Raw genomic sequence first — 248,046 nt, forward strand, 5'->3', positions numbered from 1 at the left:
TATGACCAGCGGACTGAACATTTTCCAGAATGTATCCCTTGCTGAAGCTTGTAGAAGTATGCGGTATGAGGCTATATAAATAGGATGTGGCCTCTTGACCAGAAGGGGATGTCTGCATGTCTTGCAGGGAAAGAATAAAGCAAGACAAAGCCACGTAATCAAAGGGGAATCAGATTGTGAAATAAATGTGAAATAAACCCTGTTATCAACAGAAACATCTTCATCAGGAGCACCGTGACTCACCAGACAGCACAACTGTGTCTCTTGCATTCACAGAAGTTAGGCTGCCCGCCAGATAGACTGAGATACCACCGTGTGTTACAGTAAAACATTTGCCATTCCTGATAAGTGGACACAGTGTGACTGTACATGTGGACTGCACAGCTTTAAGACAGAACATAATTCTGATGGTCTGCAAAGTAAGTATTTGTTGAGGTCCCTGCTTTTCTGGAAACAGCCACGGACAGCTGTGAGCTATTCTGCTAGACGCAGCCTCTCCTGTATCCCTCTTGCTTCCTTACAGACAGCAACAAGATTCCAAAATTTAAAGAGCGAAACGGCGGTGAGATCAGGTGGGAATCCCAATTGTCCTGATGTCCATCATTTGAGCAAGGCTCCAAGGACCTTTTGATGTGGATGAAGACAGGTGATGGATCCCAGGCCCTGAACTTCCCCGTCTATTCATTCATAGGGGAGAAAAAAAAACAGGCAATGCAATTTATTGTTTGTGTTTCTAATGGCATCTGGGATTTTTACGTATTATGCGCTCTGTGTTACTATGAGAGCCGATACACGAACTCCCTGCCGGAACGTGAGATGTCAGCCCAGCAAACCACACGACACTCCTGCTCAGCAGAACATGCCGTGTTCTTGGCACTCCTGCAGCTCAGCTACTACCACGGAGCACAAAGAGACAACTTTTTGAGATTAAAGACCTGTACTCTGAGAAATACATTACAAATGTGCTGATTTTGTGTTGCGTTCCTTTTGAATGCCTCCCCCATCCCACTCAGTACATCCAGCAGATGACAATAAACTACAATCATCGTAACTCTGTCCCTAGTTTTCACAGCTAAAAGCTTATTCCTTCCCTATAAAGGTCTGGACAGAACTGTAGGCAGTATTATTCTCGGTCAAAAAGGCCTCTGTCTCCTCATGGTTTTTAGTGGAGGTAAAATCAAAACACCCAACTAACTCTCTGGGAAACAGAAAGCCAGTACGTCAGCTTAACTGTCCATAAACTGCAAGTGAAAACATCTGTTAACTATTAGGACTATTCAGAGTAAGAACTGGATCTAGTTCTGCTAGTTCTAAGTTTCTTAAGGATGACTCCTATTAAAAACTAACTTGCATATTTACTTGCAGAATACCAGAAATGTAGGTCTGTACTCCCAAATGAAGTACTGTGATTTTGAAGTAATTGGTATTATTTTCAGCTTTAGCAATGGAAATTTTTGTGTGCAATAAATCTCACCAGGAAGACTCTTGGCTATAGCAACACCATTTCTTTCTTCTTCTTAAATCACATGTCTCTATAGCCTACTTTCCTACACAGTCGACTGAGTCTAGTGACATTTCTGTTGGTTTTATTCTAATCACTAGATTCAAACAACCTGGTGACTGGGGACTATTTCACTTTTAATGCATCCGCAATGATATTCTCATTTCCACAGCAGGCAGGGTATGAAACACACCACGGGGACAGAGCAGTGGCACATAGGACACTAAATTCCTGTCGTGATTTCCTTCACGGCACGATAGTGAAGCTTCTTTAATATCCCTTACCTGTGCACACTGAGAGGCCTTCTCTTCCATCTCCTTCCAGGCTTTGAGCATCTTTTCTGAAGCTTAAGAGAAGAGAGTTGATAACTTATAAAAGGACCTGAACTTTACATTTGAACGCAAAGAACATGACGCTGAATCTCTAAGCAGGGGTCGTGACCCAGAGATCACGGAGATACAGTAAAGTTGCAACTTAACAACTCCATACTCAACCTTAACTCACATATAAACCCTTTGGTAGGATTTCACTGCTTGCAATCACTGCTGTGAAACAAGTTTGAGTCTTTGAACTCCATCACTAAGCTCAACAACTGCCACTTTTGATTAAACACAGAGCATCCAAAACCAGTTCACTCAGTCTTTCCATTTTCCATCATCTTCAGCTCAGTCATAATTTTTGCCTCAAGTTTTGAGTTTTAGCCACATATCCAAACTATGCATAAATCTCACTACTCTCTCCTAAATAGTATTTGTAAGATGCAGACTCCTATGTGACATTAAAACTGTTGCTGATGCTTTTTCACCTCATCTGCCAAACTCTTTTCCTGTATCTGCCCAGCTAAAACACATCCATAAAGATGCTGAAGCTCTTTCACTCACTTTCTTCCAAGCTCATTCTTACCCACAGTCCTTTATAGTCAGTCTGACCCTTTATAGGATCAGAGAAGACACCCAGGCAAGTATTACACAATACATACATATGCCATAAGCCATCTGGTCGCTGTATCTCTCGAGGTCGAGGCGAATGCTTTGACGAAAGAATTCCAGCTTTGCTTTCAGTTGCTGAGATGCTGACACCATATTGTTTTTCATCTTGATTAGGTTGGCATTATACCGCAGAAGACTGAGCCTAATGAAACAAGAACAGAATGTGTTAGTTGAAAAGCATCTGGACTTATATGGCTAGTGATGTCACGTTACCTGAAGGAAAGACATAGCTAGCAAAAAAATGTTGTAAGATCCTTGGAACAGGGAGTCTCTGTGGGTCACAGACTCCATTTCACATCCTTAGAAGCTGCAGGTCCTAAGTTTTTCCTAATTTCCCACTTTTTTTTGTGAAGCTCGGTTGAACAGTCTTTGCGGTGTAGAGCATTTCCAGGGTGCTGTGGTGCCTGCTGCCCCTGGTGAGTGCCGGTACCTTTGTTACCACTTGAGCTGTGTGATGCTGCCCATTCTGTGATTCCATCACAGGATAAAACCCCACAAATATAACAAATGGTTCTGCTCCTCCTGCCACTTGTGAAACGACCATCCTGGGCTGCATTAGGAGTGCTGCAAGCAGGTCAAGGTGATTTTTTCCCTCTGCTCAGCACCACTGGGGCCACACCTGGGTCCAGTTCCAGACCCCCCAGCACACCAGAGACCTGGACACACTGAAGGGCTATGAAGATTATTAAGGGACTGGAGCAGCTGTCCTGTGAGGAAAGGCTGAACCAGCTGGGACCATCAGCCTGGAGAAGAGAAGGCTCAGAGGGGGATCTTATTAATGTATTTAAATACCTGAAAGAAGAGTGCAAAGACGTGGTGCCCAGTGACAGAACAAGAGGCAATGGGCAAAACACTGAAACACAGAAAGTTCCCCCTGACCACCAGGAAACTCTTTTTACTGTGAGTGTTGCCAAGCACTGGCACGGGTTGCCCGGCGAGGCTGTGGAGTCTCCATCCTTGGAGATATTTAAAAGCCATCTGGCCATGGTCCTGGGCAACCAGCTCTATGTGACCTTGCTTGAGCGGGGCTGGGACTGGGTGACCTGCCGAGACCACCAGCCTCAGCCATTCTGCGAGTCTGGGACTATCTTCAAGGTTCAAGTTTTTCCATTTATTATCAATGTCAGGCCCTATGAGGTAAAATTCCTGGAGCGGAATAAGTTCCCAGCCCAAATAAGGTTTATAAAATAGAAGTATAGAAGAGCAGATGGCTGTAAAACTTTGGGTAACCGAAATTCCCCAAGATGTATATTTCCATGGAAAGAGTCTCTGTATTTGCATAATAATGAATCTTCTGAATGAGGAGTAACAACTTACATGGCAGCTCTCTGGCCCTGGAAAAGCCTGCTATAATCTTCTTTTAGCCCGATAACGTAGTGAACTGCTTCTGCCCACACCTTGCGCAGCTGAGGAATCGGCAGTTGGATTTTACTGTCCTGTACTGAATGCAAGAAAAACGTAATTGTAGACGAATGAAAGGACAACTAGAAAAGGACCTGCTTAAAACAGTCCTAATTCCTCCTTCAGGTACCTAAACTAAGGGATCAAGCCATGTCGGATCTGCTCAATTTTTACATGACACTGCCTAATTGCTCCACATAAACTGTTGATATTGGTCACTGTCCTGATGTGTGTTTAATCTGAAAATGTCTTCAAATCTTTTGTATATTTCCTCCCAGATTTCTGATGCAAATGTTTAAGGGGAAAAGATGCAGGATTTGTGTGCTCCCCTATAGAGACAGGAAACTGTCAGTGCATTTGGGATATCAATAATCATGTTGTAAAAAGCCTTCACTCTAATAGATTCAGAGCAATGATGTCATGCAATGAGACTCCCCAGAATAAAATAGCCCACAACACAGAAAGAAACAAACAGAATGAACCTGAGAGAAGGAAAATTTATTAGTCAGATTATATTAAATCCTTGTGCTGTTCTTAATAAAAGTGGCCTTTTTGTATTAAAAAGTTGGTTAAGGCACGTCAAGTTTAGGCCACAACAGTTCTAACTGACAGGGGTTAATGTCATTTCATTTTCTCTCCCTAGGGAGCCTGTTCCAGTGTCCAGCACCTCTGGGTGAAGAACCTTTTCCTAATGTCCAACCTGAGCCTCCCCAGCACATCTTCCTGCCATTCCCTCGGGTTCTAAATGCTGTTCAGCACACAGAATTTAATATAAGGGCAAAAATCTTCAATGAATTCTTAAGTTGCTCTAGACGAGAGTTCCCAAAGTGCAGGCACTAAATTCTCTGAACTGTTTTATCTACAGAACGTGGAGATACAGCACTGTAGATGAAACTTTGACAGGCTGCTCTGGGTTCTTAAACAGTCCTCTTCGAATGAGACTGTGCCCTCTAGGATGAACACAGAGATTTTTACGGCACATCTACCTTCTTATTACAGAAGCAGAGCTTTCAGTCCCCAGCTGTCCTCCGGCACACTTACCAATGTAATTTACACAGTCAGACAGACTCCGAGAAGCAAAGGGTCCATCGTAGACAGTTTTGCTTTTATCAAACAAATAGACCATGTAGCTATCCCAGCCTCTCTGGTGAGAAAAGAGAACAAGAGAAAACTCAAACATAGCTCCTACTAACCCACAGGGTCCTGGTTATATCATTAACTAATTATTGTGGGCAGACACTTAATTCTTATCAGATGCCCTAAAAAACCTGATTTTGATAGATCCCACAGAAACACAGGACCCTTTCCTAGCAAGTTACTTTATTTCAATATTTAGACAGAATATAACTATAGGAATCTGCTTATATTACCTGACAAAGGAAATGATGTGAGTTTATTCAAGTTACTTTATGAGTTACTACACTTACATAGCAAACTGTCCCTGGTGGGAAAAGATTAAGGCAACGTATCTTCTCTAAGATTTTAAATACTCTGAGAATGTGAAAAGACATTACATAAAATCATTCTTACTACGCCATCAATAACACACTGGGAAGCAGGTTTCCGAGGGTCCAGGCAAATCCCTGTTTCCAACAGCAGTTCCTGATTTCCAGTACTTATTCCAGTTTCACCCTCAATCCGAGTCTGAAGGGAATGAAGGCTTTCCTCAGGACGCAAGAGAAATGAAATGATCTTGGCAGAGGTCATGTTCAGGATGTGTACTATCTGTAAAAAGAGTAGAAGTTGATTACAAGCCACTGGCTATTGAAGACAAAGGACACAAAGGCCTGGCAGGGAGTACGTGGCAATTAACACGCTCTAACGTTCTGAGAGCATCACTTGAGTTTCACTGACCACGGTGATCACATTCAGCAGCAAAGCCCCACAACAAAACTGGAAGCCTGAGCCTGTAACTTTGAACTTAATACCAGAGAAAACATCAAACCCAGTAAGCCTCCACAAGCCCTGCTGCAGCTTAATGACATCAGAAGAATGGTGACAAGCGAGTGCAAAGGCCATCTTGAGCCCTGGCACCACCAGTGCTGGCCAGTAACGCTCCCAGGAACAGGAGACCCGTTTTCTTTAATCCCTCCATACCAAAAAAGCTGTTACATCCCAGTGCTTGTCTTCTCACCTACAGCCCTCCCTATAGTTTTACTATACCCTGGCAGACACTGTAGCACCCAAACCATACCACAATATACGGATTTTGACAAGTCCCAGTTATGGGCACAACATCTTGTGTTTCGGGTTTTAATTCCTCTGGAATTCTTCGAGACCAAGCAAAACTATCCTCTGGTTTCTACACATGCTCCCCTCAGCTAGTCTGACTCCAGCAAAGCTACAATAATTACTTGGAGGGGAAGAGCCAGGTGAATGTAATCTCTGTTCTAGTGCAGGTACTGCTATACTACATGGAGGCCACAGCATTAGTAGTGGAGTTCAGGAAAAAATATATTAAACCATTATTTGATCTTGGCAAGTCCTTTCTGAGATGACAGGCAGTAACACAGGGTCACTCTTCTGTTCCAAGTGTAAAGCTAGAGATTAATATTGCTGGGGTTATTTTGCTTTCTGTACGTACTGGACAGGCTGTACATCCACTCACTTCCCGATACCGACAGAAACATTCCTCATGCTCCTGCAGCTGGTTGATGCCACGATCATAGCTTTGCTCCACCAAACACACTTCCTGTCCTCTGAGATGCTCTCAGTAGGCTGCTAAACCCAGTTACAACCCTCACTCACCTTCAAATTCAGTATGTGATCCATTAGTTGGAAACACTTTGCACAGCCAGTCTCAGGATCTACGCTTCCACCTCTCTGTTGTGGATCCCAGTTCAGCATCAACTGCAACCAATTTTCCATCGGTTCTACAATTAAACTAAAACAGAAGGGCTGTTAAGAAAGAGAAGGCAGATATTCTCCAACACTCAGTCCACTTAGGAAAAAGGGTCTTACAACAACAATAAGGTGACAATTCTTTGGTGCAGAACACTTGTGAAGAACCGCAATTTTGCTGCAGTCACTCATTCTGAGAGCAGGGAAGGCCCGGGAGGGAGGAAAACTCATACAGAGTGAGCACCCCCATGGCAACAACAGCCCCCACCAACCTTGGCAGGAGCACAGCCCCATCCAACAGACCTCGCACAGCACTTCTGCTTCTGGCTCAGAGTATCCACACATCAGTAAGGTGTGTCAAAATGGGTAAGGGGTAGAATCGTATTTCAGTTCTTTATATAAGTTTATTGTCAAAAATGTCTTTAAAGGCAGTACACAGTGCAAAAAGACTGAAACACCGGCACAAAGCCACTTATTTCATTCTCGATTCCAGTATTCCTAGAAATCTGCCAGTGGCAAGGAGCTGCACTGCACTACTGGGCATATCTGAAGACACGAGTGCTAATTAAGCGACAAACAATCAAAGTCTGATTCCTGACTTGGTACAGACCAACAAACCTGGTGAACAAAGGTGAGCAACAGAGCTGGGGAAGGGGCTGGAGCACAAGTGTGATGGGAGCGGCTGAGGGACCTGGGGGGTTCAGCTGGAGAACAGGAGCTGAGGGGAGACCTTCTGATCTCTGAACTGCCTGAAAGGAGCTTGGAGCCAGGGGGGGTCGGGCTCTGCTCCCCAGGAACAAGCGCCAGGAGCAGAGGAAACGGCATCAAGTTGCGCCAGGGGAGGTTGAGGTTGGATCTGGGGAACAATTTCTTCCCCAAAGGGCTGTGGGGCATTGGAACAGGCTGCCCAGGGCAGTGGTGGAGACAAAATTAGATCCTGCTTTGCCCTCTGTTTGCCAGACTGAAGCAGCCCAGCTTTGAAGGCCTCTACTTGCACGCTCCAGTCAACAGGCTCCGACCATCTTTGTGGTCTCTGCTGGACTTGCTGCAGTTTTCCCAACGCAAGCATCACAGTATCACAGTATCACACAGTATGTTTGGGATTGGAAGGGACCTCAAAAGATCATCTAGTCCAATCCCCCCATGGAGCAGGAATGCCCAGGTGAGGTCGCACAGGAACATGTCCAGGCGGGTTTTGAATGTATCCAGAGAAGGAGACTCCACAAACTCCCTGGGCAGCCTGTTCAGTGCTCTGTCACCCTTACTGAGAAGAAGTTTCTTCTCAAATTTAAGTGGAACCTCTTGTGTTCCAGCTTCATCCCATTGCCCCTTGTCCTATCATTGTTTGCCACCAAGAAGAGCCTGGCTCCATCCTCGTGGCACTCACCCTTTATATATTTATAAACATTAATAAGGTCACCCCTCAGTCTCCTCTTCTCCAAATTAAAGAGCCCCAGCTCCCTCAGCCTTTCTTCATAAGGGAGATGCGCCACTCCCTTCAGCATCTTTGTTGCCCTACGCTGGACCCTCTCCAACAGTTCCCTGTCCTGCTGGAACTGAGGGGCCCACAACTGGACACAATATTCCAGATGTGGTCTCACCAGGGCGGAGTAGAGGGGCAGGAGAACCTCTCTTGATCTACTAACCACCCCCCTTCTAATACACCCCAGGATGCCATTGGCTTCCTGGCCACAGGGGCCCAGTGCTGGCTCATGGTCATCCTGTTGTCCACCAGGACCCCCAGGTCCCTTTCCCCTACGCTGCTCTCTAATATGTAATTTCCCAACCTATACTGGAACCTGGGGTTACTCCTGCCCAGATGCAGGACTCTACACTTTCCCTTGTTAAATTTCATCAGGTTATTTCCCGCCCAGCTCTCCAGCTGTCCAGGTCTCTGGATGGCAGCACAGCTTCCAGTGTCAGCCACTCCTCCCAGCTTGGTGTCATCAGCAAACTTGCTGATAGTCACTCTATTCCCTCGTCCAAATCATTAATGAATATATTGAATAATATTGGCCCCACTACTGACCCCTGAGGCACTGCACTAGATACTGGCCTCCAACTAGACTCCGCACCATTGACTACAACTCTCTGGCTTCTCTCCTTAAGCCAGTTTGCAACCCAAGTACCGCCCCAAGGATCCAAAAAGAGCCATATGGCTGTGAGCTGTTCCACAGCAGCAAGTGCTGCCTTGCGAGGAGCTTGAAACACTCCTTGGGATAAAGAAGGACCCCTCAGCACTTGAGATAAAGGAGGAGGAGCCCTCGTTTGAAAGACATACCAGAAATTGTCCCATGTCACCACAAGGATGCACTTACCTACAGAGGCTGTGAGGCTGCGGCAAATGTGTACTAAAGCGAACCTCTCCATTCATCTCCTCAGAAGCGAAGATGTGCTTTGGATCCTTCTTCTTGATTTTTTCATGCCTAGAAAATAAAATCCTTTGTGGATATCCTGACAATGTTCCTTTTGTAATGGGGCAATTGATTGCAGAAGCACCAAAAAGTCTAATAGCTTTAGAAAATAAACTCTCCTTTTAGGACAAAGACGGCATTTCCAAACTGCAGCTACAGGCACGTGGCCGGCACCCTTTTCTTCCTATTTTTACAGATGGGGAAGAGCTGTTTCTAATCTCATTCATTCGTTTTCTGCTACGTACATTAGAACATCAAGTTTTCCCATGTTGGAAAAATGCAGCAAATATTGAGCTATTAAAATAATAAAACCCCAGGAGTTAGCAGTTAAAAAGGAAACTACTGCAACATATTGATTGAAATTACTTTTTGTTAAAATATCATAATTTTTAAGCTGATACTTGCATAAAAACCTCAAATTTACCTTTTTTCCTGTTACAAACTACTGAAATAAACTACTACAAAGCTTTGCAGACCACCAGTCTCAGCACTTAATTAACAATCAATGTATCGCTCTGGCTCACGCTGTCACCTCAGCACACGCAGTTGCTGTCACTCCTATTGGCGTCACCTCTCGCAGAATAAGTGTCTTACCAGGTAAACGGCTGTAGATTATGCAAGAAAGGTCTAAATCCTGCAATGCATTCAAACACCATCGTTCCAAAGCTCCAGTAATCAACAGTCACCGTGTAGGATTTATTCTCAAAGAGTTCTGGAGCCTAAAAACGATCACAAAAAGACACTTGGAAAGTGGTATTTGAGGTCATCTGTTTTGCTTACATTTCTGCAGAGACAAAACTGTGTCTGTGACAGGTCAGTGACACACACTGCTGTGATTCTGTGGCAGAATCACTTCACTCACGCACACGAAAAAGAAACATCTTACCAAATACTGTAATGTTCCAACAAATGAGGTGCATAAACTTCCTTGATCCAGATCTTTTGCATATCCCAGGTCTATTATTTTGTGAACAATCTGCAGACAGTTTAAATAGCTCATCAGAAGAGCAAATTCAGAGAAAAAAAAACCCATGAAACAACCCAAAATCTGTGCAGCGACATGCATGGCATACACTCAGGAAAACCATAATGGAAGTTCTGGAGAAAGTCCATGGCAAAGCTTGGACATGTAGCGCGGCATTAGGACTTGTCTCACCACATAAGCTGGCGTTACCCATCTGTCTTAACATAGACAGAGCACCTACGCTTTTTATCTGGGAATTTGAAGTTATTTGTTTAAAGAGCACCAACAGAGCAAACAATTTTCACTAAGAAATTCATCCGGCTGACTGAGAACCAGCTCGATTTTACACGCAGCCCACAAAGCCACACACACAGGGATGTGCTACAATCTCACCTCGTTCACATTCTGTTGCCAGCAACGTTCTCAAACGGCAGCAAAAGTTGTTTGTTTTTAATGAAAAATATTTAAGAATAAGCAAAATAGGAGTTGTGGCTTCAAGAAGTCATAAACTTTCAGTAAATTCACAGTGCAGTTTTCAGCTGAGTTCGATGCCACAAACCACTTGTTCTCTTTTATTTCTCTCAGGCAAGATAAAGCTGCAGACAACTTCCAGAAACAACAGCGGGGGTGTTGCTGATGCCACCCGACTTACCTTCCCACCTTCATCCTGAAGAACAATATTTTCAGGCTTCAAATCTCTGTGTATAATTCTGTTTTCATGCAAATACTGGATACCAGACCCTGCAAGACACGTGTTTGCTTTAATAGAAAATAAACTCACACTGCTTAAAGATACATCTAATAAAAATCTAATACCCCCCAACTTTGGGGTTGACATCAATAATGACGCAAGATAACAGAAAGACCTATTTATATAGGTGAGCATGTTATGCAAGATGCTGGTGCTGCCAGCAATGCCCTGCTCGGTATTGGCAACACCAAAATTAAGGGCTCAAGGCTTCTGCTGGTATGAATCGGGGTGCTCAAAGTATTTAGGTTGGTGCAAAAGGAATTGCAGCTTTTGCATTGTTGAAATTTGCTGTTTGATATTGGAATATATAGTTAAATAAACGTGGTTACATTATACACCACTGCAACACGCTTTTCTTGCTCTATAGGTTTTTTTTGCTACTAACTTACTACTTGCTGTTTATTTTATATTTATTTCAGGCTACGGAAATGATTTTAGACAAAAAGCAAATTTGAGCTGTTTTCTTATTCGAGTTCCAAATGGGTCGTAAAGGAGCGGAGACAACTCGCAGCATCCACAAGGCATTTGGCCCAGAACTGCTGATGAACGTACAGCGCAGCGGTGGCTCAACAAGGCGAGAGCCTTGAAGATGAGGAGCGCGGTGGCCGCCATCGGATGGTGACAACGACCAACAGAGAGCAATCAAAGCTGATCCTCGCACAGCTACACAAGAAGCTGCCGAAGAGCTCAACGTCGACCCTTCTACAGTTGCTCAGCATTTGAAGCAAATTGGAAAGGTAAAAAAGCTTGATAAATGGGTGCGTCAGGAGCTGGATGAAAATCAGAAAAATGGTCGTTTCGAAGTGTCGCCTTCTCTTATTCTATGTGGGAAGATGTGCCAGGGGAGGGTCAATTGGACATTAGGATAAGGTTCTTCACCCAGAGGTGCTGGACACTGAACAGGCTCCCCAGGGAGGTGTCACAGCCCCAAGCCTGACAGTGTTCAAGAAGAGACAGGACAACGTCCTCAGACACACAGTGTGACCTGTGGGGTGTCCTGTGCAGGGACAGGAGTTGGACTCCATGATCCTTGTGGGTCCCTTCCAACCCAGGACATTCTACGATTCTGTTATAACAATGAACCATTTCTTGATCAGATTGTGACATGCAACAAAAAGTGGATTTTATATGACATCTAGCGACGACCAGCTCAGTGGTTGGACCAAGGAGAACATCCAAAGCGCTTCCCAAAGCCAAACTTGCACCAAAAAACATCACAGTCACTGTTTGGTGCTCTGCTGTCGCTCTGATTCACTGCAGCTTTCTGAATCCAGGCCAAACCACCGCAGCAGAGAAGTCTGCTCGGCAAATCGAGGAGATGCACTGAAAACTGCAACACCTGGTCACCAGAAAGGGCCCAATTCCTCCCCATGACAACGCCTCACCACACGCCGCACAACCAACGCTGCAAAGGTGGAATGAATGGGGCTACGAAGTTTCGCCTTGTCCGCCACATTCACCTGAGCTCTCACCAACAGACCCCACTTGTCCAAGCATCTCGACAACTTTCTTCAGGGAAAATGCTTTCACAACCGAAAATGCTGTCCAAGAGTTCATCAAATCCCAAAACACAGATTTTTATGCTACAGGAAAAAACAAACTTGTTTCTCATTGGTAAAAATGTGTTGATTGCAATGGTTCCTATTTTGATTAATAAAGATGTGTTTGAGCCTAGGTACAGTGATTTAAAATTCACAGTCCCAAACCCGCAATTACTTCTGCACCAACCTAACAGCCCCATTCTGTCACTCCCACCACTACAAACAAAACTCTGTGATTAGTTTAAGCCAATCTACACGGGGGCTGTCCCCAGAGGGAACAAACTCCCACAGAGCTCCCACACTCTGCTTTCTCAGACACCATTTCCACGGTAGCACAACCACGTACGGCACTGCGTGATTGCTCATCACCTAATTACCCCTCAGTTGAGAGCAAATCTCATTAGCCAGAAGATTGCTGGACTAGCCGAGGCACGGTTGGCCTCCCCTTCTGCTATGCTCTCACCCACCTTGCCCTCAGCTCCACTCCAGGTTATCATCTCCTCTGTACTGTCCTACTACTGTACTGTCCCTCCTACTAAGCAAACCCTACACAGAGAAGCAACAGGGCAACTCCAGCACTTCTCACATTGCCTATTGCTTTTTCAGCTTGTAAAAATTACATTCAGGTGACGCGCAGTTTGGCATCTCCAGAGCCACGAGGTTTGAACAGAAAACTGTGACCTTAAAACAGAAGGTTAAGGTCATAGTTACGTACAACTGACCACTACACGGCTTTTCCAATCCCATTCCACAGACGGGTTGTTAGTGCGAGCTGCTCATCCCTGCGATCAGCAGGGATACCAAGTCCTTCCTCTGGAATAGAAACCTGATTTGTTTTAACACCCTGTTCTCATTATATGGTCAGCTGAAAAAGCAAAATGCCATCACACATAATTAAAAAAACCCAAATACACAACATGAGAAAAGCATTAGACTACGTACCAATGTCGCTAAGCAGGGACAGTATTTGACTTTCCTTAAGTCCACAGCAGTTTTCCGGTTTGTTTAGCAACTACAGTAAAGAAAAAGATGGTTAGACTACAATGCAACAGTTAACAGTCAAGAACAACATCTTCCATCCCCTGCTGACAGGACGCAGAAAACAGGACAGCTCAAATATAACTCCAGTTGAATGAGGCAGTTGGCTTTGTGAAATAAAAGCATTGGGGAAAAGAGAAAACAAAAGGAAAACTTATGGTGCAGAGATGGGGTTGAAAAGAAGATTCGGACTGGTCACGAATCATGAAAGCCATCAGAAAGCAAACGGACAAGAGACACAGGCAGGGCCGTATGGCTGCTGCAGTGGGGGCCCTGAGGCTCCTGGAATCTGCTCATTCCTCAACTGCTGAAGTTTGGCTTGATGGGATTTGGGAACGCCCCAAATACCTGAAGCAGTAAGTTCTGGGTAGACAATCACCAAAGGAGGAGAGGGGCAAAGTCAGAAGTGCAGAGCCCACAACACCGCTCCCAATATGTGTATGGCACGCAGACAGAAGCCAATGCTTTTCCAGGCTTTATGGAAGATTGCAGATGTGCAATGAGAAATTAATAGCGGTGCAAAATACAAATGATGCCAAGCAAGCATAAGAAGAAGATTTAAAGAGCAGCAGGATCAGAAATAAAAACATGCATCTTTTCTTTAAGGAACAAAGCATTACATGCAATCAAATTAAACGAAGCATGTTAACTCCTAAATTGTCCCAGCATCTATGCAACTTCTAAGGATGCATTGGAAATTAAATTATCAAATACTGCATTACAAGTACAGCTAACATAATCCCAAATTTCTTGGCCAGGGTCTCCAATTTACCTTCAAGTAGTCTCAAAACTTTTACTGCAAAAATCAACACGCAAGTGTGACCAAGAACCTGGTCAGCCACATGTTTCCAACATCCAAATGCTATTTTCATATATAACCACATCCTTTTGTTACCAACCTTAAAACCGACTCTTAATATTGTCCCTACTGTTTTGAACAACTTGAAGACACGAAATGAGGCCCAGTAAGTTACTGATACACCAGCTGCTGTGGCAGTTATTGCACTCAACATCTGCTCATGTTCCTCCAGTGGTATTTAACACCCATAACAGAAACAACAACAGAAAAATAACCTTCCTGATCACTTAGATGAGGTGATTTCTAAGCAAACCTTAACTAACAGGGGTTTGCTTCTTCACCACTGAATCTGGCTGCAATAGAAAGGGAGCAGGAACTCTACTGGGATACATAGGAACTAAAATCAGACCAGACTCCAGACAGAGACAAGCTGCAGCAAAGCCAAACGCGATGGATGCAATTATCAAGGCGGTGGGAAGTTGTATTAATGCTAAAGCCATGAAAGGACACACTGCTTCAGGATAAAAGAGATCTGCCCTTGGATTGCTCTGTCCTCAGGTTTCAAAAACACAAGTCTCGTTTCCCATGTGTGATTGTTTGGGTTTTTTTCCCACTTTACATTTACTTCTGCACACCTGTACCTAAAAAGAAAAGCACCACAGAACATACACGGTTTCACAGACAACCGCAGTTACAGAAAAGCATTAACTCCACTTATTTTGCTACATATTGCAAAGCAAAGCAGACGTTACCTTCCGGAGGTCGCCCCCTGAACAATATTCCATCGCCAGCAGAGGAACATCGTTAACCAGAAAGTTCATCTCCTCGGGAACTTCACAGGCTCTCACTACATTGGGATGGTTCAACCTAAGCACAAGGAAAGCTGGATGAAAACTCTGACTTCTTTTTTGCAAGAATGAGACAACAAATGCCAACCAACCATGTTTTTACATTTCAGGTGCAATTTCTGTTCCACAATTGTATGCTTGCTGAGAAGTACACTCTGCAAATGGCACCTACCAGTGCACAAAACCCATCCCTTGGGAACACACAAACCAGCGGTGAGCAGAACCAAGATCCCAAAGTCAAGGTACGGGACTTCGATGATGAATATCGGGGCTCCAGTTCTGAATTCCTGCACATTCCTGACAAAGTCATTATGTACGTGTCTCTGTTTCTGCACGTGGGGACAGTTTTCCCTGACCCAGAGGAACCTGCCAACACTTGCGGAACTGTACTTGGGTGGTAGAACCAGGCAGGTGAAACCCAGACACATGGGGAAGGATTAATTTCTGCAACTTAATTCAAACAGCTGCTTCCTGTTTCTAACGCACGTTATTCTTGGGAATAGGACACATCCAGAAGAAAGTGAAGACAAATTCCTGCTGTGCACACCTTCCAAAGCCTCTGGGAGCCACCACAAGCAGCTGTAGCTGTGTGGCTCAGTGCATGCATTCAGAAAACACGAATGATGAAAACACTAAGGAGAACAGTGATCACCAAGCCCTGGCTCACAAACCCAGGTTGCGTGCAAGTGGTTTCCTCCAATGTTAGCGGTTACAGCAAGTGGGCAAGAGCCACAAGAAGGCACAGCAGGAGTTCGGTAAAGCACTTTGGAGCAGGGGTACTGCAGACATTAGTGGGATCAAATGAGAACAAAGCTGAGCAGAGTCCCTGCTGCCACCAGAGGGATGGAGCATTTCATGCTTCAATCTCTTAGGAGGGAGAAGGAGCTCTCAGGACAAGGGAACAACCGTGTGAGACACCAACACCCCAGGCTACCACTGATGTTCTCAAGGCTCTGGTTCACAGGTACCTTAGGGTGACAGGCTGGAGAGGGATGGCGGGCAGCATAGGGTACATAGTTTCTGACGAGAAAGCATTAGGAAACGTTATTCTGTACATGTGACAGAGGAAAAAAATTCCTAGCTCCCCCGTTTGCTACATTAGAGATGCACACACTGCACGTATGGGGTCACGCAGCTGCTCTCATGTCACCACGTTAAAACTCAACACACCGCACAGTGCAAATTTGGAGGAATTCCGGATGGACAAACAGCCCAGGCAGCACAAAAGCACCAGGGGTTTGGATGTCACCGGGTCCGAAGCCAAGACATCAAGTAGTACACTGGAGGAGAAGCACTTGCACATCCTGGGATAACACGCAAACCAGCGCGGAGCCAGGAAGTGCCAGGCAGACCCTCATCCCTGTTCAGAGGCTGAAGCCCCCGCTGTCCCCATGCCCTGGCTGGCTCAGGGGCCGCCTGTCCCCACACCTGCAGCCCGGCTGGTTCAGGTGCTGAGGGTGCTGTCCCCGCACCCTGGTGTCCCCACTGCAGCTGGTTCAGGGCCACTGGACTCTGCTTGTCCCCACCTTGGTCCCTCAGCCCAGCTGGTTCAGGGGCTGAAGGCCCCGCTGTCCCCACACCCCGGTTCCTCAGCCCAGCCAGTTCAGGGGCTGAAGTCCCCGCTGTCCCCACACCCCAGTACCTCAGCCCAGATGGATCAGGGGCTGAATGCCCTGCTGTTCCCACACCCTGTCTGGTTCAGGGACTGAATCCCCCACTGTCCCCACACCTTGGTCCCCACACCCCGGCTGGTCCAGGGGCTAAAGGCCCCACTATCCCCACACCCCGGCTGGTCCAGGGGCTGAAGTCCCCGCTGTCCCCACATCCCAGTCCCTCAGCCCAGCCGGTTCAGGGGCTGAATGCCCTGCTGTCTCCACACCCCAGTCTCTCAGCCCCGGACAGTTCAAGGGCTGAATCCCCCGCTGTCCCCACACCCCGGTCCCTCAGCCCAGCTGGATCAGGGGCTGAATGCCCCGCTGTCCCCACACCCTGGCTGGTTCAGGGACTGAATCCCCCACTGTCCCCACACCTCGATCCCCACACCCCGGCTGGTCCAGGGGCTGAAGTCCCCACTGTCCCCACACCCCGGTCCCTCAGCCCAGCTGGTCCAGGGGCTGAATGCCCCGCTGTCCCCACCCGCGGTCCCTCAGCCCGGCTGGTCCAGGGGCTGAATGCCCCACTGTCCCCACCCGCGGTCCCTCAGCCCGCTGGGTCAGGGGCTGAAGTCCCCGCTGTCCCCACCCGCGGTCCCTCAGCCCGCTGGGTCAGGGGCAGAAGGCCCCACTGTCCCCACACCTCGGTCCCCATACCCCGGCCGGTTCAGGGGCTGAAGGCCCCGCTGTCCCCACCCCGGTCCCTCAGCCCGCTGGTTCAGGGGCAGAAGGCCCCGCTGTCCCCACCCCGGTCCCTCAGCCCGCTGGTTCAGGGGCAGAAGGCCCCGCTGTCCCCACCCCGGTCCCTCAGCCCGCTGGGTCAGGCCGCCGGGCCCCGGCAGCGCCGTGCCGGTCGTTCCGCACTCACTTCTTCATGATCTCGATCTCGTGGCACCAGCGGTCCTTGTTCTTGACGCTGAGCTCCAGCCGGCAGGACTTGATGGCCACCCGGGCGCCCGAGTCCTGCGGGACACAGCGCCGTCAGCCGCCCCGCTCCGGCCCGGCCCTGCCCGCCCGGCCCCCGCCGCCGCACGGCCGCACCTGGTGCTGGTACAGACTGACGTTCCCGAACCCGCCGGTGCCCAGGCGCTCCCGCATCTCCCAGGGCCCGCAGCCGCCCGCCGGCTGCCCCCGCAGCGCGACCCCGCCGGGGGCCCGCTCGCCGCCGGGCCCGGGGGGGCCGCCCCGCTCCATCGCCGCAGCCACTCGGGGCCACCGAGACTCCGCCTTTATTGCCGCGTCAGCGCCCGCGCCCGCCCGCCCGCCAACGGCCGCGCGTCCCTCGCCGCCGTCAGCGCCGCCGTCAGCCCCGCAGGGCGAAGTCGAAGGGCTGGAAGTCCCGGCGGAAAGCGGAGGCCTGCGCCGCCTCCTCCGGCCGCTCCGCCGCGCAGCGCCGCCAGTCCGCCCGCTGCGGCAGCGCCAGCAGCGCCGCGCTCGCCAGCACCTCCCTGCAACACAGCGCGGAGCCGCCCGTCAGCGCCGCCGCGGCGCCGCCCGGCCGGCAGCGGGGCGGGGGGCACCCACCTGCCGAAGTGCAGCGGGAAGCGGCCGCGGATGCGGTGGAACAGCTTCTCCCCCGTGTCCAGCTCCACGTAGAAGTAGGGGGTGCCCGGCTGCGCCACCTGCGGGGGACGAGATGTGGGGAACGGGGGGATGAGATGCGGGGATCAGGGGGGAATGAGATGGGGGGATGAGACAGGGATCGGGGGAGATGAGATGCGGGGATCGGGGGGGAATGAGATGCGGGGATGAGACAGGGGTCGGGGAGATGAGATACAGGGATCGGGGGGGAATGAGATGCGGGGATGAGACAGGGGTCGGGGAGATGAGATACAGGGATCGGGGGGGAATGAGATGCAGGGATGAGACAGGGATCGGGGGGATGAGATGGGGGGGATGAGACAGGGATCGGGGGGATGAGATGGGGGGATCGGGGGGGATGAGATGCGGGGATCGGGGGGGCCGCTGCGGCCCCACCTGCTCCCGCAGCACCAGCTCTGGTCCCCCAGCCCAGAGCAGGTTTTTGGAAAAGCGCAGCTGTGTCCTGACCAGAGAGGCATATCTTGGAAACTGGGCATAACCCAAACTGCAGTGGTGGCCGACGTAAAAGCGTAACATCCAGAGGACGATGAAGCGAGGGATCACCGCTCGCTGGAATCCTCAGTGCAGGATGCACACAGGGCACTACTTGTAGTATTTGTTGTGGTTTAGCTCTGCAGTTACCACTACAGAGTTGTTAAATGGGAGAGCCAAGCAGCTCTGATCATTCTTACCCTGACCTAAGCCATCCTGTACTAATACGGCCCATTTTTAGAGGAAGGAAAGCATGTGAAGGGACAACACGCACATTTCTGGGCCAAAAAATTCAGCCACTAAGCTTGCCAACATGGGTTTTGATAGCCACAACAGGCATGCACACGTGCTATTTCTGGCTCCCGCTGCAGAACAGGTGAGCGCTGAACACAAAGAAAAAACCCCGATATCACTACTGACTCGTTTCTCAGGAAGATTTCTTTCAAATTCTTACCCAGAGGAACCTAAAACTACCCGATGTGCAACAGCACTGAAAGGGTTTGGTATCACAAGGCCTATGAGTAGCTGGAATAATTTGCAGATAAGCAACATATCTGTCGTTCACAGGAACTTCGCTCAGAGCAGAGTACACCTGGCACATCTCCAGATCAAGTCTACAATGATCTGTCTCCACCAGCTTAGCCCCACCACACAACATGACCTCAGCCTAAACAGGCCAAAGGGAAAGTAAATAACAGGCAAAACCTTGTCTCATACTTGCGTGATATCCGAGTGCTCTGGGATCTCTAATAATTCGATCTGTTGTTCCTGTGCCTGGGCAATAAAGATCTCTTTAATGTCTTCGGAAGTACAGTGGTCCAATGGGACAGGAACCACCTGGAGAGGGAGGACAACAGTCCCGTAAAAAGAATAAAAGGCAAAAAACCCCATTAGCAGAAAGCAATCAGTCCATCACTGGAGCTGGCGTGCTCCTCAGTACCGCTCAGCATCATCAAACACGACAGGTGAGCACCTGCCTGTACAGGCTTAAACTTATGAGGTTTTTTACTGTAGGAGCTGAACAAAAAGCTGAAAACTAAAAGCTTGACAAAGTTCTCAGCACAGCCATCTCCGTTCTGATCTCTGTGGTAGTTTAAGGCCACTCTGATATTGTTACAGATCTGCCAAAAACAGAAACCACCACAATAAACCCCTATCCCATCAGAGTGAGCGCGAGGTTTTGCCACTTCTCTTTTTAATCAGTTCCACAAGGTTTTCCTCATGCACTCAACACAACCAACACGGTGCTGCTGTAACGGGAAGAATTAAAGGACTGTGGCAGAACCAGCACACGGTTTTATTTTCGCTCGGGCTCTATCTGTGTGGGTGGGACGACTTCTCTCCATGCTCTGGGAAGGCACAGAATCAAGAGGGAAATGTGAAGATAAGTGCAAGTTTATATTCTCCCAAGGTGCCATACCTGTAACTGTAGATGCTGACTCCTATAGTTTCTTTCAAATAGGACATATCTCTTTCCCTTACTTCTGAAAAATTCCTTTAGCGCAGACTTGTACTTGGTCACTTCTTCCACCACCTCTGCAGACAAGTCAACCACCGACTGATAGTGCCCAATAGGCAAAATCAAGACGTGATCGGGTAACAAGCCACCCTTGGCCAGGGCAAGATAGCACTGGAAAAATTAAACACACACCAGTTACTCGCAGCAAGCAGCTCAAACTTACCACGCTGTGGAAATGTACTCTATAGCTGTATTCTGAGTATCCCCCAGCCTAGTGATTCTGCCCTGGGAACAGGGAAGTCTTCTCCTCTATGTCGCTTATTAGGGATTGTTTATTAGCAATTTATTAATTACTAGAGGAATGAGAAAGACAGAGTGACTGCTAAGGGGCAAAAAAAAGCACTTTTGAATGCCGGAGAATGCCTTGTCTGTAGGAAAGCAGCCAAGTGAACTTCTCCCCTGTAGCTACAATTGCTTCCTATGACAAGAAAATCAGCTTCAAATCCACAATCAGCTTCAAATAAAGTTTAAGATTTACAACTGGAGATGGTTATTTTCTATTGCCGTGTCTCGGCACGATTCTGCCGCCAGGTAGCAAAGAACGCGCTGCGGTACTCACGTGCGTGCCGATACTAACAACCAAGTGCTTCTCAACTTCTGGGCTGGCAAGGCAGAACCAGCAGGGCCCCGGGGGCTGCGCTTTATTGGGAAAGAGAAACAAGTGTTACAGCACAAGGCTTATTTGTCAGAACAAGCAATGGAGCTGGAAGAGCTGATGAAGTGATGAAGATGTTAGAAGGACACAGCTCCTGGAAGCAGATCTGGTCCCCCTGGGAAATGCCAACATTCCTAAAGAGACACGGCTGCAGTAATGTTGTCACTTAAAAGTAACGATCCTTAGGGATTTTATTTCAATTTCTTCAAGTCAGGCGAACTCTGATGTGTTTTACAGCACAGAAATACAGAGGTAACGGAAGGGCTCCCTTCCCAGTTCATTAATATTTTGTGAGCACATTGGCAAGCTGACATACACAGCTCAACAGCTTGAGAAAAACGAAGGGACGGTCCAACGCTCAGGAAAAAGCATCTGCATACTCACGGGGTTTTTTGGCTTGCTTAGGTTGGGAGTTCCCTCTCTCCTTCCCATCTGAAGGACGCTTCTTTCCCTGATGCTTGTTCAAATCAAAGAAAAACTGACAAGCTGGTTCTTCCTGTTTAGAAAAAGAAAACCGAAGTCTGTTATAACTGCACCAGAGAGTCACAGTACATACAAGAATTTGCTTTTTCCCCGAAGAGGCATGGAACCACCTTTGAAAAGCATCAACAGCAAAAGCATCAATATCCTTGAACAGAATGAACTGAGCTCCTTTTGATACAGCCCAGGATACAGTTGGCTAAAGGAGCAAACTGTAACAAACTCCCTCACGTTGCACCTATACGATTTGGTTGATGCAAACAGTTTCCACAGAACCCTTAGTGTTTTGGATAGAAATATTCCACGGTTAAAGCCAAACACTGTTCTAAGCTCCCTGAACTCAGGGAGTGAAACACACAGGGGAGAAGGCAGCGGTACCTCTGCACACAGAGGCGCTTTGGTCTTCTGCGCCTCCTTCCGCGATTTTCGGTACGGATTCTCCGTGACGTCCTGTGGCTGCTTCACCAGCTCTGCTGGGTCCATCGAGCTCATTGGCACAATGCTGAAAGCGTAGAGATACTAGAACAAAAACAGACATCTGAAATGCAAGGAGTTTTTACCACAACTGCAGCCCTGAAGAGGTCAGCTGTCACCTCGGCCATCCTGGAACGGTAACACACAGCTTAGCACCGCAAGAACTCAGCAAACCAGGGTTTAAGCTACGGAAAGGCATGAAAAACACGCTCCCTGGGCCAGTCTGCTGTGCAGGGCAACCAAGAGTTTATGGAGCACTTCCAAGCAGCTCACTTCTTTCACTTCCAAGAAAGATCCTTTTGAAAAGCAGCTGTGTATCCTACGTGCAAAAAACCCGGCGTTGATCCCTGCCTGTTTCCAGGCCTTCTTTCTGTCCTGGACCATTTTTGTTACCAGGCCTAATTCCTATGTGTTCTTAGCCACTACCAACCTGTCCCTCTATACCAACATTCTGTAACTTTCTTAAACAGGTTAAAAACAACCAACCAACCAACCAGCCCCTTCCTATCCCAGAAGCTTTTTTTCTGTGATTTAGAAAGGTTCCTTTGGAATTTTGCTGCCTTCTTAAAGCAGGCCGTGTGAACAGAACATCTGTAAAGCAGCTGGGGAAGAGGAAGGAATGACACCTTTCTAACCGCTTTCCTCTGCAGTTGTGTTCACGGCTACACGCTATTTGAACAGGGGTGAACAACACAGGTGCCTCAGAGCAAGTCTTGCAGGTATTTCTTCCTCAAGTGAGCCAGATCCCTCCACTTGAGTCAGGCTTTTAAGTGATGGACACTGTCCTGCAGCTAGCCAAAGCTGGGCTTACTGCCCTATTACTTGTCCTTGAGAAAAGAAGATTCAAAAGCATCAGTACCTTCTTCTTGCTCGTGTTGCCAACGTCGGCAAGAGCGATAAACCTGCTCACGTGCTGCGGGGTCTCCTGTAGCACGGTGTGATTTCTGGAAGGAAGCAAAACACGGCTGTACTGCCAGGCACGATATGGAAAAGGACAGTGGGAAAACCACGTGTCCTCCGTGAATCTGCTCAGGCAGCACCTCAGCCACAGTCTTTGGCCAAGAACAAGAGGCTTGAGGACAGAAAGAGTCCCAAGACCTAATAGCAAACAGCTGCACAGACCAAAGTGACATCTCATTGCAGCCTGAAAGCAGCTACACCTTTAAAGCATCTCCTGTGGGAAGGATAATACTCTTTCCCAATGTTAACATGATGTGTAGGTTGTTCTGACACCTGCCTTATGCCACTAGTGACATTTTCTGTACAAAGTTATGACTAAAGACACCAGTCTCTTCACTACACAAGAGCTTTTCCGTGATACATTTTCAGAGATACACCCCTGAATTGGGCTGAACACTGTTTAAATGTGACCCAGGGCAACTAATTTGGCATTAGATTCACAACAACGTCCTCAGACAAGCGCTGTCAGCAATGGCATCGTTTTCAAGGCAGCAGGAATTACCGTAATAAGGCGGATCTGAGAAACAATCTCGACCCTGCATTGAGGCTGGATGACTTAATAAAATTTTTTTAAAGTTGTCCTCCTGTGTTGTTTAAAAATGGAACTCCTATTGGAAAATAAATGAGATTTCAAATGGTCTTACAAACCTGTAAGGAAGTCTTTCATAATAGGCCTTCTCCAGGCCGGCAAAGTGGTATCTTGGTTTGAGACTTGCAGCTAGATCAGATATTAAGTTGGAGCCACACTTTTTGGTATTGATTTCTCCCTGCAAAATACAAATCAAGTTTTATTAAAAACAACCCAACAAAGAAACCTGTCAGACCGCAGAGAAAATAAACAGTTCTATACAGAACAGCATGCTGGAAATGTGGAGACTGATGGTGGTGGTCACCACTGCCTGGAAGTGAAACAAAACACTCCAAGGGCTCGATCTCTTATCAGCCACCAGAGCCTACTCATTTATTCTGTGTACAAAGGGTTTGCAAAGGGTTTGCCATATTGTCCTCCTCTTGGTGGTGTGAAGCCAGGGCAGCACAGAGTCAGTTCGGCAAACACCATCAGATGTCAAAGTCATCAAGACAAGTTTTGACCACATGCTCAGGGTACCAAAACTTTAGTGCATGAGGCAAGCAAACAAGAAAGCTCTGAGGAAGCATCATTCTATCCCGCTCCCACCCCTGAGAAGTCAGAGCAAAACTCCAGGGAGTTAATTCTCATCTATGCAGATCAGCTCCTCACACCAGCTTTGCTGGAAGAGAAACTTCTGGTGACAAAGAGCAAGACACCTGATTGTTCATTCCTCAAACTTCTGGGTCTCAGTGCGCACGGGAATCTCCGAGACTTGTTACTGAAATCCTCAGGTCATAAAGCACACACTCCACCGAGATGCAGGTTTGAATACAATCACTATTAATACACTCCGCTGTTAACCCAAGCGAGTACGTTTTCAGAACACTCATGCCAAGGTGGAAGGATACGCTCAACTACTACAGAGAATCCCCAAGGGAACTTTGAGACCTGAGTTTTCTTTTTAAGCCGGAACATCCCTACAACCTGTTTCTCTCCAACTCCCTCGGACAGTGGGGTCGTTTGGCTTTTAGAGGAGGGGCAGAGATGAGGGAGGGGCTTCATGCTTTTAGTCTGAAGGTTGCATCTGTTTTGGCATGTCAGAAGTGCAAAAAGTGCATTTCTGCCATGGTCCGCGGCCTTGCTCACCAGGAAGGTTTCAGATCACCTTAATTTATCACTGGAAAGTCACTTCTGCTGAGGAGCATTAACAACAGATAACTGGACACAGGCAGAACAACATCCAGACAGCAGAAAAACAAGACCATTTAGTACAGCTGGCTGATATGCAACAAAATAAACACCAAAATGCTTTAAAAGTTTTGAAGTGGGGAGAAAGCACAGCATTCCGCACCAGAAGCTAGCAGCGTTGTTTCAGAGCAACGTTTGTGATGAGATGAAAGCTATCGACTCTGATTTTTCAAGCAGGGACAGATAAAACACCCTGAAGTTTCACAAATGTCTCTCCCCATTGGGAGGAAGAACCAGAACATCCACTGTCCGTTTTTCACTCTCAGCTTTCTCAAGCACTTGGGGGTGGCCAAATAGCCCAAATTGCCACAGCAAGGAGAAAGGTTAAATCCACCTGCAAAGCTATCCCAGCAGAAAACAACGCTTACCGCACTGTTGCCAAAAGTCCCCACATCTCTGGGCCAGGGGGACGTCAGCAATATATCCACACCTTTGAAGTTTGGGGTTGATAACAACGACGTTTTCAATTCCGCCACGTCCTTGGCACTGAAGCTGTAGGCAGGAGCTGGCTCGTCCCGGGCCTCGGTACCGCTCAGGTAGGCGATCTGCAGTCCAGAAGTGCCGCTGTAAAGACCTCGGCGGCCTGCGTTAATACACAGGCACGCGCTTGAGATGTAGACACTGCACGTCAACCTCTCGGGCGCCTGACCGACAGAGGAACTCAGAAACCCTGCCTTAGTTCTGAAACCAGCCATGAGTAAAAACAGCCGATGGCAAGTGCCTTTACTTGTCAGGTGGCATTCTAGAAATCAACTAGTTTTTCCTTTATTACCTTTAAAGATGACGCTTCTTACCTCTGCTGCTCCAGTGCAGCCTCAGAGCACAGCAAAGTCATACTTCAGGTAGGAAACCTTTCCCACACAAAGACATGCTATGGGAATAAGATATTCTCCGAGAACAGGATCTTTCAACCACTCCTCCTTTTGGTGAGCAAGTTCAGCATTAGAAAACAACCAAAAAGCAGAGTTCTCTTTCACGTTTTACATAGCAGATTGTATCAGCCTTTCAACACCACAGAATCACACAAAATCCCAGAATGTCAGGGGTTGGAAGGGACCTGGAAAGCTCATCCAGTGCAATCCCCCCCTGGAGCAGGAACACCCAGATGAGGTTACACAGGAAGGTGTCCAGGCGGGTTGGAATGTCTGCAGAGAAGGAGACTCCACAACCTCCCTGGGCAGCCTGGGCCAGTGTTCTGTTACCCTCATTGAGAAGTTTCTTCTCAAGTCCAACTCTAGTCTGAACCCCAGAATAAGAAATGCCACCTTAAAATTTCCAGAAAAAGGAAGGGCTTTGAAGTGGGAAGATCAGAAACTGTTAATCAAAGCACCACCAGGCAAGTGCACGTCTCTTGTCACAAACCGCCTTACCTAAGTAAGTGATGTTCTCAGCTAATTCGCAGCCGCTGACATCTGGAAAATAACTCACGGTCTCTTGGTCGTTAGCACCGAGCACGTAGGTTGGAATTGGAGCTGAGGAAGGAAACCACATGCTTCAATTTAAGGACATGAGCACAAGTTCAGCCCACGTTTACAAGGAGTCCCATCCATTCCTACAGACCCCACACACACCTTAGCAGCGCCCAGAGGAGCCATCAGCACAGAACAAGAAACCTTCACCCAAAAGTCCCCAAGCCGGCTATAGCACCAGCAGAGAACAACCTCTGCGTTAGCTCCAACTCGCTCCACTGCCCACATAAGATCAGCTTGGAACAATCCATAGCTGTAATAACACAGGTCTCCCCTCCAGCAGTGCTAAGTAAACACCAAAGCACAGGGAGATTGAGTTTAAGCTGATCTAAATTTGTACGGCTATCAAAAAACTGAAAACCATTGATGTTTTAGATTAAAAGCTCAAGTTCATCAGCTTTTTGATTCACTTGGTAGAAGAAATTGCTGCGTGACTTTACCTCGAACCACCATATAATAAAAAAAGCAATGGGAAGCACCAGTTTTAACATATGGCTAAGTGAGCAATAAAAATTCATTTCTCCAAACAGCCCATGTCGGATCTTTTCAAGCTACTAAAAGTTAGAAAAAGCAACGAGCGATGTCAGCGACAGCTCCTGTAGGTTTCCTGGCAGACCAGTAGCTGGTCAGCAGGTCATGGAATAAAAACCAGCAGTGGTTTCCTATTCAAGAAGGGAGAGCAGCAGCCATATAGCAGCTCCGCTCCAGCTACAACTGCTTGAAACTCCAGCTCCCACAGCCAGAAGATACAGGAGATTGCTTTCAGTTGCAGAGTGGTGTCTGAAATCCTTACGAACGGCTTAAAACCAAAATGAAGTGACACGAGTCTTGTTTGTGTCTATGTGTGTAGAGGTGAGGCTCTAAGCTATGGATTTTTTTCGACAGTTCAAAGGGTAAAGACAACTCAAGTGAGGATAAGCAAAAAAATGCTTCAGCGCGGGGGCGTTTTAACACCCACTCTTCTCCCTGCAGGCGCAAGAGAGCTTCCTTGGGACAATCGTCATCCAGATGGCTCACAAAGACACACAAACAAGCTGGGGATAACTGGGGAAAACATCTTCAGCACAAGGGCTACAGGGACCACAGAGGAATGGGCAAACCCATCCCCTTTGGGGAGCTTTCTGGTCTCTGTGGCTGCAGAACAGGCGCTACCCACAGCTACAAACAGCGCTGGCCAGATCATAGAATGCCAGGGATTGGAAGGGCCCTGGAAAGCTCATCCAGTGCAATCCCCCCATGGAGCAGGAACACCCAGATGAGGTTACACAGGAAGGTGTCCAGGCGGGTTGGAATGTCTGCAGAGAAGGAGACTCCACAACCTCCCTGGGCAGCCTGGGCCAGGCTCTGCCACCCTCACCAGGAACAAGTTTCTTCTCAAATTCAAGTGGAACCTCTTGTGTCCCAGTTTGAACCCATTACCCCTTGTCCTTTCATTGGTTGTCACCGAGAAGAGCCTGGCTCCATCCTCCTGACACTCCCCCTTTATATATCTGTAAACATGAATGAGTCACCCCTCAGTCTCCTCTTGTCCAGCTCCAGAGCCCCAGCTCCCTCAGCCTTTCCTCACACGGGAGATGCTCCACTCCCTTCAGCATCTTGGTGGCTGCGCTGGACTCTCTCCAGCAGTTCCCTGTCCTGCTGGAACTGAGGGGCCACAACTGGACACAATATTCCAGGTGTGGTCTCCCCAGGGCAGAGCAGAGGGGCAGGAGAACCTCTCTGACCTACTGACCACCCCCTTCTAACCCACCCCAGATAAGCCAGGCACAGACCTCAATGCCCAAACCACAGCCAGGCCACTTGGACACACACATCTTTGTGATTCTGAGTCCAAGAGCATCACAGAAATGAGTTTTGGTTTAAAACAAACCCATAATTCCCTCCTGCGTGGAGTTTTCCTACTTGTTATACAGTACACCATGTAACTGCGGCTTCTGAATTCAGAAACACCCTGCGACAAGAGAGCAAAGCGGGTCGCAAAGCAGCATGAGTGGCATCGCCCCCTTACCTTTCTTGGCCCCTGTGCGGTACTCTGCCCATTCTGCCTCTGAAGTAGCGCCAAAGAAACTCCCAACGCACAAAAGCATCTAAAAAAACATCGGAGAAAGCGCGAACAGCCACTTGACCAAAGACGCGACACCCGCCGGCTTTTCCACACGCAGAGCTTTACGTATCCAGTATTAGACACACAACAGCACCTCTTCTCCAAGCTCAAGAGCCCCAGCTCCCTCAGCCTTTCCAGCACTGACGGGTTGAACCGTGACGGGGGGGGTTTCAAGACCACAAGGCGACAGCTGCTGCATCCCAGGTCGTGGACAAGGGGCTGCACAGACCCCTCTGCTGTCCCTTGTACCACGGGCAGAGCGAGGGGGGCCTGACCCCGCCCAGCACCCCCGCCCAAGCCCCCCGGGCCCCTCCCGTGTCCCCCCGGGCAGGCCCCGCGGGGAGCGCTGCGGAGCGAGGTCCCGGTGCCCCCCCAGCCTTACATCGAAGCTGCCGCTCTTGCCCTGCACGGCGCGGACCCGCCCGAAGAGAGCGTCCAGCCGCCCCTCCACGTCTCCGCACGCCAGCCTGCGGGACACGGCGGGACACGGCGCGTCAGCGGCCGCACGGCCCCGCCGGCCCCGTCCCGCCCGCCTGGCCCACCCCGTCCCGTCCCATCCCATCCCGCTCACACGCGCAGCGGCGCCGCCGCCATGTCGGGAGCACCCGGCCCGGAAACGCGACCCCAAACCGGCGGCGCTGCCCACAGCGCCCCCCCGCGGCCGGGAGGGGAAGCGCGGCGCTCGCTCCAGGCAGCTCTTAAAAGAACCAGTTTCCTCGCCAGGTGCAGCATTTAACAGAAAATTAACTAGGAAAATATGACTACCCATCGATACTGCATAGAGAACTCTGCAGTTTAATCGCTTTCCTCCTACACTGTCCTTAATTCAAATCCGTATCGTATATTTAGTGATTTTTACAGTAATTTCAACGTGAGACCACAAGTACGCGTTAATAATAATCTGAACCAGCTAAACACATGGATTTATCTGCCTGGGTTTGCGATAAGGCTCAGACCAGTGTCTGGAGCCCCGTGGGAAGCCCTGAGACCCACACGGTTGTCTTAGCGGTTCATTACAGAGAATATCGTTGCTTCTTTGGGCAGAAAAACGTTGGTTTAACAGGCCACAGCTCCCAACTCTGTGACAGCTGCCAGTCTCCCTCTTCGAACAGCTTTGCAAAATCAAGGGAGAGAAGGGAGCAATGTTTTCGCTATCTCTGTTTAAACCAGCATGTTACACAAAGCTGAACTTCCCAGCAAGTTTCATGGGTGTCTCCAGAAGAAACCCGGGACGGTTCTGCCCCTGAGCAACCTGAGCTGGGCGAAGATCACAGAATAATCACAGAATGTGAGGGGTTGGAAGGGACCTGGAAAGCTCATCCAGTGCAATCCCCCCATGGAGCAGGAACACCCAGATGAGGTTACACAGGAAGGTATCCAGGCGGGTTGGAATGTCTGCAGAGAAGGAGACTCCACAACCTCCCTGAGCAGCCTGGGCCAGGCTCTGCCACCCTCACCAGGAAGAAGTTTCTTCTCACATTTAAGTGGAACCTCCTGTGTTCCAGTTTGAACCCATTGCCCCTTGTCCTATCACTGGCTGTCACCGAGAAGAGCCTGGCTCCATCCTCCTGACACTCACCCTGTATATATTTGTAAACATTAAAGAGGTCCCCCCTCAGTCTCCTCTTGTCTAGCTCCAGAGCCCCAGCTCCCTCAGCCTTTCCTCACACGGGACATGTCCCAGCTCTGGGCAAGGGTTGGACTGGATGAGCTGTGAAGGTCCCTTCAACCCAAATTGCTCTGTGATTCTACCCCCACAGTCTCAGTTTGCGCCCCCCGGGGCGTCATTCTGGCCAACAGCAAAATTGGAGTCTGGGGTCTCCCATTCTTCACGGCACCTCTGCATTTTCCAGTCAAAGTCCTGACCTTCAGCTGCTGTTTTGCACCCGCGGCTCTTGGCAACAGCCAAAACACTCTCCTGTTAGAGCATTTCTGTCCCTTATCTCGATGGCCACAGCTCCCCCGATGTTCCAGCTTGAAGACCCCGAGGCCTTTTTTGCTTAACAAAGCAGCAAGTTTAAAGGTTCACAGCTTGCAGAACTCACTTCTGCAAGGAGAGGCCTATATAAGCAGCTCCTAACCAAGTTCTTTAAGTTCCACATGGTTCAATAAGCTCAGGCAGTCTATCAAAATATTTAGGGGGCTGTGGTGTCTTGTCCCATCCACAACCGTTGTTTTGGGTGATCTGCCTTCTCCTAGTTTTGAGCTTCTTTCTAAGGCACGACAGCAAATGTATTCGCCGTTCACCTTGTCCATATGAGTATTGTTTTCCCTGTTGGCCTGCCCAGTAATTAGATGATCTGTTTTAATTGCATTTGAGCATCTTTAGAAAACGTTTCTCCTGCAACTTTGTAGAGGAGCCTGCAGACTAATGCCCCAGTTTGGAACAAGGAGATAAAACTTAATCCTAATTCATTCTGGGCCTGGCCAGATGTTCAGCAGACATACAAATCTAAACTGTTCATGGCAAAAATGTTGATCATTTTTGATCAACATGGCTCTACGGAGCCTTTGGCCAATGTCTGCACCTTAAAAGAACAAAAAGCAAACAAAAGAACAACAGCAAAGGAAAAAAAAAAACCAACCAAGCAAAAAAACCCCACAAATGAACAAAAAAAACCCACAAACCAAACAAAAACGCAACCAAAATCCAACAAACTGTGGGTCATTTTTATTGCTTTCCTTCAAGATGTCTCTTCATCTGTTAACTGAGAATTATAAGGCAGAAAAATCATTCACTTACGTTACTCAGTCTTGCAGGGCTCTACTTGCACACCTTAACAATTTTGGGAATTCTTTTTCACATAAGGAAAGGAAATGTCGTCCCTCTCTGAGAGACGTCAGACTATGAATCCTTAATGTAAAGCAAAGTCGCTTCAAACTAATCCTGGAATGCGAACTGATATACCTGTATTTACAAGTTAATCAAGGGGGAAGGGTAGCCAAAGAGCAGGAACCCATATTTTAAACAGATGGATAAGGGGAAGGGTAACGTTCTGGGGTCTGTCCTCACTCTGCACGGCTGCCCGTGACCCTGCCCCTCTTTGCTTCTCTTCCCAGGAGAGCACTGGGGCCCGTCTGCCCCTGCCACGCCAGAGCCACCATGGCGGGGAGGCCGTCAGTGTCCTCTGGGCAAGAGCCAGGCACGCCCAGGAAGGCCTTTCCCTCCACATTCAGTTCTGGGGACCAAGTACAGATGAAAGACATTCTGTGCCAGCTGGAGCATGTCTACAACGTCTACAGCGTCCTAAAAGATCGGGTGGACCAGCTGACAGAGAACAAGGTGGACCGTGCCGAGTTTGAGGAGCTGCAAGAGCTCCTCACAGAGAGAGGTGAGAGCCCTGGGGAGCTGGGGGGGTGTTTGACGTGGGGACACCCTGAGTCGGGGGCTCATCATGCTCAGTGCCTGGTCCTGCGGGCGAGACCCCCTCACCGACAGCATGTCCCCTTGGCCCGTTCCCTCTAGGCCGGCAGAGCATGGCCCGCACCCTGTCTGACCTCCAGAGCCAGGTGTCCTCCCTGCAGGCTCTGGAATGGGAGCTCCAGCACGTGAAGCAGAAGGTGAGCCGGCAGCAGTCCCCGAGGGGGCTGTGGGGATGCCGGGGGGATTTGGGCAGGGAGGGGCAGCCAAAGGCCCCTGTGCTGGACGACACAGGGGCCGTGCCCTGACTCTGCCCCCACTGCTGTTCCCAGGTCAGGCAGCTGGAGGAGGCCTTTGGAAAGCTGGGGCTGGCTGGAGCCGACGGGAAAGCGGGCAGCAGCCACCAGATCCCCCTGCAGCTGGGGTAAAATGCCGGGAGAGGGTTTCCCAGCCTGCAGGGCTGCCAGGAGCCCGGGGGGCTGGAGCATTCCAGATTGGGGGGTGCAGGTGGGGGGTGGTCCTGGGCAGGGTGGGACACCAGCCTGTGTGCTGCAGGATGGGGACCAGGACCTGTTTGTGGGTGTCTCTGACCCTGCTCCTCACCCCCAGGCACCACCGTCTTGCTGGAGCACAGGCCGATGTGGTCCCACAGACACCTCTCCCGGGCACCGGGGCTCTTCCCGCCTCTCCGGCCCCTGCGGGATGGATCAGCAGCCCGAGAGCCGGGCAGGACTGAGGGTCCCCTGCTCAAGTCCCCCCAGCTCTGAGCAAAAGACGAAGCGCTGCCGGGCAGCTCCAATAAACAGTGATGGGCAGCCAAGTGCCAGCGTGGTCTGAGTGTGGGGGCCCCGGTCAGGATCTTGCCCTCAGGCAGCAGGAGGTGCCGGCAGCGTCCCTCGTCCTGCGGCCACGTGTCGCCGGAGGAGCTGAGCACAGCCCCCGTGCCACCCCCTGCCCGGGTCTGCGCCGCCCTGTGCTGCCGCGCTCCCCCTGGCCCCCCTGGCCTGCCCAGCCCCATTTGACTGTGATGGCCCCCGCCAGGGGTGCTGGTGGCCCCAAAGGGTTTGTGCGGGAGCTGGGGGTGCAGCAGGAGGATGATGATGGTGCTGAAGGCGCTGGGAAACAGGGACCCCAGCAGGAAGGGCGGCAGCAGGACACGGCTTCATGCAGCAGCAACTCCCAGCCCTGCCCGCTGCTTTGCTGTTGCATCTCCATGGCTGACAGGCCTGTGAAAGCGCTGCCAAGGGAAGGTGAGGACAAGCAATACCTTTCCGTCCTGGCACCTTTGGTATGGGAGCAGTTTCTGGATGTTCACAAATTTGGAACTTGAGTGAGAGAGAGTGAGGAGACCATGAGGTGACCAGCACAGGGCAGAGCCGCAGTGCTGGGGGCCTGTGGAAAGGCTGCCAAGGGAATGTGAGGCCCCAAACCAGCTTTCCGTGCCAGCACGTTCTGTGTTGGAGCAGCAGGTTGACATTTTAATTTTGCAGCTCAACTTGAGTTAAGAGTGAGAGAGAGTGTTGGGGCCGTTCAGTGCTGGAGCCTGCAGTGGTGGGGCTGGGAAGGGGCTGCCAAGGTGGGGACCAGCAACAGCTGTCGGTGCTGGAACCTTCCCTGTGTGAGCAGGCGCTGCACATCACGCATTTTGGAGCTCGGCTCCAGTGAGAGTGAGTTTCTGGACTATTACGTGGCAAGGTCACAAGTGGGACCATTCTGGGGGCAACTGGGAGGACTGGGAGTGACTGGAACTATGTTGGGGGGAACTGGGATCATGCTGGGGGCAACTAGGAGTGAGTGGAACCATGCTGAGGGCAACTGGGAGCAATGGAAATCACACCGGGGAGAACTAGGAGTGACTGGGACCACAGTAGGGGTAGCTAGGAGTGACTGGAACCATGCTGGGGGCAACTGGGAGATACTGGGAGAATGCTGGCGGCAACTGGGAGTAACCGGAACCATGTTGCTGGAAACTGGAATCATGCTGGAGCAACTGAGATCACACTGGGAGGAACTGGGTGTAGCTAAGAGTGACTGAGATCACGCTGGATGTGACTGGGACCATGCTGGGGCTGACTGGGAGTGACTGGAACCACATTGGGGGCAACTGGGAGTGACTGGTACCACGTCACCAGTTTGTGTTGTAGGGCATTTAAATGTTGTTTTGAAACCCAGGCAGAATGAACCTCCCTTTGCTCCAAATACTCCCCAAATCAGGAGGAGATGGAGGTTCTATTCCCCTGCGTCTTTCCCTCTTCGGTCTCGTCCTGCCGGCAGAAAAGGCTGATTGATGGTTCGGCCTTGCGGTGCCGTTCGTGCCCCGCGGAGCAGCCGCAGTGCAGGGTGGTCCCTGCCATCTCCTCAGCACCCGGCCTGATCTCTTGTTTTCTGCCCGCAGATCCAGCCCTTGCTCTCGCTGTCCCACTGCACAGCTGCTGTGCTCTTTTGGAAGCCAGGTGGCCCTGGGCCACTTGAGGGCTCTTTCAGCTTTTCCTGCCGGTCCCCAGTGCTTTCTAGAAAGCTCCACCGGTCCCTGGACGTAGCTCTAGAGCTGCTGAGCTGGCAGCTCTGCAGTTACTGCAGTTAAGGCTGAGGATCCCTCCAAAGAGGCTCAGCTTCTTGCCTCAGTGCACCTTGTCCCCAGCTCCTCATCTCTCTGCTCCCTCCTTGCATTCAGGGGCTTGGAAAATTTAAATCCACACGCACATCAGATCTAAGCGCTTTGTTTTTAATGCCTGAAAACAGATATCTCATAGGTCTTAGAAGAGCAAGGCATCTGTTCTGGGTCTTGCTTGTCCACGCTCATCCTTCCTTGGACATTGTCTTCGAGTGCCTGGCCGAAGGAGAGAGCTGGGGCTGCTCTGACTGTGTGACACTTGGACTCGGGTTTATAAGGGAAAAGGAGTTCTTGTTGATGATTTTTTGAGCACTTGTCTGACGGATCATGCGGGTTCAAAGCCCTTCACAGCGTTTGAACACTTCCCGGGGTTGAGTGGAAGTACGTGCCCATCTGCGCTTCTTTTCCCCTGCTTACGCGGCTCTTTGCTAGAAGTCCGTGTGCTGCTGCTGTCAGCAGCCGCCTTCCACCATTCCCGCGTCTGAGGCTGGGGAGACGCTCAACTCTGTCGTGCATTTTGATACCTCAGGAATAAAATCATTAAAAAAAGGTGCTTCGTTGCTGGTTCTGGTCTCCTGGGCAGTTTGGGACCGGCCCACACTGCGCAATGGGCAGCATCATCTCCCCAGCCGTGGCTCAGCCTCCTGTGCAGGGACACTCACCCTGCAGGGAGCTGCGTCTCCCTGGGCACGGGCTGCAGTCCCTGCTGCCACATACGAGGCGTCCCCAGGCACATCTTAGGGGGGAAAGCGGGAAAGGCAGCCGGGAACCTCTCTGCATCTCCATCCCTGTGGATCCTTCAGCCAAGTGCCGGCTGCAGGGACCCGGGCGGTGCCCGCTGGCTCCAGGGTGGGGCGTTGCTGAGCAACAGGGACAGCACATTGTCCTGTCACCCATCGCCCACCGTGTGATCACTCCGGTGGTTGTTTCACTGGTGGCTGGATCGCTTTTTGCGGTTGGCTCATTTTCTGCAGTTGGATCACTTTTTTCGGTTGGCTTACTCTTGGTGTTTGGATTTCTCTCACTGGTTGGATCTCTCTTGGCATTTGGCACACTGTTGGCTTTGACTCACTCTCGATATTTGGATCACTCTTGGTGTTTGGCTCACTCTCGGCGATTGGATCACTCTTGGCAGTTGGATCACTCGGCATTTGGATCACCCTTGGTGTTTGTTCACTCTCGGCGTTTGGATCACTTTCTTTGGCAAGGAGGAGCAGGAGGAAGCTGCCGGCTGACCATCCCTCACAGCCTCCCAGGCCCCTCCAGGCAGAAAGGCTCCAGTCCCCCCCAGATCAGGCTCCGTGTTTTCTGTGGGATGGCAGCGATGGCCCCGCTCACCCTGTCCCAACTGCTGGATGTTGCCATCGGGACATCCGGCGATGGGGCTGTGGACCTGCCGTCGCTGCACAGGCTGCTGCAGTCCATGCTGGGACACCTGGGCCTGCAGGACCTGCCTGTTCTGGAGCCGGGGCACAGACCAACCGCCCTCCTGGCAGGACAGCAGGCCACCAAGGACCAGCCTGGCCTGGAGAAGGAGGAGGACAGGGCCCAGGGCCCAGGGCAGCAGCCCCGGGAGCCGGAGGAGCACCTGCCCGGGAAGGAGCTGCTGCCGGGGACCGCCAGCGGCTCCCAGGTCACCTCCTTGGCCAGCGACGGGGGGCAGATGAAGATCAAAGCCAACGAGATCAGCATCTCCAAGGTAGAGGCTCTTGTCAGTCCCTGGGGCATGGGACATGGGCTGGCGGTGCTGGGCGGTGATGCCGGGGGGTCCCGTCCCCCTGGCTATGTGGCCGAGCTGACCCCAGGATCCCTTTGCCTTTGGGCTCTCGTGCTGAGCTTGAGGCCGGGCTTTGGGGACAGGGCCGGAGGACCGGCAGGGGCCCTGGGGTCTGTCCTCACTGCTGCACGGTTGCCCGTAAACCTGCTCCTCTTTGCCTTCTCTTCCCAGGAGAGCACTGGGGGCCAGTCTGCCCCTGCCAAGGCCCCCCACTCGGACATGGACCAGCAGCGTGGGGCAAGCTCAGCCCTGGGGCCAAAGGGACCAGGGACAGAGCCTGTGCCCAGGACCAGCGAGGGGACTCCAGGGACACAGCCTGGTGCCCTGTGGATGCAAGAAGGGGCGCAGAGAACACCAGCGCCCCCTGAGGAGTCGGCAGGAACCCCCTCACCGACAGCATGTCCCCTTGGCCCGTTCCCTGTAGGCCGGCAGAGCATGGCCCACATCCTGGCCGACATGCAGACCCAGGTGTCCTCCCTGCAGGGCTGGGTGTCCTCCCTGCAGGGTATGGACTACGAGCTCCAGCACGTGAAGCTGGAGGTGAGCCGGCAGCAGTCCCCGAGGGGGCTGTGGGGATGCCGGGGTGATTTGGGCAGGGAGGGGCAACCAAAGGCCCCTGTGCTGGACGACACAGGGGCCGTGCCCTGACTCTGCCCCCACTGCCGTTCCCAGGTCAGGCAGCTGGAGGAGGCCTTTGGAAAGCTGGGGCTGGCTGGAGCCGACGGGAAAGCGGGCAGCAGCCACCAGATCCCCCTGCAGCTGGGGTAAAATGCCGGGAGAGGGTTTCCCAGCCTGCAGGGCTGCGAGGAGCCCGGGGGGCTGGAGCATCCTGGTGTGGGGGAGTGAGGGACACCCCCCGAGCGGCCCCTGGAGGCTGAACCTGCCTGTGCCCTGTCTTGCTGGCCAGGTCCGCGCAGCAGGAGATGATCCAGGCCACGCTGGAACAGTTGGTGACCAAGAGGACCAAGCAACTGCAGGCGCAGGTGAGGTCCAGGGGGAGCACTCTGAGCACCTTCTGGCTCGCTGGGGTGGTCCTGGTGGGGTCCTGGACACGTCTCCTGGCTGGATGGGGCCGTTGAGCCTCCATGGCACCTGGGCTTGTTGGCTGCATCCAGCCCAGCTCAGAGGTGACTCCTGCTCCCCTTCCTGCAGCTGGACGAGCTGAGAGCCATAGTGGAGAGCGCGGGGCAGGAGCTGGCAGGGGGCATCTTGGACACCAGGCTGCAGCTGGCCCAGCTCGTCCAGCACGTCGGCACCAGCCAAGTAAGCTGGGTCTGTGGCCGCGGGGCAGCCAGCCCCACCTTGCACGGCACCACCGTGTCATCTTCCTCCCTGCAGCAGGATGAGCAGCTGTTGAAACACATCCAGGCCAGCGTCGCGCAGGTGCAAGGGGACTGTGACAAGCTCAGGATTGTCCTCCAGGGCCTCCTGGATCACCGCGGCCAGGAGCAGAAATCCATCGAGGTGGGCGGCTGAAACCCCGCGGGCTCAGAGCATCATCCAGGCAGAGCCCAGGCTGGTGACCAGCAGGGATTTGTCTCCCTGCCAAGCCACTCGCAGCCCTGCAATGGTTTCAAATGCCTTTGCAGGAGGTTTTGGGGGAAGGTGGGGAGACGGGGGGTGCTCGACTGGCTGGGTGGCAGCTGCCACCCTGCCGTGGCATCACGGGTGCTTTCTCCACTGGAAGGCTCTCTCCTGCTGGGTGGAGAGGCTGGAGATGAAGAAAGCGGGCAAGGAAGAGCTGCTGCTGGGAATCGATGCGGTACGGCATGGAGGGGAGCTGGCGCCAGACAAAGGGGTCCTGGGCAGGGTGACAAATGCCCCTTGTACCTCAGGAGCTTGGTGGCAGAACCGGTCAGGGGGAGGGAGGGCTTGCAGAGCCGCTGTGGGTCGCTCGCCAGGTCCCTCTGTCTCCCTGCTTGGGTCCCTTTGGCTGGTGGGACCAAGCCCACGGGAGCGATGGGGTGAGCGGGGCCATGTAGGCACCTCTGCCTCTCCTCCCGATGGGAGCTGGCCCAGCCCAGCGTCCCTCCATCCCTCCCCCAGCGCTCTCCTGCCTTTCTCTGTTGCTAGAAAGCTGACAAAACCTCCCTGGCCGGCAAAGTCAGCCAGAGCCAGTTCGAGGCAAGCGTGGAGCAGCTGAAAGGGAAGATGGAGGAGTTGACGAGGCGGGTGACAGGCCAGGAGCAGGGCTGGCACCAGGTCCAGCGACAGCTCAGGGAAGAGATGGACTCCAAGGTGAGGGCTGGCACGTCCCCACTGTGCACACCCTGGGGGCTCGGCAGCCTAAGGCAGCATCCCTCCGAGGGTCCCCAGCCGGCCGTGCCCCCGGGGACCGTGACGTCCCATCCTGGTGCGCTCCCGTCCACAGCTGGACCGCCTGGAGCTGGGGCCGTTCCGGCAGCAGCTGGAGGAGCGATGGAACAGCCTCCAGGAGCAGCTGGAGGAGAAGGTGTCGCAAGCAGCGGCCGGTGAGGCGGCTGGCATCAAGAAGTGAGTGCCACAGGGACAGCGGTGGCTTTGGGGACAGCGCTGCGTGCAGGCAGGGCTGCGTGCCCCCCAGGAGCTGGCCCAGCCCTTTTCTCCCTCCTCCAGGCAGCTGCTGGCCCATTTCCAGAGCTTGTCCTGCGACCAGCCCCTCAGCACGCTGGTGCCTGGCCCGTGAGTAGCCCCTGCCCCTGGGGGGACGCTGGGAGGTGGGTGCTGGCGCTGCAGCCCCGGCCCCCTCCCTGCCACGGGGTGACCACGCGGTGCCGGGCACTGAGCACCCCGTGTCCCATCCCCCAGGGAGCAGACAGATGAGGGCCAGCACCCCCCTGTGCCGCCGAGCTGCGGGGACCAGCACAGCATCACCCCCCCGCTGCAGCATGGCCTGCAGCCGCACCCGCCCAGCACCCCGCGGCCACTCCAGCCCTTCGCTCGGCTCCCCAGCAAGCTCAGGGTGACACAGGTGGGGTTACAGTGGCGGCGTCTGAGCCTGGAACGGGGATCTGTGCCTCAATTTCCCCAGGAAGGGCTGTCTGTGGAAGGGTTGTTGGGGATGCCGAATGGGGTCCCTTGTTTCAGCCAGCCCGCTCTCTCCTTCCCAGCACGAGGCGACGGAGCCGTTGGACAGGGACAGATGCATCTCCAGGGACCGGCAGGACGGACAGCTGCCTGTGCCGGGGGGCAAGGAAGGTGCGGCGGGGTGCTCTTTGGGAGGGGACCCGGGGGGCCTGAAGGGGACAGCGTGGCAGGCAGGACACCTGCGGGATGCCAGGTTTTCCCCCTGGCTTTCCCCAGCCCGGCTCCCTCTGGTCTCTCCTGCCAGGCTTCCCGAGGGACAAGCCCCAGCTGCCCCAAGGCAGGGGGACAACCCGGCCACCCGCCAGTGGTGGCCGGGGCACCAGGTCCCTGTGCGGGAGCTGGAGTCAGGTGGGGGGTGTGGGACGGTGGTCCTGGGCAGAGTGGGACACCAGCCTGTGTGCTGCAGCGTGGGGACCAGGACCCTGTTTGTGGATGTGTCTGACCCTGCTCCTCGCCCCCAGGCACCAGCGCCTCCTCGGAGCACAAGTCGGCCTCATCCCTCGTCTCCCGGGCACCGGGGCTCTTGCCGGCCCTCCAGCCCCCACGGGACGCATCGGCACCCCGAGAGCCAGGCAGGACTCGGGGTCCCCGGCTGCTCCAACCGCTCCAGCCCCCACGGGACACATCGGCACCCCGAAAGCCAGGCAGGACTGGGGGTCCCCGGCTGCTCCAGCCCCTCCGGCCCCAGAGGGAAGCATCGGCACCCCGAGAGCCAGACAGGACTGGGGGTCCCCAGCTGCTCCCGCCCCTCCGGCCCCAGAGGGATGCACCGGCACCCCCAGAGTCAGACAAGACTGGGGGTCCCCGGCTGAAGCCTCCCCGCACCCGGCACTGAGCAAAAGACGAAGCACTGCTGGGCAGCACCAATAAACAGTGATGGGCAGCCAAGTGCCAGCGTGGTCTGAGTGTGGGGGCCCCGGTCAGGATCTTCCCCTCAGGCAGCAGGAGGTGCCGGCAGCATCCCTCGTCCTGCGGCCACATGTCGCCGGAGGGGCTGAGCACAGCCCCCGTGCCACCCCCTGCCCGGGTCTGCACCGCCCTGTGCTGCCGCGCTCCCCCTGGCCCCCCTGGCCTGCCCAGCGCTGTTTGACCCCAATGGACCCTGCCAGGGGAGCTGGTGGCCCAAAGGGGCTGTGCGGGAGCCAGGGATGCAGCAGGAGGATGCTGCTCACTTGGTGCCATTGATGGGATGCAGCCCCGTGGGACGCCAGCAAGAGCAGAGAGGTTCGTGGCTGCGTCCCCTGATGCCCACGCTGGGCTGCAGGGCTGCAGTGATGCGGCAGGTCAGAGGTGAAGCCAGAAAGCCAAGTCAGCAAGGCACGGGGAGAATCAGCCCGGGACACGGCTGGGCACTGGCTGCTGTGCAAGGCAAGGACCAAAGGCAAAGATCTGAGCATAAACGCAGCTCCCGAGCAAAGCAGGGGCAGCTCCAGTGCAGGCTCCACACAGCTCCTTCTCCTTGGCTACTTTCCCAGCAGCTCCTTGCCGTGGGCTGGCAGCCCCACGTGTGCCAAGAGCCGCTGTCACGGAGGCACCCTGAGGTTGGTTTAAGGGACAACAGGGTCCAAAACAACTTTTATTAAACCAGTGAGAAACAGGGTTTTAGCACTCCAAAAGTGACTTAAATACAGGTTTGGATATCAGTTGAGGAAAATTATTAAGGGGCAGCAACTAATACAACAGGCGGTCCACAGAGTGCATGCACGTGGCTTCACCAAAGCAATGCTGGAGCCGTCCCTGAGTCCCGGAGGAGTACACACCTGCCTGAACACGGTGTGGGATTATTTTAAAAGAGATACACGTACTCGTAGTGAGTACGGGAAGTGTACACTCACGATTCTGTGAGGGTTAATTTACTTACACGTGCAAATGTGCACGGAATATTACACGTGCTTATGTGGAAGCATGGGAGGAAAATACACTCGCGATTGTGCGAGGAAATAATTTATACACGTGCTCATATTGAGCACGAAAAGTTACACGAGCAAATGTGCACGGAAAGTACACGTGCTTGTATTAAGCACGGAAAGTAAGCATGCAAATGTGCACAGAAGGAAAATACACCCGCGATTCTGTGAGGATTAATTTCACACGTGCTCATATTGAGCACGGAAAGTTACACGTGCAAATGTGCATGGAAAGTATAAATAGACTCGCAATCCTGCGAGCAGTTTTACTCACCCCTGTGGTGGCGAGGCAAGCGCAGTCTCCATCCAGGGGGGGCTCTCGGCGGCAGCATCTCGCTCGTGCTCCGAGAGACCCGCAACAATGGGTGGAGTCTTGACAAGAGTCCCGTTTTTATACTGGCTGATCAGATCTGACTGTGGGCATTCTAGAAGCTTCTCTGCACCCTCACACTGGCTGTGGGTGCCCCTGAAGCCTCCAAACATCCCCCACACTGGCTGCAGGTGCCCAGCGGCTCAGTGGCGCCTCGGCACTCCCTTCTCCTGACGGCCCTGGCCAGGGGCTCTGGGGCCAAACTAAAGAAGCTGTTGGCCTCAAGTACGGGAGAGAGAGGGAGACGTGCCTACTCCTTTCATACTGAAGGAGGGAGGGGGAGAGAGGGGGGGTTTGCATTCTGCCACACACACGCACATCAAATCTATGTGCTTTGTTTCTAATGCCTGAAAACGGATATCTCATAGGTCTTAGAAGAGCAAGGCGTTCTGGGTCTTGCTTGTCCACGCTCATCCTTCCTTGGACATTGTCTTCGAGTGCCTGGCCGAAGGAGAGAGCTGGGGCTGCTCTGACTGTGTGACACTTGGACTCGGGTTTATAAGGGAAAAGGAGTTCTTGGTGATGATTTTTTGAGCGCTTGTCTGACGGATCAGGCAGGTGCAAAGCCCTTCCCAGCGTTTGAACACTTCCCGGGGTTGAGTGGAAGTACGTGTCCATCTGCGCTTCTTTTCCCCTGCTTACGCGGCTCTTTGCTAGAAGTCCGTGTGCTGCTGCTGTCAGCAGCCGCCTTCCACCATTCCCGCGTCTGAGGCTGGGGAGACGCTCAACTCTGTCATGCATTTTGATACCTCAGGAATAAAATCATTAAAAAAAGGTGCTTCGTTGCTGGTTCTGGTCTCCTGGGCAGTTTGGGACCGGCCCACACTGCGCAATGGGCAGCATCATCTCCCCAGCCGTGGCTCAGCCTCCTGTGCAGGGACACTCACCCTGCAGGGAGCTGCGTCTCCCTGGGCACGGGCTGCAGTCCCTGCTGCCACATACGAGGCGTCCCCAGGCACATCTTAGGGGGGAAAGCGGGAAAGGCAGCCGGGAACCTCTCTGCATCTCCATCCCTGTGGATCCTTCAGCCAAGTGCCGGCTGCAGGGACCCGGGCGGTGCCCGCTGGCTCCAGGGTGGGGCGTTGCTGAGCAACAGGGACAGCACATTGTCCTGTCACCCATCGCCCACCGTGTGATCACTCCGGTGGTTGTTTCACTGGTGGCTGGATCGCTTTTTGCGGTTGGCTCGTTTTCTGCGGTTGGATCACTTTTTTCGGTTGGCTTACTCTCGGTGTTTGGATTTCTCTTGGTGGTTGGATCTCTCTTGGCATTTGGCACACTCTTGGCTTTGGCTCACTCTTGATATTTGGATCACTCTTGGTATTTGGCTCACTCTCGGCGATTGGATCACTCTCGGCGTTTGACTCACTCTCGGTGACTGGATCACTCTTGGCAGTTGGATCACTCGGCATTTGGATCACCCTTGGTGTTTGTTCACTCTCGGCGTTTGGATCACTTTCTTTGGCAAGGAGGAGCAGGAGGAAGCTGCCGGCTGACCATCCCTCACAGCCTCCCAGGCCCCTCCAGGCAGAAAGGCTCCAGTCCCCCCCAGATCAGGCTCCGTGTTTTCTGTGGGATGGCAGCGATGGCCCCGCTCACCCTGTCCCAACTGCTGGATGTTGCCATCGGGACATCCGGCGATGGGGTTGTGGACCTGCCATTGCTGCACAGGCTGCTGCAGTCCATGCTGGGACACCTGGGCCTGCAGGACCTGCCTGTTCTGGAGCCGGGGCACAGACCAACCGCCCTCCTGGCAGGACAGCAGGCCACCAAGGACCAGCCTGGCCTGGAGAAGGAGGAGGACAGGGCCCAGGGCCCAGGGCAGCAGCCCCGGGAGCCGGAGGAGCACCTGCCCGGGAAGGAGCTGCTGCCGGGGACCGCCAGCGGCTCCCAGGTCACCTCCTTGGCCAGCGACGGGGGGCAGATGAAGATCAAAGCCAACGAGATCAGCATCTCCAAGGTAGAGGCTCTTGTCAGTCCCTGGGGCATGGGACACGGGCTGGCGGTGCTGGGCGGTGATGCCGGGGGGGTCCCGTCCCCCTGGCTACGTGGCCGAGCTGACCCCAGGATCCCTTTGCCTTTGGGCTCTCGTGCTGAGCTTGAGGCCGGGCTTTGGGGACAGGGCTGGGGGACCCGGCAGGGGCCCTGGGGTCTGTCCTCACCGCTGCACGGCTGCCCGTAAACCTGCTCCTCTTTGCCTTCTCTTCCCAGGAGAGCACTGGGGGCCAGTCTGGCCCTGCCAAGCCCCCCCAGTCGGACATGGACCAGCAGCGTGGGGCAAGCTCAGCCCTGGGGCCAAAGGGACCAGGGACAGAGCCTGTGCCCAGGACCAGCAAGGGGACTCCAGGGACACAGCCTGGTGCCCTGTGGATGCAAGAAGGGGCGCAGAGAACACCAGCGCCCCCTGAGGAGTCGGCAGGAACCCCCTCACCGACAGCATGTCCCCTTGGCCCGTTCCCTCTAGGCCAGCAGAGCATGGCCCACATCCTGGCCGACATCCAGACCCAGGTGTCCTCCCTGCAGGGCTGGGTGTCCTCCCTGCAGGGTATGGACTACGAGCTCCAGCACGTGAAGCTGGAGGTGAGCCGGCAGCAGTCCCCGAGGGGGCTGTGGGGATGGTGGGGGGATTTGGGCAGGGAGGGGCAGCCACAGGCCCCCTGTGCTGGACGACACAGGGGCCATGCCCTGACTCTGCCCCCACTGCCGTTCCCAGGTCAGGCAGCTGGAGGAGGCCTTTGGAAAGCTGGGGCTGGCTGGAGCCAACGGGAAAGCGGGCAGCAGCCACCAGATCCCCCTGCAGCTGGGGTAAAATGCCGGGAGAGGGTTTCCCAGCCTGCAGGGCTGCGAGGAGCCCGGGGGGCTGGAGCATCCTGGTGTGGGGGAGTGAGGGACAACCCCGAGCGGCCCCTGGAGGCTGAACCTGCCTGTGCCCTGTCTTGCTGTCCAGGTCCGCACAGCAGGAGATGATCCAGGCCACGCTGGAACAGTTGGTGACCAAGAGGACCAAGCAACTGCAGGCGCAGGTGAGGTCCAGGGGGAGCACTCTGAGCACCTTCTGGCTCGCTGGGGTGGTCCTGGTGGGGTCCTGGACACGTCTCCTGGCTGGATGGGGCCGTTGAGCCTCCATGGCACCTGGGCTTGTTGGCTGCATCCAGCCCAGCTCAGAGGTGACTCCTGCTCCCCTTCCTGCAGCTGGACGAGCTGAGAGCCATAGTGGAGAGCGCGGGGCAGGAGCTGGCAGGGGGCATCTTGGACACCAGGCTGCAGCTGGCCCAGCTCGTCCAGCACGTCGGCACCAGCCAAGTAAGCCGGGTCTGTGGCCGCGGGGCAGCCAGCCCCACCTTGCACGGCACCACTGTGTCATCTTCCTCCCTGCAGCAGGATGAGCAGCTGTTGAAACACATCCAGGCCAGCGTCGTGCAGGTGCAAGGGGACTGTGACAAGCTCAGGATCGTCCTCAAGGGCCTCCTGGATCACCGCGGCCAGGAGCAGAAATCCATCGAGGTGGGCGGATGAAACCCCCGCGTGCTCAGAGCATCATCCAGGCAGAGCCCAGGCTGGCGACCAGCAGGGATTTGTCTCCCTGCCCAGCCGCTCGCAGCCCTGCAATGGTTTCCAATGCCTTTGCAGGAGGTTTTGGGGGAAGGTGGGGAGGCGGGGGGTGCTCGACTGGCTGGGTGGCAGCTGCCACCCTGCCGTGGCATCACGGGTGCTTTCTGCACTGGAAGGCTCTGTCCTGCTGGGTGGAGAGGCTGGAGATGGAGAAAGCAGACAAGGAGGAGCTGCTGCTGAGAATTGATGCGGTACGGCACGGAGGGGAGCTGGCGCCACACAAGGGGGTCCTGGGCAGGGTGACAAATGCCCCTTGTCCCTCAGGAGCTTGGTGGCAGAACCGGTCAGGGGGAGGGAGGGCTTGCAGAGCCGCTGTGGGTCGCTCGCCAGGTCCCTCTGTCTCCCTGCTTGGGTCCCTTTGGCTGGTGGGACCAAGCCCACGGGAGCGATGGGGTGAGCGGGGCCATGTAGGCACCTCTGCCTCTCCTCCCGATGGGAGCTGGCCCAGCCCAGCGTCCCTCCATCCCTCCCCCAGCGCTCTCCTGCCTTTCTCTGTTGCTAGAAAGCTGACAAAACCTCCCTGGCCGGCAAAGTCAGCCAGAGCCAGTTCGAGGCAAGCGTGGAGCAGCTGAAAGGGAAGATGGAGGAGTTGACGAGGCGGGTGACAGGCCAGGAGCAGGGCTGGCACCAGGTCCAGCGACAGCTCAGGGAAGAGATGGACTCCAAGGTGAGGGCTGGCACGTCCCCACTGTGCACACCCTGGGGGCTCGGCAGCCTAAGGCTGCATCCCTCCGAGGGTCCCCAGCCGGCCGTGCCCCCGGGGACCGTGACGTCCCATCCTGGTGCGCTCCCGTCCACAGCTGGACCACCTGGAGCTGGGGCAGTTCCGGCAGCAGCTGGAGGAGCGATGGAACAGCCTCCAGGAGCAGCTGGAGGAGAAGGTGTCGCAAGCAGCGGCCGGTGAGGCGGCTGGCATCAAGAAGTGAGTGCCATAGGGACAGCGGTGGCTTTGGGGACAGCGCTGCGTGCAGGCAGGGCTGCGTGCCCCCCAGGAGCTGGCCCAGCCCTTTTCTCCCTCCTCCAGGCAGCTGCTGGCCCATTTCCAGAGCTTGTCCTGCGACCAGCCCCTCAGCACGCTGGTGCCTGGCCCGTGAGTAGCCCCTGCCCCTGGGGGGACGCTGGGAGGTGGGTGCTGGCGCTGCAGTCCCGGCCCCCTCCCTGCCACGGGGTGACCACGCGGTGCCGGGCACTGAGCACCCCGTGTCCCATCCCCCAGGGAGCAGACAGATGAGGGCCAGCACCCCCCTGTGCCACCGAGCTGCGGGGACCAGCACAGCATCACCCCCCCGCTGCAGCACGGCCTGCAGCCGCACCCGCCCAGCACCCCGCGGCCACTCCAGCCCTTCGCTCGGCTCCCCAGCAAGCTCAGGGTGACACAGGTGGGGTTACAGTGGCGGCGTCTGAGCCTGGAACGGGGATCTGTGCCTCAGTTTCCCCAGGGAGGGAGGGTTGTTGGGGTCTGTGGAAGGGTTGTTGGGGATGCCGAATGGGGCCCCTTGTTTCAGCCAGCCCGCTCTCTCCTTCCCAGCACGAGGTGACGGAGCCACTGGACAAGGACAGACGCATCTCCAGGGACCGGCAGGACGGACAGCTGCCTGTGCCGGGGGGCAAGGAAGGTGCGGCGGGGTGCTCTTTGGGAGGGGACCCGGGGGGCCTGAAGGGGACAGCGGGGCAGGCAGGACACCTGGGGGATGCCAGGTTTTCCCCCTGGCTCTCCCCAGCCCGGCTCCCTCTAGTCTCTCCTGCCAGGCTTCCCGAGGGACCAGCCCCAGCTGCCCCAAAGCACGGGGACAACCCGGCCACCCGCCCGTGGTGGCTGGGGCACCAGGTCTCTGTGCGGGAGCTGGAGTCAGGTGGGGGGTGTGGGACGGTGGTCCTGGGCAGAGTGGGACACCAGCCTGTGTGCTGCAGAGTGGGGACCAGGACCCTGTTTGTGGATGTCTCTGACCCTGCTCCTCTTCCCCAGGCACCAGCGCCTCCTCGGAGCACAAGTCGGCCTCATCCCTCGTCTCCTGGGCACCAGGGCTCTTGCCGGCCCTCCAGCCCCCACGGGACGCATCGGCACCCCGAGAGCCGGGCAGGAGTCGGATTCCCAGGCTGCTCCCGCCACTCCGGCCCCAGAGGGAGGCACTGGCACCCCGTGGAGAAGAGAGGACTCAGGGTCCCCAGCCTGTCCAGCCCCTCCGGCCCCAGAGGGATGCATCGGCACCCCGAGAGCTGGGCAGGACTCGGATTCCCAGGCTGCTCCCGCCCCTCCGGCCCCAGAGGGAGGCACTGGCATCCTGTGGAGAAGAGAGGACTCGGTGTCCCCAGCCTGTCCAGCCCCTCCGGCCCCAGAGGGAAGCATCAGTACCCCGAGAGCCAGACAGGACTGGGGGTCCCCAGCTGCTCCCGCCCCTCCGGCCCCAGAAGGATGCATCAGCATCCTGAGAGCCGGACAGGACTGGGGGGCCCCAGCTGAAGCATCCCCGCGACCGGCACAGTAACAGAGAAATCGCTGCCGGGCAGCACCAATAAACAGTGATGGGAAGCCAAGTGCCAGCGTGGTCTGAGTGTGGGGGCCCCGGTCAGGATCTTCCCCTCAGGCAGCAGGAGGTGCCGGCAGCGTCCCTCGTCCTGCGGCCACGTGTCGCCGGAGGAGCTGAGCACAGACCCCGTGCCACCCCCTGCCCGGGTCTGCGCCGCCCTGTGCTGCCGCACTCCCCCTGGGCCCCCTGGCCTGCCCAGCGCTGTTTGACCCCGACGGCCCCTGCCAGGGAAGCTGGTGGCCCCAAATGGATGAGCAGCACTTATTTGTTTTTCTCATCTCCTGGTAGAGAAACCCCCCTTGTCACCCCCTTTTCCCTCTGCCAGCACTGCCATGGCTGGGAAGAGGACGGACCTGACCCCCCACCTCCCCGGCTCAGGGAAGCTCACGCTTCCCAGCCCTGGAGCAAAGCCCCATCAGCACTTCTGTGGCCCCAGCCTGGGGGGGACACAGCCCCTCCTTCCCCTTCTGCCACCCCCATGGCTTGGGGCTGCTTTTCACATTACCACAAAATCACAGAATGTGAGGGGTTGGAAGGACCTGGAAAGCTCATCCAGTGCAATCCCCCCATGGAGCAGGAACACCCAGATGAGGTTACACAGGAAGGTGTCCAGGCGGGTTGGAATGTCTGCAGAGAAGGAGACTCCACAATCCCCCTGGGCAGCCTGGTCCAGTGTTCTGTTACCCTCACTGAGAAGACGTTTCTTCTCAAATTTATGTTGAAACTCTTGTGTTCCAGTTTGAACCCATTACCCCGTGTCCTATCATTGGTTGTCACCGAGAAGAGCCTGGCTCCATCCTCCTGACACTCCCCCTTTATATATCTGTAAACATGAATGAGTCCCCCCTCAGTCTCCTCTTGTCCAGCTCCAGAGCCCCAGCTCCCTCAGCCCTTCCTCACACGGGAGATGCTCCACTCCCTCCAGCATCTTGGTGGCTGCGCTGGACTCTCTCCAGCAGTTCCCTGTTCTGCTGGAACTGAGGGGCCACAACTGGACACAATATTCCAGGTGTGGTCTCCCCAGGGCAGAGTAGAGGGGCAGGAGAACCTCTCTGACCTACTGACCACCCCCTTCTAACCCACCCTAGGTACCATTGGCTTCCTGGCCACAACGGCCCAGTGCTGGCTCATGGTCACCGTGCTGTCCCCAGGACCCCCAGGTCCCTTTCCCCTACGCTGCTCTCTAATAGGTCATTCCCCAACTTATACTGGAACCTGGGGTTGTTCCTGCCCAGATTCAAGACTCTACATTTGCCCTTGTTCTATTTCCTTAAATTACACCACCCACCTCCCAACCTTCCAGCCTGTCCAGGTCTCTGGATGGCAGCACAGCTTCCAGTGTCAGCCACTCCTCCCAGCTTGGTTTCATCAGCAAACTTGCTGACAGTCACTCTATTCCCTCATCCAAATCATTGATGAATATATTGAATAGTACAGGCCCTAGTACTGACCCCTGAGGCACTGCACTAGATACTGGCCTCAGCTGGACTCTGCCCCATTGACCACGACTCTCTGGCTTCTTCCCTTCAGCCAGTTCACAGTCCACCTCAATACCCAATCATCCAGACCGCACTCCCTCAGTTTAGCTGTGAGGATGCTGTGGGACACTGTGTCAAATGCCTTACTCAAGTCAAGGTAGATCACGTCCACCGCTCTGCCATCATCCATCCACCTTGTTACATTCTCATAAAAGTCAAGGAGGTTGGTTAAGCACAACTTCCCCTTGTTGAAGCCATGCTGACTGCCCCTAATGACCCTCTTAGACCTAATATGCCTTGAGATGGCACCAAGGATAAGTCGTTCCATCAGTTTCCCAGGGATGGAGGTGAGGCTGACCGGTCTATAGTTACCTGGGTCCTCCTTCTTGCCTTTTTTGAAGGCTGGAGTGACATTTGCTTTCCTCCAGTTCTCAGGCACCTCTCCCGTTTCCCAAGACTTGGCAAAGATGATGGAGAGTGGTCCAGCAATGACCTCAGCCAGCGCCCTTAGCACCCGCAGATGTATCCCATCTGGAGCCACGGATTTATGGATGTCCAGATTGCCTAACTACCCCCTAACCCAGTCCTCATCAACTGACGCAAACTCCTCCATTGTCCTGCCTTCCTCTGGGGCCTCAGCGGTACGGGGCTCCTCAGGACAGCCTCCAGCAGAGTAGACAGAGACAAAGAGGGTGCTCAGTAACACTGCCTTCTCTGTATCTTCTGTCACCAGGGCACCCACCTTGTTCATCAGTGGGCCTACATTGCCTGTGCTGTTAGTTTTATCTGCCACATATTGGAAAAAGTTCTTCCTGTTGTCCTTGACCCCTCTCACCAGGTTTAATTCTAAGGAGGCCTTAGCTTTCCTAGTTGCCTCCCTACACCCTCTGACAACAGCCTTATATTCTCCCCAAGTCGCCAGCCCCTCCTTCCATGATCTATAAACTCTACTATTCCACTTGAGCACACCAGCAGTTCCCTGTTTAACCACGCAGGTCTCCTGGCTCCCTTCCTTGGACTTCCTACGTATGGGGATGCTCTGATCTTGTGCCCCGTAGAAACAGTCCCTGAACACTAACCAGCTATCTTGGGCCCCTTTACCTTCAAGCAGTCTTGCCCATGGGATTTCCCCCAGCAATTGCCTGAAAAGGCCAAAGTTTGCCCTGCTGAAGTCCAGGGTTGCAATTCTGCTTGCTGTTCTGTTCCTGCCACACGAGATCCTGAACTCCACCATCTCATGGTCGTGGCAGCCAAGGCAGCCCTCAACCTTTAGCGCTTCAACCAGCCCCTCCTTGTTAGTGAGGATGAGCTCCAGCAGCGCACCTCTCCTAGTCAGCTCCTCCACCCTTTGCATCAGAAAGTTGTCATCAAGGCACTGGAGGAACCTCCTAGACTGCGGCTGCCTGGCTGAATGGTCCTTCCAGCAAACATCAGGGAAGTTAAAATCCCCCACCACAACCAGGGCCTGTGATTGTGCGGCTGATCTCACCCTCATGTGGGAGAAACCACACTCTGTGCTGAGACCTCGCACCAGTTGTGTCACGAGTGGAGAGGTACTGGGCGGGGAGACCATCTTAAGGCATATTAAGGATAAGAGGGTTATTAGGGGCAGTCAGCATGGCTTTACCAAGGGTAAGTCATGCTTGACCAACCTCATAGCCTTTTATGAGAATGTAACAAGGTGGATGGATGATGGCAGAGCGGTGGATGTGGTCTACCTTGACTTCAGTAAAGCCTTTGACACAGTCTCCCACAGCATCCCACAGCTAAGTTGAGGAGATGTGGCCTAGACAACAGATTAGTGAGGTGGGTTGCAAACTGGCTTAAGGAGAGAAGCCAGAGAGTGATAGTCAATGGTGCAGAGTCTAGTTGGAGGCCAGTATCTAGTGGAGTGCCTCAGGGGGCAGTACTGGGGCCAATATTACTCAATATATTCATTAACGATTTGGACGAGGGAACAGAGCGACTATCAGCAAGTTTGCTGATGACACCAAGCTGGGAGGAGTGGCTGACACTGGAAGCTGTGCTGCCATCAGAGACCTGGACAGGCTGGAGAGTTGGGCGGGGAAAAACCTCATGAAATTTAACAAGGGAAAGTGTAAAATCCTGCATCTGGGCAGGAACAACCCCAGGTTCCAGTATAGGTTGGGAAATTACATATTAGAGAGCAGTGTAGGGGAAAGGGACCTGGGGGACCTGGTGGACAACAGGATGACCATGAGCCAGCACTGGGCCGTTGTGGCCAGGAAGCCAATGGCATCCTGGGGTGTATTACAAGGGGGGTGGTCAGTAGATCAAGAGAGGTTCTCCTTCCCCTCTACTCCGCCCTGGTGAGACCCCATCTGGAATATTGTGTCCAGTTGTGGGCCTCTCAGTTCCAGAAGGACAAGGAACTGCTGGAGAGAGTCCAGCGTAGGGCAACAAAGATGCTGAAGGGAGTGGAGCATCTCCCTTATGAAGAAAGGCTGAGGGAGCTGGGGCTCTTTAGTTTGGAGGAGACTGAGGGGTGACCTTATTAATGCTTATAAATATATAAAGGGTGAGTGCCACGAGGATGGAGCCAGGCTCTTCTTGGTGGCAAACAATGACAGGACAAGGGGTAATGGGATCAAGCTGGAACACAAGAGGTTCCACTTAAATTTGAGAAAAAACTTCTTCTCAGTGAGGGTGACAGAGCACTGAACAGGCTGCCCAGGGAGGTTGTGGAGTCTCCTTCCCTGGAGACATTCAAAACCCGCCTGGACATGTTCCTGTGCGACCTCACCTGGGCGTTCCTGCTCCAGCAGGGGGATTGGACTGGATGAGCTTTTGAGGTCCCTTCCAATCCCAAACATACTGTGATACTGCGATACCCCCAGCCCTGGAAGCAGCATGGGGGGACCTGGGGGCAGGACTTGGCTGTGGACGAAGCACTGGGGACAGTCCTGGCTCCCCCGTGCACACACACAGTGACACGTGGGGGTGGGTGACAAAACTGGTGGCACCTCTCAGGGTTGGGGGAGAAACCACAGTGCCACCTGCACTGGAATAACTGGGAGCACACTGGGCAAACCAGTGGGCACCAGAGTAGCCCCAGCAAGGGTTCATCTTGAACCCCATGTGCTATGGTTAAAACGGGTTTACAAACACACAACAAATTATATATAATGACACTTGTTGTGGGTTTAGGGTTTGCATCACGCAAGATATATGTGATTTTTAAAAACTGCTTCTTGTCACAGAGACTACCTTATGCTTGTATGTTAATACATAGGTACTGACAGCTTGCTTTGTTTTTAAGCCAGAAATCGACAGTGGAAAAGTTGTAGTGAGATTCTAAACTAACAGATCAGTTAAGAACCATAAAGAAGGCAGAGAGGGGAGAGGGGAATCTGCTCAGATTTTGCAGCTGAACATAGGAAATGTTGATACAGGGACCTGACAATTAACTAATTAACACTTAAAGAACTAACCCTACCCCACATCACTAAAGACACTTACAGAGTTAACCCTTTAACCCACATCACTATTGCCCGGCCTCGCTTAGCTCTGTGTAACTTACCGTACGAGAAACAGGAGTTTGCTGACGTCTTGCAAAGATAATAATCCTTGGGTGCATCCTTGGGTGAACGAGATAACAGAAACTTGGGCACAGGGCAGGAGATGCGCTCAGTCCTGTGTGAATTGGTAGGAGCTGGTAGTTCTGGGCTATTTATCGAAGGAACAGTGACTGGTTCTCAGCCAGGCCCCGCGGCCTCACGGCGCCCCGGCCTCAGCCCCGCCCGCGCGCCGCCGCCGCTGGCGCCAACGGCGGGAGCCTCGTGCCCGCAAGATGGCGCCCGAGCGGCCTCGCTTGCTCTCAAATCCGCACTAACGTTATAGCTTTTACCGTCTTGTCTCTTCACTTGCGTTCGATCCGCAGCCCAAACTGCAGGAAGATACTGATTGGTTTTTTCCCCCTCATCCTCAAATTCCAGAGGACATTTTTTGATTCTGACTGGTCTGGTTCCAGGTTTCAAATTAATTTGCAGTTCTGCATTCTTTGATTTACCGGGAAGTCTTGAAGCCCATACCCCTAGAAATACTTGGTCCAGTACTTCCTGAGGTATTTTGGCTTTGCTTGTCAGTTTGAATCATTACCAAATTTAAAATCTCAATTTTTTTTTAATCTTAAATGTCACTTTATTTGAATATTGTTATTGCTTTCAATTGTTTTAATAGGTCTGGTCTTAGTAACAGTTTTGCAGACCCAGGCATATATATGAACTTACAAATTCCAATTTATTTCCTCAATGTATATTTTATTTGCTGTAAAAAGAAAAAGCTTTATCTTGTTGGTCAGTAGCTTCCACTGCAGTGACAAAATCTTTATCTGAAGGTATCAATTCCTGATTCAAAACCGAACAAAGTGCTCCAGTATCAGTTAAAACTCTATTTCTTTCCCTATTTTCCTCTTCTCTCTGCGAAGCTTCATCATCTACCACCTCAGAAGGTGAAGGCTCATACTCTTCAGTTCTACACCCCCCATGGGGGCACATCATCTTCTATCCTCCCCTCTTAGGGGATGATTTTAACATTTTCCAATGTTAAAAGGATCCTGTGATGCCAAGTTAATGCCACTCTGAGTGATTTGGCAAAGTGAAAAATATATCAGCATATGTAATTTGACTCCGCTTTCATTCTCTCCTCAAGAATGCGGGAAAGTACAACTCAAAGCTTCATTAAGAGGCCACTTTTCTTCCTCATCTAATTTACACAGTGGCCACTGATGATAATATTTCATCAAGGTTTCTCTATTCGCGTTATCACCAGGTGGTTCCCTGATCTCTTTTCCGTGAGCTAAAACACCCTGAGGAGGGAGCCCCTCTGCACCCCCATCCCTGTGGATCCCTGTGGATCCCTGTGGATCCCTGTCCCAGGTGGGACAGGATGTTTCCTCAGTCGTTGTTATTCCAAACACATCAGGCTCGTGTTGTGTCAGTTTCAATCACTTTCCCACTCCTTCACAAACCAGCCCCAACAACATTCACACACCACATGTACTTGGGGGTGGTTTTCTGGCCCGAGATACCATTCTCAGGAGCCTGGGCTATCACTCCTTACAATTACGAACAACGTACTTCAGTACAACCTATCCAAGGCCTTTTATACTTTGACTAATTGCTGTGATTTAATTATGTTATTATTATTTCTTCTTGCACCGTACGGACGGTCATGTTAGTATTGATTTTCCTTTATCATCCAGGTGGCTGGAACTGCACGTCTTGCTATTCCCACAGGCTGGATCACTGGTGGTTGGATCACTCTCAGTGGTTGGATCCCTCTAAGTGGCTGGATCCCTCTAAGTGGTTCGGCACTGTCAGTGATTCATCACTTTTGGTGGTTTGACCACTCGCTGGTTTGACCATTCTCAGTGGTTGGATCATTTTCTTTGCCTTCTCTTCCCAGGAGAGCACTGGGGGCCGGTCTGCCCCTGCCAAGCCCCCCCCAATCGGACATGGACAACCAGCGTGGGATGCACTCAGGGTCCTCCAAGCAAGACACAGGTGTGCCCTGGGAGGCCTTGGCCACCACTTTAAATTCTGGATACCATGTCCAGGTAATGGAGATTCCCTGGCATCTGAGGCATCTCGATTGCTTCTACGTCACCCAGAAGCATCGGGTGGATCAACTGACAAAGAACAAGCTGGACCGTGCTGACTTTGAGAAGCAGCATCAGCTCCTCACGGAGAGAGGTGAGAGCCCTGGGGGAGCTGGCGGGGGGTGTTTGACATGGGGACACCGAGTCGGGGGCTCATCCTGCTCAGGGCCTGGCCCTGCGGGCGAGACCCCCTCACCGACAGCATGTCCCCTTGGCCCGTTCCCTCTAGGCCAGCAGAGCACAGCCCGCACCCTGGCCGACCTGCAGAGCCAGGTGTCCTCCCTGCAGGGCTGGGTGTCCTCCCTGCAGGGTATGGACTGTGAGTTGGAGGAAGTGGAGCAGGAGGTGAGCCGGCAGCAGTCCCCGAGGGGGCTGTGGGGATGCCGGGGGGATTTGGGCAGGGAGGGGCAGCCACAGGCCCCCTGTGCTGGACGACACAGGGGCCGTGCCCTGACTCTGCCCCCACCGCTGTTCCCAGGTCAGGCAGCTGGAGGAGGCCTTTGAAAAGCTGGGGCTGGCTGGAGCCGACGGGAAAGCGGGCAGCAGCCACCAGATCCCCCTGCAGCTGGGGTAAAATGCCGGGAGAGGGTTTCCCAGCCTGCAGGGCTGCGAGGAGCCCGGGGGGGCTGCAGAATCCTGGTTTGGGGGGTGCAGGTGGGGGGTGGTCCTGGGCAGGGTGGGACACCAGCCTGTGTGCTGCAGGATGGGGACCAGGACCTGTTTGTGGGTGTCTCTGACCCTGCTCCTCAACCCCAGGCACCATTGTCTTGCTGAAGCACAGGCCGATGTGGTCCCACAGCCACCTCTCCTGTGCACTGGGGCTCTTCCCGCCGCTCTGGCCCCTGCAGGATGGATCAGCACCCCGAGAGCCGGGCAGGACTGGGGGGTCCAGCCGAAGCTGAAGGCACCAGGGACACAGCCTGTGCCCAGGACCAGCAAGGGAACTCTAAGGTCACAGCCTGTCTCCCAGGGGATGCAGGAAGGGACGCAGGGAACACCAGCGACCCCTGCGAAGTGGGCTGGGGCCCCCTCCAAACAGACAAGGATGTCTGATGCCAGTGTCTCCATGCCAGGGATGCAGCCAAAGTCCTCTAAGCAAGAGCCAGACACGACTTGGGAGGAGTTGGAGTTGTCGTGCACCTTAGATTCTCTATACCAGGTCCAGCTCTTGGAGTTTAAAAGCCATCTAGGGCATCTTGACCACTTATTTGGCATCCTAATGAATCGAGTGGACCAGCTGAGAGACACCAAGCTGGACTGTGCTGAGCTTAGGAAGCTGTGCCGGCTCATCCCGGGGGGAGGTGAGAGCCCTGGGGAGCTGGCAGGGGGTGTTTGACGTGGGGACACCCTGAGTCGGGGGCTCATCGTGCTCAGAGCCTGGTCCTGCAGGCGAGACCCCCTCACCGACAGCATGTCCCCTTGGCCCGTTCCCTCTAGGCCAGCAGAGCATGGCCCACATCCTGTCTGACCTCCAGAGCCAGGTGTCCTCCGTCCAGAGCCAGGTGTCCTCCCTGCAGGCTCTGGAATGGGAGCTCCAGCACGTGAAGCAGAAGGTGAGCCGGCAGCAGTCCCCGAGGGGGCTGTGGGGATGCCGGGGGGATTTGGGCAGGGAGGGGCAGCCAAAGGCCCCCTGTGCTGGACGACACAGGGGCCGTGCCCTGACTCTGCCCCCACCACCGTTCCCAGGTCAGGCAGCTGGAAGAGGCCTTTGGAAAGCTGGGGCTGGCTGGAGCCGACGGGAAAACGGGCAGCAGCCACCAGATCCCCCTGCAGCTGGGGTAAAATGCCGGGAGAGGGTTTCCCAGCCTGCAGGGCTGCGAGGAGCCCGGGGGGGCTGCAGGATCCTGGTTTGGGGGGTGCAGGTGGGGGGTGTCCGTGGGCAGGGTGGGACACCAGCCTGTGTGCTGCAGGATGGGGACCAGGACCTGTTTGTGGGTGTCTCTGACCCTGCTCCTCACCCCCAGGCACCACCGTCTTGCTGGAGCACAGGCCGATGTGGTCCCACAGCCACCTCTCCCGGGCACCGGGGCTCTTCCCGCCTCTCCGGCCCCTGCGGGATGGATCAGCAGCCCGAGAGCCGGGCAGGACTGAGGGTCCCCTGCTCAAGTCCCCCCAGCTCTGAGCAGGAGAGGCAGCGGTGCCGAGCAGCTCCAATAAACAGTGATGGGCAGCCAAGTGCCAGCGTGGTCTGAGTGTGGGGGCCCCGGTCAGGATCTTCCCCTCAGGCAGCAGGAGGTGCCGGCAGCGTCCCTCATCCTGCGGCCACGTGTTGCCGGAGGAGCTGAGCACAGCCCCCGTGCCACCCCCTGCCCCGGTCTGCGCCGCCCTGTGCTGCCGCGCTCCCCCTGGCCCCCCTGGCCTGCCCAGCGCTGTTTGACCCCGATGGCCCCTGCCAGGGGAGCTGGTGGCCCAAAGGGATGAGCAGCACTGATTTGGTTTCCTCATCTCTTGATGGAGAAACCCCCTTTGTCACCCACTTGTCCCTCTGTGCAACACCCATGTGCTGAGGTTGCTCAGCCTCCTGCGCTGACCCGAGGCCCGAGTGAGGGGCTGAACTCAGCCCGAGGCACCATCCTCCCCCTGCCCAGGGTCTCAGGGTGAGGCCCAGAAGGGGGAACCCCCAGATTTCAGGGCCCTGCACTTAGCGAGGGCTTTCTGGCAGCACTGAGGAGCCCAGCAGGAGGTGCAGAGGCAAATGGGTTTATTGGGGGCTCATTGGTGCGGAGGGGGTACCAGGCCCCCTGGGAAGCCCCAGGGGCGGCTCAGCTCAGCCGTGGTGGAGGTGGTCGAGGTCCTTCTCCGGGCCCCTCTGCACCTGTGCGGAGGGCAACCGGGGTGGCCCGCGGACATCGGCCTCCCTGGCACGGTCCTCGGGGTGGTGGAGATGGTCAAGGTCCTTCTCAGGTCCCGCCCGGGCTTGGCCGGGGCCCCCTTGAGCTGCGGCGCTGCTGGAGAAGACCTTGATCCCTGGTACCACCTCTCTGCTCATCTCAGCCTCCTGCGGCAGCTCCACGGCTCCTGCACCCAGGATGCTGGACAAGGGGAGCAAAACCACGCAGAAAAGGTCTCAGTGCCCCAGGGCTCCAAAATATCCCTGGGAGGCTGAAGTTTACATCTCCGGGAGCCCCTGAATTGCTGGGGGGTGCAAAGCCCTGAATAGAATTCCCTCCCCCCAAGGGCTTTCCCTTCTGGTGCGCTGCTTTGCGGGGGCTCTCGGGGCAGACGCAGCGCCCGGGGGTGCAGGGAGCGCGGCCGCCTCTTACATCTCCTTGGGCACATCCTGCTCCGCAGCCAGGTCCTCACGTCGGGCGTTGCTGGGAACCTGCGGGGAGAGAGGGGACGTGGGGTGGCAGCTCGCAGCCGTGGGTCTCCCCGTGCCCTCATCAGCCGGGCAGCGGGGGGGCCCGGGGAGATGGGGGCTCACCTGGGTGCCCCCGGGTGCGGGCAGGAGGAGGGTGGCGCCCAGCAGGAGGGTGACGCTGCAGAGCTGTAGGGCCCTGGGGCTGCAGAGGGACCGAGACACAGGAGCCACGTTGGAGGAGCTGAGCTGGTGGGGCTGCCCGCACCAGACCCTGCCTGCGCCAGACCCTGCCCGCACCAGAGCTGCCTGCGCCAGACCCTGCCTGCGCCAGACCCTGCCTGCGCCAGAGCTGCCCGCACCAGAGCCGCCTGTGCCAAAGCCGCCTGTGCCAGACCCTGCGTGTACTAGACCCTGCCTGTGCTAAACCCTGCCTGTGCCAGGCCCTGCCTGTGCCAGACCCTGCCCACACCAGATCTGCCTGTGCCAGACCTTGCCCGCACCAGCTCCTGCCTGCACCTGCCCCTGCCTGCACCAGCCCCTGCCTGCACCAGATCCTGCCCGCACCAGAGCTGCCTGCATCCAGAGTGGCTGCCTCTATCCTGTATGAGTTGCTGCCTGTGCCCTGCAATCCACAGTTCCTCCCCACACCCCCTGCCTGCAGCCCCAGTCCCTGCCCGCACCCCCTGCCTGCACCCCCAGCTCCTCCTGCCCCAGCGCCCACCCCTGCCCGCCCCCCAGGAGCCTTGCAGGGCCGCACCGCTCCATGGCTGCCTTCCGCCCGCTGCCCGGCCTCTGCCCGCACTTTGCCCGCTGCGGCCGCTCCCGGGCGCCCGTCCCACGCGGCCCCGTGGCACCGGGTGGCACCGGGTGGTGCTCAGGGGAAAGAGTTCAGTGTCCTGCCCGGAGCAGCAGGGCAGCCAGGGCACCCACGTCCCTCTGCGCTGTGGATGCGGTTCCTCTCATTGACACCTGCTTTACATTTGTGGTGGATGCACTCGACCCCCTCGCCCGGCCAAACCGCAGCAGGTTGGTCCAGGCTCCAGAGGAGGGAAAAGCCTGAGCCACAGCCTGGCCAAGAACTCCTTCCAGGAGACCCACAGGGAAGCCGAACAGCACCTGAGCACCAGTAACTTGTGGGCGCAGGGAGCTCGTGCACTCTTCCTACTGTGTGCAATTTGGCTACGAGTTAACCACTTTATTCTATAAATACGAGAGCCTGGATGAGCCCACTTTGAGCTCTCCCGGCTCAATCAGTGAGCTGTGTGGCGATGGATTTACTACTCACAGGTCTGTGGGTGAGCCCAGTTTAAGTTTAATATTAATCACTTAGCTTAAGTACATGCACACTAAATGTAATGAGTTATTTAGAGACATAAGGTTGCATGATTTTTAATACACTCTTTGCCTCATGTTACTTGGTAAGCTGGATTTGCTAAAACTTTAAGCTGTAAAGTTCTGCTCATATTTACCAAAAGCAACTACAAACTACGCCGAGCACTTATAAGACGTATTTCGCACTTCACTGCTATTCTACTGCATTAAGTTTCTTTTTCATGAGGATTTTGTCTCCTGAAAGTCTGCTCTGCATACGGTTATCAGGCCTGGAAGTTTGTCTCTGGAGCTCCAAGACACAGACTCCAGATGAAGAGTTACCAGGGAGGGAAGACGCCTGAAGGTGCTTTGTGAATGGGCACAGGCTCCTGGAGGGAAGGTAAGCGGCACTTGGTTTGGCGTATTTCCCCTAGGTAGTAAATAACAGAGTGAACCTGCCACCGAACTCTTTTAAGTCACACTTCTCTTTAAGAAATCTAAACATTGTTCCCCTAAAATGCTCCCCTCTTATTAAGGACACCCACAAACCCATGGGCCCCAATGGGTGCACCCACAGCGCAGAAGGACGTGGGTGCCCTGGCTGCCCTGCTGCTCCGGGCAGGACACTGAACTCTTTCCCCTGAGCACCACCCGGTGCCACCCAGTGCCACGGGGACGTGTGGGACGGGCGCCCGGGAGCGGCCGCAGCGGGCAAAGTGCAGGCAGAGGCCGGGCAGCGGGCGGAAGGTGGCCATGGAGCGGTGCGGCCCTGCAAGGCTCCTGGGGGGCGGGCAGGGGTGGGCGCTGGGGCAGGAGGAGCTGGGGGTGCAGGCAGGGGGTGCGGGCAGGGACTGGGGCTGCAGGCAGGGGGTGTGGGGAGGAGCTGTGGGTTGCAGGGCACAGGCAGCAACTCATGCAAGATAGAGGCAGCCAGTCTGGATGCAGGCAGCTCTGGCGCAGGCAGGGGCTGGCGCAGGCAGGGGCTGGCGCAGGCAGCTCTGGTGGAGGCAGGGTCTGGTGCAGGCAGGGTCTGGTGTGGGCACGGTCTGGCACAGGCAGCTCTGGCGCAGGCAGCTCTGGCGCAGGCAGGGTCTGGCGCAGGCAGGGTCTGGCGCAGGCAGGGTCTGGCGCAGGCAGGGTCTGGTGCGGGCAGCCCCACCAGCTCAGCTCCTCCAACGTGGCTCCTGTGTCTCGGTCCCTCTGCAGCCCCAGGGCCCTACAGCTCTGCAGCGTCACCCTCCTGCTGGGCGCCACCCTCCTCCTGCCCGCACCCGGGGGCACCCAGGTGAGCCCCCATCTCCCCGGGCCCCCCCGCTGCCCGGCTGATGAGGGCACAGGGAGACCCACGGCTGCGCGCTGCCACCCCACGTCCCCTCTCTCCCCGCAGGTTCCCAGCAACGCCCGACGTGAGGACCTGGCTGCGGAGCAGGATGTGCCCAAGGAGATGTAAGAGGCGGCCGCGCTCCCTGCACCCCCGGGCGCTGCGTCTGCCCCGAGAGCCCCCGCAAAGCAGCGCACCAGAAGGGAAAGCCCTTGGGGGGAGGGAATTCCATTCAGGGCTTTGCACCCCCCAGCAATTCAGGGGCTCCCAGATCTGGCTTCCCCCCAAATCACCCCAACTCACCCAACATCCAGGCCCAGCCGTTTACCTTCCCGGCGGCACTGGGGAGCTGTGGTGCTCCTGCACCGATGTCCCGGACCCATCCAGCCTGTTCCTTGGATAAGTGGCTAAATGAGCCCGTTTGCTCCCCAAGATGTGAACTGCAGCCTCCCAGGGATATTTTGGAGCCCTGGGACACTGAGACCTTTCCTGCGTGGTTTTGCTCCCCTTGTCCAGCATCCTGGGTGCAGGAGCCGTGGAGCTGCCGCAGGAGGCTGAGATGAGCAGAGAGGTGGTACCAGGGATCAAGGTCTTCTCCAGCAGCGCCGCAGCTCAAGGGGGCCCCGGCCAAGCCCGGGCAGGACCCGAGAAGGACCTTGATCATCTCCACCACCCCGAGGACCGTGCCAGGGAGGCCGATGTCCGCGGGCCACCCCGGTTGCCCTCCCCACAGGTGCAGAGGGGCCCGGAGAAGGACCTCGACCACCTCCACCACGGCTGAGCTGAGCCGCCCCTGGGGCTTCCCAGGGGGCCTGGAACCCCCCTCCGCACTCATGAGCCCCCAATAAACCCATTCGGCCCTGCACCTCCTGCTAGGCTCCTCAGTGCTGCCAGAAAGCCCTCGCTAAGTGCAGGGCCCTGAAATCTGGGGGTTCCCCCTCCTGGGCCTTGCCCTGAGACCCTGGGCAGGGGGAGGATGGTGCCTCGGGCTGAGTTCAGCCCCTCACTCAGGCCTCGGGTCAGCTCAGGAGGCTGAGCAACCTCAGCACATGGGTGTTGTGCTCATGAAGGAGCCGCAGGCTGTCCCCTCCCCGCGGGACACACGGACCCCTTGCTCCACCAAGCTGCTCTTGCCCAGCCCTGCATCCCATATCAGTGTGATGGAGTGGGGGGTCTCATGGAACCCCAACATTTCCCAGTGCGGTGGAACCCCATGGCAAGGATGCCCCATGTCCCGGCAGTGCCAGGAAAACCTTTTAATAGCAACAGCAAATGGGATGCCCCATCTGGAATCATTCACCGCTGGTCCCAGAGCCCTCGGGGTGACACAGGGACTGTGGGGCGCAGGTGGCCGTGGGGACCTGCATCCCTGGGCTCAGCTGTCGGTGAAGTTCGCCTTGCGCTTCTCCACGAACGCTGTCATCCCCTCTTTGCGGTCGCCCTGTGAGGAGCGCAGGGGTGAGGCTGGGGGGTGCGGCACCTCCGCTGTCCCCCCCGCAGTGGGGCTGACCCCCTACTCACAGTGGCGAAGGTGGCATAAAAAAGTCGCTTCTCTGTCCTCATCCCCTCTGCCAGCGTCGTCTCGAAGGCTGAGAGCAAGGGAGAAGTTGGGGAGACCTCCCTGCTGAACCCACAGCCCCCTGGGCTTCCTGTTGGCCCGCAGCCCCTACCGGCATTGACAGACTCCTTGGCCATGGCGGCCACCAGCTTGGAGTTGCTGGCGATTTTCTCTGCGCAGGCAATGGCTGCGTCCAGCAGCTTCTCCACAGGGAAGACCTTGCTGACCAGCCCTAGGGTGGACAGCGGGAGGTGGTGGGGTGGGGGGACAGGTCCCCGACATACCCCAGCTGACCCCCACCCCTACCTGCCTCCTTCGCCTCTGCCGCTGAAATCCGGTCCCCAGTGAGGACCATCTCCATGGCCAGCGACTTCCCCACCGCCCTGGTCAACCGCTGCGTCCCTCCAGCGCCTGGAGCCGTTTGGGGAAGGGAAAGGTCCAGAGAGGGACACGGGGGTGTCCCCACCACCCCTGCTCTGTCCAGGATGACCCCTCCTTGCCAGGCACCCCCCGCTCACCCGGGATGGTCCCCAGCAGGATTTCGGGTTGCCCGAACTGTGCCTTCTCCCCGGCGTAGATGATGTCGCACATCATGGCCAGCTCGCACCCGCCGCCCAGCTGGGATGGGGAGGAAGAGGAGGGTCAGGGGGTGCTGGGGCGCAGCCGGGGCGCGGCGAGAGGCGGGGGGGACTCACGGCGTAGCCGTTGACGGCAGCAATGATGGGTTTGCGGACGGTGGAGACCTTGTCCCAGCCACCGAGAAAGCCCCCGCTGTAGCACTCCTGGAAGGTTTTGTTCTGCATCTCCTTGATGTCCGCGCCGGCTGCAAAGCAAGAAGGGGATGTGACACCAACCCCCCTCCGCCAACACCCGTGTCGGGGTGCGTCGCTCTGCCCTACCTGCGAAGGCTTTTTGGCTGCCGGTGATGACGATGGCCCCCACCTGCGGGTCACTCTCCATGGCCTCCAGCGCCCGGCTCAGCTCCTCCATCAGGCCCTCGCACAGGGCGTTGAGCGCCTGCGGCCGGTTCAGCTGGATCAGGCCCACGCTCTGCCGCGCCCCGGTCTTCTGCACCGACAGGTACTGGAAAGCGGCCCCTGCCCGCCGCCCCGACAGCGGCTCGTTAGCCACCGGCCGCCCGCACAGAGCCCGCACCCGCCCGCGGCACCGCCAGATCTTAAAGCGACCTTCAGCGGTCACGGGCGGCCAGCGGGACGTCACCCCCGGGCGCTCGGGAGCGGAGCTGGCGGGGAATTCCCGGTGCGGTCCCGGCCCGGGCAAGTGCAGCGCAAGGGACCACCCGGTGCCGGGCTGATGTGCGGTGCTGGGACCCGGTGCAAGATACCGCGCTGCTGGGACCGCGGTGCACAGTGCCAGCGCCCATACGGGGCGCAGGGACTCGGTGTCCGGTGCGGGACCCCGTGCACAGCGCGAGATCCGGTGCCAAGGCCCGTGCACGGTGCCCGGTGTAGAGGCCCCGGCAGTCGCCGCTCCCCACCGCCCCGCCCCGTTCCCCGCTCACCGGCGCTGTGGGCTCGCACCCCGAGGAGGGGGCGGGGGGGCGGCGGCAGGAGCGCGGCGGTGGCGGCGGAGCGGAGCAGGGCGCGCAGCGCGGCGGCCATGGCGGAGCGCGGTGCAGCGGCCCCGCCCCGCTGAGTCCCCATTGGCCAAGGCGGCCACGCCCCACAACGCGCCATCCCCATTGGTCGAGGCGGTGCCGCCGCGCCCCGCCCTTGGGCAGTCGCTGCCGTGGGACTCCCCGGTGCCGTGGGCGAGAAGTCGGGGAAGGGGCGACCGGGCCGGCACCCCGCGGGGCGTGGCCCGACTGTCCTGCCCTCGCCCCCGCGCAGAGGGACACGAGTGGGCCCGGTGGGGCCGGGATTAGGGGCGTTTAGTGGCTCCGGGGGGTGCTCCCTCCCCCTCTTCTCGCGGCTGCGTGGCCGCCGTGCCCCGCGCCCCCCGCCGCCACGCAGCCCCGAGCGCGCGCCTCCGCCCCCGCGCGTGGGGTGGGGGGGAGGGGGAGGCGCCGGCGGCGGGAGCGCGGCGGTGGCGGGAGCGCGGGCGGGGAGGAACGGAGCGGAGCGAAGCGAAGCCGGCGGCAACCACGCGCGCGGTGAGCCCCGCGGGCGGGGGCGGCGTGTGCCCGGTACCGGAGCGGGGGGTCGCGTGTGCGTGTGTGTGTGTGTGAATGTGAATGTGCCCCGCGGCCGTGCGCGTGCACGCACGCGTGCTGCCGCGGGGGGTGGGGGCGTGCAAGGCGCGCGTGTGAGCAGCGTGCAAAACGTGCACGCGCCCGCGGGCAGCACAGCGGCGCGTGTGTGCAAGGCGTGCGCGCGTCCGCGAGCCTTGCACGGGGCTGCGCGGGTGGCCAGGCGCGGGTGAGTGCACGCGCGTGTCGGGCGTGCAAAGGAAGGCGCGCATGCGGGAGCGAACAGGTACGTGCAGCTTGTGCACGCGCGTGTAAGCGCGGTGTGCACGGGCGGGCGCGAGTGTGCACGGCTACGCGTGCAAGAGCCTGTTTGTGTCACCCACGGGCAGCTGCGTGGGGCACACGCACGCGCAACCCAAGCCCACGAGCGACACACACGCGTGTGCAACCCCGAGCACGGGGCGTGCATCCCGTTCGTGCACACGCAGTTCACAGGCGGAGCTCGTCCCGCATCCCCCCCGCCCCGCGGACACGCGTGGGCAGCCCCCACTGAGCCCCGGCTCTCCCGTGGCAGGTGCGGCGGGATGCGGCGCGGCGCGGCGTGCTGCTGGGCGCTGATGCTGCTCGCCGCCGCCTTCTGCGACACGGTGGCCGGCAAGGGCGGGCGCGGCGGGGCCCGCGGAGCTGCCCGTGGCGGGGCCCGGGGGGCCGCCCGCGGCCGGGTGAAGGCGTCGGTGCCCCGGTACGGCTCGGCCGGGGCGGCCCTGCGGGTGGCAGCAGCGGCGGGAGCAGGAGCGGCGGCCGGGGTGGCCCTGCGCCGGGCCCGGCTGGCCGGGGAGCTGGCTGCGGGTGACGGCACTGACTACCGGGATGGGAACGTGACGGCCGCTGCCTGGACCTCGGCTGCACCGGCCCGGGCCCCTCCGGGCTGGGCCCTGCCTTGGCTCTGGCCGCTGGCTGCCACCCTCCGCCGCTGACAGCACCCGTGCCCGGTGCCACTACCAATGCTGCCAGGACCGGGACTGAGCCCGGCCCCCGGGCTGGCCGCGGCTCCCCGTTACCCGGTGCCAGCGGGGCTGGACCCCGCGGGAAGCCCCCTCTGTCTCCCCCCACAACCCCAATGGCTCAGGCCCCCCAGGCCGTGCTGCTCCTCTGTACGTGGGTCTTGCAGTGCTGGAGGACGAGGAGGTGGCAATAAAGCTGGGCAGAACACAGGTGTGGCTGGATGTGCGGTGATGGGCACAGGATGGGGACTCCAGCACCGCCACTACCCTGGCACCCACCCACAGCAGTTTTATTTGGGGACGGAGGTGAGGAAACTGCTCCCTGAGGGTTTTGTCCTGGCTGGAGGCAGCAGCCGTGCCCCAGCTCCCCCCAGTCAGGCACCGCACTCCGCCGGACAGCATCACATCACCCTGCACGGTGACACCATGGGGAAGCCACCGTGGCACAGCCTCACCGGCTGCTGCGGGGATCCCGGCCCAAGCCCAGGGGCTGCGCCGGCAGAGCCGCTTCAAACCACACACCAGAGCTCCACGGCGAGGTGTCCACACCTGCAGAGGAAGCGGGGTGTCCCCAGCCTGACGCTTCTCCCCCGCACCAGGTCTCAGTCCAGCGTCACCCTGCCCAGGCGTCCTGCCCGGAAATCCCGCAGGAACTCATAGGCAGCAGCCGGGTAGTTGAGCATCGTCACGTTGACATCTCCTGGAGACAGGGGGTGTGGAAGGAGGCGTCAGTGGAGCCCAGAGCCCCCCTGGGGTCCCCAAATGCCTGTAATCCCAGTCGGCAGAGATCCCCCGGTGCACTCACCCGTGCCTGTCAGCACCTTCACCCTCTGTGTTCTGCCCTGGGCGAGCGCCACGCGCCTCAGCACCGCCTGGATGTCGTCGCAGGCCTCGGCGAGCCCGTAGCGCCGCACGTACCTGCCCAAAGAGGTGTCACCCTGCCGGCATCGCAGCTCCGCCACATCCCCAGGGATGGTTCCTCCACAGCCCCAGCCCCACTCCGGTTCCCCCGCCGGCTCACCCGAACTGCTGGTGCTTGTTGAGGGTGTACAGGAGGTAGTCGGCCATGATGTCCTCCCCTACCAGGTGGTCACGGATGGCTCCTGGAAAAGTGGGTCAAGCCCCAGCTTCCCCCCAGCCCTGCTCACCCGTCGTGCTGTCCACATGCCACTCGTGGGCAGCATGTGCTGCAAGCAGTGCCCTTCCACCCCAATCAGAGTTCAAAGCCACATTTGGGATGTCCCCGCGGCCACGGACGCCACCTCACCACACAGCGCCAGCTTCATGCCCGTCTCCAGGTCCCCCAGCCGTGGGGGCAGCACACCCGGCGTGTCCACCAGGTACATCAGCGGCTTCTCGCACACCTGGCAGGGGGGAGGCAGGGCCGTTAGGATGCGCAGCCCGGCAATCAGCACCCCAGAGTCTGACACAAGTGAGGCACTGAGTTCCTTCATTAAGGTGTCAATGGAAAGGGGAGCACCACTCCGAGGTCAGCCCTGGGTGCCTCGAGGCAGGGAGGCAGAGCCCAGCACCCGCCCAGCTGGCTGTGCCGTGGGAATGGTACCTGGATCCTGGTCAGCACCGCCTTGGTGACACCCGGCTCGCCACCGACCGCAGTGGCTTTGCCTTTGGGGAAAGGAGAGACACGGTCAGAGAAGGCAGCCCCATGGCTGTGCTGGCGGCTGCTCCCTGCGCCCAGGCACCACCGAGAAATACCCTTTTTGAGGTGCAGCCTGCGCAGTGAGTTGATGAGGGAGGACTTGCCCACGTTGGGCACACCAATCACCAGGATGCTGTACTCGGTGCTCTGCAAGTGAGTGGTTACCAGTGATGGGGCAGCTGTGACAGCAAAACAACCCGGCCCTCGCCGAGCAGCCTTGTCCCTCCAGCCATAGGGATGTGACCTGCCAATGGCCACCCCGGCCCCCTGCACAACGCACCAGCAGCCTCACCGCCGTGTCTCACCTCAGCTCTGTGGTAGCGCAGGCTGTCACCCACCAGCCTGGCAACCAGGGGAACAATCTGCAGGGAAACACAGAGGGGGGCCGTGACTGCAGCTCTGCACCCAGGCTGGCAGCAGCCACTCGCTTGGAGGACACTGTGCCAGGAGGATGCGCAAAACAGGGATCAAGCTGGAAATGAGGATGGCTCTGAGCAGCCAGCGTCACCTCCCCACAGCGGGACACTGAGGCTGGAGCTCAGTGTACAGCCCACAGCTGCTGGCAGGAGCCGGGCTGGACATGGGGCCACTGGCCCGTTACCTTCTTAACGTTGCCATCGCGCTGGCAGTCAGTGAAGACAACGTGCGAGCATCCCTGCTGCTTCAGGCACTCCAAGACTGTCTGAAGGGCACAGACAGAGGCATTGCCGGCACCTGCCTGTGGCCACCCGCGGGACCCAGCCCGCGAGGCAGCCCGGCGCTCACCGGCTGCCGGCGGGGATCAGCCAGGTCCATCTTGTTCAGCACTAGGACGTGCGGGCGGATGCCCAGTGCTTCCTGCAGCATGGGGTTCCGGCCCGACAGCGGGATGTGAGCACCGCTAAGGACAACAACTGTGCCGGTGTGGGAGCGCGGACGGGGAGGAGCGAGGGGAGTTTATGGGGCTGCTGTGGGGCACGGGCTGGGAGAAGGGGCGGCCTGGAGGAAGACGGGGCAGCTGGGGGTCCGGGACAAGCTTCCCGGCGCCCCGGGGGGATGAGGAGCCGTGCCGGAGGATATGCGAGCGTCGTGCACCTCGATGAGGCAGTCGGCGCGCCGCAGGGAGGCCCGCATCTGCCGCAGGCCTGCAACACAGCGCGGGCTGAGCGGCGGCGGCGGGCCGGAGCCAGCCCGCCCGCTCCCAGCCCTCACCTTTCGCCATGTGCCCCGGGAACCAGGAGGCCACATCGCGGCCGCCGAAATCGAAGCGCTCCCGGAAGCCGCCGGTGAGCGGCCCGGGCGCGGCCGCCGCCCGCAGCGCTCCTGCCCACACCCTCATGGCGACGGCGCCGCTTCGTTGCGTCACATCCGGCGCGGGAGAGGGGGGACTACACGCGAGTGTGGTCACATTGAGTGGGCGGGGCGTTCGCTCAGCGGGCGTCGCTCACGTGTCCTCAGCGCCATGGCGGAGCCGCGGCCTGCGGGGGGTCCCGGTGTCACGGGGGCTGCCGGGCCCGGAGTGCCGCCTGCCAGGCCCACAGCACCCCCCGCCGGGCCCGGAGCGCCCCCCGCGGGGCACAGCGCTCCCCGTGTGGCGGGGCCTGGTCCCCAACCCACCCCACAGCCGCCCGCAGCCCCTCAGCCCGCCCCGCAGCCAGGCCCGACGCAGGACCCGCTGGATGACACCCGCTTCCTGATCGCCGGCACCAACTGGTACTAACGCCGCAGCCCCTTCTTCTCGCCAGAAGCACATCCATCCCCTCGGAGAAAGCCTCTGCGTCCAGCCGCCGGGGAGCTTTCTCAATAAAGGAGGCCAAGCAGCAGCAACGGGTTTTATTTTGCCGCCTCAGAGCTGAGGAGCAGGGCCAGGTGCTTCCAAGAGGCGGTTGAGCCGCTCAGCCTCCCGCCAGCCCGCCAGCAGGGCCCCGTGGGTGGTGGAGTAGAAGGTGCGGTGGGTGGCCTCGCCGGCGAAGAGGAGCTGCAGAGGCTGTGGCGAGGCGGGAGGTGAGTGCCGGGGGCTGCTGCTGCCCCCAGCACAGCGGGGACACCAGCTTGTACTAAACCAGCCTCATGTCCCTGCCCTTGGCACCATGTGCGTGCATGACCCACTCTGCAGCCATGTAGAGGGCAAGAAGTGGGCACCTTCCCATCCTTAGACACCCACCCTGTGCCGTGAGGATGCTGGAAGGAGCTATGTGTCCCTGGATTTTAGGGAAATGGGGTTCTCTCCACCCCCGTGGAGCTCAGTGGAGAGAGCCAAGGGGGGTTGGTTGGTGACCTGAGCATCGCTGAACCCCGCACAGAGCAAGAGTGCAGAATGTCACCTCTCTATGCTCCTCAAGGCCTGAGGCATCCTGTTCCCACCCATCTGTCTCCCCACCTGGGGTTTCCTGCCTCCCCCACAGCTGCTGCACCTCCCTGTGGCCTAAAGCAGTTACCCTGGGGTCCTCGAGGTCCTCGGGCAGGGGCTGAGCCAGCACATTGATGTCATCCCCGGAGCTGCCGACGGCCACGTAGCTGTAGGAGCCCTGGGTGTAGGGAGCGCTGTGCCACCGGGACCTGAGCACACTCCTGGGAGCGGGCAGGTGCGGGTTCCCTGCAGGTACAGATTTTGGGGGGGATCCAGAAATCCGGGTGCGCGTTTCCCCAGGGATGTTGGGGTGGTGAGGGTGGAGGAGGCAGCGGTACCTGTCAGCGTGCGGAGGACGTGCGTCATGGTGTTGAGAACCTCCGCGTCGCTCAGCGTCTCCATGTACTCCGACTCCTTCCCTGCGATGAAGCCGCAGAGGACGTGCCCGTGCCTGGGGAGGAAAGATGGGGCTGAGAACTGTCTGACACCCTCCGGCTGTGTCATGGGCCACCCGTCACCCAGAGAAGGTCTTGAAGCTCCACATGGCACCAAGATGCTCCTTCATGTTGCCCCAAAGATGCCCAAACCCCCCCAGCAGTGATGCCCTTTTGCTGACGCTCCTGGCCACGTACTGCTCGGGCGGCTGGAGGACCACGAATCCAATGAGCTTCTTGAACCAGTTGGCCTCCAGATCAGTGTTGGGTTCCTCGAGGGGTGACTCGTCCTCCCACACCACTTCCAGGAGCTGCTGCTGGGGATCCCAAAAAGGCCGCTCAAACTCCAGAAAGATCTTGTTGTTGGTGCCGAAACCCAGGCGGCGAATGGCCTCTGCTTTCTGCTGCGGCAGGGGAGGCTGGAAGAAGTCCTGGTGGCGTTCCTTGAGGAAACCTGTGGGCAGAAGATCGAGCAGCTCTGTTTGATGGGCTCCTAAATGGCGTCTGAAATACTTTCGCCTCCCCAAACCTGTTTCCAGCAGGAACCCTGTTGGGAGAGGGGAGGATGGGAAGGGGTTTGTGCAAGTCCCTGTTTGGAGGGTACAGGACAAGGAAAGGTGTTGGTGTCCTCACCCAGCGGGACGGTGACAATGACGTGATCGGCAAGGAAGGCATCTCCATCTTCGCACTCCACTCGGACGGGGAAATCCCTGGCCTGGTCCCCTTCCTCACGGAAGGACCCTCTCCACTGGATGGTCCTCACCGCCTTGTTGAGCAGCACTGTGCCCTCCGGCAGAGACGAGAGCATGCGATCGGGCAGGCTGCTGTAGCCGCTGCGGGAGGAGGGTGCCGCTGGGGACGGGCTGCCCCCCAAATCCGCTTCTGTGCCCCCCTCCAGAGCCCCACGCTTACCCCGGGAAGGTGCAATCAAGGCCGGGCAGGGAGACATACTCCCCGAAGGGCTCCAGGGCCACCAGGTCCATGCTGTGAGTCCCGCTGATGCAACACTCCAGCTTGAAGCAGGCGGCGAGGACGGCCAGCTGCAGCCGCCGAGCTTCTTCCTCACCGCCCCCCAAAACGGGGACCCTCCGAGCAATCTCCTCCCGCAGGTACTGTCCCACACTGGGCGCCGGGAGCTCCTTGGCCCCCCGAAAAGCCCGGGTGGAGGCCAGGAGGGTCTCAAAGAGGTCACGGGCTTCCCTCACGGCCCGGGGGCTCAGCACCCTCCCCGAGCTGCCGTAGGTGACTGAGGGCAGCGGGGGGTGTCCCCCCGCCTCCGCCTGCTGGTTCTCCTCTCGGGCGGCCTCGGGGCCCAACAGGCCGTAGCCCATGGCCAGGCGGAAGACAGGGTTCCCCGGCGAGGGGCCGTGGATCCAGTGCGCCCCCATCTCTGCCAGCCCCGATGCTGCAGGGAGGGGAAGGAGGTCACCCCAAGGCGGATGTGGGGTGGGACACCAAGCCCCATGTGCCCCCCCCCAACCGCTGGAGCCTGCACCTGTCCCCACCCCTGTGCCACCAGGTTTTGGTCCCGCTCCAGCCCCGTGTCCGCCCACTCAGGACTGGCCCCACGGCGAGGGTTCCAGGTGCAGCTGCCCCGCTACAGCCCCGCACCCCCTCTCCGCTGCCCCCCCGGCTCTCCCGCGTACCGAAGGGGCGGGTGCAGACGCGGCCCCCGGCGCGGGGCGCGGCCTCCAGCAGGCGGAGGGAGCCGGGCCCGCGGAGCCGCTGCGCCGCCCCCAGCCCCGCCAGCCCCGCGCCCACCACCAGCACCCTCCGCCCGCCACCGCCCTCCATGGCGCTCGGCGCGGCACGGCCCGCCCGCCCTGCCAGGCCCCGCCCCTCCGCTTCGCCACGCCCCCCACTCCGGCCCCGCCCCTCGCCCCCAGGCCCCGCCCCCCTGCTGGTGTTGGGTTCCCTACCTGGGCGGGGGACACCAACCTGTTAGGGGCCCCAATAAAGCCGTGTGTCCCCGAGGCTGCCGGTGGTTCTTTGCAGCGCCGGTTCTTGCCCCACGCTGCCCGGGGGTGCGCCTGGCTCCGGCCCGCTGGTGGGGCGCGGGTACCGGGGTGCTCCCAGCCCTAGCTGCGGTCGCCCACCACCCCGGCGGGCGTTGTTTGTCCCTGCCTGCCCCAGGTATGAGCAGCGCCTGGGAAATAGTCACCTGCAAGGAAGAGCCGGGGGTGTCAGAGCTGCGGTGCTGGAGCCTGAAATCCCCCATGAGCGTTTACTTTGGAGGGGTTTTCCCCACCGCTGGTTTTGCAGCAAGCAACGGGGGGGGACCACACAGGGAGGGCTGCAAACCGCCACTGGACACCAGCCTTGCAGTGGCTTCGTGAGGGGACAGTGGCCCTGTGACCCAGCCCCAGGGCATTTGGACCGCCAGCTCCCGGGGGTGGAGAACAGACGTTCCCGACGTGTCGGCGCTGGGGATGTCCAGCTGCGCAGCCCCGGGGTCAGACCACCCAGGCAAGTGCCTGGCTTGGCACAGCTGAGCCCCGAACCCGCGCCCCAGACACAGATCACCTCCCTGGGGACCTGTCTGGTGGTTCTCCACCTCCCACCTGATGCCCCTGGGCTGCGATCCAGGACTGAGCCCCCTTCTTGCATCGCCTGTCACCACTGAGAGGGGTTTGGTCTCATCCATCCCCTCCAGTCCTGCCTGCGCTGTGACCGGGGGCAGCTCTCAGACCCTCCCACCTCCCCATGGCCAGATCCTACAAGCCCAACTCCCTTCTGTCTCCTCGTGAGTTGGATGCTCTAATCCCAAACCCACTGGGCAGCCACGGCAGGGTCACAGCAGGGTCCCCGCAGCCCCCTCGCGCAGCTCAATACCCCATGGCCCTTCCAGCAGGGCTGCCTGGCCAGGGGCTCCTGCCCCGGCACCTTGGTTGACCCTGGTGTTGCCCTTCATGGTGTCACTGGTCCTTGAGGAGCTCTCAAACAAGGAGGACAAACACCAATGACCAAGGAGTGCACAGGAAGCATTGCCACCACATGTGTGTCAGGCCAGCAGGAAGGAGAGGGTGAGGGGCTGGAGCACAAGTGTGATGGGAGCGGCTGAGGGACCTGGGGGGTTCAGCTGGAGAACAGGAGCTGAGGGGAGACCTTCTGATCTCTGAACTGCCTGAAAGGAGCTTGGAGCCAGGGGGGTCGGGCTCTGCTTCCCAGGAACAAGGGCCAGGAGCAGAGGAAATGGCCTCAAGTTGCGTCATGGGAGGGTGAGGTTGGATGTGGGGAACAATTTCTTCCCCAAAGGGCTGTGGGGCATTGGAACAGGCTGCCCAGGGCAGTGCTGGAGTCACCATCCCTGGAGGGTTGGACAGATGGACATGAGGTTCTCAGGGACATAGGGTAGTGCCAGAGCTGGGTTGACAGTTGTACTCGATAATCTTGAGGGTCTTTTCCAACCAAAATGATTCTATGACAGCAGGGGATGTCCCACGGCCTCCTCAGGCTGTCCTGGCCAAGGGAGAGGGACCAGCCCACCAGCATCTCCCTGGCGAGCCGCCACTCTACCGGGACCACTTCATCAGCTCCAGGATGCTGCTGTAGAGGCGCTCGGCAGCATCCAAGCCCCAGATGAAGTCCCAGTGGTTCCAGTCATGGATGTGGCCATAGGCGACAAGGTGGGCGATGCGGGGCAGCAGCAGTTGGACATCCCTCTGGTCAGCCAGCCAGTCCTCGCCCCCCGACCACACCGCGGTGGGCACCGGCATATCCTCCACCCGGTAGGAGGGAGGTGTCTCCTGGAGGGACATGTGGGCTCTGAGGAACCACCGCCATGGTGAGCCCCAACAAGCCAGCCTGTCCCCACACCACCCAGGACAGTCCCCCAGCATCTCCAGCCGCCAGCACTGCTGTGTCAGCCTCCTACCTGGTGGTACATGGCTGGATTTTTGCTGCCGTAGTCGAAGGCTTTGAATTCTCCTGATTTCACCATCTGGGAGGAGAGGACCGATCTGCGGCGGGAGGCCAGCGAGTGCCGCTGCGTGGGTCTGGCATCTCCTGGCCTCCTCAAGGGACCGCATCACGAGAGGGTGCTCGCACAGGATGGTGTGGGAGGAGGTGGCACCACTGCAAAGCCAGACTTTCTGCCTTTTTTAACAGGATGATGCTTTGACCTGCAGCTCCATGCCTGTCCCCAGCTATGGGTTGACAAACCGATGTGTTACATGCAGCTCCTTGGCTGCCCTGATGCAACGCTCATGCCTCTGAACACCTGCTCATTGCCATCTGTATGCACAGGATGCTGCTGGAGGACTTGATGTTGGCGAGTTTCCCTTCCACAACCTGATCATCCTTACCTTCTCGTGACACTTTGGGCTCAAAGTACAGAGTCAGTGAGCCTGTTTATTGTAAGAACTGCTTCTGTGCTAGGGGCGAAAGCTCATGTACCTGCACAACAGCTGCATTGATTAAAAAGGTGTTTTTCGCTTCCTTGTTACGTGTAATTTAGCTCTGCAGGAGGCACAAGGGTGGGGGTCTCTGGCCTGACCCCGGTTCCAGCAGGGCCAATGCTGCAGCTGCAGTAGGATGCTCAGACTGACAAGAGTCCAGCCCCGGCATCTCCTGCACAGCCCTGTGTCCCCAGGTCCCCAGAGGGACCAGCGTCACTCATCCTGCATCCAGCACCTAATTTCCTCTAGTTCCTAATTTCCTCACAAGCTGCTGATATCCAAGGTCCCTGACCTCTCCCACCTGCCCAGACTCTCGGTGAAGGGACCATCCCAGGGGTGAAGCACTTGCATTTTGGGGAACCTACCTGGGCCCAGTGTATTACGTTTTTGACAGACGTCCCATCCGGGTAGTGGGATGTGTACACATCCAGCCGCGTCTGCAAGGAAACACGTTCAAGCTGTCACCGCTTTCCAACCAACAGGACCATCTGGCCGCTGCCAGATGATGTGTTTCCCAAAACCACCACTGCTGGGTCGTGCCGCATGGAGGGTTGGGTCAGGCTCCGGAATACAATTTTCATAGAAAATCAATAGTTCTGAGACATCTCAGGGAGAGAGGGGCTGGCAGAGCCTGTGGGCACTGTGGGGTGCTCCCAAGCTCCATCCCCTCCATGTGGCGTGATGCACCCACCATGTTGAGGTTCTTCTCATTGTAGCCGCCCAGCAGAAAGAAGAGGTTGGTGCAGGGCTTGTGCAGCAGCGGCTGCCTGCACAGCGCGGGCAGAAACCTCCACAGCTTCCTCAGCCGCAGCGCGGCGTCTGTTCTGCCCAACAGGAGCTGCAGGAGCAAAGGGTGAGGTTGTTTTCGTGTGTTTTCCTCACGCTGTCCCCCCGCCCCACCGGTGTCCCCATGAGCTGTCCCACCAGGGAGGGGTGTGCGACACAGGGTGCCCACAAAGGTCCAACCTGTGCCCTTCTGCCCCACTGAGATGTGCACAGCTCATTGCAGGAGGAGACGATGGTTGAATACACACCAGGGAAATCAGTATTCAGGACTCTCCTCTTTACCCCCTCCTCCCCCAGGCACTGGGCTTGTTTTTTGCTGTCATTAAAATCAACACAGTAAAGCTGCTCATTTCCAGGTCAAGGAATTCAGTTTCTCCACAGAAAGACCAGTTTCAAAACCTGAAGATCCTACGGATGGGAGGATGCACTCAACACAGTGACCATACCCGACCGCACCTGCACCTGAAACTGTTCCCGTGCCTATAAATCAGCGGGAATTAACTGTTTTCTGCCACATTGCATCACCCCAGGGACTGCGTCTGGGTATTGAACCCCTTTCTAGCACCGGTGTATTTGGGGGACAAGAGCATAGAGTCATCCCCTACCTGTATCATCGTGCATTGCTTGTCCAGAAGGCAGGAGATTTTAGTGATGGGACTTTTGACGTACTTGACTGTCACTGCTGGAGCCAGGGCGAAAAACATGTTGATTTTCTGAGCCAGTTCTGGCATGGATGAAAACGCAATGAATGCTGAGAAAAGAAGAAAAACATCCTGAGGCTTGGTCAATGGTTCTTCAGGCGCTTAACCCAAGGGTTCGCTTGGACCTGCTGCCCAGCTCTGTTTAGCTGGCAGTCAGAAATCTGGGATCTCTTGCCACTTTTCTGCTTGACATTAGTGCTAGAGATGTCCAAAAGGAGATGATGCCTTTATTCTTATGGTTACAAGTGGCTGATGAGGCACTTCAAAGGCTACCAGTAGTGGGAAGTCCTGCCCCATTCACCAGGGAAAGGGAACGGTGCTGTCATCTTCCATCAACCACCGCTAAAGAGTGTCCTTGTCACAGAGGTTGTCTCATCCCCCTGATGGCTCCGCTGGTGAAAAGCAGCACCATGCATTTCATTGGGAAGAAGAAGCTATGACCATCATGAAAAATGCCTTTGGTTTTCACAGAATCAACTGGGTTGGAAAAGACCTCAGAGATCATCCAGTCCAACCCTTGGTCCAACTCCAGCCCATTGACTAGATCATGGCACTAAGTGCCATGTCCAATCTCAGTTTAAAAAACTCCAGGGCCGGTGAGTCCAGCACCTCCCTGGGCAGCCATTCCAATGCCTGACCACTCTCTCTGCACAGAATTGCTTTCTAATCTCCAGCCTCAGTTTCCCCTGGCAGAGTTGAAGCCCATGCCCCCTTGTCCTATTGCTGATGCCTGGGAGAAGAGACCAATCCCCACCTGGCTAGAACTGCCCTTCAGGTAGTTCTAGAGAGTGCTGAGCTCACCTCTGAGCCTCCTCTTCTCCAGACTAAACAAGCCCAGCTCCCTCAGCCTCTCCCCATAGGGCTTGTGTTCAAGTCCCTTTCCCAGTCTTGTTGCTCTTCTCTGGACCCGCTCCAGCACTTCAATCTCTTTCCTGACCTGAGGGGTTTTGATGTGGAACACAGCAATCCAGTCATCTAGGCTGAGTTACTGTTGCTTCAGTCACAGCAAGGAGCTTATTGAGGTCACCAAGAGCTTTCTCACTACCCTGGGAGCACGCTGGTCCTCCCAGATGTCTTGTATGGAAAGCACAGCTGCTGTGGGACTTCTCAGTGCAAGACACCTCCTACCTAGCGTGCCTGCTTGGCATCCCACAAAGATGGGACCTCTCCGCTTTCTGCTTACAGACACCAAAAGGAACAGTTGCTGGGTGGTCCAGGCAACATGACGTGCGACCCCGTCTAACGCACCGATCGTGCAGCCCCGCGAGTGGCCAACGTAGTAGATCTGCTTCTGCCTGGTCTTCTGCAGGACAAAGTGGATCATGGCTGGGAGGTCGTACATTGCCATTTCATGAAAGCTGCAACACAGGAGCGGTGCATTGGTTGTAACACCAGGAGAGCAAACTTAGTTGTGAATTTTGGCTGCCTTGCATTGCTTGTTTACTGGAGGGGTGGACATCTGTGGCTGATTTTCCAGCAGAAAACTCCTATAAGCCCTGTGCTGGGTGAAACTGCACAGAGAGAGAAGGCATCCCTCCTGCCATGGCCTCATCCTTCCCTGAAAGGGCTTGGTCCCCCCAAAACCATGCTTAGTGGTGAAGAGCCTGGCCAGCTGTGCAGTCAGGTGCAACCACAGCAGCTCTGCAAACCCAGAGTTGGCTCTCATCAGGATCACAGCAACAGCTCAGCACCTGGAGATGCTCTTTCCTGGAAGGGAATGGAGCACTAGTCCCTGCCCATGTGCCTTTTGCGTGATCTGGTGAAATGCAGACCTGCTTTAGTAGCTGTTTTTACTGGGAGCATGTTATCAGCTTGGGAAATCCAGGGGTGCTCTGAAGATCGCAGAATAGAATCACAGGAGGTTTTGGATTGAAGGGACCTTCGAAACTCCCCCAGTGCCCCCCCTGCCATGACAGGGACATCTTCACCAGCTCAGGTTGCTCAGAGCCCCGTCCAGCCTGGCCTGGGATGTCTCCAGGGACGGTTCAGCCACCACCTCTCTGGCCAACCTGGGCCAGGCTCCCACCACCCTCAGGGACAACAATTTCATTCTATCCATCCTGAATCACCCCTCCTTTAGTTTAAAACCACCACCCCTTGTCCTATCGCAACAGGTGAGTGACGGGCAGAGCAGTTTGCCCTGGTTTTGTAATCCACCCCAGCCCACCTGAAATCCCAGAATTCAGCCTGGTCAGCTGAAAGGCGCTGGTGTCTCCGGGACCATCTTGTCCCCCGGCTGTTTCCCAGCCAGACGTCATAGCCAGAATCTGCTAGCATGAAGCCAAAGCTGTTGTTCGCCAGATTTTCCACCCAGTTGCTGCCTTCTGCAAGTAACCCGTGCTGGAGAAACACAACTGGCTTGGCCCCTGGATGGGAAAGAAACAGCACATTTCCTTGAACCTGAATTTCTCTGCTTAGCCCAAATCCAGGCAAATAAATCCTCTTACTTGTACCACCAGAGGACATACAACATGCGTTTTAGTGATGTGTCCCACAGAGTAAATCCATGCTGTAGTTGTCTTGTGGTCGTTTCCCTCGTTGTCTCAGGCTGGAGGGCTGTGGACATCCCTCCTAAGCCTTTTAGACCTCAGGTGCTCATCCCCACAAGCTCAGCACCCTGGCCATGACAACAACCATGCCAAAACTCAGATGTACAGTCTTGTCCCTGAGATCTTTCAAACCCTGAAGTTGCAAATTTATGGGGAAAAAATAAATTAGGAGCTCTCATAAGATAGGCCTACATGCTCTGAGCCTTAAAACCAAGTCTCTGCTTGATCCGAAAGGTGGTTGCTGTGCTGCACACGTGCTTTCCCATGCTGCCTGCCAAAACCTGGGCTGTAAATCAAAGTGTCATGGCTTTGGTATTTTTGCTTTAGCAATAAATACTCCCCTGATGTTCATCCCTTCACCTGCTTGTTGCATTAAGGTTTGGGTTTTTTTTGCAGGCTTCCTTGTGGAATAGAGCCGTACCACTGCTCCCAGGATTGCCTCTCCCATGAGGAATTCTGTTTAGGACGACGTAGTAGCCATCGCGAGTCAGGACTTCATACTCCTCGCTGGGGTACCCTCTGTGGCTGATCATTTGGCTCTGGGGAAAGAAAAACCCAGGTAGAAAGCCTTTTGTAGCCGAGGTGCTCGTTTGACTTGAAGAGTGCGTCCCCTATCAACTGAGATGCCTTTGCAAACCCAAATCTCTGCGGCACTGGGACATTACTTTGCATAGTGTCTCTGAGGACTTTTTTGAGAGAGGATGCTCTGTCTGAGTCCCGTGGCCACCCCAGTGAGATGCCCAAGGGAAGAGGAGACAGCCTGCGAGCAGCAGCACAGAATGGTTAAGGTTGAAAGGGACCTCTGGAGATCACCTTGTCCAACCCAGCAGCACATGCGTTTGCAGTGTTTCCAAAACCAAGAATTGAAACCAAAAGCATGACACCAACAGCGGGACATGTCGTGTCATGCTCTGAACTGATGCGTGGGGCACATCAAACCTGCCAAGCGGAGCTGACTGGAAGGGCAATAGAACAAGCCCCCTTTGTTGCAGGGCTCCTCAGGCTCTGCCTGAGCTTTGTTGATGCTGAAAAGATCCACAGACTGGGAAGTTTCAGTCTGGTGAAATCCAGCTGTGCTCCTGCCTGCACACCTCTGTGTGCTTGCTTTGTCACACCTTCGACAAAAGAGTCACAGAACCATAGAATCCTGGACTGGTTGGGGCTGAAGAGACCTCTGGAGATCACCCAGTCCAACCCACCTGCTCACGCAGGGTCACAGAGCAGATCACACAGGGTCACGTCCAGGGGGTTTGAATGTCTCAGAGAAGGAGCCTCCACACCCGCTCTGGGCAGCCTGGGCCAGGCTCTGGCACCTCCCAGCAAACAAGTTTCTCCTCATGTTCAGATGGACCCTCCTGTGTTTCAGTCTGTGCCTGTTGCCCCTCACCCTGTCACTGGGCACCACTGAACAGGGTCTGGTCCATCCTCTTGACAGCCACTCTGAGATATTTATCAGCATTGATAAGACCCCTCTCAGCTTCTCTTCTCCAGGCTGAACAGCCCCAGACCTCTCAGTTTCTCCTCATCATAAAGATGCTCCAGACCCCTCAGCCTCCATCTAAACCCACCACCAGCACACGCAGTGGCCCGAACCCTCTCCATCCCGCTCTCCCCCAGCGAAATATCCACAAGCTTTCAGACAGAGTGCAGATTCAAACTTCTGACTTACAACGTTCATTAATGTCTCAGGATTTAGGGCCTTTTTCTGCTCGATGGTATCTGCCGAGTTCACGGGTGCTTGTGCCAAAAACAGGGTTGCAAAAAACAGCCACATCTTGTGTCTGTGTAAAATATTGTTGTTGTTATTATTATTATTATTCCTACTATTACTATTACTATTATTACTATCACTATTATTACTATAATTACTATTATTACTATTATTTATAAATGTCTGTTTCTACTTGGTTATGATGGGTTAAGTTGTTTATGTATTTGAAGACCACGTATCACAGTGTGGGCCGGGAAGTGGAGGGGATTCCCAATTCCAGCTTCCACTAGGGTCTGCGCAAGGCTCTTCATACTCCCCCCCACACACTGGGTCTGGTATTAGGCAAAACTCATTTCTCTATTTTTGATAGTAAAAAGAAGAGAAACAGCTTTATCATGCAAGTACTAAAGCGATAGGAAGTGCCATCGGGCCAGTTGTCCTGTAGAGGAAATTAATCCCAAATAAGAGTCAACACTACACAAGGAACACATTTAGGCTGGATGGGCTATGACGATGTGCTTTTGCTGTTTCTTTATTGCTTAGCTCTTGCACCCAAAAGCCACTATTAAAACTATGAACTAGTAGAGCCTCACAGGAAGACTATTTATTAAATAAGTGTAGCCTGAGTAAAGCAGAAACCTTTTTGATCGCCTCAGAGACTCCTGTCCTGAGCAGAGATCTCTTCTTAATATACACAATCAATATTATATGTGATTTCTAATGTTTCACCAGACTCTTAAAAGTTAGAGCCTAACTTCAGCCCAGTAACATGAGTTGCAAATGTTCTCACCAGCCACCCGGTTACTCTACACCACCCTTGTTCCTTCTCCCAATGGGTCTCCCACAGCGTGAGACATACTTGCCCTTGGAGATATTCCCCGCAACCCTCCCTCTCTGCGGTGTTATCAAGAGGAGAGTTATCCAGAAGAAAAGCAATGGATGGTTTTTCACCCTCGGGATAGCTCCAACGCAAACCTGAATTACGCGGAAGAAAATACGTTACCAGGCTGAGCCCATGGTTGTATCTGATCAGGTTGGTGGTGTGGATGGTGGTGGCTCTATCAACACCAGCATTAAAAAGAGCGCGTTGTGTCAGAGCCTTGCTACGTTTGAATCGCACTGGACCACGCCACGTGTCCTCCAATTAAGCAATTTGCATGTTGGTCATATCTTTGATAACTTGCTCTGTTTCACCATGTGGTCATGGCTTCTGTGCTTGCAAGGGATTACATTTTCCAAAGCAGCTGGAGAGGTGCGGTGAGGAATTTCAGCTATGGAGTTTCACCTTAAGCTTCTGATAGCTGCAGGAAGAGAGTGCCAAAAGGGTTTATTTTGTAGAGGGTAGTTTCTGAACTCCTGGGGTCCCTCGGGAATGCCTCTTACAAGATCTCCAGAGGCAACGAAAGGACTTGGGCTCTGCCAGCTTCACAAGGCCTCAGGAACACGCTGACCTGTCCATAGACACACCAAGGACAGGTCAGGTTTCACTGGCCATCCGGGTGGGAGGCACTTGGTGATTACACCACTCTTCAAAAGTGACGGTGGCCCGGGCAACCTCCACGTAGCCCTTATGCCCGAGCAGAGTTGTATTTGCAACTGGGAATTCGCAAAACCTCTGCAATGTTTTCTGGAAAAGCACAAAGCTGAGCATGTTGCCGATGGACAGCGGAGCAGAGGAGAGCCTGAGCAACGCCTCCGTCTGGCTGAAGCAACAGGAATGGCAAGGAGCAGAGGTGTTCATTCTCCGCCTCCAGCCCGTCACCTTACAGCCTACGCCTTCTGTAGTTGGGTGGTAGCCACCTAGAAGACCAAGCCTTCGATTGGCTACCAGGTGCTGTGCTTGAGTGTACATTTGCTAGTCATGGATTGGTTTGACTCCTAATGCCCACACCAGCCGTAGCCTATGAGCTGTATGGGGGTTGTGAAACACGTCCCAAAACACCTGTGTGTTACTCCATCCACCAGACTGTAATTCTCTGACACGTGAGGACTGTGTGTGGGGGTGCCCTATTCCTGACAGCAGGTGTAGCTAGAGCCTTCACTGTTTCACTACCTTACTTCCGTCCCTGGGTCTACTTTTGGCTTTTGAAAATGTCTTCCCACTCCCATAAGCGCAAAAATCCCACTGTATAAGATGGACTGCACGGGCTGTGTCGAGGGCAATTTTGGTGTGTGTCTCAAGAAGAGTTAAAAAACACCCTAGGGATGGAGAAACCCCTTCCCAACTTGTGCTTTTCTGCTCTACCATCACGTTTTCTTCAACAGTATTGAGACAGACTTGTGGTCAACTACTCCATCCACTGCCAAATCTGCTGCCCTCTAACTCCACTGGGTATTAGTTGTCTAGGGGAAGTATTAAGTACTAGTACTAAGTGCTAATAGAAGTTGGAAGGACAGCAGAGGGTTCTCCAGCATCCTCAGGCCATTGGACGAGGCTACTGGAGCAGTGTATCAGGGCTAAGGCCAGTGTGTGATTTAGCACCAGCACCTGGCTTAACTGTGGTAGGAAGGAGAGAGGTTGCCAAAAAAAGCAACTGAGAAACTCTCATGTTGCTCAGTTAAAAGAAGAAATTAACGCCTTTGAGTTATTTGAAGTTGGGAGACCAGAGTTGGGCACTTTGACACAGAGGTGCAAGTTTAGGTGGAAAGAGCAATGTCATCATGACATTGCTGCGATTGTACACTTCACATCGTTGTAAATAGTCACTAGTATTAACCTATGGTGTCAGGACCCCATAATACATGGTAGGGTGCACAATCAAATGTTAGATAAACTGTCATGGGCACCTTAAAATGAAGCTGTATAAGCACACTCAGGGGAGGTTTTTGCAGTATTGTTGTGGGAACTAATGTAAGAAAATGCAAGACCATTTAGAAACAGAACGGTATTTTATTTAACTTTCTAACCAAGTAGGCTGTACCAATCAGCACTCTCATACACACATTCTCAGAGGGGCCAAAATGTGTGTATGCAAGTGGTCTGGCCAAGGTCACCTGAGTGTGACACGGAAGGCAAGGCTGAGCCCTCCATACACGTTCTGGGTTCTGCTTGAAGCTCTAAGGCCAACTCTCTCTTGGCCTCTTTAGGAGTCAAAGTTACCGTGGCATGATGTTTTACTTTGGCGTCTTGTTAAGTCCTTGCTTTTTAAGGCAACATTGCTGCTGGGTGTCTTTCATTTTCTTGTCTGAGGTATCGCAGGACTGTAACCCATCCTGCTGTTGGGATAACAGGAAAACAGCCCATGAAGTGTGCTGCACCCCCACTGCTGTCCTTCCATTAACAAGTGCAGGTCTTCTGTGGCCGAGTCACCTCCATAGTGCATCACAGTGCAAGCAACATGTCCCTCAGCACTTACTAGCTTGATTGGTTTTAATCACATCCTCGCCTATCAACGTATGCTCTTCCTCTAACTCCAGCTGTGGTGTTTCTCCTGGTGCTTTCATGCCTGTACAAGCCACCAGATTGTATGCCCAGGATGCTGGTTGTTACCTACTTTCTGCTGCCTCTTGCCAAGCACAAGGGTGAGCCAGTCACAAGCAGGGAGATGCTTAACTAACTTTCATCTGGTCTTGGTTCTCTGAACTGGGAAAGGGAGTATCATTGTGGCACCACTCGGACAGTCCCTCATCGATGTTCCAGCTGTGGCCACCACGAGGGTTGTTAGATGCTAATCAACATGTCCTGCAGGTGATGGGGAAGGAGAGAGAAATGGTGTCTGGGCTGTAGTGAGCTCCTGGAGCCCCAGGATTCTGTCCCCAGGCCCATGGGTCACTGCCGTGGCCAACAGAGACCCAGGCCCCCATCCCAGCACCCTGGTCCCATGGGAGAGCTGATATCCACATCCCTCCTCTATTGTTTCTTCTTGCGGAAGGAAATTTTTACGCCGAGGGTGGTGAGAGCCTGGCCCAGGTTGGCCAGAGAGGTGGTGGCTGAACCATCCCTGGAGACATCCCAGGCCAGGCTGGACGGGGCTCTGAGCAACCTGAGCTGGTGAAGATGTCCCTGCTCATGGCAGGGGGGGCACGGGGGGCGCTGGGAAGGTCCCTTCAACCCAAACCATCCTGCGATTCTGTTATTCTGATTTTAGCAATAAGAGAACATCAACTCTTGTGTAAGCCCTGCCAGATAAGCATGGTTCCTTTGCAGTAACCTTGGAGAACATTGCTCAAGTAACATTGCTTTTCTGGTTGTACCTCTCCTAGTTGAAAGCCCTTCAGCTAGGCTGGGATATCTCCAGCATTTCTGATTACATACTTAGTAGGGGTTTTACTCATGCTAGAGCAAAGCTTGATGAAACACTGAATTCTTTTCACAACACCTTGCTCAAATGGTTCATACAATAATTTTATTCACAGTATCAAAGCTGAATCAACAAAAGCATAAATGTTGATTGTGAAATAACTGAGATGCGTTCACCAGTGGTTTGTCTCAGCTAATTCTTCTCTTGTTTCTTTGTTCAGAAGACCCCAGAAAAATCCTGAGCTTCTTGTACTCCTTCTCTGATCTCTCTTTATTGTACAGTTGGCTTTAAAGAGTATTTTAAAGCTCAGAGAGTTTGGTCTGTTCACGAGCAGACCCGAGCCAGCTTCAGCAAGCTTTCTCAATAAAGAAATACTAACGTTTTTCAAATTTGGTGTCATGGTGGTCTTGGGCTTTTTTCCAACGTATTGGAGAAAAGCTGATGGGGTTCAGCTTAGCCAGTGGCCTGGTCAGGGCCACCAGAGACCTTCGGGGAGCATTAACACGTCCCACACAGCATAGTCCGTTGTCTGGAATGGAGACCAACACAAGCTTGTGGACTGTAACTTTCCATGGCGTTGTGTCATTCCCATCGGCTCAAAGCACCAATCTACAAAGACACCAGTCTCAAAGAGCAGTTAACGGGTCTCTCTTCCAAGCCATTAGCAATCTCAAAAGAAAATGTTGAAGTAACACATTTCTGTGCCTTGCTCATAGTTCCTGAGATAAGAAAGTGACGTGTCCTCAACTGAATAAACCTCTGAATCTACTCAACAGTCCCGGTGACTGCTGGAAACTGCCGTTTGAGGATCAAAACAACACGAAAAGGCAGTACAGCATCTGACAAAACAAGATGAAACCTTATCCTAGATTAACCTAGATCAGTTTGTAAATGACGGCGTAGGCCAGTATGTTGCTTAAAGCAGATGCTAAAGCAATCCTTGGGTTACCTACAAAAGCACAACTTGCCTTTAAGCATGTGCCTGGGCACAATCCTCCAGTGGGAAGGACGCTGTGGTAGACGCATTCACCACCTCTGCAGTGTGGACACAGCCTGGCGCTGGCCATCTGCCCCAGACCTCATGGAGCTGATGAGGTGCTCCACGGTTCATGCCAGTGCTGCCTCTTGTTGTGTTCACCACGGTGAAGGTAGAAAATTATAGGTCAGCAAACGTGGTGCAATGTCTTCTTTTTTTAATGGGATGTGTCACAAATTTAAGCCCTTCTGAGCTTGTGTGCTGCATGCAGGCAGATCAAGAATAGCTTTGCACGAACACATCTGGCAGAAAATTAAGTGGCTGAATGACCAATGTCCTCCACACATGCAGGTGTACGGCTGAGGTTGGTTTACTCACGTATGGAGAGTGAAAAGGGAGCACTGCTGTGCCATGAGTACCTTCACCGGGGTGGGCAAGGCCTCGTGATGTGCTGTGGAGTCTGAAGGAGAGAGATTGAGTTGATCTGGACCCTGACATCATGGGCTGATGCCCCAGGCTGACCTTGGACCTGTGCCATCACCATGGGCCTGCCTGATGACTTTTGACTTGCCTGGTGGACTTGAGACGTGCAAGGACTCCAGTCCCACCAATATCAACACAGCTCATCTGGTGACTCAATCCACCTATTGATCAAAGCAATCCCAGATGACAGCGTCACAATATTTATGCTACAAGTGCTCTTTGAGAAGGGATGGGAAGTGAGTACCGGTGCCACGGGGAGCAGAGCGCTTCCAGAAGCTGATATAGAGAGGACTTAACCCAAAAGCTCCATCATGGGAGACTGCCAATGCATTAAGATAATGCAAAACAAACATCACATCAGATAATTACAGAAGTGGCAGCAACATTATAACCTGCACAGAAAGACAGGAGACTAAATCCTGCAATTCTTAAAAGTTTTCAGAAGTATTAAAAAAAACTTAGTACTTCTTAACTAAACATAAACGAGTTCTTGCAAGCTTTTCAGAAGCCTGTTGGAGAAATGTCTTTCCAAGCTTTGGGTGTTTATTTGCAAAGATAGAAAAGTCTTTCTTGCATTTGCATTCATATCCATGACACGAACACAGCATAGTCTTGTACGAATGCTGAGCCCTGCAGTACATAACCAATTGCACAGAAAAAGGTGTCGTTACAAATACGCTAAGTGAGGTAGCTAATCGCTGTTGCTCCACATAGATTATATCTAACCTATAGCCTAATTCTTACACCCCAAGGTTACCTCACTGTGTCCTGTTTTCTTCTGTGGTCTTCTGTGCAACCACACAGAGCCCAGTGCAACCGATCTTACTGTATTATCACTATTATTGCTATTATTACTATTATTATATGTGCATCTTTGTGGAAAGACAGTCTTATCCTTTGCCCTGCTTGCTCCTAGGTATATTTTAAGACTATAGATACCCAGACAAGCCAATTAACAATTCCTCCCCCAATCAATATATTATTAAGAAGTGTAATCCAGAAGCTGAAAGCAGAGTTAGACTCATTCCTGGCTTCCAGGAGATTCTTACCGTCTCTTCCACATAAGTAAAACTTTATAGCTCCTTCCGACTGCAAGGTAAAGTAACAAACGTTAGGATGTTGGGATTTCTGGCATGGAAGAATCACCAGAATATGGATAAAGCTACACTAGCAAGATCCATCACTCTATCCACCACATGGTCCCATGCGAGCACACCCACTCTCGTGAAGCACCAGCATCCTGCTGTCCAGATGTTTGCAGCTGGGAACCCAAGTGCAGCGAGGCCAGAGCCCACAACCATGACCAGGAGCCAAATTCTACTGAAGCTGCCTGTTGCTTGTTGAGTGAGGCACATGGGAGACGCCAGGTCCAAGGGCCAGGCCTTGGTTCTGCAAGGACCTCAACCTATTTAACCCAAATCCTACAGGGTTTCCTCATCATTGCATTGTCTTGTTTTCCTCACTTGCCAGAGTAATATCAACCCACACCAAGCACAGCAGTTTAATGAGCCTTTTCCCTCTCTTTTTTCTTCACCTTTATTTTCTTTTTTCCCAAATAAAATAAATCCCAGATATCAAACAAGAGACAAACAATTACTTCCATTGGTCAGACTCTAGGCACTCTTCTCCATCAGTTCAAGAATTTCTTTGTACACTTGTTCGTACGCTTGCATACCCCAAAGGAAGTCAAAGTGGACGAACTGGGGAATGTATTTCTTGTATACCACATTGGTTATACGAGGCAGCGTGATGTTTACATCTTCGGGGGCTGAAATCCAGTCTCTGCCACCATACCACGCAGCAAGCGGGGCTTTCATGTTTTCCAGCTCATAGAAGGGAGGTGTGGTCTGGAAGACAAAAATTCAGAGTATTCCTAATTGCCGCTTGGAATTTCTCCCCTACTGCAAGAAACTACAGAAACTATCACTGGAGATCCTGACTATGCCTTGGGTTCCTCCAGTTTTCACCAGAATGTCAAAAAGTCATCACTGTGTGACATCACAGACCCTTTTTTTGGTAAGAAAGGTACAAACCTATTTGACCATATAAGGTGAATTCCATAAGTCACATAAAATTATCACTGCCGTTTTCTTTTTTAAAGCTAAGAAATGAGAATGGATTTCTCTCACCTGGTTGTAATGAAGCATGTTGTCACTGCCATAATCGTAGTATTTGAATTCCCCAGTTTGATAGAGCTGGAAAAGGAGGGGAGATGTGATTATTGGAGGGGACCATGAGGAAGACGAAAGAGGTGACTAAGGGAACCGCGGTGTTCCCTCCTGACGCCAAGGCTCCAGGATGCTGTGTGTTACGTGTATTACTGTCTCATGGGAGGAGAGTTCAGCTCCTGGGAAGATCTCAGCATGGCCTGCAAGGTGTCCCCTTGTTCACATCTTTCGTCCCTCCTCTCCTGGGGACTGGTGAGCTGCAGAATATTAGATGTCTGGAAGCCAAGGCCCCAGAAACCCACAGTGCAGCCAGTGTACAACCAAGAGCTCGCCTCAAAGAAGACACAGATCAGACCTTTGGGCAGGTCTGTCGTGGTCAATGTCTACAACAGAAGGATGCGAGTCTCTGCGTATTTTCAGTGATTAGTTGTTGTATTAGTTGTCTCTACTGACCATCCACTCTTAGCCTTGACTCTGGTATCTCCTGTGCTGGTTTATTTCCAGTTTTGCTTCCATTTCCATCTCCTACCAGCTCCAAAGACTCTTGGTCATCTTTTGGTGAAAGTCATGGACAAAAGAACTGCATCTGCACAAGTGTTACATGCCAATTTTCCCCTTTCTCTCCCACATAGCTCTACAGGGAGAGCAGTGGAGGATTATACCCAAGCATTGAGCAGAGGTCCTCAGCAGCTGAGAGAACAGAGGCGAACATGGGCCCTGGTTGTGTGCAATCTTACTCTGCAACAGGAAATATTACCTGCTGCCAATGTAACATGTTTTTTAGGGATGTCGAATCGGGGTAGCGGGACAGGTAGACATCTATGCGGCTCTGCAAGAAATCATTGGAAACATTTATTTTCTGCATGGCGGCAAATCCTATTAGAAATAAAACCGATCCTGCACAAGTCTCTCACACAGGTTAGCTGGAGCTTGCATTTGTACAAATGGCTTCACCTAAGCTCTGCCTAAGCTCAGCTCAGCCACATGCCATCTGAACACACGCTGCAGGCAGCAGCACAGAGGGGGCTGTTGATCTCCCTTCGGTCAGCCCAGCAATCCCCATGGCATGCCGGCTCATGTTATGAGTCTGTGTGGTTTTCAAACTAAAGTAATCTCCATATCTCGTGCTCCGGATCCTTTTGCAAAGACAATGTGCAACACAGTAGCTCTAAGCGTTGTTTCTAAGACGTTGCCTCCTTGGAAGATTAAGAAATTACACCAACACTTTGCTTGAGAAACAGTGGCCCAGCTCTGACTCCATCCATGACCAAGCTATGCTTGCTTGGTACCATCCATGGACCTGCCACCAATTTTACTCACATGAGCTGCTCAAAATCTTGGCTAATCCCAAGGAAACAACCCTTTCCCATGGGAGTGGGGCATCTCTGGGACCAACCTGGACATGTCCACATGCAACCTGATGTAACTGTGGTATTGGCCCTGGTGGGAGCGGGGTCAGACTAGAAACCCCCACCCTGGTGCCTTCAGCATGAATCTTTCTACAACTCTGTGTTAAGCGCAGTGGAGCACAGAGAAAGTCCTGATTGGGGATGAATATATTCAAAGGGGTGGCAGGATGAAGAGTCTGAGGGCCCACCTCTCCTAGGAGTGCACGACGAGCAGTTCATTCCATAAGATCCCATTTTGTCATCAAAACGCACGTGAAATTACAAATCACCCAGTAAAAGAGAAACCACAGAGGCACCAAATGAATTTCTGCTCTCTCCCCTTCAGCATCCCCACCCTGGGGACACAACGTGGACGTGTGACTTCGTGTGCACTTTGGGCTTCCCTCTGGTGCCATCACAACGGCCAACACAATGGCCAGATTGCAAAGTGCTGACAGAATGGCCAGATTTTTCAATAAATCAAAGGTGTAGAAGGCCAGGTGATTTGACAACTCAGGTTCAAGCAATGAGAAACTGGTTCATTTATAAGGTAATCCGGAGTGTACATACCACATTTAAGCTGTCTGTAAACCCACCAGGCAAGTAAAGGGCCAAGCAGCACAAGCTTTTAAAGACAGAGTAGCTGCACAGGCTGGAAGCCACTTGCTGCAGGATCTCGTCCTTGTTGAAGACCACCGTGTGTCCTAAAATGAGCTGCAAAAGTCAAATGTGTTGGTCAATGAGGTTCATGCTCCTCTTCTGCCTCCAGAGACCCCCCACCTCTCTGCTCACCCCGAAAGCGGCTGCCTTCTTTGCCACAGCTTTGCTGTGCTCTGTAAATTTGGCTCTTCAGAAATGGCCTTGGCCCTGGAAGAGCCCTGATCTTCCTAGAAGAGATTTCTCCTAGGAGGACAGACTCAAAACAAACACCTAGAAATAGCTCTTCTCTGGCCAGGGCTTTACGCTGTTTAATGCCCTGGAGACTCAAGAGCATGGACACAAATGTCCCTGCTCAATGCACAGGGCACGCAAGGAGGTGGAAGCAATGCACAAGCACTTCGTGTCTCGGGTGATGAGACTTCCCCATTCATCCCCTTCCCGTTCACACCAGAAGAGCGAGTATTGAGGACGTACCTTAACCAGCCACTCGGGAAGGTCAAACACCCTCCCCAAGGGTGACTTCAGATTTGAGTTTGCCGTAACAGGAGCCAAGGCAAAAAACATCTTGATTTTGCGATCCAGCTCGGGAATGGATGAAAAGGCGATGAAACCTGCAGGAGGGAAGAGGAAGCAGACCCTGCCCTGCTACTGCTGAAGGACTTGTTCGCTCCCAGGTGAGTGTGCCCATGGGAAGGACCCTCAGAGGTGGCTCTAACAGGTTGGTGGCTTGACCTGAAGCCTTTGCTGCTGATGCATTTCAGCACCCATCTTGACCCTTCCCAGGACCCTGACAGCAGTGGGATGCACCAAAAGCCACCACTGCAACAGTTTTGAGGCCGCCACTGTTCTGCTAAAGCAGAGCCGACCTCCTCCTAAGTACCTGTGGTGGTGCCTTGGGAATAAGCCACGTAGTATAATTGCTCCTGTCCAGTTTTCTGCAGGATATAGTTGATTGTCGCTGGAAGGTCATACATGGCCATCTCATGGAAGCTGCAATGGAGAGAGGCACATGACAAAATTACTGTTACTGACCTTGAGAGTGATGAGCAGGACATGGCAAGTAGTGCCCTCACTATGTGGGAAGTGGGAGAGGGCTCTGGTGGGTATGGGCACCCCTGTGGCATCTTGGTGGTGTTGGCTGATGCCCATTGTCAGCAGCACTGCTCCTCAAGCCTATGGACACTGCTGAGGGTACCAGGTACCTACCTACCATCTAGCTTTGCAGAAAATACCTATAAGCTGAGTATTCTGGGTGATGAAATTCAAACTCTCTGTGCTTTCGTGACCAGCTGTTCCCCCGGCTGTTTCCCATCCAGACGTCGTAGCCAGCGTCAGCGAGGATGAAGCCCAGGCTGCTGTTGGGCAAGTTGGTAACCCAGCTGCTTCCCTCCAAAAAGAGGCCATGCTGCAGGAGGACCGCGGGCTTTGGAGCTGGAGAAAGAAAAGTCATGTTGGCTGGCCACCAGCAAAATTGACTGTTTGCATCCAGGTGGAGAACAGGAAGGAGTCAAAATAGTGAGATGGCATTGCATTGGACACAGGGGTGTTTTATTTTGCTGACAAATGGCTTTTTGCTGCTCCACTGGCTGCTTTTGAGCTGGGGTAAAACCTGGGGCAAGATTTCTCTGCCCCATTCATTCTCCTTATCTTTTCCTTCCTCTTCGGAACAGATCCTTGCAGAACAAGAAGGTCAGTGTGGTGGGCACCTGCATTTCTTTTGCTACCAATGCTAGTTTACAGGGAAAGGTGTCTCCTGGCAGAATGAGGCCATGATGAATCAGCCCTGACCATGGCCTATTCCAGCCCAGCAAAGCTCTCAGGGTCCCCGGACCAGGCAGACCTTCTCATGGCACTTACGGCGGCAGTACATGCTGGAGTCCTGTGTTTCTGCTTCCTGGGAGCTGCTCAAGCTTCCTGAGTTGTCTCGGCCGTGAGGAATCCTCTGCATGGTGAGGTAATAGCCGTCGTCTGTCACCACTTTGTGCTCCTCGTAGGGGTACCCGTGGTAGCGGATAATGTCACCCTGTGGGGAGAAAAGGACAGCGCAGGACAGGTCCCCAGGGAGGTGGGGGTCTCTGTCCCAGAGGTTGCCAAGGCTTGGCTGGGTGAAGCCAACAGTGGCCAGCCGTGGTGACTCCTGCTCCCAATGTCCCTTCCACCAACCCTGTGGTCGTGTCGTGACTTCAGCTAAAATGGTTGGCAGGTGTGAGTTTCCTTCAGTCCCTGAGCAGGTCTGTCAAAGAACGACCCATTGTCACTCTTAATGTTGCAATCAACGTTTGTGACAAGTAGGGGGGCAACAACAGTGAAGCTCCAAGCCTGAAACAGCTGCATTGACCCAATCTGTTGACTTGGGCCAAACTTCACTACAAATGTTTGCTGTAAATCTTGAAGTACATCAGAAAAGGGGACAAAAGCTCTCTGGTGCCAAACCCTGGTGAAGATACACACACAAGACCATGGGTCCTGCCCAGTCTATGGCAGCACAGCTCATGTCCAAGCAGGAAAAGAAGGGAGAGAAGTGAGAACTTACAACATCCATGGGCACCGTGGGGCTCGCATCTGCCTTTTCACCCATGCACATCAAGCATGCAATGGTTACGAACAGCCACATCACGGTGCTCTGCAAAACATTGTCAATGTGATGAGCGTGAGAGCCATTGACGGAACTGACAGGGAAGCCAGGTATTGCATGCGCTTCTCTTGGCTTCTGTTGGCCTATCAATCTGACCACTCAACAGGTGAAATAATTAGAAACTTGAAATCCTCTAATTTGTCCTAGAAATTGCTCATTTTCCTTATTTTGAACAATGCCGGAGTCCAAACTCCATCACATTTTAATCACACATTTTCCATCAGATCCTTGTATTTAAAAAATGTGTATATATGTTGTTGTGGTTTAACCTGAGCTGGCAATACAACCATGATAGCTGCTCACTCATCCCCGACACCCCTAATAGGGGAGAGAATCAAAAGGGAAGGGAGGAACTTGGATTGAGATAAACACAGTTTAATAAAATGACAAAATACTAACACACTACTAGTAAATATATATATATATAAAATAGAAATAAAAGATACTCAAGGCAATTCCTCACGAACATGCTGAGCAGCCAATCCCAGGAAGCCACAACCCAGTCCCAGGGCAAACCTGGTCTTCGAGGGGATGATTATAGACTATTCATTTAGAACAATGGCTCAGATGGTCAGAAGAATAGATTATTTGGTTTAATTCATAGCTGAACTAACCAGGAGTAAACTAGCCAGTTTTAAGTTGCAGGACCATGGAGGTTTTGTTCTTAATACAAAATCAAATAACGTGATTTGGTTGGGCTGTCCTTATGGCTGAAAGAGACCTTGGGACACATTTGAGTTGGTTTTGTGAGCCCAAATGAAATACTGCAAGCAGTTTTCTGTCATTTCCCAGCAATTCCTCATCGTCCCCTCTCCTTTTTGCTGGAGGAACCAGCTTCCCATGCTTCAGGAGGTGCTTTCACAGCTGGGGGGAAGGCCACCTGCTCCCTCTGCTGTCCCTGGAGCAGATACGTGGAGGATCACACAGTCACTGCCCCTCTGCTGGAGGGGACCTCAGACACCCCTTGTCCACCCTCCTGCTCACAGTGGGGTATCACCAGCATGAGGTGGGGGTGTCACCAGCATGAGGCTGAGGTATCACCAGCATGAGGTGGGGGTGTCACCAGCATGAGGTTGGGGTGTCACCAGCATGAGGTCAGGGTATCACCAGCATGAGGTCGAGGTATCACCAGCATGAGGTCAGGGTATCACCAGCATGAGGTCGGGGTATCACCAGCGTGAGGTTGGGGTATCACCAGCATGAGGCTGGGGTATCACCAGCATGAGGTCGGAGTATCACCAGCATGAGGCTGGGGTATCACCAGCATGAGGTCGGGGTGTCACCAGCATGAGGTTGGGGTATCACCAGCATGAGGTCGGGGTGGCTGCAGAGCCCTGACCCCCCACCCAGAAGGGTGACATGCCACCTCCCATGGCTGCTCCCCACTCTGGGGGAAGGAGGGTTCCCCACCTCCACCCTGAACCCCGCAGGCTGCAATTTGGGGCCAGGACCCCCTGATGCATGGCCTGTCACTGCTGACACCTCCGCTGTGCAGCAGGGGATCCACATCGTTCCCTGGGACACAGGCAGAGGTGGGAGGCACAGCAAGGACACCGGCCCCACACACCCCACACAGCCCAGGAGACTCTACTCTCCATACTTTTAAGATTGAGCCTTTCAGAGAAACAGAGACAGAAAGCATTTTTGTGGCATAACATCATGAGAATAAAATGCAAATTCAAGGGAAGAGCCTTGTCCGGGGCAGCCCTTTCCTCCCAACAGCCAACCTGCAAAAACATTCACTTTGTGAAGGGTTCCTCAGCTCCCAGGCCTTGAGAGCTCCCAGTGACCTCCAAGAGGTGCAGCAGGGTGGCACCAGTTCCACCAGCAGCGCATTCCTGACCCCCAAGTGCTCCCACAGGCCCTCCCGTGAGAAGAAATGACTTTCCTTTGGACCCATGGCTGCTGGGGAAGCCCCACCATCCTATCCATGGGGCTCTTCAGCTACCTGCAGCTCTGTCCTGCTGTTCCCAGGGATGGCCCCTTGCTGGCAGCCCAAGGCACTCAAGGTGGAAGGATTACCCGTTGTGGTCCAGGGGCTGCAGGAGAAGAAGTATGTGAACCTTCCTTCCCGATGTCCGCCAAGCAGGAGGTTCCCACACCCACACCCAAACACACCACTCTCACCCGCCACACCGCACTATTATTCGCTCTGCTCCACACGTTTGAGAGCGTCACGGGTCACCACTCCCTATAATCCTTTCTGCTGTGAACATGAAATCTATCTGAGGGCGGAAGCCTCCTCTGAAATGAGACACCCCTTCCTACCTGGCCTTGCTTGGGAATGTTCTTGTGGCACTGTGGAGGAGCTGACAGCTGTATCAAATCGGTTATCTTCACTTGATGTGGCACAGTGTCATCTGACATCACCTGTGACCGTTATGGGCTGGAGGATGTGCGGCTTCTGGACCACTCTCCACCTGCGCTGTGGCTGGTCTTGGTGCAAGAGGCTGGTGTTGGTCCTCAGGGTGTTGCGGGGTGCACAGGGCACAACGGGGTCCATGGGGCACAGCAGAGTCCATGGGGCACAGAGGGGTCCATGGGACACAACAGCATCTATGGGGCACAGTAGGGCGCATAGGGCCAGCCTAGCTCATCCCTGCAAGCTCCTGTGGGAAACCCACCCAAGTCTGGCTCTTGTCACCTTCTGGTGTGTAATGGGCCACTACCTGGAAATGCAAAACCCCCCTAATGACTGTTGGGGGTGTTCTTTAAAAAATGAAACAGAAATCCATCCCTGGGGATGGAAGAAGCTGGGGACAAAGCCACATTTCGCTCTCACTGGCCACAGGGTGCAGTTTTGATGGGAGGACTCCTCTTCTTACTGCGCACAAAGGATGGTCAGCTGGACCACCACGAGAAGTGACTTTCTCTGCTGGGTGCCTGTGCCCACCCCATTTCCAGTCACCTCCTCCCGGTCAGTTATCTCCATTTGTGCGTATCGCAGCCCTCATTAGGCATTCTTTGCCCATCCTGCACTTCTCCCACAGGGGTGGTGCTAGTTGTGGGTGTCATTTTTGGCAGCGCTGCCTTGGGGGATGCCTCTCTGCTCCTTGCCAACACGCTCATGCCTTGGCACGCTGCAGCGTGCTGGCATTGCTGTGGGCTCCGTCACCTCTCCCGGGGTCAATGCCTCCAGGTCTGGCTAAGCCACGCTTGCTGAAATGCAAACACGTGTTTCTTTGGAAAGCCTCAATAATTCCATCCCCGTTTGAAGCTGTAAAGATGGAGCAACACAGGTAACCTGGATCCTGGAAATGACAGAAAAAAACAAAAGGATGTTTGGTTGATGGGAGTACCTGGGAATGGGGAAGGAGCTGCCCACTAGAGTACGACATTTTCATATCGTGAATGGAAAGTCTTCTGCAGGGGACAAAGCAGCTTCCCTGCAGTTTCTTTCCTCCGCTAGTGCTTTTTCTCATCGAGATTGAGATATTTTTGCCACTCCTGGCTCTGAGCTGCCAGGAAGCCTTCACACAGGTCTGGGTGTTTGCTCCAGCGAAGGAGCCACCGTGTCCCTCCTTCTCCAGGCTCACTGGGTCATGCTGCCTTGTCCCAGAGCATCGTTGTTCCCAGGGCCAGCTCAAGGCTGCTCCTTCCCCACCAGCACCCATAGAAAAGCACATTTGCCTCCCAGGAGGCCTCCTGCACCCCTTCCTTGCAGCCACATCCCTCTTTCTGAAAAGACAATACTCATTTTGCCTAGATCCTCGTTTTGCCAAGATCGTCGCTTTGCCTATATCCTTGTTTTGACTCTATTCTTGTTTTGCCCCCTCTGCTCAAAAGAAGGGGACCTGTCAAGCCTTGCTGCATGGAAATGATGCCCACCTCTGCTTCCAGACCCTCCTTTGCCACCGGGAATCCGGTTCATGGTAAGGAAACAACCATCATCTGTCAGGATTTGGTGCTCCTCACTGCGATACCTGTGGAAAGAGATTATTTGGCTCTGGAAGGAGAGAAACCAGTCAGGAAACAGGTGGGTGGTTTTGACTTGACTCATGGCAGAACTTGTCCCAAGCATGATATGCATCAGAGGTTACATTTTCCCTGGAGATAGCAGAGCACAGCTGGCTCCATTGTTTCTAGGCTGTGCCAAATGAAGCAATCCCCCAAAATTCAATGTATTAATAGAGGTTATCAGGGTGGGAAGTTCCCCAGTGTGGCACACTGTTGCTTGTACTGCACTGCTAAAGCACGACACAGCAAGAGAAACCCGGGGTGATAGAGCCTCAGCCTCCCGGTGCTGCTGGGTCTGGAGCGAGCAATGAGCAGAGGGGGATGCTCAGACTCTTTACTTGTCCCCTCAGAAGTCTCTTCCACCTGTGGAGTGGCAAGATGTAAGACGTGATCTGACCATCTCCAGGAGACCTGAAGAGGTTCTCACTGTGGAAGAGCCGCTCTGAAAGGCACAGATGGTGCCTGGAGCCCCGGGGATGCCCCAGAGGCCACACTGTCCCCCTTGCAGATGGAGGCAAGGGGGTGACACCAATGACAAAGGAGCAAGGCAGCCACCAGCTGGCCGAACGCCCAGACCCCCTAGGTCCCCATGGGTGCAGACACCAGGACAACGGATGGGGACAGCCCAGCTGGTCCTTCAGGAAGGACTTTGTGCCCACCCCTCAGGGAAGACTGGACTCCCCAGCACTTACAATGTTCATGAACTGCTCAGGGTTGTCGTGTCTCGGTCCCACGCACAGGACAGTGCCACCCAGTCCCTGGGCCAAGCACAGGGCCACCAGCAGCAGCCACATTTCACCTCGCCACCGCACCTGTGGGACAACAGGGGCGGCGTGAGCAGGATGGTGGGTGCCCCAAGCAGACACCGAGCAGCTCCAGCATCGCTGGCAGCACCACCAATGCTTGACGCTGCAATGTGGAGCAGGTGTTTCCAGCCCAAATGTGCTGCTGTGGCCCCACACGGACCCTCCACCAGCATCCTGCCACTCCAGTCGAAGCCCGTGGAGTGGGAGCAGCAGTGTCATCTGTGTCTCAAGAGCTGGGGGTCCCCAGGGGATGAACGAGGGTAGAAGGAGGCCACGTCTGGCCTGGGAGGCTCTGAGCTGGCACATCTGGCAAGTTCAAAGCAGCAGGAGACTGTACTCACCAGACCCTCTTTGTTGCACCAAGTCAAGCTCAAAAGCTGGTGATTTTCTGCTGATAAAATATGCAACAGGAGCTCGGAGGGGCTGAGCCCTCTGTTGCCTTATAAATCCACCTCCCATGCCTCTCCAATCACATCATTTATTGCCAAGCTTTTCTTACCCACCCTGTTTAGCTTCTTACTGTTTAAACCAAACCAAACCAAACCAAAAAATCTGGAAAAGAAGAGTGAACTGCAGCAAGTCTCTTTACCCTGCAGGGGTTAACTCATTAATAGCTCTTTGCAACCAAATAAACCATCTTTTATTTTTGCCTGTATATGTGCAGCATTGAACAGGGCAGGAATTCACAGCACTGTGACTTAGTTCCAGACTCTGGACACAGCAGACATGGCTGGTTTCCCCAAGGCAGCCTGTGTGGCCAACATGGACCAGAGTGATCCGGCTGCTGAACCTCAGGCATCTGCAGAACAGTGCCTGCCAAAGGAGTTTCTCCTTTGAACACAAGCCCTATGGGGAGAGGCTGAGGGAGCTGGGCTTGTTTAGTCTGGAGAAGAGGAGGCTTAGAGGTGAGCTCAGCACTCTCTAGAACTACCTGAAGGGCAGTTCTAGCCAGGTGGGGATTGGTCTCTTCTCCCAGGCAGTCAGCAATAGGACAAGGGGCCATGGGCTTCAACTCTGCCAGGGGAAATTGAGGCTGGAGATTAGAAAGCAATTCTGTGCAGAGAGAGTGGTCAGGCATTGGAATGGCTGCCCAGGGAGGTGCTGGACTCACCGGCACTGGAGGTTTTTAAGCTGAGATTGGACATGGCGCTTAGTGCCATGATCTAGTCAATGGACTGGAGTTGGACCAAGGGTTGGACTTGATGATCTCTGAGGTCTTTTCCAACCCAGTCGATTCTGTGATCTCCCCACCTCTCTGATAACTGCCCAGATGGCAGAGCTGCTCATCGGCGCCTGCATTGAGGGGGTGAGCGTGTTCATGATGATCCCAACGGTGTGCAGCCCCGTCTATTTATTACACCAGTAAGTAAAATAATTGTTTGGCTGTAGAATTGTGTGTGATTCTGCCTACACTTGTTAGAAGTCACCCACAGTGATGCACAGAGCAGAAGGCTTTAGGACCTCCAATCCAAAGGAAATAAAAATATGGATGGATTAAGACTCAGGGAGATTAATTTGCAACCTCTGCAATCCCCTGCCTTTTAACACAGAGAAAAATATGTTTAAAGGATAAAGCTCTGCTCTCTGACCAAAACTGACGTCAGCCGAGCAGCTCGTGAGGCCGGGAAGCTGCTCTCAAAGCACCGATTGCTGTAACGCATCTGGTGCTGCCACCACCACCAGCCGGCTTGGGGATCCCTGCAAGACACTGTGCTTAATGTAGAGAGCGCAGCTCTGTGTTTGCAAAGGTATAACAACCCCTGACCTGTATCTAATTGTAAAGGAGAATAAACCACTTCAGGGAGCAACAGTCGAAGTCCATCTCTCAATAGATTGCCTAGTTAAAGATCGTTGAAGGTAAGAAATTGGCATGCAGGACTGGAGATTGCCATCAGATTGCAACATAACGCTGAGTTTTATGAGGACAAATATAATACATATACTTAAGACTGCACCTTCAAATAACACATTTTGGTTTCCTCTTTCAAGTGAAACAAAGTCAGGCTCATGTTGTGTTTCATCCGTAAAATTATGAGAGCTTGGAGAAATTCCTAAACCACTGTTTTATGTGATCTTTCACAAAGAATGGATTTGCTGCACCAATACCATGTCAAACCCAGATGTAAACTCGCTGAGCTCCCCCCAAAAACCCAGCCTGGAGATTCTTTGCCTCTGTTCTCCTCCAGATCCTGCAGCAGAATCAGCCCTTTGAGACAGGAGCTGGGATTTCCAGCCCAAAGCTGAAAATGGCCAGTTTCTACCCATGTGCTCATGGGCCCTTTTTGGGCTTTCACCCATATAGTGGTTTGACTTCTTCAATTATTTAGAACTGAAAAAATAGAGTGAGGGTGTCTTTCTTCACACAGGGGTCCTAATCACCAAAGCTGTCAAAAATAGTGGAGGCAGAGGAGGAAACAAGGGATTGAGAAGTTCTGAATCTATGCACCCAATGGCCCTCTGGGCTGATTAATTTACTGCTCAAATGAGAAAAACCCAATCCATCATTAATATAGAGGAGAAAGAAAATGATCCACAATATATACAGATTGCAATTTGCTTCCAGTCCTCACCGTGCTTGATGACACAAACGTTTTTGCTTTGGGAAGACATCCCCACCGCAGTCGGGGACACTGGCTGTGTAGGGGTGCATATATTGCTCAGGTGCTACCGAAGCTGTCTCCATCGCAAGAGGAAGCTCTTCACTATCACTGTGAAGGACATCTCGTTTCACACAGAATCACAGAATCCCAGAATGTCAGGGGCTGGAAGGGACCTGGAAAGCTCATCCAGTGCAATCCCCCCATGGAGCAGGAACACCCAGATGAGGTTACACAGGAAGGTGTCCAGGCGGGTTGGAATGTCTGCAGAGAAGGAGACTCCACAACCTCCCTGGGCAGCCTGGGCCAGGCTTTGCCACCCTCACCATGAACAAGTTTCTTCTCAAATTTAAGTGGAACCTCTTGTGTTCCAGTTCGTACCCATTACCCCTTGTCCTATCACTGGTTGTCACCGAGAAGAGCCTGGCTCCTTCCTCCTGACACTCCTCCTTTATATATCTGTAAACATGAATGAGTCTCCCCTCAGTCTCCTCTTGTCCAGCTCCAGACCCCCAGCTCCCTCAGCCTTTCCTCACACAGGAGATGCTCCACTCCCTTCAGCATCTTGGTGGCTGCGCTGGACTCTCTCCAGCAGTTCCCTGTCCTGCTGGAACTGAGGGGCCACAACTGGACACAGTATTCCATTTGCCTGAACTGATGTTACTTAAAAGGGATTTACATTCAGGTTCTTGTCTTCAGATGGGCTACTCTTCAGACCATCACCTGTTTTACCCAGTTTCACCAAGCTTCACCCAAGCTGAGCTCTTCTTTTAGAATCACAGAACAGTTTGGGTTGAAGGGACCTTCCCAGCTCCCCCAGTGCCCCCCCTGCCATGACAGGGTCATCTTCACCAGCTCAGGTTGCTCAGAGCCCCGTCCAGCCTGGCCTGGGATGTCTCCAGGGATGGTTCATCCACCACCTCTCTGGCCAACCTGGGCCAGGCTCTCACCACCCTCAGGCTGAAAATCAATTACCATTTACATGTCCAGCCTTTTGTGGGAGAAGGTTTCTGCATCACGACAAGTGTCTGATTACTCACGAGCACTGAATGCTCATGAGAAGAGCAATATCTTCCTCCATTTCTCCATCTGTCTACTTGGACCAATTACAAATACTGAAGCCTCTAAGGGCTCCAAAGCATGGTTCATTTCTTTTTCTTGACCAAAATCTTTCCAGGGAAGGTTTATTGCATCTATATACAACAAAACACAGCAAGGAAACGCTGCCTCAATTAGTGTGCTTTAAGTTAAGTGGCAAGCAGAGCTTGCTCTGGTGGACGTATCCGAAATGAGGCGATTTGCCTCTGCACCCATATAAGCAAAGAATTTGTTGTTAAAGGAATTAAGGAAAAAACAGTGTCCATAATTCAGAGGTTTCCAAGCCATCTCCAAAAGGCTCATTTTCCAGGCCAGGAGAAACTTGGGGGATGTAGAAATCACAGCAGCAATGGGATGGATTCCCAGTTTCCTTCCTCATTTTTCTCCTGCCTTCAGCTGTTGTTGGTTCTTCCCAACATACCTTGTCAATACTCGGACATCATTTTCTAGACATAATATTTCCCCCCCACAGCTTCTCTAGTGTTTCTGAATAAGAAAGTGGAAATGTAATTGTATTTAACACCTGCAAATAGCTGCTTTCTCAGTTGCATGTTCTGGCTATGGGAAAAAATGAATAATTAAAATAAAAAATAGCCAGCTATCACTTCTGTTAAAAAAAAAGTAAAGGTCAGAAATTAAATCCTTGAGACTGGTGAAGGAGCAGAAAGCTGGGAAATGGTGAGAAGACATAAGGGAAGATATGAGAAGGAGGAGAAGCAAGATGAAATATTAACTGTTAAATTTATGTTGTGCCTGGCATGATCCCCTTGTCTGAACTGTGATACCCTGTTGTTCTCCAGTGGTAGAAAGAAACAAAAAGGGCCTTCTGGCTGTTTCACTCCTGGTACTGATATAACTTCAGTGCACAAAAGGTGGAGTGGGCACAAGAGCATCTTTCTTCCCCTTTAATTTCTGGTTTGGGTACGCTTTGGCTAACACGCGTGTTTTGAAGGAGGCATTTTGGTTATGAAAATACATGCCTTTGTGTCACTTTTTGCATGAAACCACTGAAATTACCCAGTGTGCATCTCAAAGAGGGTACCTGACCATCGGTCATAGTGTCCTTGTCCCAGTGATGAGGGGTGGCCCTCGGACACACCATGCGCGCTGGTCCAGGTGCCAGTCATCACAGAAGCAGTTTAACGAGGAGGGTGGTGGCTGATAAACCCGCTGGCGCTTGAGCAAGATCAACTGGTTTGTGTAAGATTCAACAGCCTGACTTAACCACCCCCCGTGTGTCTCGGGACAGAGCTGGTGGCTCCTAGGAGAAGGACAGCAAGAAGTGGTATTGCTGCTGGCCCCTGAGGAGGTGCCAAGAGGACAACCTGGACAGGATCTGGGGATGTGACATGGTGTTTAACGTGGAAGCAGATCACTGCGTCCCCAAACCTTGGCCAGAGGCATCACAGGGTGCAGAGAGTGGCAACTCTTGCGGGTTATGACCAAGAGGGGTGTCCTTCAGTGATCGGGTTAGCATGACCTGTCCTCCAGGATAACCAATGGGGGAGCAAGTGACAAAGAGCAATGCAAGGACCCAAGCTCAGCGGACACCTCCAGGCACTGGAAAGGTGTCCCCAGCATCTGTCCCACTTCTCTGTGCTGGGTCTGGGAGGCCTGTGAGGCCAGGAGGATTGAGCCAGGACCCACCAGCTGGCATTGACAAGAGACCGGTGCTGAGACTGTCCCTGTGGGTCTGTCCCTCTGCCTTCAGAGCCCTTCCCCACCCTCTGCTGCTCCACCAGGGAGCTCAGCAGCTTGACTTCTCCTCAAGCCAGCCAGCTGAGACTTGCTGTCCCACGGCAGAAGCCTGTTTGATGTCCTTTTATTTCGTGACACATTTGCTTGTCGGACAAGAGACAATCTGCTGACTCGGCAACTGGCCTGCAGCCTTGCCCACTTCCATTACCTTTTCCCACCAAAACAGCATGCAGTAAAAGAGGTCTTCTTCTCCAGCAGTGGCGGTGGCCTCATGGCAGTGCTGATGTGCACTGAGGTCTTGGTTGCCATCCCAGTGCTCCCAGTAAGGGACAACAGACCCAACTAGTCAGCTGGGGAGGAACAGGGCAGCAACCTTTGGGGTGATGGGAAGAGGTCCTGGGGTCAGTGGTCCAGCCCCAGGTCATGGCAGCCATGGCCCCATCTAGCTGAGATGGGACCATCCAACAGCCGGGCGGCACCCAGGTAAAAGCACTGGTGGAAAACAGCATCAGTGCATGGAAAAATCACCCCAGGCCGCTAATTAGTGCATTCGTGATTGCTGGTCTGCCCCATGCTCCCCAGCTCCCCAGGTGGCCACCAAGCACATGCCACCAGGAGCAGAGCTGGGGACACCACATGTCCCAAGTCGAAGCATCCCCGACCCCTGGCCAAGGGGCTGTGTCGGGGTCTCCAATCCCCTCTGCTGGCCCTGGAGATGGATTTTGGGGTCGTTTATTTGTTTCTATACATCTACTGGGTCCAGCCACGTGCCACGTGTCTCATCTGAAGACATCTCTTGCTGCTGGGAGCCGATTTATTTGCATTTCAGTGAGGATTTGGGTCATGGCTTTGTTTCAAAGGGAGAGAAACTGCTCAGCAAAGGAGGCAAAGCAATCAGGGAAAAGCCCTTTGTACTGATGGCAAAATAGCAAGTAAAGCTGTGGGTTTTTTCCTTTGGGAAAATTGTTTCAGCAGAACCAGAAAGAGAATTGAAAAAAAGATGTGTTTAAACAGGATTAACTTAAACAAGAATTTGTATCGCAGAAAGATGCTTAGAGAACTTCTTAAAGATAGAAAAGCACACAATTGCCTAATCCGATAATCTGATGGTCTAATAAAATTTACGAGTTGTTTTTTATTTTAGAAGAGACTAAAGTGTTCACTGGGAACAGACCGTCTCGAGCAAACTGCAAAACCTGGTTGGGTAAAGAGCAATACCTCTAAATACAACTTTACACAAAGCTGCTTGGAATGAGGCAGAAGCAACACATTTAGGAAGAAAACAGGGAGGAAAAAGAATTAATAATGTATTATTTACTGCAGCCAACGTGGCTTTGTGATATACCAGGAAACTAATGAGTGCAAGCTTCTCTTCATAGATAACATTCATTACATTTTAATTTCTGCTTGCTGACGTTGTCCTTCGGAGAAGAAAGGCTTAGGACAGGACCTCTGAAGAAGGTGGCAGAGGATAAAGCACAGAGCATCACCGCTGTCATGTCACCAGCAGTGACAACCTGCGCAGCTTCTCACCAAAGGATGCTGCAGATGGCAAACGTTCACCCGAATTGATAGAGCAAGCGGGCAAAGACTTGCAATATCTATCGTGGAGCGCTAATTAGCATCACAGCTGGTTTGGGAGGGTGGGACATGGTTTGGTCCCCATGCCACGGTGTAAGATGGATGTTCAGCACAAGAGCGGCATCCTACTGTGGTCAGCCAGGCCAGCGCATGGTGTCCAGCAGCACCAGGGAATCACTGCCAAGTGATTTTATATATATATATATATATATATATATATATATTCTAGTAATGAATTCTGTTATCAGAAATAACCCACAATAGCATTAGAAAGACTGTTCTCCACCCAACATTATTTTCTGTATTTCCTCTCTGTCTCTCATCGATCTTCTTTGCCTTTCATTGCTACTTCTAGGTGAAATCCCTCTGAAATCACTGCTCTCTCTATAAATGGTGCAAGAGACATGTGTTGAACTGAATTAAAACATGAGACCTCACCACTATGCGTTAATGAAATGGCCAGATTTGCAAGTGCCACCAAGAATAATACAGTTCGCTTCTGTTCCAAAGGGGACAAAAATGAGAAAGAAATGTTCAAGTTAAGACAGGCTAAAAGGAAGCGACAAGACCTGCAACCCATCATCAGAGCTTCTAACCGGGGACAATCAGCTAGGCCGAAGGGTGATAACTTTCTGCATTGAAGGTTTAAAAACATTTCCTATACAACAGCGCAGGAAAAATAGCCATTTTTAAGCAAAAGCTTGAAGGTGGTGCTGTCAGCAAAGAGCATCCTGGTGCTGCGAGGGATGAGCAAGGAATAACTCCCTGGCCTGTTTTCTTTTGGGCCACAAGCCTCATTTAGTTCAGAATAATGGTAAAAATGGGGAAAAAAGTCATCATCATGTTTAACACTGAAATTCAAGCCAATTCTACTGTTTCTAACTAAAGGTCAACCTATGGAGTTGGGTTTTGTGGAGGATCTGCATATGTTGTTTCATGTGAACTCAGGTATTGTAACAGTTCAGCCTCTATTTTCCATGTATATAGGGGAGCCAGGGATGGAGAAACATCTTCCCACATGCTTGCCCACGCAGAGAAACGGTGGTTTTGTGCAGAGCAAATGCTCCAAACCTGGCAATATTTAACACAGTTTGTCCCAAACCCGCAAAGCCATGAATCTGTAGAGGTCTCATTTCTTAAAGCAGAAAGACTTGACCTTATTTCTTTGTGAAATACTGTACTGGTTTGACTGAAAATGAGTTAATTTTCTTCGTGCAGTTAGAAACCTTTTCGTAGCTTGCACGGTCATTACTTGGACTTGGTTTGAGAGCAAGAGACAACACCCTGGGACAGAGTTAATGGTTTTAATTGCTCTGGTGTGAGAGCCGAGGATGTTCCGAGCGCTCTGCCCACGGGTGTAAGCGCAGCATGGATGGGACGGTCATAATAACCAACCAACCATGGACTGAACTCTCTATCTGCTGCATAAGTGCCCTACCAGGGGTGATTTTTGCAGCACTGCCTGATCACGTTGCGTACACACCGGATTTTGGAGAAAGCCCTTTAGTCAGAAAACACGCAGCGCAAAATGAGCGTCTCAAATCTTCTTACCAAAACATCTCAGATAAACCCCAAGATGCAGCCAGTTTGTACATTCCCTAAGCCCCTTTTTTCATTCGGATTTTTCGCACACGGCTATCGGAGCCACATGCTGGACTGTCTTGTAATTGCTTTTCGGGATTTCTTTCTTTCTCGATGCTTCCTTTTTGTGAAAAAGAAAAAAAAATAAATTAAAAATGTGATTAATTGCAATCTTTAATGAATTTCAAACCTACTAGTACTGTTTTGCCCCTAAGGAGATGTATTTCTGATGTGCTTTTTCACCAGAGACCTGTTAGATGTCTTTTGGATCCACACTGGCTGATGACAATGGTGTGTTTTGTCTCAGAGAACAGGTCACTGCAGTATCAGTCGAAATGAAACGTCTGGAACTGCCGTTTCCCCGTCTATGTTTCCTGTACTTTGCAAATAATACGGGTGATGAAGATTTAAGAAAGAAAAAGGAGAGAAAAACAGGAAAAAAAAATCAAATAGAGAAAAGTTGGGGTGTGTGTATGCACGGGTGTGCATGCGGGGAGGTGTGTGACTGCATGTGTGTGCAAGAGTGTGTGCCTATGTGTGTCTATACACGTGCATGTATGCGTGTGTGCGCATGGGTTTGTGCACAAGAGCTGCATGTAGAGGTTTGGCGTGTGCAGGGGGGTGTGTATGCGCATGTTGTGTGTGCAGGGAGGTGTGCGACTGCATGTGCGTGTGCATGGATGCGCGCACAGGGGTGCACGTGTGCAGGGGGGTGTGTGCACGTGAGCATGAGGGCGGTGTGTGACTGCACGTGTACGTGTGTGTGCACACACGCACATGTGTCTTTGCACTGGATGGGCTTCCGAGGCCCCTTCCAACCCCTGACATTCTGGGACTGCGTGCACACGGACACGCTGCGCGGGCGCTGTGCGTGACCGCGCCTGTGCATGTGCGTGCACACGCCCGCGCGCGCGCCTGTGGGCGTGGCCGCCCGCTTCCCCGCCCATCGGCACCGCCCATGGGCGGGGCGCGCGTGCCCTCCGGGGAGGCGTGGCCGGCGCGGGGAGTCCCGCCCCCGAGCAGAGCGGGGCGGGGCAGGGCCATGGCGCGCGTGCTGGTGGTGGGCGCGGGGCTGACGGGCGGCGCGTGCGCGGCGCTCCTGCGGGGGGCGGCGCTGGGCAGCGTCACCGTCTGGGACAAGGCGCGCGGCGCAGGTGGGTCCGGCGTGGCGGGCGGACGGGGGGGCGCGTGGCGTGGCGTGTCGCGTGGCGTGTCGCGGCGGTCTCTGACCGGCTCGTTGCGCAGGGGGCCGCATGAGCACGAGCCGCAGCGCGCGGGACGCCGCCTGCACCGCCGACCTGGGCGCGCAGTACGTCACCCTCGACACCGAACGCGCGGGGCCGCGCCGCAGGTAAGCCCCGCGCCGCAGGTAAGCCCCGCCCCTTCCACCCCGCCCCACCCCCTTGGCCCCCCCCCTCAGCCCCGCCGGTCCCGGTGCTGCGGGTGGGCTGTGGGCTCCCCGGCCCGGTGCGCCTCCCGCCCCGCCCCGCCGCCTCCCATAAAAGGTGGGACAGAGGGGGAACGCCCGGTCGGCGGCGGAGCGGCGCGTTCTGCCCCACTCCACCCTGCCCGCGGGTGTCGCTCCTCCGCGGTGCCGTCCCGCAAGTGCCGTCCCGCAAGTGCCGTCCCGCAAGTGCCGTCCCGCAAGTGCCGTCCCGCAAGTGCCGTCCCGCAAGTGCCGTCCCGCAAGTGCCGTCCCGCTAGTGCCGTCCCGCTAGTGCCGTCCCGCAAGTGCCGTCCCGCTAGTGCCGTCCCGCAAGTGCCGTCCCGCTAGTGCCGTCCCGCTAGTGCCGTCCCGCTAGTGCCGTCCCGCTAGTGCCGTCCCGCTAGTGCCGTCCCGCTAGTGCCGTCCCGCTAGTGCCGTCCCGCTAGTGCCGTCCCGCTAGTGCCGTCCCGCTAGTGCCGTCCCGCTGCTTCATTTCTCAGAGAGTCGTAGGTAGTTTGGTCTGGAAGGGACCTTCGGAGGTCATCTGGCGCACCTCAGAGGCACCTGAATGTCATGCGGGTGACAGGGCAGGTAGATATGAAAGAAAATTGGAATATTGTGTCAGGTTGTGGCCCCTCAGTTCCAGCGGGACAGGGAACTGCTGGAGAGAGTCCAGCGCAGCCACCAAGATGCTGAAGGGAGTAAGGGGTTCAAACTGGAACACAGAAGGTTCCACTTAATTATGAGAAGAAACTTGTTCCTGGTGAGGGTGGCAGAGCCTGGCCCAGGCTGCCCAGGGGGGTTGTGGAGTCTCCTTCTCTGCAGACATTCCAACCCGCCTGGACACCTTCCTGTGTAACCTCATCTGGGTGTTCCTGCTCCATGGGGGGATTGCACTGGATGAGCTTTCCAGGTCCCTTCCAACCCCTGACATTCTGGGATTCTGTGAAGAAGCAGGAGGTGCCTTGTTTTAGCAGGAACATGATGTCTGTGTCCCCAAGAGCAGCTGCCTGGCTGAGGGGACGGAAGGATGGCGCTTGCAGGGTGCACGGGTCAGTTTGCTGCAGCCTGGGGAAGGGGACGGTGATGTAACAGTGGTGCAAAAGTGTGAAATTTGTGTGGAAACCCCAGAAAGGCAGGTGTGTTTCAAGCACCTGCACCCAGAGTCACGGCAGTGATTCTGGGCTGATATTCTGAGCTTAAAGTAGCCGTGATACCTGCCCCGTCACAGTCCTGAAACCTTCAGGTCAAACCACCAACAGTGTCTTTTACAGGCATGGTAGGGAGCTTTGGTATCACACAAAGGGCCAGCCTCTAATAAAATCGCAAGGTAGTTTGTCTTTTTAGGGCTGTGGTTCCTGTTCAAGCATAACCTCGAAATGCAGGTTGAATGAGGTCATTAAAAACTATTTTCTAAGTTTAAAAGTTAGGCTGGTCTTAACTTAAACTGTGAAAAATAATGACAACTGCTGTTGGTTTTTATGTGGTGTATTTTCATCCCTGTGTCTTTTGCTCCCTTTAAGCTTCTATGAGGAGCTTCTGTCTCATGGCGTCTTGGAACCACTTACTGCACCTGTTAAAGGAATGGTAGTGAAAGAAGGCTCCTGCAATTATATGGCACCCCAGGGCATCTCCTCGGTCATCAAGTATTATTTAAAACAGTCAGGTAATTCTTTAGATGCCTTTGTAGGAAATGAAAGGTTATAATGATTGTGTTTTTGAACTGTCTTTCAAATTTAAATCTTCAATGAGAATGTTCAAGTTCCTTGTTTGTTTATGTATGACTTGAAGTTGCTTAGATTGATAAACATACCTGCAAGCTCTATAGATTTCCAAGCCCTGCAAGCGCTTTACTGACTTCAGTTGCGCTGCTGGTGTGTAAAAATATACAAATATAAGGGCTGTAGGCTCAGGGGCCAAGCTTATATTTACACCGTTGGCTTTAGCATATGAAAGTTGGACCTAGCACCATTAGGACAGAGATAGTTTAGGTGGAGTGAGATCGTGGTTGAGAAGAGATTTGAGTTGTGACTTGAATCAAGTGAGCGTTTGGGTGTTTTTTCATGAGTGCATATTTAACGATGCTGAGAAGACAGTGGTGAGATACATCCTTTGTTCTGTAGAAATGAGTGCTTCTGTAGTATGTGAGCCTACTGTGTTGTAAGTCCTTTAGAAAAGATTGAAGGAGAAGATCATCTGCTGGTTTAAACTGTGTAACTACTGCATTGCGAGTAATGTGGCAGAACCACTTGTACAGTTTGGGGACTAATTTAACTCTGTTTTGAAACATGTTAGCTTTGTGAGCAGTCAGGCGTTGCTCCTTTCATGTGATTGTTTTTGTCTTTTTTTAATTAGCTGGTTTTTTAGACTCTAATCTTGCAAATAATTAACTGTGTTCTTGTCTTCTGATATACGAGAGATGCTAACAGGGGCAACACGTTCTCTTTCGGCTGCTGGGGATTGCACTTTGCTTACCCTGTGCCACCTCCTGCACTCCTGATTTCACTCTGAATTGATTGAGCTCAGTAAAGCTGCAGTAAACTAACCTGATGAAGAGAGCAGCTGGTAGTTTTCCATCTGTTTACAGAGCTGAATCACACCAGAGAGGAGTCAGATGAATACCAGCCTTAGCACAGGGGAGCAGGGAGATCTTTTCAGAAGATGAGGATCTCCTCTTTTAATGTCATATGCTGGCTGTTAAATTGATTCAACCCAACTTGCGAAACTTTGCCCTAAGACTGTATGCTTTGCTGTTACTCAGGGAGACTACTGTGCATTTTCTGTGTGGAATTCACTGCTACAGGTATTCAACTTCTCCTTTTTCCAAGCAGGTGCAGATGTCGTCTATGAGCAGCATGTAACTTGCATCTGTCTCCGAGATGGGAAATGGGAAGTCTCCAGGAAAACGGGTCCGCCGGAACAGTTTGATATAGTTATTCTCACAATGCCTGTTCCACAAATTCTTCAGCTGCAGGGTGACCTTCTAAACAGTAAGTTACTACCTCAAAACTGCAAATCTGGTGTAAAATGGCAATAGCACAGCAAAGAAACACTCAGCAGTCTGAGCTGTCTGTTAGTTTCTGCCAGAATAAGGGGAATCTGAAAATGATAGGAGGTGGGTAATTTGGAGACTGTACATGTGGCACATGAGTGGTAATACCTCGGTAGCAAAAGTATCTACATACAGTCCTAATATCTAAATAGATGTGTACATTTTTAATATGATCTTTATTTTTTGGTGACTTCTAAAACAGGACTTGTCTTTCTGTAACTTGAAAATAGTTACTGAGTCAAATGAGATCCTCAGGTGGTCCCTGTGTGGTGGTTTCCTTGTTGCTACCTGTTCGTTGACATCGTGCTGCCTTTGGTATGTTTGCAAGAGGGATGACCCAGGGACTAACACCTGGGTAACAACTGTGCTTTGGGGAAAATCCCTGCGGCATTTCATTGAGCCTAAAATCATACGAACTGGAGCAGAGGAAGAAGCCCGGATCAGAATTCTCTGTTCTCTGGTTTGTAAGATGAAAGCCTCTCAGACCCTCCAGCTTGTTTGCTGTTGTTGGCTGCCACACGTGGGTTGCATTCCCCAAACATGAGTAAATCTCAGTTATCCTTAGGTGATTTATTGAGGTGAATGTGTTAACAGTGCCGTGGAGGCTTAGGAGGAGCAGCTCGGTGCTGAGAAAGAAGTGTATGTTCAGGTCTGGACAGGTTTGCCAGCTTAGTTGCGTTGTCTCAGGTGTGAGGCTCTCAGGACCAGCTTTTCTCTGCAGGCAAGATGATGAGTCCTGCTCATCCCAGTGAGCTCTGTGCACAGTGCCTGCCCACAGTGGCTCCCAGCAGTCTTGTTTTTGGGAGAGCTGGTTAGCTCAGGTGCTGCTGAGCCTGCGAGCAGATTTGATGTGCTTGCCATGAGATTTGATCCTTGCAGAACAGCCGCCGTGAGGATTTACAGGGCGGAGACCTTGGTGCAGCTCTGCAGGAGACGGCTCTGAGAGCTGATGCTGAGCAGATGCCAGGAAGCCCAGCTGGGCCTATGCTGATGCTGGCAGAGCCCTTTGAAGGGCGCTGGGCTGTGGATTTATCGCCTCAGCTGCGGTGTTGTACCAAAGACATGCTGCATCTGGCTAATAACCTCTCTTTGAACTTGACGTGCTAGCAGCAGCGCAGGGGAATCCACGTGGTTCGAGGTGGTCAGACAGGCCTTGTTGTCTCTCTGCTGCCAGCCCCTAAAACAGACGCTTGAAAATTTGTGGGTTTTCTGCTCCCTTGTTTGTAGAAAACCCACCAGTGCTTAAAAGGTGAAGAGCTGACTTGAACACTTGGCTCCCTGTGCTCTGCTGTATCTTGGATTTTAATACTTCAAAATATGTGAGTGTGGCTTGGAAGCTGTCTGTTAAAAGATACCAGAGCAATAGGTGGAGGTAGAGTGAGCTGCCCAAGTCTGTCTGGAGTTGCTCTGTAGCCGGGACCTGTATGAGGGAAAAGGAAGAGATGGGAGGAAAGAGAAGGATAGATGGCAGCAGGACACGGAGCTGCAGCACAGTGCCTTGTGGTAGGAGAGCGAAAATTGGTGTCTGATCACAGTAATGAAGAGAAGTATTTTCATTACAACCTCTTATTTTAAGCTTTGTGCCTGAAGAGATAAATATCCTCTAAGTGCAGGAGTTCTCTGCTATTCGTTGTTTGGTAAGCTCTCTTATTTCCCCTGGAAAGTAGTGGTATCTGTGGTGAATTTTTTTGGTTAGTGTGCTCTTTCACTTCATACTCTGAATCATATGAGCAGGGTAAGTGTGTAGACATCATTTTTAGCATTATATATTTTCCTTTAAATAGCTGCATGTGGACCGTTCTGCTATATAAAGATACAGTAAACTAATGCTAAAAACATGGTTGGTAACGGAAGCATGGCTTTGCAAGTGTTTGGAAGTGAGAGGAGAGACGTATAGCGCCTACAATGGGTTGGGCTGTTTCCCTCTCTGCAAGGAGAGACATCCTCTCTCTTCTTGTGAGGCTTATCCTGATGACGTGATGTGGAATGTTGCTTGGACACGTTTGCAGTCACGGCTGACCCTCAAGCTACTTCAGTCTGGTCAGCTCAGCTCACAGCAGATGGGAAACCCCAACAGCCCCAGCAGTACGAGGATGTGGGGACGGGTGTAATGAGGCACAGTCTGGTTGCTCAGTGGTGTCATTCCTGGGGTGACTGTGGGAGTGGGTTGGGCCCATCCTGTCCTTTCTAATGGGGCTTGACAGGGAATGTCCCAGGAACAGAAAAAAAGTCAAGGTAGTGCATAGTGCTGTTTCTCAGAGTCTTGCCCAGGTTCCCCTGTTCTACATCTCAAGGCTTTCTTCAATCAGAGTTGATGTCTTTGCAAATAATTTTTTCCGCAGGTATTGAAAGCCTTTCATGTCCAAAAAATGTGCAGGTCTCTTTTAGAAGATGTAGTTAAGGTGTTTGTCTCACTTGCTTCTGGAGCCCTGGAACTGTCAGATGCTTTCCACAACATCCTTTTAATGTTTTGTATACCTGCAGATTAACTTTTATCTGAGGGAACCCAGCAAGCTTTGTCGTCTTCTCCCCTTTTCCTCTCTCTGCCTGTACCAGCTGTACCAGCTTCCAGATTTCCAGCCAATTGTTAATTCTTCATCTCAGGCAGCAGGGCTGACCCTGTACCCTGGAGTTTCCAAGTGCTGGACGTATTGGCTTCTTTAATTCTGTTTCTTTAGGCAAAGAAGTAAGTGGAAAATAGGCGAGGAGAATATAAGGAAAGTGTTTCAGAGCCTGGACAGGGCGTAGATTTCAGACCCTTTTTGACTTATAGAGGGTCAGGGTACATCAGTGGATCTCTAAATCTCAACCTTATATATCAATTGCATGTCAAAGAGCCAAGTTGTGCTGACAGCCCAAAACTGACCCCAGGATTCAAGGTGGGGCCTCACCAGTGCCCAGTACAGTGGCACAATCACTTCTCTAGTCCTGCTGGCCACGCTATTCCTGATACAAGCCCGGATGCTGGTGGCCTTTTTGGCCACCTGGGCACACGCTGGCTCATGTTCAGCTGCTGTCACCAACACCCCCAGGCACTTTCCAGCCGCTCTTCCCCGAGCCTGCAGCGTTCATGGGGTTGTTGTGACCCAAGAGCAGGACCCGGCACTCGGCCTTGTTGAACCTCAGACAATTGGCCTCAGCCCAATGATCCAGCTGGTCCAGACCCCTCTGCATGGCCATCCCACCCTCCAGCAGATTAACACTCCCACCCAATGTGGTGTCATCTGCAAACTTACTAAGGGTGAACTCAATCCCCTCATCCAGATCATTGATAGAGAGATTAAACCGAACTGGCCCCAGTACTGAGCTCTGGGGACACCACTCGTGACTGGCTGCCAACTTGTTGAGCATCTGCCTGGTCACTAGTGTTAGCCTGCACATGTGCTGCTTTCTTACCCATGAAGCAGTTCAGTCATCTGTGTGCTCCTGTTTTCCAAATCCAGAGGCAAAATTTGTTGATTTGAATGAAAAACATGTTTGTGCATTGCCAGTATACAAACTAGCAATAGCTGGAATTGGGGAGAACTTCCAGTCCCTCCTGGAAGGGGAGACTCCCGCTCCTCGTTGCGAACTTCCCAAGGTGGGAGGAATCATTTTGCCACCGTGGTCGTGCTGCAGCTGAGAGGAGGGATGTGCGGAGCTGGAGGAAGGGGAGGACTTTCTCCTCTAGCAACAGCAGCCTGTGTGGCCAGCTTGAAAGTCACGTGTAACTACTCTGAGACTACAGGCTACTAAGGGGCTTAAAGCAAAGGGGGGCCAGGATTTAGGAGCCTTAATTGCTGATCTTGAAGGCCTTTGTTATATAGAAGACAGACACTGAAGCTAAATGGAAGATGTGGCCCGGACGCCTTGTGATAATGTTAATCTCGGTCACTGTTGTGATTTGTAGTGAGCAGTGTCAATGGAGCGAGCTTTGACCGTTTCCCCAGCAGCCCTGGTTTTGGCTGTAAGTAGCTTTTATTGTGCACCTTCCTTTGCCTCAGTGTATCATCCCTACTTTGACAGCTCGTTTAAGGATCTTCCATATCCTCCATAATTTTCCTCCACTGCTCTTGCTGTATGAGTTGCCTTTTCACATCAGTTTTGCAGCACACTAGAGGTTGAACTGACTGTGGACCTGTGCCAGGTTCCATTTTAGCCGCTTAGGTATAACTGGATCTAGCAGTTCAAAGCCAAATTAAGGTTTAAATGGGTTTTGACGAGCGTTTGATAGCATTGATGTATAGATAAAGGCTGTAAAATATGTGAAGGTGCAAAGGAACAACTGTGTGGAGCAGATGGTGCTTTGATTGATTAGTAAGCATTGAAATTAGCCTTTGGTATTTGTATGTAGAAGAACCCGAGTTGGAGAGTTTAAATAAGTAGCCTCAAGTGGTCATTCATCCCTTGTGGGAATTCACAGTTTTCCAGTTTGAGCCTTGAGATTGACTGTGTCACATTGGTACTTTCCCTTGCTTGAGAATATTGAACTCTCTGAATATTGTATTTTTAAGCATGGATGGTTGCTGTAAACATGTAGTATGTTTCTTTAATAACAAAACAGTTTGGACACTCACGTCCGTGTTTTCAGAGGTGTGTCCTGGAGTTTTGGTTCCCGTATTCGTAGGCAGGTGTATCCTCTTTGTGTGGACATTGTGGATTCCTCTTCATTGCAGAACTGCTGTGTGTACCTACACGTTCACTATGGGAACAACCAGCACCTTGCTGTAGTTACCTTTGGGTCCAGTGGCTGATTTGCTCTTCCATTTCCAAATGTAAACTTGTATATTTATTTCCATGTCTGTAGGACATATTTAAATAAACGGCTTTAATATGCTGATGTAGAAAGCAAATCAGATGAGGCTTATCAATTTGAACCAGACTGAAATTTTACCTTCGGTGAGATGACTTACTAGAATTAAGATTTTCAAACAACGACTCTCCCAAATTTTATGTTCAGTGGCAAAGTTTCCGTTTTAATACTTAAAGCTCTGCAGACTAAAGCTTCTGTTAGGTCGATTTATTAGTTTGTGTCTCTTTTTCTTTTAGAAGAGCCTGAAAGTTATGTCATTGTGAAGCTGTATACATGTAGGAGGGGACAGAATCAAGTGGCCTTTAGCCACTTAGAATTCTGACTTCAAATGGACTGGGTGAGAAATGGCATCCAGAATTACTTCTGAGTATAAAGCAAAACATGAGATTAGTGGAGAAGTTTGTGTGTATTACACACCTTTATTTTTTTAATATATATGAAGATGTATATGCACATATATGTGTATTTATTTACATGTATAAAGTATTTTGTTGTGTTTACTAGTGTTCTTCTGTTCTGTTTGTTTGAATTTTGCCAGCATTTATCCATTCTTAACTGAAAGGGGGCAGAGAAGGGAATGACATGCCTATGGCCAATCTTTTTAGATTTATTAATATATTTATTCATCTTAATTTTCAACTTTTATCCATTCCTATAGAACAGCTATTGTGCCCAAATAGATATCAGTTCCATATTTAGCAATAGCTAAACTAGTAATAATGCTGGAACTAGTAACTAGTAATAATGCTGGAAGTCGTAGTTTTGCTTGGTTTCCATTCAGAAACTGTATGTGTCCTGTGTTTACTTGAAGTTATGGTGGAGTTACCAAACACAATTAATCAAAAGAGAAGAAAAGTCTTCTTGCAATGTCTTTTGCTTTTCTTTCTTTACATAACGTAAGCTTTTAAAATAGTTGAGTATTAGTACTGGGTTGAAACAGAAGGTGAAAAGGGTTTTATAGCTCCTTGCAACACATTTGAACAACAATAGGTGGCAGCAATCAAATGATGTGCAGGACATTCAGTTTGAATAACGCAATTGAATTAACTGCACTTATTTGTGTTTGGGCTTTACATATTCTGGTAGTAAATGTTGCAGTTATGCAGAAGGTAAAAAGAAAATGAATAAGTGTGTTTCTGGGTTTTGCAATGCAAATTTGGTGTCAGAAAAGGAATAAATTAGCTTCAAAGCAGGATCTTTGCAAATGAAAGGACTAGATTTTGCAAATGTTCATCCTCTAATAATATTTCAGCCGTGCTGGACTGTTACATTGTTATAAGAATCCTAGATTTGTATACCAGGTTCCATAGGATCACTAACCGATATAGTCCTTTTTTGCCTACTTTCAAATGAGATTTGCAGGCTGGTTGTTAGTTCTGGTTTTAGTAAGCCATTTGGCAATGTGGCAATTAAAGTTTGCAACAATTTGCAGTAGTTTTATCAGTGCGCTCAGAACGTTTTCATTAAGTTGCTTCACTCGGAATTTAAAATTACAGTATTGCATGTTTAATCTGCTAATAAAACAGAATGGCTTGGCTTTTGTTTCAAGCCTGACCTATTTTTTTTCCCATCTGTGTGAATGCCCCACATGTTTTAAATAATACAAGCTGATGAGAAGATATAAGTAAAGTAGGGCTGTATTTACGTAGGGAGGCTTTCTAATGTGAATTAGGAAAGCACAACTGATAATTTTTCATGAGTCCTGAGCGCTTTCTGAATACGTGTTTAGTTTTGCATCGCGTGGTGATAAATTCTGAATTCTGTAGTTCTGGTTCCAGGCAATCTTAGCAGGGCTTATCCAGGCTTTGGCTTCGCTCTCGTTACCTAACATATTGAAAATGTCTGGTGTAAATGTGTACATCGATTTGTTAGTTGCTTATCAGACCCTAGGAGCTGATATCACACTGTGCAAATATTTGTGCTTTCTGGAAATACGAACAGTTATTAATTTGGTGCGAGAGTAGCTGTTGATATTAATGTGGTGCTTTAAGTGCCCGTCACTCATTTGAAACGGGACCATCAGCTCCAGCGCTCACCTTCTTCTCAGCCTTTGTACCCTCCTGTGAGCTCATCTGACTTGCCAATCCAGCAAGGAGATGGTTATAGATACATAGATATGTATAAAGTATGGAGCTGGTTTATTTGGCTCTGAAACCATTACATGTTCTCTGCCTTCTGCAGCTCAGGTGTAGCCTCCCTTCTTTGGGCCTGCCTTGCAAAAAAAGGCAACCAAAGCTGGAACTGCACATCAGGAAAAGAAAAATCAAAGTAGGTCATGCATATTCTTCAGTGTTTGTTTGACTTTGCCTATTTTTAGGTGTTTCTTTAGAGTGTTTATAATGGGCTTGTTCTGCAGTTGATAGTAGAACACATTGAAAGGCTATCAAAAGTATAGGTTGGGAAATTACATATTACATATCCAGTATAGGTTGGGAAATTACATATTAGAGAGCAGTGTAGGGGAAAGGGACCTGGGGGTCCTGGGGACAGCAGGATGACCATGAGCCAGCACTGGGCCCTTGTGGCCAGGAAGGCCAATGGTACCTGGGGTGGGTTAGAAGGGGGTCGTCAGTAGGTCAGAGAGGTTCTCCTGCCCCTCTGCTCTGCCCTGGGGAGACCACACCTGGAATATTGTGTCCAGTTGTGGCCCCTCAGTTCCAGCAGGACAGGGAACTGCTGGAGAGAGTCCAGCGCAGCCGCCAAGATGCTGAAGGGAGTGGAGCATCTCCCGTGTGAGGAAAGGCTGAGGGAGCTGCGGCTCTGGAGCTAGACAAGAGGAGACTGAGGGGTGACCTTATTAATGTTTATAAATATATAAAGGGTGAGTGCCATGAGGATGGAGCCAGGCTCTTCTCGGTGGCAAACAATGATAGGACAAGGGGTAATGGGATCAAGCTGGAACACAAGAGGTTCCACTTAAATTTGAGAAAAAACTTCTTCTCAGTGAGGGTGACAGAGCACTGAACAGGCTGCCCAGGGGGGTTGTGGAGTCTCCTTCTCTGCAGACATTCCAACCCGCCTGGACACCTTCCTGTGTAACCTCATCTGGGCGTTCCTGCTCCAGCAGGTGGATTGGACTGGATGAGCTTTTGAGGTCCCTTCCAATCCCAAACATACTGTGATACTGTGAAAAGTCAAATAGGTCACCACACTGATTCCATTGACTTCTTCTTCTGAGAAGTGTGAGGATTAAATCCAGTGCCTGTGAGCGTGAGGGGTTAGAAAAGGAGAATGAAGTGGAATATATGTTAGATAGTGGGCTACTTTGCACTTTATTGTTGTCAGCCAGCACTGCCTGCCTTTGGTAGAATGCTGAAACTTTGATTTGACAGATATCAAAGCAGAAGGAAAAAAACAAGAGGAAGATATGTCGCCTTATGTCTTCAGACTTGGAAGGAGTGAGGCAGCCGCTTCCCTTTGGCCAGACCGCAGTGACAGCTCTTAAACAGAAACCCTGCGAGGGGCTCTTGCTCTGTCACAGCATCTTTTCAGTGCCTGGTACCATTACAGAAGCATTTCTTCTGGCAGCCCCTGTTACTTGTTCTCTCCTGTCTCCAGCTGTATTGGCACAACTGTCGGTGAGGCCGCAATAATGCAATCCCTCCCTCCCCGTCTTCCCCGCGAAGGCGGGGGAGATATTTTTAGCAGGATCAGTGGTGTGATTTTCAGTTCACCATGTGGCTCGCAGCCGCGCCGGCACGTTATGCGCTCTCAGCAAGGGTGGGAGAGCAGCACAGGGACTGTGCGAGTGATTGAACGACGTCAGCAGAGAAATGCTCTTGAATCTGCAGCTTCAGTTCTAAGTGTGGGTTTCCTGTGTGGTCCCAGGAGACATTCAGAGCACCTGCACCTTAGACTGGCAGCAGATTGTGCTGATTTAGCTAAAGTAGTTTGAAAAACCCCTACTTGTGATGTGCAGGGGAGACCTCCTCACTCTCTACAACTACCTGAAAGGAGGTTGTAGAATGAAGGGGGTTGGTCTCTTCTTCCAAGTAACAAGTGATGGGATGAGATTTCCAAGAGTCTGAAACCATTTCATGCTTACTCAGAGCCACAGGAAAGCTCTTGAGGGAGCGAGTTGAGAGAAGGGAACAGAGCTGGTGAGGGGCTGGAGCACAAGTGTGATGGGAGCGGCTGAGGGACCTGGGGGGTTCAGCTGGAGAACAGGAGCTGAGGGGAGACCTTCTGATCTCTGAACTGCCTGAAAGGAGCTTGGAGCCAGGGGGGGTCGGGCTCTGCTCCCCAGGAACAAGCGCCAGGAGCAGAGGAAATGGCCTCAAGTTGCACCAGGGGAGGTTGAGGTTGGATGTGGGGAACAATTTCTTCCCCAAAGGGCTGTGGGGCATTGGAACAGGCTGCCCAGGGCAGTGCTGGAGTCACCATCCCTGGAGGGTTGGACAGACGGAGATGAGGTTCTCAGGGACATGGGGCAGTGCCAGGGGTGGGTTATGGTTGGACTTGATGATCTTGAGGGTCTCTTCCAAGCAAAATGATTCTGTGAGTCTATGTAAGCAGTGCTGATTTTGTGTGTTGACTCATGTAGTTCAGCCCAATCTATCTGTAATTACCGTAACCTGGACATGCTGCTTCTCCTGTCCCTACTGCCAGGGCTGGTTGGCAGAGTGCTTCAAAACCATGGGACTTCATGACAAAACTTTATTTAATGCTCGTTTAGCCCATTCATGTCATTCCAGTAGTGTATCTTAAAATAGAGAACGGGACCGCAGGAATGTTGGATCAGCTCGAGTCCATGTGTGTATGTGCACATGAGGGTTTTTTCTAAATAATAAAGGTGATGGTATTTGAACACAGGACATACTTGGAACAGAACAAATAAATGCTCTAAAACTTGTTTATCTCAATAATAAACACAATACCTCTCTTTTTTTCTAACAGCAGACAGTCTTTGGTACTGTCCAGGGTTTGTGTTTAGATAGGGAAATGTTTCCAAAGCTGCTCTTTGCCATGAGCCTTGCCAAAAAATGTGACCAAACTGAGCAATTCTGAAACTTCTTTGTCTTTTGGGACACGTATTCAATGAGCTGATGATTACTGTGTTTTAAGTAGCCCGATATGCTACTAAGAACTTATTCTAAGTCTAATCAAGGTAATTATATCAGACTTGAATTTTTAGACCCTGAATTTAAAATGGTTTCAATGGTTGATTTTTCTTCAGGAATGATGATCATGTGCATCTCGCCTCTCCCTTTGAATAAAATGCCTTTTTGTTTGAAGTTTGATAGGAAATCACCAACTCAAACTACCACTTTTACAGACCTGAAAACCTATGGAACATCTGGCGCAGGTTTGCAAGCAGTCTTAACATTTCATTGTTTGCTTTAATTAATTCTGCAATCCAATAGGCAGAAGTCTTCACTGGAACACCTTTTTAATGCCGTGTGCATTTTAATATATTCTCATAGTTTAGGCAGCACCTGGATGGATTTTTGTGGATTTCTGGGGTTTTTTAATAGTTGCTGGCCACTCAAACCAGTGTAATCAAGACCATTCTTTATAAAGATTATCTTTACCTCACATGGATACATCTTCAAACTTTTAAGTTATTTTTGCAGTCAGTGCCTGGATTAGAGCAGGAAAAGGAGATATATATATATATATATATATAAATTTTAAACTTAATGAGATGTTGGCTTCATTGAGTCAAACATAAAATGTGCATTGAGCAGTTAGCTTTTCACACTTGGCATCATCATTTCCAAGAATGTATGTTGTGCTCTTTTATTAACATACTCTCAGCAATAACTGACCCTCCGACACGTTTGTCGACACTAAGTTCTGTTCCTGTGCCGTCAGGTGAGATGATGTAGAAGTAGATGTGCAAAGCACATCGTCAGCCTTAAAGGTGTCAGATGGGTCAGGTCACTGATGTGGCTGAAAACTAACACTGGGGGAAAAAATCCCACAGCTAAAAAGGTTTGTGTTTGTGTCAGCGGGTTGGTCTGGTTTAGTCTGTGGCTTTGTGGGCTCTGGAGCTGAGCAAACCTGAGAGAAATGGGAACCCCCTCTCTATTCAGAAGCTTGCAGTCAGGTCAGTTGAAGCTTTTTCTTCTATAATATCCATCCAGATTGTCATATCCTGTTAGTAGTTTAGTTGCATTGTGCTCTGGATTTACCTGTGGTGCTTACAAGCCTGCATTTAGCTCCTTCTCACCAACCCTTTGCTTTGGTTCTTGTGCAGCATCATCCGGTAGCGTGGAGGCTGCCTGGGAGATGGACGACATCCCGATGTGCGAATGGATACTTTGACCAGGATTTTATTGCTCTGTGATAAAGGGGAAAAGAACCTGAGTGTCCCATTTATTCCTGAAGAGCTTCTTGTTGCCACCTGTGTGAGAATCAAAGCTGACTTGCAAGTGTGACATGTAGCTGGGATGAGGGATCTAGGATGAGAGGAAATGGCCTCAAGTTGTGCCAGGGGAGGTTGAGGTTGGATGTGGGGAACAATTTCTTCCCCAAAGGGCTGTGGGGCATTGGAACAGGCTGCCCAGGGCAGTGCTGGAGTCACCATCCCTGGAGGGTTGGACAGACGGACATGAGGTTCTCAGGACATGGGGCAGTGCCAGGGGTGGGTTATGGTTGGACTCGATGATCTTGAGGGTCTCTCCCAACCAAAATGGTTCTGTGATTCTATGGTTTACTGTTGGCTGCCTTGCTCTTCCTTAGGAGTTGAATCCCCTGCCCAAACCGCCTTTCCAGGGATACTCGAAGCACTGTGTGGGTCTCCTTTGTTCTTTTACAAAAAAAAAAGGCCTGGTAAACTTCGTTCAGTGACTAGTGTAGTTCTCACCTCCTTTTGAGACAGAATCTGGCTTTGTAACCCAGTTATTTCATAAGTTCCTGATGTGCTACTTTCTTCAAGATTTCTGTTATTTCCAGTATTTTGTGTCATGAGAGTTGGCAGCATGTTTGGCAGGATGAACGTTGTTCCATGATGTGTAACCACGAGTCCTGCTCTGCTGTTCTGACCCACACAAGATGCCCGAGGGTGAGCGGATGCCTGTGGGTGCTCACCTGGAACAGAGGTGGAAAACCAAGCGTGCTGTGGCAGATAGCGTGCTTGGAGGTGATGTCTTGCCTTTGTCATATACCTTAATAGTTTGTTTGAAAGCCATAAATGTTGCCTGAGCTTTATAATAAAAGTCAGATGTGAGGCTTCCCTAAGTTCTTCGGGTCTTGAGTTCATTTATCTGGGTTTCTGTTTTCTTTCGCAGCTGTTTTAGGATCTGCCATCAGTTCATCTAGTGATGCTTTGAGTGGTTGAAAACTCTTTCACATATGGTTTGCAGAACAACTTTTAAGTATTGCTTCACTTTTTAATTTATTTTGTTTTTAAATTAATAATTCATATCATTTCTAATGGCTGCATTCCCTAATAAAAGCATAGCAGTTGAACGTAATCAACTTCAAACATCTCCTGCTGCCCCAAAAGTATTTTGGTCTTTGCTTTTGCACCTTGTTTTATCGAGTGAGTACTGAACTTGTAATCTTTGAAATGAGTTATTTCACTTAGATGAGAAGTCCTCATTATATAAAACTGGATGGAAAGACAATTTAAAGCACTAATTAGTAGGTTCTTAGCAGTCGTCAGGTGCGTGATTGTAAGTATTTGGATCTCGCCAATCAGGATTTGCTGTTGGGGTGATCAGGGTGGGCTTGAATGCTTTGGGAAGCACCGGGTGTGTAGTTGTTTTCCCATTCCGCTGCTGTCCAACAGGGTAAGCACGCGGTCTCCCAGTCCCAAAGCTTATTTAATTTAGGAAGTGGAATAGGCTTAGGAGAGCGAGACCTGGACAGGCTGGGGAGTTGGGCAGGGAAAAATTTAATGAAATAGAACAAGGGAAAGTGTAGAGTCTTGAATCTGGGCAGGAACAGCCCCAGGTTCCAGTATAAGTTGGGGAATGACCTATCAGAGAGCAGTGTAGGGGAAAGGGACCTGGGGGTCCTGGGGACAGCAGGATGACCATGAGCCAGCACTGAGCCCTTGTGGCCAGGAAGCCAATGGTACCTGGGGTGGGTTAGAAGGGGGTGGTCAGTAGGTCAGAGAGGTTCTCCTGCCCCTCTACTCTGCCCTGGGGAGACCACACCTGGAATATTGTGTCCAGTTGTAGCCCCTCAGTTCCAGCAGGACAGGGAACTGCTGGAGAGAGTCCAGCGCAGCCACCAAGATGCTAGAGGGAGTGGAGCATCTCCCGTGTGAGGAAAGGCTGAGGGAGCTGGGGCTCTGGAGCTGGACAAGAGGAGACTGAGGGGTGACTCATTCATGTTTACAGATATGTAAAGGGGGAGTGTCAGGAGGATGGAGCCAGGCTCTTCTCAGTGACAACCAGTGATAGGACAAGGGGCAATGGGTTCAAACTGGAACACAAGAGGTTCCACTTAAATTTGAGAAGGAACTTGTTCCCAGTGAGGGTGGCAGAGCCTGGCCCAGGCTGCCCAGGGGGGCTGTGGAGTCTCCGTCTCTGCAGACATTCCAACCTGCCTGGACACCTTCCTGTGTAACCTCATCTGGGTGTTCCTGCTCCATGGGGGGATTGCACTGGATGAGCTTTCCAGGGCCCTTCCAATCCCTGACATTCTGGGATTCTGTGACTTTATTGATTTAGTTGATGAAGCACCCTGCGTTATAGCAATAAACTCCGTTGCTCCAAATTATTTAAAATGTAAAGAAAATATTGCCTTATTTAATGAGATTAAAGCTATCCTTTCACTTGATCTATTCAAAAGAATAAGGGACATACAAATAGGGCTTTCCAGAGTCACTCCTGTTGCACCAGTAGCCTCAGACTATTCCCAAAAGCTTTAAAAATACAACTGGACTGCAATGTGGTTGAGTGAAGACAGGCAGGAGAGGGTAAGTGGATTCTTCTATATAAAGGAGGATTTATTGCTCTTTTCTCATTGGATTTATATTTTAAGGAGAACAGGGTAGCTACCTATGGAACTTTAGGAAAATAAATTTTATTAAATGAACTATGTGTGGACAGCAAGTAGTTTGTGTCTCACAGACTGTTGAGTGTAGAACATGACGGTGGTAAAAACTTTGTAAAGAATAAGGAAATAGACTCGATGACTGGTTGTGTGTCCTTTGCTCTCCGGCACAGTAGGGAGTGTATTTTGGAACATGGATCAAAACCCCTTTCATCTATTCTGAATTCAGGCATGCTTGTTGCAAAAGTAAGTTTGAAACCAACATTCACATTCTATAGTGTATATTATGCTCAAAGGCAAAAAAAATTAACTTTAAAATGATCGTTTGTTTTCAAATAGCTGAACTACTTTTAGAGTTTATGGCCAACTTGATTGCAAAGGTTGGTTATTTCCATAAGATAGAGTTGTCTGAGCAGTGAAGAACATGCCATGTAGCCCCTAACAAACAAGGAAAGTTGCCTCAAATTTGGGTTTTGAATATTTTTGCCTGCAGAGGATCATTGGAAGAATTAAATACTCAGTTGAAATTCCCAGGGCCTCAGTTTCCCATACTTGCATTTCAGCTTGCGTCATTTACCAAGCAAATCCTTGTTTAGACTTCAGAAATACAAAATCCTGGTAACTTTAAATATTTATGTCAATATCCCTTTGTATGTCAATATTCCGTCTCGTTTACAGGAGGTTATCATCTCTTTGTGGTATGGCGTGGAGTCTTAAATGTTTAAAAGTATCTCCTGTTTGAGAGAGAGTGAGAATTCGTCTCTTGTGTACAAGAATTGATATTTCTTCCCCTCTTCACTGTTAATACTTTATAGGGTGCTGGGACTTCACGTTTTCATAAGGCGTCACATGTGGATACCTTTAGATGTCAGTGTAAGTCTGTTTGCGTCGTGCTGGTGCACGGTACCATCCTCAGGGCTGGAAAAAGGGGGAATAATGAATTACGTATCTGCGATGCTGTCAAAATGCTTCGAGTCTCAATCTGTGTACTGCTTAACATGCTGTCAAAGGCCATCGTTTTTAAAGTCCCCAAAGCTTTTGCCGCTGTGTTCTTTAGGAAGTATGTGTTATTTTCTAAGTCTGATGTTAACAGTCACAATGCCACGTTTTCCGCTTCAGATGCCATGGAAGAAGCTCAGCGCCGTCAGATCTTCAGAAAATAAATGTAACGCGTCAGGTCTTTTTTATTAAACACTTAGGTGGTAAAATGCTGGAGTAATCGCATGGGTCTGACAGTTCTTGTGAACAGCTTCACATTGAGGTTTGTCAGGGAAAACAATCAGCTCTCGTGTCTCGTCACGCTACCACAAGGGTTTTGAGTGTCAGAGGTTTGGAAGCGATCTCCATGGGATTTTTGGGTGGCTTGCTGGCCTGAACTGCGCTTTATATCAATACCAGTTCTAAGGGTTTGGGCTTTTTAATCCCTCCTAAGTCTTCTGGCAGTGCAACTGTGCTGCTGATAGTGTGTTTATAGGCAATGAGACACCTAATTACCTGGTTTCTTTTAAATTAGTGTTTATTCTTTCCTGCCGTGTTGTCTTTAGCCATAAATCTTATCTCCCTTCTTCTCGTGTGGGTCAGCCTGGCAGCGCTTGTATTTTGCTGGAGAGTTAAGATACCAGTTGTAATAACAGTTTGTGAGGTTTAAGGCTCAATTTTCAGCAAGTACCTGCATTTTCTGCTTTAATGGTATTTGCAAGGCAGGTGAGTCTCTGAGCAGCATCTTATGAGATCAGTATTTCTGCTTTGCTTTTTGCTTTTGTCAGATGTAGCTATTAGAGTTGATAACCAAGTGTCATGGTCCATTCAATGCTGGACTCGTGATGGTTCTTTTAACCTTGATCTCAGAGCGCAAAATTAAGGCGACCAAAATGCCAAGGGGTTATAATTCAATCAAGCCGTATTACTTTATTAATTTGGCTGTAAAGTGGCACGTGATAGAGAGTAAGAAAAAGAAAAGGGAAAAGAAACGGGGAAAAGTAAAGGTAAAGATGAGAAATGAGGTTGGGTTTACCACCAGTCCAGTTCCAGAAGCTCCCTCTGGTCTCCGGTCCTGTGGAGTCCTGCCGGTCCTCCGTCATGGTTCGAGATCCTCTGGTGGGAAGATCTTCAACGGTGTCCATTCTGGTCTCATCTTTTATGCTTCTTCACCCCCCTTGCTCCCATTGTTTTAGCCCAGTCTCCGCCTTGATTTCACAACCCAGGCTCATACTGCGCAGGCTTGAAAGATTCATGCTTTCTTTTGCCAACATGTCCAGCATTCAGGGGTCTTTCGGGTCCATCGGGTGACCTCAGGACCCTTGGTGAGCTTCTGGGCATGCTCCTTTACGTTGGCCATTGTTTGGGGGAGCAGGTGAGGGACACGTGTGACTGTGGCTGCGGGTGAGAACACAACTTCTGGACGGCAGCTGTTGTCCCTGGGTCGAAGAGACCCTCATAACAATAGCCTTCAGGAGGCTGGGGCTGGTTTGGCTGAAGCAGCAGGCGAAGTCCACACAGCAGCCATTGTTGTCAGGAGCCCCTCGTATTGGAGAAACAGTGCAACACAATGCTGCTCCTCGGGCCTCTCTCCAAGTCATTGTCCACGTGTTCTTTGTGTCAGGGCCTCAGTTCTCTAAGTTCTTGATCACAGAATCGACTGGGTTGGAAAAGACCTCAGAGATCATAGAGTCCAACCATTGGTCCAACTCCAGTCCATTGACTAGATCATGGCACTAAGTGCCATGTCCAATCTCAGTTTAAAAACCTCCAGGGCCGGTGAGTCCAGCACCTCCCTGGGCAGCCATTCCAATGCCTGACCACTCTCTCTGCACAGAATTGCTTTCTCATCTCCAGCCTCAGTTTCCCCTGGCAGAGTTGAAGCCCATGGCCCCTTGTCCTATTGCTGACTGCCTGGGAGAAGAGACCAATCCCCACCTGGCTAGAACTGCCCTTCAGGTAGTTCTAGAGAGTGCTGAGCTCACCTCTAAGCCTCCTCTTCTCCAGACTAAACAAGCCCAGCTCCCTCAGCCTCTCCCCATAGGGCTTGTGTTCAGGTCCCTTCCCCAGTCTTGTTGCTCTTCTCTGGACCCGCTCCAGCACTTCAATCTCTTTCCTGACCTGAGGGGCCCAGAACTGAACACAATACTCCAGGTGTGGCCTCCCCAATGCAGAGCACAGGGGAAGGATCACTGCCCTTGTCCTGCTGACCACACTGGTTTGGATACAGGACAGGACACCATTGGCCTTCTTGGCCACCTGGGCACACTGTTGGCTCCTGTTGAGCTTCCTGTCCATTAGTCCCCCAGGTCCCTTTCTGCCTGACTGCTCTCCAGCCACTCTGCACCCAGCCTGTAGCACTGCAGGGGGTTGTTGTGGCCAAAGTGCAGCACCCGGCACTTGGCCTTATTGAACTTCATCCCATTGGAATCAGCCCATTTTTCCAGTCTATCCAGATTCCTCAGCAGGTCGACACTCCCTCCCAACTTGGTGTCATCAGCAAATTTGCTGATGATGGTCTCAATCCCCTCATCTAAATCGTCAGTAAAGATGTTAAATAGGACTGACCCAACACTGACCCCTGGGGAACACCACTAGTGACTGGCCGCCAGCTAGATGCAGCCCCATTCCCCAGCACTCTCTGGGCCCGGCCCTCCAGCCAGTTCTTAACCCAGCGTAGAGTACACTTGTCCAAGCCATGGGCTACCAGCTTTTGCAGGAGAATATTATGGGAGACGTTCAATGATGTTCAGGCAAATACTGCTCCATCTTCGGACCGACTCTCACACCAAGTCACCATTGATGGTTGAAAACGGCATGTTTCTCACGAAACAGTTTGCGGCAGGAGGAGCGGAGAGTTTGGCTTTGAATGCACCATTTGGTACGATGTATTAGTGGCAACAATTGTTTTTTTTCCCCCTCTTCCATCTGGTATTTCATTTTTCCATCCTCTGGCAGGTTCTGGCTGATCTGTCAATAACTTTTAAGGAACCATTTATTTTTCACTGTATTACATTCTGAGCATTAATATTCCATAGCAGTGATTTACCTTCTTGCAAGTTAAAAAAGAGACCAGGGAACCAGGTTTTTAAGTTGTTTGCTTGATTGTCTAAAATTGTGTGCAGGCTCTAATTTAAAGTTGGATAAATTATGGCAGAGAGGCCTTTTGTAATTGGGTACAACTTCCTTAATTAATCTGTGCTTTTAGAACACTTGGTGATGTGTCTAAATCCCTTGAAAAGTCTGAGATGAGAGACAGGATGCAAAACTAAATGCGCTGTGCTAGAACAAGAGAAATAAAGCAGATACGACATCCAGAACACGTGACACAGTTGAAGCCACATGAAACAATGTGCTGATCGTGGGTAAGGCGTCACAAATGTACGCAGCTTTATAGTTTTTTAGCCATTTCACGCTCTCTTCTGTTAGTGATTATATTTGGGGTATATCGAAATACCAGGCAAGGAAGTTGCTTAGAAAACAAGCAAACCCACCAATTATCGATTGAAAAGTAGCCCGACAAGTGTTGTCGGAACACAGACCCGCGAATTGCGTTGTGTTTGAGGGAAGCTGAACTGCGCTCTATCGGCTCCTCAGCCCGTGCGAGTGGAGGTTAATGCTCCCCACGCAGATCAACGCCGAGGGGAGGATGGGCACGTGCGATTAGGACTCGATTTTTCAGGTGAGAAAGCCTGTCTGGTGCTTCTCTGCTCTCCAGCTCAAACAAGCTGAATTCTAGATGGTGAAGAACATGGAGATGTAGCATAACGTTTAGTAAAATAGACAGCATTTGCTAAGTATACTTTTATTGATCTGCAGAAGCACTTTCTATAACACTGTGGTTGTTACCAGGCTCTCTGAGATGTTCTCTGCTATCCTTCTCACACACTTGAACAACCTGACTTTTTAGGCTTGCTGCTTTGCTAAGATTACTTTTCCCATTATTACAGAATCGCAGGATTTATTCGTTGTTGCCCCTTTTATTAAGGGCAGCCTTAATAGCAGGTGAGATACAAAAGGACTGGAGCAAAATACCGTGGTGGTAACATGCGATCAGCTTTATACATCTGCACATTACCTGATAGTAGCCAAGGAAAGAAAACTGCTCACAGGAGAGATCATTGAGTAACCCAGAACTGGAAATAGATAGATTCATATTGCATGGAGGGGAGCTGGGACACTTCCCCTTCGGGGTGTTTTAGATCAGTAAAGCAAGTCATGATACAAGAGAGAAATGAGGTAGTTTATCTTTGTTGACCACGTTCTGTTACTCTTCCTTTGTCACCAAAGCACTTATTTTAAAAGAAGATAAGGAAGGAAAAAGAACAACATGATTAGAGCAAAAGAAGCTGTTAGCGCGGCATATTTTACAAAGTGTTACAGTGAATTACCCAAATGGCTTGTTTGCTTTCATAGGTTTTCTGAGGAGTGCTACACAGCACAGCATTAAAGTTTTTAGTTGGTGGGTTGAACTACTACAGAACTTTCTAACCAAATCTAGATTAAATCTGGTATTAAATCAGTTCTTTTTACTAGTGGATTGCTTTTTTCCCTGTCATCATGAGGTGTGTGCTCTGGAAATCATTGAACTATTAGACACCAAAACGTCAGACATTGGTACCAGTTAACGCTAATTCACAAGCTCATGTGAGAAAATAAGAGAGGACACCAAATCATAGAATTCTTGTTAAAACGAAGTGTTTTAGGCACTCACCCTGCAGAACAACCAGAGAAATTGCTCTGTTGTTGATCAGTTCCTCTGCAAACCTTAATGTACATGCGTTCGCAGGCTCTCGCTCCTGCATTGAGGTCTACAGTAGCACTTCCTTCAGCAGGCGGCAAAAGGGGAGAGAGAAACTTTATTCTAAGACCATATGGTTTTATTTATAACGTGTTTCACAACTGTGATGTTCATAGACAGGGCTTACTTGTGTGCTGCGCTCCCATTCCCGCGCTCTGCAAGCGAGCACAACTACAGCCTCTTGATGCCATCACATCCAAGTGAACGGTAGCATCTCTTGGTACTGTTAAAACATTAAAAAATAATGATGTTCTTGTTCCCTTTTCAGCCTTCTTTAACATTTTAGATAATATCTGTCACAGACACAAAAGGGAAGTACAAATATTTCAAATGTGGATGTTAGTCTTAAACCTGCGGGCACTTTATGGTGACTGTTATGCGGTGCTGGATCATAGTGGTAGCACAGACATTGTTGTGTACCCGTCCGCTCCTTGGAGCATTCTTTGCTATTTTAATTAACAAATACAGATATTTGCAGATTCATTAAGTGCAAGTGAGAGTGCTCTCAGCTATGACCATCTCATTTTTTTCATGTTTTTTCCTGCAAATTCCTGCTTTTCTGTTGACGGCTTTTCCACGCGCACAGGAAAACCAGAGTCCTATCTCGGTGTCATCAGCTCATGTGGAGCAGGACCATGATTTGCTGTCTCTGAGGACTTTCTGTGGTACCTCCCCATGAAAACAAATAGAGCGACGGTCACGTTCCAGACGGCAGATTTTTGCCCCTTCCCGTGCAACACGGACCCTATTTCTAAAAAGAAGACAAAAGCCTTTGTTCTGCTGAGTCACGCTCCAGAGCAACAGCTACAAAAAACTTGGTGTACTTTGGTTCTGCTTCCAGTTTTGACTTTGAAGTTCTTCTCGGTGCTAGAGTTGTGATATGATTTAGCACGCACGCTCCTGCACGTGTTTCCCCTGAGCTCTGTTATTATGGCTCTCCCTTTCGCTTGCAGCGATGCTGCTGTCACCCTCCACGGGTTCCATCTGCTTCATGTGAAGCTGCTTCATGAAAGAGGGAAGTAGAAGATGACCATCAGCTTTCACGAGTCCAAAGCACATCGTCTCCCAAGGTGATGAGTAATAACCAATTGTTGTTTTTGAGGTGTTTGGTTGCTTTGAAATTCAGCTGCCGGCTCATTGAAATGTATTTTGAGGGATGCAGGTTTGCAGCCAGTAGGGTGTAATGGTAATAACAGGATGTGATCCATGAAAAAGGCCGTGTAGTGTAGATGTTATAGTATGCCATCATGAGCTAAAAATTAATGGTGATCCATGGGTCTGGATGGGATGCACCCGTGGGTGCTGAGGGAGCTGGCTGAGGTCATTGCTGGACCGCTCTCCATCATCTTTGCCAAGTCTTGGGAAACGGGAGAGGTGCCTGAGGACTGGAGGAAAGCAAATGTCACTCCAGTCTTCAAAAAAGGCAAGAAGGAGGACCCGGGTAACTATAGACCGGTCAGCCTCACCTCCATCCCTGGGAAACTGATGGAACGACTTATCCTTGGTGCCATCTCAAGGCATATCAGGTCTAAGAGGGTCTTTAGGGGCAGTCAGCATGGCTTCAACAAGGGGAAGTCGTGCTTGACCAACCTCATTGACTTTTATGAGGAGATAACAAGACGGATGGATGAGCGGTGGACGTGATCTACCTTGACTTGAGTAAGGCATTTGACACAGTGTCCCACAGCATCCTCACAGCTAAACTGAGGGAGTGTGGTCTGGACGATCAGGTAGTGAGGTGGACTGTGAACTGGCTGAAGGGAAGAAGCCAGAGAGTCGTGGTCAATGGGGCGGAGTCCAGTTGAGGCCTGTATCTAGTGCAGTGCCTCAGGGGGCAGTGCTGGGGCCTGTACTATTCAATATATTCATCAATGATTTGGACGAGGGAATAGAGTGACTATCAGCAAGTTTGCTGATGACACCAAGCTGGGAGGAGTGGCTGACACTGGAAGCTGTGCTGCCATCAGAGACCTGGACAGGCTGGAGAGCTGGGGGGGGATTGGACTGGATGATCTTTCGAGGTCCCTTCCAATCCTTAACGTTCTGTGATTCTGTGATATTGCCCGATGTTAAAGCCAGTGAAAATTGCAGTAAAATAGAAATGCGTGTAAACGTGGAATTGTGAAAGAAAAGGCCCTGTGGGTGTCATTCAATAGCAGTGGGACAGGAGGACCTGCCATCTGTTAAAAGCTGCAGAGCCCACACTTTGGTTTTGGGGAGCGCAGCGGTGAGCAATGCAGCAGCATCACCGGCTCCTGCGAAACGTGTGTGATGCTGCGATGAGTTAAATCCTCCTCCCTTACAGAGCCACGGGCTTTCTGCGGGGAAAATGCACCTGCTGAAGAGCTTGAAATGGAGGGAGGGAGGGAAGGAAACCCACAGCGAAGTAAAACCCGAGATTAAGTTTTACACTCAGATGCTTAATCAGCATGGAGTAGATTGCAGCTTATTCCCAGGGGAGATTTTAATGGGGTCTCGGAGGCTTTATCAATTTATTCGTGAAACTTCTGGTGCCTCACCTCTTGTTACCATCGCTCCTTTCAGCTTTATAGATTATATGTTATCTCTAGGAAAATCTGTACTTTTAAAGTTGGTTTTTTTACCTATTAACATTATTAGTGGATCTTAATAAGAATTATTTTAGGCTTTCCACAATACTGATGGGCTAAGCTGATTGAAGCTCTTTGAATCAAAAGAGAAGGGGTATTTTCGACTGCAATAAAGAACTGAGATATATGTTCCTCTGGGAAGGTATTTTGAGCTTTTTACTTATCTTTTTATCACTTCTTCACACTTTATAGCATGCGCTTCACTGAAAAAGTACATGGCAAGTTTTGGTACATATTTAACTGCAATTATACGTATTTGTTTTACTCAGAAATTAATTTTAAATTGAGTTACTAGCACAGGGAATGTTTGAGATCAAGTTGACTCTGAGTAACTATGAATTCCTGGGTTTAGGTAATAGTACTGCCACAAATTAATCCCCAGCAAAAAAGGAGGATACTAGATGCAGCAGTGTGTTCAACTCATCCTGCCCAGAGCTGAAGGCAGAATTTCCATCGGCTCTTTTATCCTGACTAGATTTTGCCTCCTTTGCATTCTTCAACCTTATTGAGTATTGAAGGATGCTATAGCCTCTTTATCCAAGAAAGCCAAAAAATGAAGGAAATTAGTTTTACAGAGCTACCGAGAATAGCAAGAGGATAAATAAACCCAGCTGAAGGTGAGGACAAAAATAAAGATGTTTCCTAGGAAATAAGTGGCTCAATTATAGTCCTTAGAACAGGTGGCAGATGCCCCTGTAGTAAAAGGATGATGGTGAAGAGGAAGACGATGCAGAAGAGAAAGATAATTACTATCAACCACCTTTTTTTCCTTTGTTTTCCAAACTGTTACATGATTAACATAATCAAGTTACAGTCAGAGCTGTTGCTTGCAATTAGTACTTAGTTTACCAATTACAGTGTCTCTTGCAGGCTTGATAAAGGCAGACAAGGTTAGCAAGCCTGAAAGTATGGCTGCTTTTTCTGTGCTGAACTAATAGAGGGAATCCCTTCCCAACAGCACGTGCCAAACTTGTACCCGTAAATGATCAAAGGCGCAGTGACATAGTTATTTAAAATGCCTTAATGCCGAAGATGATTTGGCACTTTTATTTCTTGGCACAGTTTTAAGTCTTCCCTAAAAAGACACTTCAGAGTAAATAAAGAAGCTAATTTAGTAGCCCTGAGAAAACTGGCACAAAAGATAAACTGATTTTGAAAAATCCCTTAAAAAAGAGAACCTGCGAGCCGTAATTCTGAACATTTACTAGAATGAGCAAGTCCCTTCTGTCGTCTTCCATATGAAAACTCCCAATATGCCAGCTGCTGATGTTTGGTGTTTTTGTGTTGTACATCCACTCGATCTTCTCAACCTCCCTCCTGGATGACCCCAGGGAACACTTGACTAAACCAAGAAGATGTCCATCTTCTTGCCTTCACGGGGTGCTGTGGTTGACTGAGACTTCCCAGGCTTGTCCAGATATCAGTCCAGCTTTCCTGGGCACCTCTCTAGTCAAGTCCAAAGTAGAGCCCAGCAAGACTGAGCCTTGAGGAGCAGTCTACTGCCAGGTGGTTGTGGTTGTTAAAGCAGCCTCTCCTTCCCATGGTTATTTTGACGTTCTCGGTGCTGAGCGACCATGTTTGCAAAATGCTCTGGGGTTTTCAGCTGCTTTTCTGCCCACTCCTGGCAATGTTGGAAGCACAGTGTGGCATAGGTCTTGCCACCATGGTAGGACAGTTGTTCATCTCTGCCACCATCAAGAGATGGGGTTCACATGGGCTCAGAGTTATACCATGCAAAGCAGTGTAATGAGAAGATGCATTATTCAGGCAGGAAGGGACCTGGGGGTACTAATGGACAGGAAGCTCAACATGAGCCAACAGTGTGCCCAGGTGGCCAAGATGGCCGATGGCATCCTGTCCTGTACCAAACTAGTGTGGTCAGCAGGACAAGGGCAGTGATCCTTCCCCTGTGCTCTGCATTGGGGAGGCCACACCTGGAGTATTGTGTTCAGTTCTGGGCCCCTCAGGTCAGGAAAGAGATTGAAGTGCTGGAGCGGGTCCAGAGAAGAGCAACAAGACTGGGGAAGGGACTTGAACACAAGCCCTGTGGGGAGAGGCTGAGGGAGCTGGGCTTGTTTAGTCTGGAGAAGAGGAGGCTTAGAGGTGAGCTCAGCACTCTCTAGAACTACCTGAAGGGCAGTTCTAGCCAGGTGGGGATTGGTCTCTTCTCCCAGGCAGTCAGCAATAGGACAAGGGGGCATGGGCTTCAACTCTGCCAGGGGAAACTGAGGCTGGAGATTAGAAAGCAATTCTATGCAGAGAGAGTGGTCAGGCATTGGAATGGCTGCCCAGGGAGGTGCTGGACTCACCGGCCCTGGAGGTTTTTAAACTGAGATTGGCCATGGCACTTAGTGCCATGATCTAGTCAATGGACTGGAGTTGGACCAACGGTTGGACTTGATGATCTCTGAGGTCTTTTTCAACCCGGTCCATTCTGTGTTTCTGTGATCTTCCGCGCTTGGGTTTCCATCCAGATGCAGAGGGGTGACGCTGCCCTTCCCTCAGCCTGCCCTTGGCATTCTCAGCCACGTGACATGTTCTTCTCTCCACACAGAACCGCTCCACTGTGCTCCCACTAAGCTTCTTGTGTCCTCCGCTTTTCTATCACCACCAGAGGAAGACAAACAACAATTCCGCAACTAGAAAGTTTAATGGGCTTTGGCTACTAACGCTTTGCTCAGCGTCAAGGTTACTTTTCACTTTGCGCTGAATCGGATGCTTCTCCTAAACGCGAGTTTGGAGCAAAACCACCTTTCTATTTCCAGTTACTAAGCAGTCTCCAGCACCAGATTTTCAACTTGACCATGGTGCTTTTGCTGTTCTTTGTCTTGGTTATTACCTGCCTTCATAGTACATGATTGGCACAAGCTTATGGGATTTAATCAGCATTTGAAAATATCTGATTTGAATGGGCTGGTGCTCTCTAGAGAGGAAATGTTTGTTGTTGCTCTGTAAATAGTTGTTTTTGTTAATGTGAATCTGGAATTGAGATTTTTCAGTCAAATAGAAAGAAAATTCTGCGAAATGTGAGGGACTGAGAGGCTTTTTGCTGTTACAATACCTACTGTTCAGTGAAATGCCTGTGCCAAGATACTTCCAGTAGCACTTATCTGTCCTCAGCACAAACAAAAAGGGGAGGCGGAAGAGTGAAATATATTGTTCAGTCAAGATAGATTAATAGTGTTACACACAAGCCACACTTCCTTGTTGGTTATAGCAGTTCTTTGTATTTTTGTATGGTCTAAAAATGTCTTTCCTTGCTTTTTCTGTTTGGGGAAATCAGGGTGAGTGTTCCCTTTCTGTGGGAACAGTTGGTACCAAAAACGCTTCATTTTGCTTCATAAAAACGTTCGTTTCAGGGTGGTGCAAATACTGCTTTTGGTGGCTTGATTAAGTTTTAGCTGAATTTTGCACAGCGGCTGCTGTAGTGAGAACCTTTAGGAAATGAAAGGTTTTGCTTTTCCCTTATGTCTCCTGTCTGTGTATATGTCAAGGGTTTTGATTGTGGGGTGACAATAAGACCCTCCCCCCTTCCCACTCAGGACAGGTGATCGGGAGGGAAAGAAGGACAGAGAGAAGAGAGTTGGAAAAGTTAAAAATGTTTTACTAATGCTACTAAAAAGAATAGAGAAAATAATACAAAATATACAAAACCAATCCTGAAAGTCCCAGCAACTGCAGAGCCGGCACCTGAAGTCCTGGACTGGACTCTGCAGCCAACCGGAGCTGGATTCAGTCTGTCACTGGCCTCAGTTCACAGGGACGACTCGCAAGGTCCTCTCCTAATGTCGGCCATGAGGAAAAGGGACAAGATCCTTGTGATCTCCCACTTTTATATGCAGTATTCACGTGAATGGGATGTTATACTCCGTTGGTCAGTTTCTTGGTCACCTGTTTCTCATTGCCCCTCTGGCGAGATGTCCATCCATGCTTATCAATAACCTCGCATTCCATTGCTGTGTTCACCAAAACATGTATCTGGTTCTCCAGGAAAATGCAGCTGATATGAAGCTTTAGCTGACAGGCACATTCACTACAAGAGAAACTTGGTTTTTAACAAAACCAGGACAGTATAAAATGAAACGGCATGTGCGGGTGCCTGTGGGGTGAGTCCCGGATGCTTTGCCAGATGTTTCTGCTTCAGTGGGAGCTGCATTTCAGAAAGGGACAGTGCTCTCAAAGACTGACAGCTTCTGCTGCTCTTTTGGCATGGAAACGAACTGCGTAGACTCCAGACCACCTTCCTTAGACACTGTTGTACGAGGATGTCCTGTGTCCATCAACATGTGAAACAAAATCTAAGCGTTTCATGAGTGAGGGGTGGGTTTGTGTATGGACATCAGCATCACCAGGATTTGGGAGAGGGTAATGCAGGTGGGTTGGTGAGCAGGACATGCCTGGGAAGGTTCAGATTGGATATTAGGAACAATTTCTTCCCCAAAGGGCTGTGGGGCATTGGAACAGGCTGCCCAGGGCAGTGCTGGAGTCACCATCCCTGGAGGGTTGGACAGACGGAGATGAGGTTCTCAGGGACATGGGGCAGTGCCAGGGGTGGGTTAATGGTTGGACTCGATCTTAAGGGTCTCCTCAACCAAAATGATTCTATAAATATCCTTTGGCTTTGTTAATCACTTTCATTAACACTGCAGTAAAATGAAGAGGTGTGGCCATGGTGTTGCTCTTCAGGAGAAATCTGGGATCCTTTCTCATCTTAAAATGTTGTCCAGTGTGATATATTAATCTATTACCTTTTGCACATAAATGTATGCAGGGGGCTGGGAGGGCCTCCAGTCGATGTAAACCTAAATTTATAAACCTATATGTAAGGTCTGAAAGTCTTTTCCTTGTATCCTGCTTCTGCTCCATGGGAAGTATGATGGGAGAATTGGCAGTAAAGTGGAGAAGCTCTAAGAAGTAAGCATGATGGGAATGTGGGATATGGAGCGTGGTGGGAACGTGTAGAACGAGGAGCCCACAAAGAGAGGGACCAAAACTGTTTCTTAGGCCTTTCTCCTGCATAGATGGCAATATCCAGTCATTGTGAGCCTGTGGTAATTACCACCCAAGTCAGAAGGGCTGCGGACGGGGGATCTAAGAAAATCAGGGAGGTTAAATTCAGCATCTTTAATGCAGAAGGCTCCAAAGCATAGGTGGAAGATGAGGTCCTTGCTGAAGGAGTTAGCTTGGACTTGGGTTGACCTCCAAGATGCATCTAGATACAGGCTCTGATTTTACATATGACTCTGCGCCTTCTCAGGATGCTTCCTAACAGTGTAGGAGGTAAACCAGTCCTGCACAATGTGGTAAACGTGTTTTCATGATAAATGGTTATGTGTAACTGACCAGCCCTAAATTTCGAATGGTTTTACAAATGCACTCTAATTAACCCTTTGTTACTTGCCGAGACTTTCAGAAACTCTCTATGTGGTTTATAGCATGTATCTTCTTTTTACAAATGTCTGAGGATTGTGGTCCTTTGTGAGATTCCCGTTGTTGCAGGGCACCTCAACACATCATAAAAACTGAAGAATTAGTTGCAAATCTTCCACTCCGGGCAAAGAACAAAACTGCCAGGTACAAGTTTTTCATGAGGGCCAGTCATTGAATTGGAGTTTTAATACTCTGAATATTGCAGATAAAATATTTTACCAGAATGCTTGTAGTGGAATGAAAACCTCCTGTTGAGTTCTCATCAATAACTTTCTTTTTTAAATATGGGAACCCTGGTAATTCAGATGCTTCTAATTAGCCCTCATATCTCTGGTTCTGTTTTTAGGAGGCAGTTGGCTAGCTGACAGTAAATGGGCATAATTATCATGGCCAGCTCACTGTTGGCAGTGATTTTGGTGTCAGCAGTTTCGCTTCTTGTGGCTACAAATCGTGAGTCATCAATTGTATTAGGATTAGAAATCTTGTGTGAGATTCGAAGACGTTCGCTGGATGATTTGTAGCTTCCTCTAAGTGTTTTCAGAATGACGAAGAGAACGCCGCATTTTCTTTACGCGCACGAGCATAACAGGGCATTGTGCATTCTGGAAGCTAGAGCAAAACCAAACTGCTGGTTCATTGTTTTTTTTCTGGTTTATTCTTGTTTCGGGGATCATTTAGTACTTGTGCCCAGGGAGCGGTATGTTGGGGTTTAATGTCCGGATGTGACACCTCTGGAGTCTCCCAACCTCCTCAGACGTTCCTCGAGCCTTGGTAAGAGCCGCGCCGGCCGCGATCTCGACGGAACGCCGCCTGCTGAGCTTTGCTGTTTAGACTGTTGGAAACCACAGGAACGGAGCCATTTCAGAGACAACCTCGATGTTGCTTCTGCGCAAAGGGTTCTGATTCAGCTTAGCAGACTCATCCTCTAAACATTTATCTGGCAGCACCTAAGCCCTGACGACTTGAATGCGCAAAGACTTGAGGAGAGCGGTTAAGCCTGCTTGTTTTGCACTAGCTTTGGAGATGCTTTAGCTTTGCACAGTTTTAAAAGAGTATATATAGTGAATATGTGTAGTATATATGAGAGGAGACCTACTTGCTTTCTACAACTGCCTGAAAGGAGGTTGTAGCGAGGAGGGTGTTGGTCTCTCCTCCCCAGGAACAAGCGCCAGGAGCAGAGGGAACAGCCTCAAGTTGCACCAGGGGAGGTTGAGGTTGGATCTGGGGAACAATTTCTTCCCCAAAGGGCTGTGGGGCATTGGAACAGGCTGCCCAGGGCAGTGCTGGAGTCACCATCCCTGGAGGGTTGGACAGACGGACATGAGGTTCTCAGGGACATGGGGCAGTGCCAGGGGTGGGTTATGGTTGGACTCGATGATCTTGAGGGTTTCTCCCAACCAAAATGATTGGATGATTCTATATATTGAATATATGGTACATAGCATCCTTTCTTCTTTTTGCCTTCTAGCTTAATAGGAAAGGACAAAGGAGAAGTTCAGGTTTGTGGCAAATTAAATTAAAGCAAGTCAAGGCTCTGACTGCCCAACGAACCAAAATATCTTCTGCAATGTTTTCTGTTATTTTCATTTGCATGGTGTTATTTTTCATAATTAATGGGGAATAAAAAAGAGAAATCCTGTATACTCTTATAAATTGAGTTCTGCCAAGCCCAAAATGTGAAGCATGCTAGAAGATATTTGATTTGATTTTTTTAATTTTTATTATTTTTCCTTTCATGTTTTGCTGTCTGTAGCCCTCAAATGAGATGAGCTGTTCTGGCTACAGCGTTTTGACTTTTTCTATTCAGTGGATCATTGGCTATTGCTTACCACACACAGACCACTTTAAATGAAGTCCTGCCTTAAGCTCCACCCTTACTACAACAAGCAATGCTGGTGACTTTGCTGGGTAGCACAAGAACAATGAGGAGGGAGAATGTGGCTCAGTATTTTGAAGGTGAGGTCTGCCTGTGGCTTTCATTTTCATTGGGGCTTTGTTTTCATTCCTTTAATCAAGTCGGTAAGATAGAGCTGTAGGCTAAACCAGATGTGGTTATAGCAAGCTTCAACTTAAGTCATTTTGAACAGACTGCCCGAAATTTTGGAGCGAGTCCAGTATGGCTGGATAAACAATGGAGTGATCAGATCACATCAGGTTGGAGGTTTCATTTTAAAAGCAGCTAACCACAGTACATAGACCAGCATCAGATTTATTCGTGCAGCCTGTTAAATACAGGCCTGTTTGGGCAAGTAACAAGAACTCTGAACCGCCTTGCTGTTCCCTCCGTCATGTGTACACGACTTGATATCAACCTAAAAATGATCTGCTCGTGCATGGTGTTTCAGATGGAACGTTGCCGGTTGGCACGCTTGCTCCGATGGTGACAAAGGTGAGGTGCAGCAACGTTGCCTGCGAGCGTGGGCCTGAAATGCCATTTCCAGTTGATGACAGGACCACCGGTTGCATGCAGAGGACTGTTTGGGGGTGTCTGTGGTCCTCCAGGTAGCTTGGATCACCTTCCTAGTTGACAGGTTTTGTGCTTGTGTAGCCTTGTTCACACTCGGTTTGAAAACTGTATCTTAAACTCTTCCCCTTTAAAGCAAAAGGAATTCTATATATTTGTGGTGTTAATATGAATGCATGAAATATTTGAGACATTCTCCCCCCAGTATATCTTCCATGTGAATGTACAATTTAGAAATTGGGGCAGATTGCCTCTTTTTCTCAAGTTTAAGCCTATTGCAGGTTTTTATGAAAACCTTAAACACAATTTTATGTTTTTAGTTACCTTTTGTGTTCCATAGCAACTAGGAAAGGGTAACCTGCTATATTTTGGAGAGCTGTTGAATTAAAACTCTAGGTGGGTATTCTGTATAGCATGAAAATCAGGGGGCATGTGAAAATACTTGATTACTGGGACTGCTCAAAGCAATTAACCAGAAAACACATACACCCATTGCGTTTGAAGCGAGCAGTGAAGTCGTGGCCTCCAGACCACAACCGAGTTGGCTTTTGTGACTTGACAGACACCTCCTCTGTCTGGCAGACATCCTCTGGCTGCTTCACACAGACCTTCGCAGGCCTGTTGGGCTGAACTGACTTACCAGAATAAGTAGGCACGCTGGTTTTATGCCTGGCTTTGTCCCGCTCCAGCTCAAAGTTACACAATAAAGCTGGCAGAGAAGGCACATTTAGGTTTTGGTACAGATTAGGTTCCTTGGAAATGATAATCCCTGTTGCAACACAGGGTTTTAAGAGGTTCCGTTGCTGCCGCAGGTGATGGTGTGTCTTACAGAGGCATCGCTGGGTATTTCTCTGAATGGTTTTAAAGGATTCAGTGGTTGTGTTGTTTTTTTCAGGGATTTGAACTCTGTTAACTATGCTCGAAAGCAGCTCTGCAGAAAGGGACCTGAGAGTTCTGTTTGAAAACAGGTTGACCATGAGCCAGCGATGTGCCCTTGTGCCCAAGAAGCCAATGGTACCTGGGGTGCATGAGGAAGAGTGTGACCAGCAGATCGGGGAGGTTGTTCCTCCCTCCCCCTCTGCTCTGCCCTGGTGAGGCCCCATCTGGAGTTCTGGGTCCAGTTCTGGGCTCCCCAGTTGAAGAAGGACAAGGAATTACTGGAGGGAGTCCAGCAGAGGGACACAGAGATGCTGAGGGGTCTGGAGCATCTTTGTGATGAGGAGAAACTGAGATAGCTGGGGCTGTTCAGCTGGAGAAGAGGAGCTGAGAGGAATCTGATCAATGTGATAAATATCTCCAGGGTGGGTGTCAGAGGATGGACCAGACTCTGTTCACTGCTGCCCAACGCCAGGGTGAGGGGCAACGGGCACAGACTGAAACACAGGAGGGTCCATCTGAACATGAGGAGAAACTTGTTTGCTGTGAGGTGCCAGAGCCTGGCCCAGGCTGCCCAGAGCGGGTGTGGAGGCTCCTTCTCTGAGACATTCAAACCCCCTGGACGTGACCCTGTGTGATCTGCTCTGTGACCCTGCGTTAGCAGGTGGGTTGGACTGGGTGATCTCCAGAGGTCCCTTCAACCCCAACCAGTCTGGGATTCTGTGAAATGTATCAGTTTAAAATCAGTGAGTAGTGTTTGTAACCTTGGTCATTAGAGGTACCTGGTTCAATTAGGAGCATGTTCCCCCTGTTCTGGAATTGGTACTGAGGACTTTTTTTTTAGCTTTTTCCATCTCAGTGACTCTGATCCCTCCAGAAATGGTATTGCTGTAGCTGGATATGTGTCCAAGTCCATAGGGTGGAGTGTGTCTACAGCTACGTGAAAGGAGGTTGTAGCATGGAGGGTGTTGGTCTCTCCTCCCCAGGAACAAGCGCCAGGAGCAGAGGAAACGGCCTCAAGTTGCGCCAGGGGAGGTTGAGGTTGGATCTGGGGAACAACTTCTTCCCCAAAGGGCTGTGGGGCATTGGAACAGGCTGCCCAGGGCAGTGCTGGAGTCACCATCCCTGGAGGGTTGGACAGACGGACATGAGGTTCTCAGGACATGGGGCAGTGCCAGGGGTGGGTTATGGTTGGACTCAATGACCTCGAGTGTCTTTTACAACCAAAATGACGCAATGATTCTGTGCTCCCAGAGCTGGCACAAAGGTGTGTGCTGGGGGAAACCAAAATTAGCTTCCGTGTTGCCCCATTTGCTTCCGTCACAGAGGCCTGGATGAAGTGATGAACTGTATTTTGTTGGTCCTTTTCCTTTGCAAATTGTTGTGTGTCCACTGAAAAATTCAGCCGCCTGTATACTTGCAGGGATGGCTTTCATGGGTCAGCTGTACACAAGATGCAGCTGCACGAGGCGGGTTGAGGCTGCCAGCGAGACTGCGCTTTGGAGGTTTTTCTCAAATATCCCAGAAACATGAAGCCTGTGAGACAAAATGCACCCTGACCAAGTGACCAGAGTTTCTCCTGGGAGGTTGTTCAACATTTTAGTGGAGCCTGAAGGTGGAATCCTCCTCCAGGGCCTTTTCCACAGAATCGCAGGATGTCAGGGGTTGGAAGGGCCCTGGAAAGCTCATCCAGTGCAATCCCCCCATGGAGCAGGAACACCCAGATGAGGTTACATAGGAAGGTGTCCAGGCGGGTTGGAATGTCTACACAGAAGGAGACTCCACAACCTCCCTGGGCAGCCTGGGCCAGGCTCTGCCACCCTCACCAGGAACAAGTTTCTTCTCAAATTTAAGTGGAACCTTTTGTGTTCCAGTCTGTACCCATTACCCCTTGTCCTGTCACTGGTTGTCACCAGAAGAGCCTGGCTCCATCCTCCTGACACTCACCCTTTCCATATTTATAAACATTAGTGAGGTTGCCCCTCAGTCTCCTCTTGTCCAGCTCCAGAGCCCCAGCTCCCTCAGCCTTTCCTCACACGGGAGATGCTCCACTCCCTTCAGCATCTTGGTGGTTGCGCTGGACTCTCTCCAGCAGTTCCCTGTCCTGCTGGAACTGAGGGGCCACAACTGGACACAAGATTCCAGGTGTGGTCTCCCCAGGGCAGAGTAGAGGGGCAGGAGAACCTCTCTGACCTACTGACCATCTCCAAATCCTACAGCAAAACTCCCTTTCCAGCCAGGTGTGCGGGCTGAGCCCTGTCCTGTGTTTCGGAGGCGTGAATACCCGCCGTTCTCTCCACGGGCTGCCGAGGCGCGTGGTTCTCACGTCGACGTGCTCCGCACACGCGATGCTCCGGAGGAAATGCGGTAGGGGCGATGCTGACATTTTTACTTCCTCTCCTTACTTAACAAACTGGATTTATTTTAAACGGGGCTTTACGGTGGTTAAACAGCTACATTTGCACTTCTCTGTTTTGAGGAGTTCCAAATGTTTTTCCAACCTACAGAATTTCTGATTTAACACAAACAGAGCTCGTGAGCCTTAAATCCACTGCGGGGATCATGGAAATTTGCTAAATGCATTTAAACTGAACCGCAAAACAGGCTGTTTCTGTTCCTCTTGTGCTAACCGAAGTGAGAGAAAATAATTATGTAGAGTTTGAACTACAGTAGACTAATTATTTTCGTTTTCCTTTTCAGAGACAGATACATGTTCTGGGGAGTGATTTGCATAATTTTTGGTTTTGGTTGCTCTTAGTTATGCTGGAGGAAGTTTGTAGTTTATGGGAATCCCAGGCAGAGCGAGTGAAGAGTGGGAATTGTTTGGTTCCAGAGCTGCTTGGGGCTTCAATGTGTCATGCAGGAAAAGACATGGGACATCATAAACTTCAGCTGGTGTTATTATTCCAGTCCGAAGCCTCAATAGCAATAAACGCATCATGTGTGATTTTGGGTTGTTAAAAATGTATGTGACTTTTTGAACTTTTAAATAACACGCACACATGCTAGACAAGCCTTTGCTGGAATATCAGAGTCTGGGCTCAGGGAGCTATTTATTGTTTGTCTGGCTGTGAATATGCTCTTTATGTCTGTGTAGCTCTTTCATGTTCATTTTAAAGGAGTGCCCTCTCAACAACCCATGAAGCACAGACATCGACGAATTAAAAGAATGTCTGTCCAGAACACTGCGGTGCTGCCTTCCAGAATTAAACTAATTATACATACAAGTCTTGTGGAATGAAAATTGGCTGCTTGATATTTAATAAACAGAGATCTGCTTATCATAGTAAAAAGCAGGAGCTGGCTGATTTCAGAGCGGTACTTTATACTCAAAAGATAAGTCGCCCAGGATTTGAAATTAGATTTTTTTTTAATAGTTTTTATCTAGGTTGTGAAATATAGTATAAAAATGTTCTTCACTATTTATTTTCTAGAGCCTCATTGGATAAACATGAGCAAATGTTTGGTTTAGTGTTTCTACAAATGAATTTGCTCATTTCGCCCTTCCTGCAGTTTTCCACTGAGCTGACTTTGTATCAGTTAAATTTCTTCCTAATTACAGATGTTCGTTTCAAAGAAATACATTTTACGCACCAGAATTTGTCAGTGGGACAGAGAGACTGGGTATGTTCTTAAATAATGGTGTCGCTGAACCCAAGAGGAATAGATGTATTTCACTCCCAGGCTTTGGGGTGAAACCACTGAACGGAGAAGGGAGACCTGGTGGCATTCCAAACAAGTAGAATTACGGCATTTTGTCAGTAAATCTTAATTGTTTGCTCCTTGTGTGCCTCTTGCTGTGTCATCTGTTGAACGCCATGGATTAAATATAGTCCGTGCGTTGAAACCACCCACAAATAGTCTTTCCTCCCTATCTCATCCCAGCCAGCTTTAAAAATAAGTGCTATGCACTTGTATTTGCCACAACCTGCACTGCGTGACACTTCCAAGGATGGACCCAACGGGATGTCACAGTCCCGTTCCGTGATTGAAAATGCGATTCCAGATTAGAAAGCCCAGAGGGACCGCTATGACCAGATAAAACAGCCCCTTGCAGCCCATAGCGACTGTTTTAGCTGAGGCCATTGGCAGAAACGCTTTCAGCGATGGATGATGCTTGGTATGTTTTAGTGGGGTTCGCTCTGGCTTTTGATTTTTCAGCTTTTGGGAAGAGCAAGAAGTCTTCCGGTCCTTTCCTGCAAGTGGCTTAATTCTCCCACTGTTACATGTCATGCCTTGAAACGAGTCTAGATTTAGCTTACCCTTCAATCTTAGACTGCTGTCTGCCAAAGCGGAAGCTCCTCTATCAGATGTTTGTTTCCCATGCTTATGCAATCACAGTGGGATTAAGTTATTCCTTGGCCTTTCCTTTGTGGGCTGTGTAGAGCACAGTCCACAAGCTTTTCTTTAGCAGATGTGATTTTCAGTCCTGTGCCTTCATATATGTTTCTAAACAGGCACATCCTAGCACTGCGTTTGCTTCACTCAATAAACCTGGCAAGGCATCTTTTATGCGACTGGTTTTCTTGTCACCCAATATCTGGTGTCCTGCATGCTCCTAAAAAACCCCATTTTTTTAGGGGAAGACCTAATACAAGGTGGGTTAAGACCTGATACAAAAGGGAGTTGGCCGTGGGCCTGTTTGCTGATGCCCAGGTGGCATTTGTGGAAATTAAGGGGAGACTGTGCCTGCGTTGTACCCTGAGTAAACCACAAAACCAAACCGAAACGACAACGAAGAACCATTGAAAAACTGTGTTGCATCCAGGGACACCATGTATTCAGACAACCTTCAGCATCCTGGAGGCAAAAGCCCTTTTCCTCCCTCCTCCCCTCCGGTTTTGCAGCGGCGCTGAGGATGTGGCTGGTGGTGGTGATGCAGCGATCTTCCCACAGCTTCCCCAGGGACAGACGAGCTCTTTTGCAATTAACATAATTGACTGGGAAAGAATCCTGTTTGCCTGAGGGTAGGGAACTGTGGGATTAAACCTCGGCACATGGTGCACATGCCGAAAGGACAGGGCGGGAGGCACTGGGGAACCTTCCTGCTTGGGATGGGCACACCAAGTGCCTTTTATACGCACACTCTGAATTTCTGTGCTAGAACAATGCTAAGGTTATTTTTGCATTTAGCAGACTGTCCATCTTGATCCATTTTGTCAGCATATCACAGATTCACATCACAAAACGTCACTTTTGGGGTTGTCATATGCAGGCGCAGGAGTTGGACTCGATGATCCTTGTGGGTCCCTTCCAATGAGCAGTTGGTTCTCTGATTCATTTTGGGTAAAACTTGGGCTCTGAAGCAGCTGGCAAAATTTCCTGTGACTTCAGTGAGGCCAGGATTTCCCCCTTTATGAAAATCCAGTAAGTCGGAGATATTCTTAACACAGCAGCGCAGTTCCTTGTGATCCACGCAGCAGCTTTGAGCCGAAATCGAATTAAACCTCAGACCTGCAAGTCTGGTTTAAAGGTCCTTTTTTCCCTTTCCCAGACAGCAGCGATTCCCTGGTCTGTTGTAGGAGCCGTTTGCGGTTTCGAGCTGCTGGTGGTGCCATCAGCTGCTGCTTCGTGTCTCGTCCGTGCCGAGCGCTCCGTGGGATGTGCAGCGGGATAGGCGAGTGATCTCATTCCCAGGGCTTTATCGACAGCGCCGCTCCAAACGATGGCTGCAATAAAAGCTCTTGGTGCAGAGGTCAGTGAGCGCCTGATGTTCTTCGCAGAATCCATTTGTTGTGTAAGCAGCTCTACTGTTGTGGCGCCTGCTTTAATTAAGGCCCTGACAGTATTTCCATAATAAACCATGTTTTAAAAGGGTTTATTACTCAACTGCGAAATCTGCTGCAGGCTGAGACTCGGACTGGGAAAGCTTCAACCTTAAAGTGTTTTCTTAACTTAAAAAGCTATTTAAACTGCGAAGAAATGTTTCTTCAATCATATAGGTAAAATTTACACATAAAGAGTTTGCAGTCTTAAAACTGTGTATTTACTGGTATTTACTATGCTGGTATTTACTATGTTGCTTAGGATATTTTTCACCGTGAAATATCCATTATGGTCGTTCTGTAATTTGAAGTATCTTTTAACGTTTGTGTGATGGTATAAAAAACCCTCATTTAGGAGCAGGGCCTTGTGTAGAAACTGATTTCAAACACAAGGAGAAGGAGGTTCTGCACTTTAATACCCTGCCCGTAAGTCGCAACAGAACAAGGGTGGGAAGGGGCATGTGTTACGCTGAGCAAATGAGCACGGAGTTACAATTCAGGATATGCTTGCCATGTTTTATTTTTAGCCAAAGGAAACATAGAATAACATGTTTTAATGAGGCAAGTGCATTACATATGAACTAACAGAACAGACCATCTGTTGGTTTGTCAGGTGAGAAACTTTCCTGCAGAAGAGACTGAGCTGGAATTGATTCTCCCTTCAGTACCTGGTTGTTCAGAGATTCTTATACAACAAGAGCCTGTGCCAGCAGGTTTACAGCAAAATTCTCTGAAATACAACAAGGTTTTTCTGGGGTTTTTAGTCCTTCAAAATAAGTCGCCTATTCTGGCTTGTATAAGCTGAGAAGCACTGCTGTTATATACCATCAGTGTGATAAAATTTACCTACTTATTCTGGATTATGTTTGAACATATGCAAGTCGGTCCAGGGAAGAGACTGATGCTCCGCAAAGCGTGGACCACTCACTGAATGAGTTTCTTTTGCCTTTGTGACAACTCCATGTTCCACCAAATGAAGGGATTTGTCAATAATGAGTAATTTCCAGTCCTAGTGCCTGAGAGTGAACAGCAGCCTGAAGATGTGCTGGCGGCTTCGTTCAGCTTCAGGTGTGTTAATTGAAGATATTTGAATCTTTATTCCTTATTAGATATCAGTCAGGCAGAAAGGGACCTGGGGGTACTAATGGACAGGAAGCTCAACATGAGCCAACAGTGTGCCCAGGTGGCCAAGAAGGCCAATGGGATCCTGTCCTGTATCAAAAATAGCGTGGTCAGCAGGACAAGGGCAGTGATCCTTCCCCTGTGCTCTGCATTGGGGAGGCCACACCTGGAGTATTGTGTTCAGTTCTGGGCCCCTCAGCTCAGGAAAGAGATTGAAGTGCTGGAGCGGGTCCAGAGAAGAGCAACAAGACTGGGGAAGGGACTTGAACACAAGCCCTATGGGGAGAGGCTGAGGGAGCTGGGCTTGTTTAGTCTGGAGAAGAGGAGGCTTAGAGGTGAGCTCAGCACTCTCTAGAACTACCTGAAGGGCAGTTCTAGCCAGGTGGGGATTGGGCTCTTCTCCCGGGCAGTCAGCAATAGGACAAGGGGGCATGGGCTTCAACTCTGCCAGGGGAAATTGAGGCTGGAGATGAGAAAGCAATTCTGTGCAGAGAGAGTGGTCAGGCATTGGAATGGCTGCCCAGGGAGGTGCTGGACTCACCGGCCATGGAGGCTTTTAAACTGAGATTGGACATGGCACTTAGTGCCATGATCTAGTCAATGGACTGGAGTTGGACCAAGGGTTGGACTTGATGATCTCTGAGCTCTTTTCCAACCCAGTCGATTCTGTGATTCTGTGAATTAACAATGATGCAAAGCATAATAAAAGGGCAGAATCAAACGTGGCCCAGGAAATGATCAGTATTGTGTTTCTCCAATGAAGAGGTGCTTATTGCCACAGTTACTGTGCAACCTGGATGTTTCTTCAGTAAAGAGTTTGGCGGGGATAGACTTCCCATGGGATTTTTGCTGGGATTCAATGTATTTGATCCCAAATTTGTAGTACTTGATCGAGAACTGGGTCTTTTTTTAGTGTAATTCTACACCACAGAAGTTTTTAATCTGCTGGCATAATTCTACTATTCTTTACATCTTTTTTATTTCTTTCCTGTCATGAGTTTATGATGGGAAAGGGGCTACAGCAGTGTTTGACCACATCTGAAAAATTGACTTTATGCTTTCTATAACTAGTGGAATAGTTTTAAATATGAAGAAAATAAATCAATAGCTCAGTCTGCAAACAGCAGAGCAGTACACTTTCCAATGCTGAAGTTCGGTGGTGCTTATATGCCCCATTTCCCCAAAAATAAGACCTACCCCGAAAATAAGCCCTAGCATAATTTTTCAGGATGCTCGAAATATAAGCCCTACTTAAAAAATAAGCCCTAGTTACAGTTCATAAAAAACTCAATTTAAATAGTGTCCAGGCAGCGATACATGTAAAAAAGTAATAGAGCAAAAATTAACATAAGACCCTGTCTAGTTTTCGGGGAAACAGTGTAGCAACCTTATGCTTCACACAGCAAAGGCCGTTGCCTTTTATGCTGGTTTGACTGAAGCAGAGTTTATTTTCTTCATGCAGTTTTGGGTTGTTGTTTAGTGGGGGTTTTTTGTTTGTTTTTTGGGGGCTTTTTTCTGTTTGTGTTGCATGTTTTTGTTGTTTTTTTTTCAGCTTGCACAGTCATTGTTTAGATTTAGTTGAAGAACAATAAGATAACAGCCCAGAACAGTTAATGCTTTTCTCTGAGTAACTTTCTAGTGGTTTTGAGTTGGAACAAAGAGAATGAGAATGTAAGAACTTATCTTGGGTATTTCTGAGCGCTCTGCCCACAGGCTCAAGGCAGCCGGGAAGGGGACATGGATGGGACAGACCTTGCCTGACATCCAGACCGATCAATGAGAATATTCCACGCCATTAGTGCCAGGATTCGTATTTAATGGGAGTTGAGTTTTCCAGCTGGGGTGACCCGTTCCAGTTCTGCTCATTTCCGCTTGTGTTCCATTTGGGAGTTCATTTATTTCGGCTTTTTACCATCCTACTGTTCTGCACTTTATTTTCATTATATATATATATTAGTAGTAGTATATCAGCACTATTTTGTAATTTATGACACTGTTTTTACCTCTATCCATGAGTTTCTCCCTTCCCTTTCGATTCCATCTCCTCTTTGGGGGTGGAGGGGAGCGAGTGAGCGGCTGTTGTGGTTGTGATCACTGCGGGGGTTAAACCTCAACACCTTTAGTACCTTTCCATTGCCTTTCACATCCTTGTGCCTTGGAGCCGAAGGTGGTTGGTGTTTTGGCGATGCCTTGGCTGTCACGGAGGCCGTGGGGGGACAGATCACCCACATCACAAGGGGTAAGGCAGGAGAGCTACCCTGAAGGTATTTTCTCCCCTCTTCCCCCCTTGTTTCTTATAGTTTTGTATAAAACTTAAAATTCCTTTTTAACCAAGCCTCCACTGCCAGAATGGGAAGTTTCCTTGGCCTGCCTGTTACTTAGAATTATTTACTGATGCCAGAGAGTTGCTCTATTGAAATAAGAGGCGGTTTGATAGCTGTTCTTGACAGCTGTTCTGTTAAATAATAGCAGCTATTCTATCTGCGTGGCCTTGTGTCTAGTCAGTAATTGAGTGCCGTGTTTCCTCTGTCAGACTGCAGAGCCAGAATCTCCGGAGCGGCGTACAATAGGACGTCGCTTTTCTGTCGCTTGTTCTATGCAGGGTAGTCCTGTTTGGATCTTGACTTACATGAGACTTGCAGTCAGGCAGGGGACAGTGCAGTGAACTCCCCCTGCTCCTCATCTGTGCTAAGAGAGCACAGTCTGGGTGCTCCCGCTGTGTACATCAGCTGGGCCTTTGGAAGGAAAACCGCGCTTTGAACGCTTGCTCTCCCATAATTAATTCCCTGCTCTGATGAGGAGTGGGTTATGCCTACATGAATAGAATCATAGAACTTCCCAAGGCTCAGCCTCCTGTTCCATTGCCTGCCTCTACCAATTAGACTTATAGAATCGTAGCATCATTTTGGTTGGAAGAGACCCTTAAGATCATCAGTCCAACCATAACCCACCCCTGGCACTGCCCCATGTCCCTGAGAACCTCATGTCTCTCTGTCCAACCCTTCAGGGATGGTGACTCCAGCACTGCCCTGGGCAGCCTGTTCCAATGCCCCACAGCCCTTTGGGGAAGAAATTGTTCCCCACATCCAACCTCAAGCTCCCCTGGTGCAACTTGAGGCCATTTCCTCTGCTCCTGGCGCTTGTTCCTGGGGAGCAGAGCCCGACCCCCCCTGGCTTCAAGCTCCTTTCAGGCAGTTCAGAGATCAGAAGGTCTCCCCTCAGCTCCTGTTCTCCAGCTGAACCCCCCAGGTCCCTCAGCCGCTCCCATCACACTTGTGCTCCAGCCCCTCACCAGCTCCGTTCCCTTCTCTCAACTCACTTCAGCACCTCGAGGGCTTTCCTGTGGCTCTGAGTAAGCATGAAATGGTTTCAGACTCTGTGGATTGATGTCAGAGGGGTGAGTTTGCAGGTCTCACAAATTGCTTAAAGTTTGAAAGGATCGAGCAGATCATTTGAACAGTGTCTGTTCGCCGGTGTGTCACAGGCCATCACCTCTCATCCAGACACCTTCTATATTCAGCCCCATCACCTAGATGACAGTAAAGCTTACTTAGGTTTCCCTCTGGCACTTCAGTCGAGAAATTAAGTCTGAGTTTCTAGAAACTATCAAAGGTGAAGCACCTGTTCGTTAACCAGCCGTGCTTGGGAAAACGTCTCAGATTGTTGGAACAGGCTGCTCAGGGCAGTGCTGGAGTCACCATCCCTGGAGGGGTTGGACGGATGGAGATGAGGTTCTCAGGGACAGTAGAGGTGGACTTGGCAGTACTGGATTAACAGTTGGACTCGATGTTCTTAAAGGTCTTTTCCAACCAAACCGATTCCCTGATTCTTTAAGTGTTTTTCTGATGCTGGCAGCAGATCTTCCTAGTGACAGGAACTCTCTGTCTAGTGAAGTGTTGAGCTTCTTTCATTATCCCACCTCTCCATCTTCTTTTTCTTCCGGATCCCTCTTAAGATTAAAATCGGACGCAGCCCTTCAGCGTGCATCTGCTCAGCGTTGAACGCAGATTTAAGCTCTCCTCCTATTCCGTGCGTGGTGACGCTGCTCGCACGCAACTGCCCGCTCAGACAGACTTTGTGCCAGGAGCAGATTCCATTGCCATGAGTTTTTCAGCAATTGTTGGTATACTTTTAAGCTTCTTACTACCCACTGACAGCTGTTCTTGAGACCTGTCAGCCCACCGGTCCCTAACCCATTTAGCATCTGCCTTATCGTTACAGTACGACGCTCTCTTTCAAGCGCTGTGCCGTGCCAGGCTAAGTTACATACCTTACAGAAACTCATGTACTGCTTGCACGTACTCACTTTAATCAGCCAAATGCGCAGTCCCTCTGAAGAGAGATGAGATTTGTTCAGGAAGACCCATTTTGGAGTCACGTCGCCATTAATTGTCATTTTTATTAAGTGAGCTCCCCATTAAATTCCACTTGTCATGCTCAGAGACTGATGTCAGCTGTTTTCCCCCTACCTGAGTCACTTCTGTTTGTCCTTTTGGCACGATATTCAAACCCTTCCCCATCTCTGTGATTTCCCTAGAATTCCAGGATATGTTAAAAATCTACATCAAAGAGGCCACAGGGAGATCAGCCAGCTGGTTTAGTACTTTTGAGTGGAAACTAATGATTTGTTGCTAGTCAAGTCTTTATAAATAGTAACAGCTTTCTCAGCACTGCATGTCTGTATTTGAAGATGCTTTGTTGTCCATCCTTATGTGATACAAGTCCTCTTCTTTTTGTTCTGTATTGGACCTTAATACAAATGAACATTTCTGCATTCATTGTATTTTTAGTGTATTTTACCAGTGTGGGCCTGAATCATTATTCAGGTTTATGTGTTTATTGTCTCAGCCATTCAGTTTGTTTTCTGAAAGTGCAGAATGAGCTCAAAACTTGTTTGGGACTGGTAGTGGTGCTGCGTGTGCAGTTATAGAATGTAGTAATTTTACAGGGTCTGTTGTGACATGGTTCTGCAGTTCAGAAGGCTAAATCACAACTCACAGAGCATATGTCCTGGTTTTGTTAAAACCAAGTTTCTCTTGTAGTGAATGTGCCTGTCAGCTAAAGCTTCATATCAGCTGCGTTTTCCTGGAGAACCAGATACATGTTTTGGTGAACACAGCAATGGAATGCGAGGTTATTGATAAGCATGGATGGATATCTCGCCAGAGGGGCAACGAGAAACAGGTGACCAAGAAACTGACCAATGGAGCATAACATCCCATTCATGTGAATACTGCATATAAAAGTGGGAGATCACAAGGATCTCGTCCCTTTTCCTCATGGCCGACATTAGGAGAGGATCTTGCGAGTCGTCCCTGTGAACTGAGGCCAGTGACAGACTGAATCCAGCTCCGGCTGGCTGCAGAGTCCAGTCCAGGACTTCGGGTGCCGGCTTTGCAGTTACTGGGACTTTCAGGATTGGTTTTGTATATTTTGTATTATTTTCTCTATTCTTATTAGTAGCATTAGTAAAACATTGTTAATTTTCCCAACTCTCTTCTCTCTGTCCTTCTTTCCCTCCCGATCGCCTGTCCTGAGTGGGAAGCGGGGAGAGGGAGTTAACAGCACATCTGCCAGGGTTTTATTGTCACCCTGCAATCTAAACCCTTGACAGCATATTTGGGAGAAGAAAACCAGCTCTGTGGATTATGATTTTGAGCATTTCCAATGGAAATCTTTAAATTATGTTCTGACAAGGTCTCCTGGAGCCTGAGCTATTCCCTGTTGGGGGTGGGTGGGTGGATGGAAATGCTAAATTATATTTTGTAACCAAATGCTAAGTTATAGAGAGTAATTTAGGAAAAAATGTTAAATTTAAAAAGCTTCTAAAATAACTTGTAACTGTCTTAGCTTCAGTAAAGTTGGGAACAGCAGGCTGCAGGTTCCCTATACAGTTTTTAGACCACGTTAGCTGCAGGAGCAGAAGAAATTCCAATCTTCTCTTTTCTTAAGGAACTAGTCAACTTCAGTGTCTCCATTTGGATGGACTCTGTCACATTTTCAGCATTGTCCAACAACCCAGATTTATTCTACCAGCACATCTTTTGTGTCCCTTGTTTCAACATCCAATATTTGTTTAAATTGTAGTATGAAAACACCGGGAACCTGCTTATTTAAGTGGCTGATGTCTGGACCTGGAGAAAGGACACAGGCCCTCAAACGGACACAAACACTGTAGGAGAAAATAGAAAAATGATTTTAGCATAAGCAATATCTCCAAAACCCACAGTGAAGGTACCAGAATATGGTCGAGGTTTTCAGACATTTAGGACCAGGCAAGGCAACCTTAATTCTTAAACCGCAGAATGGAAAAGAACGTACTCTGCCAATTCAGGAAAAGGATTCATCCTATTGTCTCTTCTAAACGTAGGGAGATGGAACATCTGCCGTGCTGTTAATGGTGGCTGTGAGCCTTCCTCCTGCTCTGCCTCTCAACCTCAGCTCTGTGTTTTCCTCGCTTAGTTCACATTTCTCTCGATACATCCTTCACTTTCCTTTCGAAAAGTCATATTCCTTAAACTTCTTTGGTTATAAATCTGTTCCCTCTACCATATTTTTCTCTTGTCTTTTCCTCCTACCCTATTGCCTTGTGTTTCATGTTCCCTTTCTTCTGTACCTGATACCTTGATTCTCATCTGCTTATCTCCTTGCATTTCTTTATTCAGCCTTGCTTTCTTCCCTTTCCTCTCCTTCCTAATCCTTTCTATCCACTGCATCAGATTCTTGTGTTTGCAGTGCTGGAATATATCGGAAATGATGTTTTCCCCTCTCCCTTGCCCTTTTAGTTGCTGAAATATGCACACAAGAATCCAAATACGATTCTAAAAATAGTAAAAGGATAAAACTGTTTCAGCTTTGCAGTCTTCGCTTTATTAGAACTTCTGGGAGGAAAGTCCCATGAAGTCTACAACTAATTCAGCTGCAAGGAGACAAACAGAAGCAAAACAAAAACCAGAATGAAATATAGCCACAACCTATTTGATTTAAAAAGAAACAACAAACTTAAGGCAAATCTCATGTATGCTCTAGCCCTGGACTGTGTCATCATGACATATCTATTTCTAAGTGGCATTTTCTGTCCTGGGTCTTTTTGCTTATATGAGGAGGGATCGCTGTGTATTGGACAGTTCTGGTGGTTGATAGGAAAGCTAATGTAACTTGGTGTGAGATAAAAAGAAAATGATGTATCTTGAGCATTTTTAGACAAGGTGTGAGTCATGTAAATTCTGAAAGATGTGGGGGATGAGAATTTCTTCCCATAGGAAACATCAGTCCAGGCAGAAGTCTTGGCATTTCCCATTGTCCAACAGACTCGTCTTCCTCAGCAAGTACATTTACTTTATCATTCAAGACTGCTTAGATATTTCTCAAATGAAAATAAATGGATTTTTTTTTTCATTTTGAATATTAGCCTTTAAATGCCATGCAGATTTGGATATGTAGATGTTCATGACATGCTGTTGAGGGTTTAGATTGCGGGGTGACAAGAAAACCCTGGCAGATGCATTGTTAACTCCCTTTCCCCCCTTCCCACTCAGGACAGGCGATCGGGAGGGAAAGGACAGAGAGAAGAGAGTTGGGAAAATTAACAATGTTTTACTAATGCTACTAATAAGAATAGAGAAAATAATACAAAATATACAAAATCAATCCTGAAAGTCCCAGCAACTGCAGAGCCGGCACCCGAAGTCCTGGACTGGACTCTGCAGCCAACCGGAGCTGGATTCAGTCTGTCACTGGCCTCAGTTCGCAGGGACGACTCGCAAGGTCCTCTCCTAATGTCGGCCATGAGGAAAAGGGACGAGATCCTTGTGATCTCCCACTTTTATATGCAGTATTCACATGAATGGGATGTTATACTCCGTTGGTCAATTTCTTGGTCACCTGTTTCTCGTTGCCCCTCTGGTGAGATGTCCATCCATGCTTATGAATAACCTCGCATTCCATTGCTATGTTCACCAAAACATGGATCTGGTTCTCCAGGAAAATGCAGCTGAGATGAAGCTTTAGCTGACAGGCACATTCACTGGAAGAGAAACTTGTTTTTTAACAAAACCAGGACAATTCTTCCACTCATTTCCAAAGTTTCTGTCAGCACGCTGCTTCCAGCGCTGCCACCCCTTGCCGTGATCTACCATCTCCGTTCAGATACTGTGTTAAAGTGTATACAGGCGCCAGCCCCTATAACATGTTATCTTTCTTTTCACAAGGGGCAATGGTTTCTTCTCTCTCTCTTTCATTTTGTGATGGGAAGCGTAAATATGTAAAACACAGGAAAAAACCAATCCTGTCTTCCTATGTCAGATGCCAAGACCCAATCTGACCAACTTCTTGAAGTCCAGTGAAAATAGCAGCTCATCTCTCCCTAGGGCTATGAAAGAAAACTGGATGTTAAACATGAATTAAACAAATAGAGACCAGAAGAGGGGGATATCACGATGCTGCTGGATACGTCCCTGCTGTGCCCGCAGCTTCAGTTGTGCTTTCATCATTCAGAAAGCTTCAGAGGTGCCCGGAGGGATGGATGGCCAGAGGAATGGTGTGGCTTCTCACCAGGGGGATGGCTAAATATTAGTAATAGCTTGGGATTCTTCAGCAGAGACAGCTGTGTTGTGTTAGCAGCCTCTGCAATACAAACCTCTCTTCCAGCACGGGAACTGGGAAGCCAAAGAAAGCTGTTTGGACTGGTCCAGAAAATGAGTAGCGGAAAGGTCCCAATAGAGGTAATACTGAAACTTACTTACAAGTCTGGCCTGAATGGGGGAAAAAATCCCCTGAAAATCACCCCAAGGGGATTCTTGTAAAAGCTGAATAAAATTCTTGCATCTTTTTGATGTGCTATGCTCTACCCTGTATTCTTTCCTTTTGCATCCTCCTGGCAATGAACTAGACGTGTGCTTTGAAAAGAAACAGGGAAACACCTTATTTTTTTTTTTGCCTGAAGATATCAAGTGTCCAAGTGAATCCTTCCTCAGTAATTAATGCCCGAAGGTATTTTCTCTAGTACTTAAATTGAAATGACCTTGATGTGTGTTGTTGTAAAGCTGCATTTGATTCTCCGCGTGTGCCTCACCAAGGGCTGGTGTTGCGTTACAGGTGTCGTCTGTACCGAGACCTTGCGGATCAGCCCCGCTTGCTGTGCTTCCACCCTGCTCAGCTGCAGCCCAGGAGCCACAAACAGCAGGCAGATATCATCCTAGTTATTTGTACTTTCATCCTGTCCAAGTCGAAACACAGAGCAGTAAACCAGTATCTTTCTTTGTTGCCTTGAAAAGCTATTTTGGCGACTACTGTGATACTTGAAGGAAATAAATCCTCTCAGCTTCATTATTCAGCTCAATTCTGTGTACAGTAGGTGCATAAGTTATTTGCTAAATGTTGTATGATTAAGATTATCTAAGTAATGAGCTCTTACATTTTGCCACCAGAGAGTATCAGAGCTGTGTGTAGTGCTTTGTGACTTTGCGTAGGAAGGAAGCTGAGTCCTCTGTAACGACACGGCACAGCGGGAAGATGAATCTGGGTGAATTTGCAAATTAATCCAGAGGAAATGTGACAATGAGCTGTATTCATTTTTTAGCTCAACTTTTCCTAGTGTCTTAGCTCCAAGGTAAGACCTTAAATCTATACCGAGGTCTCTGAATAAACTCAGGTTTTCTCAAAGATGCCTTCAGTTTCTGTCGACTTCGATGCCAGTCACAGAAACCAGCAGGTTTTGCCAGAATAACACATAATAAACGTTACTCTGCCTGTAGTATGGAAAGTCTATTTGCAGTCCTGCTAATGAGAGTTATGTGATGGCACATCATATATATATATTCTATGTCATTATCTATAAATGATTACAAAGTAGAACTGGAGTATACATGCATATTATATTTTTTCAGTTGGACTTGATTGACTAATTTCTTGGGATTCTTTGTAAGTGACTCTAGTTTCCAAGAATGCCCAAAATCTCCTGGAAAATCCTGTGTATTCATTCCTAGCTGGAAGGAGTCAGTCTGTCCTGGTGGCTCCGCAGCGACCTGCATTTCTACTGCTTCCCAGACAAAACTGGAAGACATTTCCCAGCTAAAATATGGGCATTTTGAACCATTGCAAGCCTGGTTTTCTTTCTGCAGGCAGCTGGTGATGTAACTATAGGAAGGGCAACAAAGATGCTGAAGGGAGTGGAGCATCTCCCGTGTGAGGAAAGGCTGAGGGAGCTGGGGCTCTGGAGCTGGACAAGAGGAGACTGAGGGGGGACTCATTCATGTTTACAGATATATAAAGGGGGAGTGTCAGGAGGATGGAGCCAGGCTCTTCTCGGTGACAACCAGTGATAGGACAAGGGGTAATGGGTACAAACTGGAACACAAAAGGTTCCACTTAAATGTGAGAAGAAACTTCTTCCTGGTGAGGGTGGCAGAGCCTGGAACATTCTGTGATTCTGTGAGACTTTGGACTGAGGAAAATCAGTTATTGTCTTCTGCTTTATTTTTACTTGCTTATAAACTTTACATGCTGTTCTTCCCAGGGTGGAAGCTTAACAGAGGTTCCTATTTTGAACTAAGATGTCATTATAGATGTAGTAAACCGCGGTGAGCGCTGTTTCCATGGTTTGTTGTATGTGGACATCACCTGTGCTGCAGGTTCATGAGACTGAAGTGCCGTGTATGTTGGATGCATCTTCAGGGGCTGCATTCCTTCTGATGGCACCACCGAGGAAATGACTAGATGTTTGGTTAAGAGTCATCCTCTGCGCTCACAACCCTATCAGCCAAATAACGAGTCTGAACATTTATTTTCTCCATTAATACAAACACAAAAATTGTGAATCTGATGGATTTGTAAGGGACATCTTCACCAGCTCAGGTTGCTCAGAGCCCTGTCCAGCCTGGCCTGGGATGTCTCCAGGGATGGTTCATCCACCACCTCTCTGGCCAACCTGGGCCAGGCTCTCACCACCCTCAGGGCCAACAATTTCTTCCTCATGTCCAGCCTGAATCTCCCTCCTTTAGTTTAAAACCATCACCCCTTGTCCTATCGCAACAGTCCCTGCTATGGAATTGGGGAAAGAGGGTAGAGGCATGTTAAATTAAAAAATTGAAAAATATCTAATAACAGAAAAAAAACCCTACAAAACAAACCAAAACAGTTATTGCTTTGGGTCCCATGGAGCATCATCCCTGGTTCCTCATCCCTCTTTTCTCACCAGCCCTTCCTCCCGGAGACAGGAGCCGGTGGTTCTCTGCCCTCCTGCCAGCATTGTCCCTGCTCTCCAAGCAGAGCCGTTGCCTTTCTCTGTTGATGGCAGATGTTGACCACAACTCAAGGTGCAGTGCTTGCATGTAAATGTTTCTTGTGGAAACTGATGGACGTTTTAATTTAATAGCGTGTGGATTTCTAATCATCCCGTCAAGAAGAGCTGGTGGACAGGTATTCATATTTAGTTCTCAAAATCATTAGAAGGTTCATAAACTTGTACTGTCTGGTTTTCTCCAGCATCTTTTTTTCGCACTTAAACATCTGCATTTCTAAATATTCCTTTCCTTCCCATGCCACGGTCTCTATCTAAAGCAGCTTTCTGCCAGCTCAGCCAGGACTGTGGGAATGCGGGATGTGCGGTTCCAGCTAAAGGGCCTCGGGACAGGTTATACAGAAGTATATTTTTTATAAGTTTGATAGCACAGACCGGTGAGAATGGCATCTCAGGTCAGAAAACCACCCCCCGGTACCTGTGATGTGCGAATGTTGTCGGGCCTGGTTTGCGAATGAGTGAGAACGTGATTGAAACAAGCACGAGTGTGGTGAGTTTGGGATAATATTCTTTGAAAAAGCATCCTGTCTAACCTCTTGGTCCATATCTGTAAACCTATAGAATGAGAACTGTTAATGACAGAGAGCTCCGCCTGGCTCTGCTCTCGCTGCTGACAAGAACTTGGCGTGTGTGCGTCTCTGCGTCTGTATCAATCGTTCCTCATCGTGGTGATTTGAAATAATTATTTAAGTTGTTATGGGTGTTGCATACACGCAGGAGTGAGCGTCGTGATATATGTATTTGTGTGTGTGTGTATACATGTGAAGACAGGCAGAAAGCAGTAGTGATTTGGGTATGACTCAAATGGTGTGGAGTAAGGAGTGGAGTGTCCTGGTTTTGCTAAAAACAAGACTGGTTCTCTTTTAGTGATTTTTCTTTCAGCTGATCTCTTCTAGGTGGTACTTTTCTGAGTTTTAGCCTGCATGTGTTTCCTAGGACGCTGTACTCGGTGCTGATAAGAGACCAACAGAATGCTGAAGAAGCTCGTGTTTAGATTTATTACTATGGTAGCTAAGAAAGACGGATAAGTTTTCCCACGTTCCGTTGTGAGAGGGGCGTGTTTGATGGAACAGGTGACTAGAACCGACCAAGAGTTGCATTGCATCCAAACAGGATTATTCAAATAAAAGCTGAGCATAAGAAGAAAATGAGAAGTATATGCCAACACCTAACTACATTCAGCGAGCATTTCAGTGCGGATGGAGCCGTGCTTGCGCTTCACTGTTACTGCTGCCTTTTTAAGAAGATCTTGAGCTGTTTGAGGAAGCTGAAGTCGAACGCGAAGCCGTTCTCATAACCTCTGCTCCCTCCTACGCAGAGGCAGCAGCAGGAACAGGCCGCGTCTCCAGGCGGCCGGTGCGGGGGCAGGGCGCCAGGGGCACGGCCCTGCAGAGGGGACTGGGCTGTGGTCAGTGCTTCCCCATGAGCCTGCTGAGGAAGAATTGTGTCCAGTTCTGGGCCCCCCAGCTCCAGCAGGACAGGGAACTGCTGGAGAGGGTCCAGCGTAGGGCAACAAAGATGCTGAAGGGAGTGGAGCATCTCCCGTGTGAGGAAAGGCTGAGGGAGCTGGGGCTCATTAGTTTGGAGAAGAGGAGACTGAGGGGTGACCTTATTAGTGTTTATAAATATATAAAGGGTGAGTGCCATGAGGATGGAGCCAGGCTCTTCTCGGTGGCAAACAATGATAGGACAAGGGGTAATGGGATCAAGCTGGAACACAAGAGGTTCCACTTAAATTTGAGAAAAAACTTCCTCTCAGTGAGGATGACGGAGCACTGGAACAGGCTGCCCAGGGGGGTTGTGGAGTCTCCTTCTCCGGAGACATTCAAAACCCGCCTGGACATGTTCCTGTGCGACCTCACATGGGCGTTCCTGCTCCAGCAGGGGGATTGGACTGGATGATCTTTTGAGGTCCCTTCCAATCCCAAACGTAGTGTGATACTGTGAAGAGGTGCCCTCCGAGGATGCTTTGTTGTGAGAACCTGCTGTCCTGAGTAATTCACACCCCAACAGAGCTCTGGTAAACTGTCTCCAGGTACTGAGCCGAGCTGCTGATTCTCCTGGGTGGGTGTCTTATTAAAATCTCTTAATACCTAGGCTAAAAATATCTTTATTACCGTTTAACCACAGAATTTCCTTTTCAGCTTTTAAAATAGTGATCACCAGCCACTTACAAATACTGTGTCACTGACAGCATCTGATTGACGCACTTAGATTTGCTGTCAGCATATCAATGAGTCAGATGCTGCAAATAAAATTTTAAGCAAAGCAGTTTAAGGAAATAGCAGAAGCTTTTTGGGGGGCAGTGTCAGTGGCGGGGTGACTGAGGGCATGGCTGGGAGAGAAGTGTGTGATCACAGAAATAAAGCATGGAAAAAGCGAAGAAGGTGGAGAAGAACCTTCCTGGTCAGCAGCTGAGATGATCACTGCGTGATTACACGGGGCTTGTGCACCAGCTTATTCATCTGCTGGGAGAATATGCAACACCTACTACGATCCTTCATAAATGCATCAGGTTTTCTTAAATCCGGACGCCTGACAGAGTTTTCTGGAAGGTGGGAGAGAGAATGAGAGGGAACAGGGGCAGGATGTTGTATTTCTCTTTGTGCCGTCCCATGGCAGGTGGCACTGGGGGTTGGCCAGGGCTGATGTTGTTTCCAGCAGAGGAGGCGAAGGTCCTGAGAACTGGGGGGGTGGCTGTTTCATCCCTTGACACAAATCACAGCATCTTTCAGAGTGTTGTCATTGCTTCTGATTTCTGAGGGCCCCAGCAGGCCCGTTGTGCTGAGCAGGGACCGCACGTCCCGTCAGACACGTGGCTTGGAATGGCTTCAGAAATGGGAAGGGCTGGAATTGGTTCCTCGTATTTTGCTGCTTTAACAGCGCTGTCGTTCCTTAAAAGTGCTGCTCTAAGTTATTTTCCTTAGTGCATCAGTGACTGGTAACGTCTAGATGTTCTAGATTGGCAGTTGTCTTGGCCATGCCTGGTAAGCGAATTCGAATGTACCCGGTGATCCTGTGTGATAACACGAGCTGTGTCTGGCTGTTTGTTCTGTGAAACTGCTTGTCAGGATGCAACATCCTCTGTGCCACCCAGTGAGACTGGCTGGTGACACAAAATAGGAGTGTTTTCCCTCTGGAAGTCTTTCAAACCAGGACCTTGCTTTGTTTGCCCACATTTGCCCACGTATCCTTACATATGAGCGTCCCAGCTGAGCTCTGAAACCGTGATAGGGACATAAGTATCGGCAAGCTTTTAGAAGTACAGAATTAGGAATAGGAAAGCTTTCCAAAACAAGTATTATTTTAAGTGCATCTCACCTCGTAGCATCTCACCTTGTAGTGTGGTTCCTCCCTGTCCCCAGCAGTTGGGGGTGACAGGTACATGCGACTTCGTGTGAAGTTACGGGTCACCTGTCTGTCTGCTTCAGTTACCAGACTGTCCAGGATTTAAACCTTGATGGTCCTGGTCCTTTCTCGGCCATGGGAGCAGCTGGGTTTATTTTTGCATCCCTGGCCTGTGTGCTGGTAGGCTGGGCTTAGTGCTGGCCCTGCCAGCCCAAGCCTTGGCTTTCCTCTCTCTCCTTGGCCCTGCCGGGACCTCTGGGTCCTCTCCTTCCCACAGCGCGAGCGAGGCAGTGAGGTGACATTAAAGGACTGGAACGGCAGATAAAAGGCCCTTCCTATATTTATGGAGTGTTACAGATAAGTAATCCACTCCGCTGTCAGTGGCTGGAGAAACAGCAAATAAAGTGTATGTGCCCCTCGCTTTGATGTGATGAAATCTCCAGAGATTCGGCGTGCAGCTGTAGCTGAGTTTTTCAGTGGAAAATATAAGATTTTCGTGTCTTTATGCATTGCTTTAAAAATATCACTATGGCTGATTCTTGTACGCTGGACAATTCCGTGCTCTGAAAGCTGTTGTGTTGGTGTTTTTTTTTCCAAACTGTTATTAAAATCGTCTCAACCGTTTTTGTTGGAAGGGAAAAAATTAATAGTTATTTTGCGGTTTTATACACAACATTAAAACAACAGTCTGGTTTTCATTTAAACCAATAAAAGTATGGAAATTCAAAATGAAGGCTCTCTTCATGTCCTTAGATCAACTTGTTGGCCTTGGTAAAACACAGAATGGATGGAGCAGGGGAAAAACCTCAGTCTTACAACCCGCAGCATTGTTTTCACATACAGCTCGGCTTTTTTGTTGCTGGATTTCAAACCTGACATCACTTTATTGCTTGTCTTCCGAAGTGATAAAAACCTCCTTGTTCTTGTAAATTTGCAGCAGGGTAGAATCCAGCGAACAACTGAAGTTCTTTTTAAAAACCGTAAGCAGTAATTAAGCAACTTGATTAGCAAATGTACATCAGTAATCCATAAAGCCATGTTAAGTCTTAAATGAGGCACTTTGGAGCCAGCTTCCAGGCTCGGCTTTGGTAATGCCTAACATGGGGAAGGTTGTACCTGCTGAAGTGCTCCATGCGATAAACCATCTGCCCAAGCAAATTTTAATTGTGATTTTAATTATGATTTTAATTTTAATTTTAATTATTTAAACATACATGCGCAACTGCAGCCCCTGAGCCGGGCGCTTCATCTCTATCTCAGCCGCGTTCCCATAGCACAGAGGTTTCTGCATGCTGAGCTTTGCCGGGGGAATTTGCTTCACAGGCTGGAGGAGGTCTTGTTTATTTTATGTTCTTTTTTTCCCCAAGGAGAAATGAGTTGCCGAAGTAACATGGACAAAGAGCAGTGTTTTAGATGGGTTGTTACAGCCTCCTGTTTGTTTGCTTGTTTATAGGACTTTTATATTCTTCCGAAGCGCAGCAAGAATGTGTGATACGTTGTGATTATTTCTCATAGCCGCAAGAAGGGCGCCTGATGGTGACGGACACCTCGGAACCCAGCTGTGCAGAGCCCGCACCTGAAGGACAGGAGGGTTTCTGGCCCAGATCTGTCCCCTGCGCTGTGTGGCAGCTCTGTCCCCTGTCTGGGCTCTGGTGCTCAGCCAGGAGGCGCTGGGACAAGCGCTGCTGAAATCCTCACATCCCTCTTGCGACTTGGCAGTGAAGAGCCCCCAAGACGCTTCCAGGTGGAAGATCCATCAGCGTTCTCCACGCTGAACTGTCACTGGTGACAGACCAGCAGTATAACCAACGGGAACCATTCCCTGCCGTAACTTATGTGGAGGCAGCTTTGCCAAGGGAAGGTGACAGCAGAGGTTGAGGGGTCTTTGACTCAATGCTTGGAGGTGTTCCTGATGTCCAGGGAGAGAAGTGGGTCCTCCTTGGAAAGATCTAGGTGCAGGGGCAAGGTGAGAGGCAGCTGGGACAGCCTTAGAATCATAGAATCATTCATAAGTTGAAGCTTATACTGGTGTAAGCAGGAGTCAGACTCTATGAACTGTTCATTGTACAGTCCCTCTGATCATTACTGTGACTCTCTTATGAATGCTCTCCAACTTAATGGTTTTCTTGTCTTATGAGCAGAAAACTGGGCAGTGTATTTCAGGAGTAGTCAAGCTGGAATCAAATACTTTATTTCTTACCCCACTTATACATCAAATAGCATCTCACATTGTAGCATCTGCTTTTCCCCGCAGTTCTGAGTGTGGTTCCTCCCTGTCCCCAGCAGTTGGGGGTGACAGGTACGTGTGACTTTGTGTGAAGTTACGGGTCACCTGTCTGCTTCAGTTACCAGACTGTCCTGAATCCTCTGGTTACAGCATTGCACTGGGACTTATATTCAGCTGCTCTTGTTGGAAGAGACTCTTAACATCGAGTCCAACCATAACCTAAATCTTGGCACAGCAGAGATATCGGTGAGCACGTGGTGAAGCCGTCCTGGTTGCAAGATGTGAGGAGGAGCATTAGTCACGACAGTGAGGTCAGCCATGGCGGCGTTCTTCTTTGGAACATGTTAGTTGCAGCCTCATGGAGGTGACCGTGGTGTGGGCAAGGTATGCAGCATCACCCAGTGCCACCAGACCCCTTTAATGGACCACATTAGTGACTCTGCACAGGGGAGCCAGGCTCTTCTCAGTGACAGCCAATGGTAGGACAAGGGGTAGTGGGTACAAACTGGAACACAAAGGGTTCCACTTAAATTTGAGAAGAACCTTCTTCATGGTGAGGGTGGCAGAGCCTGGCCCAGGCTGCCCAGGGAGGTTGTGGAGTCTCCTTCTCTCCAGACATTCCAACCCGCCTGGACACCTTCCTGTGTAACCTCATCTGGGTGTTCCTGCTCCATGGGGGGATTGCACTGGATGAGCTTTGCAGGTCGCTTCCAATCCCTGACATTCTGTGATTCTGTGACTTCATGCCGTTTGCTGTTGTCTCCCTTGTCCTGGGGGGCATGACAAGCTGCACAAAGTGTCCAGATGTGGCCTCACTTGAGAGGAATATTACACCTTCCCTCAATCTGCTGGTTGCTCTCCTGCCAGGCTGGTTGGGCTTCATTGCGGTGACTCCTGGCCGGTTTGGTGTGTATCAGTCTGCAGAAGCCTCTTGCCTGCAGACCCTTGCATGGAGAGCTGCCCCTCCAACCCATCCCGTGCACGGGGCTGGTCTGTCTCGGGGCAGAACTTCTGCTGGAGTCCTTCTGAAGATGCCATCAACACCTGGCCTGCTGCCCGTGCAAGTGCCATGGTGGATATAGCCATCAGCTTCTCCTTTCTTCGTAAGAGATGTTCATCACGTCACCTGGATTTTGCATAAAACAAAGCACCTCGTTGTTGTTCGGTGCCTGTTGGTACCAAACCTCCAAACAAGCCCAGCAGAACGTGCAGAACGTACAAGCGGGAGACCATTGTGATATTGTCTTTGCATATCCTGCTCTAGTTCGCAGCAGCATTGGCCATAGTGGGAAGAGAGATGATGTACCTAACTCCATGACTGGTCAAACTGTGGTATTTCTCTTTGATGCGAAATAAAGTTTTTGGATGCACAGTGGGGCTAATGCAGTCTTGAAAGATAAAGTAAATCTACTTGCTGGGGAAGATGAGTCTGTTGGACAATGGGAAATGCCAAGACTTCACAAGTACCTGCTGGGACAGATGTTTCCTGTGGGAAGAAATTCTCATCCACCGCATCTTTCAGAGCATATTTGCTCGGGAATTTTCTAAACTGCTTTAAAATACCTTCAGCTGAAGGGGCTAAACTTCACTATGAACCCTTTGTGTGTGGAAGAGCGGAGTTTTCTTCATCCCTTTGAATTACAGCATGGAAGTTGCAGGGCTGTTTTCCCCGGAGATTCTGGAGTCCCTGTGCGCATTTGGTTGATCCGTGAAGACATCTGGGTTTTTGCAGAGTCATACAATCGTTGGCTTGATGTGTTAGAGGCAACCGAAACCTTTTATTCCTGTTTATTCACCCTTGAAGAGAAGTTTTGGACAAAAGTTACTGGTCTTGGAAGTTTCAAGGTAGAGGGAAGTAGCGCAGAGCTGGGAGATGGGGGCGGGTTGCGTGTGAGGGACGTACCCTATGTAACACGCCATTAAAACTTCATGAAGAGGTGCCCCAGAAAAAATACTACAAAGCGCTAGGCTTAATATTAAATTCTTAGTTTTAGCAGGCTGGTCGTTTCCAGGAAGGAATAATCAGCTTAACCACAGCATTCACACATAAAATGTTCTGAGACGAGAGGGACTGTCTGATTTTTCTTTTTCTTTTCCACAGTGATTAATAGAAGTCAAAAGCAGCAACTGGAATGTGTGAGCTACTCCTCCCGCTACGCTCTGGGACTATTTTATGAAGCCGGTACACGGATTGATGTCCCCTGGGCCGCGCAGTACATCACCGATAATCCCTGCATACGCTTCATCTCCATCGATAACAAGAAACGCAATATAGGTCAGTGCTCCCATTATTTCCCTTAAACACAGTGACAATAGAGGGTGTAGATCATGAAAAATGCTGTTTAATTGAGTGTTGCTATTCTGAACAGAGCAAGTATTTAACTCCAAGCCGCAGCGGATAGCATTTAATGTCACATTTGGCCTGTAATAAAATACACAATGAAAGCGGGAATGTCCTCAGAAAATCACCACCCAGCACATGGTTTACGTTACTGCGTTTATGAAAGCAGCGTCGGGGGATTTGAGACATCAAAATGTTGCTATTCCAAGAAAGAGCTGGAGTTCCTTTGTTTAAACATTGATTCATACACATGCCAATTTATCTCCCATCATCCATTACTTTACAACTCCTGTTGTTTCCACTAAGCATGCTTGGGAGTAGTAATGAGTTGTATAATTGAGGCGGTTCAGTCTAATTCGAAGGCAGCCAGTGTGCTTTTATAATCACGGAAAATCCTTGAAATGGCTGCACATAATACGGCTGCTCAGTAAGGCTTGGAGAACATCCCACAAGGCAGACACTTCTCATCTGTTTCTGGAAGATGGCAGTCGAGTAAGTGTATGTTTTATTTATTAAATGTATTTCATACACCAAGAGCGTGTTGGCATAGATCAGCTCAAGAAAAACCGCTAGCGTTTGAGTTTCATCAAGTTCGTTAGGAGCTGAAAACACTTCCCGATGCTGTTACTTGCTCAGATGGCGATGATGACCAGATTTAACCGCTTCTGTGAAGTGGGGGTGAAAACCTGCCCACCTTTGTGGTGACCTCCAAAGCGTCGTGACTCACAGTCACAGAATAAGGAAGGATTTTCATAATCAGCTACTGCCTAATACATAATTATGAAGTGTTACCAAGTTCAGTGCGCTAAAGCATGTTTAGGTTCAGACCTGGGAGACTTCTGGTTCTGGTCTTCCTTGTTCGGTCAGGGTTCCCTCTCTTGACACCGTAAACATGCAATTAAATGTAATAAGCTATGGTGAATAGTGTCGCAGCGTGGCCAGGACCTCTGGAGATCTCTGCTCCAGCTCCTGCTAACACGAGGTCAGGGCAGCCGTGCCTTGTCCAGCTGAGGTTTTAAAAGCAAACGGGATGGAGATGCCCCAAGTCTCTGGTGACCTGTCCCAGGGCTGCAGCTCTGCTGGGAGAAGTGTTTCTTCATCTGCAGTCTGAACTTCCCAAGGCTCAGCCTCCTGTTCCATTGCCTGCCTCTACCATTAGACTTATAGAATCGTAGCATCATTTTGGTTGGAAGAGACCCTTAAGATCATCGAGTCCAACCATAACCCACCCCGGCACTGCCCCATGTCCCTGAGAACCTCATCTCCGTCTGTCTGACCCCTCCAGGGATGGTGACTCCAGCACTGCCCTGGGCAGCCTGTTCCAATGCCCCACAGCCCTTCGGGGAAGAAACTGTTCCCCAGATCCAACCTCAACCTCCCCTGGCGCAACTTGAGGCCGTTTCCTCTGCTCCTGGCGCTTGTTCCTGGGGAGCAGAGCCCGACCCCCCCTGGCTCCAAGCTCCTTTCAGGCAGTTCAGAGATCAGGTCTCCCCTCAGCTCCTGCTCTCCAGCTGAACCCCCCAGCTCCCTCAGCAAAGTCACAGTCGTTCAGGTTGGAGGGGACCACTGGAGGCCGTGTGGTCCTACCCCCACTCAAGGTTTGGTGTTAGATCCAGCCATGAAGTCAGATGGTGTTGCTCAAGGCCATGATGTGATGTGATTTGCCACCTTTGCCCTGCTGCCTTGTATCCCATGGTGGATCCACCGTAACCACCGGGATCTTTTCAGAAAGGTCTGTTGCTCAGCCAGACGGATGCGTGGGGTGGTCCTGTGTCAGAACAGGACCTTGCACTCCTTGTGGTGACAGTGCAGTTCAAGTCAGCTCTTCTAAATATGCCCTTGTCTGCACCAAAGCAGCTGGTAGTGAAGTGCCTCCAGAAACAGTGGTTTGTGGGAGCAAAGAAGTTGGAGAGATGAATCAACTCACCACTGGGGAAGCCCAGTTTTGTTATTTCTCCTAAGAATGTAGCCTGTAGGGCTGAAAAGAGGGAAAATAAAACAAAAGAATGGCTGAACTGGCCAAAACAAAGATGCATCCACCCTGATACTCTTCCTCCAGCAGGGACCACTAGTCAACATGTAAATAAAGAGCTTATGCCAAATACAGAGTGAGTTTTTTTTCCTCTGGCATTGTCTCCTTGTTACTGACAATGCACAGTTGGCGATGTTCTTGCATCTAATGATAACATCACCATTGTTGTGTTCAATGGTAAGTACTTGGTATTTAATAGCACATACTGGTATTGTCCATCCTGGTGTGCAAAAGAGGACACAGCCCAAGGGAGAAGTTCACCCATCCGTTCCTCACCTGCCTTCGTGTGTGGTCTCAAAAGGAAACAGCAAATATGGAGTTATAATGGAATTATCAAATAGCTGAGTACAGTGTCTCTGCTGTCTCCAAACGCAATTTAACCAAATAAAAAGCGTATTATTTGGGGAATTTTGTTAACAAATACCTAGAAACTACCGGAACATGAGTGTTGACACATACCTTTCTCACTGAAATTTCCCGTATATCATGGGAGAGATCTGTTTATATGAGCAAATTTTTCCAGGAAGAGCAAATGGTGTACCTTCACAGGGCTGGAGCAAGACGGGGGCCAGCAACTGAAGATGAGTTCTCTGCGGTAAGGCCCTCCTTAGGACATATAAACAGCCGACCCGCCGCCTTGAGCGTGCCTTCTTTCCTGGTGAACCTGCATTGTGCAGATTTTTATTGCAGCGCTGGGGAGGGAGCGGAGTGGCTGACACTGGAAGCTGTGCTGCCATCCAGAGACCTGGACAGGCTGGAGAGCTGGGCGGGGAATAACCTGATGAAATTTAACAAGGGAAAGTGTAGAGTCCTGCATCTGGTCAGGAACAACCCCAGGTTCCAGTATAGGTTGGGAAATTACATATTAGAGAGCAGCGTAGGGGAAAGGGACCTGGGGGTCCTGGTGGACAACAGGATGACCATGAGCCAGCACTGGGCCCTTGTGGCCAGGAAGCCAATGGTACCTGGAGTGTATTACAAGGGGGGTGGTTAGTAGATCGAGAGAGGTTCTCCTGCCCCTCTGCTCTGCCCTGGGGAGACCACATCTGGAATATTGTGTCCAATTCTGGGCCCCTCAGTTCCAGCAGGACAGGGAACTGCTGGAGAGGGTCCAGCGTAGGGCAACAAAGATGATTAAGGGAGTGGAGCATCTCCCTTATGAAGAAAGGCTGAGGGAGCTCGGGCTCTTTAGTTTGGAGAAGAGGAGACTGAGGGGTGACCTTATTAATGCTTATAAATATATAAAGGGCGAGTGCCATGAGGATGGAGCCAGGCTCTTCTCGGTGACAACCAATGATAGGACAAGGGGTAATGGGATCAAGCTGGAACACAAGAGGTTCCACTTAAATTTGAGAAAAAACTTCTTCTCAGTAAGGGTGACAGAGCAGTGAACAGGCTGCCCAGGGAGGTTGTGGAGTCTCCTTCTCTGCAGACATTCCAACCCGCCTGGACATGTTCCTGTGCGACCTCACGTGGGCGTTCCTGCTCCAGCAGGGGGATTGCACTGGATGTTCTTTTGAGGTCCCTTCCAATCCCAAACATATTCTGATACTGTGATACTGTGAATGTGTTTGCCAGAGCTGTGTTCTGGCTGCGAGCGCTCGAGCTGAGCACGGGCTGGTTGGACAGCCTGCCAGTACCATCTTCAGTAATGCTGACATGGGGAAGTGTAAAATTCAAAAGTGGTCACCAAGTGATTCACTTTTCTTCAAACACACGCGCAGCTCTGCTGGTAACAGGAACACGCACACACATACTTTAAGACAACGTGGGCAAGGGGGGCTGAATGTGAAACTTATTTGCACATGTGGAGCGCTGCAGCCAAGGCACTTGAATAGAAAGTTCCTTTACGTTTGTTTTAGCACATATGCAAGTATTTTGCATTTGTTGTTTTTCTTTCCGTGCTTCTGACTGACCTCCAGAACGTTTCCATGGGAGGCACAGTGGCACCTCGCTGTCCCTTGTTCACTGACTGTGTGGTTGGGGTGCCATTACTGGTGTTGTAACATCATGTTCCGCTCACTCCTTGTTCTTCCCATTCTTCCATTCTTCAGCCTCGACTGATTCTGATTCAGCTGAAGACAACGGTGACAATCACAGCATCATAGAATGTCCTGAGTTGGAAGTGACCCACAAGGTCCTGCTCCCCAGGGAGGTTTCACCACCCCAGCCTGACAGTGTTCAAGAAGAGACAGGACAATGTCCTCAGACACACGGTGTGACCTGTGGGGTGTCCTGTGCAGGGACAGGAGTTGAACTCCATGATCCTTGTGGGTCCTTCCAACTGAGGACATTCTATGACTCTGTGATTCTATGGCAGCCCCTTGGCAGCTGTTCTGTGGCACAACATGCCACCAGCAGCTGGCTTCACCGTGACACAGCCTAGTTCCTTACCGATAACTATTCCTGACATCTGTTTTCTTCCCGATTTACACGGAAGAGTCAATAATAAAGCTGTTTCTCTGGCGCTGCTGTTACCCATGTAATCTGGAGCGTGAGGAGCCTCCGAGAAGGAAGGGTTATGCATCAGCTGCTGTGCATAAAATCGCATCTCCGTCCACAGAGGTAACGCACTTGAACGTTACATAAAGAAGAGCCTGCAAGAAGTGTATGTTGAATTCCCTGCGCGATATCTATGAATATTAAATATTTGTGTGATTGGCTGCCTTAAACACCCCATCAATATTTATAACTGGTTGGGGGGACAGTGGGAATTCTACAGTATAAATTATTTCGAGCCTCGTTTCTTTAATACCGCAGTCTTTGCATCTCTTTGCGTTCTGGAGGACTAAAGATAGATGACACATAAAAGTGGAAGCGGTTCCCCTCTTTCGGTTCAGGATTGTGAGGTTGTATAATTTAAAGGGAAGATTCGTCTCGCATGTTTTCAGGTTCAGTGTAATTCTTGAGTATCCTTTTTCATTTTAAAATATGGATTCCTTTATCTTAGTACCAAAATAAGTATTTTTAGGAAGATGGAAGAGTTAAAGAGTTATTTAGGTTTTCGCCTCATTACGTGCCCAATTGATTAGGACCTTGTGAACCACAGGAACTCCTGAGGGAAACTCGGGAAGCCTGCTGACTCTTTTGCCCAACATCAGTGTGGCATTTTGAAAGTGAACCTCCATCTCTTGTGCTCGTTTGCTGGGTGTGCTAAGGGTAATCACTGTTATCTTTTCCCCTTTTAGGTATAGTTTTATAAGGCCTGCTTGCTGAGTTCTCTTTCGGCAGCCTGCTGATCCCTCCCCAGGAGCAGGAACGCAGTTCCAGCCCAACTGGAGGTGTCCAGCTTCTTCAGTGCCCTCCGTGCTGACCTTCCCTTCATCCTACCCAGGACCAGAATGGGTTTTGGACAGCAAAACGCATCTCCCCAGTAAGATTTAAAAATCCCGAGGGGCAGGAAGCAACCACATCTTGTTTTTTATTGGTAGCTGTTCTGAATCTGGGTTTCGAGCAGGAACACGGGAAAAATACTTGACGCTGCTTCTCTAAGAAGGAAGAAAATGTTCCTGTGGAAGACGTGTGCCCATCGCATCTGCATGCAGGTCTCTTCTGGAGACTAGGTCGTAACGCTGGGATGGATCCTATTTTCAGCCCTCTTTGTGGACCTTTTATGGATGTATCTATGGAGCCTGCAGGTCTCGGCTACTTCCATTTACACCTTTTTCAAAGTAGATCTTGAGGGTCAGTGGGTTTATGGGCTTTGCAGAGCCCATGAGCCACAGGACGCTTCCCGGGTTGCAGGCTGCAGCCTGTGCTCCTCATGCTTCTGCACAAACCTGCCTCAGCCCTAGACCAGCACAACCGCCTCTAAAGTCGAGGCTGCTCAGCCTCTCTGAACTGTCCTTGATGCCTTGGTGGACACCGTCCCTTGCAGTATGGGGTTCTTTGCTTCAAAGCCTTTCAGCTGAGCAACTGCAGGACATGTTCCGGGATAGCCCTCAGACTTGATTTTATCTCCTAGAATATTACTGTTTGGGCAAATCCAGTTGGCTTCTGCTTTCTCAGGTATAGTAGGAGCTGTAGCTTCTCCTCCCTGTCTTTGCCAAGTCTCCACTGCTGGTAATTTCAATTCATCTATATTGCTTTTCCATGTCTGTGTTTTCTGACTCACTAAGAGGGGAAGACACTTCTGATCAGACTGGCAGTGCAGCTGGACTTTGGTCCAAAGTGCTTCAGCATCTCCCACAAGGTCTTTGTGGACTAGACTTGTCTGTGGGGGACTAGTGGAACTTTATACTTTGACTTTGAGACAAAAAACCTGTCTTTTCTGTTTACATGGAAGCAAAACAGGTCTTGACAAGAATGTGTTTATCTTCACATTGGTCACTCTGCACCTACTCTCTGCCCCTGTCTGTCCTGTGCGATGCAGCGGAGCAAAAGAAATCAACAGTAAAACAAAGAAAGCAAAACAGAAGCAAATGACACCTGTAGTTATGGCATTACATCTTCTCTACGCCATGGGGAAGAGGAGAATTTGGGACACAAACCGCATCCCCCAAACCACTGTCACCACACGAGGTGATGCCAGCGCTTCCCTCCCTCACCTTGCACAAAACACTGCGTTCCTCCCGGTGCAGGTGACGGGGACAGCGTGTGGGGACAGGGACAGCTGCTGCTCCTATCGCTCCTGCAGTGATGGGTGCTGCAAAGGGCAAAGAGATTGGGCACAACCTCATTGCTCCTGGGCTTTCCCTGGGGTGCCCATGGCACCGGGGACGCTGGCAGAGCAGCTCCTTGCTCATTAAACGGGCACAAACTACAGCCAGCGCTGCCATCTCCTTCTCGCCCTGCCCTGCATTTGATGCCTTCCGCTGCACCGGCTGATCGGATTAATCACTGTGCAGCTGGGACGAGACGGGGATAAGAGGGAGTGGATAAAAGCTTTTGTGCTGCTTCCATTACCCCTCGCATCGCCGAGCGTTCCTGGGCTTGCCACGTCTCCCGTGCCGCTTCATCGTCTGCTAGCGTGGCCGTGATGGCTTCATCTCTGCTGCAAATAAAGGAAATTAAAATCTCCTGAGAAGCTCTGCCAGAAGCCCTCGTTTTTAAGCTATCTGCTGCAGCCTGATCTAAATGCCTTGGGAGGAAAATGGTGGCTTTGCTCCCGTGGTAGCCAAACCGTCGTTCCTACCTGGTGCATCAAGGCTGAGATGTCCCCGTTGCTTTCAGGGAAAAAATGAATCTTAAGCTGCTCTCTCAGCCAGTATTTTTGCAGAAGAAAGCAAAGGGCTCGAGGCTAAACTTGATCCTCGCAGGCTGCATATTTCAGTACTGGCAGGCTGTGACTCAGTGGCCTCTGGAAGCGGTCCAAGCTATGAGTAGCTCAAAGGAGGAATTAAAAACTCAACGAACTGCCTGTTCTCCTGAAACTTGTTTTGTACATGCTATGGAAGAGATGAGAGATTTGAAAGAAGGCGACCCTGTCCAAGAATCATTGGCTATAACAAGTCACAGCAAGCAATGAATATTTATTTTGTTAAAACGCTCAGACGTCTTTTAATGAGCCTTTTTGCCAAGCTCATGTGGAAGAATTTGCCAAAATACCATGTACACCGTAATAAATCCCAAGGTACCTTCCCCACTCGGTCGTCGGTCCCTGACAGTTTCTCTGTAGAGACGTCAGAAAACCTGCTTTCTCCCCCAAAATGGGAAGGAGAGACTGAGTAGCATTTCTGACATTTTTCCAGACAGTTGGAAAAGCTGATGTGAACAGAGATACGTCCTGTGCAGCCACGCTGGGGGTGGTGGGAAGAATCCCAGGAAGATGCGTTGAGCCACTGCTTTGAGACAAGACCAGTCCTTGTTTGGTTCTACAGTCTTAGTCCCCAGATCTGCCTTGCCCTCATCCCGAATCCACGTCAGGTGGAACTCTTGGACCCATCCATCCCCCATGGTTAGGGTTTCCTTTCAAGACCAAGACACGAGAGCACAAAATCAGCACCTCGGATTAAAATAGGAAACAAGCTCAAAGCTTCTGGCTACTTCAGGAAATCACCCAGGGAAAGAGCTCTGTTACTTGCTGAAAACTGAGCAAGTGAAGTGAATGATCTTTTGCTCTTAAGGGTGCCTGACGTGGAAAAGAAGAACTTTGAGAAGAGGCATCGCCATGGCTCGGTGCCTCCAGACGTGGCCTGTCGGGGGGCATTCCTGACCACAGCCAGGAAACGTCTTCCCACCCTTTCTCCCACTTTTTCCCAGTTCTCGGGAGCAAGCGTTGACTGAGCCGGCCCACCCAAGAAAGACTTAGTGAAGGGATCCTTCCAGCTGGGTTTAAAGGCACTGTGTCCATGCTTGCTGTGGGTGCCAGAACGTGGCGCTGCTGTGCCTCGGTGGTGTGTGCTGAAGTGATCAGCCCAGGACACAAACTTTATCAGAGAAAGACATTTTGGTTCCCCTTGGAAACCTGGAATTTGGCATCTTCTCAAATGGGGTCTGACACAGCAGAGAAAAATATTTCTATCAAGCTTGGTACCTAACAGTCAGCACTGGTCAGAAAAGGTCCAACTGCCTCTTTCTTTGTGGATTCCTTGGTCATAAAATGCTCATTTGCTGAAAGTAAAATATTTTCCTAGTAATGTGCTGATTCAAACAAAGGTTTCGCCAGAAAAGGCTTTCTCCTTCCAAAAGACAGACTTTCTGGTTAATGGAGTGAGAGGGCATCTCTTAATTTAATGACCATCTTGGTGAGTTCAAGCTCTCACGTCAAATATAGCAGAACCCAGATGGTGTCCTTGCTTCAGCCAATCCATCCTGGCAAGCAGCCCCAGCAGAAACGGCTCACGTGAGGATCTGCTGGGTCTTCATCTTGCACGTTTGCCCAAGGGCAGAAGTTGTACTGAAGGTTCACACAATGCGCATGTAGACAGCCACACATCATTTTCCTGCAGTAGCTAGAGCAGCAAAACTTGAGGTGCGTTCACTTGTGCAGGCCAAAAGGAAGAGCTGATTTCTCAATCTAACCTGCCCTAACCTCTGTTCCCCTTCTCCCCTTCCATACATGTAAAGTGGTAGTTTTATTCTAGCCCTTCAACTATGTAAATGCTGTTGCATGCAACCAATTATCGAGGGAACAGATGTTTTTCACAACAATGCAACAAGCACTCCTCATTTTTTGTCCTTTGCCTTAAAGATAATTTTTATCTTGTGATGATTTCATGTTCAAGTCTTTCGTATTTCTGCATTGCAAAGACCATCCCTATAAGGGGACGTGCATTTCAGACACATGGGGGAGAAGGAATATGAATTAGTCTGATGTAGGTGGGCAAGCAAATAGATTCCACCGGCTGTTTGGACGGAGGAGGTGACTTGCTGGCAGACCCGTGCCATTGCTGTGGTGGTGGCTTGTGCACTCTTGGTGGCCACGACTGGAATTTGCTTGGTTTGCATCTGCTCAGAAGGGCTTCATGTGCCATAAGCAAAGCGCCAAGCCCCTGGGGACTGGTCCCCACGAGTGGTGTCAGGGTCATTCCCTTTCCAAGAACAATCTTCCAAAAAAAAACAGGTGCCTCATCCCAAAATCTTAATCTTACCCATGTCTGGGTGAGCTTCAGCCTTTGGTGAAGGGTTTCCCCTTTACATTGCCAGTGGTCGCATGAGTCCCAGCTGCAGGCAAGACCCTAGGGAAGCCTCAGCTCCACAACCACCACCCCAGTGAGACCTCGCAGGCTGGCAGCTGTGACTGCCCTGCGCTTCTAGGGGCTCTCATTGTTATTGTGCAAAGACCTGGCTGGAAAAATTCCTTTAAAGCAGTTTTACATGTTTCTTCTTGTTCTCTTCTGACAGTTCGCCACTGTGGCCAGTTTGTTGACCTCCTTGTAGAGCCCATGGAAATGTCTGGGAGGAAAAAAGGGAAGAATTTGCTTCCAGTATATTCCCTGCCCCTTCCAGCTGCTACTTATGGGGTGTGGGAATGCCTTGAGGTCCCTCTAGGAGATACACATGGAGCTAGGGCTGTTGCAGTGGGAAAGCCACTGCAAATCCTGCAGAAAGCCTGGATTTCTTCACTGTGCTTCTCGTGAACAAGTCGTGTTGTTACTCCTTGTGTTTTATTCCAGCTGGAAGAACAGGGCGATGCCATGGATGTTTTCCTTCTTATTGACTCCTGGGCTAGAGGCACAACGGTCAGGCGAGCATTAATGAGTAACCTTTCAAAAGCATCTCTCTTCTTTTCTTTCAGAGTCTCCTGAAATTGGGCCCTCAGTTGTAGTTCACACAACGGTGACGTTTGGAAGCGAGCACCTGGACGCAGACCCGGCAGAGGTGCAGCGGTTAATTCTCCATCACCTGGAGAGGCTGGTGCCATCCTTGCCTAAACCAGCCAGCGTCAAGTGTCAGAAATGGAGATACTCTCAGGTAACCTGTGCTGGGCTCGGTCTGCGGGGATGATGCTGCTGGGGCGATGCCATGGTACCAACTTGCAAGAAAGAGGACATTGTATGACCCGGTGGTTTCAGTCCTTGGGGAGCAAGAGGAGAGGGGATGGTTACTCAATATCCATCAGTCTTTCCATGAACAGCATCCAGTGACAGCCGGGTCACGTCTAGTTATATTTTATGTGGTGGAGCTGGCTCAGGAGGTTCTGCAGCACCCCGGGTGAGCAGGGACAGGAGCAGTGCACAGGAAGGAGTAAATCCCACATACTTCGGTGGGATTTTCGCCGGTATTTAAAAATACAACTTGGTCTGTCTCTCCTCTGTCCAGAAGTATGTGATATTATTAGCAAAATTCCCACCCTACCACAGCGCAGCAAAAGTACTCGTGTTGAGATGTATTAATTGTTAGTATTTTATTTGGCCCAGTTCAATTTAACAGTATGTTATACGAAAAATATTTTAAAGTAAACTACCTAAGGGTAATAATAGCGAAATGTGTATATTTTACAGACTTTTAAAAATCCGAGGAAATTGCTGGCGATTTCCTAAAGTATTGGAGTGTAGCTACATGTTTACCCAAAGCCTCTTAAGTGAAATTACATCGGTGAAATTGAATGTGGAAGTTGATGCAAAATATTTACTTAAAGCAGTCCCCTAAAAGTTTTTCCTTTTATGAAGTCTGGAAAAGTTACTGTTGTAAAGTCTTCTCATACCCCTTGATCTGCATCCAAGTTAGGAACCTGCTCTTGTTAGCACAAAGTTTACTTTTCCGCAAGTTAGGTATTGGTAGTTTGCAAACCACATAGTATTTGTTCTCAGGCGTCATATAAAAGCGACCTTAGCATAGGTTTTAATGTTTCAGATGACTCATAAAAGTCATGGTATGTTTTATGTGTTCAGGGCTGGGCTTTTTTGCTAATAGCAGTGTCTCTGTACAGTTGGCACTGTTAAGGCATCTTTTCTGGTTATCATTTCTGGGGTTTTCTCCTGTATTATTTCTTGCCTTTCTTCTGCAAACTGCTTGTGAGCACAAGAGCTGCAGGTGGTGGGGAGGAGAGGAATTGAATTGATCTCCAACAGACAGACACCCTGGAAAGAGCTCCCAAAACAACAAGTTTTAAAATCAGAATCAGTAAACTGCCACTATAGCCCATCGTGCAGGTTTCAGCTTCGGTGAACGAGACCTAAAGTCGAAGGCACCTTGTTCAGTCCAGGGGATTTTTCCATTGACCCAAATATACACTCAGTAGCCACTGCCGTGCCCTTGTCTGCCATTTCCAAATACGGATCAGCTGCAAAAAACACGCACATTTATCTTACTGGCTCCGTTTTGTGTTCCTGGCATGTTAGCATCTCTTTAAAGGAGGTAAGTGTCTGAAACGGCTTTGTAGACAGTTGCGATCCATTCTGCATGGCTCAAGAGAAGAGAGACTATGTATGGTAAATCCAGCCAAAGACCGTCTTTCTCAGACTGATTTTAGATCAGTAGTTAATCTATTCCTAACATTTTCATACCGATTGAGGTCACCGAGCATCAACAATGAAGAAAGGTTTAGCGGCAAAGGGCTTTTTTAAAGTGTCCTTCCTTCTTGACTACCCAGTACCAAACAGCTTCTGGTTTGTCACACCCGCCCCAGAAACCGCTTCTTCCCCAGAGCTCTGTTATAGAATTTGTCCTATTCTGCTATTTCGTTTCTGTGTGCAAGAAAAGGGCTTAATAGGTCATTTCCTTGCACCACTCACACTTTCAGCATAGTGCCAAAGGTGACGTATAAGCATGTGCATCATCTGTGGCCCGTTCTGTTTTATTTCACCGTGAAAACGTGGATAAAGGAAAAGACGACGGGCCGTTTATTTTTATTACCAAATAAAACAAAAAAGTCTCAGTCACATTCTACCAACAACTATGCTTTTTGAACCCTGATAAAGTGACAACCACACAGGATTTATTATAACTTTGTACCTATTGCTTCATCTTTTAGAGGTAGCTGGAAAAGTGATGGTAGGAATTAACTGCTGTTTTCCACAAACGCTTCAAAATTGTTGTCTTCCTAGAGCACCAGATGTGAATCCTGTTTCCCCTATTTAAAAACTACATTCAGGCATCATGGTGCGGGGTGATGCTCTGTTATTTTCTCAAAGCGCCTCGGTTGCCCACTTATCGACCAGGCTGCTCCCAAGCAAACCCACTGACTTCAGCAGCTACTTGTGCTTTACGGCCGTGTCACCGAGCAATTAGCGCCAGCCTTTAATTTGGTGGGTGGATGTCAATATGTCTTAGATTGCGGATAAATCATTGGAAGTCAGATCTGTTATCTCTGTAAATAGATCTCTATTGCCATCCTAGAAAATAATCACTACCTAAATTAAATATCTAGGACAGAGCTCCCTCTTTCTCTTAAAGCTGTATCAACTTTCATTTATAATAAGCTGTTGCCACAGAAGCAAAGGGAACTGATAAGATGGGTGCATCTTTCCCCTGACTCTTTTAGACGGGATTTATCCTGCTTGTTAATTAAATCCGGCTGTAATGTCCTTCACATGGCCAAACAAAATCCTGGGATTAAAACGCAGACATTACGATTATCTGTGGTGGATGAGGGATTAGGACTTCCAAACTTCTACTGACACTGCTTAGCAGCACAGCTGCAGTTCTGGATCCCCCGCTTTAATTATGGTGAGACGTTATTCACCGTCAGAGCCAACAGCTTCCCAGCCCCTCACCCCACTTTGGTAGAGTCGCTTTATATGTGTAAGGGATGCTGAGAAAACACAGAATCGTGGAAATTGCACCTCTTCAGGTCTCTAGGTCAGCCTGTTGCTCAAAGCCCAACTATCACCAGGTGACCCTGACCATGGCTTTGTCTAGCTGAGGCTTGCGGTCTTCGAGGATGGAGATCCAACAGGTTGCGCCCATATATCCAAGGGTAGTTTGGAATCTATGTTGGACAACACCTTCAGAAGAACTTGATCTTCAAGGGGCAGGATGATTCCTCTCCCCAGTCATTAGGGTGAGGGCTTTTACTGCACTGAGCACACAATCTTGCCACACAGGTGAAAAGATGGGAAAATACTGATCCTGTGACGGGTATGACAAACCAGAAGCTGTTTGGTACTGGGTAGTCAAGAAGGAAGGACACTTTAAAAAAGCCCTTTGCCGCTAAACCTTTCTTCATTGTTGATGCTCGGTGACCTCAATCGGTATGAAAATGTTAGGAATAGATTAACTACTGATCTAAAATCAGTCTGAGAAAGATGGTCTTTGGCTGGATTTACCATACATAGTCTCTCTTCTCTTGAGCCATGCAGAATGGATCGCAACTGTCTACAAAGCCGTTTCAGACACTTACCTCCTTTAAAGAGATGCTAACATGCCAGGAACACAAAATGGAGCCAGTAAGATAAATGTGCGTGTTTTTTGCAGCTGATCCGTATTTGGAAATGGCAGACAAGGGCACGGCAGTGGCTACTGAGTGTATATTTGGGTCAATGGAAAAATTCTCTGGACTGAACAAGGTGCCTTCGACTTTAGGTCTCGTTCACCGAAGCTGATGGCTGCGCGATGGGGTACAGTGGCAGTTTACTGCACAGGAATCCAATTTTAGGTCTAGGCCAGTGCTGCTGCCGCCGCCGTATCTCCGTCCTGAGATTTGCCAGGGCTGCTCTGGGATGCACCAGTTTAGCTCAATGTGGACACTCAGCCTTTGCACGTAGGTTTGAAACAGGCTGGAGCAACGCGTGAGCCAGCCAAACGTGGTGAGAACACGAGCGTTGTGTGCTCTCACTCTGCCTTTGACACGCAGTGGTGGTTGTTGTAAAGTACAATAGTAAAAAGAGGTCGTGTTATCCCTGCGAGTTCCAGGTATCTTCAGGTTAACAAGTACTGGCCAAAGCAAGGCCCATTATTCACCTTTGGGAATGTTATACAAACCACCCGCTCTACAGACACAAGTTTAACGGAGGGTATAGCGCCAGGAAAACTATATTTAAAATGAATGCAATGCGTACATTGAGAATGACATTAAATATTTATCAAAGCAACCTTATTCAGAACTCCCCCCGTGCCACTTACAGAGAAGGTGTTGATTGTATCTCTGGCAGTCTCTACAAGTCGTTCTGTGACTCGGATGAAAAAGGAGCCCAGCGTAGCAGAGCTGGAGAGCGGGAGGGTTGTCCCAAGGCTGGACAGCAGCACGGAGGGTGGGCGGCTCATCTCAACAGCCCACTGCAGTTCCCATCTGGGAAGGTCACCTGGCCAACCCCATCGTGCTGCAGGCTCTCTTGGAAAGTGCAGGCTCCCTTCCCTTTGTTCAACAGTTCAATATCTGCTGCATGAGATCACGTACCTTTATACCTTTTGGCTTAGAGACCCCCATGCCACATCTATCCAGGGTCAGGCAATTTGTTTCTGCTGAGACAGACCGAGAGTAAGACAGGATGCAGCTGTAAGTTTTCTGAATTTCCACATACGGGAAAGCTTTATCCTAATTATTTAGCTCCAGAAGATACCTCTTACTATGGTACTTTGATCATTAATGCTTGGACCTACCTTCAGGGATGGGAGGGGGGCTTCGTATGGGAGCATGTTTCTCAGGAATACTGATCTTTCTGGTGGGAAATTCAAGTAAATAAAACATATTCTTTTCCATCTCCCTGTATGCTTTTTCAGGTTACAAAAGCTGTGCTCAACTGTCCGGGACAGATGATTCTTCATACTCAACCTCTCCTGATTTGTGGGGGTGATGGATTTACTCATTCCAACTTCGATGGCTGCATAGATTCTGCTATGAGTCTTGCCGAGGCTGTGAAGTCTCACTTATAGCAATTTCAGAGTTGGCTGCTAAACGTAGTCGAGAGTTATGATTAATTTTACTATGAGGGATTGAATTCTAGCTTAGTGTTAGCATCTCTGGCCTCTATCTTGCAAAAATAAATAAAAGAAGATCTATTGGTGTGCTGTAGTCATTATTGGGATGGAATTGAATTTTCCAGGATCTGTGCTGCGAGTGGTTACTTTGCTAGAAGCAAAGCTTTTTGGGGCTCTAGTCAGAGACACGGAGCTCCAGCAGTCCTGCCAGGTCTCCTGATGACAGTTGTGTCCAGGAGAGGATCCTGCCTTGAAGCAGCACAAAAACCCATGGAGCTCCAGAGTTTACTCGTCCTCTGAGCACCTGGAGCCGTGGAAGTGACAGAAGGACCACACACAATCAATCCCAGAACTTTCATAGATAAACGTGGTCATTTCTTCTGGTGCAGGTCAGCCCTGGTCATGGTTATTGTGTTGGCCGTGGTGGATCAGTGATGGGGCATACCTTGCTATGCTCCTTAAGCTGGACAGCCTATGCAAGGTCTCACCGCGTCAACTCAAGGTCTCACCGCGTCAGCTCAAGGTCTAACCGCGTCAACTCAAGGCCTAACCACATCAACTCAAGTTCTAACTGCGTCAGCTCAAGGTCTAACTGCGTCAGCTCAAGGTCTAACTGCGTCAACTCAAGGTCTAACCACATCAACTCAAGGTCTTAACTGCGTCAGCTCAAGGTCTAACCGCATCAACTCAAGATCTAACTGCATCAGCTCAAGGTGTCACCGCGTCAACTCAAGGTCTAACCGCATCAGCTCAAGGTCTAACCACGAGCAGCTTTTCATTGAGGGAAAGGAGTCCTCTGCTGACCAACTTTCTTAGCCCACAGATTTCTGGAACCCAGGTTGCAGATCACTGGAAAAGTTCATCTGAGAGCTCGAGGACATCACTGGCAGAGTTGTGCCACCAAAACATGGTACCAGTCCTGGGCACAGTCCAAGCAGCCCGTACGGAAGGTGCTTTTGCTGCTTTGCCTGGCGAATGCCAAGAGGAACATAATTTATCTACGTGTGGCCCGTGGCAGCGTGTTAATCAGAAAACTGCGCTGAACAGGCTGAGGGTTACATCACCACCACCATAAAAACTCATTTAAACAGCCAGTCTGAAAGCGAGGTGAGTTCTAGACAGCTCGATACTTATTTTGGTAGAACAGGTGTAGAAATAGAGGGACAGGTCCAGGGAAGGATATAAATACTCATGTGAGTGAATGAACAAGGAATTCGGTTTGAAATACTAAAAAAAATAAACAGTGAGTATAATGGTGTTGAAAATACTCCCTGTCACGGTTTCAACTATTTCTAAACTACTAAACTGTGTTTCTGTGAAGTCAGTTTTGAAATTACGCAGAAATTAAGCAATAAATCATTTATTTAATCTAAATTTTAACTTGCCCTTCCTCTTACATCACGTCGCAGGTTTAGTAGCTCTACTACGGCACTAAAAATAGCAAAACGCTGTTTTCAGCAGGCAGAATTTTAACCATTAGAGAAGCACAATTCAGCCTCTGCATTTCATGAAAATCTGACATTCTGTATTCACAGCAACTGAATGCTGTGATTACTGCTGCATTTGACCATTTCTAATGCAGTATTTTAAGTGACGCTAAGAACTTTAAAACTGAAGTTAATTTTAAAAACATCTTGGAAGGATATTTCATGATACTATCCGGTTTTATTGTTTTTCTTCTTTCTGTGAAGGCCCTGAGTTTAAAACAAGGTGGTTTTATTGTGTCTGTCTGAACCAACCGGCTCTAAACCCTCAGGTTTCAATCACTGCGAGCTGTGCAGAAATGGGAAGATCGGTGGTTGTGTATGTGCACAATGCTTTCGCAAAGGCACGCGATCTCCTGTCTTCCGAGGATCAAGGTAACCACAAAGAGCCCCATGGTCATGAAATCTGAGCTGGTGAGGCATTTAGTATCGGCTTGATTTAGCATGAGCTCAAAAGCAACCAAAGTTCAAGCCGAAATAAGGTTTTACGTTGCGATGTTGGAAAACCACGATCGATGAAGTGTACCCCGCGGATGATGGCAAGTGAAAGGAACCAAGTCCCATATTTCATGTGCTCCTCAGCTTCTATCCCTGGCCATTCAAGGGAGCAACATGCTGAACTTTATGAGAAGGTTTTCTGCTGGGTTATCGGTTCCCCTGCAAGATGCCACCGTGACAGGTGGGTCAACTGTTTCTGGACCCATGGTGCTGTTTCCCTTGTCTTCACTCCTTGTTTTCTGCTCCTTTCTTCAAAGATTTATTTTGGATTACAAAGAAAAATGCTAATATTTGCACTTCCTTCCCTCAATTCTGAATGGGAGCAAGCCAAAACACTAACATTCCAAATAGATCAATCCTGAAAGTGCGTGACGTGCAGATAATGGAGAATAAGGTTGTTGCTCGTTCCACCTCGCAAAGAGGCTCCGAAGAATCGTGATGGTCTCACAAGCAGCAGCAGCCACCAGTACCATGAGTGACAGATAAGTGGAGATGTCTGTGACCCCATCCTTCAGCAACCTCACAGCTTGGGTCACTATGACACCTCAAAACACCCCATAATAAGCAAACGACAGATTCAGAGATTTTTCAAATCATGAGATTTTTTTCAGTTCCGAGGTTTTCAAACACGAATCACTACAAGACCCAGGTTCTGCTCATCCTTCCCCATAACATGACAGTCCATCAAAACACCTTGTCCCACATTCCTCCCACATTAAGATGATTTAAACAAAATGGACTTATTAGGGTGGTATAGAAATGTTTCTCTGGCCACGCTCCAGACAGTGGGCACTTATGGGTCTCTGATATCTCATTTTCTAGATGTGCACAGGGTATTCACTTTCCCACGCAAGGCGGGCAGCAAGTGGTGATATTTCAAAGAGGTCACTGTGTCCAAAAGGATGGCAGCAGGTGAGACTTGTCTGGTTGATTTCCCAGGTCTTTCCCCGGGTGCACATAATTTTCGGTTAACTGGCAGATCCATTAATTACAACCCGTATCTCCCTGTTCCCAGATGAGGGTGACGGCTGCATCTGATCTGTATGTCACGAGACACAGCTCATGCCTGAATTTGAGTTGAAGCGTTTCAGCTCTCAGATGATGTTGTTGTCTTCCCCATCACGGGGCCATAAATGCTCAAAGCTTTTAACTCGCGTCTGTGTTCACTTCCAGAATGTCACTTTGCAGGGTCAGCCCTCAACATCAGTCGCTGCTTTTACAGTATATTCAGTTGCGTGAGGTGCGTTTTGGTGGTCTCTCAGTGTCTGCCCTTCTGTCTCCAGTGGCAATCTTTCTTGTTTGGGTACTGTCCCACCAACAACTGGCATCAGCTGCACGTTTCATCAGGAAGGATTTTATATTATTGGCCAAATAGCAGACTAGATAGAATCATAGAATCATTTGGTTTGGAAGAGACCCTCAAGATCATTGAGTCCAACCATAACCCACCCCTGGCACTGCCCCATGTCCCTGAGAACCTCATGTCCGTCTGTCCAACCCTCCAGGGATGGTGACTCCAGCACTGCCCTGGGCAGCCTGTTCCAATGCCCCACAGCCCTTTGGGGAAGAAATTGTTCCCCACATCCAACTTCAACCTCCCCTGGTGCAACTTGAGGCCGTTTCCTCTGCTCCTGGCGCTTGTTCCTGGGGAGAAGCGACCAACACCCTCCTCACTACAACCTCATTTGAGGCACTTGTAGAGCACAAGAAGGTCTCCCCTCAGCTCCTGTTGTCCAGGCTGAACAGACCCAGTGATGCTGGCAGATACGCTTGGTAGACACAACTGCTCCTTGACATCTTCTGCTAACAGAAGTGTTGTGAGACCTGTGGCTCAGCCAACATTTGCCTCGTTAGCACCGTGCAAGGCAATTTTTGCATCACAACCATTGCGTGGTCCTCAATCAAATGTGTGGACAAGTGTGCTGTGCTGAGCCACCAGACCCTGTGCTCTGTCACCCCCCCCCACTGACCACCCATGGTGACTCTCACAGCCCTTTTCCTTCTAGGAGGTGCCTGGGCTGAGCACCATGTGCATCCATGCCCTGCTTTCGCAGAGGTCTTTTTGGAGATGGTACCAACTGAAGTCTTGGCGTGGTGTCAAGGGTTTTGATTGGGGGGTGACAATAAAACCCTGGCAGATGTATTGTTAATACCCTCTCCCCCCTTCCCACTCAGGACAGGCGATCGGGAGGGAAAGAAGGACAGAGAGCAGAGAGTTGGGAAAATTAAAAATGTTTTACTAATGCTACTAATAAGAATAGAGAAAATAATGCAAAATATACAAAACCAATCCTGAAAGTCCCAGCAACTGCAGAGCCGGCACCCGAAGTCCTGGACTGGAGTCTGCAGCCAACCGGAGCTGGATTCATTCTGTCACTGGCCTCTGTTCGCAGGGACGACTCGCAAGGTCCTCTCCTAATGTCGGCCATAAGAAAAAGGGACGAGATCCTCGTGCTCTCCCACTTTTATATGCAGTATTCACATGAATGGGATGTTATACACAGTTGGTCAGTTTCTTGGTCACCTGTTTCTCGTTGCCCCTCTGGCGAGATGTCCATCCATGCTTATCAATAACCTCGCATTCCATTGCTGTGTTCACCAAAACATGTATCTGGTTCTCCAGGAAAATGCAGCTGAGATGAAGCTTTAGCTGACAGGCACATTCACTAAAAGAGAAACTTGTTTTTAACAAAACCAGGACACGTGGCCAAGGAGATGTTTGGTGCTGGACGTGTGGCCCTGTGTACTTGCCATCGCCACCATGTCACAGGTACCAAGGCTTACCCATGACATCTCAAGCCATGATGAATTTTGGAGGAGGCCCTGGCAGCGGTGGGTGTGAGATCATCGCACACCCTCTGCTCCGGAGGGACGTCCCTCCAGCATGGGGTCAGGGCCCTCTGGGTGGGATCCAACCCCGCCAGCTCTCTACCCACTCCTGCTTGTAGATCCCTGTGAAATCATTAAAAGCCTTTTAGAAACCAAGTGTCATAGGAAACCACAGGACTCTGCTGGGAGCCCACCCGAGCCACAAAGCCCAACTCCAAATAGTGCTATTAATGGTGTGATAAAAGAGCTCTCATTCCCCCAGTTCTACATCTGCAGCCCCAGCAAGGGCAGATCTGCTTGCCTTGTGGCCTTCAGAGACCTCTCCCTTCCCGTGGCAAGGAAGATGTTTGGAGCAGATGATCATCCCTTGAGTTGTGGTGAGAAGAGGCAAGCCTTGCGGGAGAACATTCCGCTCTAGGCGGAACCAGCTCTGGGCCAGCTCCAGGGTGAGAAGCTGTGGCCACCCATGATAGCCCAAGCCCACACATACCTTCCTGAAGGCCAGGGCTCTGCCGTGTCCAGTGGCCACGTCCCCATGTCATGCAACCACTTCCCAACCCCTCCATCCACACCAGAGCTGCATCTGCCCCTAGCCCAGGCTGCAGAGGGGACGTCTTGCTATGACCCTGCCTGCATGGAGTGTGTTGTGACTGCCGCAATAACTCCCCCAGATCTGTAAATTAAATTGCACACCTCTGGGTGCATTTAATGCAGTCTGTAGGAATATAGCCCATTTCTAAAAGCAGCCAGGAAGAGGGGACAGGCACTCAGCTCCTCGGCTCTCATGTCTCCAAGGAGCCAGGCCATTGTGTCTTGCAAGTATATGAAAATAAATTAAGAGATTATTTTAGGTTTTGGGTTGGGCTTTTGGGTGGTTTTTTGATTTTTAAAAGGCAGCTGCAGCTGGGAGGTGCTGCCCAGCTGAACATACACGATGGGTTTCCATAGCGCCGAGCTGTGAAACATCCAAAGCCACTGGAGCAGGACCTGATGTAGCAGATGCCAGGACCTGCTAGAGATCTTGGGGTGTGCTGGCATCATAATTTATATGTTTGGCTCTTCTAGAAGGCACATGTGATACAGAAGGGAGGTGCGGGGGTCTCTGACCCAACCCCGCTCCCAGCGGGACCAACACCACATGCTTCGGGGCATGTGTGGGCACGTTGGGGCGTCCCCATCCTCCCCTGTGACCGCAGATGGACAGACAACGTCGTGCTGGTACAGCACCAGCTTCAAGGCAGGCGCTGCTGAGCAGCGGCACCAGCGTGGCGTGCAGTGCTGACAGGCGAGTTCCTCTTTGAGACCATGCAAAGAAGAGGAACCTGACCCGGTGCAGCCCAAAGTGTTCAGTGGTGTCTGGGTCACCGCTCCCAAGCCCGGCTGCAGCCCCAGCCCTTGCCCCGAGCGGCTTTGCCTGGGGAAACGCAGCATTTGTACAGCTGCGGAACTTGACGTGATGAACTCCAAATGGCTGGTGATGCCATTCGGAGGCTGGTGCCCGAGCACTCTTCGGGGGGACAAGGGTGCTCTCTGAGCTGCCCAGCTGGTGCCGTGAGCTGCTGCACAGCGATTTCCCTGGGGCCAGAGCTGGTTTTGCCTCTAATCCGGGCTCTGGCTCAGATGTGCCGTCTGTAAGCTGCTTTACGTAGCAGATCCGAGACCTTGAAATCCCGGAGCCTTCTGGCGCGGCGCTGCCTGCCCCTCCGCACCGCCTCGCCATTGGCCTCCTTTGGATTCCTGCTTAATTCTCACATTCAGGTAGCACCTTCAGGATCAGCCGGTGATGATACCACCGCGGTGCTGCAAAGCGTGGCCGGCGCTTGCAGCCGCCGCAGGAGCAGCAGCCCCTTGCAGCCATGAAACAGCCCTTGCCAAGGAGCGGGAGTCACTGGCTTTGTTTTTGGGAAGAGCAAAGTTCCGCTTCTGGAGGTAAATGAATGGAAACAGGCGAGAAACAACCCCAGGGGAGCTATTACTGTATTGCAACTGGAGAGGGTTAGAGTAATGAGGGTGCAGGGCTTGCTGTCATCTTGGTGCTGAAACACACAGACGTCCTTGAAAAGCCTGGTGGTTCTTGTCATTCCCCAATTCTCGTCCCATAACAGCCAAGCATCAGTGGAACCAAGCGCTTTGGGGAAAAAACCTCCCAGGTCGTTGTGCACCACACCATGGGTGGCTGTCACCCCCTGCCCAACTGCTCCGAAAATCTGGGGAGGGGGTTTAGTGCAAGCTGGGGCCACAAGGGTGAGCAAAAAGCCTCCAGCCCATCCCAACCTAGCCACGAGGCACCTGCACGGGCCCTGACTGTGGGAACACGGCTTGTTCCCCACCGCCCCTGCCGCCCGACCGCTCAGCCGGTCACGAGGACGCTGCGGTAAACCACAGCTCAGCTTGAAATTATCTTTTCGGCACAGGGTTCCTGTTGAGCCGAATGGCACCTCCTCCCTCACCTGTGCCAGTGCTGAAACATCCTTCCTTTCTCAGCGCTATCGCCCGCTCAGATCTCTCCTCCAGGATGATCACGCACGTCAGGGTCTTTAAAGCGAAGCATGCCCTGCTGCAAGGACCGACGTCTCGTTTCCCCTGGCTTGTTTTGGGGCATGGAAGGGGTGATCGCGCCGTGCTCAGATTTGGCCATCCTCTGCCTTTTTCAGCCCAGATTGGTGTGAAAAAAATGGTGGTCAGTACGGCATGGATGGCTCAGTGCTGGAATATGGTTCAGTCTCTGTTCCAGCAGCTTGCCCAGAGCAGAGGGAAAGGCCGCGGGCTGGAGGGGAAGGGGAGCTCAGCCACTGTCCTTTGCCACCCCATCAGTGCAAATCAGGAAACTCAGAAAATCGCAGCTCAGCACCCTAAAGCTCAGTGAAACGCAGACGGTGTTGTGTTTGCCTGCCCGTGAGCATGCACCCCGTCATTCCCCATCACAGGAGAAACGGGGTCTCGGAAACGTTCCGCTACAAAGAGATTTTTGTTCTCAAGCTGCTCACAAATGTGTTGCAGCAAAAGCCATTGGCTGCACATGATTATTGCTCTTTATAGGGAGATGCTGGGGCAAATCTTTTCTGAAACCCAGACTATCAGCACCCTACACCCGATCCTTTTGGATTTGCAGCCTCCCTTTGCACAGTGCAAATCCCACTCTTATTCAGAAGGCAGTTTTGGAGACCAGCTTGGGAATGTGACCCACAAACACAGCAGGATTGGAGCGAGTATAAATAAAACCCTTAACACATCACAGTCCAGCCTTTAAGCCAGTCCTCTGGACTTGCCAAAGAATTTCTCAGGTTGGACTAGATGAGCTTTAAAGTTCCCTTCCAACCCAAACTATTCTATGATTCTATGACTTTTCGTGCCCTGCTGATGAAAGGAAAAGCTTCCCTGACAAGGCGGTAAGTCTCAACCTGTGCAGGACATGGGGTGAGAGGAGCCATCCCAAAGGAAGGCACGGTTTCAGGCCACAGTGATGGGAAGAAAAGGAGCTGCAGGGAAGACCCCGACACTTCTTCTCCTCTCAGGGGTTGTGCACAGGGTGTTGATGGACCCAGCTGCGGCGCTGTCCTTGCAGACCCGATGCTCCTGCACGCTGGGAGCATCGCGGGCTCAGAGCGGGCCGTGGAAAAGGCACGCTGCTCCGTGAATGTGTTGTGGATGTGTTGCCTTCCCCCAACATCCCTCCAGTGCTGCTGAAATACCACCTCGGAGACTGCGACACAAGTCTTCAGACTAATCTGGTGAGGAGATCAGAGGTCAGTTTGCTCCAGACTCGGTGCTGCTGAACTTCAGCCAGCTCGAAGCAAGGCTGGGTTGCTTTCCTTCTGCTCACCTGTGCCTTGCCAGCCAGGCTCTGCTTGCAAACAAGGATGTTGTATTCCAGCACCGGGTTGCTTTCCTTCTGCTCACCTGTGCCTTGCCAGCCAGGCTCTGCTTGCAAACAAGGATGTTGTATTCCAGCACCTTTCAGAAGCTGTTGGAAAGTGTGACAATGAACTCTGAACGTGAACAAGCAGCTGGACCAATGTCTCCTGCGGCGAGTTAACAGCGATATAGAAGCTCGTTGTGTCTGAGCTTGTTTCAGGTTGGGAATGGGAAACAACAAGATGTTTCTTTAGGTGTGAAGAGCTCCCGACGTTTTTCCATTATTACCAAACACACAGGTAGGACTCGTGCTGAGGGACCAGCTTTAGCTCTAGAGAGGGGAATTTGGTAGGAAAGGGAGAATTTCAGGAATAATTCTCGCACCAACCACATGGCCATGCGATGCGTGGCCATCTACAGGAGGGGACTCGATCTGTTCTCGCTGTGGCCAACACCGCGTTACCCTGGTGAAATCAGCCAGGTGAAATCAGCTGGGTCTCATTCTGCAAAGCCTGGAGAGGTGGCTGCGCAGCCCAAGGAGCTGAACCTCCCTCTTCCCAGTCACTGGAAGGAAAAGCAGACGCTGGCTTGCGATTATTACAAATTACGATGTACCTTATGTGGGGGTGCTCCGCATGGCCTTGCTCCAACTAGTCATTTTTGAAGGAATATGATATCCAATCCCAAACTAGTGAGAAAAGCAGAGACAGGACACTGTACGGCAGATTTTCCGCATGCATCTGTAAACACAGGCATTTGTGCAAAATCAAGGGCATTGAAGAAATCCCTGCTTCCAGGGAGTGACCAGAGGGTTAACTTTGGCTTTCTCTTGCTTGCTTACTTTATTCTCTGAATAATGAAATAAGTTGTTCCATAGTCTTTTGAAGGGCTGAGCTGAGCCTTCTCGCAGAACAATGCTCACTGTGCTCTCGATGTGAGTGCACTTATGGTGAACTTTGAGCTACACATCTGCTATGAAGAAGTAACTCTTATTCCCAGTTGGCCATTGCTAGCGAAGGATTCAGGCTCCATCTACGCCTCAGCATCGTCTTGTTTGCTGCCTGTAACCCTGACGTGCAGAAAGTATTTGCAAACCTCATTAAAAGGCACCGGAATGCTCGGCGCTTTCTCTGGGCGAATGAGAGCTGGCGATGAGCCCTGCAGAAGGTGAGCGCCGCTAATCTGCAGCCTGTCACCTGCAAAGCCCCTTCAATCTGCACATTAACTTCCCAGCTGCCCACGAGGAATGTCCCCGGGACGCTTTCAGTTGGTGTTCCTGGACTGAAACACACTCTGGGCTGATTATAGGCGATTTATGGCAAAGTCGGTCCTGGACGCTTCCCTTGGGACAACAAATCTGCACATTTTCATGACCCCCTGAACCGATGGGGATGAAGGATGCCTGGGATAGGCAGAGAAGGGTATTTTCACCTCTTTACAGCAACATCTCCAAACACTGACAGAAGAGTGAGGACACAAGGCTAGGAAAGCCTGTAGGCACTTAATTGTGTTGCAAAGCGCTACAGGAGGGAAATTTGGGGTCTAAAACCACTGCAAATTGCTCCTAATCTCGCTTTTAGACCCAGGGTGAAACCCTTTACAGGGAGCACTGCAATGAAAATCACCTCCCCAACGCGAGTGTTGTACGAATTAACCCACTGCTAATCACATCCACAGTCCCCCGCGCTCCAGCCGCGTTTTGAGGGGCTGCCCAGGGCACCCCTGCCCATGGGTCCTGCAGAGTCACATGGCCCACAGCCACGTGTGGGGTGGCCAGCCCAGACCCAGAGGTGATGGAGGAGAGAGGGCTCTCCCCTTTAATGTCTGTTGTTCCAGCAGTTCATCTAATCCCCCTTGCCAGCAGTCGCAGTGACAGATGGCTTTGATGTAGCATTTAAAACAGGCACTGATCTTGGTGGCAAAGCCAGAGAAGGGGCACGTTGTGGGTGCACAGAGCCATAGGAGGGTGTCCATGGCATGGACACTGCAACTTGTCCTCACACCAACTGGTGTGGCATTTTCTTGGTTTGTATGTGAATTCTGTAGCTCCCTTCCCCTTCTTCTGGAGAAATGAAATACCACTCAGTCTGGCAGGTTGAGGTAAGCCCATCTGAAAACACACCAGAAAAGTGACTGTCGTCAAGCAAGCAGATCCCACTTGCATGCTTCTGCAGGGCAATTCATGTAGACGGTGCATGAAGGCAAGGGCAGAAGACTACACAGCCAAAGTCCTTCGGATATTTTAGAACAAGAGGAAACGGCCTCAAGTTGCGCCAGGGGAGGTTGAAGTTGGATCTGGGGAACAATTTCTTCCCCAAAGGGCTGTGGGGCATTGGAACAGGCTGCCCAGGGCAGTGCTGGAGTCACCATCCCTGGAGGGTTGGACAGACGGACATGAGGTTCTCAGGACATGGGGCAGTGCCAGGGGTGGGTTATGGTTGGACTCGATGATCCTCAGGGTCTCTTCCAGCCAAAATGATTCTGTGATTTTATGATTCTACATTTTTCTCACTGGTGTGTACGGAGCCGAGGCTTTCCTTTTGGAAGCTGGGTGCATGATACTCTTCCTGTTGTCAATCGGTGGATGAAACTAAACCCTCACTATAACTAATTAAGGTGCTATTACTAAATGCAGTGCACAATTATTATTACTACTAGTAGTGGCAGCAATAAAAGTAGTGGAGTAATTGTTATTAATAGTAGCATCACAGTCAGTGTGGTTGATTCAACAGACGGATAACCAACAGCCATGAAAACAGCTAGCACTGGTGTGTCCTCTGATGGGTTTTCAATTAGGACCTTATGTGAGCACCTCTAGCATCACCATGGAGATGGATTTGTTTGAATGATTCATCTCAAGCCCAGCTCATGGTGATCAATGACTTTGCTTGTCTAAGCCCACCATGAAGAAAAAAGAAAGGCTGAAACCTTCCCTGCCCTGCTGAATGAGGTTCCTGCTGGCGCGTCCATCCGTCGAGTTACACATGTGGCAGAGGTCCTTCCTTTGGAGCCTTTGGTTGTGCTTGGGTGGGATCTATCTGCAGGCTTAACCACAAGCTCTCCCGCTGTAGCTGCACTGCCAGCTGAAACGTTCACAACCAAAAGAAAGGGAGCGTCTTCAATAGGTGGGGGAACAGAAAGCCTTGTTCTTGACCTTCATCTGCTCAATTACTCTTCTTGGTGCTGGTGGCACCTCCATCTGCATCAACATCCACCAACACGTGCCGTGGGAGGTGTTGTGCACGAAACAAGGTCTTCTTTCCAAAAACAGTCTGTGACCATGTACTTCTGATCCAAGGACCTAAATTTGACATCATTGAGTGGAAGTCACGGTGAAGAGAGCAGAAACGTAGTTTTTTCTGCACAGTGCCGGAAGGAACCATCAGTTCAGTCTTCAGAAATCATGGGCTGTTATATTTACCCCAGTCACTGCAAGATGAGCAGCTCGCATTCATCCAATAGAGCTTGAGCTGAGGATGTCAAGAAATGGTAAAACTAGGACTTCATTGAGTTACCTGCTTCAGTGCTTGATTCACTCCCGGGTCTTTTTTCTAACATGATTGTCTGAGCTTGAACCATCAGGACCTGGTAGGCAATAATTCCCTCTTTTTCATGCACGGCAAGGAAAATGCTTCATAATCTTCTTTTAAGAAGCAAAATCTTGATCTCTTCAGCCTGGATCATCGCTGGGCATGGCAGCAGGGCCCGGTCATCCCCTGGGTGTGAAGAACCTGTGCCCTCCATTCTGCAGGACCTGGATCCATCCACAAAGTCAGGAGCTGCACCACGTGTCCCCAGGGAGAGACCTGAGTTGGAAGGTCGGCATCTGAATGGGGTCCAGGATCTGAAGCTGCTCCAGTTTAAGCAAAGTGACCAAATGAGTCTTTTTCTCCAGTGGAGAAGCCACTGGAGATTGCTGCCTTGGATAAGCGGAGTTGTCACCGAACACAGAAACATTTCCTGGTCTGTTTACTAATATTTGGTGCTCCTTTCTGGATGGTGTTCAAGCTGAAATCCAGCCGTGGGCGTCAGCAGCTTCCTGGCCTCCTCCTCACCCTCCGGGGGAAAACCAAGGATGGGAGCTGGTGAGAGGAAAAGAGGGACCAGCATTGCTGTTTTCAGCTGGCAGAAGGGGTCCTGGTGATGCTGGGGCTGGATTTTGCTCAGGGTGGCACAGCAAGAGCACCAGGGGCATTTCTGTGCCCAAAACAGTCCCTGGTGCCCTCACGCAGCCAAAGGCAAGTGGGTCATGGCAGGAGAACATGGCTGGGCTTTACTTGCCCAGCCCCTCGGGCCAGCCAAGTCTGTGCCAGGCTGGTTCTTAATGGGAAATAAATAGGATATTACAATTGTGTCATTATGCTGGGGATGTTTACAGCTGTCCCAGCCTGTGGGGGAGGGATGGGAGAGCCAGCCAGTTCGCAACTACTGAAAGGTCAGCGCAGCGCACGTGGCTACCGTAACCCTCCGACTATATCGGTCATCGAATTGTCTGCTTAATTAGTCATCCCTGGTTCAGATTTAAGAACAAACTGAGACATGCATGTTATTCTTTGCTAATAGCAGTCGTTATACAAAAAACAGGGCTTCTTGAACAGTCTTCAAAGACCGTCACTTTTGTTGCAGGTTCTTTGGTGTCTGAGGTTTCTTTGGACTAGTTATGAATTATTAGCATTATCCTATCTGGTTATAAAGCAGTGGCATCCAGGGTTTTACTTCTCTGCTCTGCACGAAATCACAGAGCTGTGTTTTAATGAGAGACAGGTTGGGTGGGAGTGGGAGCAGACATGTTCCCAACATGGAGAGGGAGAAGGCCCAAGAGAAGAGGTAATGCTATCCAAGCAGGCTAAAAGACAACTAAAACCCACCCAGGCCATTTCACAGAATCACAGAGTCACAGAATTTGAGGGGTTGGAAGGGACCTGGAAAGCTCATCCAGTGCAATCCCCCCATGGAGCAGGAACACCCAGATGAGGTTACACAGGAAGGTGTCCAGGCGGGTTGGAATGTCTGCAGAGAAGGAGACTCCACAACCTCCCGGGGCAGCCTGGGCCAGGCTCTGCCACCCTCACCAGGAAGAAGTTTCTTCTCAAATTTAAATGAAACCTCCTGTGTTCCAGTTTGAACCCATTGCCCCTTGTCCTATCACTGGTTGTCACCGAGAAGAGCCTGGCTCCATCCTCCTGACACTCCCCCTTTCCATATTGATCCCCATGAATGAGGTTACCCCTCAGTCTCCTCTTGTCCAGCTCCAGAGCCCCAGCTCCCTCAGCCTTTCCTCACACAGGAGATGCTCCACTCCCTTCAGCATCTTGGTGGCTGCGCTGGACTCTCTCCAGCAGTTCCCTGTCCTGCTGGAACTGAGGGGCCACAACTGGACACAATATTCCAGGTGTGGTCTCCCCAGGGCAGAGTAGAGGGGCAGGAGAACCTCTCTGACCTACTGACCCCTTCTAATCCACCCCAGGTACCATTGGCTTCCTGGCCACAAGGGCCCAGTGCTGGGTCATGGTCACCCTGCTGTCCCCAGGTCCCTTTCCCCTACACTGCTCTCCAACAGGTCCTTCCCCAACCTATACTGGAATGCCAGGCAAACCTCAGCCACAGATCACTAGGTTTTTGCCACTGTCCTTCGTGGTTCTGAGTCACGGCAATAGCTGCTCCTCTTGGTTTGGGCAGATCTCCTTGGAGATGCCCATGGCACAGGCACCACAGGTTATACCCTTTCGGTGTCAAAAATGAAAGATATTAATAACTACGAGCAGCTGTGGTCATCCACCACGACAAACCTTGGCTTTCCTCATCCATTTCTCTCTTCCTTCAAATGTACCTCCATGAATCTGGTGCACATGCGTGGGACGTGCCAGTCTCACCCAAACCAGATAACGGGTGGGTTTTGGGGTAGGTGGCTGCTCTCAGGAGGCATTTATTTATCTAGAAGCACCCTCAAACTTGAATTTCAAGCCTCCTTCTATAGTCTTAGAGGGATTAGAGATCCCTGGAGACCTCTACCCAGCCATGAGAAGATAATATCTCTCTCTCACTGTCCTGTCAGTGAACATGCTGGGGGAAATTTTCCATGGAACACATACCAGGTTCATTGTCTTTGCACAGGCCTAGAGATATTTCACTTAAGCAACTATTTTGCAGTAGCATGTGGGAAAGGAAGAGCAGATTTTTTTTACTGGTCGAGCATAAAGGACCAAGGCACAGTCTCAAGAGCTTGACAAGACAGGTTGCTGTGACGGTAAAGAAAGCAGGACAAATAAGTAGGTCTCCCAAGATTTATTCCTGAGAAGCCTTGGCATCAAAATGCAAAACAACCAGAAGCATCTGCTGCTCCTCTGCATCCAGTGTGTCTGCATTTGATTGTAGGACCTAGAAGAAAATACATCTCCAACAAAACCATCAAGGTGAGATGAATTCTGCCCAGCCTCACCACCAGCACCTTGAAACACACAGCTGGGCTTGTTGGGTTTGGCCACGGGTCTGAGAACAGCCCCAGACCACATCGCAAGCAGGGATGGAGGAGAGACACCCCAAGAAAGAGCAGCCATGCCAGACCTAGTGCCTGGGCTTTGGACTAGAGAGCCACCCAGGTCCCCTCTACTGAGAGAGAAACGGTTGTCAGATCATCTCTCTGAGTTCACACATGGGCTTTCTCTAAAATAAACCAATTAAAAAACAAATTCTCTCCCCATGAGCGAGGTTAATAGCAGAGCCAAATAGGACACCGAGCTCCAGTTACATAAAACTGATTTTCTGAACATACATTTGGCCCAAATTAGGCAGAAAAAGACAAAACTGCTGATTTTCTTTGCTTTGTTTAGCTCTTTAATATTTTAGATTTTATTTTAAGAGTAGGAACCCTGCAATATTTCCTTTCTGAAGGCCTGAGGCAGTGTGAAATACACACCAAAGGATCCCTCAAGGCTGTTGCCAGTGGTGGTGGGTTCCGTGACCGCCCAACCTGGAGATGTCAAGACCTCATTTCCCAGCCACCGTCCTAGTTTGTTCCCCGGCCTCTTTGGTCACCGATTCCCTTGGTTTAGCCCCAAAACTGTGCAGTGGGATCCCTCTCACCTGTTGGGATCCCAGGGGGTGGAGGGGATTTGGGGGTGTCTGGTGGAAACCCACTTGCCAGGCTGTCTGGGCAGCCACCCATCACTCCAGCACAAGATCTGCTGAGATCTTCTCCTCTCTGAAAATTGTTTAAAGTTCATCAGATTGCACTTTTTTTTTAATTTCATGGAAAAAATCTTCCACTGGAAAATTTCTGATCAGTCCTAAATAAACATCCTAAAACCAAACTACACTAACATGGTCTCTGCTTGACCTGAAGGGGGAAAAGCAACCAGGACATCCAGCCCCCTGCCCGGTGAATTGCACCCCATGCTGCGACCTGGAGGTAGAATTTTTGGCCATATCTTTATGTCGCTTCTCCTTTGTTGTTTGGGGTTTTTGTTTCTCACCACCACCGACACTGCAGCAAATGCTGCCAGAGCCAACCAGGGCTTGTGTTGGACCAAAATGCTGTTTCACGTGTCAGAAATAGTCTCTTGCAGCCTGAAAAGGCAGCTGAAAAAATCAAAGCTGGAATAAACTCCAGGGGGCATCAACTCAGAAGGAGGCGCATGTGCAGTTGGGCAACTAATCAGCCTTAACAGTGACTCTTTAAAAGCCAGTATTGATGATTTCATCTCAAAATGAAAAAGAGCAGAGGAGGCTTGCTCTTCCAATGCCATGAGTGGAAATGGATGGCTTTGACTCAACCCAAACGGGGGCTTTATTCACAGTATCACAGTATCACAGTATCACAGTATGTTTGGGATTGGAAGGGACCTCAAAAGATCATCTAGTCCAATCCCCCTGCTGGAGCAGGAACACCTAGGTGAGGTCGCACAGGAACATGTCCAGGCGGGTTTTGAATGTCTCCAGAGAAGGAGACTCCACCACTTCCCTGGGCAGCCTGTTCCAGTGCTCTGTCACCCTCACTGAGAAGAAGTTTCTTCTCAAATTTAAGTGGAACCTCTTGTGTTCCAGCTTGATCCCATTACCCCTTGTCCTATCATTGTTTGCCACCGAGAAGAGCCTGGCTCCATCCCCATGGCACTCACCCTTTATATATTTATAAACATTAATAAGGTCCCCCCTCAGTCTCCTCTTCTCCAAACTAAAGAGACCCAGCTCCCTCAGCCTTTCTTCATAAGGGAGGTGCTCCACTCCCTTAATCATCTTTGTTGCCCTACGCTGGACCCTCTCCAGCAGTTCCCTGTCCTTCTTGAACTGAGGGGCCCAGAACTGGACACAATATTCCAGGTGTGGTCTCACCAGGGTGGAGTAGAGGGGAAGGAGGACCTCTCTCGATCTACTGACCACCCCCCTTCTAATACACCCCAGGATGCCATTGGCCTTCCTGGCCACAAGGGCACAGTGCTGGCTCATGGTCATCCTGTTGTCCACCAGGACCCCCAGGTCCCTTTCCCCTACACTGCTCTCTAATATGTAATCTCCCAACCTATACCGGAACCTGGGGTTGTTCCTGCCCAGATGCAGGACTCTACACTTGCCCTTGTTAAATTTCATTAGATTATTCCCCGCCCAACTCTCCAGCCTGTCCAGGTCCCGCTGGATGGCAGCACAGCCCTCCGGCGTGTCAGCCACTCCTCCCAGCTTGGTGTCATCAGCAAACTTGCTGATAGTACACTCAATTCCCTCGTCCAAATCGTTAATGAATATATTGAATAATATTGGCCCCAGCACTGACCCCTGAGGTACTCCACCTGATACTGGCCTTCAAACTGCTCACAGAGACCACAGGGCATCGCTGACCATATCTGCAGCTCAGCCCAGGCAGGTGGGGTATCAGATGCTAGAGCATCCTTCCTTTCAACCAAGGAAGGGGTGCATCCCATCAGGAGGAGCTTGCGCTGTTGTGCATTGAAGATCTCCCTGCCGGGAGATCCGTGAAATGCCACTTGGACAAGGTGCTTTTGGAGACACCAGTCTGAGCAAGGACCCAACTAACTTCTTGTTCGTCCCACTTCAATTTGGTACCATTATACCTCCTTTTGGGATCAGTTGGTCTAGAGGATGAAGGTTCATAGGGACCGGGATCTCCATGGGAAGTGTTTGCAACCAAGCCCTAGGCTTCCAGACTTCACCTCCCACAAACCTTTTTTCTCATTCCAGCATTAGAAGCAGCTGTTTATCGTAGTAAAACTGTGAAGTATTGTGAATATTGCTGTCTTGGGATGGCAGAAAAAGAAAGAAGTCCCACAGCACAAACCCAAACTGTAATGTGGGAAGTGCCACCTAAGATCATAAAGTAGACCACCGCAACTGGCCAGCACAAGGATGGTGGCTTGTTTGGTGTGTTAACAAGCACTTTACACTTACCTGCTGAAGGATCTGAGCTTTCAGCCAGAGTTTCTTCAGGGCAGCTCCTACAGACAGCTCTCGACCCTGTAAGATCTCCATACAAGTGGAAAGTTGGCTTTGCAGGGGGCACCGTCTTTCTCTTGCAGATATGGTTGCTGCTCTCATGCAGACACCAGGAGCTTGGGCTGTTGTCTTGCAGTCTTACATACATGTGCAGTTGAGGTAAGTTTCTGCAGCACAGAAGACACATAAGTCATTCAAGAATCCACACCTTGGGATTTTCTCTTTTACTTTTAAGATAAAATTTTAAAATATTTCCTTGATTAGGTCAAGAGTTCAAGTACAAGAGGTCAAGACCGAAGAATCACTTGTGTCATGCCAAGTGCTTTCTACTTTGGAAGAACACTGAATAGGTACAAGCATGCTCCGATCTGCTCCTCCTAACAAGGCACCCATAGACTCGCTTTGAGCTGGCCAGAAGGACATCCTTCTCTAAGGCTTGGTTTGTTGCACAGTTCTGCATGACAACCATCATTCTGTCACTGCAACCACAATGCTCTGAGCATTTGGTGGGAGGGTTTGGTGGGTTGCAAAAAATGTGCAGCCAATGCAGACATTTCAGATGCGAGGCCGAGGACCTGCTCCTAGATGGCAGCTGAGCCCCTCCATGGGACTGAAATGGCATAAGAGGTATAAAAACCCATCGGGCATCCTCCAGAACGAAGCTATTTGGAAAGCTCTCCTTGCACCTTCTGTTTTGCAGTGTTAGGTCCTCTGGTCATCAGCTAGGACGTGTCCTCAGTGCATCTGCCAGTGTTTACTTGCCCTAAGAGCTTGTAGATAACAGCCGCAGACACATGAACTGGCCAAGTCTTCAGATGAAGATACCCAACTATGCAGGTACCTTCAAGGTACCTTCACAGGCTTCCTGGAAATTTCACTGCCCATTTACACTCCCAAAAGGAGCTGCTGGCTCCAGGGCTCATCTGAAAACATGACCTGGATGACCATCAGGAGGAAAGATCCCTGTCTGGAATTCACTTTAGCTCAAGTCTGGGCAGATCCATGCTCACCAAACCCACCTCTGTCTGCAAGATGAGCACAGAGCAGCATTTTGCAAGGGAGAATCATTGCCCCACCAGCATGAATACTTTTACTGCAGGCGCCAGTTTTGATGGGTTTAGGCCCCTGGTTTAATAACTCATATCTGACTGTGTGCATCTCATGTTCTTGTTTATTTCTGGCTGAAGTCAGTGTTGAGTTGCTACAGAAATTGTTTACTTTGCTGTTGTCAGTAGAAACTAAAGGTCAAATAATCAGAATGGAGTCTGTGGATATAACTGAGGTTCTGTTTATATTTTTGCTGACGAGTATTAATAAAAATATATGTTTGGCCAAGGAGGCTCCATGGAGCAAACAAAGGTGGTCATGTAGTTGAAAAGTGGAGAAAAATAAGCTGCGGGAGGCTTTCTCCCATAGCAGAAAACACAGAGACTAAGGAGGCTGTCACCAGTGGTCCTACATAGGACAAAGCCAGCTCTTCTCCTAAGTAACAAGTGATAGAATGAGAGGAAATGGCCTCAAGTTGCACCAGGGGAGGTTGAGCTTGGATCTTGAAAAAATTTCTTCCCCAAAGGGCTGTGGGGCATTGGAACAGGCTGCCCAGGGCAGTGCTGGAGTCACCATCCCTGGAGGGGTTTAAAAGGCATTCAGCCGAGGTTCTTAGGGACATGGCTTAGTGCCAGAGTTAGGTTATGGTTGGACTCGATGATCCTGAGGGTCTCTTCCAACCCAAATGATTCTGTGATTCTTGGAGAAACCCACGATTCCTTGCAAAAGCCGCTCTTCCTCCTCCCTACCCACCAAGAGTCGGCTCCAATGCTGAGAGGAGCAACCTGTAGCGAAGACGAGCCTCACACTGCCTTGGAGAGCTCTGGTGACCAGGAGGCACCATCCGTGAAGATGGCATGAGGATCACTGTAACGTCCATGCTGTGACCTGGAAGCTTTGCCCCGTGGTAGCCCAGAGAGGGCAGGTGCAGAGGGCAGCAGACCTGCTCACCCACCTCGAAGCCTCATGTTCACAGCTGGGGAGGCACAAGTCACTTGGAGGAAACCAGGATGCATCTGCTTTACTGCCACCTCCCTATTCCAGCAGAGATGCACCAAGCAGCATCCATGCAATAAACTTTGGGGTTCAGCCTGTACCCCCAGGAGCCAAATTTGGCTTGGCAGGGTGGATTCATGGTCACAGTCACCTCGTAAATCCATCTACACTGAACTAGATGTCCCTGGGTATTTTCTGCTGCAGCTCCCAGCCCTGCAAGGCTGAGGCATCTGTTGCAACAGGATCCATGCTACAGCATCTCCTCTGACCCCTCCAGCTTCTGCTGGAGCATTTGGTGGGCAAAGGCTTTACACCTTTAGAAAAATGTCTATGCAGGGTGCACCGCAGCTTTTTAATGATAGACTCACAGAAGGAAAAGGAATACATTTGGGGGCTGAAAAAATAACTGTCTGGCACAGCAACAAGTAAATTTGTTTGGCTCCCAAACTTCCCCTTTACAAGTGTTTGAGCAAGGCTTTGGGTTTTTTCTTTTGTTCGCTTGTGTCAGATTCTAGTTTCAGCAAAGGCACTATGCTAATGCACATGTAAATGCAACTCCAACAACAAATGCACATTGAGCTTATCTTGGAAATGCTGAAGATCACACAAAACTGGCACTATTTAGATTATGAAAGTCATAGCTAGATAAGTACATAAGTCAAACTAAAAACACAATGAGCAAACAAAATGATGTGCAATTAGAGCAATTTAAACTCAGTGGTTTTGCACTATTTTGCCCCACTGGAACTGTACCTTGTCGATGAGGTTGCAATGCTGAGCTTTGGCTGCTCAGGCACAGTGGAGAGCTGCATCTCATTTCTCTGGTTCAAGGTTCCCTAGACTTGCTGAGCTGAACAGATGCCCCCTCTGAATGTCAGATCTCTTAGAGAGATGTTTCTAATACTCTTGGGTTTGGCCAACAATCAATACTGTTGCGTTTGACCTCTGCAGCAAGGCATTGAGAGGTTTCCAGCTGCAAGCATTTACACCATCAGTGCAACAGTTCCTCCAGGAATGGACTACTGCTTTTTCCCATCTCCCACCAATAAATATATGTCCTTCTAATTTAACACCTCCCTTCCCTGGGTGAGAACTCAAGACAGGGAAGGAAAAAGCGTCTATAGAGTCAAAAGAGAAGTTTGAGCCCTCTCAGTCTACCTTGTCCCATCTCTGCCAGACCATGCTCCAAACACTTCTCACCGAATCCTCTTCCTTCCCTGTATGAATTGGATTAGAAAAGAGAGGCAATGGTATTATGGAAAAGTTTTTGTGATGCTTGGTTAATGAGTAAGAGCACCGTATCATCAGTAATTAAAGCCCTCTTGTCTCTTGGCGGTGAAGCACCGAGGTTGTTTTGTCAAGTCTTAGTTAGCGTCAGACATGAGCAAACCAGGTATGTCTAAAACAAGGACCCGCGGAAAACTGGAATCAAACTTGCATCAAGCTGGGAAAGAGAAAAGAGCAGTGAGGTCTCGTTTTGAAGTCAGCACCTCTTCTGGGTTCAAAGGGGGCAAAGCTACAAGGTACTTCAATAGCGTTACACGACTTCCGATTCGTTAGCACAGGGCTGTGAGTAATTCTGAAACCCTCACCCCTGAAGTGGAGCCATATGGCAGCAAGTGAATCATCCAGAAGACCGAGACCCTTTTCTGCTGGCAAAATGAGACGTGAACACATTGCAAATTGCACACGTTTCTTTGCTTATTCAGCATTTCGGTGCAAGCGGTTTTTATCTTGTCAATATTGCTTACCGGTTTAGTTCATGAATGATTGGATTGTGAGATATCCTGTAGTTCTCTTACTCAGAAACCTAATAGCACAAGTTTTCTGAAACAGAATGTGTTTTTACACTTTCACACAAGTTTGGGGGGGTTATTTTTCCATCCTTCAATCTCTGAGCTCTGGGCTTCATCATCAAATGTTTGGCCTGAATCAGGACGTAAAGCAGAAATCACTCAGGCGTGATGCCTTGCTCATTACATCCGTCTTCACAAGGGAACGTCTCTTTGATTTCCTGTGTCAGGAGAACATGAAAGTGGCTGTACTGGTGAAAATCCACTGAGCCCAGAATGCTGTCTTGAACTCTGGCCAAAAACCTGGGGAAGGGCATAAGAAAAAGAAAAACACACAGGGCAATGTCACTCGGGTGCTCCCACAGCTTCTGGTACTTTGCTGCTCAGAGGTTTAATGGAATAGGTCATTTTGGAAGTGACAAACTCCTCATTCACGACCAGGTTCATCGCCCTTTTACACTCACAAAGATTTGTCACGTCCCCAGTCCCCAGCAGTGTGCACCAAGGGACCCTGCAGGTGAACCAGATCCTGAGAGCAGCACCTTCCTCTTGTCCAACCTCAACCTACCTCCAGCTGGCATTAGTGTCACCTCATACACTCTGATTGTAGCAGGAGGGGTCACGTATAACCAGACAGATCTGCCTTCTGTAGTCTGCCTGCCATTCCAGATCTTCCATCCTCCCTGAAGCTTTCCCAGCTCTCCCGTGTCCTTTCGGAGATGGGAAGACTCAAACTTCACCCAGCACCCAAGACACAGCAGCGTGGCAGATTTGTGCTGCAGCACTGTGATGCTCGCTTTTCCTTTCCTGGTCATTCCCAGTGGTCTTTTGGCTTTTTTGATGCTCCTGAGCAATGGACTGGTGGTTTCATGGGACCATCCATCACAACGTTGGGATCTCATTCTGCGGTGCTCATAATCGGACAGAGCCCGTCATTTCATATGTGGCATTTGGGTTCTTTTCCGTTCGTGCATCACTTTGTGCCCAGTTGTTGAATCTGAGGTTCCTCGCTGTTGTCCTTCATCTTTACCATTCTGCAAAACTGAGCTGCATCAGCAAAATCCCTCTTTTGTACTGTATTGAAAAGCCTGGATCTCAGTAATAGGGGATGCAGCTTGTGCCGGTGCCTCTGGGGCTCTCTCTGCGCCCCTCCCAGCTGATTCTGGCCCCAAATCCCAAATTCCTCTAGAAACACCTACATCCTCGCTGAGCTACATCCTCACTGACACCAGAGGTTCCTGCTGTCCCCCGGCACAGTGTGGCCTTTCCACTATGAGGGTGGAAATGGGGATGGGGGCACCTCCAGCTGTCTTTGGAACATCACCTAAAAGTCCTGGGGAATGAGCCTGGAGCTCCAAAAACCTGCAACAACGAGGAAATAATTTGGTTTGCCTTTCCACAGAGGCAGCGAGGCAAGCTCTCAGCCTTTTAGGACTAAAATAGCTGAGGCAGCAACAACCTGGGGAGATGAAACTAGTGTTTTAGAGCGGGTGCGCAGAGGCAGACGTGTCCGTGTGTGCAGTGTTGGTTCGTGGTAGCGTCGATGGGTTTAACCGCTCAATGATTGTGCTTTTCTGGAAGCATGCCTGGAAGGATGCCGGAGTTCAGCAAGTGGAAACTGAAATCCTGGTGCTTTTCATTGCTCCTTGCTTGAGGAAAGGCTTTTTTTTTGCAGAGAACCTTTTTGAGAACCCCAATAAAGGAAACACAACACAGGTAAAACCTGTTTACCTTGATCTCCGCTCCAAGTTTTTGAGGTCCCAGGAGCTCCTGAGGTCTCCAGGGGCATCGTTTCAAGCTCACCTGCCTCCTCTGGCAGAAGGGGTGCCAGCTCAGGCAATTCTCTTCCTTTTGGGGGGTTTCCCATCCATTTCGTGACATTCTCTTTCCCCAGACATGAAGTCCTGGCTCCAGCCCCACCTGCTTGGACAGCCGGAGGAATAGGAACGACTCAACCCGGCTACCTCGACTTCAAATGGCTGTTACAGGGGCTTCTTCATCAACCTTACACCCCACTTTAAAAATTTAAAACAACGTGAAAGCGTCAAGGCCGTTCCCTGTTGCATAAGGTTGTTTCTTTTTCACGTGTGGACATAGGGGTTGTGTTGATGTTTTGGCAAGAAGTGGATGAACCTTTCCTTCTCCTGCCTCCTTCTGCTGGCGCTGACGTGGAGGATCATATCTGTGTCTGGAAATGGCTGCGGCAGGACCTCACTCTTCTTCAGCCTGTGGGTTGGGCCTCCTCACCAGGACACTTTAATTAACTTTTCCCAAATAATGTCACTTACCCCAATGCTTATAAATGAGCGCTAACTCAAATCACAGATTTCTACAGTTGACACCACTCTATGAAATTAATTAGAGAGAAGAGAGAGTGCTCTGAAGCATTGACCTAAATAACCGCAAAAATACATACTGTTTTTTTGGGTTTTTTTTAAGTTGCAGAAGCTGTTTTATCTACCCAGAAAATCTGATCTTGTTGCAGATGAGAATTTAATATCACATGTGCTTTCTTACTGAGTCTTCACTGGAAGATGAACAATAACCTGCCCGCTCTGCAGAGCAACTCCATCCACATCACCCATCAGAGCAATTCAAGCACCACAGCACAGCTCAAGGTATAGAAGCTTCATGCAGAGATGAATCCTAGGTAAAATAGATTTAGAAAATGCACACAATACCTTTTTAATCTTAAAATTAAGATTTTAAAAAGAGAAAGAAAATATCAGCTTCCTGTTTGCCTCTGGAATTTTGAGGCCCTGTGGTTTGACCTGGTCCAAGTCTCTGCAGCCAGCAAGAAGAGATATTTTCTAAGCAGGATCCAAAGGGCTTTTATGTTTTACCAATGTTTTACCAATCACCTTATCAAACACCAAAGGGTTTATAAGGAAGATGTTTCCAAGATGTCTGAAGGTGGAAAGAATCGAGGGGAAATTATTGTTTCTCCCAACACTTGCTGATTTTCTTGTCTTCTGCTGTTTCAAATACTGTTACTTTGTTAAACACGCAGACACGGAAATACAAAAACAACAAATGAATAAAACAAAAACCCATGCACAATTAAATAAAAATAAAGATAAAAATAAAATGGCGGTGCTGTGTGTAGCAAGTGCTGGTTCAGCTTAAGGGTGAGGGAAGAACAACGCAGGGTCTGAAGCAACTCTGTCCTATGATGTTTTTCCCTTGGGTTGGTATCCACCTGGTCCCCATGGACAGAGGCTGCAGCAAGATAATATATCACCGTAATATACCTTATAGTTTGTAGCCCAAACCTGCATGTCCTATTTGTCTCTTGAGGAAAGTTTCCAGGAAAATTGAAAAGGGGTGTAAATAAAGTGAAAGTTACTTTTAATTAAATGGGTAGAATAATGGATAGTCTTATTGTCCAGCCTGCACAATGACACATTTCATAGGGAGTGCAACACAAGATGGGACTTTCACAGCCAAACAAGAGAACAAATTTGCAGAACAAACTGATTAAGGAACAGAAGGGACTAAACTGATATTAGCTTACCTAAGACCAACAGCAAACCTCCCCTTGTGTCAGTAACATCTCCAAACCTTCTATAGAAATCATACGTGAAAACAAAAGCTATTAAGCCAGTAACATAACACAATGCAAATTCTGTGCCAACCTATACCTAGGAAGATGATGACTATGTACTTTGTATTCCCACGGGCGATGCCAATTTCATGCAGACTTTGATGAATGTCCGTTGAAGAACAGAGGATTTTGATGGCCCTTGATCCAAACAGACACAAAAGATGCCCCTTTTGCAGTAAGCAGGTATCTGCATCTCCTTGGGAAGTCCATCGAACCACATCCATGGGGACTGACAAAGGTGGGCAACCCTGTGGAAGGGGGGCAAAAACCTCTCCACTAAAGCCAGGCACCAAAACAAGGCGAAAAAAGCCATAAAGGCAGTAACATACTTCACTCCCAGCCTTTGGTGCCCCACCAGCAGCCTCACCAGTGCCAGAAGCAGAGAGAGGGGAAGGTGAATGCCCTATTCCAAACCACCAGGGCAAATCAGGAGAGCAGTGCTGAGACAGGGCTGGAGGAGTTTGGCAGAGATAAGTCCATCACAACCCATCCTCATGAAGAAAATCGAGGCCAGCAGGTGCAGAAGGTGCCACATCCCAGGACTTCGCTGCAGATTTGGACAGAGAGATAAGCACCAGAGAGGACTGTACCCCGAAAAAACACCAACCAGCCTGTGGTGAGACTCTGGCAGGTCCTGGAGATACTGGCTTTACAGCACCCTTCAAAGACAAATGCACCAAGCGAAGCTTTGAGATGATCTTTTCCAAGATACAGCTGCACCAGAAGTTTCCAGAACAGCTCCAAAGCCACATGGTCATACCCAGCTCCAGGGTACGAGGACACCTTCAGCAGCTGCTTGAGTGAGAAAAGCTAAATCTTAGGTCTCACGCTTCATCCAAAATTTAGAGGAGAGGCAGCAGCAGGACCTCTCAAACCCTCCACAAGGCAGTAACCAAGACTGGGTCAGAAGCTGGTACATCATCCATGAGAACAGAACAAAGTCTTTGGAGAGGACAGAACAGTGAACTCAGCAGAGAAAGACTCTGCTTAGCATGGAGAACCCTGTGGCAGAGCATCCTGACTCAACACGGGAGGAGAGGGCCTGGAGCCCTGGAGATGGCTTTGCTGTCTTCACCTGACGCAATGGACAAGGGCTGCTATGAACTTCGTGATACAAAGCCTAAACATCATTTCAACCTTTATGCTACTTAGCATGGCTTTTATTGTGTAATAAACCAGAGACAGGCGTAATGCATGGCATTATGGTGTAATGAGGCAGGGAAATGGAGAAAAGTTTATGGCACAGGTGCTCAGCTGCTGAAATAAAACGGTTTAATCCCATTGAGCCCTGAAGATTCACACTGAGTAGTGCTTTGGCCTTCTAAGCGCAACCTCTTGTTTTTCATTCTTTCAATAAGATTTCTTTTCTTTTTTTCCACAAGAAACAGAATTGGACCCCCAACATTTGAATATCAATGGCAGGAGTTCAGACATTACCTCCATACAAAGAAACGTCCCTTAAGGCTTGTTGTAATGTCAATGATTCCCCTGGCAGGTAGATGTTCCTTCCACTGCAGCCCAGAGGAAGGCACTAATTTAGAAATGAATAGTTCTGCTTCTGTTGTGTATCCCATCATTATATTCTAGCATTTCATCAGCCTTGCATCACACCTCGGGTTGCCCGCAGTGCTTTGCAGGTTGTGGTTTGTTCTGTTCCTGCGCTAACGGGGCTGAAAAGAGCAGAACTTCCCACAGCTGCCTCTTTCTCTCTGTGAAAACTATTTCTTTAATCAGACTTATTATCAAAATCGAGGTCATGACGCAGGTACACTTGAGAAACTACTTTGTGTGATCAGGGGTGGGGAGAAGAAAAATCAGGTCTTGCTAGATCAGCAGTGTGTGACCTTGCCTCCAAGGTGAGTGGGCCACAGAAAGAAATGAGGTCTATCGCACAACATTAAGCAGGAGATGCTCCATTTAGGCAAGAATAATTACTGTGTAAAACTAAAACAATGAGCAATGGAAACCAAACTTGAGATTTTTGGGTTCCTACGCTTCATAAAATACATTTGCGGGGGCAACAGTTTGCGAGAATGAAGAAGACTTTCCATCACAAGCTACATATCGTGGAAGATTTTCGGTATCGATTACTAATACACACCTCAAGGTCCAGTTTCCCCAGAAGCCTGTGGAGACTGGGGAAGGTCCCCCCCCAGCTGCCCCTTTGGCACTGCAGAAGCTGATGCCATTTTGCAGCCCGACACCATCAGCAGTGGAGTTTCTGTATAATTTTGAGATGGATCTTATATAGGTTGGACCGCTCACCTCTTTGCTCTGCAGTCCATACATTGTGTCACTACCTGTTTTCTTCCCCTGGGTCTTCTCCAGCTGATGCTAAACAGGGGTCTGACTTATTAAAAGAAGAACCCCCTCTGCTTATGGCCATGTAGTCTTCCTGATATGGATTTTTGGCTGTGTTCCCTTTAGATGTGGTGTCTGTGCTCTGAGACACGCAAAGGACCAGGACAGGCACCGTTGTGTTGATGGGGACAACGCCCACACTTGGTTTCTATTAGGTCAGTTTTAATTTAAAAAAATTCCTTTTGGATGTTTCCAGATGGATGAAACCAGACCTATTTCTACCAAAATCAGGATAATATTGAATGGTTCACCAACTCAGATAAGCAATAACTACTTTGAAACAGACCATTGAAATGAGCAAATGGACTACTTCCAGCAGTGAAGGGAATAGGATGGTCTTGTGTCTGTAGATAAAACCAGACGATCCACCATTACACCAAACAGCAGAAGAAGTGTAACATGGGTAAAACATAAGTGGCATCTCACTGCTGTTCCACGCAGCAAGAAACAATGACAGAGAAGATGGGAAATGGTCATGGCCCTTGCTAGCTGGGCTGATGCACCTTGCTCTGCAACAATGGAGAGGTATAAAGCAGGAGACTGATCATCTCACAACATAATTTCTGTATCCATAGCAGTCACACCAGTCAAAGTCACACAGATACCTTGGACCTGACCCATTAGTAGATTTGCTGAGAGATGGTGAATGTGGGAAACCCTGAAGCCACAGGATTAAGACAACCCTGGTTTGTGCCTTAAATCTATCGTCCTGGGTGCAACCGGACCTTTCCTTTGGAAAACAGAAGTGCCCTTACTTTTAGCTGATGGCAATGGCATCTCCAGTTGTAGCTCAAATCCAGTTTTGCAGGCAAAGTCTCAGTGCTCCCAGCTACCTAGGCATGGACCTCCAGGATCTTCCTCCACCCTGAGCCAGAAGGGAAAGTTAATACAGATCCACCAGTAAGACTCAGCCTTTCATCCCTGTGCTTTTGCATCTCTCCTGTCACCAAAATGACACATGTTCTCCCGTGATGCCCAGAGCAGGTGAAACACGAGGTGCGTATATGGACGTGGACGTGTGTCCACATGCCCGATGCAGCGAGCCACAGCCCAGGCAGCAGAGCTGGTGTCAGCATTGATAACACATTTCCAGCTGTTGGCTTGATCTTATTCATCTATCAAACAACCACTTCTAATGAAAACCTGAGCCTTTTTTCTCTCTTACAGAATCTGTGAATGCCTCATATGGTCAAGAAGCTGAGCTTCTTCATAACCATAAACACTACATATAATTTTTGCTTGTTATGACTCTGTCCAGATGATGGTACTCGGTGTGCCCATGGAAATGAGGCACTCTTCTGTTTCCAGCCTCTCCAAGAACCTCAGCACTCTGACTCACAATGAAAAAAAAAGAATGGAAAGAATGAAAGCAACTGCATACAGCTCATACTATTTTATTTGTCCTGGATCTAGTGAAAGGGAAACTGAGCTTTGATACTGAAAACAATAGAAGTCCAATAATGATGCTGAAGTGCCATTTTTCCTTGAAAAACATTGAGGTCTTCCTGCTCTCCCTCCTCTCAGCACGCAGTAGTCTCCGCATTTGGTCCAAGCAACAGTTGTCTCACACAGGAGAGCCCCAAAAGCCAAACAAATGAAGGTAGAAAAATAACAGCAAAGATAAAGACTTCTTTGGAAACAAAAGAAGCCTTTCTCTAGGTCTCAATATTTTGCAAGAGCTAAAACCACAAGTGGCAGGCTGGTTTCAGCAAGGGTGTGGGCACAAATAGCCCACACACGTACATCTCTAGAAGTATAGATGTTCCCATTGGCATGACTCCGTTGCTGTCAAGAAGCAGCAAGTCTACCCTACACACACAAAAAAAGGGTCTCAAAGTTTAGCCCTAGAAGACAGCTTGTGCTCTCTTGGCAAAACTTGGACATCCAGCCCTTTCCTGCAAGGTAGGGCTAACTTCAATCTGCCATCGCAGCCAGGGTGAGGAAGGAGAGGATGACAAGGAGGAGAAGGAGGAAGAATCCTTACTGGGGAAGGACAGTTGGAGATGTTCTTTCTCCCCAACAAAACAAATATTCTTGTGCCACTATCAAGTTGAGTGCCTTCTTCTCATTGCTCCGACACCAAACCTTTGTACAAACTGGATGTTCAGCAGGATAAACAAGCAGTAAATGAGGAAGAAGACTCTGCCATTCAGAGAACCAAACCCCAGCTGCTTCGCTTCTGCCAGGGAGAGGAAACAATCAAATACGTCCACCATGACTTAAGATCCAGTACTCACGATGGCACCAGCAACTTTTCCTCACAGCCCAGAGTATTTAGGGTCGGAATCCTGCCCATGCTCATTTTGACTCAAGGCCACCTCTAATCCTTTTTCCTGTACCTCAGCAGCTCCTACCCAGAAACCTGAAGACACTAAAGTGAAGGCCCCGGCAACACGAGAGCACATGGAAAGGTCTCACAGCCATCCAGGTGGCTTGGACATCTGCTGGAAAGTGAAAAAGCAAGTTACAGCAGCAGGCCTCAATCTTGCAGCCTGTTCCTCTCTTTAATAACATCTCAGGCTTATGTACACACAGTAAATACTGAGCAAGGAGCTCTCTGTAGTCAAACGCAAGGAACTAACCTGCCTGACCTGGTAACATACCATGCCATGCTTCCAAAGAAAGAGAAGCCAATGGCCATTCAGCTGAAGCACAGGTCAACATCTTCTCTGTTCTTCAAAAGAGGGAAAAATGTTTTAAGACCTCAGTGTAAACTACAAACCACAAGCTGGGCATGGCGACAAAACCGCGGGCCTGAAAAACCCTATCAGTCTCACTGTCTTGGATGTATTGTCAGGTTGTGGCTCCCAAGTTTGACGAGGCCCTAGGAGAGCTCATACTCAACTGTTGCTTGTGTGTTTGGGGTGTTGTGGGTTTATTTTTAACCTCTTGGGCAGGAAAGAGACAGTATGTAGGGTCCAGGCAAGTACACGTACATGACTCCTTCAAATCAGCTTAGAACTTGAGAAGGAAAGCAAATGAATACCAATTCTCCACTCGGGGAGCCCCAAAGAAAGGAGAGGGACCAGGGGCTGGCCAGAGGCAAGGGAAGAACCTGTAAGGATATGCTTAAGCAGGATACACTGGTTGGATATTCAGCCCCCGCTGTGAACGAGAACCTCCTCTCTAGGTCCTACCTATATGGAAGGACTGTGCACACAGGTGTGCTCAGGGACCACTGTTTTGTCTCTCTACATAACGGTACCTGGACTAACTTCTTCCCAGCTACTCAAGAGAAAAGCAGACGAGTCCAGCAGCAATCATCAACTGCAACTCATGAAGCACAGCAGCTCTTGTTGTGTCTGGCAGGCAGAGCAAAGGCAGCGATCAAAAGGGGTTTCCGAGAACCACAAATCAGAAGATGAGCAAGACTTAGCTGGTGTCAAAACATAGTGTCTTTCTCCACAACACGATTGGCGGAAACACCACTTAGGCATAAACCACAATTATCTGGAAGTGCTTGAAATTTTACTGGTGATAAACGGTAAATTTGAGAGACGGCACAGAGTTTCTCTGCAGCTAACCACATTTAGTGTGGCTGGCAAGCACCAAAGCTCAGGCGTGCACACATGAGATGCCAGCCTGAGAGCTCATTACAGCTGGTGCATGGGGCATTGCTAAAACAGTACAGGTTGATTTTACGTGGCTGTAACCAGGAGCCTACCTTGCCCACAGGGTAATTTCCCTGCCTGAGCTGCAGACAGCACTTGGGGAGCACAGGCTCCATCGCAGGAAGTGGAAACTCTCCTTTTCTTCCAAGAAAAATCAAGTAATCAAATGCACGTGCATCTCATTGGTGTCTTTTTGCTGGTAGGCCTGGAGCTAGTAAGTGGCGACATAATGAAATGTGTATCTTTGCATTAGGTATTGATTCTGTGGAGCAGAAAAAGAAGTGGCAGAAAGATTGCTGAAGATAATCTTCTACCAAACTGCTTAGGGCTTGAAGCACCCAACCCACAATTTGATGAGAGGGACCTGGAATTGTTGGGTATGGCCTTGGGGAGTCTGGGGACATCTGAGAATAGCTCCTGACCATGGCATGAGCAGGAACAGAGAAGAGGCACCTAGAAAGGGGAGCAGGTCCTCAGGGAGGTGGGAGGGATCCCCTTGCATAGAATCACAGAACCATTTTTGTTGAAAGATCATCAAATCCAACAATAACTTAACTCTGGCACTACCCCATGTCCCTGAGAACCTCATGTCCGTCTGTCCAACCCTCCAGGGATGGTGACTCCAGCACTGCCCTGGGCAGCCTGTTCCAATGCCCCACAGCCCTTTGGGGAAGAAATTGTTCCCCACATCCAACCTCAACCTCCCCTGGTGCAACTTGAGGCCGTTTCCTCTGCTCCCTGGCGCTTGTTCCTGGGGAGCAGAGCCCGACCCCCCTGGCTCCAAGCTCCTTTCAGGCAGTTCAGAGATCAGAAGGTCTCCCCTCAGCTCCTGTTCTCCAGCTGAACCCCCCAGATCCCTCAGCTGCTCCCATCACACTTGTGCTCCAGCCCCTCACCAGCTCCGTTCCCTTCTCTCAACTCGCTCCAGCATCTCAAGGCCTTTCTTGGTGTGAGGGGCCCAAAACTGAACACAAACTGCATGAACTTTTCTGTGTGCAGTGACAAGCTAAAAATCTAAACCTAATTTTGGTCTTTATTTTACAGCACAATGCTTTGAAACAAAGCAGGAGTAATGCCCTCATGTTTCAGGAAAGAAATACTGTTGAACTGGAAACCTCTTTGCTAAGCTTTGCTCAATAGGAGAGGGTATTTTCCCAAATTCAGCTTTTGCATGGTTTCTATGGCCTTTTGTACCCACATCATTCATATCACGATTCTGCCCTGTTTTACTCAAGCCTTCCATATGTTCATTCTCAAGTGTGCTTACGATGAGAGACCTGACATTAAAAGTGAACTTGAAGAGCTCCACCTGTACATGCTCCCACTGGTTGGATATTCAGCCCCCGCTGTGAACAAGAGCCTCCTCTACAGGTCTTACCTATATGGAAGGACTGTGCACACAGGTGTGCTCAGGGACCACTGTTTTGTCTCTCTACATAACGGTACCTGGACTAACTTCTTCCCAGCTACTCAAAAATTACATGCACATGTATTTAGACAACACAAGCAAAACATGACATGATTTGCAACCACCATTGTTGTCCCCCTCTAGCAGGTAGGGCTGCAGGTTCTCTAATTGGGGTGTCCTTCATGCAAAGGTCAAGTCACATCTGTTGCGTCACTAGGTTATCGCCTGTGAGTACAGGCTAGAACCAGTCTTAATGCCAGACACAACCTCCATGGAAAAACACTTACTGGGAAGTGGGATGCCAGGCTGGGAAGCTGGAAGATAGCCACCAAAAGCTGAAGCCCAGATGTTCATCCTCAACAGGTGAGCGTGTTTTTCCTCTGCGAGTACTGCTTGAGGACAAGGTGACAGTGGCCTTTGCTGTCCTGTAGAGAGACTCCCTTGGGGAAAAAAGAGATGTTATGTGGTGTCTAGTCCAGACATGCCAAACCGTGAGCTGCTGATCCTTCCTTACACGTGTAAGTTATATTGGCACAAATCCTGGTATAGGTATGCTGCTAATTCATCAGCTCCAGCAAACTTCCCAAGCATCAGCTCTCTGCTGATAGGGAATTTTGGATCAAAGAGTTCAAATCTAGAAACTAAATGAAGGTTGGAAAAGAAATATCTCTGTGGATACAATTCTGGCTGGTGTACAAGAGCACTGCCATGGAGTTACTCAGCTCTTAGCATGCGCATTCGTTTGTCAAGCTGTGTCTGCTAATGGAAACTTGTGGCTCCATCCCTTACTTTCAGGCCCCAAACTTCCAAATATTTGATAACACAGACATTTGAGACTCAGTACTTGTGGTCTGCTTTTTCCTGCTGTTCATATTCTTTTTTCTTTAAACAAGAATTCTCTCAATAAATAAGCCGTGTTTAACTTTGAGAGGGTGATATTCCAGGAAGGCTGTTTGTGTATTTTGTGCTCCAGTATCTTTGAGGGAAAAGCACAAAACTGTACGTTTAACCAACACAAGCCCACAAGAGAACAGGCAATGAAGCCAACTCAAGGATGCCTCCAGACGTTGTTCTTACTGAGCCAGGAGACCAGGAGGAACAAATCCCATTCACATCCACCAAGTTACAGTTTGACTTCCAAGGAGATCCAAGAGGAGAGATCTTGAAGGAAGTTCTTCCAAGCAGCTCTTCCCCCAGCCCTTCCAAGTGTGAGATCTAGGCATGGGGCAAAAATCCTCTACCGAGCTCCACCTCCAACAGCTCCTCTGAGTTTTCTCCAAACCTGGGCACAATTCCATCCATCTGCCACACTGCTCAACCAGGAAGAGCTTCCCAAGGAGGTGCAGAAGAACAAAACAAGCACTGCAGCTCAAACCTGCAGCAGCAGACACTAACAAGTGTTGATTACTGAGGAATAGTGCAAGCCCAGAAAGCTCTGTTCCCCAGAAAGCTCTACCAGGCCCTAGCAATGTGGAGCTCAGGTTCTTCGCTGAATTAGAGGTGGCATCAATATAATTAGTGGTTTTCCATGTAGACTTTAATGTATGTGTTCCCAGGAGAGCTGTCTTCTGTGGTTGCTCCCTCTTTTTGAGGCCATGGGAACTGTCAGCACCTTCAGTATCTTCCAGCAGAGACCTCCGCAGGTTTACTCCAAGCACCACATCTGTGTGTGATGCCCAAGACCAGACGCAGTGTCCAGACATGACCCGCCCAGGCTGAAGAGAGGGGATAACAACATCCTTTGCCCTCCTGCTGCACCTAAGGTAGCCCAGGTTGCGATTTGCCTTCTTTGTGGTGGGAGTCCACCTTGGGTCATATTCAACACAACATCTGCTGTAACCCCGAGGTCCTTTCCAGGAGAGCTGCTCAGCCAGTTGGTTTCCAGCCTGGATCTATGCAATGGGGTTTTCCTGCCCTCGGCTCAGGACTTTGCATGTCTCGCTGCTGAGCTTCAGGAAGTTTCCGTTGGCCGAATCCCCAAGTTTCTTGAGGTCCCTCTGGACTGATGTTCTGCTCTTCAGCACGTCAGCCACTCCCCCTCCTTCTGCATTGTCCGTAGAGCTGCTGAGGGTGCACTCTGTCCAAGGGCATGCGTGGGAGGTGGGGGGAAAAGGCACAGGGAAGGAACGGCCAGGAAATATTCAACAGCAAAATTTTACAGTAGAAACATGAGAAGTCTGGGTAAATGTTCTGCAATGTGGCTGAAAGGGGAGGAATCGGCATCAGGCCTTGCAAATTGAATGGATAAAAGAGAAGGTCTGGAACACCATGAAGGCTTGTCATGAGGGCTTGGGGGTCCTTGCTGGACACCCCCCATCAGCGGTATATACAAGCAAAGCTACCAGCAGACAAGCCACATGCTCCAACACACACCAGAGCAGAAGCCTGTGTGTCTGAATCATCCCTCCTGATGTTTCCTAAGGGTTCCAAGGGGAGAAAGTCTCACGCCAGTCTTTGGATCTCAGCAGTTTACACCCACGGTTCTGCCAGGTGGCACGCAACGGTGTTGTACTGGAGTGAGTCTGCTGTACGCTGTGTACAAGGCTGTCAGCAGCCGTAATCAGACACAGTGTACTCAAGAAAAACTTCTGAACATCAGCCAAGCAGGATTTATTCCAAGCTCCTCATGCACCGCTTGTAACCCTTCAGTATATGCTGCTGCTAGGAAAAGCAGCTCTCTCTCTCTGAACCAAAAATGGAAAGGATTAACACATTTTTTTATCCCTCAAAGGAAACACAAGACCATTTTACCTTTGGAAAACGGGCTGTACTCGCTAGCTGCTTCCTAGGGGATTGCATGGCATGCTTTGCCCAGTTTCAAGAAGTACTTACAAGTCTTTTTTGGTAGGGATCCCCATGCTAGCAGCAGAAGTTTGAATGGGAATTCAAGTGCTCTATGAGTTTCCCGAACCCAGCACAGCATTCTTACCCCCAGCACTTCCAGGGTGCAATGCTTTTTCAGAAAAGGTAATGCCTGGGATGCTTCTCATTTGTCTTGGGTGGCTGTTGGCCACCCAAAATTCCCCTTGGCAACACAGGTCTTGCCACAAGCAGTGCAATGACAGGAACCCCCCGATCAAAGTCTGACGGCAGAGTGACCTTTGCAACCAGAAGTGAGGTTGCGAGTCCAACAGAAAACCAGGAATGGGGCTGGCAGTGAATCTTTTCCCTTTTCCACGGCTTACCCTCTGCCCCACAGCTTTTGTTGGGTTTCTTTGTTTGTTTTGTCTTCTCAAAGATCAGCTCTTTCAAAGCACAATGCAGAAGAACTTTCCCCCTGTTCAAAAGCCATCTACAGCCCCACCTCGAGCGTGGAGAGTTGAAATTTGGCAGGGAAACTGAGAGACGTTCCTTGGAGTAGCTTTCTGTGAAAGATTTGGGACTTCGGCGTTACATACCAAGGTTTCACAGCACATTTTGTACCTATTTTGTTTTAACACACCCATAAACAAACTGCTCAGGAAGACTTCCCAGCATGTACCAGGCCAAATTAACCAAGCGTTGAGAGACCTAAGGCTTGTGAACGTGGGCACTGCTTGGGCAGGGAAACTTGGGCTTGCCAAACCTCTCTGGAAACTGCTGTGGCCACACACACCTATCTACACCAAGCAAGCTTGCACCAGCATTTTAAAACTCACATATGCAGTCACACCAACAGGAGCAGATACAACCTGTAACTCCCAGAAGCAGCAAATACTCCAAAAAGGTGCTCTAAAAGATGCTCCAAGATGCTCTAAAAGATCCTCAGAGATCCCAATGGCTCAAGCATGCTTTCAGCTATGAAGAAGAGAGGGTCTGGGGTCCTTTCTGCTTTGGGTTGAGGTTTGTCTCTTTGTTCTTTCTTTTAATGCTTGCCTGTAGATCTTGCATAATCAAAAATAGAATTGTAAATTCATCAGCTGCTTTACTCTGTGCAAGTAATTCACCCGGCTCTGTTCACAGCTCAACCTCATCCTGCAGCAAAACTCACATGCTTTGGTTTGTTATGGCAGAATGGTCTAATTCCAGAGATCACAAAAATAATATTCCAAGTTTAATCCCAAAGAAAGGATTACTAGGGATCAAATCCATTATTTCACAGTAAATCCCTTTAATGTATCTTTTAATTTGTTTCCCCATCAGTGATCAAAGCAAGTGGATTTCAGCTCTAAAGCACCGCTGTTATACAGCAGAAGAGATTCTTGCTCAAGGCACAGGGCTCAACATTTACGTTCATTTTTTGCACAGTATCAAAGGAGATTTATTTTTTTCCCCCTTGCCAAAAATAAAGTCTGGTCTAGATCCTCAGCTGCATCTGAGAGCACTGGCAGACAAAGTAGCTGCAGCTCATTTTAGCAGATTCCTAATCTTGTAGAGCAGTTTCTAATGTTCTTGGTTGTCCGCAGCCTGGCACGACCATTTCTTCATTTGAGAGTCTTAAACAAAGTGCCAAGCTCAGGCTTCAGCGAGGGGAGATTTGGAAACCACCAAAGGGTTTGTTTTCCCTCTGAATACAAGGCCAGGCTCAGCTCACCAGTTCCAGGTTTTTTCTTCATTAATATTTTTGTAGACTGCTGCGTGAAGCTGAGTGGATGATATCACAGAATCCCAGAATGTGAGGGGTTGGAAGGGACCTGGAAAGCTCATCCAGTGCAATCCCCCCATGGAGCAGGAACACCCCGATGAGGTTACACAGGAAGGTGTCCAGGTGGGTTGGAATGTCTGCAGAGAAGGAGACTCCACAACCCCCCTGGGCAGCCTGGGCCAGGCTCTGCCACCCTCACCGGGAAGAAGTTTCTTCTCAAATTTAAGTGGAACATCCTGTGTTCCAGTTTGTACCCATTGCCCCTTGTCCTACCATTGGTTGTCACCGAGAAGAGCCTGGCTTCATCCTCCTGACACTCCCCCTTTCCATACTGATCCCCATGAATGAGGTTACCCCTCAGTCTCCTCTTGTCCAGCTCCAGAGCCCCAGCTCCCTCAGCCTTTCCTCACACGGGAGATGCTCCACTCCCTTCAGCATCTTGGTGGCTGCGCTGGACTCTCTCCAGCAGTTCCCTGTCCTGCTGGAACTGAGGGGCCACAACTGGACACAATATTCCAGGTGTGGTCTCCCCAGGGCAGAGCAGAGGGGCAGGAGAACCTCTCTGACCTACTGACGACCCCCTTCTAATCCACCCCAGGATATGAGAGCATTTAGCATCCCCCAGACCAGGGATGGGACAACCACAGCCCTAGAGGTGCTGGCGTTGCTGGAGGGAACAGCGATGCTGACATGGACACCCGCTCCCCTCGTGTCACATCTTATGGCTTAATCTGGAATCAGCCTTGACCATGTGCTACATATAAATAGTACAAATGGGACTGGGCAAAGCAGACTGTGAATCATCATTACTGTGAAGTCAGGCTCTTTATGGTTCCTATGCTAACCAGACCGTATTTTTAGGCCTAATCTCGATCTATTTCAATTAGATCTGTGAAAGCAAACAGAATGATACAGGTCAGATCAATTATTATGAAAAATTCAATTATGATAGTGCCATATGTGGCACTATAAAAAGAACGCAGCTGTACATATGGCTGACGAAAGCGACAGCAGTTAGCAGCACAAATGTCCACGACATTGTGATGTCCTTTAGTCCTTCAATGCATTCTACATGGGTCACGTTGAGAGGAGAAAAAACGACATCGACGCTTGTTCTTTTTGAAAAACAGCACCAGATTTCAAATGTTCTTCTCCACCATCCTCCAAAAATACAAGAATCATCTCCTCATGGAAGCTGCATGGAGCACTGAGAGTTTGTTTTGGGAGGTGGAGCTGATCTTGCTTGTGCCATGAAAATTTCCACCCAAGTGGGATGTGTAAGATGATCCATTGAGTTGCAGGAAAAATATATTAGAATTCCAGTAGCACATGTCTATAATTTATAAATAACTATATACACATGCACTGGGGGTTCATGCTCAAAAATATTTGCAGATATGAGTGCATGATGAAAAAAATTTGGAGACCATTGACCCAGAGAAATCTCCAGTTTCAGCCCAAAAGTGGCTGCTACAGCACTGCCCATGGTCACCCTTGCAAAGGGGAAGGGAAAGGGGAAGGGAAAGGGAAAGGGGAAGGGGAAGGGGAAGGGGAAGGGAAAGGGAAAGGGAAAGGGAAAGGGAAAGGGAAAGGGAAAGGGAAAGGGAAAGGGAAAGGGAAAGGGAAAGGGAAAGGGAAAGGGAAAGGGAAAGGGAAAGGGAAAGGGAAAGGGAAAGGGAAAGGGAAAGGGAAAGGGAAAGGGAAAGGGAAAGGGAAAGGGAAAGGGAAAGGGAAAGGGAAAGGGAAAGGGAAAGGACCATCCATCACCCCTGCACGGTAGAGGAAGCACAACAGGCACTTACCACAACAGCAAAACCATCTATGCAAAGTGCTGTCCTGGTTATGGAGGAAACCCGCCAGGGAAACAGCACCAAAACAAACCCCCCAACCTGAGAGAAAATGCATTTCTTTCACCCTCTGAGGAGATGGCTTTTGTGCCAGACACAGCAGGGGAAGATAAGTTGCCATGTCCCGCATTCCCTTTCAGCCTGTAATGAAATAGGAAGGAAGCGACCAAGACTAGAACACAAAGCAAAAGCCTCTGAGAAGTTGCCATCAACTCAAGACACAAAAAAAACCCAAACCTCAATGGACTGACCAGTGTTCAAGAATACGTCCAAAGGATGTTCTTGCACGTCAAGCTGCACTGGCACGCTCCCACCGCACAGGCTGCCAGATGGTCCATCTTTTTAGTCCGCCCTTTATTTTAAGCGGACAGCCTGAGGCACAGCAGGACCGTATCACTGCTTTATTTTAGAGCAAAGGAAATAAAAGTTCTCCTAGCTAAAAGAAATAATTTTTCTAAATATAAAATAGTTTCTTTTTCAAGCGCTCAGATTTCCTTTTATTCATCTCATTCTTCCACATGCAAACACAGACTTTTTAGAGACTGTGGCTCAGCGGAGATTTGAAGGAGCCTCTTGATGGTTGATAACTCCCGTATTGCAGTCACTGATTCACAGATCAATTGTTTTTTCAAGTCTCAATCATGCATTCCATGGATAACTCCAAGGGCATCAGAATGGAGCCTATACACTCTAAATCCCTGTCTTAAACAGTTTTCGAGCTTTTCAATTTGTTAAAATGATTTCACACTATGTTTCAGTAAAAAAAATAATAATAATAAAAAAATCTTTCAGAGTCTGCTGTGGAACCAATTAACTTCAGGAGGAAAAGCTTAAATCTTGATAATTAAGCCTAAGTGTGATACTAGAGGTCGTCTTGATACTGATGGCCTTGCATCTCCAGGAGTTTCAGGGCTCTTAATTGAACAAGTTGCTTTTCCTGACACGTTCTGAACAAGGATGGGAAAACAATCAGCAAGTTCACGCACACGTAGTAGGGATTTCTTACCATTTCTCTTTTCCCCTTTCAAAAAGTTGCTTGACCAACAGGACATCTGCAGAAGGGAGGAAAGGATCTCCCAGAGATACCATGCTCCAGATCCTGGCCATGACCACATGTGCCTCTCGCATGTTCTGAGGCTCCAAGGCATATCTCCCACCAAAAAATATACAGCTTAAGCAGACACGCCAGAAGTCCTTCTGGCCATACAATTAAAGAAGCTGTTGGTGTAGGAACCCAGCAGCAGGCCTGTCCACATCTGATGCTCCCTTGTGCTTGGCCCTTTGTTGAGATCTCACCCCTGGGAGATGCTGAGGGGAGCAATCTGAGTCAATCAGAAACACAACGCCACTCAGTCTCAAAAAAAAAGGCTTGGCTGTGAGTCAAGCAACACAAGTTTTGAAGATCATTTTAGACTAAATTCTTCCTCAGGACATGATCTCCAGGGCTGAAAGCTTGGCCCCACCAAGGCCAAGAGCAAAACTCCTGCAGACCTCAGCAGGACCTGGCACCCACCCAAAGCAAACTTTTCAAGTCTCAGCCAAGCTCTTCAGCTGCAGACGTTCATTTCTATTATTTTCGTAGGCTTTTTGTCTCACCAAAGGGATCTTTCCACAGTGGCCATCCAAGAGCCATTGACAAGATGGAAGAAATTTAATTTGCAATTGAAAAGAAGTCTATTTCTTCTTTTTTTTCAATTAAAACCAGTATGTCTATGACACGGACTCCAAGTGTGTCAGTGTCAGTCTGGCCAGTGGAGGAGTCCCACATAGCTCAAACCCTTTGGGACTGGGATTATGCTCTGTTCTATTTCTGCACAGCACCTAACCCTACAAGACCCTGCATCTGCAATGGGAGCCTTCCAGGGACCATGGTAAAAGTAATTATAAATACAAGCATTTTGATTTTAGCCTTGTTGACTTTCCATTTGCCAGCATTGTTTGTCATTCCCGGCAGACCAAAGGCATTTTTTCCTCATGGGGAAGAGCACTGTCACAATGATGTGGAAGCGCTCTCTGGTCTTACATTTGGAAGAACAGTAACCAGTGAAACATGAACTCTCAGTTTTACAACAAGTTTTGTAACTTCTGATGATTTGTTTTAAAGCCTCCGCTCCTGAAAACTGGTGGTTACACCAGTCTCCATTCTCCTTGCTGTCAGAAGAAAACATCTAGTCCATGCGGCTACAGGGTACAGCTCAAAAACATGACCCTGAGTTTGTCAAAAAGCTGGAAAACAAAGAACAGCCCATGTTTTGTTCTTGGAGATCACCGTGGGCCAGGGATGAACACCCATCCCATACCAGTTCCATGGCAGCCGACCACAAGAGCAGAAGTGACCACAGTGCCTGCCACTGGGACAAATTCACCCAAATTCACACCAGTGACCATAATCAATGCCTATTCCCTTTGCTTTTTGTGTGAAAACGTCAAGATATCTTGCCACAAGTTTCCCCCCCTAAATGCCACAGGTCCAGACCTTAGCTCTCTGCCGATACCCAGAAATGTTCACCATATGCTTGCAATTATGAAATCATTCTCAGCAACAAGAAACACAATGCACTTAGCAGGAAAGAAAATAAACTATGCCTTCCTTCTACCTTCATCTACTCTCCACACACTCTTGACATTTTTATGCAACTGGAACAGGGACGCGCCCTTCTCGTTTCTATATGCCAAGTTGGTTAGCTGCCACATTATTAGAGCCCACAAATCTCTGGCTTCGTCCAAGGAAGGAAGTCAGGCTCCAGCAAAGGCAAGCTGCATTGAACTTGCTCAAACATGCCTATTTCAAGCACTGTCTTCTCCCACAGCCCAAAGGACGTTGCAACACCATCCAGATAGAGCCTTAGTGTAACACGCCGAAGCAGTTGCATATATTACGGTTAAGTCAGAGCTACCAAAGGTAGATGTGAATTTTAGACCTTAAGAAATGCAGGGCTTCTTGAACCTCTGGCATCTCCAAAGCCTTTGCACCAGGACACAGGGGAACCTCGATCTTCCATGTCATTCTCTTTGCTCGTGTTTTCCAAATGGACTCCCAGATTGCCCATCCACAGCTTAGTATTGCTGACATCAGGTTAAAGTAATTCCACCGATGTAGTCTTAAGCCTTTGTCTCATCTGTTGTAGCACCCATGTGATTACAACCACGGTTATGTGTCTGGGCTAGTGATAAGCAGTAAGGTTGAAAAATTGTATTTGATAGCAAATGTGCATCGTTTTGGCATTTCTTGAATCCATCTATTCCTTCCAATTGCACAAGGGCAGGAGAATGGCCAAGCTATACTCCTGAAACAAGATGGAAATAATACTGACAACTACAGGAACCACAGCCAGCTCTTCTGAAGCTCTTCTGGTCCTCCAAAAGAGATATGGGCAGCAAAAGACAGAGCAAGCTTGAAGGCAGCACTCCCATAGACCTAAATAAGTTCCTGTGGAAGCAGCTGTAGGATGGTCTGGCTGCACAAGCTTAATTCTAGTTTTGGAACAGTTTCCCCAGCAGTTTGGAACATTAAATAAAGACTTTAGTTGCATTCAAACACACTGTAGGAAACGTCCAGTTTGCCGAATGTGTTGGTCATCTTGCCTTTCACCAGTTTAGAACTCCTGAGAATATTTTGCTGTAAGGCTCAGCTTTGCCAGAGGGGGAAATTCACAGGCAAATGACTTCTACATCAACCTCGAAGAACAAGTCTACAGAGTCATGTAAGATCTCTCCTTCCTCTCTCTCTCTTCACCTTAGATCAACCCCTTGAAAGAAATCTGAAGTATTGCAGTCATCCATGAGTCATTCGTGGCACCTACAGCACACATGTCGCCACCTGAAGGGAGCGCCCCCGGAGCCGGGCTCTGTGCCGCAGGAGGAACGTGGCGTTCCCTCCGCTGCACGTCTCGCTCCCTCGGCAGCTGCTGTAAGGGCTGTTCTTTCTGCCATGGAGACTGAAGGAAGTTGGGGAAAAAAACAACCAACCAACCAACCAATACCAAACACAAAAAAACCCACCACCAACAAACAAAACACCAAAAAAAAAACCCAACCACCAAAACCCACTATCAAACAAAAATAAAAATAAATCAATATGGAAGTTTTGTAGAGCTGATTAGCTCAAGTGTGATTTCCCCTGGGAGCAAAGCCCAGCTTGTAACACCACCCAACCACATCCAGACCAAATACAGAAAATCCCCATTCTTCACCCAAAAGGAAAATGGGTGGCTCCCCCTGATTTCTGAATAACATGATTTCCTGTCTAGCTATTTAGGTCTTTTGCATTATAACACCTTCCTGCAGCTGGCAGCAGTTCAGAAGCAGGTGATGTCTGTGGTGCACCAAAACCCAGAAGCCCTGACGCATGCTTGCGCCAGACCACAACATGGAGCTTGAGAAACGACGACAATGTGAAAACGCCAGATAGCATCAGCGAGAGGTGTGATCTCTGTGGAGCGAGCTGTCGTCTTCTCGACTCCAAAAAAAGATGAAAGTACGAGAACTGGGAGACCACATGGGTTGCGTATGAAACCCTTGTGGTGAGGAGGACAAGAGCAGTCCATAAACCTTCACATTAGCCAGGAGAAAAAGGGCCCAGCAGACCTGTGTGGTTAGAACATGGCCACAGGCTAACAAACACACCAAAACAACTCACCAAATGCTTGTAGGAAGTCCCACCATGCTGGAAACAATACACACTTCTTCTTAGCAAGCTTATGGTTTCAGGTTCTTGTGAAGATTTTTCATAACAAAATGTTTCTGGAAAAATTTAGATTTCTTAAAACTGAAGCTTTTCATAGAATTCTGTAGGAATAAACAGCATCCTGGTGCTTAGAAACCTTCTGGGAGGACACACGGACTTAAATTTCTGCTATAATTCAGCTCATGGACTTGAACCTGGATTTTCTGGCTTTGGTTTAGTACCTGATGTGAGACACAACTCTATCCTCTTCTTCCTAGTCCAGGATCCCCCTTCTTGCGGCTTGTGGTTGTGTCTAAGTTGTTGACCTTGGCAAGGTGGCACAAGCTGATGGTTAAGACATCGCCTTGGAGGGATGTTCACGTTGTGAGGACGCTGACCACCACCACCAGCCGCAGAGCAGGAGTTTCCAAACCCTTTTTGCTCATGATCCGACTTCCAGTTTCCCATCCAAGCTTGTGACAGTGGACCCTTAGGCTCTGCTATCATCTGCAAACCTCCACTGATCCCACCGGGCTCTGAACCTTCTGGTTGGGAAAACACTTACACCAAATTGTTTTCTCACTGGTCATCCTGCTGTTTCAGGAGATATATTTCCCTGGTGATGGAGACGCTTTACCCACAACCAATAACACATTCTCACCCAAACCCAGGTCATAATTGTGTTTCTGATTCCGTCACTGAACATTTACATTGGTTTCCAACATGGCATTTACTCACCATGCAGCAAACGCAGTGTTGCACCCCAAACAACCTAAAGGAAGGTCTGACGAGCTCTTATTTCCACATTTTTGGCCAGGACACAAATTTCATGTCAGAGCTGTTCTGTTTTGTGGTTTCAGATCAGGCCTTCAGCATGCTACATATGCAGGCAACACATGCACTGTTTGCTAAGCAAAGTGCTGATATTGAACCATCTATGATGTGTTACTGCTAATTTAGGACCGTGGTTCATCACAGGGGTCATTCCAGAACGTCACATGGTTGAGGCAATGACAGTGTGTGTGATGTATGGTAGGTACAAGCCTGCGTGTAGCATTACAGGATTTTGTTATAGCAGCTTTGCTTACTCAAAAGGAGGATTCTTGCAAGTCAGTGCTTCCCTTTCAGGAAAGTTGTATCTGCACATGTATTAAATACAGAAGCCAGTCGAGTCCGTATAACTCTCTCATCACTGCACGGATGCTTCAGCACCTTGCTAGATTGCAATCTTAACCCGTCTCACCTCATATCTTTACATGCATCTCTTCTTTTTAGATTGCAATCGACTGAAAAGCAATGAGTTGCATGCTCTAAATAACACCTCAGGTATGTATGCTTAATATGGAAATAATTTTGCTCTTACAGGGTGCGAGAACTGTAACTGTCTCAAAATGAGTTTGGTCCACAGTGGAGCATCTGCTCTGCTCCCTGTATTAGAGAGGATTCCATAGGAAACCAACATGTCAGCCTTGTAGCAGATGGTGAGAGCTTCATTCAAACAGCCTCTCTCTCCATACGCTGCCTGAGACAACGCAACATCGGGTCTCCATCAGAAGAACAGTTGATGCTCCCCACGCTAACTCTGGAGCAGAGGTTGTCCTGCCTGGTGGCTCTCTGGAGCTCCCATAGTGTGTCACACTGGCCTAGAGAACAGGGCATTTCTTCTTTCCCTACATCCACAGGCAAAAGAAACCTTCCATTACAACCTACTAATCCCACTCAGACAATGGCAAATTCCAGCCTGGGCTCCCCAGGATGGACTCAATAGGAGTCTTTGGTCCTGCCAAAGGATCAGAGCAGCCGTGGCATTTTCCAGCCAAGTGGCAAAGGAGAACAAAGATCCCCCTTGGTTTCTGGATGACCTGTGCAGGACTCTGTGGTCTGAGCCCACCTTTTCCCCTTCTCTGTGGACAGTACGAGGTCTCCAGGTTAGCATCTGCTTGACCGGGTGTTGTGGCTCTGTAGCTGTTCTCCCTCTTCACCAAGAGGTGGAAGCAAAGCCCCCTCACCCTCCTTGCACTAAACCCCCACATTTATCAGCTCAAAATCAGGTCACTTCAATGACCTTTAAAGGTCCCTTCCAACCCAAACTAGTCTATGATTCTATGATATACAATTAAAGCAACGTCTGTCTCGTCAAAACGCTCAGACAAGACTCTTCACCCCCTCATGTCTGCATACGCAATACTGAGGGGTTTTCCCTTAGTGCTTGGGTACATGACACCCCGACAAGTCAAAAACAAGCAGGTTCAGCATCATCTCCCAACACCCTGGCTGCGTGGGGGACATCACTTGTGCAAACGCAGAACCTGACCCTGTTGTGGAGCCCAGGATGGAGATCCTGCAGCGTGAGGAGCTGGGAGAGCACGGAGCCATATTGGGAACAGGGGGCAAGATCCTGCTGGGGATCTGATCCCTTCTCCTGCACACAGGAGCAAGGGCAGACATCTGGAAAACACATTAAAGATCAGAACCAGTAATGCTTTTACAGCATGCAAAGCACGTTCCTTCTCTACTTGCACCCTCCAAACAACGAAACCCTCATACTGAAACTATGGGTATGTGACAAGATAATTCCCTGAGTGTTATTAAAAATATAGAATTAATCATTATTTTTTCCAATATGGCATGCAATAAGTGATCTTGAAATGAGAACTTGGCTGCCACAGGTATTTATCTGTGGTACTTAGACAACGCTGATCACCCAAATGAAACAAGTGGGTTTAAGAATGAAAACCGGAGCAGACCTGGCTCTTATCTGTGCAGTCATTGCTTCACATTTTTGCTCAAAGTGCTTTGTTTGCCTCCCTCCCCGCTCAAAAACCAGCCAGTTCCCATGCTATACAGAGCTGCTTTTCTGACCTTTTATCACCTGCCAGAGGAAGAGAGTGGGTCTGTTTTACTCAGCCCTAGGAATTAATAGCACGCTCGTACTATAGATCTATAGATCTGCACACGCGGCAGAGGCTGCAGAAGAAAACTAGAAGCTGAATTTACCACTGAACATTCAAGTTGCAAAAGTTTCAGTTATGCAAGCACACATTTCCTGGGTGTGAACATCTGACACGCAGTAAATTAGGTGGAGAAGGAAGTTAATAAATGAGCAAAAGCAGCGCAGTTGGAAAGTAAGTGGATTTGAAAGTTTCTAAATGAAATCAATCACTCAAAGCTCCGTGCCTTGAGTCAGCCTGCATGCGGCATCTCGTCTTTGCAGCTGTGCACTAATGCTTCCAATCACCTCTGGAAAACACACCAAAACAAGCATATATAGGTTCCCTGGGTTCTGTGGGAGAGAAATATGTATTGCAGGGAGGATTTCCGTACGCCCGTTTCAAAATACTGTGCCTATTACCTTAAAAAGCAAAAAAGAAGCCTTTACCTTCCCCCAAATTACCTCTGAGGAGAAAACTTGAGTCTGTTGAATCAAGTAGCTGATGTTTCAGGTGTCTCAGTTTGGTCCAGAAAAGAAACCACATATCTCCATGGCCAAGCTTGCTCAAGAAAATCTGAAAACAAACCAAATAATAGGAACTCCACATCCAACAATAACCACATGTCCACTGTTAGTGGTTTGGTTGCTCTTAGGGCATCAGGGTTCAACAAGGTCATAGTCCATCACCTGACAAGTAGGGTTTGGTTTTTCAAAGGGAGATCAGATTTAACCAAGACTTCTAGACTCTTTAAGGAATTTAAAACACAAATGTAAGTGCTGACAGTTGTGCTTCTTGATTTCTTAACCAGGCACATCCAGCACTGTGTGGGAAAGCACCATCTTCCCCATGCAAGTGGGGTGTCCCAAGGGCTGGGTGTTGTCCATCCTCAGGGACTGCCCCAACTCACCTGAGCAACCTGCTGTAGGTGCAACATTGGTCCTAAGGATCCCCCCAAGGATACCTTCCTTCCCAAGGTTTTCCATCGCTAAACTTCATCCAGGCTGATGCAGACCCTGCAGATCCTGCTTTTTCTTAAAACAGTCATGAAAATCGTGATCTACCCAAAAATGTTTGTTCAGCATCTCTTGAAAGCTGATGTGCAAGTGGGACTTTGGCCTTAACAACCACCAGCTGGAAGTTCAGCTGAGGCCACCCATTTCACCATATGGGCTTTTCTATTTTAATTCCCCATCATCAGTGCTTAATTACAGTGGCAGAGGCAATGACCCAGCCACTCCTCCATCTACACCATCCCTCCTTCCACAGGTGGCAGGAGGTGGCTGGGCAGCACGCAAAGAGGTTTCTCATGGGGTTTTCAGCCCAATGGTACCTGCAGGCAGCAGAGAGCTGCATCCTCTGCTTTGGTCCCCGCTGTGCTGCAACCTCAGCCTGGGACACCAAGGCCACTAGCAGATATTGGATCTTTTTACTTTAAGAATAGCATCTGGTTGGCTTGCTACCAAGGCTGTTATTCAACTCCACAGCCACCCTCAGCAGCGGCACCAGGCAGCTTCAGCAGGATTTACCCAAATTCGGCTTTTCAGAGCGTTATCTTAATTTTATTCGCAAGCGAGCTCCTATTTACAGGACTATTGGTCATTCCAAAAGAAGCCGTTGCCAGAGCGAGGTGAAAAAGAAGCGATAACAACCACCACTGAGGATGCGGGAACAAGTCGCGTGGGGATGGGAGCCCGAGCAGCAGCCGTTGTGCAACACAGGGCTGGAACACAGCCTGGCCAAGCCAGCACTACGACCAAACGGGTCCAGGGACCAGGGCCAGCGCTGGAAAAACCTCATCAGCATGAAAGCTCATGAAAACTACCCTGGCAAGGCTTTTCCCCACAGAGCGGCACGGAAGTGTAATGCAAATACCACCACAATTTCTTTTTTTTTTTTTTTTAATTAAAAAATAGCACATGGCCAAGAATCAATCCAGGCCAGACCCTCGCCATGGGAATCGCACCCTCCGATTATTTCCACTTAGAGGGATGTCCAGACTCACCAGCCAGTTTTAATCCCGTTAATGCATTCCATGTACATGCTTAGATGTCTCCTCCTCAGTCTGTTTTGCAGGACACATGCAATGCCTTAAAGGGAGTCAAATGTATTTCATCTCTGTCAGATTCAACATTTAAAACTTGCCAATCACAAGCAGAAAAGGCTGGACTAGGTGTTTCTCCATGATTGCACACCCAGCACACCCAGTATTAATTACGCTATTCCTCAATTATGGGCTTTGGTAGCTCTCAGCAGCTCTTCGAACTCCTCAGGCTCCTGCAATGCTGTCAGGAGCTACTTGTTCAAAAGCCAAAGGCATTATGGTGGCTGCTTTTCATTCAAATAGTGACACGGGAGGGCATTTGCCCACCATGCCTCTCCCCGACCAGCACAGGGTCCCACGGTCTAACACCTTCCTGGTCAATCTACCCCAGTGTAATTTATCTTCTAAGGTCTAATCCTAACCATTTAACCTCATCCACTGTGAATCAACTCCACCTGAAGGCTGCGGTTTCCTAATGGTGACAACAGCAGCGTGAAGGGGAGATGGTGGCATTTGTCTTCTCCTTTTAATTTCTTCTCATTCATATCCACTTCCTTGCCCACTTTGAACAATTCCTAACATCTCATTGACACCCCTGGCTCTCTGTTTGCTATTTCCACCTCTTGCAGACTGTTTTGAGGCTTGGTTTCATTTCCACTTCAAATGGAAGCCAAACTCTCTTGCTTTCCCTCTCTGCCAACGTGGCTTTTTCTCCAGTGCAGCCTTCCTTACCGGGTTACAGGTTTGGGAGCACCCGGTAAAACATCCCTGAAGCAAGCCTTGACAAACCGACACCAAACAGCAGCTAATTCCTACACCGATGCACAGATCCATTTTGTCTTGAGTTGACGCTTGATAGATTTCATCTACACCATGAGACTTGCCAAGGTGGAATTACCATCTATTACATTTAGCAAATCTAAGAATACTTTATAATTTGACAGCCTGCATCACCCTCAAGCTTGCCATGATAAACATGCTCTTCCCTTTCCCTCTATTGCAGATGGCAATTGCAGCAGTCACAGCAGTTTTGTGTTTGTTCTCAAGCACGAGCCAAACACCATTATGCCCCCCTTTTTTGGAAGGACATTGACCTTCAGGCATTCAAGAGCATTTGCCCCCTCTCTCTCCACATTTTCAGTGGCTTGGTGACAGACACCATTTGCAAGAGGAAGGATCCTAGAGGCCAAGCACCTTCCTAGGCAAGTCTTTGGACTCAGCATCCTGACACCCCAGGAAAGCCATCTCACCTGATTCCAGTCATACCATGGGCAGGCAGAAGCTGGTAGTGTTGGCACAGCTGGCCTCACTTTGGGTAAAGATTGGACCAGAGACACCCAGAAGGCTCTTCTGGCCTAAATTATCCTCTGATCCTAAGCCACATCCTCTTCCCTCCACTAGACGCTCCACCAAATTATCCCTTTGTGTTCCCAAGTGCTTTGTTTTGCCTCCACATCACAATGCTATGCTACACAGAGGCATGACTTAGTCTCTTCTTTTGGAGATGGTCTAATGCAGCCGCATCCTGCATTACACCAATGGGATGTCCATTCAATAGGAACGCAGCTGATGTCCCACAAACCCAGGCTATCCCATGTCTAGCGTTTGTCACAGGAGCAATTCCCTTCTTTGGTGGGCTTTGTCTTCCCCACAAGACAATGTATTGTCACCTACACATTCATCTCGTAGTGATGGACAATGTGCCAAAATCTCAGTAGCCCTGGCACCCAAGGTCAGGGAACTACAAAGTGCTAATTGAAAAAATGTTTGTAGGCAACCGTTGTAGTTTTACGAACTATAACACAGACATCAGTTTTCCATGGCAGGAGAAGCCAGCGATGATTCCTGCAAAATACAAATAGAATTAATAATCAATAGCAAGCTCAAAGATTGCAGAATAGCAGTGGTAGCTCTTACCAGTCATCAGGTACAAGCTGACCAGGATCAGCTACAAGCTATTTCATCTTCTTGGTCTTTTCCCCCCATGCCCTGTAGTGCATTGGTTGAAGCCCCTCCAACTGGAGACACCTGTAGCAAGCTCCACTGACTTTTGCAAGAAAAGCATTGATTTTTACCCCAAAAGAAGCACCTGTGTAGCCCTGGATCAGGCAAAATAGAAAGAGATCACAGTCCTCCCCAAAACCTCACTTAATCATCCATTTGGTTACTGCAGCTAACCAGGTACATGGCTCACAAGCACAAGTGATTAACACCAGCCTCACAACTCAGCTTTGGCATGCTGAGTGAGCAGAAGGGTTCTCAAGATCATAGAACCATGAAATCACTGAGTTTGTAAAAGACTATTAAGATCATCAAGTCCAACTGCTAACCCACCTCTGGCACTGCCCCATGTCCTGAGAACCTCATGTCCATCTGTCCAACCCTCCAGGGATGGTGACTCCAGCACTGCCCTGGGCAGCCTGTTCCAACGCCCAACAACAGGCAGGTCCGGGGCCAAGGGGTAGCAGCAGCGATGCTGATTTCAGCAGGGAAAGCAGAGATGCTGATTTCAGCAGGGAGAGCAGAGATGCTCGGGAGGTGCAACAGGGCTTTGGTGGGATTTGTCCTCCAGCTTTGCCTTGGGATGCACCTGCAGAAGAAACACACCAAAGCTGCTCGTCCTCCCTGGGGCTTTGGTCCTGTGCACGGGTAATCCTGCAAGGCCAGGTCCTCCCATGGCTGTTAACTGGACCGAATTCAGCAGAGCCCCACAGATTCACAGCCCCCCCTGACATGCCAGATGTTTACAGCTCAGCCCTGGTGGGGTGTTTCCCTAAAAGCTCACGCAAAGAGAAAATAGGAGGAACAACATTGAGTACGGAAAGTGTACACTCGCAATTCTGCAAGCGTAAATCTATAATACACTCGCAATCCAGCGAGGAGAAATACACATGCAAATGTGCACGGAATATTACACGTGCTTATGTGGAAGCACAGGAGGAAAATACACTCGCGATTCTGCAAAGATTTATTTATACACATGCTCGCATTGAGTACAGAAAGTACGCGTGCAAATGTGCACGGAAAGTTACACGTGCTTATGTGGAAGCACGGGAGGAAAATACACTCGTGATTCTGCAAGGATTAATTTATACAGGTGCTCGTATCGAGCACGGAAAGTATAAATACGTGTGCAAATGTGCACGGAAAGTAGATACGCTCGCAATCCCGCGAGGGTTAGTTTTACTTACACACGTGGCGGTGAATAACAAAAAAGCCCTGGTATCTCCCCACCTCCCACGATTAAGGGAGCTTTCAGCCCTATTGTGTGATCAGTATACATGTTTCCCCCCATTTTAGTTACACATGCATTAAGTTCAAATAGATAGGTTGCAGCTATGCAAGCTACAACTCCCCCCTTTTCTCAATTTTATATAATTTTTTTCTTGACTGGAGAGTAAAATAAATATATATATACACATATATTCAATTCTGTACTCAGCCATTGACCTTCCTTAAGATGAACCCAACGTGGGCAGAACACAACAGAGGGACCCATTGGAGCTGAACCCCCACACTGGGGTGAAACGCTGCTCCTGAGCAATTGTTCTAGGAAAAGGTGCAGACGGTCCCATTATGGGAATAAGACTAAGAGTAGGACTTGATGTGTAGTATGCAACTCCAAAGCATCACTCATTCAATCAAAACTATAACAAAAATCGAGTAATAAGATTAAAGTTCAGTCAAAGGACAAGAAATAAGGATAAAAGTTACAGCTTCAGCGAGGAAAAACTTCAGAATGGTCATTTTTTTCCATGACAGACCAAACCCAACAACTAATCATCACAGGAAAATACTTGGATCCGTGTTTGCCAGCAAGCACAAGGGTTTTCCTCCAAGAGGGTGGACCAACAGGGTCCAAACCTTTGCTTTGGGGCTATACAGAGGTTCTTTACCAAGAAGTGACAGCTCAAACTTCTTCACTGCAATGATTTCATTTTAAAATATCCAGGGAAGTCATTGAAATGCAAACAAGGCATGGAAAATGTTATCCTGCTGGAGAACTTGGGAGAAAGACAACCGAAAACAGAAGTGAGAAGCAGGGAAACTTTAGACTGTGGCTGCAACTCCACAGCATCAAGGGATTTTATTATTAATACTTTAAAAACATTAATCCAATGAGGTTTGGCCATTTTATTTTCCCAAGTCCCCATGCAAGCAAGTTTGAGCTCTTCGGAAAGAAAACAACCAGCTGTGGCCACGACATGCAGAGGCATTTTGGTCGGGGCAACGGCAGAGTCTTGGGACGACCACTAAACCACGTTAGCTCTTCACTGTTCAAGCTGCCGCCGAAGCAGCTGTTAAAACACGCTGTAAGATATCAAAGCGGGTCTAATTAACTTCCTGCTTTAGGACTACTTCAAAGTCTTTCAAAGAGATCTCAAACCAGAGGCTTTGCAGCGCAGTTTCTAAAGGAAAGCGGTTTGGGGCTCGTGCGTCACCAACTCCAGATATATTTGAGATTCTCCAGTTGCTGCTTGTGTTTAAAAGTGAGGTAAAAGGGCTATAATGATTCCATTAAAATCTTGTAACACACGGCGTAACCGATGAGAGAATGAGCCAGCAAAAACTCAAATCAATGAAATTCTTCTCTAAGCCATCACTTAAAAGCCAACCTGGTCCTTCCTGATACCGTTACCGTTGGTGTCTAACTCCATTTCACCCGCAAAGGTCAAAGCTGTGTAACCGCACATGAAATTCGGGGTTTGCAATGCAAAGGGTTTGCTGGGTCTGGCCGTGGGGAAGCACCTGAGAGCAGCTCTCATGGTGGCACGGGCAGGGATGGAAGGGACAGAGAGGCCAAACCCCTTCTGGAAGCAAGAGACGATATGAGGGGCCACAACCCCACATCATCATCCACTGGTTCAGGCCAGACGTGAGGAAACACTTCTTGACGCAGAGGACATCACACATGGAGCTACACACAACCACCACCAGCCAACATCACCACCAGAACTGGAGTGACGGCTGGAGACACCTCCAGCCTTCAGCTGCCAACCCCAAAATGGCTTTTCTTTTGCCATTAGCTCCATTGTCAGCCCTTTGCTCATCCAGGGCTTCCTTAAGCTCCCAAATGACGCTGGTTTTTGACCCACGGCATATCTTGGTTTTGTTTTGCCTTGGTTTTTTTTTTTTTCAGTCTTGAGACTTCTATGTTTATTTACTCGTTTGTTTAAGGTTTATTTTCTGGTCAAAGAGACATTTTCCCACATACCCCAGTCTGCCTCCAACACAACAGGGTCTCCATGATCATCCTAATGAAGCATTTTCTTTGCCTTAAGTTGCAAGGAGAGCATTAACAGCTTCCTCATGCGTCTGTCCGAAGCTTGTTTGCAAAGCTCGCTCCATCCCCATTACACACTATTAGGACCTACACACACACGCCATGCTTTGTGTTAAACTTATTATTTTTTTCCCTGGGAAAAAAAGAAGTTGTCACGGCCAAAAATAGAACATTTTTCCGCTCTGAATAACAAGCAGCATTCCTGGGAATTCAGACAAATAGCGTTGGTCAGAAGACACAGGCTGCACTGTAAAATCTGCCCACAAGTCTATTTAATAGCATAAAACAATCATTTCTCCCCCCTATAAATGGATAAATAGGGTGTTTTCACCTCCAAAAGACCCCAGGCGGAGGGTTGTGTCCATTTACCCACCCAGCTGTCAAGAAAGCTTTGGCTTCCTCAAAGACGCATGATTTGCATTATCTTTTCATGATGCTCCATCAAGGGACCCGAGTGTTTTAGTTTTGGATGCAAATAATTGAGTATCAATGTGCTACCTGCTGCTGGCTCAGGTTTTCTGACCCTACGCTGGATTATTGAAGTCACCAGTACAATTCCTGAGCACACAAGACACCACATTACTAAACAGATTCAATTAAACTGAGACGTCTCCTGGTGAAATGCAAATGTGGTGATTTGTGGCAGAATAGGATGGAACGGAACGGGATGGAACGGAACGGGATGGAACGGAACGGGATGGAACGGAACGGGATGGAATAAGAATAGAAATAGGAATAGAAATAGGAATAGAAATAGGAATAGAAATAGGAATAGAAATAGGAATAGAAATAGGAATAGAATATTTCAGTTGGAAGGGACTTACCGTGATCAAATTAAGTATTAGGCTCCAGCCTAATAATAGCATTGGTCAGAAGACACAGACTGCACTGTAAAATTTGCCAATACTAATACTAATACCAATACTAATAGACACCAGCAGAGTCTGTGACATCCCAAAGTGGCATCCCTCTTACACCCACCATGCAGAATAAAATCAGAAGTGACGAGCCTGTTTCCACATCTTGCTCCATCAGAAAGTGTTGCTGCTCTCCAGGGTGACTTCTTAATATACATATATATTTTTTAAAGAAGAAACATCTCCTGAATAAAACGTGACCCCATTTAGAGCACAAGCCTTATCCTGCCATGACTATATGCCCGATAATCAACACTGATATTTTTAGCAAGGTCTACACTTTTTAAATTTCCTATAAGAAAATTATCTCACATGACTGTATGCATAGAAGTTATATGTAATAGTGATCATGCATATAATAGTGAATAAAATTACACATGACTGTGAAAACATGTATAATTGAAGAAATGTTTGTAGACGGGAGAAACTCAGAAAAATTTTCAGGGAGCCTAATACCTAATTTGATCATGGTAGGTCCCTTCCAACTGAAATAGTCTACTCTATTCTACTCTACTCTATTCTGTTCTATCCGTTCCATTCTACTCTATTCCATTCTATCCGTTCCATTCTACCCTATTCCATTCCGTTCCATTCTACCCTATTCCATTCCGTTCCATTCTACCCTATTCCATTCCGTTCCACCCTACCCTATTCCATTCCGTTCCACCCTACCCTATTCCATTCCATTCCGTTCCACCCTACCCTATTCCATTCCATTCCATTCCACCCTACCCTATTCCATTCCATTCCATTCCACCCTACCCTATTCCATTCCATTCCATTCCACCCTACCCTATTCCATTCCATTCTACCCTACCCTATTCCATTCCATTCTACCCTATTCCATTCCATTCTACCCTATTCCATTCCATTCTACCCTATTCCATTCTATCCATTCCATTCTACTCTATTCTATTCTACTCGTTCCATTCTACTCTATTCTGTTCTACCCGTTCCATTCTACTCTATTCTGCTCTACCCGTTCCATTCCACTCTATTCTGCTCTACCCATTCCATTCCATCCCATTCTACCCGTTCCATTCCATTCCATTCTATTCTACTCTATTCTATTCTATCCATTCCGTTCCGTTCCATTCTATCCGTTCCATTCTATTCTATCAGTTCCATTCCATTCTATTCTATCCATTCTATTCTATTCCATTCTATTCCATCACAAATCACCACATTTGCATTTCGCCAGGAGACGTCTCAGTTTAATTGAATCTGTTTAGCAACATGGGTTTTAGTTACACAAGGCAAACAGGGAGCTCTGTTTGGAGAGACATCTGGAGCACTTCAGGGGCCTTCAGGCTCTTTTCTGAGAGGGGAAGGACGGGTGAATCCCGAGTTTCATCGGCCTTCAGTCACACTTCAATACCTGATCGCTTGAAGCAGACTTGTGTGCTCAGGAATTGTACTGGTGACTTCAATAATCCAGCGTAGGGTCAGAAAACCTGAGCCAGCAGCAGGTAGCACATTGATACTCAATTATTTGCATCCAAAACTAAAACACTCAGGTCCTTTGATGGAGCATCATGAAAAGATAATGCAAATCATGCGTCTTTGAGGAAGCCAAAGCTTTCTTGACAGCTGGGTGGGTAAACAGACACAACCCTCCGCCTGGGGTCTTTTGGAGGTGAAAACACCCTATTTATCCATTTATAAGGGGGAGAAATGATTGTTTTATGCTATTAAATAGACTTGTGGGCAAATTTTACAGTGCAGCCTGGAAGCTCGTTGCTGTCAAATTGAACAGTTGAGAGATCTTTCCAAATCATGACAGGGAGGAGAAACATCAGGTTCCAGTCTTGATTGCGTCCAACGCAAGAGTTGAACCCAAGGCACCAGCACCCCCACGTTGTTGCACACAGGATGCTCCACCCACAGCATCCACGGGAGGATGCCAAAACCTGAACATGCCTCGTGTTTTATTTGATTGTCCCAGTATAGACAGAGGGTGGGGATTTTTAACCCTCTAATTTTTGATGGGGGTGGAAACCATCAGCATCTCGGCCCTCTAAGCGACTCCGATGGCCTGGCGGAGGAAGATACCACCTAGATAAGGTGGTAACCATCTCCTGCTCTTTTGACCCATACCCAAACCCTGACGGAGCTGCGAGGAAGGTATTTCCATCTGTAGGGCATACAAGGGTTAGGTTATTCCACATTTAATTCAAACAACCAAAAGGTCCTCGGGCAACAATGGGCAAAGCCCAAACACACACAAGCCCAGTGCGAAACGGGTGGGTTTCAGACTGCGCTTTCAGCAAATTACAGAGACGCGAAGAAAATAATAATAATAATAATAATAATAATAATAATAATAATAATAATAATAATGCATTACCAGGAGCCCAGCTCAATAAGAAAATTAGGAGCAAGATGAGGAAGTTGAAAGGAAGCCAGCCCTTGGGAGCACGTGCCCTGCGACGGGAGATGCGCAACATGTAGTAGCAGCAGCTGGAAGTGGTTTGCTTCATTATTTCGCCTCTGCTGCTGCACCATGGACAAACCCCGTGCTGAACGGCCACATCCGTGGAGGAGAACCAGGCCGTTGGCATTTACTACAGCTCTATGTCTTGCTATGGATTGGCACGCGGTTTACGCTGGTTGAGGCCTGCGGGTGCTGGGTACGGCCTCAAGCTTTGGTAGAGGTTCCCATGATAAAAGCTCTTAGATGGAAGCCAGATTTCAACCACCTCCAGGTGGAAATGGCCTAATATCAGTGCATTTTGCATTGAAAACAAATCTTTAAAAAGATGCTACGAGCTCAAATTGAGGATATGGATTCAACTGGGGGAGCCGGCAGTCAGGTCACAGGATTGTGGCTGGTTTCTTCCAACTCTAAAGAGATATGTATCAACGTAAGGAAAGCAAGAACCGCAGCTACTGCATACCTTGCAGAAATAAATACAAGTAGAGCCTCTTGGTGCAATGAAGGAGGAGGAAAAGCTAAAGAGAAGCAGACTTTGAGATCGCAGCTGCTCTGCGGCAGCTGGCGCCAAGCACAGCAGGTCCAACGCACAAATCAGAGCAGGGACCGCATCAGCTCGCGGTGGAAGACCACAGATAAGATAAACAGGCGACTTTCAGCAGCAAATGGAACAAAAAGAAACCCCCAAGCTGCAGCCCTGGAGAAACCAAAGCACCCAGAGGCTGTAGCTGGTTGATGCTCATGCACACCGGGCACCTCTATGGACTTGGAGCAGCTGAGAGGCTGCAAAATCCCCGCTGGGGCTTTGATGGAAGCCTGACAACCAAGATTAGAGCCCAACCACCACCCTTACTTAAGCCTGCATTGGGGATTAACCCTTACCCGGCTGCCAAAGCAGCACCTGATGGCCCCAGGCAGGCAAAGAGTGGTTGGGAATAAAAGCCTGGATCATCTCCCAAATGCAGCAGAGGGAGAAAACAGGTGAGGACTGACTCTCACATGAGATAAAAATAGCATTATTAAGGCATAAGCACTGCTAAACCAGCTCATTCATTCAAAATGCTTATTCAAGAGCAACTGTCTCCCAATTTAACTACTTAATGGGCTTCAATTAAAAAAAAATAATAAAAGGAAACACGTGCTTGAGACAGAAACTGCTGACTTTGATATTATCATTTCAAATTCAACACACAGACCAGATAGGAAAAGCACTTCGGCAATAATACCGCATCGCCTGCATTGATAGGCAGTGAGGCACGGGGGGGACCTACGGCAATGGCACACACGTAAACCCCCAGGGAAAACCGCCCGTGCTCGTTTCCCCGTGAAACTGTCACTAATTACATCCCCCTGCCCCCAAGACACAAAGAGGATGACGCAAAACTGCGTAATCTCTTGGGGAATGCAAACTCTGCACAGGTCCAGCGGTCACAGTTGCGCGGTGGGTGATGGAGTCAAATAGAGCTGCTGTGCAAATTGCTCCCAAAAGGATGCTGCTGCCATGGCACTGAACTTCAGAGAGCTCTTCTGTAAGGCTTGTGTGAAGTTCAGACCCAAAGTCTTCACCCTGGAGAAGAGACATCTTTGCCAGAGGCAAAATGGCAAAGAAAGGAGGAGGAAGGACTGACCTCTGTTTCTTCCACGACAGGGACTAGAAGTGATCAACCGAAGTTCAGGAGATGTTTCCTCACTTCACCCAAAAGGTTGTAGGACCTTTGTACAAAGATGCAAAGAATTTACACATCAGTTTGATGGGAAACTGGACCTGGGCTTTGCAGATCAATGTGTCGAAGGTTGCTAAAGAGACAAACCACATCAGGCTCAGGAAGTCCCTGGCCACCAACCGGTTTTGGTTACGAGCCGGTCTCATATGTGCATACCCTGTGTTCTTACTCATCCCTGAACAGTCACCTCCAGCCACAGAGGCAGGACACCCATCTCTATAAGCCAGAAACCCAAACGGTCGTACAGTTACACAGATGTACATTCATAAACGGTTACTTCTTATATTTTAAGTCTTTACAGCAAGATGCTGAGCTAATAGAAAAAAACCCAACACACACCTTCAAACATCCAAAGCAAGTTGGCAATGGGCTATTAAATTATTGTATTGCAGGTTTAACTTCAGATATGCATTTAGGTGGACATTCAGCATTCCTTATCTCCCTTCCACCTGTAGACATCTCACCTTCCCATCCTCCCCGCAATTAAGTCAAGTTGCTTTGTCTGAAGGACTTCAACTTTTTGGAGGAGTCACAAGGCATTAATCCAACACACTATTGTACAACTATTTCCATCATCGAGTTGCATGTGGTCCCTAGCATCCCTTAATTGCTCATTAAGGAAGTGCTCCATGTGGAGAGAGGAATGGGACAGCACTGAAGCTTTGCTTTGCATGAACATGCCCAACAAACAGATGTGCAAATGAGCCAAACACCAATGGTTCTGTCAAAAGGAAGCGACAAGCAAGCCAACTTCTGCCATGAGTCATCTTTACCAGCAGCGATATGGGGAGAAATCACCAAGAGCTGCAGGTACAAAGTGAGAAGGGAGCATCAAACTGAAAACAGCCACCCCGTTGACTACCCGTTCTGGGGCTGAAACTCTGCAAGACCAAACCAGCTCCTACGCAACTGCTGCTGCAAGTGGGCTGGTTTATTAACAGTTCAGCTATAGACACACAGCAGATGAACTGGGCACAGCGCTTCATCCAAAAGCAACAAAAAAAGGTCATTAATTGGTTAGAAAAATATGCTCTTCAAAAGGTAGACAAATATCTGTGTGAGAACACCAGGTTGCTGCCACTAACACGTCAAAATGACACCTTGAACGTTTTTGGGAAATACGTCTTGGCCAGCCCAACCACAGCATCTAGATGAAGGTGCGAGGACCAAATCGGTATCCCAAACCGCTCTCAGAAGACTGTCTAATGCTTAATGGATTCCACGCTAACTTCCTTTCCCAGCCATGTTGCTTCACACAGCCCCTCTTTGGCCAACAGAAGCGGTCCCAGGGTACATCCACCTCTTCACGACACATCTTCATGTCTCCTCGGCAAGACCAAACAAAATCACCACCACGGGGAGTCTGTATGCACAAGACTGCATCGACCCATGCATCCCCTGGTGTTGTGTAACATGTCAAATCCATAACAAATGGGTCCTGCCTCCTCAGAGAGCCCTGAAGTCATGTCCTTTCATTGCTCCAAGCCAAAATAATCAACATTTCCTACTCCAAAGGTTTTGGGGTTCTTTTTGCTATGAGGACAGGGAAGAACAGGGATGAGGTCAGTCGGATGGGAAAATCTCTGCAAAGTATGTGATGTGAGCAAGTGTCCTGGTCTTGTTAAAACCAAGTTTCTCTTTTAGTGAATTTGCCTGTCAGCTAAAGCTTCATATCAGCTGCATTTTCCTGGAGAACCAGATACATATTTTGGTGAACATAGCAATGGAATGCGAGGTTATTGATAAGCATGGATGGACGTCTCGCCAGAGGGGCAACGAGAAACAGGTGACCAAGAAACTGACCAACGGAGTATAACATCCCATTCACGTGAATACTGCATATAAAAGTGGGAGATCACGAGGATCTCGTCCCTTTTTGCCTTCTTTTCCGTTTTCCTCATGGCCGACATTAGGAGAGGACCTTACGAGTCGTCCCTGCGAACTGAGGCCAGTGACAGAATGAATCCAGCTCTGGTTGGCTGCAGAATCCAGTCCAGGACTTCGGGTGCCGGCTCTGCAGTCACTGGGACTTTCAGGATTGGTTTTGTATATTTTGTATTATTTTCTCTATTCTTATTAGTAGCATTAGTAAAACATTGTTAATTTTCCCAACTCTCTTCTCTCTGTCCTTCTTTCCCTCCCGATCACCTGAGTGGGAAGGGGGGAGAGGAAGTTAACAATACATCTGCCAGGGTTTATTGTCACCCCGCAATCAAAACCCTCAACAGATAATTGGTGCCTGAGCAGGGGAAGGTTTATCTTTATGATCTCCCACTTTTATATGCAGTATTTACATGAATGGGATGTTATACACAGTTGGTCAGTTCCTTGGTCACCTGTTTCTCGTTGCCCCTCTGGCGAGATGCCCATCCATGCTTATCAATAACCTCGCATTCCATTGCTATGTTCACCAAAACATGGATCTGGTTCTCCAGGAAAATGCAGCTGATATGAAGCTTTAGCTGACAGGCACATTCACTAAAAGAAAAACTTGTTTCTAACAAAACCAGGACAGCAAGCAATTAGTTAGACTCATGATCACGGATTGGGACCTTCACCAAAGTAATGAATTAACGCGCCGGTCCTGACTTCTGGCTGTGCCGCAATCCTTGTGCCGTCATCCCCGGGGACGGCAGAGGAGCTGGGCAATCAGCTGCACAGCAGCTGATGTTGTTTACACCCATTTGAGTCCTTTGTAGCAAAGCAGTGAGGATCCGCTTCTCCCTGTTTGGTTAACGCAGTCTCTGGGCACCACGGGACAAAGTCAACAGGTTCGCATGAAGTAATCCATACTTTCACCACCAGCACCAAATCACCTTCCTGGTATCTGTCAAGAGATGCTCTGCCAAAGCCAAGGTTTTTATCAAACAGGGAGGTTTTTATCGTATGTGAACAATGTTTGGCAGATCTTACCTTATTCCCCTACAGTAAGATCTTCAGATCTCACCCTCCTGGAATGTAAGTTCACCAGATGGAGCTGCAGAGATGGAGAAGGCAAAGCTCGTTCCTTGCAGCATCTTCCTTCGTTGCTTTGGGTTCCAGGGTATCCCCTGGAGTGCTACAGCATAGACACAACCAGAGAAGGACACATGGACTTCACCCAGGGTGCCCTCCCTTCACCTGCGCCAAGGGAGGATGAGTCAAGGAGTTGGAACCAGTGAACGGACTTTGGTGGACAGACAGACTTCAGATGGACTCAAAGCAGAAGACTCTTCACCAAACTTAGGAAGAAAGCAGGGGTCAGAGGAACGGTTCACAGCACCTCATCTCCCAGTCCCAAAGCTTGGTGCCTCCAGCACACGGAGCAGAAGTGAAGCAGTAATGTTGGAGGCAAAATCCCCATGACAAAGCCATTCCAGGGTGTGTCACGCTCAGGAGGGGACTACAGAGCCACCTTAGGAGCCCAAGACCTCCATTGCTCTGGACATGTGCCAACGGCTAAACAAGAACAGCAGACACCTCCCAAAGAACATTTGCAGAAGGTAAATAAGCAGAAGGGATGCTCAGGGTTGACTTGGCAGCACAGGGTGACTTCCAGTGCATTCAAGCAACAAGATTCAGAGCTTAAGCTCTCGTTGAAGGTGTGGAAAATGACCATTCATCCTTCTGGAGTGTGGAGAAGGCTCCAAGGCATGAAGAGATGTTGGAGTGTCACCAGTGAGAAGATGAAACTCCTGCAAGAAGCACGTGGTTCAAAAGGAGGCCTTTGAAGAAGACATCAGAAGCCAAATGCTAAGAGAAAGCAGCACATGAAGAAATAATCCAGTAGCAAGATATTTATCACCGAAGGAAAGCAGGCTGTACGGCCCCAGGTGTCATCCCTCTATGCTCAACATGAAGTGAGGACATCACTGGAGACACATTGCAACAAGTGGTGTTCCAGGTCCATAAAACAGGATACAAATATACGAGCCATGAGCTTGGGTTCTGGTACAACACCTTTCCTTCCCTTCTGCACAGCAGAGCCGAGTTGAGAGCCAAGAGTACGGAACAACCCTCCGGGGTTAAAATAATCCCAACCTGGTAGAAGCGCCTCCTTCCTCTTCTCCATTTCCCAGTTCAGTGCTCCCCATCCTCTCCTCTTCCACGGGGCTGCAGTTCATCCAGGAGGCCACCAGGAGCTCAGTCCTCTCCAACATGGCCCAGCAGCCCACCTGCAAGTCAGATCTGAGCAATACTCAACCTCCAAGATGACCAGAGCTACCTCATGGTCTATCCAGAAATGTCATGAAAGAGCCAAGTCTTTCCCAAGCATGCAGAGAAGGATAACTCTCCGTTTTGCTTGCGAGTGGGTGCTATCAGTTGACTTTCACGGCTGTACAACCTTTACGTGGGCTCTCCGCCATCCTCTGATGCAAACGGCAATGTCTTCCTCAGCTGGCTGTGGTCCTATAGCCACCAGCTACCCTGTTTCCATAGTATCAAATGCCATTAAAGCAAACAGTCCCCAAGCCGACCTCCCAAACTCACCTCCCGCCCAAACTCAGCCCTGCAGACGCCTCTCACGCCTCTTGTCAGCTGTTTTACACCATCTTCGCAAAACCTCAGCAAATCTAAACGTGTGCCGTCACCCCTCGCCTCACATGTTCCGTGCCTCCACCCATGAGCTTCCTCTCTCCCATCACCAAACCCTGCTTTACGTCAAAGACTTTGCCTTCTTATCCCCGAACCCATTAATTTCCATTTAAAAAGCTCATTCGTGCGCCTATTTCCATTACAGAATCTTTCCCATTTTCCTTCTTCTGCCATGAACGCGTCACTGAGGACGGGCACCCCCACACCCGTCCAGCCCGCTCAAACCTCCTAATCCAGCATCTCTCACCTGTTTCCAGCCCCTTCATCTTCCAAACCCCACATAATCCCGAGACTATCGCCTGCTTGTTGACGGCCAGAAAATAAACAAGACCCGCAAACAGCCTGAATTATACAAAGGGCATTTTCAAATACAAACTTCAGCCTCCAAAATATCTCTTATGAACTTAAAACTCTCACACGAACAGGCTTTGAAGCAGGAAAACGATGCCCCATGTAGGCAAAGGGCCACCTATTTTCACCATCTGCTTTGCCGTAGTCAGTATAATCCATACAGAAATATTTGCAGCTGGAAAACGCAGCCTGGGAGGTAATTAACAAATCACAGCCATGCACTCATGGTTGCCGTTGGGTTGAATAAATGCATGCGGGTTAAATAATAAAGCAATAAATACAATAAGATCAGCGGCTCACCAAGGCAAACGCGTTTGCTGGACTCGCACAACCCTGACATTTTTCAGAGCTATTATTTTAAGAAAAGCAATCTAAAAAGCATTTCTCCTTGTTATGCCTTCAGACTAAAGCTTTATTAAAAAAAAATAATAATAAAAATAAATAGACAGAAAATAATTACCTGTCCTACGTTGCAACAAACATACCAGTGGGTAAAAAAATCGGATGGCATAGAGGAAAGGCAGAAAATTAGAAGAAACACATAGAAAAATAATGAAAGACCATAAAAAAGCCCAACCAGGAAAAGTCTCAAAGCACAGGGGGTAAAATATACCAAAAATGCAAAAAAACCCACCAAACGCCAAGTATGGGTTTTTATTGTAGTAGATAAGCAACTTCAAAATCAATGTATTTTCTCACCTGCCTAACACGAGACGCTTTCAAATGTATGAATAAAACGACAAGGACTACCCAGAAGGACAGAGGTGGAAAGCAGGGAGGGGTGACAGAAAACTAAAGACACAGATGGAGAAGCAATTCATATTCCATTTTTGAGATGCCATCTCCCAAAAATCAAGCCGGCTCACTCTATGACCTGCCCTTCCTTTGTATCAATAGCCTCAACCCGCAGGGATGGCTTCTTGGGCTTGTTTTTGGCTCTGCTACCAAGGTAATTCCTTCTTAAAAGAGCACAACCCTGGCTGCAGTATTTCTATTTAAAAGAGATGCCGTTGATGATTAACAATTTCTCTACGTGCTCATACGCACAGCTGGAAATGGAGAAAAATGAACCTCTTTTTAATAGAAGCAGCTTTTAGCTTCAAGTCAACCGGACGAGTATAAGGAAGATAGAATATCCACATCGCAACAGCACTTTTCACCTGTCTTCAGTAACTCCGTATATATAGATCCATATATTCGCAGAAGCTACTCAACGTATCAAACACTGTTCAGGCTATTTTCCCTAAAGCTTCTCATCCTTCCTTCCTCCGCCTTCCCATTTTCCGGATGAAAACCAAACTTACCCCAAAGAAGAAATGTAT

General features: G+C 50.0%; 10 protein-coding genes across 12 annotated transcripts in view; 3 read left to right on the forward strand and 7 right to left on the reverse strand.

Moving 5' to 3' along the window:
* CHUK (component of inhibitor of nuclear factor kappa B kinase complex) overlaps positions 1-17,980 on the reverse strand; it is a 26,253-nt gene extending 8,273 nt beyond the window's left edge. The window contains exons 1-14 of the mRNA XM_082054711.1: positions 17,781-17,980; positions 17,608-17,702; positions 14,992-15,106; positions 13,345-13,414; positions 10,763-10,851; positions 10,033-10,122; positions 9,741-9,865; positions 9,051-9,158; positions 6,640-6,775; positions 5,422-5,616; positions 4,933-5,035; positions 3,808-3,931; positions 2,481-2,632; positions 1,786-1,847 (exon numbers count right to left, since the gene is read on the reverse strand). Of these exons, the coding sequence (XP_081910837.1) occupies positions 1,786-1,847; positions 2,481-2,632; positions 3,808-3,931; positions 4,933-5,035; positions 5,422-5,616; positions 6,640-6,775; positions 9,051-9,158; positions 9,741-9,865; positions 10,033-10,122; positions 10,763-10,851; positions 13,345-13,414; positions 14,992-15,106; positions 17,608-17,702; positions 17,781-17,933 (1,617 nt within the window). The 5' untranslated portion in view covers positions 17,934-17,980. The remainder of the gene's footprint in view (positions 1-1,785; positions 1,848-2,480; positions 2,633-3,807; positions 3,932-4,932; positions 5,036-5,421; positions 5,617-6,639; positions 6,776-9,050; positions 9,159-9,740; positions 9,866-10,032; positions 10,123-10,762; positions 10,852-13,344; positions 13,415-14,991; positions 15,107-17,607; positions 17,703-17,780) is intronic.
* On the reverse strand, positions 17,953-28,907 carry CWF19L1 (CWF19 like cell cycle control factor 1). Its single transcript, XM_082054712.1, has 14 exons — positions 28,864-28,907; positions 28,675-28,759; positions 28,197-28,275; positions 26,090-26,191; positions 25,088-25,302; positions 23,549-23,667; positions 22,800-22,884; positions 21,845-21,985; positions 21,371-21,482; positions 20,891-20,970; positions 20,233-20,442; positions 19,530-19,649; positions 18,264-18,361; positions 17,953-18,187 (listed from the first exon to the last, which is right to left on the reverse strand). Exons 1-14 carry the CDS (start codon positions 28,884-28,886, stop codon positions 18,043-18,045), a joined length of 1,614 nt encoding a protein of 537 aa, XP_081910838.1. The 5' UTR covers positions 28,887-28,907; the 3' UTR covers positions 17,953-18,042.
* A 28,414-nt stretch (positions 28,908-57,321) lies between these two features.
* LOC309440596 (uncharacterized protein) lies at positions 57,322-58,791 on the reverse strand. The gene is made up of 4 exons (XM_082054418.1): positions 58,684-58,791; positions 58,050-58,128; positions 57,889-57,947; positions 57,322-57,657 (listed from the first exon to the last, which is right to left on the reverse strand). Exons 1-4 carry the CDS (start codon positions 58,689-58,691, stop codon positions 57,393-57,395), a joined length of 411 nt encoding a protein of 136 aa, XP_081910544.1. The 5' UTR covers positions 58,692-58,791; the 3' UTR covers positions 57,322-57,392.
* Positions 58,792-59,153: 362 nt separating this feature from the next.
* PRAP1 (proline rich acidic protein 1) lies at positions 59,154-61,405 on the forward strand. Of its 2 annotated transcripts, XM_082052217.1 has the most exons (4): positions 59,154-59,998; positions 60,444-60,522; positions 60,625-60,683; positions 61,075-61,405. In XM_082052217.1, exons 1-4 carry the CDS (start codon positions 59,991-59,993, stop codon positions 61,337-61,339), a joined length of 411 nt encoding a protein of 136 aa, XP_081908343.1. In that variant the 5' UTR covers positions 59,154-59,990; the 3' UTR covers positions 61,340-61,405. The 2 variants fall into 2 exon arrangements, with proteins under 2 accessions (XP_081908343.1, XP_081908342.1); XM_082052216.1 differs by having other exon boundaries at positions 59,154-60,522.
* Positions 61,406-61,799: 394 nt separating this feature from the next.
* ECHS1 (enoyl-CoA hydratase, short chain 1) lies at positions 61,800-63,765 on the reverse strand. The gene is made up of 8 exons (XM_082052215.1): positions 63,639-63,765; positions 63,016-63,213; positions 62,812-62,939; positions 62,635-62,734; positions 62,423-62,527; positions 62,229-62,348; positions 62,080-62,147; positions 61,800-61,999 (listed from the first exon to the last, which is right to left on the reverse strand). Exons 1-8 carry the CDS (start codon positions 63,736-63,738, stop codon positions 61,934-61,936), a joined length of 885 nt encoding a protein of 294 aa, XP_081908341.1. The 5' UTR covers positions 63,739-63,765; the 3' UTR covers positions 61,800-61,933.
* A 724-nt stretch (positions 63,766-64,489) lies between these two features.
* SPRN (shadow of prion protein) lies at positions 64,490-65,355 on the forward strand. Its single transcript, XM_082052854.1, has 2 exons — positions 64,490-64,551; positions 64,840-65,355. Exon 2 carries the CDS (start codon positions 64,850-64,852, stop codon positions 65,240-65,242), a length of 393 nt encoding a protein of 130 aa, XP_081908980.1. The 5' UTR covers positions 64,490-64,551; positions 64,840-64,849; the 3' UTR covers positions 65,243-65,355.
* Positions 65,356-65,481: 126 nt separating this feature from the next.
* On the reverse strand, positions 65,482-68,273 carry MTG1 (mitochondrial ribosome associated GTPase 1). 2 transcript variants are annotated; one of them, XR_014184071.1, is made up of 12 exons: positions 68,121-68,273; positions 67,987-68,053; positions 67,695-67,797; positions 67,531-67,611; positions 67,235-67,291; positions 66,986-67,076; positions 66,834-66,895; positions 66,537-66,633; positions 66,291-66,372; positions 66,075-66,187; positions 65,819-65,969; positions 65,482-65,680 (listed from the first exon to the last, which is right to left on the reverse strand). XR_014184071.1 is itself a non-coding variant. In XM_082052853.1 (11 exons), the coding sequence occupies exons 1-11, from the start codon at positions 68,245-68,247 to the stop codon at positions 65,872-65,874; spliced, it is 978 nt and encodes a 325-aa protein (XP_081908979.1). In that variant the 5' UTR covers positions 68,248-68,273; the 3' UTR covers positions 65,482-65,871. The 2 variants fall into 2 exon arrangements, 1 of the variants encoding a protein (XP_081908979.1); XM_082052853.1 differs by having other exon boundaries at positions 65,482-65,969.
* A 51-nt stretch (positions 68,274-68,324) lies between these two features.
* PAOX (polyamine oxidase) lies at positions 68,325-71,551 on the reverse strand. Its single transcript, XM_082053335.1, has 7 exons — positions 71,339-71,551; positions 70,605-71,097; positions 70,326-70,525; positions 69,891-70,146; positions 69,597-69,709; positions 69,347-69,504; positions 68,325-68,895 (listed from the first exon to the last, which is right to left on the reverse strand). Exons 1-7 carry the CDS (start codon positions 71,484-71,486, stop codon positions 68,755-68,757), a joined length of 1,509 nt encoding a protein of 502 aa, XP_081909461.1. The 5' UTR covers positions 71,487-71,551; the 3' UTR covers positions 68,325-68,754.
* Positions 71,552-73,204: 1,653 nt separating this feature from the next.
* Positions 73,205-101,947, reverse strand: LOC309440487 (uncharacterized protein; the record flags this gene model as incomplete). Its single annotated transcript, XM_082054175.1, has 22 exons — positions 73,205-73,438; positions 73,567-73,632; positions 74,455-74,526; positions 74,781-74,927; positions 75,481-75,626; positions 76,825-76,934; positions 77,744-77,942; positions 78,547-78,664; positions 79,795-79,862; positions 87,212-87,383; positions 87,666-87,731; positions 88,462-88,533; positions 89,663-89,806; positions 90,227-90,363; positions 90,633-90,742; positions 90,985-91,183; positions 91,610-91,775; positions 92,286-92,375; positions 94,753-94,943; positions 96,216-96,333; positions 97,037-97,156; positions 101,888-101,947. 22 exons carry the CDS (start codon positions 101,945-101,947, stop codon positions 73,205-73,207), a joined length of 2,805 nt encoding a protein of 934 aa, XP_081910301.1.
* Positions 101,948-106,728: 4,781 nt separating this feature from the next.
* On the forward strand, positions 106,729-182,555 carry RNLS (renalase, FAD dependent amine oxidase). The gene is made up of 7 exons (XM_082054571.1): positions 106,729-106,859; positions 106,951-107,056; positions 108,655-108,797; positions 109,963-110,121; positions 166,945-167,118; positions 177,396-177,571; positions 182,261-182,555. The coding sequence occupies exons 1-7, from the start codon at positions 106,748-106,750 to the stop codon at positions 182,411-182,413; spliced, it is 1,023 nt and encodes a 340-aa protein (XP_081910697.1). The 5' UTR covers positions 106,729-106,747; the 3' UTR covers positions 182,414-182,555.
* Positions 182,556-248,046: the final 65,491 nt, after the last annotated feature.

The sequence above is a fragment of the Streptopelia decaocto genome (genome assembly GCF_964273445.1).
Source record: "Streptopelia decaocto genome assembly, chromosome: 5".
NCBI classification, from domain to species: domain Eukaryota; kingdom Metazoa; phylum Chordata; class Aves; order Columbiformes; family Columbidae; genus Streptopelia; species Streptopelia decaocto.

Excerpts from the sequence above, each read along its gene's own strand:
- PRAP1 (XM_082052216.1), top strand. The coding sequence starts at position 60,151 with ATGCAAGATAGAGGCAGCCAGTCTGGATGCAGGCAGCTCTGGCGCAGG. Across the intron at positions 60,523-60,624 it reads CCGCACCCGGGGGCACCCAG|GTTCCCAGCAACGCCCGACG; the intron begins GTGAGCCCCCAT and ends CTCTCCCCGCAG. Across the intron at positions 60,684-61,074 it reads CAGGATGTGCCCAAGGAGAT|CATCCTGGGTGCAGGAGCCG; the intron begins GTAAGAGGCGGC and ends CCCCTTGTCCAG.
- LOC309440596 (XM_082054418.1), bottom strand. Across the intron at positions 57,948-58,049 it reads CCGCACCCGGGGGCACCCAG|GTTCCCAGCAACGCCCGACG; the intron begins GTGAGCCCCCAT and ends CTCTCCCCGCAG. Across the intron at positions 57,658-57,888 it reads CAGGATGTGCCCAAGGAGAT|CATCCTGGGTGCAGGAGCCG; the intron begins GTAAGAGGCGGC and ends CCCCTTGTCCAG.
- MTG1 (XM_082052853.1), bottom strand. The coding sequence starts at position 68,247 with ATGAGGGTGTGGGCAGGAGCGCTGCGGGCGGCGGCCGCGCCCGGGCCG. Across the intron at positions 67,798-67,986 it reads GAGGTGCACGACGCTCGCAT|CCCGCTGTCGGGCCGGAACC; the intron begins ATCCTCCGGCAC and ends CGGTGCTCACAT. Across the intron at positions 66,188-66,290 it reads AACAAGCACCAGCAGTTCGG|GTACGTGCGGCGCTACGGGC; the intron begins GTGAGCCGGCGG and ends CTCTTTGGGCAG.
- PAOX (XM_082053335.1), bottom strand. The coding sequence starts at position 71,486 with ATGGAGGGCGGTGGCGGGCGGAGGGTGCTGGTGGTGGGCGCGGGGCTG. Across the intron at positions 69,505-69,596 it reads CGTCCTCCGCACGCTGACAG|GGAACCCGCACCTGCCCGCT; the intron begins GTACCGCTGCCT and ends CTGTACCTGCAG. Across the intron at positions 68,896-69,346 it reads AGGACCTCGAGGACCCCAGG|CCTCTGCAGCTCCTCTTCGC; the intron begins GTAACTGCTTTA and ends GCCTCGCCACAG.
- SPRN (XM_082052854.1), top strand. The coding sequence starts at position 64,850 with ATGCGGCGCGGCGCGGCGTGCTGCTGGGCGCTGATGCTGCTCGCCGCC.
- CWF19L1 (XM_082054712.1), bottom strand. The coding sequence starts at position 28,886 with ATGGCGGCGGCGCCGCTGCGCGT. Across the intron at positions 23,668-25,087 it reads GGACTTTTGGCAACAGTGCG|GGAGAAATCAATACCAAAAA; the intron begins GTAAGCGTTGTT and ends TGTATTTTGCAG. Across the intron at positions 19,650-20,232 it reads GTCAGCATCTACAGTTACAG|GTGGTTCCTGTCCCATTGGA; the intron begins GTATGGCACCTT and ends CTCCCTCTCCAG.
- RNLS (XM_082054571.1), top strand. The coding sequence starts at position 106,748 with ATGGCGCGCGTGCTGGTGGTGGGCGCGGGGCTGACGGGCGGCGCGTGC. Across the intron at positions 167,119-177,395 it reads TAACAAGAAACGCAATATAG|AGTCTCCTGAAATTGGGCCC; the intron begins GTCAGTGCTCCC and ends CTTTTCTTTCAG. Across the intron at positions 177,572-182,260 it reads AGAAATGGAGATACTCTCAG|GTTACAAAAGCTGTGCTCAA; the intron begins GTAACCTGTGCT and ends ATGCTTTTTCAG.
- ECHS1 (XM_082052215.1), bottom strand. The coding sequence starts at position 63,738 with ATGGCCGCCGCGCTGCGCGCCCTGCTCCGCTCCGCCGCCACCGCCGCG. Across the intron at positions 62,940-63,015 it reads CAGCCAAAAAGCCTTCGCAG|CCGGCGCGGACATCAAGGAG; the intron begins GTAGGGCAGAGC and ends CTTGCTTTGCAG. Across the intron at positions 62,528-62,634 it reads CCTGCTGGGGACCATCCCGG|GCGCTGGAGGGACGCAGCGG; the intron begins GTGAGCGGGGGG and ends AAACGGCTCCAG.